A 288358-nucleotide genomic window follows, 5' to 3' on the forward strand; every position below is an offset into this window, starting at 1 on the left:
GGTTTTAGATCGCTTTTTACCTTTTGAGACATATGAATTTGAAATTTAAGGATTATTGTAAACAAAATTAGAATGAAAATGATACACATCAAAGGGTAATTAGTTGACTATTCAGTACGTGGAAACATTTTGATATTAAGGTTGTCTTTAGGCTTTAAAGGTATATTCAATTTTAAAAACATTTGGGAAACATAGAATATAGGAAGATTTAATAATTTCAGGAGCTAAGGTTTTACTAAAGTAACTTTTACATGAGGGGAATGGAAATTTAATAAAATAAAGAAGAATTTATTCAGAGAAGTAAGAGTTAGTGAAAATAGGGCAGGTGGTCTGTTGCTGTGTGTATCTTCATTTACCTCTGGTTCCGTCCCGAGCCTCATTACTGAGATGAGGCTGCCAGAACTGGCAGATTGTGCCATCTCTTATGTAATGGTGACCAACAACCTGTAGTTCTGAGCCTATTAAGATGAGGCTGTTTTAATACATGTGTTTTAATCTCTGTTAGAATTCTGATCTCCAGATGTTATACGCATTAAGCTATCCTTTCCTCTTTTATAAGTAAATTCACCGGAATATTTTCTATACTTGAGAGCACTTGGATGCTATCTCTGAGCTTTACCTTTTAGTATTGTTTGCTATACAATTTGATGTCAACTAAATTCAGTCCCCCTCTATCATTCCATAAGCAACTTTTTCCTATGTAATAAAGGCATAGATTATTTTTACATTTGGAAGAGACCTTAGCGATCATACCATCCTTTAGATCTTCAAATCCACGTGCCTTCTAGAACAAACAATAACTATGTGACGTTATTCGGGCTAGGGATGTGATGGTGTCTGCGCAGACTGCCACAATAAACCTCACTTAAAGGCATTAACTTCAAAAGTTTGTTCACACATGTGCTGTCCTAATAAAACGTGTCCTGTCTGTGGGCCACATTTGGCCTGTAGGCATCTGAATTTCAATCTCTGTAGTCTTCTCGTTTTAAAAATAACCTAATCTTCCTAGTACACTTCCTGTGAACAGGGATTAGAGATCAGGTTTTCTGACTTCCAGTTAATTCGTTTAATATCTGTTGAGAGCCCACTTCCATCAGATATTTTCATATATTTACTTCATTTATTATGTACATGCCACCTACTTACAAAAGCATATTTCAGGCTAAAGACAATTAAGTGCACACACTGACCTATCCATAAGGAGGATAAAATAAAGATGGGATGCTAACTTGTTGACATTAGTTGGTTCACAGATACCCTTGGCAATAGTTCAAAGTAAGAATATAGATGTAAACTGAAAGAACATATGGACAGGGAAGGCTTAGCTGCCACAGTGGCAGAAGAAATAGAATTTTACCAGGCAGAGGTGAGTATGTACATTGGAACGTTCTCAGGAAACGAAATAGCTGGTATATAGGTTCTGTGATTTGGTAGAGAGAAGGTAAACGTGGCTAGAACAGACAGGGCAAGATGAAGCTGAGCAATCAAGAGTGTGGGGGCCATTTTTTAAGGATTTTTGTCCTATATCCAAAGAATGCAGAGATGCTGAGGAGAGATTTTAACCTGGGAGTATGAGTGGGGAAGGAGGGTCCTATGATCAGATCTGCCTTTTGCAAAGACCACTTAGACTATGTAGGGAAGCAGACTAGAGTGAATGCTGAAAGACCAGGTAAGAAGCCAGGGAAGCAATTTATGCAAGATAGAAGCTTGGAATGGAACTTGAGATACGGACAAACATCAAATATATTTAAGAGATAAAATTGGCAGTATTAGGAATGGATGTGGCTGGGAGTTGGGACAGTGACAGAGATTAAAGATGATTTCAATCCTTGGATTTTGCATTTGTTTGGATGGCTGTGCAATTTAGGGAGGTGGGGAGCACTGAGAAAGGATCAGATTGGGGGTAGGGGAATGGAGAGTTTTCATGCCTCATGCAGTCAGGGGCACAGTCTTATTCACAGATGTCTTTGAGCCTGGTACACAGTGGGTACTCAATAAATGTGACAGTGCCTGGTACACAGTGGGTACTCAACAAATGTTGGTTATCTAAATGAATTATACATTCAGGTTTAGACAGATTTGAGTTTGAATGTCATTGAGACATTCAAGTGGTGATGTGAAGTAGAAGTCTGGACTTGGAGCTAAGCTGGAGCCGAGAGGAGAGAGACTTGAGATCCACTAACTTGTAGGTGGCACAAGGTGCCAGGACCAGCTGGGGGTAGGACAGCATAAAAATAGGAACAGAATACGAAAGAGCTGTGGGCAGAGACCAAAGGATATTCCCAGCCTTTACACATTAGGAAAGGTGGTCAGTAAAGGATGAAGAAACACTTTCAGTTATGTGGGAGAAAAACTGTGGGCTCCCGGAAGTTAAGGGAAGAGGGAATAGAGCAATAAAGAGGAGTCTAGTAAGATGAGGACGAAAAGTGCTGCTGGATTCAGCAACAAAGGAGCCATTAGTGACTTCTGCGGAGTGCTGCTCTTGGGGTACATATGAGGTGGAAGCTGGTTTGGAATTGATTGAAGAGTGAAGGGGTGGTGAAGGAAGAAACATATTTGATCACTAATAGAATATGGTTAGAGACCAACTAAAACCCCAGGAAATCCAGGAACCTGCAATGTACTTTCATACAAATACTTGGGGTGCAGAGAAATTTCATTCACCAAACATTTACTGAGCACTTTCTGGTGCCAGGTCTCGTGCTCAAGGAATGCATCGCAGAGATAGCTTTTCCTTTTGTGTATAGCCACTGTGATTGGAGATGTCTGCAGCTCTGTTCTTCAGCTGCTCGTTGTTAGAGCTGGTGGATAGGTGCAGCGTTGCTGCCAGACAGCCTGGTTGCCTAGCAACAGGAGCAGATGCTATTGTCCCTCAGTTTGTGAGCGCAATATATTCTAGCCCAAGGTGCTTGATGAACACAGTCATTACATGAACCCTTCACGTCACCTTTGGAAGTTGTGGTTCTGAGGCTGGGAAGTCAGACTGTCTTTGGAAGCTGCATTTGCAAGAGAAAGAGGCATATAGGATATGATCATCTGGCTACATAGATAAATATTGAAAAACAGGATTTGGGTTTCTGGCTATGGCTTAAGCTAAAAGAATAATAGGCTCCTGGGAAAGGATAAAGTATATCTCATGAAACAAAAATAATGTGTCTGGCAGGCGTGCGATTCTCCCTGAATCTGAGGAAGTGGGAGACAAATGCCTGGATAATCTGAAAAACAAAACATAGATTTCATGGAGGATACCAGGTGTGAAATAGAAAGAACCACAGTGGGAAAGGACACACAGAGTGAATTTCAAATTTTAATACATGACAATAATTCATTTCCTAGCTAGTACTGAGACTTGGAAGTTCAAGGTGAGTCCCTTTGTGGTCAAATGACTATCCTGAAAGGGATTGGGACAAATTCCCCACTGTCAGAGTGTGGATGAACAAATAGGCATTATTAGGAACACTTAAAGAAAAAAGGAGTAAGAAAAATTGGAGGTTTTTGCTATTTCTCATCATCCCCATAGAGAGGTGGGCAGGGACCAGGGCTGCTGCCGAGCACTTTGTTTGGGTCTGTGTTCCAGTGAAAGGCGGCTCCCCACCCTCATGGTGTTCCCTTTTAACAGAGAAAGTAGGAATAAAAACAGTGGGACGGGGGGTAATCAATCTTTGTGGGTCCAGGTAATCTTATCGGTGGGGGAATGATCAGTCTATGTGTGGCGAGGCAGTCAGAAACCATAGTTGTCTGGAAAGTCAACCCAGCCTCTGGGGCCTATGGAGTGTTGCAGTGTCCATGGGGGGAGGTAGCCCCCCATTTTATGGGAAGCTCAGCTTTGCTGCTACCCTCTTCTTTTGCAAAATGGGGGACCCATCTCCAGCTAGCTTCCAGGCACCCCAGGCTTGTGGACAATTCCGTTTGTTGCCCCACATGGTAAGATAGAATACGTGGTTGGAATACAGCATAGAAAGTGTACATTTTGTTCAAAAAGAACAGGTAGTGTAACAGATACTTTAGTGTATATCCCTCATATTCAATCAGTTTATGAATGCTATAGATTAAATTTGTAGGTATTTTGCAAGACAGCTGTTAAACAGTGATCGTTAAAAATTAAATTATGGGCCGGGTGCAGTGGCTCATGCCTGTAATCTTAGCATTTTGGGAGATCAAGGTGGAACTGTCGCTTGAGTCTAGGAGATCATAGTGAGACACCCTCCTTCTCTACAGAAAATAGAAAAATTATCTAGATATGATAGCATGCACCTGTTGTCCCTGGCTATTCAGGAAGCTGAGGCAGGAGGATTGCTTGAGCCTGGGGGTTTGTGGTTGCAGTGAACTGTGATGATGCCACTGCACTCTAGTCTGGGTAACTGAGACCCTGTCTCAAAAATAAAAATTAAGCTATTCAAAATTAAAATTAAATAAATCATAATAGAAGCAAAGGCAGTACATGCCCCAGACTAATCATCTCACTGCATTTCACTGCTGTTTGCCCAGTGTCTGTAAGGTGGAGGTGCTCCAACAGGATAATGGCATCTCGTCCACTTCATTGTTCGTGAGTTAGCAGTTGGAAACTTGATTCTGCCATGCAGGAGTTTGTAATATTTATAAATACATTCCCACATCCCTTGAACTTTGACATTTTGTTCATTGTGCTCCAGCCCAGAAGCTCCAGCCTGCTTCTCTCTGGGACTGCCTGCATCTCTGTACCAGAGGCTTTCTCTGGAAGGTCACTTTACGCCTGCCCACGTGCATTGCTGGCAGGAATCAGCTTCCTGCAGGAGCAGCCCTCAGCTTATCCTTCAAGTGGGATGACTTTGAGCAAGTGTTCTACACCATTTCCTAGTACCCATGATGGCAGTGCATTTCATATTGTACTTTTATTAACAGATATCTGCCCTCCCTTCCCTGGACCACTTCTTTTCCTCTGTCCTGGTGTTCACTCTGCTTGCCTCAAGGTCTACCTCTGAGTGAGGCATGCTGTGGATGTATATTGGAGAACTTTGGGGCAGGATTCGGGGTAGCTCGTGAGAAGTGACAGTGACCCGTGCAGCCAGGCTCAGACATGGATGCTGATTTTCTAATAGCTATCACAAAATTAGCAGAAAAGCAAGGCTGGTAGTCATGAGGAACTTCAACTGTATTTACCTAATTTAAATCCAAGTTCTACTAAAAGCAAAGCATATCTGCTTTAAAACATTTGCTAATAACCTAGTGGGGACTCTGCTGAGTGGTGTGGGGACGCGACAGTGAATAAGCCATTGCCAATGGTAGTGATAGCATATTGAGGGTTATCCGATGTGCACACAAACACAAGGGTAGAATGTGGTCATTTTCACAGAGCTGAGCGCGAGTGCAGCTTGTCGGGGAGGAAGAGGCTTGGAGGAAGGAGGACAGTCCTGGAATAGCTAACATTTAGCTGAGATGGTGAATTGGAAGGATTTCAGCAGGGAGAGATGGAGAGGAAAAGAGTTGTGGGCAGTAATGCTGGTGAGAAGACAGGCCTGAAACCGAGAAAATGTCTTGGACAGGGAGAGGTATTTAGGGGCATGGACTCAGAGGAAAGTCTGGAAAAGCACATTAGAGGCAGGGTGTAGAGGCTTGGGTGGAATCTGGGGCATTCCCAGTACCTGTCTAATATAATAAGCGCCTAGGATGCAGAGGACTGTAGAAGGGGTCTGATTTCCTGGCCATGCTAGAGCTCCACAAGAGAATTCTTGAGACTCAAGAGGGAAAGTGGTCTGTAAATAGTCAATACTAATTATGTTATAACTTGTTATAAGAGCGTTCTGATAAGCTTAGATTTCAGAAGCATTTAAAAAGACACTCAACCAAGAGGCATAACTTGGAGAATGTCTTTGGGAAGTCCAAGCCTGCAGTAAACTAAAGCATGGGGGAAAGCAGTGTGCGACAGACGTGCTTGGTGTTACGGGCTGTGGGCTGCCCCTTCCCCAAATGCCTGTGTTCAGGCCCTAACCCCAAGTGCCTCCTAATGTGACTGTATTTGAAGATAAGATCTCTAGGGAGGTTAAAATTCGGTCATTAGGGGGCTCCAATGACGTATGACTGGTGTCATTGTAACTAGAAGAAATTTGGATACAGACACGAGTGAGCATAGAGGAAGGGCTATGTGGAGACAGAGGGAGAAGGCGGCCAGCACAAGCCAAGGAGGGGGGCTTCAGAAGAAACCAGACCTGTGGATACCTTGGGCTCCAACTTCTAGCCTCCAGAACTCTAAAAAAAAATAAATAAATTTCTGTTGTTTAAACCACCCCGTCTGTGGTACGTTGTCAACAGCAACCCTAGCAAAGTAATGACTTGGCATGAGGAGAGCAATGAAAGGATGGGGTCTTTGCCTTGGGGCAGATAACATAGTTGATCCTCATTATTTGCAGGTTTTTATTTGTGACCCCCATGACCCCCAAATCCATGCTGAACTCCATTTCATGGTCACTTGAAATTGTGCACAGAGCAAGTGCTGGACAGTGTGAACTGGCCGGTGCTCGTTTACCAGGCGAGGCCAAGGGCTCTGCCTTCCTGCTGTAGCTCTCATACTGTAAACAGTCTGGAGGGCATAGTTTTAATTATTGTCCTTTACTTGGTGATTTCACTTTTAAAACAGCCCGCAGGTATAGCACTGAAGTGCTGAAGGCTGAGATATGCCTTACAGAGAAAACATGGGTGTTAGATAAGCTTCCTTCAGGCATGGGTTTCAGTGCTGTTGGCCATGAGTTCAGTGTTAATGAATCAACAATATGTATTGAATAAAGTCGTCTTTAAACAGAAAAATGCATAAAACAAGGCTATGAATTGATTGGTTGGTGAAAAAGTTGTGACTAGGGATTCACAGGACTCTAACTCCGTATGTCCTCTAGGAGCTGTGTTTCAATATTTGCTAATTCAGTGTTAGTAGTGATTTTATAGAACGTAACTACTGCAAATAATGGGAATCTGTTGTATCATGTTGCAGAGTGGCTGTTGGAAAGTCGACCTATGCAAATCCTGATTCCACCTTCTCCACCAATAAGGTTATTTCAGATTGAAAAATGTAGAACACAAATACCTTTAGACGAGAGTTGAAGCTCAAGGTAGGTAGAGAAGTAGTGGAATTACTACCTAGACATTGGAAGTGAGATTCCAGCAACAACCATTTAACTCGATGTTGATTCATGAGTAAATTCAAGAAATTCTGATGGCCTGATAGCAAGCAGGAAAGAAAGGGGTACTCCCTTACATTCGGCAAGGATTCCCTACAAGACATGCTAATGAAACTATAATATCTATGTAACATTGGCTAAATGTTCTTTAAATGTTCACCTGCCAAATTCAGGACGTATTCACTTCTGTTGTGAGTTCGCAGTCAGCACTCTGACATTGCTCTTTAGAGCTCACCCCAAATCTCCTGCAACCTTGGCTGCTTCTCCTCATTCTGTTTCGTCCTCATCAGTCAGAGAAAATTTGCTGGCACATGTGAGGTCTCCTAAGAACAGGTGTCCCATTACATACTTATCTTGCTAAACATCATTTGCACTAGGAGGAAACTGCGGTATATTAAAAGGCAAAGTGGCTTTTTACTGTAGTTGAATTCTTAATGTGGTCTCAATTCAGTTCATTTGTAATTTTTAGTCCCATGGACAGCCTTCGTTGGAGATTCTGTTTCCCAGGAGCTATGAATCTGAAAGTTTTGCTGTCACTGGGACTTGTCTGCCCCAGGACCACCGACAAAATGTACTGAGCTGACATTGTTAAACATGCTGATTCCTGGGCTTTATCCTAATAATACAGAATCAGAAGCCCTGGGGGAGCTGGGAATCTGGACTTTTTTTTTTACAGACATAGTTTCACTTTATCATTGTCCGTAGAGTGCTGCAGTGTCACAGCTCACAGCAACCTCCAACTCCTGGGCTCAGGTGATTCTCTTGCCTCAGCCTCCCAAGTAGCTGGGACTACAGGCGCCCACTAGAACGCCCGGCAATTTTTTTGTTGCAGTTTGGCCGGGGCCAGGTTTGAACCCACCACCCTTGGTATATGGGGCCGGCGCCCTACCCACTAAGCTACAGATGCCGTTCTGGGAATCTGAATTTTATAAAGCTTCTTAGGTGATTGGAAGTTTTAGTTATAAAAGTGAAATAGTCTTTGAGAGAATTTAGTTTTTCTGCCAGATACTGATTATTTGACACAGAATATGAATCCACCTGTATCCAATAGATATTTTAATATTTTCAATTCTGTTTAGAGCTATATCTTGACCAGAGTGCAGTAGGTCACGTCTGTAATCTTAGCACTCAGGGAGGCTGAAGCAGGTAGATCACCTAAGCTCAGAAGTTGGATACCAGCTGGAGCAAAGTGAGACCAGTGTGTACTAAAAATGGAAAAACTAGCTAAGTGTTGTGGTGGGTGCCTGTAGTCCCAGCTACTGGCAAGGTTGAGGCAAGAGGATCTCTTGAGGCCAAGAGTTTGAGGTTGCTGTGAGCACTCTGCCCAGGGTGACAGGGTGAGACTGTGTCTCAAAAACAACCAACCAACCAAACAAATAATATCTTTAGCATTTCTGTGTAGCAGTAATTGCAAGCAAGAAATACGTTGATAAAAATGTATCTGTATGTTATCTATATGTTAGTTTGCCTTTCATCAAATTTTAGTTTTCCAGGCCAAGTCTTTAACTTGAGAATTTAGATCAGTTCTCTAAAAACAGTTTGAGAAATCAAAACCCAAACATATACTAAAGTTAGATTAAGATTTTCTTGGAAATCATGGACCAGAAAATGAGGATTACCACAATTGCAAAAATTACTTAGTACCTTTTCAAAATTCTTTCATCTATACACTCTTTAGATAACTAATCATTGGACTTTTTCCTATACTCCTAGGCCTCAAAACATTTTCTGATGATTATTCACATCTGGAGTTTTTCTTTATCCTTATCTTTGGAAAAATGGTCTCATGGCTATATGGCTTTATTGAAAATGCAAATTTATACTTAACTGCAAGAGGTGTTTTAATTTTAGTGATGATTCTAAGGCTCGTACTAAGTGCCATGTTGCAATATAAAGGGTACAACATTTTCCATTTTTAACTATAGGAGAAGTATTATCTAGAGTTATAATTTAATATTATGCAAATTAGTTGTTCATTTATTTCTTGTGTAATTTACCAAATAACTATTCGATACCATCTGTCAATGTAATGTCATTTAAATTACATTCCTAGTGATAATTTTAATCTAAAAATTAAAGAAAACCTTTCACTTATAGCATATTTAAAGAGCAACTGGCTGTGCTGATACTTAAAAATTTGTCAGATCATTTACTTAACATTATCTTGCGAATTTCATTGTTAGCAATGGAAATTTAGGGTTTTATGAATTGAATTTTGAAACATGAAGTAGAGATTCTTCTGAAAGGGACAGGAATATTTATTCAAATGTTACTTTTGTAACTATACAGAGGGTTCATCATTATATCCTCAGTATCAAGAGTAGCATTTTATATATATTTGTTTTAATTGAATAAGTTAAGCAGTACACAGAGTCTGATCTTATAAAGTAAATGAAAATTTTAAAATTTGCCTTACATAGAGTTTTATAGTTAATTTATATGCATTCCATATGTGTAACATACTCAGCATATACTTAAATAAATTCTTTTGATGTTAGGACAGTAGCTTATAATTAGTTTAAGTATATTGAAATGAATACTTGGAAGTCCCAAAAGAGAATACTGTGGAAAACAGTATTAAAAACAGTATAAAAAATAATACTGGTATTATTCAGCCTCATATACATGAAAAACAAGGTTAGAGATAAATAAAAAATACCAGTAACTCTTGGCTATAATTCTCTATTTATAAAGAAAAAAAAATTTGATTCTAAAAACTAAACAATTGTATCACTATTTGTAGGAATTTTTTAAAATTAAGAATTAAATTAAAGCTGAAAATGGTTGACAAAAATGGAATCATTCCTGTTTTAAGTGCAATCAGAACTAGAAATAGGGTAGAGTGTTGTAAAATTATATTTTTCTTCTTGGTAGCCGAGATCACTAGTTAGGGAATTTGTATTTAGGATAGATTGGCCAATCTTCAGGGGATTTCAGAAATATATTTCAGGACCTCATTTAGGTGCTTTATTCTAACATAGGACTTCAAGTCCAGAGAGTCTAGAGAAAGGATTTTATCCTAAGGTTAATGTTTCAGAATGGAGAAAGAGAGAGGAAAGAGGAGGAGGAGAGAGAGAAAGAAAAACAAATACACCCGGGTCATAAAAAAGAGAAAACAACAATGTGGAGGGATGAAGAAACAGGAAGATTTATACTCACCAAATACTGTCATTTAAACTTTCTTCCAAGGGGCTTAATTTTAAAATAATATATTCACAAGCACATTTTATCTCCTGTTTTATCTCCTAAGAAGTACTATATCTATCTATCTATCTCTATATCTATATCTATATATATATATATATATATATATTAAATCAACTGTGTACATTAGTGCAATCAAGGGTACAATGTGCCAGTTTCATATAAAATCTGAAATATTTTCATCAAACTGTTTAATATAGCCTTCGTGGCATATTCTTCTTAGCAAAGTATCTCAAGAATGGAAGAAAAAGTATCCAATGTACTCAGCCCTACTATGAAGCTAATTTATACCTTTCATATGAAGGCTATAACCCAACTATAGCACAAGAATATGGGGAAAGGGCCAAGGGAGGGGAGGGGAGGGGAAGGTTGGGGTGGAGGGAGGGTAATTGATGGGGTCATACCTATGGTGCATCCTAGAATGGGTATAGGTAAAACTTACTAAATGTAGAATACAAATGTCTACATACAAAATCCTAAGAAGCACTTTACAGAGGGAAAATCTTAGTGAATCTCCTTTTATTACTGGTGGTGCCAGAAGATAAGACTTAGAGACTACATATGGTTCTTCTGAATTTTGAGTTTATGATAAATATAATAGGATTTACTAATAGGGTACCACGAAGATGCTGGATCCCTCTTCTGGCTAACAAATAGTGTTTTTCAGACTCTAGGAAGTGTTTTAGTTTATCCTTAAATGTTGCGTAGGATGGGTCTTCTGCACCTGCCCTAATTCCGGAGTCCTGTTTGGTTTGCCCTCCCCTTTTAGGTGTAGATGAAGGTGGTGGGCGTTTTCCAGGGCATTGGCCCTGCTTTTCCACGTGGGCTGCCTCATCCAGGGCTCTTTGAACTTGCTGTTTCGATCTTCAGCTCAGTCCTCTATCACACTGCATTTAGTCCTCCCTGGGGACCATTTCTCCTCCTTCCTTTGTCCCCCATGGAACTGTACAGATCTGTATAAAATTAAAGAGAAACATAATACTGATGATCATAAATGGCTTTGATAATAATTGGTGCAGCAGACATCAGGTTAAGTGCATTGTGCAGGGCAGCCTGCTGGGCATGCTCCCAGGAGGTTGCACCCCTATATCTGGAGCTTGGGAGCACACTGTACCACTGCCTTCTGAGAGAAGGTGGAGCCCCTGTCACTTTCTCAGCACCGCAGGAGACAGAGGCTGTTCTATGTACTTGGCAGTCGGTTGAGGATGGGGAACACAGTTCCATTTCTTAGAGCCACCTTTTACATGCCAGTTAAGGTACATTATTTGGCCCTCTCCCCATTTTATTTCAGCTTTCTCATGGCTACAAAGGATGTAATAATAGTCCTTGTCTAAAATGGAGATTAAATAATACCTATAAAAGACTTAGAATGGTACCTGGACTATACTGCTCAAATATTCTTTAGCTGTGTTACTATTAAGGAGAGGTCTGTTAAACTGTGAAGAGCTCTTAGGGATGATGTGGATCAGCCAAAGAATGTGGGTGGGTATGGTACATTCAGCAGTGCTTCTCTGGAAATGGGCAGGTGGACAGCCACGTCCTTCCTCATCATGCCCCTTATCTGTTTTTGGGATAAATAGGTAAAGCAGAAGCAGACGGCTGATCAGAGTCCCATTTTTTCCTGATCTAATTATTTGAGATCTCTGTTCACTACTGTGGATTCATATCCTCTATCAGTGAATCATGACCCACAGTGATTGCTTTTATGTATTTACTGGGCTGATTTCTTTCTATTGCTGTTGTTGGTTTGGTAATGTTATTGTTGAAATGCCTGACTTAGTATTTGAAAATCACATAAAACTATGTCAAAATGGAACAAATAGATGCAATGAGAAGTAGTTCAGGGGTCATGTTCTTCTGGAGGTTTGGAATGGAGATGGTAATGCTTTTTTTGATGATTATTTGGTACTCAGAGCTATTGGTACTTTAAAGGCGAGTCAGTAGTTGAACACACAGTGTTGATGAAATTTTGCAGAAAATAAACTCCGTTTCTTTCATTTTCAAATAAATACATGTGTTCCTTAGGCTATTTAATCTGTATTCAAAAAGCAAACGAGTTCTTGTTCCTAGGCAAGATGCTGTGATGATTTTAAAAATATTGACAATATTAGATTCTGCTGGTGTTTTTTCGTCTTCAAAATATATAAAACCAAGAAATGGAAACTGTGCAATTGATGCATAATCACTGATACTTAAGTCCTAATTTCAAAATTTGTGTAATTTGTGTGACGGTTGTCATCTTAAGAAATATGGAAACATTTCAAATATTGTTTGCTATGTTTATTTTCTGCACATATTAAAAGCCTTTTGTATAAAATAGTCCTGGAATATCCTGGAAGTGATCAAAATTTAATAGACCATAGAGCATTTGTAGACCAGAAGCTTTAGGATGAAATGCAAACAGCATTAAATGTCTAAATTTATTTTCTTCCAGACTTTCATCTTACAGTGATTTTCTGCAAGAACAGCATTAGAGCCTTGTTCGGAACATTTAATAGAAGCTGTAACAGATAATCACTGACTCTGTAATTAGTCATCTCTACGGAGGTGCTCTTTGAGCCACTGATAAGAATTGGATTGTGTTGCTACATCATGTTTTCATTCTGCTGTCACAACCCAGCCATCCATATTTATAGTCTCCTGGCGCTAAGCTCATTGCCAGTTTAACACACATGTGAAGAGATACGCATAAACTCCGCCTTCTGATCCCTGATGTTTATTTTAAGGAACTGGCTGAGTAACTTTACAGTGAAGATAATAGTATTAGGTACCTTAGTGACAAAGCTTAATAGAAGATTAATTTGGTTTGTACATAAAGTATGTATATATTTATGCACAAAATACAGACACACAAAAGAAACATAGTTAAATGTAAAATTCAACCAAAACTTTTATAGACATTTCTGATTTTTGGGTACTATAACAAAATACCACATTATTTTTTATTTTCTTTTCAGGGGAAACTGTTACGTATCATATGAATAACAAACTCTCGCCCTTTTTTCTGTTGATGGGAAGTTAGATTTTACAATGCAAATGACATTGACTGCAATCCATTTCTCCGTTATATTCTTTTTTTATCCTTATATGTTATTTTATGTTGGAACAAATATTTCTGTGTGGTTGAACTGCACACGTGTTGGTTGAGCTCCTTCTTTGACCCAAGCTCTGGGGAAAGCAGAGTGTGATCAAGTGCCCTGCAGTTTCCCAGAGCTCTGTGTCTCTGAAGTGGGTGAGGAGGCTTTCACCAAGGGATCTGTCTTCATGAGAGAGGTGGCATTCAAGCCTGTGCCTAGAGAATGGGTGGGGTTTTAACAAAAGGTAACAGGGGGGGTCATCCCGGGTGAGAAAGCCAGGGAGGCGGGGAAGTGTAAAACATGTTGTGATTTCACTGGATCCAAGGGTGTTTTCAGCTGAAATGGAGAAATTCAACCACAGAGATGGGTGATGGCCACAGCTTGAAGGTCTTTGAAACCTGTTGAAGAGTTAGGGTTTTAATCTGTGAAAGTTAGAGATGTTTACTGAACAAGGGAATGGTGATCTGGTAGGACACATTGCCTTTCTGATTATAGGTAATAATATACATGCCTTATTTGCCCCCCTAAAAATGTACCGGCAATTTGGAAATACTATTTGCAATCTATAATACTTATGTTTTTCCCATATAATTAAAGTTATTAGTTCTGTTTACTATATTTTGATGCAAAACTATGAAATATAAAAATTGACTCCAAGGGGGAAAAAGTACCCTGGAAAAGAATTTTACAAATTTTACTATGAAAATGTATAAATCCATGAAGAGAAACAGATCGGGGGGAGAATGGATTGTATAAGTAAGTGTTCAGCTATTTAAAATTGTTTGATGATTTTACATAAATAAAACTTTGGTATTGGAAATGAATAGCTCATGGTTCCTATCCCACAGGGGTGATGCATTTTCATTTGTATAAAATAGCTGGAATTGACAGACTGTCAGAGTTTATAAACATTGTTGTCAAGAGGGGACTAGTTATAAATGTCTCTTTTTAACTTCTAGTTAGTAAAACCCAAATTCCAGTGCTTACATGGTTCTCTGGCTCTTACAGAAGGTGTCTGTCAATCAACCAGTCATGTGCCTTGCTCAGTTCTCGAAGTCTGAATGTGTTATGTACCTTCTAGTATGTTTTATTGTTTGGGCTAGTTTGCTTTAGTGCATTTATGATAAATTTCTTCCCCCAAACTTTTTAATATAAAATTTTTGTAAAATGAAAGTTAAAATACAAGTACCACAAACATCTGTATACCTACACCTAGATTTGGCAATTATTCCTATAATAATTCTTCAATAAACTCCTTTAAAAGTGAATTGAATGATGCCCCATGATCATATCAATGTACACAGCTATGATTTAATAAAAAAAAAAAGAAAAAGTGAATTGACACTTGGTAAATACTATTTGTTCCCCATCTTAACATTAAGTAGAGCACTTGGCTGATGATCGTGGAAAAAACATGAAGGGTTTGCTTAATTAACTGAGCTTAGTTAGATATCAGTTAGACACATGCAGCCCAACAACTGTTTATCTTAAAGGTAGTTCAAATGTAAACATTTTGTGAAAATTTTTCCTATCTTAATGTACTCAAATTTGTATCTTTTAACTCTAACTTCAACTTATGCAAAGATACTTCATAAATATTTTTATAGGAAACATTTTAAAATGGCAGGAGCTATAGAAAAATTTAAACTATGTAGTTGGTACTATATAACATTTTTAATCAGAGTATCAGAAAATTACAAGAATATCTGTAGTGGGAATTAGGACTGTGTATTTTACGTTCTACAAATGAGTATATTTAGATCTACACACATACATATAATCTTACGATTCATGGATAGTTCATTTAAAATAGTAGATAACAGTTTTCTGACTTTAGCTAATGAGCCTCATCAGTAGGCTAACTATTGTAGGCACCATGAACGTTTTAAGTTTACCTTCTAGTTCATGCACATATTAACACAATAGGCCCTCCATAGTTGATCACTTCCTTACATTGACCAACTCTTTAAGTTGACCTAATTTTCATAGATTGGACGTGCAGCACATGTACGTATCAGTACAGTAGACCTGGTTCCTTATGCTGACCACCTCTGTATGTTGACCAGTTTGTCACAGTCCCTTGGGTGGTCATCTTACAGAGGTTCTCTTGTAATTTAATATTCACAAACATGACTCTCAACTTTTTTCTCATGAGGCATATTGGTTTTAAGCTTTTCCTTTAATTTATCATAAATTACTCTTCTGCTTTCAAGATTATGCCAGTTGCCCAGATGGCAGCAGGTTGTAGACAGGAGTGATGAGTAGACTAGAAAAACTAAAGTAGTGCTTGAAGGGTGAGTCCAGTGAAACTGGAGGAAAGGAAGTCAAGGCAGGGCGCACAGGAAGGACAAGAGCTTGTGCACTGTGGGAGTCAAGTGCACTTTGATGAAAGGGAACTGGGAAGACACTAGAGGGCAAGATGTGGGGAGAGGCCCTACAGGAAGCCAGCCTGCAGGGGTGAAGACGCGGGGCTATGCAGGTCACAACAGCTGGGGTGTCACAACAGCTGGGGCATGGGGACACAGCAGCCAGAGAGTGCCGCCTGACAATGTCCATGCTTGTTTCTTACTCTGACAGATTAGCCAGGGGCTGTAAGTAGAGATAAAAGAAGGGTGTTCCTGATGCAGTTTCAGAGTCAGAGTGCCTTGGTGTAGAGTCTCAGTGAGCTCCTGTAGACTGCTACTCACGGCCAGGGCTCTGGTCAGTAAGAACAGCGGGGACATCCTGAAATGTCCTGTGTGCTAACAGGGAAGTGCGAACTGTGTCTGGTGTTCTTTAAACACAGAAATTGGACCCGTTTTCTTGAATAAAAGAGCCTGGTGATCAGAAAGCTATGTCTTAAGTTGCATGCAAATCTGGGCAGGGCTTCCTCTTTCTAAAATAAAGAGACTAGTTGCCAGTTCACGTATCTATTGTGCTTCTGTTTCAAGGAGGAAAAGAATGCTTATTCCATACAGTCAAAAGAGTAGCATGTTTCCAAAGGGAAACATTGTTTTTCCTAAAAAATAGTTTAAATTTCCAACTCTAGCATGCAGAGAGATGGGTTATAATCACTTTGTTTCATATAAGGAAACTCGCTTTGCATGGCTCTTGTAAACACACAGCATGTGAGAACTTAGGGGTACTTAAGCTTTTTTCCTAAGTGCCTTTAGCTGGTCCCTTGGTCAGTTTCTCTCTGCATTGATCTGTCTTGTGCTCTAGAAAACATTTTACATATTTAAATAGCCAACTTTTCTCTGCCTTCCTTTTATTCGGTGTGGCTTTTCCATGCAGGATTCATCTGACACATAAAGTCTAGGATTCATAATATTCTCTGGAAATAAGTTGAAGATAAGACAGCCTCGTACTACTTTTGAATGAATGAGTTTTTAACAGCTCACTAAATGTTTATTGATCACTTAAATGTGCCAGGAATCTTTCAAGACATTGAACAGAATACTCAAGATACCTGCCTTGATGGAGATTACATTCTATAGAATGAGACTGACAATAAACAAAAATATTGTATGTAGATATATCAGTACAATGTGTTAGAAGGTGATAATTCTAAAAGGAGGGGAAATAGAGTCAAGCAAGGGGGACTGGGAATGTGGGGACAGTGGGAGCCAGTGTGCAGGGTCTGTCTGCAAATTTAAATAGCGTAGTCAAGGCAGGCATCATGAAGAGGGTGACGTGTGAGCTGAAACATGAAGGAGGTGAGGACCCCTTCAGTATCTGGAAGAAGAGAGTCCAAGGCAGAGGAAATGGCTGGGGCAAAGGCCTGATGTATCTGCGCAATAGCAAACAGACCAGCGTGCTACAGTGGAGTGGGCCAGGAGGAGAGCAGGAGGCGGCGAGAATAGAGAGGGAGCAGAGGCAGGTCATGCAGGACCACAAGGCCACTGTGGAGACTCTGAGCATTTGAGGAGCCACTGGAAAATTGTAAAGAGAGAAGTGACATGATTGTTTCAAAAGCTTCCCTCTGACTCACACTGAAAATATATTAGAGAGCTGAGGATAGGACTGGGCAGACCAGATTGATGTCTAAAGAAATAAATAATCCGCGGGTGTGAGGCTAGTCCCTCCACCAGGCAAGGGGTCACATTCTGGATAGCCTCTAAAGGCAGAGCCACCAGGATTCTCTGAGCCCCTGGAAGCAGCCTGTATGAGAAAGGCAATCCCCCAGTTGTCTCAGAGGTTTTTTGCCTGAGCAACTGGAAGTCTGCAGGAGAAGGTTTGGGAGTAGGGGTGATATGGGCATTCCATGTTGGCCATGTTGAGGTTGAGATGTCTCTGGGACAGCTTGACATACGTCTGCATCTTGCGAAGAGGTCTGGACTGGAGATGGAAATTTGGGAGTAGTCAGCTTATGGATAATAGGTATTTAAAATGGAGAAATAAGTATTTTTCTTAGAAATTCTATTTTTATTCTAAGATTCAATGTTTAGAAATTATTTCCCACATATTTAAAAACACTTAGCAATGAGCTTACAGAGTAATAGGTATTTGTATCAGTGCTAGGAATAGAAGCAAGCAATAGAAAAACATGCCAAGTCTGACATAGCAACTTAATATATTTTAATATGTTGGGAATAAAATACAGAAGTCTTTACTTCTGGGCTGTTCTCATTAGACCTTGCTGCTTTAGCATCCAAGAATCTATATTAAGGAGAGAACTGATCTGAAACAGGTTTTTTGGTGTGTGATGGAGTAAAAATAAGAATTTGTTTCATCCTCTGAGGCAGGAGAAGTCTGGCCTGCCCACTGAGAGGGTGAGAAGGGGTCTGGTGAGGGGTTAACAGCTTGGCTGGATGTCTGACAAGTGATCTTGGTCATCTCAATACCCAAATGAGTCACAGGCCTTCCAGGCAGCTTCCTGGAGGCCTATCTCTAAGGGATTAAAACATCACTGGATACGCACAGGCTACCAGTGAGTTCAAATAACAATGCTACACTAGACTGGCAGGGCTTTTGTTTTGCTGGGTGGGTTGTACCCATTTGGGACAAGAGCTGAGTCTCTGAGGGGCTGCCAAGGAAAGAGTGAGAGCTGCCTGTTGTTCTCGTTCTCGGCCCATCTCCAAGAGTGGTTGGCTTCTGTTTTAAATAAACCCTGAGCAGGTACTTAAAGAATATCCTTTGGCAGGGAAAACAAATTAATAACAAGCTGGAGATACTTGTTCTGGATGCACTGAGATCACAGCTTAGACTTGGTGAGGACCATGGTCAGAGGGGAAGTGGCGGTGGGGAGGGTGGAGGCAGATGTAGGACTCAGATGTGGGCAGTTCAGTAACCCTACGTGCCTAGGCCCTGGGAGGTAGATGCCCAGAAATTTGTGGGGACTCCTGGTCTCAGGAATTGAAGGAGCTCTGGGTCTGAGAGAGGACAGGAAAGGGGGAGAGGGGGAAAGGAAGAAAAGAAGGAGGAGGAAAAGGAGGAGAGAGAGATACTAGTTCTTACAACAGACTTCACAGTATTATTATTCCCTTCTGTGAATGAAGAATCTGAGACTCCCTCAAGGTCACCTACTGATCAGAGGTGGATAGATAGGTGGGATTCAAATTCAGGTTTGCCTCCCTTCCAGACCTGTGAAACTCTAATCTCCTTCCCCCCCCCCCGAATTTGGGAAATAGGAGCCAGAGCAAAAGCAGAAAGGAATAGGGCAACACCCCCAAGCCTGTGCACCAGTACAGCATCGCTGTCTCTGAAAGCGGCTTGGGGTGGTGTGAGCTGAGGGGACTCCATGGGGCCATGATGAGGCTCTGCAGATTGGGTGTGATCTGCTGTGAAGGATGATCTGAGACACAATATTAAAGTCTCATGGTCACTATGGTGAACCTAATAGGAATTAAATTAATTTTAAACCCTACTTGGAGCACTGAAGCAATTCAAGCACGTTCTGTCTTGGTTAACTTGAACTCATGTTTCAAAGGGAGGAAGCATTCCCAGAACCAGTTGTGGGAATCTGAGATCAACAAAACAGGGTGGGCAACAGACAATTAGATAATTACCCCGTAGATATGGAAATCAAGACTGAGAGAGATGAGGTGGTTTACTCAAGAACACCCAGCCAGCAGGTAGCAGATGATGGCCCAGCGTCCAGGGCTCATCCTTCTTACCCTGAGGCTTGTCTGTCATATTCTAGAGGACATCTCCCAAGAGCCTTTGGCTCTCCTTCTAATAACCACGATACAAACTCCTGATGCTTTCCTTTCCTTTTTCTTTAAATATTCTTCCTCCATGTGAATAATCTAGGGAGGGAGCGATTGAACAAGGATTTGGCAGTGATCTCTTTGCCACTTTGGGATCTGGGCTGAGCAGAGGGAAAAATAGGGGAGAACCGACATAAACAACATCAGAACATTTTAAGATGATAAATGGTGCTGGCCAAGGTTCTTAAATGGCCGTAAATTCCTCATTTGTGTGCTGGAAGAAATAATTGCACCCCTGCTGTGCTTTTTTCAGTTAAATGAGATAATACATGTAAATTCCTTAGGTAGGTGCCCAGGGGAGTGGTTTACATGTGGATTACATGTCAGTACTCAAAAGTATTAGTTATTATTTCTTGTTAAAGAATGGTAAGGTAATTTGTTCTAAAATCCAGTCCCATTTGGGGGTTAACATAGTATCATGGTATCAGACACCTTATATATGTATCTTGTTTTATGGTTTATAACATGAATGTTCCAGACCATTCAGCTTCGTTCAATGGATTTCCTGGAGTTTAATTTAAAAAGTGTCTTCAAAGTTTATGTGAGTCTGTCCATCCTCCTTTTTTTTTTTTTTTTATTGTTGGGGATTCATTGAGGGTACAATAAGCCAGGTTACACTGATTGCATTTGTTAGGTAAAGTCCCTCTGGCAATCATGTCTTGCCCCCAGAAGGTGTGGCACACACCAAGGCCCCATCCCTCTCCCTCCTTCCCTCTCTCTGCTTTTCCTTCCCCACCCCATGACCTTAATTGTCATTAAGTGTCCTCATATCAAAATTGAGTACATAGGATTCATGCTTCTCCATTCCTGTGATGCTTTACTAAGAATAATGTCTTCCACTTCCATCCAGGTTAATACGAAGGATGTAAAGTCTCCCTTTTTTTTAATAGCTGCATGGTATTCTATGGTATTCCATTAACAGCTTGTTAATCCATTCCTGGGTTGTTGGGCATTTAGGCCGTCCCCACATTTTGGCGATTGTAAATTGAGCTGCAATAAACAGTCTAGTACAAGTGTCTTTATGATAAAAGAATTTTTTTCCTTCTGGGTAGATGCCCAGTAATGGGATTGCAGGATCAAATGGGAGGTCTAGCTTGAGTGCTTTGAGGTTTCTCCATACTTCCTTCCAGAAAGGTTGTACTAGTTTGCAGTCCCACCAGCAATGTAAAAGTGTTCCCTTCTCTCCACATCCACGCCAGCATCTGCAGTTTTGAGATTTCTGTGATGTGGGCCATTCTCACTGGGGTTAGATGGTATCTCAGGGTTGTTTTGATTTGCATTTCTCTAATATATAGAGATGATGAACATTTTTTCATGTGTTTGTTAGCCATTCATCTGTCTTCTTTGGAGAAGGTTCTATTCATGTCTCTTGCCCATCGATATATGGGATTGTTGGCTTTTTTCATGTGGATTAATTTGAGTTCTCTATAGATCCTGGTTATCAAGCTTTTGTCTGATTGAAAATATGCAAATATCCTTTCCCATGGTGTAGGTTGTCTCTTTGCTTTGGTTGTTGTTTCCTTGGCTGTACAGAAGCTTTTCAGTTTAATGAAGTCCCATTTGTTTATTTTTGTTGTTGTTGCAATTGCCATGGCCGTCTTCTTCATTAAGTCTTTCACAAGGCCAATGTTACCTCCCCCTGCCTGCTTCCTGCAAATGGCATCATATTGGCCTTATAAAACCTATGCAGGAGAAAATTTATCATGTCAAGCAGGAAATTATGATCAATTTTTAAGATGGTGAGCAAGAAAAATGTTAAAAACCCAAACCTGAGTCGCATACAGATACACTTAATTTGACCCTTTTCTTCCCAGGAACATCCCAATTTTTTGATTATGGAACCATTTGGACCCCTCCTGTAGACTTTGTTCTAAGACTTAAAGCATGCAGTGGCCTTGGGCGGCGCCTGTGGCTCAGTGAGTAGGCGCCGGCCCCATATGCCGAGGGTGGCGGATTCAGGCCCAGCCCTGGCCAAACTGCAACAAAAAAATAGCCGGGCGTTGTGGCGGGCGCCCGTAGTCCCAGCTGCTCGGAAGGCTGAGGCAAGAGAATCACCTAAGCCCAGGAGTTAGAGGTTGCTGTGAGCCGTGTGACACCATGGCACTCTACCTGAGGGCAGTACAGTGAGACTCTGTCTCTACAAAAAAAAAAAAAAAAAAAGCATGCAGTGGCCTTCACAAGAAGAAAAGGGCTGCCCTCATGCAAATTAGTCTGTTTTTGTTGGAAACCTTCAGGGAATTTACCTGTGAAATGGAGACTCACAATAAGAAATACAGCACATCTTACTGTTCCGCTTTCAGCCAGTGTAATATTGTTTCCCACAGCATGGAATGCTTAAAAAAAAGTGTTTCATCCCAGCGCCAAAACTCCAGCCATGGCTTTGACTGCCTTCAGGGGTGGTAATGGAAGTGGGGAACCATCTTTTCAATACTGTATTATTTTCAGATGATTTTCCACCTACCTGGAAATGTGTAAATGAATGCAGAAAGGTTGAACTGAGATACTAAATTTAGGACAGGCAATTATAGACGCTGGAGTTCTGAGCTTCCTTTTGCTCCTCTGTAATTTCTGGCGTAAAAATACTAAGTGTGGATAGTGTAAAAATAATTTGTTAATAATGAGCAAAGATCGTTTTGACAATGTCTGACATTTCAGAAATCTACTGCATTGTTCTGACTGTATTAATTGACACTTCTTTCTTTTCTTTTCCTTATCTATCAGTGACAATTTCAACAAGCACCTTCTTTGACGGCTTGCTGGTGACAGGGCTGTACATGTCCACAAGTGTCCAGGCTTCACAGAGCATTGCAGGTTCCAGTGCCTTTGGATTTGGTAAGCTGCCCTGACAAAAGAAACCAGTAATAGTGGCTATTTTATGCAGTTGTAGGTCTTATTTTTTGAAATTATCTCTTTTAAAAGTAATGAAAATTGACTACTTCAGAGAAAATAATCTGAAGTGACTTGTGTATATTTGCTTGAAGCGGGGCGAATTGAAGTAAGTCCTGCAAATGTGCAGCCAGCTTTGATCATGATGAGCTTTCTCTATCTTTCTACACCTGCCGCCACTGTTATTCTGGTCCTGTGGGGTTCACGTAAATTTCTGGGTTCCTTCACCAAGGCTGCTGGAATTAGCTCTGATGCCCATGCGATCTTTCAGTAATCTGTTCTCATAAATAGTGAATAAAAAGTGTACATGTCAAGTTTGACAAGTAATCATTGTATAAAACAGAAGATAGCAGTGGTTGTTGAAATGATTGAAGTCTATGAGTATTCATAAAAGAATGCTATTTAATGTTTAAGATATTTATTTGGAGTCTTTATCTTTAAATCAGAGACCTGTCAGGTTACTTATTGGAGAGGCAGAAGACCACATGGTAGCCATTAATCCCAGAGGATTCTCAATTTGGAAATCTCTGGTTTACTCATAACGCTATCAACATGCCAAGCTGGAATTAAGTCAACCTTTCACAGCATCAAAAAATGCAAATATAACATATCAGTTTATGTAAGACATGAAATTATTGATCTTTCTCTCAAATTGGAAAACTATACATGACTTCATAGACGTTAAAAGGATAGAATTGTATTATCAAAGGCAGGTGTATGTTCAGTCTTTTTTCCTGTTGTATTTATAAATGGTTTTATAAATTTATAAATGGAAATAAGTGGTTTTTACCTGTTTTTTTTTGTATATGAAAGAGCCCCCTGCTCTGTGTCGAGTCCCAGCAGTAGCTCTGCCCAGGTGACTCATTGGCTATGTTGATGCTGCCTTCTCTCTCTGCTTGCCCCAGATGAGGTCCACAGCCCTAGGGCTTAAAGGAGCCTCAAAGTCATTTAATTCCTAAGTCTTAGACTATGAGAATTAAATCCCATAGTTCTAGACTATGAGAATTTACCTATATTTAAAAAGTCATAGATGAGATTTTATAATGTTTTGGTAACGACTTCTAGGTCTAAACCTCAGGGAAAAAATTTTCTCTTATGTCTAAAAATACCACATCTTCAGACCCACTCTTCTTACGCGCTGTAGAGATGAAGAGTCAGGTTACGATCATGTATAAATGCGTAAGTATATTGCATACTATCTGTTTTGTTATAAGTAGGGCTGTCAGATTTAGCAAATAAAATAAATTACAGTGGGTTAAATTTAAATTTTAGATAAACCACTCAATTTTGTAGTATAAGCATGTAATATTTGGAATAAGAACTCTTGGGCTCCACCATAGCCCGGTTAAATCAAACCTCTGGAGCCGGGCCTGGGAATTGGTAACTTTTAAAGCTCTCCAGTTGGTTCCCAGTCCAGTAACATCAGCAACTCTGGGAAGTTGTAATTGCAGAGTTCGGGGCCTCACTTCCGACATGGTTATCAGTAGAGGGTGGGACCCACTGGCCATTTATTTAATACTCCAGGTGATGTTGATACATGCTGAAGTGTGAATAATTCTAGTAGAAAGACAAATATCGATGAAATGATCAGGCAAGTGGGGCTGACAAATACACTGAATGCTGGGAAAGTGTCTCACAAGGAAACTAGACCTAGTCTTAGGTAAGGTGGGGTGTACTTTGGAAAGGTTTTCCTGAGGAAATGGTATCAGAGTGGAGATCTGAAGGAGCAGGAATTATTTGGCTAAAGGCCTGTGAAAGGCAGGGCATGGCATGCCCAAAGGAAAGAAGGGCAGTGCAAAGGCTTAGAGTGGGAACAGGCTGGCCGTATCCTAGATAAAGGAAGGGACACTGGTGTGGCTGGGCCTGGAATCCAGAGGGAAAATGATAACTATGGTTGGATAAGAGACCAGGAACAGACTATTTGGGATGTTGTAAGATTTGGGTCTTCATTCCAAGAGCGAGGAAAGCCATTGAGAAATGTAGGCTAAGGAGTGACTTGAATAGCCTTTGATTTTGAAGAAATCACTCTGGGGTCAGTACTGAGAACAAATTGTAATGGATGCCGAAAACAGTTCTGAAGTGTAATTAATCTGTACTATGTTGGTGGAGATGATTTGAGAGAACTTGGCTGAATTAAGTAACTATCATTTGTTAATTTGGGGGCTTTAAGGAAAGTCATTAAAGATCATTCACAAGTATGTTACAAGTACATTTGAAGGAACATATAAAATATATGTATCATATTGTCTTCAATTTTAGCTGGAAAGACAAACACAACACTAATAACAAAATTGTTAAGCATGATTTAAGAAACCCAGGCATCAAGACATTTTTTACAGTGACTTTGAAAGATACGAAAAATCAATTTTTAGTTGAATTATTATTATCTATTTTGGGGAGCTGAAATTGCACTTAGGCTTCCCATCACTGTCAATCCTGTATCCTTGGTTTAATGGTCCAAAGAGGCTTCCGAATATAAACAGAGTCCATTGATGATAGTTTGACTTCCACAGCCAAGTGCTCAGGTCTTGAACTAGATATTTTCCTTTTTTATAGAACATAATTTTTATATGGATGGATAGGTCGATTCCAATAATATCCTAATAATTGTATGCTTGTTTATGTGATACTGATAAATAACTTTAAAATGAAATTTAATAGTATGCCTGAATATTACATAGCAGAGTTAATCTTCATAAATAATGTTTAGAATGGAAAGCAGGAGGTTAAATGTCTTTTTAGATAAAATGGTCACTTTTGAAGTAAACTGTATTGTTCTATGGTATTTGATTTAAATTAAACATATTCTTTAGAATATAAGATCAAAATAAAAAAGATTTAATTTGTTTAGGCTACAGGTAGGAAAGTAGGGGAAACTTATAGAAGGTAAAATTCAAAAGAATTGCTGCTTTTTGGTAGTTTAGAATTTATATGAGAATCAGGCTGAAGTAATATGGCATTCTTTGACCTAGAACAAAAGAGTTATTGAACACTGACTCCATTGTTAATCTCTGACCTTTTTAATGGAATGTTAAGCAAACCTAGTTTGGCATTTTTCCAAATCCTAGCATGATTGTGATATATTTAGCTGTGACAGTAAGGCAAAATAAAGTATATGATTGAGTCGAAATAGGTACTTTGGAAAGTTTTTTTTCTAGAGTTGTTTGAATTGTACTAATTATACTATGGTTACAGCCACTCTCTTTTGAATATAAAACGTGTATATGACCATCCAAAATAAGTCCATAATTATTCTTAAGATACTGTGGTAGGAATGTAATTGCACTAACGTAAGTACAGCTTTTTATGCAAAACCAGAATTCTATAAAATGCATGCCTCACCGACCAAAAATAGACAAATGCCTAATACCCAGAAATACATTAAAACAATAGCTATGCAAAAAAATGACTGTAAGCCAGCAATGTCTGATTTGAAATGCCTCATTTTGCTTGTCAATATAAGAAAACATGCTGCCCTAGGAAAGTGTGATGTTTAATTATGGATATCTCTTTGTGTGTCCCAGAAAAAAAATGCTTCTCTCTTGTCTTTGGCTTTGAATTCCAGCTCAATCATGTAAATCTTCAAGGCTCCTTGTGGTTGCTCAATGAAGAGCGATTTGAATATCCTTTCATGCAAAATTGTTCCTGTTCCAGGGCTGAAATGCATTTTACTCAATATTTAGTATTCTGGCTCTAAATGCTAGAGATTTTACTCAATTTTTAATATTCTGGTTCGAAGACCTGAAAATCAGGTTTGCAAGTCTGATAAATACCAGCCACAATTGTTAGACCTTGCATAAATTAAGGTCTTTGCAATTCCTAGATAATCTTGCTTAACTAACCCATGAGGCATTTTAGCAATTTTTCAAAACTTAAAGTTTTATAATTTCCTACTTGTTTCATATTTTTGTTTTGTAATAATTAGGCATTCTAGATCCAATAATTTAAGTAATAAAACTTTTAAAATGGCAATTTTTGATGAAATTCAAGAGTTTGGGATGGTGATCTGATGAACAGGTCTAGGATTATTTTTTTCTTTTTAATTTTCTCTCTTAAACATTCATGTTATATTTTTAATAGAGATTAAGCAATTAACATAAAATTAATATTTTCAATGTTATCTTTAAAACACAGTATTAGAATTTTTAACTTGATATTATTTTTTTAAATGTGATTTGACACTCTAGATTGGGTATATTTATACAACAAATTACTTAAATACTTTCAGAAGGACTTCAAATTTTAGTAAATCTTATATTGTCACTAGTTAGTAAAAATGTGTACTTTGCCAGTAGATTTAGATGGTATGTTAATGTTTCATCACCAGAATGCAAGCTTTTACTACTTTGTTTTATTTTCACTAAAGATAAACCTACAGGGTTGGCTGGGCATAGTGGCTCATGCCTATAATCCTAGCACCTTGGGAGGCCAAGGTTGTAGGATCACTTGAGGCCAGGAGTTTAAGGACTGCCTGAGTGAGAGTGAGGCCCTGTTTCCACTAAAAATAGAAAAAAATAATGGGCCTGGTGGTGTACACCTATAGTAACAGCCACTTGGCAGGCTGAGGCAGTAGGATGCTTTGCGCCTGGGAATTAGAGGTTGTAGTGAGCTGTAATCATGCCACTGCCCTCTATCCTTGGCAATAGAGTGGGACTCCATTTCCAAAAATAAAAGGAAAGAAAAGAAAAATACAGGGTCTCTTTAAGCTAACTGTTTTGGTTATCGTGTTAAGACTAAGTTGAACCTTTTATGACTTTGCTAATTATCATTAAGACTCCTCCCCCCCCAAGCATTAGCTACAGTTCAGTCCTAAGGGTCTTGTTTCTGTGTCCGATGCACAGTCTGAATACATGAGCATAAGAAATTAATGTCTGTAAAGGGGGGTAGCCCCTACTGACTTTATTAAATAGGATATGTTCTGGTATTTACCAGTCCGGATTAAGCTTACTATATTCAGCATGATCTGGATAAATTTGTCTTGTCTGTCTCTTTACAAGGAAATAAAAAATAAATGCAATTGAAATATACTTGAGGAATTCAAAGGCATGACCTTTTACTAGGTATAATAAATGATCTAAAATTAACAGGAAGACTCAATTAAACAAATTACTCTGGTCAATGGTATAAGGAGCACAGCTGACAAGAGGTGAAATTGCCATTATTTATTTATTTTTTTTTATTGTTGGGGATTCATTGAGGGTACAATAAGCCAGGTTACACTAATTGCAATTGTTAGGTAAAGTCCCTCTTGAAATCATGTCTTGTCCCCATAAAGTGTGACACACACCAAGGCCCCACCCCCCTCCCTCCGTCCCTCTTTCTGCTTCCCCCCCCCATAACCTTAATTGTCATTAATTGTCCTCATATCAAAATTGAGTACATAGGATTCATCCTTCTCCATTCTTGTGATGCTTTACTAAGAATAATGTCTTCCACTTCCATCCAGGTTAATACAAAGGATGTAAAGTCTCCATTTTTTTAATGGCTGAATAGTATTCCATGGTATACATATACCACAGCTTGTTAATCCATTCCTGGGTTGGTGGGCATTTAAGCTGTTTCCACATTTTGGTGATTGTAAATTGAGCTGCAATAAACAGTCTAGTACAAGTGTCCTTATGATAAAAGGATTTGAAATTGCCATTAATTTTTCCTGTTTACAGAGTATTAACTTAAATTTGGTCTTTATTTATTCTACTTAGGTATGCCAGCATTACCTTCATTAAGAAGTAGTTTTATTTAGTTTATATTTGACATACGATAAAGAATTCAGGGATATTTCCTAACTTCTAAATAGCCAACTTGAAAAGAATCACTTGCTACAATAGAATAGTGGTCATAGTCCATATACTGTTGAGTTCATCAATCAACAAATTGCTTATGCGTATGTTTAAGGCCATGAGATTTGAGCCAAGACAGAGAAATTGGTTGGTAGAGAAAGGTAACTCATTGTGAATGGTTCATCACATGACCTCTGGAGCTGGGCAGTTTATTTTTTGTGCCTGGCCCTGCTTCTTGCTAACCTAAGCAATAGACTTACCTTCCCCAAGCCCTAGTTTCTGTATTTGTAAAATGAGAATAACAGTAGTGCTCAGTACAGAGAGTTATTGGATGGAGTAAATAAAATTACCATTCAAATACAAAGTATATTACATGTTCCAAACAGGTATTATTTAAAGACTCAGAAAGAAGCAAGAATTATTTCTTTGAGAAGGGCGATGGAATGGGAGGATTGTTCAAGAAGGTTTAAAAGGAGAGAGTTTGCCTCTGATTCTGGGGGGATGCACTCTGTTTCTTACCCATAGAATTTTGAGCGGGAATGGACCTCCAGGAGAGTCTGGCTCAGCCTCTGTCCAAATGTCTGGGTAAGGAAGCAAAATTTGGGAAGGCAAGTGATGACTCTTATGTGAGCTGGTTAAGTGTGAGGACTAAAACCAGGTGTTCTAGTGTCACATCCAGTTCCCAGATTTTTAAAAAATATAATAGTATAAAATTGACCGCTTAAAGGATATATTTCAATGATTTCCTGTATATGCACAAGACCAGCAATTCCAGAGTGTTTTCATCACCTCTAAAAGAAACCCAGGACCCATGAGCAGTTATTCTCCATTCTTTCTTCCCCTCAGTCCCTACGCTTATCTACCCTCTGTATAAATTTGCTTATACTAGACAGTTCGTGTAAATGGAATCATAGAACGTGTAGCCTTTTGTACCTGACTTCTTTTCCTTATCATAACTTTTTCAAGGTTTACCATGATATAGCTACATCATTCCTTTTTACATCCAAATAAAAATTCCACTGTATGGATAGACATTACTTTATTTAGTAGGTGGATATTTGGCAGTTACCAGATTTTTATTATAAAAGGACGTAGGACTGTGCAAATTGAAAAAAAAAAAAAAGAAGGAAAAGAAAAAACAGTTTAAGGAAGATGCTGAGCAGTAGGATCACCAAATTCCTTAAATATTTATCATCAGTGGCTCAGAATCTCTAAAGACTAAAATTGTTTAATCTGTTCTATGGCTGAGATATGAGAATTTTCAAACTTCGGAATCAAGACAAATTCCTCCTCGGCCTTCCTTTTCTGCCAGTCAAGAGAGGCATGGTGGCATGTTTTTAGCCTAACCCTTGTCGAGTTACGTAAGTCGAGACTCACCAATCCCAGTCCCCAGCTCTTCATGAGGTAGACCCATGGAGCATGAAAACATTCAGGAGTGATGGGCAGCCGCCCTCAGCAATGGCTCAGAGGAGTTTTGAGCAGGGAAAGGAGAAGGTGAGAGTCAGAGTGCTGAAGTACTGGAGCTTTCTAGGCTCCTATTTTTCTTTTTTTTTCTTTTTTGAGACTGAGTGTGGCGTCATCATAGCTGACAGCAACTTCAAACGCTTGGGCTCAAGGGATCCTCTTGCCTCAGACTCCTGAGTAGCTGGGACTACAAGTGCCCACGCAAAGCCCAGCTAGTTTTTCTATTTTTAGTAGAAACAGTCTCGCTCTTTTTCGGGCTGGTCTTGAACTCCTGAGCTCAAACAATCCACCCGCTCAGCCTCCCAAAGTGCTAGGATTACAGGCGTGAGCCACTGCACCTGGCCTCCTTTCTCCTATTTTAGGATTATTTTGGGGTTCTAAGAAATGATAAACATAGCTAATATACCAATTATTTGGTATATGCAAGGTGTGTTGCAAGTATTAACTCTTTCATGCTAAAAAAAGAAATCCTACTATCATTCTTCTTATTTTGTAGATACAGAGCTGAGGCACAGAGAGGATAAGAAACTTGCCTGAAGTCACACTTGCTTAGGGAGTTACAAAGCCGTAATTCAGACCAGGCTCTCTGGCTTCTCATTGAGCTTCCCTGGCAGCCCAAACCAGTTTGGATTGGTTTCTGTTACAGCCAAAAGAAATGAAGGAAAGGCCTTCTCTGCTCTAGCCCCATCTCTTCCCAGCCTCCTACCACCCCTTTCCAGATACGCACTCCCAGCACACACACACATACGCACCCATGAACCATTCAAAATAACCCATGCCTGGTTCCAAAGTCCCAGCTGCTTTAAAACTTCTGCTGCCCTGGTTTATGGCCCTTGGAATTCCTTCTGGCTCTGTCTCCTGGGAGAACATGAAAAATTATGTGAGAAAGGTCCTGAAAAATCCTCAAATCTTTGAGGATTCACAGGCTATTTTACTACTAAATACATGTGTATGTGCCAGTGTGTGGATATGTATTGGCTGTGGGGAATATTACATCTCTAGACATCCTGGCAACTGCTCTGTCCCTTTTTCTACTGTAGCTGACGGGTACCAATGCTCTCAGATAGGACAGTGATTGATTAAGAAGATAGAAAGAACTTTAAGAGATTGCCCAGTGCAGCCTCAGCTCTCAGAGCATGTTAATGTCATGGTGGTACACCGTAGTTCTTATTTCCTCTCTTATATCTTCCCAGAAATGATAACTCTGCAGTTTCCTAGGAACATATTCTAACATTAAGTCAAGTCAGATAATGAAAGATTTCCTCTATAAAAGTTTAATCCTTTGCTTTAACTTCAGCATCTTTCTCATCTAATTTTTCATGTAGCTGAAAATGGTGTTTGTCAGAAAGTAATTGTCTCTTGTTTTCTTTCCTTTACAGAAACAAAATTCCCAAAACGTACACTTCACAGATGTGTAACAGTCATCCATTTCCTAGCTCTTAATAATTTACTTGTCAGTTTTTTCTGGACACTCTACAGATTGCAGGTGGAGGAATTTAGTCCTGATAAGACATGTACCCAGAAACCACTGTGGATGGTTTAAAAATGTATCCTGAAGAGCAGTTCTTCTCTTCTTACTTCTGTTCAAATGAATATGCTCAGAATCATATAGAAAACTGATATATATATATATTATAAATCATACAGAAAACTGGTATGTATATATAAAATTATGTAGGAAATTGAAATAGAGGGCTAAGAAGTGCACATTTTAGAGCAGGTTCTGGTGGAAGTTATAAGCTATGACTTCGGAAAATATTCTATCATTTGCCAGCTGGTGTTAAAAAATGTGTGAAGGGCTTCTTCTATCTTGGCAGAGCTTATTCCTTCTATTGAAGAAGACATTTGCCCTGGTTATTGAGCAAACAAACAGGAATGGAGTGGAGGTCGTTACTTGAGGTACTTTTTCATGGGCCAAAATTGTTAAGAATAATTCTGGAAAGTGACTTTCTGTAAATGAACTCTTAGCCCTCACTTGATGAGAACAGAATCAGGAATTCTTTCCTCTCTCTCTTTCTTCAATAATAATGTTTAAAAACATCTAGGAATTGTGGGTCTTTGCTGGAAAAAGGCGCTGTTCTCCAGGAGAGTGACACTTCTCTGAATAAGCCAGACTGTTCACATTAACAGGAGAGGGGACAGAAGCACATGCTCCAGGGAATGGACTTCAAAGGTTGACTCTGACCTAGCAGCTGTTTTACTTAGAGTGTGGTTTAATCTCGATGTTTTCCAGTCCTTTTTTTTTTTTGTTTCCAGATAATGGTAAATGAGTTTATGTTCCACGTACACAGTAACTTATTTATAAATACTGTTGGATGAAGTTGGCTTCTCTTTCTTGGCAGTTACATCTAAGAAAAGCTTAACAATGATTTTGTAATGTTATTACTTCTTCGATATAATTCTGATTTTATTTTGAGATAAAAAATAGTGAAAGTAAATTCTTCTCCCAGAAAATAGTTGTGCATGCAACATTATAATTTGAAAATAGATGGAGGAGTCCAACAAAGGCCCCTCACCAAGTGCTGGTTTTGTTTCACCTCCCGTCTTCTGTTTTGTAGTTTGTTTTCAACCCTCTGATGCAGAGTTTTGCATTTAGCCTAATAGATGTGTAGGCTGCTCTCTGAGGCAAGCACACAACTAAATTACTGTTTTCAGGACTCTGAATTGTCTGGATGGAAAGATACTTGTTAGTGTGGGAGATGCCATTTTGGAAAACAGAACAGCGAAAATTGTTAATATGTTGGTAAAAGTTCAGATTGAACTCCCCTCCTGCTTTTCTTCCTGCACGTTTTCATACAGCAGAACCATGTTGTTGTTATTATCTGGTTAATTATGTTATTTCTGGTTCTCTTTCAGAAAAGTTCCTCTCCACTTGAACTCCTGTAAATAGCAAGTTAAACATACAATAAATGTAGCTATCAGAGATATTATTCTGGGAATATGTTTTATTTATCATTTGTTTCCTTTTTAAAATAATTATTTGTATTATGAGACGATTCCTTTTTAACCTGACTTTTAACCTGTATGATCTGATAGCATTTCTTACAACAATAGCAAAAATGGAGAGAAATCTGTTGCTAATAAGAGAACTCAATTGAGGTTTGTGCTTTCTGTGTCTAGAGCATGGAACAAATGGCCAGCTCTGGAATCATTATGAGGCTGGTGAAGTTGATCCCTAGCTTTTCTCTTTCATTCTCATCCTTGTCCCCTTTTCAGCCAGGAACTCAGATAGCCACATTTTAGACTGAATTTTAAAATGTTGTGTTAATAGCAGCTTTTTCCCACATTTCATTTCGTGCAAACATTACTGCCTCATGATATATTAATAAGTCTAACATGGAGAAGGGGCATTGCCATATAAAAAGCTGGGAATATTCTGGTTAAAGTTAAACAGTACTTCTTAGAGTTTTTAATGTTTTCTTTTCAGACATAATTCACATAACATAAAATTTACCTCTTATGTGCAATTCAGTGGATCTGAGCACAATCACTATGTTAGGCAACCATCACCACTAATTTTGAAAACATCTTCGTTAGCCCCAGAAAGAAACCCTATTGTCTATTAGCATCTTAAATTCCCCTGCCAATCACTCAACTGCTTTCTGTCTCTGAGTTTGCCTCTTCTGGACATTTCATATAAAGAAAATCATACAAAACGTGGCCTCTTGTGGCTGGCTTCTTACATGTTTTCAAGGTTCATCCATATTGAAGCATGTATTAATATTTCATCCTTATTTATGGCTTAATAATATTTCATTGGATGGATATTCCATATTTTATCTATTCAATGTATTGACAGACATTTGGGTTGTTTCCACTTTGGACTATTGTAAATAATACTCTTATGAATCGCCTTACAGGTCTTTTGTGCGAATGTATGTTTGAAATTTCTCAGGTATGTGCCCAGAAGTAGAACTGCTAAGTCATAGGATAATTCTTTTTAACTTTTTGAGGAGCCACGCAACTGTTTGTCATAGAAACTGTGCTACTGGAAATTGTTACTGGAAATGTATGGGAGTTCCAATTTCTCCACCTCCTTGCCAACACCTGTTTTTTTCTGTTTAATTTATTTATTTTACGATAGCCATCCTCGTACATGTGAAGTGGTATCTCACTGTGGTTTGATTTTCATTTCCCTAATGACTGATGACACTGAATATCTTTTCTTGTGTTTGTGTGTCTTCTCTGAAGAAATATCTACTTCAGGCCTTTTCCAATTTTTTAATTGTCTTATGAGTCTTTTTATTGTTGAGCTGTGAGTTAAATATACCTTTGCACATTATGAATTTTTAACAACAGCATATAGTGAGCATTCTTTCAAAAATATATGTTAACATAAGAGTTCTTTTTATTTTCCCCAAAGAAAATTTGTTTTGTATCTTAAAGAACTAGTTTTGTGCGGGACAACTTGGAAAATCTCATAGTGTCTAATAGTTTTCTTCTTTTTTAAAAAATTTTCTGGCAATGAAAAAGTATTGCTTGTGTATTAAAAAATTAATAAAATAAACAAACATTTTGCTGTAGGTGTAAAGGGATTATTAAGCCTTTGTACAATGAAACCAGTAACCTGTGTCTTAATAGAAAAGTATAAAAAACTCAGACCATTTACAAAAAAAAGAAAGACAAATGTTCAATATATGTGAACAAAATATTCAACTTACTAATAAACATACATAACAGTAAGAGGTACATTTTTTTTAATTTGGCAAAGATGTTTAAAATTCTGCATATTTAATAACTAGTATTAGTGATAGAAAATAGAATAGGTATTTATTATTGATGTGTATGTATATTGGTTACCTAAAAACCAAACTGATGGTATCTAAAAAGAACCATTAAAATGTTTATATATTTTGACTCTGTTCTTTTACCTTTGGACATCTATTATAAATTTAAAAAAACAAACACAGACAATTCGATGTACACGATTGTTCACTAGGCACTATTTATGATAGGATTTTGAAAATTTTCTAAATACGGAAATATATTAAGTTAGCATTCAGGAATTAAAATTATGTTTTGCATAATATTTAATGGTTAGAGTATAATTGAAGTATGTATACAAATACACACACACGGAGTTTACAAATTGACCCTGCTTCTCCAAATACTTACACATTCGTATCCGTACTAAATTATGTAAAAAAAACTACAGGAACTCTGTTATTTGACTTGATCAGTACTAGGAGTGAGGGAGTTAAAACAAATCGGTTAGACATGCTTGATATTGATTTTTCTATGAATAATTAAGCAACAGTTTCATTAGTTTGTTAAAAGGTGAATCCCGTGGGGAGGGAAGGAAGTGGCTAGGGATAGGTAACAGAGTACTTGTGTGGGTTTGTCCGGTCTGGGCTCTTGGTGCACTGTTGTCCTGGGTCTTTGGCTCCTTGCTTGGAAGCATCACAAGCAGAGCTGGTGGAGGGAATGAGCTCAGACAGGAAGCAGTTCCACACAAACAGCTTTTATTGTCGAAAAGAAGGAAGTTATACAAAGTGGAGAGAGAATGGGTCAATCTCTAAGAGCAGAGAAAGAAATTAAGGACTCTCAGGTGGTTTCCTTTTATTGGGCTAGTTCTGGACAGGGGTTAAGGGAAGTGTGGATGTTACCAGGAGATTGAGATACGTGACTGACAGGTGTTCTGTGGTTTCCTGCAGCCCCTGCCCCTGATTGGTCCCCGTCCCCTAGGAACAGCCCTCCAGATTTAGTTCCTGCCTAACCCGTTTGGGTATCAAATAGGATGGTTGGTAATAAAGTTACCCTTTTCAAAGTTTATCTAAGAACTGTTCTTTAAATGTGGGCCCAGTGATTGGCACGCCACTAGGGTTTGGTTTTGTTACATAAACCACTTTCCTACTTTTCGTTTCTTTAAAATGGAGCAGAAACATAAACAGACTTGTGAAGAAGTCTGAGTACAGAATTCTAGATACTTATGATTTTTTGTTTTGCAATCTTTAACTGGTACCCTTTTCATCATAATCTAAAGCAATGTTTCTTTAGCTTCTTTTTGTCACGTCTGCCTGAAACATTCAAGTTAGTTTATATATGAACAAAAACTCCTTTTCTTATGCATACAGGCAGTCCCCAAGTTACAAACATCCACTTTAAGTACACCTTGCACTTATGAGAATGGAGGCTATTAGAGTGAGTCCCCAAGTTATAAACATCTAATTGGTGTATAACTCGCACTTATGAACAGAGACTATTAGAAGTACTATGTAAGAGCAAATTTACCTGTTGTAAACTTATATACAAATTCAGCTTAAGGGCAGACCTACAGAACCTCTCTCATAAGCTGGGAACTGCCTGTATTCATTTGTCATCAATTTATATACCATTTGATGAGATTACATTACGATAATATCAGGTTCAAATGGGATAAACAGGTTGAGGGGCACATACCACATGCATACCCATATAAGCGAACACCAGGTTGGCACACTGGTAGAAGGACAGATATTGAACACAAAAGCAGTGGTACCTGCTCTCCTATCGCAAGGCCGATGTGACAAAATGAACTGATGCTTTGTCAACAGTTACATTTATGTGGCTTTACATTATATGTAGCGATTCACCTAGTGAACTAATGTTATTTTTAAAAGTAATTTAGTAGGGATTTGATTAAAGTCATATCAATCTACTTTTTAACATATAATTATAATTTTTAAACAAATATCAAAATTGAAAGAATCATACAACACCCATTGTGTTGGTAACGTTTATATATACAATGATCTACACACATTTTAAGGGTATATGAGATGAGATTTCACAAATGTACACAGCTGTGTAAACCCCTATAAAAAACATAGGATGTTACCGTCACCTCCTGTTTCCCTCACGCCTCTTCTGTGTCAACTCTCACCCTGCTTCCCAGAGGCAGTGCTGTTTTGATTGTCCATAGATTAGTTTGCCAGTTCTAGACCTTCAGATGAGTGAGGTTCTCTCACTCAACATGACGTTTTAGAGATTTATCCATGTTGTATGTATCAGTAGTTTTTACAATTTTTTATTACTGTGTGGTATTCCTGTGTTTGTTTTTACATTTTCCTTGTACTGGATACCTGGGTTGTTTCTGATTTTTGGCTATTGTGCACACAGCTGCTATGAACATTCTGCAATGAATGAATACCTTTTTATGAATACCTGTTTCATTTTCGTTGGGTAAAAACCTAGTGGTGGTTTGGGTTTTTCTTTTATGAGACGCTATGAGATGTTTTTTTCAAAACAGTTATCCCATTTTACACTCTCACCAACAGAGCGTGAAAGTCACAATTTCTCTGCATCTTCAACACAGTCTGTTTCTAATTTTGGCCATTTTTGTGAGTGTGTGGCGGCATCTCGCTGTTGTTTTAATTTGCATTTCCCAGCTGCCTATTGGTGTTGAACACTTTTTCATGTGCTTATCAGCCACTTTTGTCAAAGTCTGCCAAATCTTACACCCGTCTTAAAAGAGTTGTGTTTTTATTGAGTTGTATAGGAGGACGTGGCTATAGTCTTCTACCAGATTTATGTTTTGTGAATGTATTTCCCGCTCATGGCTTGTCTCTTTTTTTCCCCTCAATGTTACTATGTGATGACTATGAGAAATTCTAATTTATCAACTTTTTCTTTTGTGGTAATCGCTTCCTGTGTCCTGTCTAGCATACCATCACATGACTCAAGGCAAATCCTTTTTTTAATGAGAGCCTAATTATTGAAAAGTAGCTGTTTTTCATTATCATAAAATCATGAAAACCTTCGGGTGATTGGAAAGCAGACACATAATTTAATATACGATGTTTTGTAAAGTTCCTTTTTAAACATTGCTTCCCTGTTTTTAAAAATCAGGATGCTGGGTGGTGCCTGTGGCTCAGTGAGTGGGGTGCTGGCCCCAGATACGGAGGGTGGCGAGTTCAAACCCAGCCCCAGCCAAACTGCAACAACAACAACAACAAAAAAAAAAATCAGGATGCTTTTCGTCAGGTAGCATCATTTTCACACTTAATAAGTTTTTCATTCCACATGTGTAAGTGTCTGACTTTATGAAAGCGCCACTTTATGAAAGGCCAAAATTACTTCAGACCCTGGATGACACTGTGATAAGCCGAAAGGGCTTTGGGGCACTCCCTTCTCATCAGAGCCACATGCCAGAAACCAAACAGATGGTAAACTAGGCAGAAATGACCCTCGGCATTCTCATTAGAGCAGTTAGGGAAATTTTAATGGGCCCCTGTTTGCCTTGTGCTATATCTAATACCCTTTGAACTACCACTTTTTTTTCTCTTGTTACAAGTCAACAACCACTATGTATATTTTAATAAGGATTATCAAACACAATTTGTCCAGAAGCTGTACAGCTCTCTAATGCTAATTAGTCAAGTTTAAATAATCACTGAATTCTGGGATAATTGGAAAGAAACACTGTTTTTCTTGCCAGTGCATAATTACTAATTAACAGGAAGATAAAGTATCAGTGTAGCAGTCATATCTTGAAGAATCTATTAACAGTTAATTAACCGATGAGTTGTTGCCAAGTTGATGTTAGTCAAGAAAGTTTACAGATGAAGTTCTTCTGTCAAATAAATAAATAAGCAAACAAACACACTACATGAAGATTACATTGTGGAACCAGAGCAGAGCATGGGTGGGGTGAGCCTGTGTGATTTTTGGCATTGCAGGGCTTACGACAGTGGGTCAGGCCATTACATTAAAGACACAGTTTCTGTCACTGTAGGTACTGAACACATCAGCTGCTTTTTGCTCCTGTGCTGCTTACACACCAAATTTGAGGCTTCATTAATTTGCTTTCCTCTTGATCCCAATAATTGCATGGGCTTTCTCAGCCTGACATTTTTCTTCTGAAATCGGGCCACAACCTCCTCTGTGTTTTTCTGCTTATTAGAGTTAAGGCTGGAGCACCTGAAATGGGGAGCTGGAGATTCACAAAGAAGCAAAAAAGTCTTGACTGGGCAGGCAGGAATTCTTTGAAAGTATATGAAAACACATATGTCAAGCCATCTTTTAAAAGCTAACATTTTTATTACCACTTAGCATGCTTTTAAATCTATTTTTAATTTAAAAATTTAAACTAATGAGGGAATGGGTATGTCATGTATTTAGTACACGAGAAAATCTAAGTGTTTTAAAATTGCTTTTGTTTGGATAGTCTTTTAGTCATGGGCAAAAAGTAAAACTTCAGTTACTTGTTTATGAATGTATATGTTATTAAAACTTTTTTTTTCAAAATCTTACAGCAGTGAAGGTTATATTGTAGGTCAAAAAAATCTCATAGAATTTAGAAATTTTGTAAATAAGAAAGTTACAAATTATTCAAGAAATAAGAAGGTGGTAGACAAACTATGGTTTCATAGATTATTACAATGAAGAATATTTTTAATAATTTCTCTTGAAATAAGATAAAATCCTAGCAGTCTGTGGAGGCCAAGGCAGGTGGATTGTTTGAGCTAAGGAGTTTGAGACCAGCCTGAGCAGGAGCGAGACCCTGTCTCTACTAAAAAAAAAAAAAAGTAGAAAACCTAGGTGGATGTCATAGAGGGGTACCTGTAGTCCCAGTTACTCTGGAGTCTGAGTCAGGAGAATGTCTTAAGCCTAGAAGTTTGAGGTTGCTGTGAGCTAAGATGCCACAGCACTACACCTAGGACAACAGAGTACAACTCTGTCTCCAAAAAAAAAAGAAAGAAAGAAAGAAGATAAAATGCATAATGACAAATTTTTAGAAGGAAAATTTTGATTGTTGTTCATACAATCAAGGGTGTCCAACCTGCGTCCTGGGAACCACATTCAGGTTATTTGAGAACTGTTTTGCTTATTTGTGGTTTTGGTTATTGCAAAAAGTATGCATAGACCTTTTCTTTTATTCATCAGCTTTCTTTAGTGTTTGTGTATTTAATGTGTGGCCCAAGAAATCTCTTGTTCTTCCAGTGTGCAGCAGAAAAGGAAAAAGGTTGGACACCTTACATTTAACACACTGAAAGTTTGGTAAGAGTTATTGAAGTGGAAATTTAAGTAAGTTATAATTTATTCTCTTGTATTCAGACCTCATCCATACCTGAGAGTAGTTTCTCTTCCAAGAAAAGAAAGGAGAAACAGTGCTGCATGATTGTTTAATTCATTTTGGTCGTTTACTCTTCTGATGATGAGGAAATCAGCCAATTTACTGATTCACCCTATGCATCCCTCTGTCTTACTAATCTGCAACCTTGGGGAGCTATGTAATATTCTGTAGTTAATGCTTAAACCATGTTGTGACAAAGTTTTCTGTGTCCTTAGTTGCAAAATAAAAACTGTATTCTCTGCTGTGGACGGTTGTATTACTCCTCCTACGGAGCTGGACAGATCCTCTAAACAGAAACTAAACAAAGATACAAGTGACTTAAATGTGACCCATGAACAACTGTGCTTGATAGACATATACAGAACTCTCTATCCCAGAGCCAAAGAATATACGTTCTTCTCGTCGGCCCATGGAACATCCTCCAAAATAGACCATATCCTAGGACACAAATCAAACCTCAACAAAATCAAAGGAATTGAAATTTTACCTTGATTTTCTCAGACCACAAGGCTATAAAGGTGGAACTCAACTCCAACAAAAATTGTCATCCCCACACAAAGACATGGAAATTAAACAACATTATGCTGAATGACAGTTGGGTCAAGGAAGAATAAAAAAAAAAGAAATCATTAACAACAACGATTGAACATAACAACAATGAAGGCTCAAGCTACCAAAACTTGTGGGACCAGCAAAAGCAGTCCTACGAGGGAAATTTATCCCATTAGATGTCTACAGCTGAAAAACAGAAAGAGAGCATGTCAATAACCTAATGAATCATCTTAAAGAAATGGAAAAGGAAGAGCAGTCCAATCCCAGACCTAGCAGAAGGAAAGAAATAACCAAAATTAAATCAGAATTTAATTTAATGAAACAACAAGTTGGTTCTTTGGAAAGATAAATAAAATCCGTAAAAAGAATTTGAAAAGCACTCACTGCCATAAGAGGTCCCTGACACCGTGTGGTTGCTTAAGTGTGCGCGCGTTTATGTCCACCTTCCTTATACGTTAGAATGGTCTTTGGCATGTAAGAGTTAACATTCAGTTTCAGTGACTAGTAAGCCTCCTCAAAGAACAAAGTCATGTAACAGCCTGCAAAGTGGCTAACATGCAAATTGGAACAACACACATTTCAAGGCTTCACGAGTGGCCTCTCAGTATTCATGCTGCAAGGCAGTTTTGTGTTTCTCTAGTTGTTTTCATGCAACGAGGAAGTGACAAGAATTTTATTTCCTTGCAGAAATTACCATACAAAGGGAGTCGAGTGTTAGAACTGGACATGGACATAAAAAGACACAGAGGAGTCTTAGTCTGGATACTCAGATTCCTGAGCATCCAAGCTTGTGGCACCACTTGAGGGCTCTGCATCCTAGAGGAATTTCTGGGGGTCCTGCCTCTCTCTAGCTGAGTGCCAGCGTGTCTGTATTCCACCCTCATACAGAGTAACCTGTGAATCAGCTTTTGGAAGCAAGAAAGAGAAACCTTCATTTTTGTCTCTTTTCCTTGTGCAAAATGTTTTCTCCTTTGCCCTTATATTTGGGCTACACAGAGAATTCTTTCTGGCCCTTTTAAGACTCTTTCTACATGTTCAACCATAGAAGTCCATCCCAGGTCCACTCTCTTCTATTTCAAAATTTGTATGTTGGGCTCAGAACTAAAGACTCCTTTGGCTAAGCCATCAGTTTCCTGTTACATATCTAAATATGTCATAGGGATTGATGTTAGGTATATTCTGAAATGTTATTCCGGCAGGCATACAGGTAGTTCCTAAAGAGATCTCCATCTGAGAATAATACCCAGGTGTCCCAAAAGTCACCCCTAAAATCACCAGACATAGGCAAAAATGGGAAACTGTAGCTAAGTGTACCTTTACTGATGATGCAAAATATTCTTTACAAGATTTTACAAAATATTCTCTACATGTTGACTTTCTTTGTAAAGGAAAATTCTTACTTCCTTGTAAAATTTTGTAATGAATATTTTGTAAATAAAGGTACATTTAGCTTTAATTTCCCTTTTTTCTTATGTATTGCAACATCAGGGACAACTTTTGGGACACCCTGAAATATGAGTCTGTGCTAGAAAAGGCAGTATTATTCTGGGAAGACCTAGTAATTTTAGCTTTAAACTAGACACTACCTAGTTTATATGCTAGCGCATGAAAAAAAATAAGCAAAATGAATTATAGTCTTGAAGGACTACAGAAATTTGGCAAATTGAAATCACTTAAAAAACTGAATACGTAGCTGGGTTATGGGGGGTGGGTGGGTAGAGGGAGGGGGATCGGTGGGATCACACCTGTGGTGCATATTACAGGGGTATTTGCGAAACTTGGTAAATGTAGAATGTAAATGTTTTGGCACAGTAACTGAGATAACGCCGGAAAGGCTATGTTAACCACTGTGATAAAAATGTGTCAAATGGTTTATGAAGCGAGTGTATGATGCCCCATGATCATATCAATGTATACAGTTATGATTTAATAATAAAAAAACAGCAAAAAAATAAATAAATAAATAAAAGAAACTGAATACGTTAATTTCTAAGGGGCATTTTTATAAAAACAAAAAATGTTATCTAACTTAAATTTTTTTTATTTTTGAGACAGAGTCTCATTATGTCACCCTCAGTAGAGTGCCGTGCGTCACAGCTCACAGCAACCTCAAACTCTTGGGCTGAAGCGATTCTCTTGCCTCAGCTTCCCAAGTAGCTGGGACTATAGGCACCCCTCACAATGCCTGGCTATATTTTTGTAGTAGTTGTCATCATTGTTTACAGGCCCAGGCCGGGTTTAAACTCACCAGCCCTGGTACATGTGGCTGGCACCCAAACCACTGAGCTATGGATGCTGAGCCTCTAACTTAAATTTTTACAGAATGGCGTGGTCCCAGAAATTTAAAAAATTAAAATCTTAAATTACCTTGTAAATAATCAAAACATGTACTAATATAAGAGTTGTTTTAAGATTTTTTTATTTTTGATTAATATGGGTCCATAACAGTTGTAAATCTTCGTAGGGTAGGAAAAGTGTCTCTCCCTGAGATGGACATGTTGGCATTTCCTCCCCGGGCTTTGGCAGGAAACAAATCCCTAGGCAAAAGAAAGGGTGCTGGTCAGTGTCGGTGGGGAGGGCAGGTTTCTGTTGTTGTTTTTGAGACAGAGTCTCACTGTGTCCTCCAGGCTACAGTGCAGTGGCATCATCATAGCTCATAGCAACCTCAAACTCCTGAGCTCAAGCAATCCTCCTGTCTCAGCCTCCTGAGTAGCTCAAACTACAGTGCCCACCCCAAAGCTCAGCTAACTTTTTTAATTTTTAGTAGAGGCGGGATCTTTCACTTGCTCGGGATGTTCTCAAACTTCTGAATTCAAGGGCTTCTCCTGCCTTGGCCCATAGAATGCCGGGATTATAGGTGAGAGCCACTGTGATTTGCCAGGCCTGGCGAATGTTTACAGCGTGTTGCAGAGAAAACTTATGACAGCACGTTGAGATGTGGCCATAGAAGTGGCAGCTTGAGGTGAAAGACTATAGTTGTAAGTCTTCATCAGATTATAACATAGAAAAAAAGTTTTTAAACTATATTTAAAAATTAAAAGTATACTATAAAAGCATATTATGAAGTCTATGTTAAAATAAGAAATACTGTAAAAGTATATTTTAAAATAAAAACTATGCTATCAATTATGCTATCAATTTATGTATTATAAATTATATTTTAAATGATTGAATTAGATGTTATGCTCTCTGTAATTGCTCTCTCAAATGTTTGAAATATATTATGAATCCTAAGCTACAACATATTACAGATGTGTTAGCCCTATAGAATTCTTTAGCTAAAGACTCAGACCTGAGCAGAACTGGTTGTGGTCTTCAAAAATGTTACCCAAATTCCCTAATACTTACGTGGTGTGGTGGGAACTGGATGAAACGATAGAGGAAAACCTACCAATGTATAACATATTCTCAGTAAATGTTTTTCATCTGCCTTGCACCCTTTGAGTCTGTTCGGAAGCAAGTCGGTACTATCATATATATGTGCAAAATTTCAAAGGTTTCAAACAATAGGACTTGTTTTCTCACTTGTATATCTAGGGTCACCTCATGTTCTGCAGGGCTTAATTCTCTACGTGTATATAGTGAGCTTGACGACGTGTATCTAAAGGGCATTTGTGTTCCCCATAGTAGGGTGTTGTGGCATGAATCCCAAAGATATCTCCTATCATTTAGTGGACACAGCATGCCACAGTCGCAATGAAAAGAAATAACAGTCTCCCTGCACTAGAAAGAAAATTATTTTTAAAAAGTTCTGAGTGCCTACCCTCAATGAATCCCCAACAATTAAAACAAGGGCCTGAGCACCTAGACAGATTTAAAGCAGGAGTAGCTGCAGTGTCAATGGTGGAGACATAAAGGATGTAGGAGAGGAAAACCAGAGGCAGACTGTAAAAACCACGGAGGCTCCATGGGAAGGGCCCGAATGAAGGAAGTCAAGGAAACATCAAAGAGAGGAGGACGTGACCAAAAGGTCACTGGGCCAGGAGGAGAATTGAACTGGGGGTAACTATGTGGCCGGAACCCAGAGACATCCTCACTCGCAGTGCCAGCTAAGTCAGTTTTGGAAAGGTCATGCTTTTACCTGGCACAAATTCTGTGTTGTATCTACCTGCTTGGATGAGGCCGGGAAAATGTTTCTAGAGTCTAGTCTTTTAAACAAGGATTTTAGGGTTGGTGCTGCTTATTCTCTTCTATGAGGAAGTATTTGGGTCTTTGTAGCTAACTACAGAAAACTGAACTCATTCGGCGGTCCTTCCTGGTCTTTAGAGTGTCATCCCGCATTGTTGCCTCAGTGTCTCTGCTCCTCTCCCCCCCTCCATAATGTGTCTCTGTCAAGTGGAGGGAATGAGACAATCCTGGAAAGGATGTAGCATCTTTTGAAGGAACCTGTGACACCGTCTAAGCTGGTTCTATCAAGAGTGATTGAAATATGAAGGGTGCCCTTCAGTGGCCTATGCCAGGCCTACTAAACCCTCAGGACTCTAAAAAGTATAAAATTTCATAAAGCTTTTCGCACTTTCTATGAGTTGTGTACTTTAGCTCATAAGTTGCATATTAAGTGGTTGGTAATATTCTCAAAGAGAAATAAGTGTTCTGGCCTTCAGTCCTCTGCTATTAACACTCTCGGTGGTAGCATTGGCCATCATCTTGCTACCAGCATTCCCAAAGAGTGCAAGAGCTGCCTGCAAAGCTCATCACCTCCAAAAAGTGTGACATCAGAAAAGCAAGAGTGTTTTACTTAAATGACAGGAAGTATAGATTGTTTTCACATTCTAAACCAGCCTGGGATCTCAGTGCTTGGAATAGTTAAAAGATAATGTAAACTGTGTCTCTGCTCTGGATGCTATCAGCTTTGATAAGCATAAGTTTGTTTAATTGGCTGTTTGGGCCTCTGTGTATTCTCTCTTGTCAGAAGCAGAACTGGATGACAAAAGGTCAGAACAAGGAGCTGTAACTCATTAGTCCTCAGCATGCTGAGGTCTTAGGTTGGGGGCAGTGGCCAGCAGGCCGAGTGAGGATGTTGGAATGCTCCTGGGATCCAGGACCAGAGAGCCAGACTGATAAGGAAGGGTCAGTCGGAGTGATGCAGAGATGTGCTACTAGTGGTCAGAGCCTGGGAGCAGGGCTGGGGGAGGGCAGAGTCATGCAGTTAGTGCTTTACACAGAGCCTCCTGGAGTGGGGCTGGCATTCGGCTCATGCTGGCTCACCAGGTCTTGTGCTTTGGTGCAGAACTGTGTCTGCCAGGATCACCAAGCTGGGGTACCATGTGGCTTCGCCTATGGGAGATAACTTTCTGCTTTCTACAAAGGCCAACAGTAGGCTAGTAGTCACTCTGCCAGGGGGTCTTCTTTACCACACTTTGAGGCTGTATCTGTAGCAAGATGCTAAATAGATGGTCTTTAAAAAACTTGTTAAATGATTAGGCGGGATTAGGAAATGTCAGATGTTGTTTTAAGTATGATAACATCAGGGAAACATAAGCACTAATGCAGTTTCTGATTCCATTTTTGGGATTTTCTATGGCTTTTGGTGGCCAATCTCAAGCCCCATCTGAGAGAAGAGGCTAATGAAGACACCTGGTGAGGTGGAGAGAGCAAAGCAATTTCTGTGATTCCCCTCCGGGTCTCTCCATACCTTCACCCCATAAATATTTATTTGAGTCCAGGTTCTCGGGTTATATAATCTTTTCTTAAAAGAGCAAGTATAGAAGAGCTCAGATCCAGCTGTCATTTTGGGAGCCAGGAGACTTTATATAGGGGGAAGAAAGTTTGAGATTTGGGACCACAACAGAAGAAGAGCTCAGAACTCTTCTTGAGTCCTGGGGTATCTGAAGCAGTAGAAAACCTCTGTGGGGCAGGATAAGGCAATGAAAATGCCAGCAATTTGAGGGGAGTAAATGTTTTTTCACTAACTTTTGGCAGAAAAGAAGCACAGTGTATCCATGTTAGAGTTTTCCTCTGAACCATCTGGACTAGTTCCTATTACTTTGCCATTTTATGGCTATGTGTAATGAGAGATGAGCACATTCTCCCCAGAACTCCTCTGAAAATGTCAAATGCAAAGGCAAGGAAATGGAAGAACTTTCCCAATTCTGGTGCTTCTTCATTAAATCCAGCCATTGTTCTTGCTTCCCACCAGTGACACCCATGAACATACCAAAACAATTTAATTAGAGCAAAAGCAGAGTCCCTCCTCTCCATGGGACAATTCTCGAGTGCCCTTCTTGTCTAGACTATGTTGTTCTCATGTCTAACCACAGAAACCTCTTACTCATGTAACATCTAGCTCTCGGTTCTCCGTCCCTTCCTCCCATCCCATCTGTCACAGCCAGAGTAGACAACAAAGCATGGTCATGCTACACCCTTAATTTTTCTTTTTTTTTGCATTTTCTTTTGCCATTTTATTATTATTATTTTTATTAGTATTAGATCATAGCTGTGTACATTAATGCAATCATGGGGCACCATGCACTGGTTTTATAAACAGTTCGACACATTTTCATCACACTGGTTAACATAGCATTCCTGGCATTTTCTTAGTTATTGTGTTAAGACAATCATATTCTGCATTCACCATTCATTTTTCTTTTGGCTTTTCAGCATTTTGGATGTCCCTTACATAATTTCCCTTTCAGTTGCCAGTATTTGAGTTAGCACCTTATTTCCTCTCTTTTGCAACTCATCTTTTGGTTTGGTCTTGTTTACTGTACCAGGAACAGACATCTTCACTCTGTATACCATTTAGGCAACTTTCCTCTGGTCACCTTGACTCACTTAAGACCCACTGCAGGGTATTCAACTAATTCTAACTTCTGTGTAACTTAATTGGCCAACACCAAGATTGGTGTAATTTATGAGGCTGTCTGGAGTGCCAAATACTGAATTTGGAAGAGGAGGTGGTTTCCACATTCCCCCAAACTCCCTTTCAGCAACTGCCTTTTGTCAAGGTGGGCATGCTTTGTCTTTGGAAATTAAATTGGCAAAATTGACCCAAGGATGGGAACAAGCAGAGATTTTGGAGTAAGTATTCTGTAATTTAATAAAGACCCCTCAGTAGTAATCTGGATATAAAAACATTTGTGTGAAGTGGAAAATCACCTTGCACTGGTTCTCACCTTGGCCTTGTTATTGTTTTGTCTTTATTTGTATGTTGTCCTACGACATGTGTTCATTTGTTCCTATTCTTAATTTTCCTCTTGTCCACTGTAAATCACCACTAGATTGCTAGTAAATGAATTCAAGGGTGGAAGCTTTCTAAAAACACATACTTTGTGGCACCTGCTGTGAAGGCAGAATCATTTTTGATATGGAATTATTATTGGTGATAAAATACATTCTTACAATGACTGAAAAATAGGACATTTTGGTAGGGATAGATAAGGTTAGGTGACCTTAATTGTTAACTCAATTGTTAGTTTACAAACAGCTATTCTTATCTCGTAGCTGTTTCCTAGATAAGATTATAACATTATGGGATTTACTTAATTAGAATGAATTTTTTTTTCTGTTCTGAATATCAAGATGACTTTCATGTTCTCACAAAGCAAATAACTCACTGTTGCTTAAAATCAAGATGTGCATTAATGTGTACATGAAAGATAATCCTTTGATTGAAAAAAGGGTAATTGGGGTTAGCTTCAGCTGGTACAGAATCATGAAATAGCTTTGATAGATTTAGCATATGGATAAATCCTTTCTCCAAACTTCCCATGATAAAGACTATCTTTCAGTTGGATCCTTTAAAGAATTTGACGCATAAAGAAAAAAATCTTATCAGACATAAAATGTTTGTCCATTTCCTCTTGATATAAATAATGAATTCCCTATCCTATTAACAAAGGTTGAACTGATGTATACAAAAGAGATGGGGTTCCAGCTTGGGTTTTGTCCCCTTTTCTTTTGCCTATTTATTTCATGTTGGCTTTCAGGCTAACAAAAACAAATTCAGTTTGCTTCCTCACTAGAGTCATCATCTGTCATCTATTCTTATGGCACTGCTCATTAATAAGATTTGTCAAATAATAGGTTCTAATGTTTAGTCACTTCATGGATATCATTTTTAAAACTGATTTCCTTTCACTGTTACAAATATTTATTTTGGGAAAGAGTAATGACAATTGAAATAATTACCATTTTCTTTAACCTATTTGCCCTGAAATTAAATGTTTCATCTACAAAAAGGCTTCAGATTAGACATATCAGGACTTGGAAATGTAACTATAAGACTCTCAATACAGCATTTTAATCATAAGACATTTGACTAATACAGAAATGGGGTAATGTGAGTCCAAACTAGCATGAGGGAAGAAGGAGTTTAAAGGAAAGGATGAATCACCAAAAAAAATTTACCAAGGCAGGGCAGTGCCTGTGGCTCAAAGGAGTAGGGCACTGGCCCCATATACTGGAGGTGGCGGGTTCAAACCCAGCCCTGGCCCAAAAAAAAAAAAAAAATATTACCAAGGCAAATTGGTCTGAACTAATAATAAGGTGGGATATATTTGTAGGGAGAAGAAGGCAGAAATCAAAGCTGACTGAGATTTCAAGAATGAACAATGATCGTAACATAGCCAAAAAGATCAAATAGGACTTTGGTATAAAGGTTTGTAAAAAGTTTAGGTTTGGCAGAAGAGAGAGGGACATACTTCAATGGAAATATGTAGTAGGAAATAGAAGTGAGACTGTAGTGATAAGAGCAGATCAGAGCTAGAACTTTAGATCGGTAAGTCCCTCCAGGGACATGAATTTACTTAGCATTCATTCTTCTCCTTATCTCTCCCTTTTCCCCATTTTATTGGCTTCCACGTTCAAGGAAACATTTAATTAAATTAAAGGGAAAAGACTAACTTTAGACCACTTTGATTGATGGACTGGCTCATTAGTTCACTGGTTGGTTGGGTGGTTAGTTGACTAATCATTCATGGGGGTTTCATAAACCAGAGAATGTGTTGTTTTCAATACAGTATTCAACACAACATGAGTCTGCCTTTGAAGAACTTAAAATCTAGTGAGTTTGGGGTGTTTTGTCTATCTATTGCTGCCTAACAAACATCCCAAAACTTGGCTGCTTAAAACAATAACAATTCTTTATTTCCTCATGATTCTGTAATTTTGCCAGGGCTCTATAGGGAAGCCTGTCTCTATTCATGAAACCTCAGCTGAGGGTAGAATATTAAAGATGACTTTTTCAGCCCCTGTTGAGACGGCTTGAGAAGAAGGTGATGCTTGAGCTGAGTTCTGAAGGCTAAATACAGAGAAAACGTGGAGGGAGGAGAGAGATCTAAGAAAAAGACGTGTCTTCTGGAAGGCTGAGAAGCAGGATACAAGGGGTGCATGCAGGGATTTGGAAGTAGGTCGATGGCATAAAAGGACTGGGGGAGAGGGGCAGAAATAGAAATGTGATTAATCGGAGAGACCGAGTCTAAGGAGCAAGCAGGGGCCAGATCACAAAGGGTCAGGTTTGTTGAGCCAACAGGTGCCGAAAGCTCTTTTTCTGCCTCCATTGATGATGCCAACAGTTCAGGAGGTGAGGAAGAGGAGTTTTCAGGAATTCAGAAGGAGCAGGCTCAAGAAGGTAGGAAGAAAATCAGGAGAGAGGGTAATCACGTGAATTACAGGAGAAGAGAGTTTTAACAAGGACAACCTGACCAACAGGGGCAAATGCTCTCTCTAGTGAGGTAAAGGAAGACGAGGAATGAGTACATCCACTAGATTTGGCAGAGAAGTGGTAGTTGGTGGCCACCGTCAGACCAGTTTTAGTAGAAGTAGAAACCAGACTGTAATGGATTGAGCACTTAATAGTAATTAAGGAAATGGAAGGGAGGAAAAACAAACAGGAGTTAAATGAAGTTGGAGAGAATTAGTTTGTTTAAGATGGGAGAGGCCTTGGCATACTTTTACATTTATGTTAGAAGTAAATGATAAATAATAAGAAGTACCTTATGGAGTGCTTATTGGGTTCCTGGATGAAGACATGGAAGCTCAGAGAAGTTGAGCAACTTGTTCCAGGTCAGGTCTAGGAAGGTCAGGAACAGGAATTTGAACCTAGATCCTACTTAACACAGCTGTGCTCCTGACCACTGTACCTGGTGACGATGACGATGATGATGATAAGGGAGGGGCTCTTACACTGGATTCCAGCTAATGAAAGGAACGTTAGGTATACACAACCTATAATTATTGGTGCCTTAGTTTTCTCACGTTTAAAGGAACAGCTTCATAATGGCAGTTATTCATGAGCTATATCACAAATGAGCCAAAAATAAAGGAATAGCTAAAATATCTTTAAAAAGAGATGTTTTCTGTGTATAAAATTCTATTCTGTGTTTTAAACCTTTGTCAAGTTCTAAGGAAAAGTTACTAATAAATTACACCTAGAACGTGTAAGCTTTTCTACTTAAATGTGCCATGCCACCATTCTGCTTGTGAAGGTGGATGTTAAAATTACCTGTTTCTTAAGTCAGCCCATCTGTTTTAATCTGGAAGTTACACAGACAAAGAGCAAGTGGGCTCTGCCGTGGCTACCATGAGGAAGAATGATTATATTTTTGCAGTTTTTTCATTTTAGAAAAGGGGAAATGTCTTATTTAAACACACTACAGTATTAAACCCAGCTTGTGAGAAATGCTTACAAGCAGATTTTGTGATATTTTTATGATGGTTACACTGATATGGAGGTGAGAAAAAAGCCTCAAGGGAAAGGAAATTAATGATGGCTGGGAAGAAGCCAGCTGTATGATTATGTGTGTATAAGATCAGTTTTCAGAAAAACGTTTTTATTTTTCCTACCAGTGTCTTCAGTTGTCAAATATTAAAAAATAGAAATATGTCCAAAATAAAATTGGCCTGTGGGAAAGACAGCAGTCAAGGTTATCAAAACATCAGAAAACACTGAGTTATCTCGCCTTCTCCCAGCACCTGTGAGAAACCGCTGGCGGATGAAAAGGCCTATGTTGCCAGCTGGGCCATCTGTTCGGGCTGCTGCTGGCCTGGTCAGTGTTTGGAATGGAGACACCTGTCAGAGACATCCACGTGTTGCGGGAAGCTTAGTGGTTGGTGTTTTGGCAGGTCATTCTATTCTCTTTGAATCATAATGAAATGAATGTTTTGACATCTAGGAGGACTGCATATTCCCTCCAGTGGAATATGGAAGTGTGGTTTGGTTCTCTTATTGTGGTGGGTAATCCTCTAGTAATTAATGCAAACATCGTAACTTAGAAAACTGAGAGATGTTCTCTCTGCCCTTGCTAACTCCAGTAATCTCTGCCTGATTTAGAAAACATATAAGAGAGAAGGATGAATAGCTAATTAAGGTAGCTAATATTTGTAGCAGGCATTATGTTAAACTCTTTGTGTACATTAGTTCAATTATTCTATTTAAAACACTGTCAAAGAGTTGCCATTCATATGGAAATTAAAACCTGGAGAGTTTGAGTTACCCTAAATCATACAGATAGTAAACTGAGATTAGAATCTGGATTGCTCTAACTGTAGAACTGAGCCTTTTACCTATAAAGTTACACTTTCATACTTCTGAAGAGGATATGGTTAATAATATCTTACAAGTCATGTCTTTTGTCCTTAGTGAACATTAGGGCCTTAGCCTGAGGTTCACTGTGTTAGTAAAAGCCTGAGTTATGACTTAACTCCTGAGTTTGTGTTTGAAAATTGACCAAGAGTAAAGTCAACCTCTGATCATCTGCCTGCCCGTCAGGAAAGGCGTAACTCATAGAAAATCAATCTGGGTCTGGTCTGCAGTCAGAAGCATAGATTCTTCTGGAGAGAGATATTTGGACAGATATTTTTAAAGAGGACCTTTGTGATCTACCTTTCTTGAAGACAGGAAAATAAATTTGATGGTGTTTCTCTACTGACTGTTAGTGTTTTAATATTGCACCCCATCACAATGACTGTGTAACTTTGATATACAAAGTGTAACTTTGAGCTGTTAGAGCTCAAAAATTTCAAGCAAGACCTTGAGTCTCACATTTCCAGTTGTGCCCCAGCGCCTGCCGCTGGAGAGGCATTCACAGGCCTCTAGCCAGCACCTCAGGTGGGGTCTCTAGTACATTCACCCACTCTTTACAGTGGGCAGTGACTCCTCTGTCACTTACTGGATGAGTCATCTCCCAGGAACAGTTCTGAAAAATATGTACCCGAAAGTTGGGAAAGGGAGTAAACACCAACAATTGATAAATATCCAACAATTTGATAAATATTTACCAAAGTAGACACCAAAGATACGTTATTGAATAAGTCCCAGTCCTAGAGTTTTGGTGAACTGCAGTTGGCTGTGTAAAGGGTGCCGGGGAGCAGGCGAGAGGGGCAAAGTTTCTTCTTAGCTAAGTTTCATCTTCACACCCACAGATGCTTAATTGCAGGTGTGAAATGGAGGGCTCAGGAAAGAAAGAGGTGCTCTAGAAAGAGGGACCAGCACATGGCAAGGCCTGGAGGACAGAGAGATACTGCAGTTTTTTTTTTTCTTTTTTTTTTTGCAGTTTTTGGCCAGGGCTGGGTTTGAACCCACCACCTCTGGTATATGGGGCCAGCGCCCTACCCCTTTGAGCCACAGGCACCGCCCGAGATATTGCAGTTTTAATAACTGGAAGAAGTTTACTGTGATGGAGAGGAGATGGAAGGTGGGGGGCCTGAGAACAAAGCTCGTGTCAGACTTTGATGGTCTCCTGGACCATACGAGATAGTGGGGCCTTGAGGGTGTGTCAGCAGGGAATTCATGTGACAGATTTGTACTTTAGGAAGATGATTTGGGGAGTAGGGTATAGAGAATTGGATGGAGAGTACATGGAAGGTGGGGGGCCTGAGAACAAAGCTCGTGTCAGACTTTGATGGTCTCCTGGACCATACGAGGTAGTGGGGCCTTGAGGGTGTGTCAGCAGGGAATTCATGTGACAGATTTGTACTTTAGGAAGATGATTTGGGGAGTAGGGTATAGAGAATTGGGTGGAGAAAGTCAGGAATGGAGGAGGGAGACCCTTGGCAGTAATCTGGGGGGAAATGATAAGGGCTGAGCAGAAGGGTGACAGAGGAAAGGGAGAGCAGTGCATGTGCTTAGGAAGCTTTATTTTTTATTTATTTATTTATTTATTTTATTAAATCATAGCTGTGTGCATTAATGCGATCATGGGGCACCATACACTGGTTTTATGGACTGTTCGACACATTTTCACCACACTGGTTAACATAGCCTTCCTGGCCCTTTCTTAGTTATTGTGTTAAGACATTTACATTCTACATTTACTAAGTTTCACATATACCCTTGTAAGATGCACCGCAGGTGGAAGCTTTAGAGACTCAAAACCTGTGAGTTTGGAAATGAAATTGAGGAAAGCGATGGGTTGAGATAATGTTCGGGTTTCTGATCTGAGTATAAGGTGATCGTCTTCACTCTGACAAGGAACATACTAAGAACAATAATTGAGTCCAACATGTTGGAATATTCAAATGGCAGTATCCAATATGTGACAATAAAGAGCTCAATGCAAATGAATGCTTTCACAGATGACAAACAGGAGTGGAGGATTTCACTGTGCAGCAGAAAGTGTTATGCGTTAAACCCTGAGGTGTACCAGTATTTGTAGGAGGGACAGAAGAAGAATTTGCAAATGACACTGAGAAGAGACAGGTAGGAGTCAGGAGACCCTGGGATTGGTGGACGGGAGGATTCAGGGGCCAAGGAGTGGAGCATTTCCAGAAGGGTGAGGAAGTCAGCAGGTCAAAGGTGTGGAGAAATCAGGTGAAGTAAAAACTGGGAAGTGTCCATAGGATTCAGCAACATAGAGGTTGTTGGTGACCTTGAATTTGATTTTCTGTAGAAAGTAGTAAGTGAAAGTAAATAGCCTTTTTTGGATTTTTATTTTAAAGCCTAAAGTAGTGGTTTTTCACCTAGGGTTTATTTTTGTATTATTATATTATTATTATTATTATTAGACAGATTATTGCTCTATCACTGAGACTAGAGTGCAGAGATCATAGCTGACTATAACCTCAATCTCCAAGCAGTCTTCCTGCCGCAGGCTCCTAAGTAGCTGGGACTACAGGTGCTACTCTACCTAGCAAATTAAAAAAAAAATTGTAGAGACAGGGTCTAACTATGTTGCCCAGGCTGGTTTTAAACTCCTACTCTCAAATAATTCTCCAACCTCAACCTCCCAAAATGCTGGGCTTACAGGCCACCGTACCCAGCTTGGTCCTGTCTTTTTCAATAGCAGAAGTTTTGTCATGTGATTTGATAATTTTTTTGTTTTGAATCAATTTATTTTTCAGTTAGCATTAAGCATCATGTGATGTATTTCTGAAAAGAGCTCTCATTATTGAACTTTTATGGTGGAGATTAGTAAGTCTCATATTCATAAGTGAAAATGAAATCAGCCATTCACCAGGCTTTATCCTGTTAATGTTCAGTGCAATTATAAAGTATTACTGACGCCAGTAGAAGGTTCAAGAGCAATAAAAGCTTAATGATAGTAATAACTTACATTTGATAGTATATGTGTTGTACTTATCTATATATTTAAGCATGAATAAAAGCAAGCTTATAGACCATTAAGTCCTTTTAGAGGGACAGGAAATAACTATGATTAAGTGAAAAAAGTAATTTACATTCTTTTTTTGCTTTCGACAATATATAGTAATCCCAAAATTAATGCTGCATATCTTTATCTTTTTTTTAAACTTTATTCAAATTAATATGAGGGTACAATTTTTAGGTTACGTTGTTCTCACTTCCAGGGTGCATTCCATTTGTAGAGGAGCTCCTCACCCAGGGAACGTGTTATACACCCTCACAAGGTGCACATTAGGGCGATCCCACCTCAGGCCCTCCCTCCCTCTGCCATCCGCGCCCCCCTGTCCACATCTCTGTTTTGTGTGAGTTTGCCCTTGTGTACAACCTTTCACAGGTATATGTATTCAGAAGATGAAACAAACATTTATTTGGAGGGATACAAAAGATATATTCTGACATCTTAATTGAATGCCTTAATGAAATGCCTTTCTTTCCATCTTTCGGCACAAGTTAATCCAAAAAAAAGTATCCGTAATGGCCAATTGTCAGAGCAAGTGAAAGACAGAAACTAGACTCTGTAGTCCTTTAGGAGCACATAATCAAACAGAGAAATAGCTATCCTGCACCAAGAACATGATGGTTACTCTGGGAATTCGGGTTGTTTTGTTGTCTTTAGATTGCTTCCTCAAGAACGCTTGCAGGAAAGTGGCTTTTATGTGGCAGTGCAGGGACTCTCGAGGGTTGTCTCTCACACATACTTAAAATATGAATTATGCCCGGAGTCTCTCGAATTTCCTCAGAATAATGTTATATAAAGGAAATTTCATTCTCTTGAATTTCTTCATAATCATCTTACTCCAAGGAAATTTCATTTAGCAGGTCCCAAGGTGATTTCCATTCATCAATTATAAAAAAGAAATCCAGGGTTTTGAGTTTTTCACTGGGTTACAATCTTTTGATGTTTCCAGACTATGCCTAGAAAAACATTCTTAAGTCTCCTGTACATTTTCCTTTACTGTGATCATTTATGAAGTAAGCCGTAGGTTTATGTCCACTTTGTAGTTTTAAAGAGGCATTTTAAGTTTGCTTAGACTGTGATTAATCTCTAGCATTTTGGGGGGTATAGTAACAATCTGTAGTTAATGTTTGAACAGTCTTTCAAGATGTGGTTGCTAAGAATTGGAATTGGAAATTTTCTATGCAAAATTATGCTTATTCCTTGTGCTCAGAATGTAAATGATAAATGATTATATGAATAATTAGCATTGTATCTTATTGGTTCAATTTCTCATATTAGTAAAGTGGATATAATTTCTAATATGGACACTAGTATTTGAAGCCTCTGGTAGCTCTCCAGAAGTATGGAAATGTTGAAATACATCCATCAGCGAGTGAATCAAACTATCAATCAGGGATTGCCATCTCTTGTAAAGGTGAAATGATAACTATGTCAGTGAAACGGGTTGCTGACGTGTTGTTTTGCTCTTCTCTTTCTCTCAATCCTAGTCTACTCTTACTTCATATTTGATGCATAAAATAAAACGTTTCCCACAGGAGTCTTTGTGACCCTTTGCAGTCCTTGTCTTGATGGGCCAGGACACTCCCTGCTGTCCCTCTTCTTCCTACCATGGTCTGTGGTGGAGCAATAAACAAAGCCCGACACTGAGACAAAGTGCTCTGAAGCCATTGACCTAAAAATAGGTGTCTGTTCTATGGTAATATGACAGATAGAGCTTTTTGCTTCGGAAATAAGTTCTTGGTGGCTGAAGATTGTGTGGGGCATGCGTTCTGTGTATCACTAAAAATAGTTCATGTGATAAATAGTAAAATGTAGATTGGGTTGTTGTTATTTATTTGTAATTGTAATTTTCCACTTATGAAAACAATTTGAGACTACTTACAATGGGAAAATAGGTAAAAAGGAAGTTCCCATAGTAAAGAATGAGAAGAAAACACTTAGGTAGAAAGAGAGCTAGAGATGCAAATTAAGTCGAGTTAATTACTCTACCCTGTTTACAGTGTTTTATTTTAAGGTGTACTCTCAAAGACGCGCTAGGTCTTATTTTCAGGGGATGTCTTATCTTTCCTGTAAGTAGGTCTTATTTTTGGGGGATGTCTTATTTTCAAGGAAACAGGGTAGTTGAATACTAGATTTAACTCTGAGGCATTTCCCCTTTAGCCATGATGAAGTACTAGTACTTGGATAGATAACTCACCTTAATCAATTTTAAAACTGGACGAAATATATGTAGATACTGTTTTGTTTTGTTTTTTTTTCCCTTTTGCAGTTTTTTGGCTGGGGCTAGGTTTGAACCCGCCACCTCCGGCATAGTGCCCTACTCCATTGAGCCACAGGCACCACGTAGGTGGTTACTGTTTTTACATACAGGCAGTGCAATATGGAAAGTGAGCTATATGATTGCCTCAGTTTTCTGCCTGAGAGTAGTTTCTTAACTGCGGAGCAATGAGTTGGTTTCCAAGAAGAGCACAGTGGTCCTACTGAGACCAGGAGGCAAAGACCTGAGTTTGGGCCAGGTGAATTGGCCATCTGTAGGATGGGGAGCCAGGGGAACTGCTCAGAGGTAGGGCTGCAGAGGTCTTCATGGAGTTGCTCGTGAGTATTGGATTAAGAGCCAACTTGTACACATGCAGGAAGAGACCACGTGATGCTTTTCTGACTGTGGTTCCTATAAGGTTGAGAACAGAATAGAGATGCTGGAGGGTGAGCAGGGCTAGAGGACATTGAAGGTCTGGCCTTACCAGAATGAAGAGATGTCTAGGCACCAATCTGGGATACCAGAAAGACCAGAAACGCCATGCCTTAGCAGTAAGGACATGACCATGAGTAAGACCTCCTCTAAAACCATCAATCCTTGATAGAGATCCTCAAGGAGGATGGAGTTTGGATGCTGAATCCAAACTCAGCAATTTAGAGGGACTTGGGAAATTCCCTGAGCATTCTACAGATCTGCCCTAGCAAAACTTTTATAATTCAAGTCTTACCCAGGTACCTAAGTTTAAGATGGTCTTCCAGGTAGTTGAATTGCCTACCCCAAAATAATCACATGCACTCGCTAATAAATCAGAACTAACTGACAGGGCACACAGGAGCACAGAGGGAGGCAAAAGTCATTGGAAACCAAGGGGGAGGGGTATGGAAGGAGAGGCGTACAATGCCTATTGGGTACAATGAACAGTATTTGTGTGATGGACTTGTTTATAGCCTGACTCAAGCTATGTAACAAAAAAATTTGTATCCCCTTAACATTTTGAAAAACAAAACAAAACAAAAATCTCTTCAGAGAAAAAGAACAGAAACCAGACTCTCTGCATGGTATCATCAGCAATGTCTATATGGAAATAGCAAAACAGGACCTATTGTCAAGCAAAGAAAAAAAGAATTCAATAGAAACCAATCCTGAGATGGCCCAGATGTTGGATTTAACAAAGACGGCAAAGCAGCTATTATGTGCCTGTGGCTCAGTCGGTGAGGCGCCAACCCCATATACGGAGGGTGGCGGGTTCAAACCCGGCCCCAGCCAAACTGCAACCAAAAAATAGCCGGGCGTTGTGGTGGGCGCCTGTAGTCCCAGCTACTTGGAAGGCTGAGCCAGGAGAATCGCTTAAGCCCAGGAGTTGGAGGTTGCTGTGAGCTGTGTGAGGCCACGGCAGTCTACCGAGGGCCATAAAGTGAGACTCTGTCTCTACAAAAAAAAAAAAAAACTTAAAAAAATGGTACAAAGAACTAAAGTAAAATATATTCAAAGCACTAAACGAAAACATAGCCGCAGTGAGTTTAATATGTAGAGAATGTTGAGCGAAATAGAAAGAATAATAGAAGAACCAATATGAAACTTTAGAACTGAAAAGTATAATATCTGTAATGAGTAATTCATTGGATGATCTTAAGTGCATATTAGAGATGGCAGAAGAAAGAGTCAATGAACTTGAAGACAAATCAATAGGAATTATCCAATCTGCAGACCAAATAGAACAAAGTTTGAAGAAAAACCTCAGGGACCTGTATGAAAAAATAGGATTTCCAGAAGAAGAAGAGAGTGAACAACATTTGAAAAAGTAATGGCCCTACATTTCCCAAATTTGATGGAAAACATTGATTTACAGATTCAAGAAGTTTAGTAAATGTCAAACAGTGTAAATATACATTTGTAAATAGGCATCCTGTCATAAGCTAGAAATCAAAGATAAAAAGAAACTAAAGCAGCCAGGAGGAAAAAAAGACACCTTCTATGTAAGTGAAAGTCACTGCTTACCTCTTATCAGAACAGTGAAAGTTGAATTACATTAGTGATGCTTTGGATGGTAATATTAAATTGCTGAAGGAAAAAAAATCTGTAAGCCCAGAATTCTATATCCAGCATAAATATCCTCAAAATAAAAATTAAAAATTTATTTTCAAATAAACAAAAGCTGAAATAATTCCTTGTTAGACCTGTACTGTGGGAGATTCTTAAAGGCATTATTTCCATACTCTGTATTCTCTTCATATCATATAAATTGTTCTCCTTTTACTAAAAGACATTATTTTTTTTAAAGGGAAATAATTGGAGGAGGAAATCTGAATCTATATGTAGTAAATGAGTTGTAAAGAAGAGCACTGAAAATTGTATAAAAGTGGGTGACAAGTGCCCGTCGATCCATAAATGGATTAATAAATTGTGGTATATGTACACCATGGAATATTATGCAGCCTTAAAGAAAGATGGAGACTTTACCTCTTTCATGTTTACATGGATGGAGCTGGAACATATTCTTCTTAGTAAAGTATATCAAGAATGGAAGAAAAAGTATCCAGTGTACTCCGCCCTACTATGAAACTAATTTATGGCTTTCACATGAAAGCTATAACCCAGTTACAACCTAAGATTGGGGGGAGGGGGAAAGGTAAGGGAGGGAGGGGGGAAGGTGGGCAGAGGGAGGGAGATTGGTGGAATTACACCTGCGGTGCATCTTAAAAGGGTATATGTAAAACTTAGTAAATGTGGAATGTAAATGTCTTGGCACAATAACTAAGAAAATGCCAGGAAGGCTATGTTAAATAAAAGTGAGTGAATGTCATGTATGATGGGCTTTTTCTCCTTGTAATTTCTTTAAGAAGAAAACACAATTCTATTAAAATGTGAGGTTTAAAATGCCCGTTTATTGTACCAGTTCACACCTGACCCTTTACACATGCTTCCTCACCCTTCCAGGTTCTTACAATTTTATACTTCACATTCTATACTTTACAAAATTTATGAGGTTACTATTTACCCTCAAGCCTTTGCACATAAAGGACAAAGACTTAATTAAAAAACAAAAAAAAAGGTGATAAACTTAAACCCAGCCATATCAACAATTATGTTAACTGTAAGTAGATTAAACACTACAACTAAAAAGAAGATTTCATCAGACTGTATATAAAAACCAAAGATCCACAAAATCTTGTCATAGGAAATGCAGTTTAAATAGAAAAAGACAAACAGGTGGAAAGCAAAAGGATGAAAAAAGATATACCATGCAAACAATAAGTATAAAAATGGGTGTGACTATATTAATATGAGACAAAATATTAAAACTGATTAAATATTCTTTATGAACAACAAAAAGTGGAATTCAATAAGTTATAATGATACTAAATATTAATTAACATATATGTGTGACATTTAACAGTTTCAAAATTCATGAAGCAAACCTGAAAGAACTAGGGAGAAATAGACAAAGCCCAAACCATAGTGGAAGATTTAACACTGACTTCCATAGCATACCAAGCAAAAAGAGTATCGTAATTTTTGTTATTTAGTTCTGTCTGATTAGTGAAGGGTGATCTGGATGTGTAGACTTTCTCTAGGACTAAATTCTGGGATGGATTTATGGCAAAAGACAATGTCTTACCAGATCAAGATTCTGAAATAGTGTAGAAACTATGTTGAAATGGAATTTCTTATCTTTATTTTCTATAATAAAATTAATAATGTATAGTAAATTCATTTCTATATGGTGGTAGGTTTTGAAAGCATTATTTTACTGCTCTTTTAGTTTATTTATCTCAACACAGAATTAGAGTCTGGGAAGCCTAAAAATATTTGACATGGCCCTTAGAAGCTTTCTTTCGACATCCAGTTTTTCAAACATGCATTTAACTCAGTGAGTTTGAGGCTGAATTTCCAAATTGGTTCCTGGTTCCTGACACCCTATTTTACTGATTGAAAAGAAATCCATGTGTTTTAAGTTACAGATATGCAGGTGCCTTTTCATTATAAAAATCCAGTCACTGTATATTCATGTCCACGTGGAGTACCATCCACTTAGGAGGGGGCCTTAAGCGGTGCCTTTGGGTAGGGCCAATTTTTTCTCAAAATAGAGCTTTAAATTTTGTGAAGCACTTGGATAGAACAGGAGGGCACTTGGCGCCAGGAGGAAAAAAGACTTTGGAAAGGGAGGTGGGGAGAACAGAGTGGATGGATTTGGCTGACTTCACAGCGTTGCCTGGGGTCTACTCTGGTTTGGAATATGAATTAGGTGGTTCGTGATTGGTAAACATTGTTTTATCACATACAGAAAATTGGTAGTTTTTTTCCCTCTCTCGTTATTCTATAAAATGAAATAAAGAGTATATGCACTTGTATGATTACTAAACATTATAGCCTCCTGCAGTCAAGGAGAGATTAAATTTCAGGATGGCACAGAAGGAAATAAGCCAAATCAGGAACAGCACCAAAGATTTTTAAAATAGCATATTTGAAGGTAAGAATTCTGACCCAAATATTAATTTAGTTACTTCAGGTGAATAAATACTAATTTTTCTTCTATGAGATATTTCCATATATTCCCAGTTAAATTTTTGTCCCTTTCTTTCTTTCTTTTCTTTTTTTTAAATTTTTGTCCTTTTCCAATCTAAGTTTAATAGTTACATAGACAGCTTAGTGGCTTTGATCTACCATATTTTAAATAGTTGTAATATATATTTCTAAACAAAAATTATCACACAGAATCTTCTTTGGTGTAATATTTTTATGCCCCAAAGACACATAATAAGCCTGTATGTATTTTTTTTTTATTTTTTAGTAAAGCAATATAATGAACTAATCTTTATCTTAGGGGTTGACATTTTGGGGGACTATTATCAAACTGGGAAATATAAATTGTCTACTTTAACAAGTTTTTTTAAAAATGAAAGTACTGCTTCATGGTCTGAATGTGCTGTGTGCAGCATAAGAGTACATAAATAATTTTTATTTTGTAAGAAGATCCACACAGAAATGTTTAAATTGCTTCAGGTAAATGTTAACTGTCATTTATTCAGCTGTTGTAGAACTTGTGTACCATCAATTCAGTTATGCTTGTGGGTTAGAAGCAATCTGTTCACTCTTGCCTGTTCTTTCTTTCGCTTAAGGTTGCCTAATTTTAAACTGTACAACTATAATTTACATATCTTCCTGTTTGGTTTGATACACGAACTATATTGATCTTTTAGGGCAGTAAACAGGGATGGCTAAGGATTCTTTCTGTAATTAATGAACAAAGCACCATCTAGTTCTGTGACTCTAAAGTGTTTGCATTCCATGGTATACATATACCACACTTTATTAATCCATTAATGGGTTGATGGGCACTTGGGCTTCTTCCATGACTTGGCTATTATGAATTGAGCTGCAATGAATAATCTGGTGCAAATATATTTTTTGTAAAGTGATTTTTGGTCTTTTGAATATACTCCTAGCAGAGGAATTGCAGGATCCAAAGGCAGGTCAATTTTTTGATCCCTGAGTGTTCTCCAGACTTCTTTTCAAAAGGAACGTATTAGCTTGCACTCCCACCAGCAGTGCAGAAGTGTTCCCTTTTCTGCACATCCACGTCAACATCTGTAGTTTTGGTATTTTGTTATGTTGGCTAATCTTACTGGAGTTAGATGGTATCTCAAAGTGGTTTTGATTTGCATTTCTCTGATGATTAAAGAAGACGAGCATTTTTTCATGTGTCTGTAGACCATGTGCCTGTCTTCACCACACCTATGACAAGGGTACAAGTCAGATCTGTCAAGTGTAGAACATAAATGTCTTAACACAATAATCAAGTAAATGAGGTGAAAGCTATGTTGATTGGTTTGATCTTAACCATGTCAGATTGTATAAAAAAAAATCAACACATTGTACCCCACATACGCATAAATGTATTCATGATCTATGTGTATTTGACTTAATAAAGTGTTTGTTTGTCAGGGGGTAGGGAAGGCTGTACAGATGTCACAGAGGGCTGACACAATGATCCCATGGATGGTGTAAGGAAAATGTTAGAACTTCAATTTGTTGTTAGTTTTGGCATTATTCTATCCGTTCATGACTTCTAATTTGGGGTGTATTTTATAATGTGCATGATCTAATAGAATAGTAATGAGAGCATTGTTTTATAAAATGAAGACACACATACTGAGGTACACATTATAGAAATATTTTGTTTAATAGAGATGCCTGATGGTTTTCTTTTTTTTGAGACAGAGTCTTATGCTGTCACCTTGGATAGAGTGCCATGGCGTCATAGATCACAGCAACCTCTAACTCTGGCTCAAGTGATCCTCTTCCCTCAGTTTTTCTATTTTTTAGTAGAAGGGGGTCTCGCTTTTGCTTAGGCTGGTCTCAAACTTGTGAGCTCAAGCGATCCATCCACCTCGGCCACGCAGAGTGCCAGGATTATGCACTCAGCCTAGGATGCCTGATTGTTGATCTTAATTATAATAGCTACCATTTTGGCTTTAAGTTATGAAAATTTGAGAAAAATAACTTCTGAGGGCAGTTGGGGGATCTCACCTAATGTGCACAACGTAAGGGTGTTCAGCACACCCCCTGGGTGAAGGGCTCAACTACAACTTGAACTTTACCTTGGAAGTGAGAACAATGTAACCTAAAAATATGTACCCTGATATTAATTTGAAATAAAAAAGAGAAATTCAAATGTATATATAGTTATCTATAGTTCTGTATATTCAGAATATGTGTGTGTTATATGCTTTGCAAATATTTTCCCTATTTGTGGCTTGTCTATTTATTTAATGAATAGTATCTTTTATGAGAAAAATGTTTTGATAATCATAACATTTTATTAATATTCAAAAAAAGGAAGAACTCCTGAGTACATGATTTTATTTTGGTTACTGAAATGATTTACTGGAGGCTCAATAATTTCAGGAGTAAAAATCACATATGACTAGTTTTTTAAAAATATAATGAGTTGAATAATTAATAACTTAGGGTGGAAAAGCTGTACCCGTCCCTACAGAGAAGCCAGCTCACACTTTCTGTCAAACATGCCCTACAGCAAGTCCTAAAATTCCACTTTAACTTGATCTGACAAAGTACCCACAAAGCAAAGCAAATGTATTTTGATTTGTTTTTCTTAACTTTAATCTGAGTTTTGTTATTGTTTTAAAGCTGTAGTGTTCTTTTGTATACGATGAAATAATAGTCATCACTTGCTTCTAGTAATAGGCTAAGGAGTTAATCAAACTACCAGGATCAATTCCAAGACCGAAACTGATATTTTTAAATAACAATTCTTACATTTGTTATGAATTTTCAGTTTACAAATTATTTTAACTGACATTCTCTTGTTTGATCCATACAACATACTGTGAATACAAGATTAATAATAATAGCTCATTTTGCAGGTAGACCTGAAGGTAAGCAATTGGGTAAGTTGACCAAGGCCCAGTGGCTTTCAGACATTACTGTAGGTGCTAAATCAGAGCGTCTTGACTCGGAGTTTAGGGTTTTTCACTCTTTGCCTTTCAAAACAAACATTTTTCAGTACTATTTTGAATAGATACAGTGAGAGAGTAGGTATCCATGCCTTGTTCCTGATCTTAGAAGAAAAGCTTTCAAACATGGTATATCACATTCATTGATTTGTGTTTGCTGAACCATCCTTGAATCCTGGGAAGAAAGCCCACTTGGTCATACTTTATTGATCCTTGTAATGCTGTTGAATTCCATTTGCTAATATTTTGTTTGAGAATTGTTGCATCAGCGTTCATTAGGAATATTGATCTGTAGTTTTCTATTAGTGTAGTGCCTTTGTCTGGCTTTGGTATCAGACTTATACTGGCGTCATAAAATAAGTTTGGAATTGTTCCTTCTTCAATTTTTGGGAGAGATTAAGGATAGGTATTAGTCCTTCTTTTAATGTTTGGTAGAATTCACCAGTGATGACATCTGGTCCTGGGCTTTTCTTTGTTGTGAAGTTTTTGATTGCTGGTTTAATTTCCTTATTAATTATTAGTCTGTTCAAGTTTTCCATTTCTTCATGGTTCATTCTTACTAGCTTGTAGGTTTTTAGGAATTTATTTCTTGTGTTGTATCCAATTTGTTGATGCATAATTGGTCATATAGCCCTCATCCTTTTTCTTTCTGTGGCATCAGTTGTAATGTCTTTTTTTCATTTTTATTTTTTTGAGTCTTTTCTGATTTTAGTTAAGCTAAGGGTTTTTCAACTTATTTTTTTAAGCAAAAAGATACTTAAAAACTAAGAGTTTGAAAATAAAATCAAAACTCCTAGTTTTATTGATTTTTGAAAATAAAATCAAAACTCCTAGTTTTATTGATTTTTTTTCTGCTCTAATCTTTGTTATTCTTACCTTCTGCTAACTATAGACTTAGTTTACTCTTTTTATAGTCCTTAAAATATGAAGTTTATTTAAGAAAATTCTGTCCTATGCAGTAACCTGAATGACATGATGCCAAGTGAAATAAGCCTGTGACAGAAAGACAAATACTGCGTGATTCCATTTACATGTGGTCTCTACGAAGTTAGACTAACGAAAGCAGAGAGCAGAATGGTGTTGCCAAGGACTGGGGACAGAGGGAAAGGGGAGTTGCTATTCAATGGGTATAAAATTTCAGTTATGCAAGATGAGTGAAGTTCTAGAGTTAAGTTCTAAGTTGTACATACTTGCACAGCCTATAATTAACAAGACTGTGTTGTGCCCTAAAAACTTCAAGGGTGTAGACCTCATGTTAAATGCTTTTACCACAACAAAAGAATAAATACTTTTGTTAGTTTTTTCATGATACATACATACAGGCCTGAGATGATACTAGCTTTGAGATCCTGGGCTAGTCACTTAGAATTGTATCATGTATGTGTTTAAATTATGAGACTACCTCTATGGTTGAGAGAGACAGAAAGAAGAATAAAAAATCAGTGATCCTAGTGATTCCACCCACTTTCCCATCCAAAGAGTGCACACCTCTGGGTGAAGGTCAAAATTGAGATGTGGATTTACTCCTCCTTCACTTCGTCTGAGTTCTTGTGTGGCATCATTGGGGTGAACATCCCCCCCAGCTGAGTGCAGCTTTATAGTTTAAAGATCCATATGTTTTGTACAACATGTCACCTGCCTGCAAGCCAGTTACCTTCATTTGGTGCTCATTCCACAAAACAGTGCTTTCTTCCAATGCTGAGAAACTCAAATGAATTTTAAAAGAAAAGTACTAATTACAAATAGTTTTACACTGTGTGAAATATAAGATGTGATTCCAGCATATGGTCTTGGAGTGAAACTTTCTTATCTGTAGAAGGTGCTAGTAATGTCCACTTCACCAACGTCAGAGGAGATTCAGGTGAAAAAATGTACAGGGAAGCACCTTGAAAAAATTACTGTGCAAATATAGGATGTCAGTGTTGAATGGTCTGTTCAGTCTAATCCCACTGGCACAGTTGATGCCACCTCTGTATTCCACAGTGCAGCTGGAGTCCTCTGGGTCTTCCTCAAGATCCCTAAAGTTAGTGTCCCATAAAGATGAGATGAAGGAGGCCATTTAATGAACTGCTCTCATTCTAAGGATGCCGGATCTTAAAATAGCCTGAGCTTTGGGGACCTGAGTTTCAGTCTCTCCTGTCTCCCACTGATGACTTTTATGACTTTGGACAAATCACTTCACCTTTCCGGGACCCAGTTTTCTCACCAATAACAAGAAGAGATTAAGCCAGGGGCCCCTTCCACAGCTCTAACATTCCGTGTTTTTTTCTTTAGGTGTATGTGTCAAAATTGTCTTTCGGGTAGATAATGATAATTGTTCCTTGATGCTTTGTGCCATCTCTCTCAGACTCATACTTTTCAGTCTCTTTTGCTGGCCTTTATCATTTGAATAGCAGGTGACTGTGTTCCTAATTCTTTTCTTTGTTCCGTCTTAGTGTTTGACCTGTCTCGCTCTTCAGATGCCCAGCCTGTTACAGATTCTGACCTCCAGTAACTGCTGATATGAATTTGAATAAATGTTCATTCTATATGTGACTCTCCCTAAGTAAATCACTATATTTCTTTATTGGGAGAAAAGCCATGCCCATTCTCTACTTTCCTGCCTATTTTGGAACAAATAGAGAGTTTTCGCCATCCCTTAAACCATCTGCTCCTGTACCTAACTGCTGGAATAGAGCATCCTGGCTGCTGCTGTGTTGCCAGGCTTAGATTGCTGGTCCTCCTTGCTTTTCTGTTTCAGTACTCCTGCCCGCTTCTGCCTTGCAGACTGATCCTTTCCCCCGTGGACTCTTTTTAAGGAATCATCACAAATGGTTGACTTTTTTTATAAATTACATTGAAATTTTTTTGTCCCCCTTTTTTTTATAAATTAAATTGAAATTTTTTTGTCCCCCTTTTTTTATAAATTAAATTGAAATTTTTTTTGTCCCCACTCTTGTCACTTTAGTTCACCTGTGTTTGACCGTAGATGAAGAGTCTCTGGAGTGAAGTTTAAATTCTTTATTTCAGTAGTAAGGTATTGAGCACCCAACATGTGTCATGCCCAGGAGATGAAAATGTGCCATAAGTTAGAGACTTTCTTTTTGAGACATACTTTCACTTCGTCACCTTCTAGAGTGTCATGGTGTCAGAGCCTACAGCAACTTCAAACTCTTGGGCTCAAGCAATGATTCTCTTACCTCAGTCTTCTGAGTAGCTGGGACCACAGGCGCCTGTCTCAACACCCGGCTATTTTTAGAGATGAGGTCTCATTCTAGCTCAGGCTGGTCTCGAAATCCTGAGCTCAGGCCTCCCAGAAGTTAGAGAATTTTTAAAGGTGGAAAGATTAAAGAGGAATGGGGAAAAGTAAGAGAAATAGGCATTAGAGTGAAGGGAACAGAGAGGTGGGGTAGTGAGCAGATAGACAGAGAGAGAGATTGAGAGGATGGATGGATGGATGAATGGGTGGATTGTCTAATGAGGCATAAATGGTAGAGACCAGTACCACAATAGAATGGCCAATACCAAAATTAAAAATGTATTCCCAGCTGTCACTGCCTTTTATACACCTGAAGACTCTGAACATGTATCCACTGCAATCACACACAAATACTCAGATAATGCTGCAATATTTCAAATTCACCAGTTTTCACATCTATGTACTGAAAGGTCAGCCTTTCTGTACTACCCAAATAATCTCAACTTTTTCATTCTTCAGTCAGAAAACTTATGCTTGTTTTACTCCAGTAAAATTGCTTTTTGAATTTCCTACATGTTGACTTCATCCAAGAGATTACACTATGGCTGGGGTGGGCTGTCATTGATGGGCGGCCACTGAATTAATTCCTGAGTCCTCCTCTGGTAAAGTCTAGACTTCATCTTTGCATACCTCTATATTTTTATTTTTGATCTTTTCCTCTTCTCTGCTTTTTCTTAGCTTACAAACATGCTCAGAAGTCTAAAACCAAAAAATAAACCCAGTGCTTTATCTTACCGCACCTACAAACTATCATCCTATCTCCCACCTTTGCTTTACTGCCAGATTTCATGTGAAAACATTGCACTTAACAAATTTCACTTCCTTACTAATTCACTACTTAAAACACAATTACAAAGCTTCCTCCTCCCCTCAGACTATTGACTTTATTTTCATAAAAGTCAGTGGTGACATTCTCTTAGCCAATCTAATGATCTATTTTTAATTTTTCCTTTTTACTGGTCTCTTAGAAGTTTTTGACACCATTGACCACTTTCTGTATGTGGAACATAAACCAGTTTTTCCTGGTGGTGAGTAGGAGTTTCCGTGATTCTACATGGTCAGTATTAACTACAGCAACTGTATGTTACCTGAGATAGAGTCAGGCAGGGTGCTGCTCACTAAACCAACAAACAAACGACAACAAAGAAAGCCTGTGGCTGAGACAGCTGAAGCATAACCTATGTCCAAACGTTGTTATTTTTTGGCTTTGGCTCTGACACCCTCCAGGGTTTTTGAAGTCTGACTCCTTCCCTCCCATCCCTGGACGGGAAACAAGGCAGTGGTTTGTAATTTGTTGCATTCTTTTTTTAATGTGAACCCCAATAGTCTGTCTGCATACCAGGGACTTGAGACAATTGTGTTTTTAATTTGGATAATGTTTGTAGTTTCCTGAGATGAAAGAATTCCTAGACAATTGAAGGCATATTTGAAACCACCTTCTAGAAATCTATTCTCACCTTCAATCATAAATGTACACATCAGAGAAAAATATGCTATTGTTTAAGAAGGCCTTCCTCATTTTAAGCAGGAGGAGAAGAGAATATCTTCCCTTACATTACTTTAGCACTTATAAGTTAAGTTAGCCTTTCTGTCTTGTGCTTTGGTATTTGTACATCGCCTCAATTAGTATATAAGATCTTTGTTATTAGGAACTTCGCATTTCACATATGTATTCATGATATTACCTTTTACAGTGCTAAATACATAATTATCCTTGGGGGATACAAAACTTTCATATAAAAGTTATGCTATTGATTACTTGGAGGAAGTTGACATCGTGTTTGTTTTGGAATTATGATTGCTACATTTCCCAGGAAATATCAAGCTATCTTAAGTGAATCCCCAAATATGGTCTTCTGTATGAATTAAACATCTCTATAAGGAATTTTAATTGTTAATGTGAAACGTTGAGTGCTACATCCTGGAATTATCCAAATAGATCTTAAGTCTGCTTAAGAAATGCGCACAAGGACAGCTTGACTCAAGAAACAGATACTGAGGATTGGTAATTTCTACATTTTCATGTCTGAAAAGAACTTGTTTAGAAATCCTAAGGAAGATGGTCATGAGTGAATTTTTAGGGGTCATGCAATATTCTAAATTTGGGTTGTGGTGATGGTTGCCTGACTCTGTAAAATTATTAAGAACTGTGTGCTTAAAATGGACAAATTTTATGACATGTAAATTATGTTTCAATAAAGCTATTTAAAAAGAGAAAAAAAAGAAATATGAGTGCGTGATGGAAAGAAACTTTGAATTGGTTTGGATACCTTCCATGTATTGCCCTTCAGCCTTTTTTTACTATTTGCTTTACCTGGTATCTCAGAGCTGTTCAATTTAATTTAGTAATTGTTCTTTAGTATTTGTAGGAAACCAAGCAATATTAATGTGTAGAAATAGTTATTATTTTATAGCATAGTGCTTCTTGGTGTGCACAACATTTACCCATCCGCCCTCTATTGATTGCCTTTGAGTTGTTTCCAGTTTGGTTTTCTTTCTGTAAATAAATTCTACTGTAAAGCAGCAGTTGTCAACTTTTAACACCAAAACATATTCCTAACCTCCATTCCCTCAAATGGATCTTTATTCAGCATTACTATATGGAATTTATTTGTTTATCCAAGTGTCAGTATTGTATGTTTGTGTGTTTTGATGTTGTTATGAAAAATGTAATCATGTGAATTGTGAGATGATAGCAACAAGCCCTTCTGTGTCCATCACCTCATTTCAGTGGTCAGCAGCTCAGAGCCAATTTTGTTTTTGCTGCATCCCCACCCATTTTCCTTTCTCTACTGGATTGTTCTGAAGCAAATCTCAGGCTTGAATTTTGTCACCTTGCTCAAATCACTTAATCTTGCTAAATGTTAGTTGCCTTCCCTATAACATGAGAATAATCACACCTGTTTCTAGTAATGTCCTGGTGAATGTTTAAGAATCAGCTCTCCAGGGGAAAAATAAGTCCTGGTTTGTATGTGTACCATCTTCCAATTTCTGTGGTGTAAATACTCTCAGCATGGCCGGTTGTAAGCTACCAATGTAGTGCATCAAAGTCGGAGTCGGGAGGGGATGGGTACAGTCAGCCTTCTCTAGCCAGAATAAGCCAGTTCTGCCATTTCTACTGCTGCTATTCCACAGGTCTGGAGGGAGGAATTTTTTTTTTTTTAATTTTGTGTTATATAGTAAACATCAATAAATGGTGTGTCTTACTGTTTTTGTTATTATTTTTATCCTAGTGAAACTCTTTCCTCATTTGAGAAAGTTCTTCAACAAGTTCTTCCTCATTATCTGTTTTCCTGCATCTCAACAGTCAGTGTTTCAGTAGCATCAAAGGACCCATAAAGCAACGCGATCCCGTTTACTGCCTTACTCCATATCATAATTGGCTTGCTACACATTGTAATTAAAATAAAAACTTAATACCTTGATCCCTTAGGGAATAGAGGAAAGAAGTGTTATGTGTTTGCCTCAGAATTCATGATATGATGAATATTAAGTGTTTTGAGAGTTGAGTATAAAGTTATTTTGGAGTTTTTTTTTTTTTTTAGTTCTGTCATCATTAATTACCAACTGCTATTGATAGAAACAGCTGGGGAATATTATATTTTTCCATTTATAGTTATGATATAATGAATAACGTATGCCTGATTGAGTTTGTCATGGCTAGACCCGCATGGTTAAAGCCAATAAAACAAGTAATTGTCCTAATGCCTTTAGAGGATAGGGCTTAATACATAGAATTGACATTTGGTTCACGAGGATTGAGGAATGTTAATTGTTGTCATTGTGCATATTTAAAAAGAATCGAAGTGGTGTATCTTCTCTGTGTAGTCTTTCTCATTAATGGCAAATCAGAGAAATACCCAAACCCCTGTCACTATGTTTTGTGCTCCATTTATTCACATTTTTCAAAACTTGCTGAAGATTTGCTACAAAAACAGGCATCTATCTTTAGGTTTTGTATAAAATTATTTCACCATGGGGAATGAAATGATATTGGACGCACCTGTGGCATATAGTTAAAAATCCAATTAATATGTTACTTACGTTTTATTTAATATGTGTGAGATTAAATAGGAAATCTTTAAGGATACCAATGCACCCAGCATTATTATGGTGAAACTGAAGTGGTAATTATTTGTGTCATATTGATGCCTGGGTTATGCACACAATTGAAAAGTGCACAACGCATGTGCTGTTTTCCCATTAAAGCTAACTGGTAATTGCTGTTATCTTCTCTACTTTTTTCCCCCACTCACCTGACTAGTTTACTCTTACCCCTTCAGTTTTAAAGCTAAAAGGAACAAGTAGCCGGGGGCTGTGGCTCATTCCTGTAATCCCAGCACTCTGGAAGCCTGAGGCGGGTGGATCCCTTGAGCTCAGGAGTTCAAGACCAGCCTGAGTAAAGTGAGACTCTGTCTCTCCTGAAAATAGAAAATCTAGGCAGGTTTTCTTGTGGTGGGTGTCTGTAATTCAAGCTACTCGGGAGGCCGAGGCAAAAGGCTCACTTGAGCCCAAGAGTTTGAGGTTTCTGTGAACTCTGATGATGCCACGGCACTCTACCCAGGGGGACAGAGTGAGGCTCTGTCTCAAAAATAAGAAAATAAATGGAACGAATATTACCTTCTCAAAAATAAGAAAATAAATGGAACAAATATTACCTTCTCCAATGATTGCCCCCAGTCATGAAGAATTGAAAATATAGAACTGAGTTCTTTTCACCTGGAGCCTTCTACTTTTTCTGTCTTCTGGCAGCCTGTGGGCCAGTCATCATTATGTGTAATAAACTATATGGGGATTATTTTTCTACAGGTCTAGCTGGATATAATAGGATCAGTTAATTAGTATCAATAAATAAAATTTGTAGCATGTTGTCAGTGTTTGTAATAAGGAATACAAAGTATGGAGCACCATCAGTACCTTGTGGGTGTGTCTTTATATTCAAGTGTGAGTAATCAAGGCAGTAAAATAAGGAAGTATAGCAATGGTGGAGTAATGACTAGTAAACAGGGCTGTACAGGTCGGAGAGGCTCATGTGAATAAGCGAAGTTTAAGCACGTATTTTTTCAGTGATGTTTATGATTTGTAACTATATACTTACACCTGAAAAAAAAAACTTCCCCCTTCTTCCATGAAAATTATCTTTTTTCTGAGTATTTCTAACTCTTGTGCCCTATTACAAGCTATCAAAGTATTTGGCTTTATTAATCAGATTTTATAATGTTGTATTTATCAGGAATACAACTGTGAGGTCAAAGGTGGACAGACAGTAAGTATATTGTCTTACAACTGCTAGCATTTACTGAGCACTTACTACGTGCCAGGTACTATTCTGAGGGTTTTGCTTATATTGGTTAACTCCCCCAACAATAGTAACATATAGGCTCTGTATCTGTAGCTCAATGGCTAGGGTGCCAGCCACATACACCGGAGCTGGCGGGTTCAAACCTAGCCTGGGCCTCCCAAACAACGACACCTACAACAAAAAAATAGCGGATGTTGTGGCAGGTGCCTGTAGTACCAGCTACTTGGGAGGCTAAGGCAAGAGAATCACTTGGGAGATGGAGGTTGCTATGAGCTGTGATGCCACTGCACTCTACCCAGGGCAACATAGTGAGATTCTGTCTCAAAGAAAAAATAGTAACATATAATACCATTATAATCCCATTTCATGGGTGAGATAGTAGAAACCTAGAGAGTGTAGCGTGTAACTTGGTCAAGGCCACACTATTCAGTGTCAGAGGTAGGATTTGAGTCCTGGCTACCAAGCGCCATCCCTGTTGTGCGTAACTATGACACTGCACTGCATCCCATGGAGGATACTGAAAACAAGCTGGATGTAATCGATGTATTTTTAAATGCTGGATGTAATCTATATGTTTTTAAATTTTAAACTTCAGGTGACATGGAAGGGTATTTGAAGATTTTTCTAAAAAGAAGGCTAAAGAGGGCAGTTGTATAAAACATTATTATATTGTAAATGGGGTAAAAATATGAGGGATGGCATAGCTAGAGGTAAATGTAAAAGATTAACCAGAAACCTTTGTGATTCTTTAAGGATGTGGCTTTTTTTCCTTCCCTGGTGACTTGTTTTCCTGGAGTAGAACAACTGATTAGCATATTTTATTTCTGTTGTTCATGCCAAGCCTGTTTACCACAACTGGATTTGCCTGATAGGTGGTGTTTAGTGCAGTGCTTGGCAGTCCTCGAAGGAGTGCTTAGACGTCAGCTGTAAATCATCTGCTCAGCTGCTCTGACTGGGAGCGCCGTACCTCCCACGGTGCACTGAGCGCAAGCATCCCCGCACTTGCCATTTGTGGGCAGAATCTCGCTCAGCCTCCGGGGCAACACTGCAAATTAGAAGGTGAATTTGCTGCTCTCTGGGCGGGCCCTGACGTGTGCAAATCCTGTTTCTTGTAATTGGAATTGTGTTCACAAACCCCTGTATGCCCAGGTGAGGTCGTGTTATACCCCCTGTGTGTCATACGGGGAGGAAAAAGACAACCTGACTAAAAGAGGCCAATTTAACTTTCTCCCCAAACTGGACAGTATAGGGGAGCTTTTTGCAACCACAGCCTTTCATGGAAGGTACTTACAATCACAATCTTTTAGTGGAGCTCTCCTTATTTCTTAAAAAAATTCATAAAAATCTACATTCAATGATAGCTTAAATAATAGTCTCTCTTAGCTGTGCAGTCAGTCTTTAGAAAAAGATCTTGATGTCACTTTCTATGACATCTTTATAAGGAAATATATTATAATGTAAGACTAAATTCTGCTTGGCTTGTAAGAATTCAGTATCAGCAGACAATAACATCTTCTGAGGAATGGGAAGTGTAGCTAATCGAGCTAGAAAATAACTACTAGGATAGTTTTTCCTAATAACTTGATAGATACCATAACTTCCTCCTATTTGGAAATCTTTAAGTGACAGAGTTAATGATCATCATACCATAAATGTTTATGTGTTCTTTTAGAATTTACATTAGCTAGTGATTTTCAATATTAAAGTATGGGAAACAATGGGTTGCCTCTCTTTAAAGGAACATATTAATTTTAAAAGGTCATGCTGACTCACGCATACAATTTCTAGTTGCAAAAGCAGAATTTCCTCTAGACATTTTTTGTCAACATAATTTCTTTTCGGTGTCAATTTCCCCCTTCCTCCTGCTGTCCATCCTTCTATCTACTCCTAACCCATTTTATGTGGCTTGTATTTTAGAATTCAAACAATACTTAGGAAATGAAATGTTCTCATTTGATAGCATCTAATAAAGACCAGCCCCTCCACCTACCTCTGCCTGGCAGAACGGCATCCACACTGTCAGTATTGAAGCATTTTTTTCGAGTAAGAAGGCTGCAGCTGCTTGTATTCCTCTTTATTCCCTTGAGGCATGTTGCGGTTGAATTGTGTCCCTCCCCCAAAAAAGTTTAGTGAACTCCTACCCCCCAGTTCCTCAGAATAAGACCTTATTTGAAAACAGGGTCATTGCAGATTAAGTTAGAGTGAGTGAAGGGGAGGCCATGTGAGCAGGTGGGCTTCTCCCTCAGCCTGTCTGCTATCATGTCTTCATGCTGGCTGCAGAGACACAGGGAGAGTGCCCTGTGAGGATGAGTGGTGCAATGGGGGACCTCCTAGAAGCCAGGAGAGCAGCCTGGAGCAGTTCCCCCCTTAGGGCCTTCAGAAGGAGCTAGCCCTTTTCACCCCTCGTTTCTGGACTTCCAGTCACCGGACCTGTGAGGATATGCATATTATACATCAATAAAAATACTTTGTTTAAGAAGCAATCAGGGAAAATAAAAAAGAACTATCTACAAAGAGATGATAGCTAGATCAGCAAACCACTTTTGGTCAGAAATAAAGCCTAGAATGTAATTCAGTAGTGACTTAGGAAGTGCCAGGGAGAATAAGCATCAGCATAGAGAGCTTTACCTAAGAAAACTATTATGACAGAATGAGTGACTAAGGGCATTTCAGACCCAGACTAAACCAACCTCTAAGGTGTGTGCTTTAGCAAGGAATATGATGGATGAATCAATAATAGTAGCAAACTGCTTGGTGAATCTACATAAGCATTGACTTTCAAACGTAGTGATTTTTTTCTTATATTTTGGGTTGACACATAATAATGGTGCAGATTTGTGGGATACAAAGTGATATTTTGATACATGTACACAATGTGCAATGATCAAATCAGAGTAATTAGCATATCAGTTGCCTCAAAGATGTATCAGTTCTTTGTGTTGTGAACATTCAGAATCTTCTAACTTTTTGAAAATATACACTAAATTACCATTAAACACATTCTTCCTATAGTGCGACGGAACAGCTCCTCCCCTATCTAGCTGTAACTGTGTATCCAGTAGCCAAGCTTTTTGTACTGGGTTTCCGTATTAGTAAAATATTTTTTTTTACCGTGAATGTATAATTCTAGATTTGTATGTTTACTTAACTTTCATGAATTGCATAACATACTTCTGTCTTAATGTACTTTCTATATTGTGGGACATATAAATTTAATGTTAAAATATAAATATTCTGCTATTTTATTCCCAACTATAAACAGAAGTATACAAATAAATTATTTTTGAAAATGTCTGGGTGACAGGATTTTTAGTTAGAAACTATAGGCAAAAATAATTCCAAATTTAAAAGTAAATTCATTTCTCCTTTGATAAAGAAGCTTTAAAGGGTTTGTATAGTCAGCCATGATTTATTATAAATGAATGAAAGGTATAGGGGAGAAACATAATTAAATTTACCTTTTAGGAATCACCTGCCTTTTATTTCAAAAATCTTTTTTTTTTTTTTTTTTTTTTGGTAATCTTTGGAGTGATTATATATTCTTTTGAATATAATCCCAGTAGCATTGTTTTTAGTCAGAACAATATGCTCTGCCTAACTTCATATAACAAATAAGATCTTGGCTGGGCAGGTGGCTCACTCCTGTAATCCTAGCACTGTGGGAGGCCAAGACTGGAGGATTGCTTGAGGCTAGGGGGTTGAGATCAGCTTGTGCAAGAGTGAGACCTTGGTTCTACAAAAAAATAGAAAAATTAGCCAGGCCTGGTGGCATGTGCCTGTAGTCCCAGCTACTAAGGGGCCTGAGGCAGGAGGATCACTTGAGCCCAGGAGTTTGAGTTTGCAGTGAGCTGTGTTGATGCCAACTTTACAGTAGCCTGAGCAACAGAAAAAGGCACAGTCTTTAATAAAAAAGACCTGTACTTTGTCTTTTCTCTAATCTATTTTGAATATGAAGGGGTGTTCAGAATTCCTGAGACTACATTTGTAACCATTTAGCCTCGACGGTTATGAAACACTTAGTTTTCTGATCGAAATTATTCACATTATTGCCTCAGTAGAGGGTGAATTTTAATAAAAACTAAGCGGAAGTAGTAATACACATTTGTCTTTTTAAAAACATACTGTTTATCTTATCTAGGTACCATTTGGAGTTAGAGGAACTGAAAACAGGATGAAATATACTTCAACATCAGAATTCATTAAGTAATAATACTTCCCAGTGTACCTAATCTGCTAACATGATGTAAATAAAGTGCTTGTGATAATTGTAATATGATACATGTTTAAGCTGTAACTTTTTGGTATTACATGTGATGTAATATTCTTTAACATTAATTCTATAAGAAAACAAAGATAAGTTCCTGAATGAAGTACTAGAAAACATGCATTGATTTTGTCAGTAATTAAGGACATGGATAGAAATTTAGGGTTCCTGGTCTGTCACCTTTTCTCTTCTCACTTCCAACACTCTTTGACTGGGAGGATCAAAAGAAACAAGATAAGAAAAAAAAACATTGTTTTAAGAACTGTACATGCGATGGAAAGCCGGCGGCCTTCTAGGCGGACAGAAATGAACTCAAAACTCAAAGAAGACATTCCGGTGCAGGAGGAATTTGTTTTGTGTGGTGGAGTTGAAACGCAGGTTCTAAAATGTACGAGAACTTAAACAGCAAGAGGAAGTGAAAAGAAAATTAGGGCAAGGAAACAGATAAAAGAAATCACCCATGAGGAAGAATCAGCAGAAAACTCCAGGCAACATGAAGAACCAGTATAGAACAACCCCGCCAAGGGACCATGAGGTAGCTAATGCAGAGGATTCCACCTATACAGAAATGTTAGGAATGACAGAAAGGGAATTTAGAATACAAATTTTGAAAACAATGAAGGAAACTGCTAATAAAGTGGAAAATAACCAAAAAGAAATCCAAAAACAGAATCAAATAAGAGATGAACGATATGAAGAATATAAAAAGGATATAGCACAGCTGAAGGAAATGAAACAGTCAATCAGGGCACTTAAAGATGCAATGGAAAGTATCAGCAACAGGTTAGACCATGCAGAAGAAAGAATTTCAGAGGTAGAAGACAAAGTTTTTGAGATAACTCAGATAGTAAAACAGGCAGAAAAGAAGAGAGAGAAAGCAGAACGTTCACTGTCAGAATTATGGGACTTTATGAAGCGTTCCAACATACGAGTTATAGGAATTCCAGAAGGGGAAGAAGAATGCCCCAGAGGAATGGAAGCCATACTAGAGAATATTATAAAAGAAAATTTCCCAAACATCACCAAAGATTCTGACACACTGCTTTCAGAGGGATATCGGACCCCAGGTCGCCTCAACTCTAACCAAGCTTCTCCAAGACACATTGTGATGAACCTGTCCAAAGTCAAGACAAAAGAAAAGATTCTGCAAGCTAACAGGAGTAAGCGCCAGTTGACCTACAGGGGCAAATCCATCAGAGTGACCGCAGACTTCTCTAATGAAACTTTCCAAGCAAGAAGACAATGGTCATCTACCTTTAATCTACTTAAACAGAACAATTTCCAGCCCAGAATTCTGTACCCTGCTAAGCTAAGCTTCAAAATTGACGGAGAAATCAAATCATTTACGGATATACAAACATTGAGGAAATTGGCCACAACAAGACCAGCTCTACAGGAAATACTTCAAACTGTTCTGCACACGGACCACCACAATGGATCAGCAGCAAAGTAAGAACTCAGAAATTAAAGGACAGAACCAAACCTCCCCACTGATGCAAAAGATAAAACTAAGCAATGGACTCTCACAAAATAAGAAGAATAGAATACTACCACACTTATCAATTATCTCAATAAATGTTAATGGCTTGAATTCCCCACTGAAGAGACAGATTGGCTGACTGGATTAAAAAACACAAGCCATCCATTTGTTGTCTGCAAGAAACACACCTGGCTTCAAAAGACAAATTAAAGCTCCGAGTCAAGGGTTGGAAGACAAATTTTCAGGCAAATGGAATTCAGAAGAAAAGAGGAGTTGCAATCTTATTTTCAGATACATGTGGATTTAAAGCAACTAAAGTCAAAAAGGACAAAGATGGTCACTTTATATTGGTCAAGGGAAAAATACAATAAGGAGACATTTCAATTCTAAATATCTATGCACCCAATTTAAATGCTCCGAGATTCTTGAAACAGAACTTACTCAGTCTGAGCAATATGATATCTGATAATACCATAATAACAGGGGACCTTAACACTCCTCTTACAGAGCTGGACAGATCCTCTAAACAGAAATTAAATAAGGATATAAGAGACTTAAATGAGACCCTAGAACAACCGTGCTTGATAGACGCATATAGAACACTCCATCCCAAAGATAAAGAATATACATTCTTCTCATCACCCCATGGAACATTCTCCAAAATTGATCATATCCTGGGACACAAAACAATTATCAACATAATCAAAATAATTGAAATTTTACCTTGTATCTTCTCAGACCATAAGGCACTAAAGGTGGAACTCAACTCTAACAAAAATGCTCGACCCCACACAAAGGCATGGAAACTAAACAATCTTCTGTTGAATAACAGATGGGTGAAGGAAGAAATAAAACAGGAAATCATTAACTTTCTTGAGCATAACAACAATGAAGACACAAGCTACCAAAACCTGTGGGATACTGGAAAAGCAGTTTTGAGAGGAAAATTCATTGTTTTAGATGCCTACATTCGAAAAACAGAAAGAGAGCACATCAACAATCTCACAAGAGATCTTATGGAATTGGAAAAAGAAGAACAATCTAAACCTAAACTCAGTAGAAGAAAAGAAATATCCAAAATCAAATCAGAGATCAATGAAATTGAAAACAAAAGAATCATTCAGAAAATTAATGAAACAAGGAGTTGGTTTTTTGAAAAAATAAATAAAATAGATAAACCATTGGCCAGACTAACGAGGAATAGAAAAGTAAAATCTCTAGTAACCTCAATCAGAAATGATAAAGGGGAAATAACAACTCATCCCACAGAGATACAAGAGATCATCTCTGAATACTACCAGAAACTCTATGCCCAGAAATTTGACAATGTGAAAGAAATGGATCAATATTTGGAATCACACCCTCTCCCTAGACTCAGCCAGGAAGAAACAGAGCTCCTGAACAAACCAATTTCAAGCACTGAGATCAAAGAAACAATAAAAAATCTTCAACCAAAAAATGCCCTGGTCCAGATGGCTTCACACCAGAATTCTATCAAACCTTCAAGGAAGAGCTTATTCCTGTACTGCAGAAATTATTCCAAAAAACTGAGGAAGAAGGAATCTTCCCCAACACATTATATGAAGCAAACATCACCCTGATACCAAAACCAGGAAAAGACCCAAACAAAAAGGAGAATTTCAGACCAATCTCACTCATGAACATAGACACAAAAATTCTCAACAAAATCCTAGCCAATAGATTACAGCTTATCATCAAAAAAGTCATTCATCATGATCAAGTAGGTTTCATCCCAGGGATGCAAGGCTGGTTTCACATACGCAAGTCTTTAAACGTTATCCATCATATTAACAGAGGCAAAAATGAAGATCACATGATCCTCTCAATAGATGCAGAAAAAGCATTTGATAAAATCCAGCATCCTTTTCTAATTAGAACACTGAAGAGTATAGGCATAGGTGGCACATTTCTAAAACTGATTGAAGCTATCTATGACAAACCCACAGCCAATATTTTACTGAATGGAGTAAAACTGAAAGATTTCCTCTTAGAACTGGAACCAGACAAGGTTGTCCTCTGTCACCTTTACTATTCAACGTACTGCTGGAAGTTGTAGCCAATACAATTAGACAAGACAAGGAAATAAAGGGAATCCAAATAAAGGGAATCCAAAATTGATTCAAGATGGATAAATGAGCAGAGGAGGTCAAACTCTCCCTCTTTGCTGACGACATGATCTTATACTTAGAGAACCCCAAAGACTCAACCACAAGACTCCTAGAAGTCATCAAAAAATACAGTAATGTTTCAGGATATCAAATCAATGTCCACAAGTCAGTAGCCTTTGTGTACACCATTAACAGTCAAGATGAGAAGCTAATTAAGGACACAACTCCCTTCACCATAGTTTCAAAGAAAATGAAATACCTAGGAATATACCTAACGAAGGAGGTGAAGGTCCTCTATAAAGAAAACTATGAAATTCTCAGAAAGGAAATAGCAGAGGATATTAACAAATGGAAGAACATACCATGCTCATGGATGGGAAGAATCAACATTGTTAAAATGTCTATACTTCCCAAAGCAATCTACCTATTCAATGCCATTCCTATCAAAATACCAACATCGTACTTTCAAGATTTGGAAAAAATGATTCTGCGTTTTGTATGGAACCAGAAAAAAACCAGTATAGCTAAGGCAGTTCTCTGTAACAAAAATAAAGCTGGGGGCATCAGCATACCACATTTTAGTCTGTACTACAAAGCCATAGTGCTCAAGACAGCATGGTACTGGCACAAAAACAGAGACATAGACACTTGGAATCAAATTGAAAACCAAGAAATGAAACTAACATCTTACAACCACCTAATCTTCGATAAACCAAACAAGAACATACCTTGGGGGAAAGAATCCCTATTCAATAAATGGCGTTGGGAGAACTGGATGTCTACATGTAAAAGACTGAAACTGGACCCACACCTTTCCCCACTCACAAAAATTGATTCAAGATGGATAAAGGACTTAAACTTAAGGCATGAAACAATAAAAATCCTCCAAGAAAGCATAGGAAAAACACTGGAAGATATTGGCCTGGGGAAAAACTTCATGAAGAAGACTGCCATGGCAATTGCAACAACAACAAAAATAAACAAATGGGACTTCATTAAACTGAAAAGCTTCTGTACTGCTGAGGAGACAATAAGCAAAGCAAAGAGACAACCTACACAATGGGAAAGGATATTTGCATATTTTCAATCAGACAAAAGCTTGATAACTAGGATCTATAGAGAACTCAATCCACAGGAAAAAAGCCAACAATCCCTTATATCAATGGGCAAGAGACATGAATAGAACTTTCTCTAATGACGACAGACGAATGGCTAACAAACACATGAATAAATGTTCATCTTCTCTATATATTAGAGAAATGCAAATCAAAACAACCCTGAGATATCATCTAACCCCAGTGAGAATGGCCCACATCACAAAATCTCAAAACTGCAGATGCTGGCGTGGATGTGGAGAGAAGGGAACACTTTTACACTGCTGGTGGGACTGCAAACTAGTACAACCTTTCTGGAAGGAAGTATGGAGAAAACTCAAAGCATTCAAGCTAAACCTCCCATTTGATCCTGCAATCCCATTACTGGGCATCTACCCAGAAGGAAAGAAATCCTTTTATCATAAGGACACTTGTACTAGACTGTTTATTGCAACTCAATTTACAATCGCCAAAATGTGGAAACAGCCTAAATGCCCACCAACCCAGGAATGGATTAACAAGCTGTGGTACATGTATGCCATGGAATACTATTCAGCCATTAAAAAAAATGGAGACTTTACATCCTTCGTATTAACCTGGATGGACATGGAAAACATTGTTCTTAGTAAAGCATCACAAGAATGGAGAAGCATGAATCCTATGTACTCAATTTTGATATGAGGACAATTAATGACAATTATGGTTATTGGGGGGGGAAATAGAAAGAGGGAAGGAGGGAGGTGGGTGGGGCCTTGGTGTGTGTCACACTTTATGGGGGCAAGACATGATTGCAAGAGGGACTTTACCTAACAATTGCAATCAGTGTAACCTGGCTTATTGTACCCTCAATGAATCCCCAACAATAAAAAAAAAAAAAGGAAATTTAGGGTTCCTAAAGAGAAGTTTCAGTGATGTAGTAATAGCCAACATTTAAGTACTATATAAATGTATACATTTACATAAGTATGTGTATATATATGGCTTATCATACTTACTATGTGATAGGCCTTTTTCTAAACACTGTGTCCAGTAGCTGTATGACCCAAGGAAGTGGCTGTTCCTGTCATATGTGGGGAAACTGTGGCATGGAGCACATAATTTACCAAGGACATAGCTGCTATATGGCAGAACTGGTGTATGCACTCAGGCTGTTTAGCTCTAGAGTCTTTGTTCCCGACTGCTAATGAACAGCTTATGCTCATCACCATTTTTTTTTTTAACTGTTGTAAAATAAAGTTTGTTCCTTTTGAGAGTAATAAATACCATGGAAAAGAGAAAAGCCAACTTAGAGATCTATTCATTTGTTTGGCAAACAAATATTGAGTGATACTCTTCAGAATCAATGAGACCAAATCAGTTCTCCTAAGAAACTTATAATGTAGTAAAGGACATAGAAGTAAATGAACTGTGGTAAGTGCTGTAGTAAAAGGGTGTATTAATCAGGTAAGTCCAGCTTTGGTGTGGTAAAAAGTTAAATACTAAATATCAGCTTGACTCACTGGTCTTCCTGGAGTCAGGTCACTCTTCAGAGTAGTTGTCCTGTATACGGGAACTCAGCAGTTACGGGCTATTTCTACATCGTGGCTGTGCCAGCTCAGCATGTGGCCTCTCCTTCCATCAAGGGAGACGAATAAAGGAATGTGGAGCCCTCATGTGCTCTATTCTGTGCCTCAGAAGGAAAGGGTGTACTTTATTTCTGCTCTTTCCTGTTTGACTCATGGCCCACTTGAACTGCAAAGTGACCAGAAAATGTGTGGGAGCATATGCCCATTTCGTGAGCAATAAGCACCTTGATCAAAAGATAGATACTGTCAATTGGAGCAGAAAGGGGATGGGGCAAGAGTTACTTAGGATTATACAGGAAGTTGACTGAAGAGTGGCAGAAAAAGTCTGGACAGAGGTTGGTGAATGTAACTGAGGAATGTGAAACACAAGGTTCTGGGCGTCCCACAGGAAGGAGTTTGAGCTGAAGCAAGAGCTCTTCAGTACCACGGAGAGCTTCTGTCATTTAACTTGCTTGACAGCATATGCTGTAAACTGTAACACCTTTTAAAAATTATGCCATAAACATTTATTATGTGCCTATGATAGATTATGTGAATAGAAAAATTCATAATAAATAACTAACAGTCTAAATGGGAGGACCACTCCCTGAAATGCAGTGGGTAAGTTTAATGATAGAACTATTCACTGGGTACTATGAAAAGATGGAGATATTTCTAACATTCATCTTGGGTACAGGAAGAAGTTAAGTAGGAAAGTTCCATGGAAGGGATGATTGATGATCTCACATGTATATTAAGTGATAAAAAGGATTTAGCCAAGGCAGCGGGGCAATACTTTTTTTCTGTAAATGGCCAGGTAGTAAATATTTCAGGCTTTTCAGGTTATATATGGAAGGTCTGTGTCACATACTCTTTGAGTCTTACAACTTTTCAGAATATAAAAGTATCCTTTGCTCAAGGGTTGTAAAATATGAGTCATCGTCCAGATTTTACCTATAGGTCATATTTTGCTGACCCCTGGTCTAGGCCGAAAACAAGAACAAAAACAGATACATGTACATGCAACCATGTACAGTGTGGGTGTGATGAACTATAATGTAAAGTTCGAAGAAGAGTCATGACAAATGAGCCCAGAGAGAGGGAGTTACAAGACAGTATGTCACGTTGAAGAACTCGGACCTAGTTCTGTAAGTATGGGTTACCACTGAAAGATTTAAATCAATGCTATCACCACATTTATATTTTAGAAAGATAGCTATTGGGAATTTTCCTGAAGAGGCGAAACTGAACTCACAGGGACCAATTAGGGACTGTTAGTGTGGAGATGATGGAGATAGTGAAAGCCCAGAGTAAGGCCGTGGTGGGAAACGTAGGCAGGAGGAGGCCTGTGGAGAAAATCTTAGGTAACATCAGGGATGTTACCTGGTTGACTGCAGTGGGAAAGTGGTCAGTAAGGGCTCCTAGACAAGATAGCATTGCTTCATCTGAGATTATAAATATTGTTCTAACCCGTTCACATTCATTCTTTAGCAGGAGCTCTGATCGTTAAAAGGATCTCCGCAGGTGATTTAGTGATAACCTTTCTAGGGATAATTCTTTTAGGTCAGCCAATATGCAGGTGCAGTTTAGATAATCAGATCCTGTTTTTACATGTATGGGCTTTTTGGAGTTAGACAAGAGAAGAGTTACCATACCTCTTTATCATTGCTTTTGGTCTGGGAGTTTTGTTTGAGTGGAGTAGAAGCAGACGAGGACTGAGATACATTCTTTAATTCTGCAAATAAAATCACAACATATAATGAACACGATCGTAGTTACCTTACATGCAATTAAACATTTAATCTTCATGACATGAATTATTTTACTTAATAATTTACAGAATTCTATTTAGTAGATCTTATTATCCATATATATTACACAATAATAATCCTAAGACTTGGAGAGATTAAGTAATTTGTTAAGGATCACACCAGTAAAAAGTGACAGGGCTGGATCCCAAGTGACTTGGGCAACTTACTTAACCTCATGAAGCATCTGTAACATTTGAATAAAAATAATACTTCTCAGGGGTTTTAATCAACAAATGAGTTTATCTTTGTGAAACACTCAAAACTTTGCTTGTGTCAATAAAATTCAGCAAACATTGGCTGTTATTTTGTCCAGGATGTATCTCTGTTTATCTCTTACACTGAGACAGGCAGCCACACACAGTGTCTCATGCCTGTAATCCAAGTACTTTGGTAAGCCAAGGCAGGAGGATTACTTGAGGCCAGGAGTTCAAGATTAACCTGCGTAACACAGGGAGACCCAGTCTCTGCCAAAAAAATATTTCTTTTTTTAAAAACTAGCTGGATGTGGTGACCTGCACCTGTACTCCTAGTTACTCGGAAGGCTGAGACAAGAGGATTACTTGAGCCTGGGAGTTTGAACTATGATCATACCACTGTATGCCAGCCAGGGTGACAGAGTGAGACCCTTCCTCTAAAACACAAACATGTTAGAGTAAGCAGTGGTCTGAACCAGGATAGTTGATCATAATTTTGGTATTGCAGTAAACTTCTCAGGGGGTCTACTGGGCATTTCTTTAACAGTGAGGAGTCAGGAGAAGAGATAAGTTTGAGAATGTTGGATGTTACTGTTAGGGCCTAAAGTTATTCCAACAAGTCTCTAGTTGTTTTGTTTTAATGGAATCCTTGCTGAGACTTTTTAGTCCCCTACATGGGTAAAGTCCCCCCTCCGTTTGAGTTTGCCCTGCAAATGTGTAAAATCTGACTCCTAAACTGAAAGTTAAGATGTGAATTCAACACACACCAGAGAAGGTCACAGGAGCAGTTGCCAGGTGGTGAGGCAGAATGCAGTTCTGGACAGGTAGCCAGCATGGTGCAATGAGTTTGAGGAAAGGCCGGGGAAAGCAAGTGTTAAGAGAAGGCAGCAGAGATGAGCTTTAGATCAGCAGCTCAGAAAGCTTCAGTTAGACAGGCAAGAAAAACTTTACCTCCATCCTTTGGAAAGGATGCTGCTCTGTCAAACACAAGGGCCACGCAGACCCAACTGTAACTGGATGACTTTGCCCTTTGCCATTTAGAGAAACAGCCCTTTGCCATTTGACTCAAGGATGTCTCACATCTGTATCTGACTCAGAGGTGTGTCTACCAAAAGGACAAAGAGTATCCAATAACTAATGAAAATTGAGGCATTTGGAGAAAAAGACAGAGGACCCAGGCTGTGCCTTAAAGGAAGGGCTGGCTCTCTTTCTGCTCATGCTCAGATGGTTTGCACTCCAGCCCTGGATTTGGACAGGATTTCTATTGGATCAGGACAGGTGTCTGTCCCACAATGGAGATACTGAGATTTAAGGATGTAGGGGGAGGCAACAGACAGTGTAAGGTAGACAGATGAGCCTGGTCCAAATGCCGTTTACTAGCTGTGATGCCCGTGGCAAGTCACTTAAATTTCCTGAGTCTTGGTTCCTTTATCTCTAAATGAGGATGGTAATAATAGCTAACATTGATAGCACTATGTGTTGATCTTCACAGCTACACTATTAGCATCATCCTCAAATTTTCCAGGAAACAACAACAGAGTGATTGAGTAAACTGCCCAAGATTCCACAGCTCCTTGGTAGGAGAGGAAGGGTCTGAAGAGGCAGGCTTCCTCCAGGGTCTGTACTCCCCACCTTCCCACTCTACCGCCTCTCTGATGCCAGTACAGAGAAGGCATTCAGTGAGTGGTGGCACCAGGAGAGGAATGGAGGAGACAGCAGCAAGGACTGTCATCGTCATCAGTCAGGGAGACTGAGAACAGGCTCTATTTATAGAACTAGTGAGAGGTGCGGATGTAGTGTAGGTCCTCATACATTTCTAACTTATGTCCATAGACATGTAATTCCAGAATGATTTTTTAAAGGTTGGTACTTTTTGGCTTCTTAGACTTAAGTCTGAAACCTAATGCCTTCAAACCAATGCTTTAAAGACTAAACACACACAGTGTTTATGTGTGAGTGTGTGCACACGTCCTATTCAATATTGTGTGGCACTACTTGAGAGCTGTTCTTTTCATACCCATTTTCATCAGGCTGGTACTTCACAGATAAGCTGCAATAAGAGTGTTTTCAGGAAATTCTATGATTACTTTTCAGCAGAAGAAATCATGTTTGGCTTTGTTGAAATGTTTGAGTACAGTGACCCGGCAAAGAAGGCCAATAATAGACAAGTCAAATTCTGCAAGTAGACAGTTATTCATGTTTGAGTTAACAGATTATAGAATGGCAAAGTGAACAGACGAAAGAAAAACAAAAAGGAACTCTTATAAATCATTTTCTCTTTTTCATTTATAATATAACACTAACTTTAGATATATCTCTTTTATACTAAGGAACAAATGATGAAAATGAAAGGAAATAAGAATTCAATATGTGTGCCATTGTGATTTTATCCTTCTTAGGTAGGCATAAAGTAATAGTTTTACTTAATTTCCTGACAATACCTTCTACCAAGCTTTCTGAAAGTGTTTGAAATAATAAAATAATATTTAAGATGTCATCAGTTTATATATGGGCTAACATTTTTACATATGGAGGTGATATTTTTCTCATAACAAAAATCTCTGATTTTAACGTACTTGCCCTTTGGCGATATCCCATCTATAGATGTATTTGTTCTTGAAACACATGAAAAATAAATGAGGACATGTTTCTGCCCACTTTAACACTAACTATGGCAAATTACAAAGTAAACATGTTCGAACGACCATGTTTTTAATCTCCAAAATATAAAATAAACCCAAGACGAATGATAATTTTCTCACTGGGTTGGTTATTTTTGGTTATAAAAATCTTCAGTGTGCTTCTTGGAAGTGAATAGCATACCTTTGTACGAGAGTATGAAGATTTTGTTTTAGAGATAGGGGATGATAGGACTTCTAGTTACAGTTCTGAAGACCCAAAGTACGCACATTAAAAGCATAGAAAGGCATTCCTGGGGGAAAATGGGGTTCACACAAGGTTTAGTCACAAAATTAAAATAACTGAAGACTTGTCAAGGAAAATGACATCCCGGAAGGCACAGAAATGTGTGTCACTGTCTTAAAAGGGAGTGTGGAGGCAACTTTAGAATAATTAAAGACACTGGAAGTTGAATCTTGCTGAAGCAGAATGTGGATAAAGGAAGCACGGCTATTTACACCTGTCCTTCAACACAACTTTGATAAAGAGGACATATATTGGCTATTTGTAACCTAGATATCCAACGGTGTGTATGACAATGGACTTTTAAACTCTCATACTTTGTCAAAGGAATAGTGGCTTTAAATAGTTATATTGATGGTTAATATAGAAATTACAACAAGGTTATGAATATTTTATTTTTCAAAATATTTATTTATTTTTTTTTTTTTTGAGACAGTCTTACTTTATTGCCCTTGGCATCACAGCTCACAGCAACCTCTAGCTCTTGGGCTTCGGCGATTCTCTTGCCTCAGCCTCCTGAGTAGCTGGGACTACAGGCGCCCGCCACAACACCTGGCTATTTTTTGTTGCAGTTTGGCCGGAGCCGGGTTGGAACCCGCCACCCTCAGTAGATGCGGCCAACGCCGTCCTCACTGAGCCACAGGCACCGCCCATTTTCAAAATATTTTTAAAACAAAATAAATTTATGTTTGTATACAGTATTCAAAAGGAAAATGTTTTTATGACATAGATGCTTTTGAGTCTTGCTAAAATCAAAGTAGTTACCAGTGTTGAAGAACTTCAGAGTTTGAAAGATAAACTCTACTTCCTTTGCTTTAAAGCTGTATCAGGAGAGCTACATTTGATGTTTTTACTCAGTGCTCTTGGAAATTTATATCCTTTTTGGGAAGAAAGTTCCATAGACAATTTGTTACATGACAGTTTACACATAACCACAACGAAAATAAAATATCATGACTACATTATCCACATATATATTTTATATGTACATTATCTCCTTAAGAAACACAGTGTCATTAAATCTGTTTAATTATATTGTTTTTGCTTTTCGTGTAATATTAAAACTCACTATGTATCTTCTTACCCAGCATGCATCAGAGAAAGCAACAACATCAATTTAAATTCATTATCAAAGTCAAATTTTAGTTATCCCAAGGCCAGGTTTCCAAATCACATGTCTGAATTAGTGTCTGTGTCTTCCAACACGAAAGGCATTGATAAGATCACCGTGGCGATGCCGGCAGTTGAGTCCCAGAGAACACTAGGAGCTGAGGCTTGCTTCCCTTTTCTCCGGTTTTCATTTAATATGTGCAGCCCTGGTCCTCACGGCCGTGTTCGTGGAAGGTCCTCCCTTCTTTCTTGTCTGCATTTACATTGTACTCAGAGAGCAACAGAGCTGAGGGGTTCTCACCACCTTATAGATGTCAGGGTGAAGCTGGAGGGGAGCATCGTGACGGAGGTCACAGGAAAGTGGCCGAGCTGAGGGGACCATCTCTGGATTATACTCTGCTGCTTTATGTAAATAAAAACAAATGTGGGAAATCTTAGCTTTTCCTTCCAGGTTCAGTTCCAGGTTCAGACGTTGGTAGAGCCATTTCTGACTGTGTAGCAATACAGCCCACTCTGCCCACTTGCTGTATAACCACAAGCAAGTGTTTTTGTGACCATTTTCTCAGTGTCCTAATCAGTAAAGTGGAGAGCATACCCACCCCTACCCCATGGGGTTGTTAAGAGCCTTAAGTGAGTTAATATTAGTGAAGCACTTAAAATAATGCCAGGTCATAGTAAGTGTTCAGTAAGCATTGGTTGACATTTTTATTTTTAATCTTTTTACTTTAAAATATATATATAGACTTACAGAAGTTACAAAACTTGTATTGAGAGCTCCTGTATTCTTCTCACAATGTACATAACTTTAACCCTTTACCAAAACCAAGAAATTGGCATTGGCACAATGCAGTTAATTAGTTGTCATTATTAATAACTGACCATATTGGCGGTGCCTGTGGCTCAAGGAGTAGGGCACCGGTCCCATGTGCCGAAGGTGGCAGGTTCAAACCTAGCCCGAGCCAAAAACCACACACACACACAAAAAATAAATAACTGACCATATTAATCACTTTTTCACTCCTGTTTTGTATTTTTCATCAATACCACTCACTTAGCACTTATTATTTTCTAACTGCTTCATTTAGAATGTTAAGTTTATTTTCGTTTTCTCTTTTCAGCTCAAATTATTTCAGGGCAGATGTCCTATATTTTTTTAATGTACTTCCGTAGGGCCTAACACAATGTTTGATGCAAAATAGAGTTAGTAGGTTTTTTTTTTTTTCCTGCCGATTGATATTTAAATAAATAGATTTCTAAGAGCTGCAATTCTGACTGACTTTTAAATGTTCTCCAAGAAAAGCCAGTGACAATGTGGTGGCAGTATAATATGCCAGTGCTTATAAAAGTGTTAAAAAAGCAAAGAGCCCTGTATACTCCTAGTGTCTGAAAGTACATGAAAAGGTCCAGAGGAGGCAGGTTTAGGTTGGTTTTAGGAGCAGTGGGTAAGAGAATAGGATATTTTGTGTTACTACCAAAGCCGTTGCATAAAACGATTGTTGAATAGCTTGAAATTGTATGTAGATGCTTCAGTGATGTGAGGACCATTACTCTAAGCTCTGAATTCTAGAGAACATATACTAGTGCATCTTCTCAATGCAAGTTCTTGGCTCTACATTAGAATTTCTTGGAGAGATTTTAAAAATCCCAATACCCAAGCTTTAGACTAGTTGACTCAGAATCTCTGGGTACCAGACACTGACTATACCTCCTCTGGAGCTTCTCTGTAGCCGCGTTGGAGACGGCGATGCTGGCCTGGCGGATTGCAGGAAAGTTGTTCTGTGGCATGTTCACCCAGACTAGGGCACGAGGTGCTTACTATATAAAATTCTGTCTAGTAACACGCGGCCCAGACACTGACTCACTTTCTAAGAGAAGTTTTGAGGAATGGACAGTTATTTGCCTGTGAATCCTGTTACCAAAGCTGTGTAATAGTGAAGCATTGTTTTGTTTGATTCATTTCCCTTCCCACAAGACTCTGGCTGGAACTTTGTTTTCCCTTTTGGCCAGGCAGACTTCTGCAGACTTGTCATTTTCTGTGCGCTGGATCCCTGCTTTATGCCTGACCGGAGGAAAGTGGCAGTTCCTGAGTCGTGGCTACTGAGTCTCCTTGGCCTCTCTGTGATTTCCCTGCGAGTCTCGTATCCTCCCTAACTTTGTGGTTTCTATGGCTTGATGAATTTTCTCATGAATGAGAAAAAGATCACCATTTGGATATGTCAAAATGTAGACCCATTTTTCAATTGCTTAAACGAGTTATGGTTTTTGCTGAACAACTTCCTATTGTAGAAGAGTCTGTTTCACACAGGGGCATCCAGCTGTGAGGCCCAAGGCTCGCCGTGAATGCTGATCTAAGAGTTGTCTTGGGGCACACATTAAATGCACAAACACTAAAGTAAGCTGATGAGCAAAAGAAAAGGTCTATAATTTTTGTGGTATCTGATACCATAGAAAAGCATTCATAGCCAGCTGCAGGCCGTGGTTCTACAACCCTAATTGCAACGTAGGTGTTATTTCTTGAGTATCTGTGATGTGTCAGACATTGTGACAGGTGCTCAGGATATGGAGATTAAAGACAGACTCCCTCATAGACTACTTGGTGAGATGACCAAGGGCTGTGATGGAAGGATGTATGAACTGCTATAATGATTTGTAGGGAGGGCACCTATCCAGACATGGGGAAGTGGTGGTGAGGGGAGAGGGGGGTCCCCAAGGGCCAGGCCATGTCTGATGTGTCTTTGTATCATTAGGCCCAGAAAAAGTAAGTGAATTCTCTTAATGTTTGGTGTTAAACACAGGCTACATTGAGCCTTCCTTGCCTTGACAGCAGGTGTGAATTACCCTTGCAGAGAGGAAGGATGGGTGGGAGGACAGCAGAAGTCCAGGGCCCGCGAGTCTAAAGGAGAGCACATGTGTAGAGGTGTGGGTGAAGGTGGCTCAACCACCTGTGCTGGACAGTGACCGCAGAGCTGGTTCACAGCGGTAGTGAGGGAGTGCGGGAAGAGTGCGGAGGGATCCAATTGTGCCAGACTTCATAACTGAGGCTAAGGAGCTTTCATTCCTCTGGAATATGATGGGTCCCATTCAAGGAGATTTAGCAGGGAATTGACATGATCATATATGCCTTCCAGAGAAATCATTTTGGAAGAACAGGGGTGTGATCAAGCACAGAAACTTATAAGGAGTGATCCTAACATCCCACAGGAAGCAGTGGTGGGCACTTAGAACTTTAGAAATAAAAAGAAACTCAAATACTTACCTTGTACCACACAACAAAATAAAATTTAGAAGCATTAAAGATGTCAATGTAAAAACAAAATAGTAGAGAGAAAGTAGAGGAGAATTTTTTTTAATCTTGGATATTGAAAAGACTTTTTTTTTTTTTTTGACAGTGTCTCTGTCACCCAGGGTGGAGTACAGTGGCTTGATCATAGCTCATCTGCAGCCTCAAACTCCTGCCTCACTCTCTCTAGTAGCCAGGACTAAGGGCACCTGCCACTATACCCAGCTAATGTTTTTAAAAAAAAATTTGGAGAGACATGGTCTTGCTATTTTACCCAGGGTAGTCACAAACTCACAAAGACCTTTTTAAGCATGAGATCAAAGGACTAAATATAACAACACAAGTAAGTATTTGTGCATACTGTGTGAAGTGGTAGAGAAATGTGTATTGATAGGGCTGATTTGTCTTTTAAGAGTAAGATATAGAGAAAGATAAGGAGACAAAATATTCCAAATGGGCTAAGAGCTACGTTGGAGGGAAGGAAATGGTTCAGCTGGAATCTATAGGATGAACTGCCTTGGTTTGCTTGGAAGTAGACAGGAGAGGCTTGGCAAGGCAGAAAATGAGCTAAATCTTGATGTCGGATCTATCAGGTGGTTGAAGCATTTTAGATCGAGGGCACAGATGTGCAAAGGTGGAAAAGGGTTTATTTGGTATTTTTGGTGTGTAAAGTGCAAGCTGGATAGGGAAGATATGAGCACAAGAAGTGCTGAAGGTGAGGTTGGAGATGAAGATGAGAGGAAAACACACGGGGTCTTAATCATCCAGGCTGTCCAGTCGAGCTTTCTGTGACAGGGGAAATGCCCATGAGCCATATGTGGCTATCAGGCATGTGCGATGTGGCTGATGCAACTGAAGAGCTAAACTTTTAATTTATATCTCATAGTATATAAATGTGAAGAACCACATTGGCTAGTGGCTACCATATTGGACAGTGAAACTACAGACAGTATGGGGTCATTGAGAATTTCTTTGTAGGGGAACAGTATAAATAGAAATCATATTTTAGAAAGATCACTCTGGTAGGCAGGAAGAAAATCAGGATTTACTGAGAGCCGCTGCTTTGGTGCTGGGTGGTGTCCTAAATATTGCATCATTTGATTCTCACAACTTCAGGATGGAGGGGGCAAGAAAACTGCATCTCAGGAAGAAGTCATTCGTCCAAGGTTACAAAGCCAGCAAATGAGAGAATTTTTAAATTTAATTCCCATTCCTGGCAATGTTTTTATTAATTTTAATTTTTAGAGAATTTTGAGCTTCCCAGTGAAATCGAATGAAAAGTACAGAGAGTTCCCACACACTCGTGTTCTCACTCATGAGGAATGTCCCCTATTCTTAACATCCTGCCACACAGAGGTACATTTGTTACAACTGATAAACCCATAATGACGTATCATTATCACCAGAGATCAGAGTTTATATTACGGTTCATTCTTAATCTGTACATTCTTTCAGTTCAAAAAGTTCGTATGACATGCAGTGTTACACAGACAGTTCCACTGCTCTAAAATCCTCCGCGCTCTGCCTGTTTATCCTCTGCAGCCCCCGGACATGGCAAGTGTCATCTCCATGCTGTCCTCACGGGTTTGCCTTTTGCAGAATGTCACGTAGTTGGAATCCTGTCAGAGGCAGGCTTTCAGATTGGGTTCTTTCATTAAATAATGTGCATATTTAAGTTTCCTTGGTATCTTTTCATGGCTTGATAGTTCATTTCTTTTTAGTGCTGAATAATATTCCAGTGTCTAGATGTACCACAGTTGACCATTCATCTGCTGAAGGACGTCTTGGTTACTTACAGGTTTTTGCAATTATGAATAAAGCTGTTCTGAGTATCTGTGTACAGGTTTTTGTGTGGACACAGTTTTCAATTCCTTTGGGTAAATACCAAGGAGTGCAGTTGCTGGGTTATGTGGTTAGTATATGTTTACTTTTGTAAAAACTGCTAGTCTTCTAAAGAGGATGTACCATTTTGAATTCCCACCAGCAATGAATAAAAGTTTCTACTTCTGCTCATCCTTACTAGTATTTGGTGTTGACAGTGCTTTGGATTTTGGTCATTAACCGATTGAAGAGATAATCTTCTTCTTGTCTTAATTTGCAGTTTCCTAAGGACATAGGTGCTAAGCATCTTTTCATATGTTTATTTGCCATCTGCTGATCTTTTTTTTTGTCAGGAGTCTTGTTCAGGTGTTTTGCCCATTTTTTAACTGAGTTGTTGAGTTACTTTTTCATATTTTGTATGTGAGGTAAACCTAAGAGGGTCACCTTGTTAGAAAAGAAAAAAAAAAGCATCTCTTGATAGCCCACCTGGGAACTGACCTGGTCGCAGCTGAGCCATGGTGTTCTCACATTGAACATAAGCAACTTGACTACATGGCAATGTTAGCCATTTGATGACTGACCACTTTTACAAGGCCACTTTATGACTGTGATGATATGTGGCACAAACAGGACCATTCTGTAATCATGCCTAAACACAGACAAACACAAGGTCCTGGTGTAAACCAGAAAAACAACTAGCGTCCCCCTCTCCGGGCCAACATGATTACTGTTGCTTTTTTTCCAATTGAAGATTTAGCCTCACTTCATTCCTGATGCCTTCTGGATAAAAATTAAGATGCTCAGGGGTAAAATTGCCTCCACTTTGTGATAAGGCCTCAATCCAAACGCAAAACCACCTTTTTCTGAAATCTCCCAAACAAGACTAGGGGATTTCCCAGAATGCAGAGCTTTCTACTCTAAAAATCGGGAAGTTCCTGGGCAAACCTGACTGCCCTGCTCTCCTGTTTTAACCAGCCCCTCCCAGTGCCTTCTTACTGCGATGCCTCCCAGCTCCCTGTAGTGTTTGGTCTCCCTTGTCGAGACTGCTCCAGGAAGCCTAACCTTATTTAACTGCTGCTTGGTCCTGGTGGTCTTTGGTGATGGGCAAAGATCCATCAATAAAATCAAAGCAACACAAACACTATGGCAGTGATCTTAGTAGGTCACTCCTCAGTAATTTTTGAAATAATGAATTTACCTCCAGCGATAAAAAGTGAAAAAAAATTGCATAACTGATGAGGAAGCCAGGTAACATAAAGAATCTTGCCATAAAAGAAAAATGTCCAGAAAATATTGTGATTCCCTGATAGAAAGGCCTTTGCTTTGCTGTCTTTGTAACAGTTTCCTTTCCCATCTGTCTCTCAGGGATCATGTCGGACTACCAGTTTGGTAACCAGTTCATGTGCAGCGTGGTGGCCTCGCACGTCAGTCACCTGCCCACAACCAACCTCAGCTTTGTCTGGATTGCTCCCCCTGCAGGCACAGGCTGTGTGAATTTCATGTAAGTACCTAGGTGTATGTGACCACACACGGAAGGGACTTCCAACCTCTCACGGCATTACACATAGGGTGACTGCTTAACTACTAGCGTCAAAAGACATCAAAACGTTTTTTTTCATGCAACTTGTTTTTGCATATTTATTTGTACCTCCAATGTTCTGAACTGGATTTTAGCTGACAAAAACAAGATAAGATAAACGTAAGTGGTTGGGTGGGAGTGGTGGAGAATAAAGAGAAGTTGTTCAAAGGGTACCAAGTTTTAATGAGGACAAATAAGTTTGGAGATCTATCACATAGCATTGGTAACTATAGTTAATGACACTGTATTATATATTTCAAAATGCCAAAAGAGAAGGTTTTAAATGTTCTCATCACAAAAAAAAAAGTATGAGTATGTGAAGTGAAGGATATGTTAATTTGGTTGACTTAATCATTCTGCAGTGTAAACACAGGTCAAAAAATCCCATTGTACTCTATGAATTTATCAATAATTATTACTTGTCAATTTTAAAAGATACAAATAATTGAGGAAATCGGGGCAATTAGAAAATGAATGTTCAGAAAATAAGAGGAAAAAAGGTACAGAGAATGCTACAAGTTTCAGCTACGTGGTGAAAGAAGACCACAAGTTTAGCTTTGACCTTGCTGGCCACAAATGCCCGTTAGGAAATGTGATCAATCAGTCAGGAGGTTCACGGTGGCCAGAAGTTAGATGCTCTGTAGCAACTAACGACCGTCTCCTGTGCTTCATTAGGAGGAATGTGGGAGATGTAGTAAGCTGTGCCCTCAAGAGCAGCCCTAGATAAACTCTGCACCCTGGCTGCAAGGCTGTGAGTTGTGACATCTCTCAATACAGACTATATCCCACCCCTGCCCCAGAGTCAACACTCTTTGTCCTTCTTACTCAGCTTTTCTTCCTTTTTCTTCCAACACATGGTATTCTTCATTTATTTAATTATGTGCATTGCTAATCATTTGTTTCTTCCCACTAAAATGCAAGTTCCTTGAAAGAGAATTTGTTCTGTTTTGTTCTCTGATTTGCCTCATCTGTCCCTGGCACACAGTAAGCTCTTACTGTTTGTTCGATGGATGGGTAGGCCAGTGGTAGGAAATCTAAGACAGTTGAGAAGCAACTATTCTATGGGAAGCCAAGTAAAAAAAGCTGGAAGGCATTTGGAGTGGTTTTCTCTCCCAATCTCCTGCTCAGACAACAAAATCCTATAAATCTTGTGTACTCCAAAATTTACCATGCCTTTTCTTCCCCTTTGATAACACACAGTTCAGTGCCAAGGGTTTTACAGCCACTGCATTACTGATTATCTGCTCTCTCTGCCTGTCCTCTGGGTTACCCAGGCTGCCAGCATCACATTCATCCCACATAGCTGGTTGACATTCAATCCCATCATTTTTCTCCCTCAGAAAGTTTTTTATGTCTGAACCTTTTCATTCCCATACTTCTTGCTAAGATGACTGCAGTAGCTTTCCAAATGACCTGCTTGCTTCCAAACTATTTTTCATCTGGTCCATCCTACATTTTTGTTGTCCAGTTAATCTTCTGAAGGTGCAACCCTGATTTCTCATAATTTAGCTAAGCCTAAAACTCCCTTTTGAAGACCAGACCTTTCGCATGGATTAGAAGGCTCTTACCAGTACCACCATCTGTCATCTTCTCTCTGATGCCCCAGAGCGTACACCTCCTGATAAAGCACAAACTGTCAGTTCCTCCCACAGTTCCCTACACATTCTGTGACTTTCTATCTTTCTCCAAGCATTTCCCTCGGGCTAGAATGCTGTGTGTGTGTGTCAATTCTAATTGTTAAAATCTTACCTATTATTTCATACCTGGAGGCTGAGGCAAGAGAATCGCTTGAGCCCAAGAGTTTGAGGTTGCTGTGAGCTATGACACCACAGTACTGTCCCCAGGAAGACAAAGTGAGACTCTGTCTCAATCAATAAATAAATAAATAAACCAACTTGCCATGATATCAACAACAAAAGTGATGTGTATTGTCACATTTTGCTTGTTACTTTATTATGGTGGTGATTATATTTTCCAAGTACTTAAGTCAATCTCTTGCCTTTTCAGTTAGGTTACATTTTATGTGGACAGATTCTTATTAGTTTTTGAATCTCCCATAGTTGGTACAGTGTCTCATACACAGATACAAATATTAGGGAAAATGTCCCCTCAATTGTATGATGTTCGGTGTTGTCATTGCCTTAGTTTAACATGCTTTCTTTTACTCATTTTGGTACTTGAAAAGATAATTTAAATTATTGCCACATGTAACTTCTTAACTTAAAATAATAATGGATTATTTGAAAGATAAACAAAGTAAATCTATGTCAACAATATAGAACTCTGAACTCTCCTCCCAAAAGGATGTAAGTTTTTATTTAAATCTGTTAAAAAATGATATTTGATGGCTTCTGATCTGTTTTGGGGATATGAAACTTTTTTTCCAAGCAATGACATAGGTATTTTAAGTTTTAACGTTAGTGTTTTCTTAGCAGTTGGTCAGAAAAATATAGTTTGGACAGAAGTAATTTTTACTGACTACAAAGAAGTTTATGCCCCCTCAGTTGTATTTCCCAATAAAATTTTGATGACAAAGTTTGTATTTTTTATCATTCTTGACAAATAGGTTTAAGTCTGTGATTATAATCCAGGTCAATGTTGAGTGTTAAGCTGCTTCCTACCTGGGCAAGGTGCTTTTATTGATCTCTTTCCTAATTGGTTTGTGAGAGAATACAGGAAAAGTGAGGATTGATCATGGACACTGAAGCAATATATACTTGAAATGTTCTTAACTAAAGTCATGCGATTTCTCACCTTTATTCCTGTTCAGTATTTACTGTGTTAAGAGTTAGATGCAGGAGTTAGTATTTATAATTAGTAAGTTCTCAGCAATACTTGAAGGGGATTGCTAATATTTAACCTTAGTTTTAAGTAATAAAGAAAAACAAAATAATATAAAAACCTGTGGCATTTGAAAGTAAATAGACCACAATTGCCTTTTCTTATTAACCTCAGAAATTAAATTGTTTACTTTTTAAGGAGGGGGGAGGATTATTTCTTAGATATTAAACTTCAGCTGTACTTATATGCTTTTCCGATACATTCTAGATAACTTTCCTATCAGTTAACTCTTATTGTTATTGTTTAAACATACTTGTTTTCTTTTTCTAATGGGATTTTAAATCCCCCAAGGTCAGGGACTGTGTGTGTCACATTTTTATATACCTAACAGTTCCTAACATTGAACTAAAAATATTATAAACAATAAAAGGTCCTCAGTAAATATTTTTAATAGCTAATTATGATATTATACTTTATTGATTCTAATATACAGATTTTCTTTTTTATATTATGGAATCGAACTAGAAGTAGGGTTGTGTTTTACATTTGATGGCATCCTACACTTATAATTGGCAACAATTGCTTTTTTTCTTAGTATCTTACAATTGATGGTGTGTTGTATTTGAAAAAGTCCGGCAACTAACCTTTATCATTTTTCCATGTATGTGGTCTTTCTACAGCTGGCAACACGATTGACACTGCACCCAATTCTGTAATCTCTTATTAGTAATTAATGTATGATGTAAACTCTGATTTGAAAACCCAGTTACCTATTTAAAATCCTTTTTTAAAAAAATTCTATGCCAAGAGTTATGGAACATTTGAACTGAAATTCAAGATAATTATATGTATGCTGAGTGTGCCTTTCCAATGAAGAGTAAGTGGCAGACTGTCTGAGTAAACCATGTTTTATTGGTAAACCACTTAGCCACATAGTCATTTGGGCTATCTGTTTATTGACTTTCTTGTTAAAAATAATCAAGTGAGAGGACGCCCAGAGGATAACATGCTGGCTGTACTGGTGCAGAGATGGAAAATGGGCTGGAGTTATCTTATCAATATTTTTTATGATACCTGTTGTTAACATTTAGGTTTTAAGTGACAGTTTTACTTGGAGATTTGCTTAGTATCTAGATCTTATGGAAATATACACTATAGTTTGTGTTTATTTTTATATTTGTTTGCAGTCTTTAGTGACCAGAAAACCTCAAATTAATAAAAGAGGCACTAAATTATCCAAACTTCTTGCATATAAATCCTCTCCCCTCAACAAATCCCAAAGAGGGAAGAAAAAGAGAGAGGGAGGCAGGAAAAGGGGGAAAAAGTGGAAGAGGAAGGAGGGGGCAAAGGTGGGGACAGAGGGAAGGAAGGAAGGATGGAAGGAAGGCTTCCTTTAAGCCTTCTAACTCCGAAAGTTAGTGAGAAGCCACTAGGGAAAGGGAGTTGTAAAATAACAACTATGATATTAATGATGTTTTTGAAAATTTACATTGCACCAACAGCTGTTGTAAGTGGTTTACCTCTTTTAATCCATTTAATTCTCGTAGTGATCTATAAAAATGGTGCTGTTATTATCTCAGTTGGCAGATGAGGGAATTCAAGGACAAAGATGTTAAGTAACGTAAAGGTACTTACTAGTGGATGACACAATCTGGCTTTAAAGCAGGGGATTTTCGCTACTTCATTATAGTGCCCTTAAAATGATGACTTGTCTGTTTTGTTGTGGTAAAATACATACAATATTAATACAATGGAAATTAAATAGAGTTTTCAGTGTTAGAGAATCAGAATCTAACTTTTTTAGGCGGCCGACTTGTGTTTTCTATCTACATTTTGAAATCTGTCTTTATATGGGATATAATACTATAATGTATTTGAATACTGAAAGGCACCACTGTAAAATTCTGACACATGGAGAACACATAGGATTAATGTTTTGTATATGAGTTTGATCTTGATATGTATGATATAGGTCCATCTTTTGGATTTTTGATTCTACGCTATTCCTTGTCACAAGGGTAGTTCATATGGAGAACATGTGAATTAGAGGCAAAATTCATCACTTAGATTTAGGATTACCTGAACAGAGATGCTGTCCTAATTTTAGGATAAAAATGGAACATTGAAGAGAGTCAGATTTGTACCTAAATTGGTGATAAAATTTAACCTTATCTGAGTTTCCTCACAGCTAAAAACAGAATGAGCCGAATGGTTTTCTGGTTAAGATATAGAGCATTGACAACGAAGGAACTCGGGTTAGCGAAGAGGAAAACAGGAGGACGATATTCGAACATTTGATATTTTAAAATATCTCCTACCTAGAGGGATGGTTTTCTTAAAGTACACTAAACAAGAAGACAAAAACAATCGCTTAAAAATTGAAGACACAGCAGTTTGTGAACACCTTATGGATTCAGAATAACATAGATGGAGAGTTCTAAAGTGCTGTTTTGAGTGTAGCTCAGATGCCTTTAATTTTTGATGAGAGTCATTCCAGTCTGTCTGGGGTATTCTTCAGAAAATATAGTACAGTTGCCCACTTATTTATATCAGAAGAGATATAAATTACAGATAGATTTGCCTCATTACCTAAACATTTGAAGTAAGACTGGGACTCGCCTATGGCTATGTGTATTGGGAGTGCATTCATACCTGGAGATGAGGATACTAACAATGATACATACAAATGTTATTTTACTTTTTGGATTATACATAGCTTACTACAAAAATAAATTCTCATGTAAACCTGAAAGGAGTGTATCCATCCATACTGTAAAATAAAATCAGATACGCTATTCCCCAAAGCTGGAATTTCATCCATCCCTTAAATAATAAGTCTGTTATTTTTTTCTGATGGTCTAGTTTCTTTTTTTTAACAAACATTTCCCAACTTGAGACAAATTATTTCCGAGCTGCTCAAAAACATACCTCTGAATGACAAGATAAAAAACATTATCTATCCATAAAGGTAAATAGCTAGGAGCCTAACTGATAGTTCTCACTTCCCCTTACGTCTCTGCTTTTCATCAAAGTTAAATAACCAATTAGCCTTGGACAAGGAGCAGTCTAAGGACTAATGTGTGTTCTTTTGTATCAACACTTTGGCAAATGAGGTCAGGATGCTGGGGATTTATTTTTAATTTTAGGAAGTATGGTTGAGATAAAATATATCCATAAGTTTCCCAGAAGACTTGAAGAAATTCTTTTTGTAATATTAACTAACAATGTATTTATTTTAATTTAATAGATATTTTTTTGGAAAAGAAACGATTTTTTTTCATTTTCCCTTTCTTTTTGGTCCCTTCCTGGGTCTCCTCTTTCTAGGAAGTCACAGTGTGAACAATCTCTTGGAGTCTCCACTAGGAACCTTCTTTGCACCAAAATCATAAGGCATCAAGGAGGCTGAACTGTTTTACAATGGGAAAATTTTCTACTCTAGTAATAAAATATTTTTAACCAAGTTCCCAAGATGGACTTACTTCTCTGGAATTCTATCCCATAGCAAATAGCTGTGTTAGTAAATTCGTTCTTTTTTAAAAAATCTTGTTTCCCATTTCCTTTGTAGACCAAAATGTTAGTTTTCTTAATGTTGGCTGTAGAAGGAAAAAAAAAAAAACTCTAGGAAAACCACCTCTTCCTTTCTTCTTTTCCTCTCATGTAATCTTGTGAGAACTCGAGGAGGGCACTCACGTAAGTTTAGAATCCACAAAATGCTCCTTAGTGCAAGGCCTTATGGTCTAGATGGAATTATTACTGTCCTTGGTACTTCTAATTTGGAACCACATGGAACATTTGTGAAAGTTAAAGGACCAAAGTCAGTAAATTTAAAAATTTTATGTGTGACAATTATTAGAAATTCTCTAAATCCAATAGAAACTTTCTAAATGAAGTACAGGCAGAGATTTGGATTATTTTTCTATGACTAGAGTTGATTGAACCAGTAGAAGCCCTAAGTGTGAAATTTTCCAAACTTCCTACACAGTCAAAAATAGCAATGACAAAGATGTCTGAGAAATAGGTGAATAAGTTTTTCTCATGGCAGAAACAGCTCCATGGTTTGCCAATATAGTTACTTGGGTAATATGTACTAACAACAGCATATTATTAAGCTCCAATTTTAGTAAATTTTTGAATGTTAAGGCATTGTTACAAACATGAAATAAGATTTACTGTTTCTTTCAGATAAAATTTGTGGAAGAACTTATTTTGTCCTCTATGACTTATTTGTATGTACACGTGTGTATGTGCCTACACACATTCATGTATATGTGTGTGTGCGTGTGTGTATATACACATATATGTATGTATACACATTTGCATACCTATTGTCTTAGTCCATTTTGTGCTGCTGTAAAAGAATACCTGAGACTATAGAGACCTGAGAAATTTAAGAGAAATTTAAAAGAATAACTGAGATTAACTGAGACAATAGAAATTTATTTGTCTAATTCTGGAGACTAGGGAGTTCAAGTCTGAGGGTGCCTCTGGTGAAGACTTTCTTGCTGTGTTATAACATGCACATATAACACACACATACTTTAAAATTTATTTAGAGCTGTTCTTTCTAAACTTTAATTTCTAAGCCATGTGAGGCTATTTAAGTTTAAATTAATTAAAATAAAATGAAATAAATCAGTTCCTCACTGTGACTTCACAGTATTAGTTTGTGCAGAACACCAAGTTAAGAAATTAACATCTAATAAAAGTTGTAAAAGGAGAGAAGAGAAAGAATAAGAAGAGGCAAATGTGAAGAGGTGATGGTGGAGAATTTACTAGAACTAAAGAAGAAGATGTAAATAAAATAAATTAGCACTATTATCATGCCCCATGATCGCATTAATGGTAAACCATCAGAATATCAACAACAGAGAAAATGTCAAAGGCAAACAAAGAAAAAAGATTTCCTATAATTTAGTCCTGCAGTGGTCTTCTCATCAGCAACAAGAGATGCCAAAAGACAGTGGAACAAGATCTTCAAAGTTGATGAAGGAAAACAATTGCTGTCCTAGAAGTATTAGTCAAGTGTGAAAACAAAATAAAAATATTTTTTTAAAAATAAAGTTTGGTATTTTTACCACACACAAATCATGTCATAGCAAGCTTTTAAAGGGTGTACTTCAGTAAAAAGAAAAACTGAGGACTTCTTCCATGACTTAGCAATTATGAATTGAGCTGCAATAAACATTCTGGTACAAATATCTTTGTTATGATGTGCTTTTTGGTCTTCTGGGTATAAACACACATGATCATAATCCTCCTCATCTGATGTCATGGGCTATCTTCTTAGATTCACTTTCAGTATCCATATCATAGGTCTCCACGTTTGATGACTGCATCATGGCTTTGTTTTCTGGAGGTGTTGAAAGGAAAACAAAACTTACCCTTAAAATTCATAATAGGTATTGTTTTGATAACACATTCTGGCACAAGAAAAAGAAAGAATAAGTGAAAAATACAGGCATACATTGTAGTAACTATGGTAGTGGACAGGGAAGTCCTTAAAGAAACAGAATCTTCAGAAAGAAGTAATCTGTCTCTCTCTACTTGCAGAGACAGACACAATCCATTATACAGTAAAAACTTCTTCCTTGTATTTGCTTCCTCTCTGTGGTTATTCCATCATACGAGCCCTACTTGTGATTTTCTGCTTTTCTTTTTTTTTGAATTTTTGGCGGAGGTTGGGTTGGAACCCGCCATCTCTGGTAAATGAGGTGGCACCCTACTCCTTTGAGAGACAGGTGCCACTTTTTTTTTTTTTTTTATGAACCACCCTAAGATCCAGAATAATAGTGTGTCATAAGCTGGAACTGACACTTTGCTATTTCTGGTCATTCTTTAGCGAAAAGAACATCAAGATTTGAGATTAGACAGCCACCCTGACAGGTACATCATAGAGAAAAGTCAATTTAGCATTATACTGCAGTGTAAAGCGAGATGAGAGAGAGAGACAGAGTAACAAGAGAACCCACCTGAAGAAAAAAGAAGGATGAAAAGTCAACAGCTCACAATGAAGCTAATGCAAAAGACAACAACTATAAATAAATAGTTGAAGTTACACAAATGGCATTCAGACTATGGATGGGAAATGAAATGAATGGAATTGAAGAGAAAATTGAAAACATGCTTAAAGAAGTACAAAAATAATAGGAAAAGAAAGAAAAACAAAAAGAAAACTAAAAAAATTAGCAAAATTGAAGACATGTCACAGAGGATCCAGACAAAATTAGGAAGGTTATGACAGGGCAGGAAGTACAGGAAGAGACATTAAGGAATATGGAAAACACAGTGGGGAGCATTTCAAAAATAGAACAAACAGTAGAGAAGAAAAAACCTCAGAGCTTAAAGATAAGGCTCTTTAGCTAACACAGTTATTTAACAATGCTCTAAAGAAAAAAACAAATGCAAGCAATCTCTTAGAGAGATATAACTATGCAAAGCATCCAGACATATGAATATTAGGTGTCCCTGAAGGTAAAGAAGAGTCCTAAGAGCACGGAGGGTCTATCTAAAGATATTACAGCTGGAAATTACCCAGCCATTACCACAGAAATAGCCATACACTTAGTAGATGACTATTGAACTCCAGTATGAATAATTCGAATAGGACATCTCCTAGACTAACTGAAGTTTACCTGGCAAAAGTCAGCATGAAATAAAAAGTTTCAAAAGATGACAGACATAAGCATCATCTTACCTACAGGGGTAAATTATCAGATTAACAGCTAAATTTTTAGTGGAAAACTTCAAGGCAGAAAAGACCAGGCTCCTCTCTTGAATCTGCTCAAACACCACAACCACCAGGCTAAGACTTTCTATCCTACAAGACTAAGTTTCATATTCAGTGGAGAAATCAAATCTATTCCTGCCATGCTACCTTTAAGGACATGTTACCCCTGCCTGCCCTGCAGAAAAGACTAAGTCCTGTCTTAAGTACAGGAAAATACAAGAAACCCACGACAATGTCAAACTCCCTAGAAATCCTAGCAACTACAATTCCCTGAGTGACATTTCAGAGTCTCATACATTATGACAAACAGAAATGCGCCCTACTTATCTATTCTCTAATTAAGTCTGAATGGCTTGCACTCCCCACCAAAGAAACACAGGCTGGATGACAGGATTAAAAAAAAAAAAAGAAAGAAAGAAAGAAAAAGAAAAGAGAAGGAAGAGAAAACATGAATATGCACTCTTCAAGAAACTGAACTAACAAGGACACAACAGGATGCAGCGTCAGGATTGGAAAGCAAACATTTCTCCACATGGAAAATAAAAGAATGTGAGAATACCACTTCTCATCACAGATACTATTGACTTGAAGTAACAAACATGAATAAATGAAGGGTCATCACATACTGAGGAATGGAACAGTTTATCAAGAAGACATGTCAGTGCTAAATAATAATACACTCTACTGAGGCACTGCCTGATTTAAAAGGCCAAATCTGCTGGATCTAAAGAAAATGACAAAAAGCAAGACCACAATTGCTCGAGATTTCAACACCCCACTGACAAAACTGGAGAGATCCAAGAAGAAATTAAACAGAGAAACATTGAACTGAAACCCATCCCTAGAACAAATGGGTTTAATAGACAATTACATAACAGTTCACCTGAATACCACTGAAGACACATCCTTAGCAACTCATGCATGATTCTCCAAGATTGATCATATCCTAGGTTGTAAACTGGCTTCATTGAATTACACAAATGGTAAAGTGGAACTTACAGACCTTAGTGAAATTAATGAAGAATGGAGGTGGAACAAAATCATTCATTTCCTCGCATAGTCATGAATGCTAACCAATAGCTGGCCCAAGAAAAAGATAAAGATTAAAACACATGTATTTCACAAAAACAGGGATAATGAGGCCACAAGCCACAAAACATTTGGGATACAGCAAAAGTGGTCAGGAAAGGGAAATTCATTGCCATAAACAGCTACATCCAGAAATCAGAAAGAACACAAATCAATAACACAATGGCTTCTATCCCAAGTAAATGCAAAAGGAAGAGCATTCTATTACTAAACAGCAGAAGAAGGAACCAAAAGGAGATCATAGAACTAAATGAAATCAAGGCAAAAAAAAAAAATCAAAAATTAACAAAGCTAAAAGACGTTACTCTGGAAAGAAACAAAATTCATTACCCTTGTCCCTGATTAATCTTAAATAAAGAAGTATGATGTCTAATAAAGTCAACCAGAAATTAAAAAGGGGAAATAACAGATATCATGAATATATAACACTTGTTGACTAAATCCTACAAAAATCTCTATGCCCAGAAATGTGAGAATTCTGGAGGAAATGGACAAATTTCTGGAAGCACAGTAGTTCTCTAGACCCAATCAGAAAGAAATAGATCTCCTAAATAGACCAATGGATCAATTACTGAAATGTAAACAAAAGTAAAGAAAGGTGGCAACAACAAAGGCTTTAACCATATAGCTTCAGATCAGAAATCTATTAAACCTTCAAAGAAGTGGTACCAATATTGCACAATCTATTCCACAAAATTGAGAGAGAAGGAACCCCCCCCATGTCCTTTTATGAAGTTAATATCACACTGTTACCAAATCCAGGAAAGGCCAGAGAAATAACTCATAACTCCCAACATTTTTACTGGCTATAGATGCAAAAGTACTCTATAAAACTCAACACACAAAATCCTGCTGTACAACAAAAAATAAATAAATAAAATAAAAAAGTTGATGACAAGAGGATTTCTTCCCAGAGGTGTGTAACTTACCACTTTTATAGTACATCAAAAAGAAGTAATAACAAAGACTATAGGATCCAGTCCATGGATACAGAAAAAGCATCAGCCAAATGTCAGCACCTTCTTAAATAACAAATTCAATGAAATTATCATAGATGTGACATTCCTTAAATTGATAGAGGTGTTGTATGACAAATCCACACCCAACAAGATTTTGAGTTGAGAAAAACTGAAAATATTTCCCCTTAAATCAAAATCTGATGAGTATGTCCTTTATCACCTCTACAATTCTACATGGTTCTGGAAGTCCAACACAGAATAATCAGATAAAAAAAATCAAATATAAGATGCACCGCAGGTGTAATCCCACCAATCATCCGCCCTCTGCCCACCCTCCATCTCCCTTCCCTCCCTCTCCCCCTTTCCCATATTCTTAGGTTATAACTGGGTTATAGCTTTCATATGAAAGCCATAAATTAGTTTTATAGTAGAGCTGAGTACATTGGATACTTTTTCTTCCATTCTTGAGATACTTTACTAAGATGAATATGTTCCAGCTACATCCATGTAAACATGAAGGAGGTAAAGTCTCCATCTTTCTTTAAGGCTCCATAATATTCCATGGTGTACATATACCACAACTTAGTAAATGTAGAATATAAATCTCTTAACACAATAACTTAAGAAAATGCCAGGAAGGCTATGTTAACCAGTGTGATGAAAATGTGTTAAATGGTCTGTATAACCAGTGTATGGTGCCCCATGATTGCATTAATGTGCAAGCTATGATTTAATAAATAAAAAAAGGAAAAAAAAATCTGAATATTCAGTATTGTGATTTTAGGATTTGTTTATTGATGTGATAAATCAAATTCCTGTTCCTAAAAAAAAGCAAATGTATCTATAATTGGGTATGGACGTGGAGGAATTCTCACTCTTTGCCAAAAGCTGATGATATGATCTTGTACCTAGAAAATTACAAAGATCCAGCCAAGTGTCTAATGGGATTTCAAGATAGATACAATATCCCAGGATATAAAAACAATGTACTCCAATGGGTGCCATCATATATGCTAACAATACTCAAACTGAGAATAAAATCAAGGACACAATTTGCTTCGCAATAGCATCAAAAATAAATAAAGGACCTTAAAATATATTTCACAAAGGATAGGAAGAATCTCTCCAGATAGAACTATTAAACACTGAGAAAAAAATTGCAGATGATGTGAACAGAGGAAAGAACTGATGCTGTTCAAATGCAGATACTACCTGAAGTAATCTAAAGATTCAATGAAATTCCTATTATAATACGAACATCGTATTTTCTAGATCTTGAAAAAAATAGTTTTATGTTTCTTTTGGAATTAGGAAAACAAACAAACAAGCAAACAAAAAAAAAATGAAATGGCCAATGCAATTCTCCCAAAGAAGAACAAATCTGGAGACTCCACTTTACCAGACATTAGATTTTACAACAAGTCTATAATAATGAAACAGCAAGATACTGTTGTAACATTAAAGTCATAGATCTATGGAATAGAACAGAGAGTCAAGACATGAAACCAGCCTTATGTTTCCATATTGATGAAACACACAAAACCATAGATTGTGGAAGTGAATGCCTATTAAATAAATGGTGCTGGGAATGCTGGTTAGTCACATGTAAAAAAGCTGAAACAGAAGCTGCGCCTCTTACCGTTCACAATAGATAAAAGATTTAAACAGAAGACACACAACTATAAAGACACCAGATTAAAGTGTGGGAAAAGCTATTAATCTTTTCAGTTTAGAAAATGCTTTGTAAAGAATACAATTCTGGAAATCACAGCAAAAACAAAATTAAACAAATGAGATTGGATCAAATGAAAAAGTTTCTGCAGACCTAAATGATATAACATAGCAAAAAGACAACCTATAGGATGGGAAAAGACATGTGCACGGTACACATTCAACAAAGAAACAATAACCAGAACTTATAAGAACCCAAGCAAATCAATAAGAAAAGATTGAACAACTTCTTTAGAAACTGTGCAAGGGACATGAACACAACCTTTATGGGAATAGTCTACTGGACTATAAGCACCTGAAAAATGCTCATTGTTCCTAATCATCAAGGAAATGAAAATGAATACAATATGGAGATATCACTATGCCCACTAAGAATGGATGATGTCATAAATTTCTAAGACATCAAATGGTGCACAGATGTTGAGAGAAAGGAACACTCAGGGACTGCTGGTGAGAGTGAAAACTACTTACAACATCTTGGGAAAGTAGTATGGAGATTCCTCCAAGCACAAAAAGTAGTCCTACCATTAGATTCTGTCATTCCACTAATTGGTATTTACACAAAAGAAACAAAAAGACATTTTATCATAAAGATATTTACAATTCAATATTTATAGCAGCACAATCTGCAATTACAAAGATGTGGAAACAACGGAAATGACCTCCAACTCATGAATGTATTAATAGATTATGGTCTGTGTAAGCCACAGAATACAACTCTGCTTCAAAAATTATGGGGTTTAGGGCGGCACCAGTAGCTCAAAGGAGTAGGGCTCCAGCCAAATATGCCGGAGGTGGCGGGTTCAAGCCCAGTCCCTCCCAAAAACAGCAAAAAAAAAAAAAAAAAATTATATATATATATATGGGGTTTGTGTGCAGTGTCTGTGGCTCAAAGGGGTAGGGCGCTGGCCCCATGTGCCAGAGGTGGTGGATTCAAACCCAGCCCTGGCCAATAACTGTGGAAAAAAAAAATGGGGTTTTGTATCTTTTATAAAAAGCTAGATAAAATTGGAGTCCATTCTCATAAGTATCACAACAATGCAAAAACTAAAATCACATTTAATAAGCACTAAATTTGGACTAGTAAATAAGCACCTAAATGCACACATTAGAGGAAAAAGTCATTGATACTCAAGTCAGTGAGACGGGGATACGACATATGTAAATTTCCATGCAACAGGTACACTGCATGGGTATATTGCATACTTCCTAGGTATACACACTTACAATTCAGATTTTAACCCTGTAAAAATCAACTACATAACCTAATCATATCTATCCCCATATTAATCTAATCATATCTATCCCCATATATATTTTTTTTTTTTGTAGAGACAGAGTCTCACCTTATGGCCCTCGGTAGAGTGCCGTGGCCTCACACAGCTCACAGCAACCTCCAACTCCTGGGCTTAAGCGATTCTCTTGCCTCAGCCTCCCGAGTAGCTGGGACTACAGGTGCCCGCCACAACGCCCGGCTATTTTTTGGTTGCAGTTTGACCGGGGCCGGGTTTGAACCCGCCACCCTCGGTATATGGGGCCGGCGCCTTACCGACTGAGCCACAGGCGCCGCCGGTATCTATCCCCATATTAACAAAGGAACCTAGTAAGGAAAAAAGTCACTTTCAGGTGTGTCTTGGTATCACTGTTTCAGTGAACAGAGAAGCCAAGAACACAAAACAATTATAGCTTGGACCCAGTACATCCTCCATGTTGTGTTAAGCAAGACAGAGCCAAATCCTGGTTCTAAAACATTTGATAACAGCACCATCACAACTCCATGGATTCCTTAACTTACCTTCTCTTCTGATTCGCATGGTGCCTGTTCAGAGCCAGGGCCTCTTTCAGATCTAAATTCAATGGCCAGGGATTGGCAGTGATTCAGCACACTGGTAATTCTGCTTTGCCTTCAAGAGATCTGCCTCCTTTCTTAGCCAGAAAGGTCTTTATCTTTATACGACTTCATGGAATGGAAGTAAAAGGATGCCATCTGGAACCATGAAGATGCATTCCTCAAGATGTTCTTGAATACCTATAAGAACAATAAGATGAATGTTTTTCCAATGAAGGCATTTGGAGATGTAGTAGTGCAGCCAAGATGAAGTGCCAGGGTGGGCTGGGCAGAACAGAGGATGGATGAGGATAAAGAAAATAAAGATTGAGACACAGAAGTTTTTGGTTGTTTTCCTACTGAGAAGAGATCCATAGCTCCATCTTCAGAGAAGAGTTCCATAGCTCCATCTTGAGCAGTAACAAATACTCAAGAGAGCACAGGGTCTGCAGTCAGAAAAACAGCCCTAGAGTTTCCTTTCTGCCATACACTCCTAAAGTGTACTTGCACAAGTTACTTTAACTCTTCAAGTCTTAGTCTTCACATAGTCAAATGGAAATATTAATAACTGCTGTCTTCTCAAGATCAAAAATACTTGTGCGAATAAAAATGCTTCTAACCTCCAAAACATGTGAAAAAGTGTGAGCCACTTAACTCTACTACTGCACAGGAATGAAGCCCAGTTAATGTCATGCCATCCTCCATTATACCATCCTCAAATTCTTACGATTGAGGCTATATACTAAGGAATTCAACATGGGACATATGACATTATTCATAATGTGAGTAGTTGTATCCAGCAAGGGCTTTAGTGTTGACCTCAGGTAAGTGAAGACCACTTACACATAGAGGAGTAGAATGTCAGTGAAGTGGGAAGGGTGAGTGAAGAAAACACAGCATTAGCCCATAGCAGAGAATATTTGCAAGATGGAGCAAGTGGATGATGGGTCTTTAAAGGAGAATGAGAAGAAAACAGCCTGGTGACATGAGGTTCACATTGATGAACTCCGCCATCTTTAAGGCTGGGGTGTCTTCACAAGCCAGTTTCCAGATACTGGGATTTCACACAAGGTATTCCACTTCAATGAGGCCACAGATGGGCAATGGGAAGGTGACAGTGGTGAGAAAGATGCCCTGAATGAAACTAAATATGATCTCCCTTGTCTAATATGGTGCTCATTCTGTGGTTCTTGATAATGATGTAGTGTAGAGAGTATCATGTGGTAACAAAGCAGTTGTAGCCCATCTATGGGTATAGAAAACACTCAATACAATCCAGGAAATGGTGGAAAAAGAGCTTTGACACTCAGCCTGGATAAAAAACAGTGTGTCACCTTCCAATCCTACAGAAAGGAAAAACATGTCAAAATGAAATGAGCAGCACAAGAAGAAGCATGTGGTGTAGGGTGAAGCTGAGTGAGGAGATAATAGCTGGTAGGATGAGAAGCATCCTCCCAAAGGACAAATGCAGACCAAAAGCAAAACAAAGAACCTCATCTCCAGGCTGTGTGTAGGGTGCCCTGAAAAATAAATTGAGTCACCACCAAGAGAGTCCTCATAGCTTTGAGACTGTACAAACTTGAAACTCAAGAGATTCAAGACACAAGAGTCTTAACCCCAAAGTCACATTACCATGCTTTTTCCTGAAGACTCAATGGGCTGTGTTTGAAAAAGTGATAACCTACTTTTTCAAGAGCAGAAGTCAGATCCTTATCAAAACACTAGTAGTAAAAAGTTTCTATTTCAGAATCTACCAATTACTTAACTGAAGAAAGAAATGTTTTCTAAAGTCTTCTGTAGAAAGACCAATGTTTAAAGACATTCAAAGTCTTCTGAAGTTAGACCACTTTTATTTTGGATATATTCTCTTTGAGCATATTTGTGTTTTAAACACAAACTAACACATTTAATAAGTAGGCAAGACAGATGCTACTAATCCTGAGAAGTAGGATATCAAGAGCGACCATTTTCTTTTCCATTGCATCTTTTATTCGTGACGTCTTTGAAGTTACCCAAAGTTCTTGAATCAGGATTTTCTGTCCTGTGGCTGCATGAATGGACTGCTTCATGCTTCCAGAATGAAGTTGGGAAGGCTTGTGATTGAGAAATGGTGTAGAGATGGCCACTCACTTACACTGAACATTTCACATTGTTTTATTCATCAACAGACATAGTCGTACTCTTAATTTTTTGATTAACTATGCTTTTTTTAAGTTCATATTAATATGGGAGCACAGTTAAGTTACATGGTTCGCATAAGTAAGGTTAAAGTCTGAGTTGCAAATGTGTCCTTCAAACAGGGGTGGAATGCACATGGTGAGTGGGAATTTACCAGACTTCTTCCTTGAATCCCATTGAGTTTTTCTCTCATAGGAGCATGTATTAATCTAATGGTGCCACTTTAGGACTAAGTACATGTGATGTTTGTTGTTGATTCTTGTGACACTTCACTGAGGAGACTGGCTTCCAATTACATCCATGTGTTGCAAAAGATACAAAATATCCACCTTTTGTTAGTAGAATAGCATTCCATGATACATATAAATATTCTAGAATTTATGAATCCATGTGTTGAAGGTCACTTGGGTTATTTCCACATCTTCATGATTGTGCATTGTGCTGCTATAAACATTCAAAGGCTGGTATCTTAATAAAATGTGCCTTTATTATCTTGGGAAAATTTCTAGTAATGGGATTCATATAAAATAGTAGGCCCATACTTAGCTCTTTTAGGCCTCTTCATACTACTTTCTATATGGGCCATAGTAGTTGCAGTTCCATCACGAGTGCATGAGTATTGCTTTCTTTCTGCACCCATGCCAGCATCTGCTGCTTTGAGACCTTATGATTGGGGTATTCTCACTGGGGACAGGTGCAATCTGAAATATTAATGGTTTGGATTTATATTTCTCTGATAATTAATGACAAAGAGCATATATTCACAATTAGTTTTTCCATTAATCTTTTTTAGTGAGACAAGTTTCTATTCTTATCTCTTGCTCAGTTAATAAAATTATTTAATGTTATTGATTTTCTTGACTTGCCTATATATTCTGGTTATTAGTCCTTTGGTGATGTCTAGTATCTTTTTCTGGAATGGCCATTAGAGTTAATCTCATATTACTGTTGATGTCCTGAATATCATCAAAATGTTTTCCTTTCAATGTTTTCATTACCTTCACAGAAAGGAATAAGTCATAATGGACAGATGAGACAAGTAGGGAGGATGATGAAGATCAGGAGGAAGAGGGGGAGAAAGATGAAGAAGAGGAAGAGGAGGAGGAGCAGGAGGAGCAGGAGGAGGAGGTGGAGGCCAAACCAAGAGTGAAAATGATGTTGCTCACTATTAACTCCCTCACAGACAGTGCTATGTGATCTGGTGCCTTGTCATCATGGAAGAGCTATGACTTTTTGGCTACAAATTCAGACCTTTTCTGTTGATTTTTTTTTTATCTAGCCTTTTTAATACTTCCCAAACTCAACTTGGTAAACCATTTGTTTATTTTTTTAACAAATTCATACTGAATAATTACTCTGAGATCAAAAACTTTAGCAATATCATTTTCACTCTTGGTTTGGACTCCTCCTTCTCTTTCTCCTCTTCCTCCTCCTCTTCCTCGTATTCCTCTTCCTCCTCTTCCTCTTCATCCTACTCTTCCTCCTCCTCTTCTTCCTCCTCCTCATCTTTTTCCTCCACCTCCTCTTCCTCTTCTTCTCTTTCTCCTCCTCCTCTTCCTTCTCCTCCTCTTCCTCCTCCTCTTGCTCCTTCTCTTCTTTCTCTTCTTCCTCCTCCTAATCTACCTCCTCCAATTCCACTCCTGCTCTTCTTTCTTCCACTCTTTTCTGCTCATTTCAGCTCCTCCTCCTCCTTATGTTAATCCTCCTTGTTCTCCTCTGCATCCTCCTCTTCTTGTGGAGAATTGCCTGACTTCCATTGTGCACTTTGATGCTTATTTTCAGGCTTGTATTGGTATTTCATTTTATTTTTCAGCAGTGATAAAACAACCCCAATCCTGGATTGTTTGCAAACATATTTTTCAGAACAATTATAATATGTATTTTTGTCTAATTTTACTTTTGCTGCTTTAAAGTCATTGGTATCTGCCATGAGAACTACAACTTCCAGGTTCTTAGGATTTTCAATAGTATAAAATAATATTGTTTTCCAAACTTTTACCCAGTGAATGAGCAGGAAGTGGAGGAAGAAGAGAAAAAGGAGGAAGATGTGGAAGAGCAAGAGGCAGAGGAAGAGGAAAAGGAAGAGGAGGAATAGGAAGAGGGAGAGGAGGAGGAAGAGGAGGAACACGAGGAGGAAGAGGAGGAGCAGGAAGAGGAGGAAGAAGAGGAGGAGAAGGAGGAGTCCAAACCAAGAGTGAAAATGATACTGCTAATGTTTTTAATCTCAGATTGATTATTCAGTATGAATTACTTAAAAGTTAATAAATCGTTCACCAAGTTGATTATTGGGGAGGATTAAAAAGTTTAGATAAAAGAATGCAATGAAAAAGGTCTGAATTTTTAGCCAAAAAGTCATGGCTCTTCCATCATGAAAAAGCACCAGTTCACACAGCACTGTCTGTGAGGAAGTTAAGAGCAAGCAACATCATTTTCACTCTTGGTTTGGACTCCTCCTTCTCCTTCTCCTCTTCCTCCTCCTCTTCTTCCTCCTCCTATTCTTCTTCCTCCTCCTCCTCTTCCTGCTCCTCCTTCTCTACATCTTCCTCTTCCTTCTTCTCCTCCTCCTCTTCCTCCTCCGTATCTTTTTCCTCCTCCTTCTCCTCCTTTTCCTCCTCCTCCTCTTTCTCCTCCTTCACCTTCTCTTCCTCCTCTTCTTCCTTCTCTTCTTTCTTTTTTTCCTCCTCCTAATCTACCTCCTCCAATTCCACTCCTGCTCTTCTTTCTTCCACTCTTTCCTGCTCATTTCAGCTCCTCCTCCTCCTTATTGTCATCCTCCTTGTTCTCCTCTGCATCCTCCTCTTCTTGTGGAGAATTGCCTGACTTCCGTTGTGCACTTTGATGCTTAGTTTCAGGCTTGTATTGGTATTTCATTTTTTTTTTAAGCAGTGATAAAACAACCCCAAACCTGGATTGTTTGCAAACATGGTTTTCAGAACAATTATAATATGTCTAATTTTACTTTTGCTGCTTTAAAGTCACTGGTATCTGCAATGAGAACTACAACTTCCAGGTTCTTAGGATTTACAATAGTATAAAATAATATTGTTTTCTAAACTTTTACCCAGTGAATGAGCAGGAAGTGGAGGAAGAAGAGAAAGGGGAGGAATATGAGGAAGAATAAGAGGCAGAGGAAGAGGAAAACAAAGAGGAGGAATAGGAAGAGGGAGAGGAGGAGGAAGAGGAGGAACACGAGGAGGAAGAGGAGTAGGAAGAGGAGGAAGAAGAGGAGGAGGAGAAGGAGGAAGAGGAAGAGGAGGAAAAGGAGGATGAAGAAGACGAGGAGGAGGAAAAAGATGAGGGAAAGGAAGAGGTGGAGGAGAAGAAGGAAGAGGAGGGTGAAGAGGAGGAGGAGGAAGAGGAGGAGGAGGAAGAAGAAGATGAGGAAGAAGAGGAGGAGGAAGAGGAGAAGGAGAAGGAGGAGTCCAAACCAAGAGTGAAAATGATGTTGCTTGCTCTTAACTCCCTCACAGACAGTGCTGCGTGAACTGGTGTTTTTTCATGATGGAACAGCCATGACTTTTTGGCTAGAAATTCAGATCATTTTCATTGCATTCTTTTATCTAAACTTTTTAATCCTCCCCAATAATCAACTTGGTGAACGATTTATTAACATTTTAGTAATTCATACTGAATAATCAATCTGAGATTAAAAACATTAGCAGTATTATTTTCACTCTTGGTTTGGACTCCTCTTTCTCCTCCTCTGCTTCCTCCTCTTCCTAGTCCTCCTCTTCCTCATCCTCCTCTTCCTCCTCCTCATTGTGTTGAATGGCCTGACTTTGATTGTGCACTTTCATGCTTAGTTTCAAACTTTTCCAACTTTTTATCCTCTGTCTTTATTTCTTCATGGAAGTTAGATGTATTTTCTCAAGATAGAGCTATTCAGCTTCACTTTTTTTTGCATGTCAGGAGAAGATTTGATTCCTCCATCAAATACGAACTGTAGTTTGCAGGTTAAAGAATGCTACACTGTCAGAAATTTGTTGAAGTGCATTCAAGATAGGAACTCTTCATCTGTCCTACAAAGTTTCTGCTGGGAAATCAGCTCCCAAGTAGCTAGGGCTACAGGTGAGCCACAGCTGTTAATGTGATAGAATTAGCCTTGTAGATCAGGTGGAGCTTATACAGGACAGCTTACAGCATTTTCTATTTTTTTTTTTTAACATATGCTGCAGCTGTGGACAACTGCCAGACAGAATCTTGGCAGGATTCTGTGGTGGAATATCTCTGCACATTATTACATCCATCGGCTTGTCTTTAGGAGGCTGGTCCACCTAAACTAAAAGTCATACAGGAGGCTCTGAAGCTCATTTAGAATTCAAGGGCATCAAGGCCAGAGTCCAGAAACATTATAAGCGAGTCAATGCTTCAATTTAATTGGACGATTTTCTTTGATTCATCACACTGTGGGCCAGCAGCACAGTCGCTTTTTTCTTCAAGCTCTCACATGAGGAAGTATTGCTCTCTGGAAAGCTAGATGTATCTGTCAAAAAATCAAACAGGATTAACACTCGTACTTAGCACGAATAAACCCATATTTCCTTAGAAATGAACTATAATGCTTAGTTTTATTGTCATTTCAGGTAATGTATTTCAATTCCTACTGCCAATAAAGAAACTATTACAATATTACCGCAGGTGTTAAAATGGGAAATGCCTGTTGAGGTGTACTAGATTTATCTTAGGTCCTGATGGTCTTTCTCTATGCTAAATTTTCCCAAACAATGAAAATGTCATTAGACTAAGTGGTAATAACAAAATAAAAGTAAAAACATAATTCCATATACCTAGTTCTGCATAAGAATATACCTTCTAACATGGGTTGCTGGATGTTAAATATAGCTTACTCTTGGGAAATCCATTGACTAAGTCTATCAGTTTCTTTTGCTCAAGTTTCTATAATATCCATTACCTCATTTCATATTTACAGTAATCATAAAGAAAATTTCAGCCACATTTTTTAGATTAAGATATTGATGCTCAGTGGCATAGAACAATTGGCCAAAGATAACATAACATAGCTAGTGATATAGGAATTCGTAACCTGGAGGTTTCTTTTGTCTTTGATTTTAACATCTGCCTATCTGCTAATAATGCAAGTTGTTGTCAAATGATCTCATAGCACAGTAAAATTCTAGAAGTGTCTCAAGAATCAGGGAGCGGAAAAAAGAAAAATAAGAACATCAGTCCAGCCTCTACTACTTCTGAGATTTCTATTCCAGTTTCAACAATATATACTACATATATTAGACTTCCTTAGCTGGGCATTGTGGTGGGTATCTGTAGTCCAAGCTACTTGGAAGGCTGAGACAAGAGAATCACCTAAGCCCAGGAGTGGGAGATTGCTGTGAGCTGTGATGTCACAGAACTCTACTGTACCATGCTGCCTCTGATAACTTATAAAAGCTAGGAACTTATCACACACCTTATTTAACCCTACCATCCTGTTAAATACCCTGACCTGTTAGCAAGCCTTCTAAGAAATGATGGGAAACCCAGGGCTCTGTTGAGCCACATACCAGGCTTGCTTTCCTTCAGCTTGCATGGCTTTGAAGAAAACAACTGTGCCAGCATCTTCAGAGACATGAGTCAATTTTTCACAAAAAGCAACCCAATTATTGACAGTACCTGAGGGTTTATCCTGAGTATTTTATATTCCGGATGACTCTCCAAACAGGGCAGTGACGTGTCCTCCAAAGATGTTGCGGCAGTTTTTAATCACAAATTCCACAAGCTGATTAACGTATAAAAAGAAGCATTTATTTTCATATAACATGTTGATAAATTGCATTTTATATAGTAAACTGAAATTTAAGAAAGTGTATTCTATTTAACTTCTATAAGACATTGTCTTTCAGAATAAATACCTTCCATTTCCTTTACTAATGGTGATTTAGTTCCCCAGCAAGTATAATACAAAAACTTCATTACCTTTTCTGCAGAGGTCATTTCTTCTCTGCTTGCAGAAGGATGCCATATAATACTTGGAGCCATACACACCCCTAAGTGTAAAGCATCCATTTCATTTGCCGCGGAGAGTTCAGCGATATTACTTAACACCAGGAACACGTACCGTATGAGAACAACGTTTGCTCTTGGTAGCTGGTCTAATAGCCTAAATACAGAAAAATGCACTCGGTAAGCAAGGCAATTTATTTCAATCTTGTAAAGGCAGGCAACACTAACTTTGCATGAGGTACAAGGCAAATAGGAACCCAGCTCAGATACCCAAGTTTCAGTTAATGTGGAACCCAATGAAGTGAGAACTGCAGGGAGACAATGAGAAAAGAAACGCTGGAGATTTTTTTGGGGGGGCATATTTATACACTGTCTTCACAACACAATGAAAACTTAGTAGAATTCAGATAAGTATCATTTAAAAATGAATACCCTTCATGAAATACTTTCCTGAAACTAGCTCAATATGTTGAAGCTTAGGTAAATCTTGCAACATTTAGATTACTCTCAACCACAACCCACCAAAACCTTTCTGATGAAATTAAACAGTAATTAATTTTAAATTACTCCTTTATTTTTAACTGGCAACACAGAAATGCTGTCTCTAGGTGACGAACCAAATCCCAGCTGTAAAGACCACCCGGTCCATTCTGAGAGTTCATTGTCTGCTCCACCATTTTCTGTGGTTGATTTTGTTCCAAATATTGCCTCATTCCCTTTTTTTTTTTTTTGAGAAAGAGCCTCACTATGTCACCCTGGGTAGAGTGTTGCAGTATCAGTTGTCAGTTGTCACAGCAACCTCAAACTCTTGGGCTCAAGCTACTCTCTTTGTCCAGCCCTTTAAGCAGCTGGGAATACAGCCACCTGCCACAATGCCCAGCCATTTTTTCTTTTTTTTGGGCAGGTGTTTCGCCATTGTTTAGCTGGCCCAAGCCGTGTTCAAACCTGGATCTTTCAGTGCATGTGTCTGGCGCCATAACCACTGTGCAACAGGATGCCGAGCCAAATCTTACCTCCTTTCTATCACTTTTTAAATATGTGTCAAGTTTTCATTACTTTCTTTTCTACTATTCTCATTTGGTAATTGCTAAGAGATTCTTTTTTTCTTTTCTTTTTCTCTCTCTTTTTATCTCTTAACAATTTTTTTTTATTAAATCATAACTGGGTGCATTAATGCATTTATGGGGTACAATGTGCTGATTTTGTGTACAATTTAGAATGCTTACATTAAACTGGTTAACATAACCTTCACCTCACTTTCTTAATGATAGTGTTAAGACATTTATACTCTACTCTTAATTGATTGACATGTACCCTTGCAATATACACCCTAGGTGAAGTTCCACCAATTACCCACCCTCCACACGTCCTCTTCCCTTCCTTCTCCTCACTCTCCTCTTCCCTCTTTCATTCTGGGCTACAGTTGTGTTTACCTGATTATTTACCAAAATATTGTATTACTCCTACTCAGTAAACATGGACAAGCTGATATTCACGATTGTTGCTTTTTTAATAAAAGAATCTGCAACCTGAGGAAAACAAGCATGTCCGACTCCCGTTGTACAAATCACAGAAAATACTTTCTTCAGCATAATAGTCTGAAAAGAAGTATAATACCTCTGAGGAGGAATTATGCAGGACTTTCAAATGGACCAAAAGATTACTGGGTGTATTGTATATAAAATAAGGCATCTAGTTAACGCTTTGGGGATACTATGGGATCCTTAAGCCTTTTCACAACCAGCACTGTTTACATCTCTGTCAGTTGAAGATAACTGTTAGCAGTGTACATAAAACATGGCCAAAGAATTGAAAACTCTGTCTGGTACAGAGTCAACAGATTTCTCTGAACCCTTGCTCTGGTAGAAAGCGGGATATTTGCATCATTTTGTAAATTTATTTCAGTATTTCTGGCTCAATTTGGTTCAAATACGTAAGGTTTCATAATGTGCAATCTATAAAGATGGCTACACTATCTTACTGATTTCCTTATTATTAATTTAACCAGAAGCATTGATATGCATTTATTTCATATTTTCATGAGAGACATAATATTTTATTTTATCTCACTTTCTTTTATTTGTGTATGTATGTATTTATTTATTTATTTTGAGACAGAGTCTCACTATGTCTCCCTTAGTAGAGTGCTGTGGCATCACAGCTCACAGCAACTGCACAGCCTTGATCTTAAGCAATTCTCTTGCCTTAGGCTCCCAAAAAAGCTCCTCAGGCACTCAACACAATGCTGGGCTATTTTTGTCGTTGTTGTTGTTATTGTTGTTTGGGACAGGCCAGGTTTGAACTTGCCAGTCCGGGTGTATGTGGCCATCATTCTGGCCTCTGAGCTACAGGGTCTGAGCCAACATAGCCTTTTAAAAAATATTTATCTTTTAATGGTACACAGGATAAATACATATATGAATGATATGTGTATTATAAATATAGATAAATGATATTGTGAACAATGACCAAACAAATATGTAGATTTTGATGCTATCTAAATGGCTTACACCAAACCCTAATGGAAGTGGAGTTATGATTATGCCACATGGCTTAGTTCCTGGTATCTTCAATATCTGTACTATGTTCCAACAATCCCCAAAAGTATGCATATAATTCATATTTAAAAGATGTTCAAGGAAAAATATCTATACTAAACAATAACATGCACGTAAATGATAATGAGTGTCCTGAATTTTCACAGAACACACACTCTTTAGTCAGAGTAAATAAACATTTCTTTTCTATTCTCTTATCATGTTGGATATATCCAAGAAAGGACTATCGAATTGGTCCCAAAATTTCCCTTGGCACGAGAAGAAACAATTTACTTTTTGTGATCATACTGACACTATACATCTCCCTTTTTTACTGACATGACTCAAGAAGCTGAGCTGAGTGATTCTCTGCTTTGTTCCCACAGTGTTCTCTAAATATCTCTTTTATAGGACAGATTATACTGCACTGACAGTAATTTCTTGGTTTATCTATCTTTCCCAAACTGAATTTCTTGAGAAGAGGAAATAAGTCATTTTCTCTCTATGACTTCAGTTCAAGAATTAATAGAGATGTTTAATTACTTTGATATTTACCAAAATTAAGATCATAAATTGTAGCCTGTGTTATGCTGCATTAATTCACTTCCAAAAACCACAGTTGACTCCCCTTTCTGACTCTTCCATGCAAGTTTCAATTTGCAAGTCTTATTGGGGTTTCTGGCAGGGTTCCATTTGATTGTGTCTGTAGAGATTTTACATTTCTTCATTTTTGTGTCTCTCAAAAATTTCAGAGTGACCCACATAACAGCTAGTGAATTAATGAATAATAGCTCTTTTTATTCATTAAAAGTCAGGTACACAGAAGGGGCACAATGTTCAAGCATTTCATGCTTATTGGATTAGTGAGAAAACAATGACAGTGACAAGCTAATAGAAGCCAACTTCTAACCTGCTTCCTATGAATATAACTTTGAGTTTTAGTAGACAAATTATAAAATGTAAGGTATAAAATTTATTTTTGAGACATAAATGTTAAAATAATTACCTTTTAATTTTTTCAATTTTCTGTCTGTCGCTGCTTTTCTCCATTACGGACAGCCACTCGTGGTAGAGACTTTTTGCAAAAATGCTTTCCGGAATGTTTTTTAGAAAAATCCTTACACAGAGGAAAAACAATGTGTTAAGGCATTATTCTCATATCAAGTATATGCCAGAGAAGCCAGAAAGAATATAACTTGTTTCAAAGTTTAGTGAAGTCCTCCCTTCCACGAACTACACAGAATTCTGTGCCAATTCACCACTGACTTTTCAACAAAGAAATGAATGCTTTGATTTTTTTTTCCCAAATAAACCCGTAGGAATAACTAAAGTAGAATAACTGTGGGAAAGCTAAAGGACTCTCTATTTGGGTGGAACCTCCTCTGTGTACACATTTTAGCAGACTTGTACGACATCCTATGTTCTGGTGTTAAGGTGGTCTTCATGCCATCAGTATATGATATGGGAATGTTAAAAGAGCAAGTTTGACTTCACTTTACTGTTTACTCTTTTTCTGTTATGTTCCATTACCTTCAAAACCGGTTCCTCTTCTGTGTCCCTCCATTGTATAACTATGAATGCACTCCTCTAAAATTGTTAGTGATGTAAGTTACTAACTACACTGGTGATTATCCCTTTTTCTGATCATGTTGTTTCTGACCCTCACCTGCGAGTCCCCCTCCCTACATTACCTTAGGAGATTGTAGATTGTATTTTTTTGTGAAAATAAATTACTAAGTGCTCTTGTGATCATAGCCTAATAAACTGACTAACACACCTCACTCTCTGTTGCTTTCGCTTCTGGAATTATGCATGCTTGACCCCCTAGAAAAGTTTTGCCTTCTAAAATTCAGAGCCTCGCTCAATTCAGGGTTGCACTCAGAAACTTCATTTTAAGACACTGGGGCAGTTGCCAGCCAGCTCTTCAATAAAAGTTCTCCTCTTTAATTTGACTTGTCTGGTGGTGTGGTCTTTGAGGGGACTCCTGGACATAACATTATAGAGATTCCAGGGAGGTTCTCCAGACACTGACACTGCCGCTACTCAGGCGGCCTCCAGGGTGAGCTTTCGTTAGAAGCCCCCTGGAAACTTTCCAGGGACCCTATAGTACCCAGTGCCCTCAGGAGAAAAGCTGACAATCACTCATAAATTCTGCCAAAGTCCACCTCCGGAGGGAAGAAATTTAAACACCTATATCTGCCTAGTGTCTGCAAACATGAGTGTAACAACTTGTTGTGTACATTTCTTGTTGTGCTTATTTGTTCTTGTAGACCACTGTGATAATATATAACGGTTTGTTGTATTTGTTTGTTGTGAGTTGTGTAGGGCCTTTAGGAACCTCTGAGGGAAAGCCAAAGGGGATGGAGCTGTGGACAGGAACCCCAGGTTGCTGGGCTATTGGCCTGTCAGAGACTGTCAGAAGCATGTGTCAGTAGAGCATCCCACCCCTGAAAATGCTGGAAGAAAAACCAATGGTGAGTTTTAGCACAGCCAGAGACATCAAGACATTTCTGCTGCTGAGACATCGTTGCTGTGGCCTCAGTCCACGGGGAAATTGGGGTTCAGAGGGTAGGTGAAAAGGGACTTTGATTTCTATCCTCAAGAATGATGCCTGAGGTTGGTCCTGTAAAGCTGTGAGACAGTAACCTCATACTCCTGGGCTTTGGGCCTGTCAGAAGCAGGAACCCTGGGTTACTGAGCTATTGGCCCATTGGGGGCTCCCACACAACAGTGGGATGCTGATGGGGACCCCTAACCACAGTTACACAAAATTACATATTTTAGTTCATTCCTGTTCCATTTATGTCTTATTCATTTAGTTAATATATTTTAGTTTGTACTTTTGCTTTTTTACAACATAGTGTTTTCATCACCAAAACCAGACTCAGCCCTAAGCTGTCTTTTCAAACATTTGAAGGATATTTTTCCACAGACAGATTTCTCCAAGGAACACCTTAGGACCCTTTGTGAACTTGAGTGATGAGCTTTTAATGTGGGATGCCCCCCTATTCATTCACAGGTGCTTTTGAGCCTTTTCTCTAACAAGTTTAGAAAACAGCCTCAGAGAATCTAGTCAAGATGACTGGTGGAGATGGATGAGACCACCTTGGGAGGGAGAGTTCAGATGCACCTGGTGGTTTCTGCTAATCCTCCAGGTCCCCTTGATGAGTCTTCAGGGAGTCAAACACAGGGAGGAACTGGCATGCAGGAACAGGCACCTATACAGGCAGACGTCTAAGACAAGGTAAGATCCATCTGGGGTTCCCACAATTTGGGTGGAAGTGGGGGGTCTGATCAACCTCTGAGTCTGTTGAGTGGTGTACGAGTGTGTGTATTGGTTCTGAGCGTATAGAAATGAGAGAGTAAGTGTGGACTAATAGACATAGTTCATGTCAGGCCCTTGTCTGTCTTGTTGTTTTATGTCATTTGTTCAGGGTTCATGGGAAAATTGGTCTCAGCCTGAAACAAACAGTCTTGGAGACATTTGTGAGTGGATTGCAGATCTTTTCATTCAAGGGATCCTTCAAGACTTTGCTCCTTCTGAGATCTCCTTCTTTACCTACTTGCTCTTATGTGTCCTACAACGCTCACCACTTGGTGTACCTTTGACCTGGCAATCACTGGTCTCTTCATCCGTATTATTGCTATTTGGCTTGGTAGTGCTGCCCCTCCAGAGTAGTCCTCCAAATGGTGTGTGGCTCTGACTACTTGTTTTATCTCTTTGTGGCGACCTTGTTCATACTTCTGTCCCCACCCAGTGTATTTTTCCCAGCTAGTTCTAATTCTTCTGCATCTCCCTAGCTCGTTGATGCCTCATCCTCACCAGACTTTGGGTCCCTCTTTTTTCCATCATCTGGGGAAGACTCTTCCATCATAGCAGTAGCTCTTGACATGAGGCCCTCTCTTTTTCCTAGTCTAGGGAGGTCTCTATTGCAGGAAGTGATGACACTCTTGAACTACATAAAGACCCTGGAGACTTGTCTGTTCCATTCTCCCACTATTCAGAGTTATTACTCAGAGTGTCTTTCCTTCCAGGATTCTCACTCAGCATTTGCCCCATTGTGGTACTCTTGGTTCCCATCAGTCAAGAGAAAGGAATTGTGTAGTTTTCATAATATTATTATCCCCTGTTGCCTCCAAAATTTCCATCCTGTTGACTTGTTAGTACATGTATTTTGTCATCCTATCACATTTCCTGTAAGCCTTCATTCTTATGCAGGCAACAGGGTTGTTGCCGGAATGGCAATGATGACTGATTAGAAATTCAGACATATTAAAAGGAGTTCTGATTCCTTTCACTGCCTATAAAGACAAGCCCACTCCTTTTAATTGACACCTGCTATTAAAGGTGCCATTAAAGGACAAGAGAAGGCCACTCAACGTCAAGTGAGAATCTAAGGTATTTCAAAAAACATCAATGTCCTCATGTCACTCTATTATTATAATTTTATTCTTGTCAGAGAAGTAATAAGAAAAAAAATAGATCGATTCCAAGGCATTGCCTGTTCTATCGTATCTTCCACTAGACATGTGCCTGGATGATTGTCATTCAGGCTTATTGTCACAAAACCTAACCATTTGGGGGTTAGGCTATTGAGTTTTCTAATTCCAAACTAATTTGAACTATTGCACCCATTTTAAAAGTCAGATAGAGAAGAGGAAAATTTGTGATTTCGAAATAGAGCAATTCTTTTAAAAACCTCCATAGAGAACATACTCATGATTGCTCTTGAAGAACAACATTAAATCTTACAACTATCCTTGAATGAAAATAACTTGGAACCATCTTAACTAACTCTGCCACAGTTGGAATAACAACTTAGGAGAGGTTCTGAATTGCAGTCATGAACCCCCAGCACATGACTAAACATCTCTTGTCTTTCAAAGCAGAACCTAGGCCTCAGAAGAATTTCACAATTCATTTGAGCTGAGATTTCACAGGACTAAAGAGAAATGTCTCCTGAAAAGTCAGATGTATCCAAGTTAGCAAATCTCAAGCAATTTTTGTCCAATCACACTGGGAAGACTTATACTTCTATTTCAGTAAAACCAGAAGACTATGTTAATTAGTCGCATGTAAGCACTCCAATTTCTACAGATAATCAAGACATTGAATCCCATCATGACAAAATTGTATTTATGATTTGTGTACAAATGACTTAATGAAAAAAAAACATGAGTGAAAAATTAAAAGAATACTTAAGTACCATTTCAAAACAGACTTAAAAATAAGAAAACAGAAGTTTACAAACTTGTGGTGAAAAATATGTCCCTTTTCACAACCACTTAGAGAAAATGGGTGTAAAACGCAGTTGTACAATAAAACTTCAATTACCCAAAATCCATTTAACCAGATTCTTCAATCATTATGATTCTTTTTTTTTGCCCTTTTAAAAAAAATAATATTCTTGTCATTCGAATCACAATTTAGCACTTAAAATACCATTGTTCTTTGCAATAGACTCAGCAATTTCGTACATTTTAAGAAGTGTATTTTTATGAAAAACAGTATGCTGAGAAGATAGTTTGAGACAGCCTGATTTTCTTAAAAAAAGAGATGGAAGAAAACCTAATTTCATGAAGAACATTTATTATGCCAATGTACATGCACAATATACATATCCTTGGCATATATAATTCGCTTAAAGGACCATGTATGTCTGTATTATATTCCAGGATGGAAGAATTAGTACAAACCCTTTGCAAAACTGAATACATGACAATAAATCAAGTTCTCCATTTTTTTGAGTGATATTTATTTGAAAATGTCTAAATCAGGATTTGTTGAAGAAGAGACATGGCCCATGTATGAAGAAATGTGATTGATCATAAAGTCATGAAGTAAGATTGTCTAACAAGAGGGCCACTCTGCTGAACTAGAGGTAGGCAAGATTCATTGTCATCATGTTTCCCTGAGATTCAGGCTGAGGGCTGGTCTCTACCACTGGCTCTGGTTGAATCCAATCCTTTGGGAGATGAAGGCCTAAGAAAGTCTTGAAGAAGCTATTGCCAGGGACAGAAGCTGTGCTAAAAGCTGATTTTATGTCTAGGTTTTCAAAAAATAAATACATGATCGACTTTTAATCTTCTAAAACAAACAAACTTTCAATGCCAAATCCGATATCCAGGTAAACTGGGTTTCATTTATGATGGTTAAAATAAATACTTTAATGACATTCACATGTTGAAGAAATTTGCCATAACCAAAGCAACTCTTCAGGATATTCCCAGAACTATCATCCATAATGATAAGCCAAATCCTGTACCACAAAAGTAAACTCATTCAGAAACTTTTGATTAAACTCCAACTTCCACAGTGATGAAAGGATTAAAAATGTCTACTGGACTTTTGAAAAACTCAATACCCAAAATTTTACCAGACTTATCAATATTCTCCATTAATGTGAATGGCTTAAACTGTCCTCTAAAGAGGCAAAGGTTGGCTGACTGGATACAAAAACTCAGGCCAGATATTTGCTGCATACAAGAATCACATCTTAACTTCAAAGATAAATATAGACTCAGGGTGAAATGATGGTCGTCCATATTTCAGGCAAATGGTAATCAGAAAAAAGCAGGTGTTGCAATTCTATTAGCAGATACAATAGGCTTTAACCCAACAAATGCAAGAAAGGATAAGAATGGTCACTTCATATTTGTTAAGGGTAATACTCAATATGATGAGATTTCAATTATTAATATTTAAGCACCCAACCAGAATGCGCCTCAACTTATAAGTGAAACGCTAACAGACATGAGCAACTTGATTTCCTCCAGCTCCATAATGTCGGAGATTTCAACACTCTTTTGACATTGTTGGATAGATCCTCCAATAAGAAGCTGAGCAAAGAAATTTTAAAATTAAACCTAACCAACATTTGGATTTAGCAGACATCTACAGAATATTTCATCACAACAAAACTGAATAAACATACTTCTCATCAGCCCACGGGACATACTCCAAAATCGATCACATCTTAGGTCACAAGTCTAACCTCAGTAAATTTAAAGGAATAGAAATTATTCTTTGCATCTTCTCAGACCACCATGGAATAACAGTTGAACTCAGTAACAGCAGGAATCTGCATATTCATACAAAAACATGGAAGTTAAATAACCTTATGCTGAACGATAGCTGAGTCATAGATGAGATTAAGAAGGATAACCTGAAATTTTTAAAACAAACGACAATGAAGACACAAATTATCAGAACCTCTGGAATGCTGCAAAGGCAGTCCTAAGAGGGAAATTTATAGCACTGCGAGCTTTCCCCAAGAGGATGAAAAGAGAGGAAGTTAACAACTTAATGAGACATCTCAAGTAACTGGAAAAGGAAGAACATTCCAACCCAAGACCCAGTAGAAGAAAAGAAATAACCAAAATTAGAGCAGAATTAAATGAAATTGAAAAAAAAAGAATTATACAACAGATCAATAAATCAAAAAGCTGTTTTTTTGAAAATGTCAATAAACAGATAAACCTTTGACTAACCTAATCAGGAAGAAAAGAGTAAAATCTCTAATTTCATTAATCAGAAATGACTAAGAGGAAATAACCATAGACTCCTCAGAAATTCAAAAAATCCTTAATGAATATTACAAGAAACTTTATTCTCAGAAATATGAAAATCTGAAGCAAATTGAAAAATACTTGGAAGCACCTCACCTTGCACAATTTAGCCAGAATGAAGTGGAAATGTTGAACAGCCCTATATCAAGTTCTGAAATAGTATCAACCATACAACATCTCCCTAAAATGAAAAGCCCGGGACCAGATGGCTTCACATCAAAATTCTACCAAACCTTTAAAGAGGAAGTAGTATCTATATTACTCATCCTGTTCCAAAATATAGAAAAAGAATGAAGACTACCCGACACGTTCTATGAAGCAAACATCACCCTGATCCCCAAGCCAGAAGAAGACCCAACAAGAAAAGAAAATTATAGACCAATATCACTAATAAATATAGATGCAAAAATATTCAATAAGATCCTAACTAACAGAATCCAGCAACACATCTAACAAATTATACATCATGATCAATTTGCTTTTCTCCCAGGGTCTCAAGGATGGTTCAATATACGTAAAACTATAAGTATAATTCAGCACATTAAACAAATTAAAAAACAAAGAACATATAATTCTCTCAATTGATGCAGAAAACCTTTAGATAATATCCAGCATTCCTTCATGATCAGAACACTTAAGAAAATTAGAAAGGGGAAAAGGAGGGGAGGCAGGGTGGAGGGAGGGGGAAGGAGGGGCATTAATGGGATTACACCTGCGGTGCATCTTACAGGGGTATATGTAAATCCTAGTAAATGTGGAATGTAAAGATCCATTTTCTTAGCAAAATAACTAAGAAAATGCTACAAAAGCTATGTTAACTAATGTGATGAAAATGTGTCAAACGATCTATGAACCAAGTGTATGGTGCCCCAGGATCACACTAATGTACACAGCTATAGTTTAATAAAAATAAATAAATAAATAAATAAATAAATACATAAATAAATGAAAATTAATATAGCAGGGACATTTCTTAAACTGATAGAGGCCATCTACAGCATGCACACAGCCAATATCGTATTGAATGGAGTTAAATTGAAATCATTTCCACTCAGATCAGGAAACAGACAAGGCTACCCATTGTTTCCATTGCTCTTTAACATTGTAATGGAAGTTTAACCATTGCAATTAAGGAAGAAAAGGCAATCAAGGGTATCCATATAGGGTCAGAAGAGATCAAACGTTCTCTCTTTGCAGATGATATGATTGTCTATATGGAAAACACCAGGATTCTACTACAAAACTCTTAGACATAATCAAGGAATACAGGAGTGTCTCAGATTACAAAATTAACATTCATAAATCAGTAGCCTTTATATATACCAACAATAGTCAAGATGCAAAAACAGTTAAGTACTCTATTCCATTCACAGTAGTGCCAAAGAAGATGAAATATTTGGGAGTTTATCTAACAAAGGACGTGAAAGATCTCTATAAAGAGAACTATGAAACTCTAAGAAAATAAATAGCCGAAAATGTTAACAAATGGAAAAACATACCAGGCTCCTGGCTGGGAAGAATCAACATTGTTAAAATGTCCATACTACCCAAAGCAATATACAATTTTAATGCAATCCCTATTAAAGCTACATTATCATAGTTTAAAGACCTTGAAAAAAATAATACTTAATTTTATATGGAATCAGAAAAAAACCTCGAATAGCCAAGACGTTAATCAGAAATAAAAACAAAGCATGAGGACTCATGCTACCGAACCTCAGACTATACTATAAATCGATAGTGATCAAAACAGCATGGAACTGGCACAAAAACAGAGAGGTAAATGTATGGAACAGAATAGAGAACCAAGAGATGAACCCAGCTACTTAGCATTATTTGATCTTTGAAAATCCAATTAAAAAAATTTAGTGGGGAAAAGATTCCCTGTTTAACAAATGGTGCTGGGTGAACTAGCTGGCAACCTGTAGAAGACTGAAAGTGGACCCACACCTTTCACCATTAACTAAGACAGACTCTCACTGGATTAAATATTAAAACTTAAGACATGAAACTATAAAAATACTAGAAGAGAGAGTGCAGGGAAAACGTTTGAAGAAATCTGTCTGGGTGAGTATTTTATGAGGAGGACACCCCAGGCATTTGAAGAAGATACAGAAATACACTACTGGGACCTGATCAAACTAAAAAGCTTCTGCACAGCCAAGAACACAGTAAGTAAAGCAAGCAGACAGCCCTCAGAATAGGAGAAGATATTTGCTTGTTATGTTTTCTACAAAGGTTTAATAACCAGAATCCACAGAGAACTCAAACGTATAAGCAAGAAAAGAACAAGTGATCCCATCACAGGCCTGGCAAGGGACTTGAAGAGAAACTTCTCTGAAGAAGACAGGCACACAGCCTACAGACATAAGAAAAAATGCTTATCATCCTTAATCATCAGAAAAATGCAAATCAAAACTACTTTGAGATATCATCTAACTCCAGTAAGATTATCCCATATCACAAAATCCCAAGACCAGAGATGTGGGCATGGATGTGGAGAAAGGGAACACTTCTGCATTCCTGGTGGGAGTGCAAATTAATACATTCCTTGTGGAAAGATATTTGGAGAACACTTAGAAATCTAAAAATAGATCTGCCATTCAATCCTATAATTCCTCTACCAGGCATATACCCAGAAGACCAAAAATCACATCATAACAAAGATATCTATACCAGAATGTTTATTGCAGCCCAATTCATAATTGCTAAGTCATGGAAAAAGCCCAAGTGCCCATCGATCCACGAATGGATTAATAAATTGTGGTATATGTACACCATGGAATATTATGCAGCCTTAAAGAAAGATGGAGACTTTACCTTTTTCATGTTTACATGGATGGAGCTGGAACATATTCTTCTTAATAAAGTATCTCAAGAATATAAGAAAAAGTATCCAATGTACTTAGCCCTACTATGAAACTAATTTATGGCTTTCATATGAAAGCTATAACCCAGTTATAGACTAAGAATATAGGGAAGGGGAAGAGAGAGGGATGGGAAGGGGAGGATTTGTGGAGGGAGGGTGATTGGTGGGATTACACCTATTACAAGGGTACATCTGAAACTTAGTAAATGAAGAATATAAATGTTTTAACACAATAACTAAGAAAATGCCAGGAAGACTATGTAACCAGTGTCATGAAAACATGTCAAATGGTCTATAAAACCAGTATATGGTGTCCCATGATCACATTAATGTACACAGCTATGATTTAACAATAAAAAATAAAAATAAATTAAAAATGAACCAAAAAATAAATATATGGCACTTCTGAGATTGTGGGGCAGAATGATTAAGTCCCAACTCTAATTATGAGGTTATAAAGTTTTCACTAATCATGATTGAAGCAAAAGAACTGTATAGAATACGAAATGTCATAAAATTAAAAGAAAACTCAAATGTTCAAAACATTCTGACTCAGCATTCAAGGGAAAAAGAAACAGGGGATGTCGCGGACCGCCAGTCGATGGGCCTCAGTTTGAGGGTGCTCAGGGTGAACGGCACAGGTTGATTGAAAGGTCGACGCAGGATGGAATGACAAACTGCCACACACCACGAGTGATGAAGAAAGCAGCTGTAGTTTACTGAATTTTAAGATTGGTTTTTATACATTTTTGACAAAGCATTACAAATTACAAAAGGTATTTTTACAACTTGCTGAGCTTTACAAGTTAATATCTAACCTTGTAGATGTGAGTATTTGACCATCTCACTTAAACAATATCCTGTCCGCAAGGGGTTCTGCCCGCGAGGGGGAACAAAGGTTGCTGGTTATCAGTTGTGTCTTTCACTTCCCCTTATCTAAGTAAATGCTTTAAAGGTTAGAGTTTAAAACGTGAAAATTCTTTTTTTATAACTACTAGTATTAGTAATAATTCACAAATTATTTACTTCTAATGTGATTAAAAGATTTCATATATGTGTAAATTATGTAAGTGATTATAGTACTAGGAAATATATGAAATGTAAAGGTATGTGGAAAGTTTTAAGTCGTGGGTGGCTGTGGGTGGTGTAAGTACATATCTAGATGGAGCATCTTGTTTGCTGTTCTTGCATTGTCTCAATGCATTGTCTCAATTCACTGACATTTATGGTGGGAGCGTGCTCCTGCATCGTTCCCCTGGAGACATTGAGTCTCCATCGGCTATGTGTGATTATGGATCAGTAAGTCATTATGTTTATTCTTGGTTTCTTAAAACAATCAGGTAACAATCAGGCATACAACTCAACAAACAGGTTTCAGGGTAAAGGTTTCTTAGGCTTCTATGCCGCACCTCGTGAGTCATTACGTTCATCAAAAAGTATGCTAGGCAACTTCTGCGCTGCTGTCGCATACCAGGGGGGCTGGGGGTATCGCTCCGGGGAGCACAGACCACCTAACCACGTGTTTTACAACGCGGACAGCGCCACCTCACCACGGCTAGATGTCGGGGGTGTGGCAAGGGGAGAAAGTATGAAGAAGATATTTGCATGATAACTATGTACATGAAAGAAATTGTCAGTGACCTCAGCAATTTTTGGGTTGTGTTGGTAGAAGAATATTTCTGTATTAAGGTACAATTCTGTATCTGTTTTCAAAAGTTTCACCCAAGGGCGGCGCCTGTGGCTCAGTGAGCAGGGCGCCGGCCCCATATGCCGAGGGTGGCGGGTTCAAACCCAGCCCCGGCCAAACTGCAACAAAAAAATAGCCGGGCGTTGTGGCGGGCGCCTGTAGTCCCAGCTGCTGGGGAGGCTGAGAATCGGGTAAGCCCAAGAGTTAGAGGTTGCTGTGAGCCGTGTGATGCCATGGCACTCTACCCCAGGGCGGTAGAGTGAGACTCTGTCTCTACAAAAAAAAAAAAAAAAAGTTTCACCCAAGATTAATTTTGAAATCTTTACCTTCACCTGGAAGAGAGTGCGATAGTGGAGACATCATCATAAGCAAGGTGTTGGTTTTTGCAACATCTGTGAGTGGGTTTGGATTATTTTAGATTTGAATAAGATTGTGTTTTGTACATGGGGTAGGAGTAGCAGAAGTAAAGATGGGTTATTGTGAGATGATAATTTAATAAGCATATTTGATATGTCGTATCATTGGTGGTGGCTTTTAAGGTCTAAGATTCCTTTATGATAAATTTTTTTTCATACATATTTGATTTTCAGTTTGCTATAGGTCTTTACAGACAAGAATAATTTTCATAAGGTAACAAAGAAAAGAAATATGCTGCTTCAGAGCTACACGGGGGGTGACACACAGAGGATTTTTCCTACCTTTAGCACACATGCTAAGTCATAGGGATTTTCACGCCCAAGATCAATTTCAACTCCTGCATCCAGTTTTTCAATAATGTCTTTGCAGGAGTCACTGTCACCAGGGACCCAGAAGATGCCAGCCGTCAGGGGTCCCTTGGCATTGAGGAAAAAAAGAACATCCTATGGGGAAGCAAAGAAAAAAAAGGCACTTCATCTCCATGAACAAGGGGACAGGTACATGCCCTCTTTGGCCCCAGAGTCTGGGATGTGCTAAGATAAAGGCACTGTAGGACTAGATCCAGACAGATGGCTACAAGGATTAAACTCAATTTCTTTTGAGAGCAGAATGGTAGTTACCAGGGTAAGAGTGGTAGTGAGGTTAGGGGGATTTTTGGTCCAAAGGTACAACATTTTAGTTAGATGGGAACATTAAATTCAGGGGAGCTACTGTCTAGCAAGGAGACCTCAGTTAACAAGAATGTGTTGTATTCTTAAAAATTGCTGACAGTATTTTAAAGGTGTTCTAGTTTTCTTTCCATCTTCTACTTGTACTGGAGGAAGAGAACGGCTTTGGAGAAAAGCAATCCATGAAAAGCTTTCAGTTTTACTCCATTCAGTAAAATATTAGCTGTGGGTTTGTCATAGATAGCTTCAGTCAGTTTCAGAAATGTTCCACCTATGCCTATAATCTTCAGTGTTCTAGTTAGAAAAGGATGCTGGATTTTATCAAACACTTTTTCTGCATCTTTTGAGAGGATCATATGGTCTTTATTTTTGCCTCTGTTAATATGGTGGATAACATTTATGGACTTGCATATGTTAAACCAGCCTTGCATCCCTGGGATGAAACCTACTTGATCATGATGTATGACTTTTTTGATAATAAGCTGTAATCTATTGGCTAGGTTTTTGTTGAGAATTTTTGCATCTATATTTATGAGTGAAAGTGGTCTGAAATTTTCCTTTTTAGTTGGGTCTTTTCCTGGTTTTGGTATCAGGGTAATGTTTGCTTCATAGAACGTGTTTGGGGAAGATTCCTTCCTCCTCAATTTTTTGGAATAATTTCTGCAGTACAGGAATAAGCTCTTCCTTGAAGGTTTGATAGAATTCTGGTGTGACGCCATCTGGACCAGGGCATTTTTTGGTTGGAAGCTTTTTTATTGTTTCTTTGATCTCAGTGCTTGAAATTGGTCTGTTCAGGAGCTCTATTTCTTCCTGGCTAAGTCTAGGGAGAGGGCGTGATTCCGAATATTGATTCACTTCTTTCACATTGTCAAATTTCTGGGCATAGAGTTTCTGGTAGTATTCAGAGATGATCTCTTGTATGTCTGTGGGATCATTTATTTCCCCTTTATCATTTCTGATTGAGGTTACTAGAGATTTTACTTTTCTATTTCTAGTTAGTCTGGCCAAAGTTTTATCTATGTTATTTATTTTTTCAAAAAACCAATTCCTTGTTTTATTAATTTTCTGAACGATGCTTTTGTTTTCAATTTCATTGATCTCTGATTTGATTTTGGATATTTCTTTTCTTCTACCCGTCCTATTTTTTTTAAAAGAGCTAAAACTAAAATCTCTTAGGAGGAAACATTGGGAGAAATCATCATGACATGGGTTTGGGAATGATTTTGTTTATAAGACACAAAAAACACATGCAACAAAAGAAAGAAAATGAAAGAACCTTATCAAAATTAAGAATTATTGTGCGGACGGAGGCAGAGCAAGATGGCAGCCGAGTAACAGCTTCCTTGCATCTGTGCACTGTGAGTCTGGGGAGATAGGACTCCTGGCATCTCTGGCTGGTGGGAACTGCCTATCATCACTCCTATGAGGATACAGGGAGTCAGCAAGAGACTTCTGGACCCCAAGAGGAGGACTAAAACAGTGGAAAACCGGCAAGTGGTAGCGTGTGTTCAATCCCTCTAAAACCACCCACAACTGTAAGTTCAGTAGCAGCGAGACTGCAAACCAGAAAGGCCTTACCTGTGAACTGTTTTGGTGTCTTTGGACTTGGCACTCAGCTGAACTGCCTTGGGGAGAGCCTGAGCAGGAGTGCGGAGAACTTTGGCCGTTGTCTGGGGCCCCAGTCTGAGCCGCTGAGCCAGACGGAGCTAATAGCGTTTGGCGGTGGGTCACACGGAACCATTGTCAGTGATCTGCCCCGGCAAGCTCCGCCCTCAGGGTCGCAGACCTAGAAAGGGTGGGAGCTGATAACCCAGCAACCAAGTAGCCTAAGGGTGGGGCCTGAGCGGCCTTGCAGCCCTAACCCTCAGGGGCAGAGTGAGACCGGTTTTGGCACACTGGGTAAGTGGATAGCCACTTCAGCAGTGATTCCAGCGAGAAAGCAGGGAAAGCTTCTGCTCAGCAAGTTTACAAGTTCAAAGTGCCTTTTAAGTGGGCTGAAGAGAGATTCAGGGTGTCTACCTGCTAGGGTTTGAGAAACTAGCAGCCTCCAGTCGTATCAGAACTGTGATTAACATCTCAGACCCCAGAAGACCACGTGTTGCCCAGACAATATTCAATAACATATACAAACTGCTTTGTTTTTGGTTGTGTATTTTTTTCTTTTTTTTTGTTTGGTTGTTTTTTTTGTTTGTTTATTTTGACGTTGATGTTCTTTTGTTTTTTAATTTCAATCTTTTCCATACAGATCCCTTTTTCTTTCTCAATTTTTCTAGTTTAATTATAATTTCCCATTGCTGCCTTTCTTAATAACTAGAACTTCATTTTTGCTAGTGTTTCTACCGCTATCATTTGGTTTTCCACCCAATTTTATCCCCGTAAAGTTTTCTGTTTGCTTGTTTTGGTTTTATTTATAGCATTTTTGTCTTTCCTCTCTACTTGATGGAGGTGGGGTACTGTTTCTGATCAGGTTAGCAAAGAGCTGCTGACCCCAAGGGAACCACCCAACTGGGCACCATCAGAAGGTGGGTTTTTTTAAGGTTGTGTCAAAGTACCCTACTGTACACTTATATTGCCCTGTCTCCCTCTTTCTGTGCCTCTCTTCTTTTTGTCAATATTCCTTATACCCACCCCCTCTCCTTTCTCTATCTTTCTTTTTTTTCTTATCACTCGGTCCTCCTTTCTTTCATCCCTTTTTTGCTCTTCAACCTTCTCACCCTTCTGGTCCTGTAACCCTTAGTCGACAGGCACGAGAACTTAAAGAGCAAGAGGAAGTGAAAGGAAAATTAGGGCAAGGAAACAAATAAAAGAAATCACTCATGAGGAAGAATCAGCAGAAAACTCCAGGCAACATGAAGAACCACTCAAGAACAACCCTGCCAAGGGACCATGAGGTAGCTACTGCAGAGGATTCCACCTACACAGAAATGTTAGGAATGACAGAAAGGGAATTTAGAATACAAATTTTGAAAACAATGAAAGAAATGATGGAAACAATGAAGGAAATTGCTAATAAAGTGGAAAATAACCAAAAGGAAATCCAAAAACAGAATCAAATAAGAGACGAACGATATGAAGAATATAAAAAGGATAGCGCAGAGCTGAAGGAACTGAAACAGTCAATTAGGGAACTTAAAGATGCACTGGAAAGTATCAGCAACAGGTTAGACCATGCAGAAGAAAGAATTTCAGAGGTAGAAGACAAAGTTTTTGAGATAACTCAGATAGTAAAAGAGGCAGAAAAGAAGAGAAAGCAGAACGTTCACTGTCAGAATTATGGGACTTTATGAAGCGTTCCAACATACGAGTTATAGGAATTCCAGAAGGGGAAGAAGAATGCCCCAGAGGAATGGAAGCCATACTAGAGAATATTATAAAAGAAAATTTCCCAAATATCACCAAAGATTCTGACACACTGCTTTCAGAGGGCTATCGGACCCCAGGTCGCCTCAACTCTAACCGAGCTTCTCCAAGACACATTGTGATGAACCTGTCCAAAGTCAAGACAAAAGAAAAGATTCTGCAAGCTGCCAGGAGTAAGCGCCAGTTGACCTACAGGGGCAAATCCATCAGAGTGACCGCAGACTTCTTTAATGAAACATTCTAAGCAAGAAGACAGTGGTCATCTACCTTTAATCTACTTAAACAGAACAATTTCCAGCCCAGAATACTGTACCCTGCAAAGCTAAGCTTCAAAATTGATGGAGAAATCAAATCATTTACAGATATACAAACATTGAGAAAATTCGCCACAACAAGACCATCTCTACAGGAAATACTTCAACCTGTTCTGCACACTGACCACCACAATGGATCAGCAGCAAAGTAAGAACTCAGAAATCAAAGGACAGAACCTAACCTCCACACTGATGCAAAAGATAAAACTAAACAATGGACTCTCACCAAATAAGATGAATAGAATACTACCACACTTATCAATTATCTCAATAAATGTTAATGGCTTGAATTCCCCACTGAAGAGACATAGATTGACTGACTGGATTAAAAAACACAAGCCATCCATTTTCTGCCTGCAAGAAACACACCTGGCTTCAAAAGACAAATTAAAGCTCCGAGTCAAGGGTTGGAGGACAGTTTTTCAGGCAAATGGAATTCAGAAGAAAAGAGGAGTTGCAATCTTATTTTCAGATACATGTGGATTTAAAGCAACTAAAGTCAAAAAAGACAAAGATGGTCACTTTATATTGGTCAAGGGAAAACTACAACAAGAAGACATTTCCATTCTAAATATTTATGCACCCAATTTAAATGCTCCCAGATTCTTGAAGCAGACCTTACTCAGTCTGAGCAATATGATATCTGATAATACCATCATAACAGGGGACTTTAACACACCTCTTACAGAGGTGGACAGATCCTCTAAACAGAAATTAAACAAAGATATAAGAGATTTACATGAGACCCTAGAACAAATATGCTTGATAGACGCATATAGAACACTCCACGCCAAAGATAAAGAATATATATTCTTCTCATCACCCCATGGAACATTCTCCAAAATTGATCACATCCTGGGACACAAAACAAATATCAACAGAATCAAAAGAATTGAAATTTTACCTTGTGTCTTCTCAGACCATAATGCACTAAAGGTGGAACTCAACTCTAACAAAAATGTTCAACCCCAACCAAAGGCATGGAAATTAAACAATCTTCTGTTGAATAACAGATGGGTGAAGGAAGAAATAAAAGAGGAAATAGTTAACTTCCTTGAGCATAACAACAATGAAGACACAAGCTACCATAACCTGTGGGATACTGCAAAAGCAGTTGGAGAGGAAAATTCATTGCTTTAGATGCCTACATTCGAAAAACAGAAAGAGAGCACATGAACAGACTCAGAAGCCATCTATGGAGTTGGAAAATGGAGAACAATCTAAGCCTAAACTCAGTAGAAGAAAAGAAATATCCAAAATCAAATCAGAGATCAATGAAATTGAAAGCAAAAGAATCATTCAGAAAATTAATGAAACAAGGAGTTGGTTTTTTGAAAAAAATAAATAAAATAGATAAACCATTGGCCAGACTAACGAGGAATAGAAAAGTAAAATCTCTAGTAACCTCAATCAGAAATGATAAAGGGGAAATAACAACTGATCCCACAGAGATACAAGAGATCATCTCTGAATACTACCAGAAACTCTACCCCAGAAATTTGACAATATGAAGGAAATGGATCAATATTTGGAATCACACCCTCTCCCTAAACTCAACCAGGAAGAAATAGAGCTCCTGAACAGACCAATTTCAAGCACTGAGATCAAAGAAACAATAAAAAAGCTTCCAACCAAAAAATGCCTTGGTCCAGATGGCTTCACTCCAGAATTCTATCAAACCTTCAAGGAAGAGCTTATTCCTGTACTGCAGAAATTATTCCAAAGAACTGAGGAAGAAGGAATCTTCCCCAACACATTCTATGAAGCAAACATCACCCTGATACCAAAACCAGGAAAAGACCCAAACAAAAAGGAGAATTTCAGACCAATCTCACTCATGAATATAGATGGAAAAATTCTCAACAAAATCCTAGCCAATAGATTACAGCTTACCATCAAAAAAGTCATTCATCATGATCAAGTAGGCTTCATCCCAGGGATGCAAGGCTGGTTTAACATACGCAAGTCCATAAACGTTATCCACCATATTAACAGAGGCAAAAATAAAGATCACATGATCCTCTCAATAGATGCAGAAAAAGCATTTGATAAAATCCACCATCCTTTTCTAATTAGAGCACTGAAGAGTATAGGCATAGGTGGCACATTTCTAAAATTGATTGAAGCTATCTATGACAAACCCACAGCCAATATTTTACTGAATGGAGTAAAACTGAAAGCTTTTCCTCTTAGAACTGGAACCAGACAAGGTTGTCCTCTGTCACCTTTACTATTGAACATAGTGCTGGAAGTTCTAGCCAGTACAATTAGGCAAGACAAGGAAATAAAGGGAATCCAAATGGGAGCAGAGGAGGTCAAACTCTCCCTTTTTGCTGATGACATGATCTTACACTTAGAGAACCCCAAAGACTCAACCACAAGACTCCTAGAAGTCATCAAAAAATACAGTAATGTCTCAGGATATAAAATCAATGTCCACAAGTCAGTAGCCTTTGTATACACCAATAACAGTCAAGAAGAGAAGCTAATTAAGGACACAACTCCCTTCACCATATTTTCAAAGAAAATGAAATACCTAGGAATATACCTAACGAAGGAGGTGAAGGACCTCTATAAAGAAAACTATGAAATTCTCAGAAAGGAAATAGCAGAGGATATTAACAAATGGAAGAACATACCACGCTCATGGATGGGAAGAATCAACATTGTTAAAATGTCTATACTTCCCAAAGCAATCTACCTATTCAATGCCATTCCTATCAAATTACCTACATCGTACTTTCAAGATTTGGAGAAAATGATTCTGCGTTTTGTATGGAATCGTAAAAAAACCCGTATAGCTAAGGCAGTTCTTAGTAACAAAAATAAAGCTGGGGGCATCAGCATACCAGATTTTAGTCTGTACTACAAAGCCATAGTGGTTGGAAGATTTTTTACTGTTTTTTATTGTTTCTTTGATCTCAGTGCTTGAAATTGGTCTGTTCAGGAGCTCTATTTCTTCCTGGCTGAGTCTATGGAGAGGGTGTGATTCCAAATATTGATCCATTTCTTTCACATTGTCAAATTTCTGTGCATTGAGTTTCTGGTAGTATTCAGGGATGATCTCTTGTATCTCTGTGGGATCAGTTGTTATTTCCCCTTTATCATTTCTGATTGAGGTTACTAGAGATTTTACTTTTCTATTCCTCGTTAGTCTGGCCAATGGTTTATCTATTTTATTTATTTTTTCAAAAAACCAACTCCTTGTTTCATTAATTTTCTGAATGATTCTTCAGTTTTCAATTTCAATGATCTCTGATTTGATTTTGGAGATTTCTTTTCTTCTACTGAGTTTAGGCTCAGATTGTTCTTCTTTTTCCAATTCCATAAGATCTTTTGTGAGATTGTTGATGTGCTCTCTTTCTGTTTTTCGAATGTAGGCATCTAAAGCAATGAATTTTCCTCTCAAAACTGCTTTTGCAGTATCCCACAGGTTTTGGTAGCTTGTGTCTTCGTTGTTGTTATGCTCAAGGAAGTTAATGATTTCCTGTTTTATTTCTTCCTTCACCCATCTGTTATTCAACAGAAGATTGTTTAGTTTCCATGCCTTTGGGTGGGGTCGAGCATTTTTGTTAGAGTTGAGTTCCACCTTTAGTGCCTTATGGTCTGAGAAGATACAAGGTAAAATTTCAATTCTTTAGATTCTGTTGATAATTGTTTTGTGTCGCAGGGTATGATCAATTTTGGAGAATGTTCCATGGGGTGATGAGAATAATGTATATTCTTTATCTTTGGGATGGAGTGTTCTGTATGTGTCTATCAAGCACAGTTGTTCTAGGGTCTCATTTAAGTCTCTTATATCCTTGTTTAATTTCTGTTTAGAGGATCTGTCCACCTCTGTAAGAGGAGTGTTAAGGTCCCCTGTTATTATGGTATTATCAGATATCATATGGCTCAGACTGAGTAAGGTCTGTTTCAAGAAACTGGGAGCATTTAAATTGGGTGCATAGATATTTAGAATTGAAATGTCTTCTTGTTGTATTTTTCCCTTGACCAATATAAAGTGACCATCTTTGTCTTTTTTGACTTTAGTTGCTTTAAATCCACATGTATCTGAAAATAAGATTGCAACTCCTCTTTTCTTCTGAATTCCATTTGCCTGAAAAACTGTCTTCCAACCCTTGACTCGGAGCTTTAATTTGTCTTTTGAAGCCAGGTGTGTTTCTTGCAGGCAGAAAATGGATGGCTTGTGTTTTTTAATCCAGTCAGCCAATCTATGTCTCTTCAGTGGGGAATTCAAGCCATTAACATTTATTGAGATAATTGATAAGTGTGGTAGTATTCTATTCATCTTATTTAGTGAGAGTCCATTGTTTAGTTTTATCTTTTGCATCAGTGTGGAGGTTAGGTTCTGTCCTTTGATTTCTGAGTTCTTACTTTCTGCTGATCCATTGTGGTGGTCAGTGTGCAGAACAGGTTGAAGTATTTCCTGAAGAGCTAGTTTTGTTGTGGCGAATTTCCTCAATGTTTGTATATCCGTAAATGTTTTGATTTCTCCGTCAATTTTTAAGCTTAACTTTGCAGGGTAGAGAATTCTGGGCTGGAAATTGTTCTGTTTAAGTAGATTAAAGGTAGTTGACCATTGTCTTCTTGCTTGGAAAGTTTCATTAGAGAAGTCTGAGGTCACTCTGATGGATTTGCCCCTGTAGGTCAACTGGCGCTTACTCCTGGCAGCTTGCGGAATCTTTTCTTTTGTCTTGACTTTGGACAGGTTCATCACAATGTGTCTTGGCGAAGCTCGGTTAGAGTTGAGGCAACCTGGGGTCCGATAGCCCTCTGAAAGCAGTGTGTCAGAATCATTGGTGATATTTGGGAAATTTTCTTTCATAATATTCTCTAGTATGGCTTCCATTCCTCTGGGGCATTCTTCTTCCCCTTCTGGAATTCCTATAACTCGTATGTTGGAACACTTCATAAAATCCCATAATTCTGACAGTGAACATTTTGCTTTCTCTCTCTTCTTTTCTGCCTCGTTTACTATCTGAGTTATCTCAAAAACTTTGTCTTCTACCTCTGAAATTCTTTCTTCTGCATGGTCTAACCTGTTGCTGATACTTTCCAGTGCATCTTTAAGTTCCCTGATTGACTGTTTCATTTCCTTCAGCTCTGCTATATCCTTTTTATATTCTTCATATCACTCATCTCTGATTTGGCTCTGTTTTTGGATTTCCTTTTGGTTATTTTCCACTTTATTAGCAGTTTCCTTCATTGTTTCCATCATTTCCTTCCTTGTTTTCAACATATGTAATCTAAATTCCCTTTCTGTCATTCCTAACATTTCTGTATAAAAAATAAATAGATAAATAAATAGGCTAGGGTGGGTTGGGGTGGTGGTGCATAGCCTAGTGGATAAGGCACCAACCACATCCACCGAGGAGGCTGGCGGATTCCAGCCCTGCCTGACAAGCTAAACAACAATGACAACTGCAACAAAGCAAAAATACCCCGGCGTTGTGGCTGGCTCATGCAGTCCTAGGTACTTGGGACGCTGAGGCCAGAGAATCCTTAATGCCCAGGAGTTGGAGGTTCTTGTAAGCGGTGACAGCACACCACAGCAATCTACGGAGGGTGACTCAGTGAGAATCTGCCTCACCAAAAAAAAGAAAAAAAACCAAATGAATGAAAAAATAAATAAATAAATATTCAAATCCATCAAATAAAGAAGTAAATAGTCACGTAGCACAGTTCCTGGAAAAGAAACCCTACCTCTCCCACGACACACGCTTCCAGTCCAGAGAAAAACTCCAGTCCTCCGTTAAGTTTTTTTTTTTTTTTTTGTAGAGACAGAGTGTCACCTTATAACCCTCGGGTCCAGTGCCATGGCATCACAAAGCTCACAGCAACCTCCAACTCCTGGGCTTAAGCGATTCTCTTGCCACAGCCTCCCGAGTAGCTGGGACTACAGAAGCCCGTCACAACGCCCAGCAATATTTTGGTTGCAGTTCAGCCGGATCGGGTTTGAATCCGCCACCCTCCTTATATGGTTCAGGCGCCTTACAGCCTGAGCCCCAGGCGTCGCCCCTCAGTTAAGTTTTCGACCTTTCTTTCTGATCTGTTCCGTTTTACAGGAGAGCTAGGTAGCTAAACACTGAGGCGCTAACCTGACCTGACCCGAGCCGAGGTTGAAGGGAAGAATGCCTAGGATCTGTCCCCACCCTTTTCCGCATCGCCTCCCCACTGGGCTTTGAGAGGACGGATCTGTCCTTCGCGGAACAGCTGCATACAGACACAAAGAAGTTACGGGGCCGGGGGCGGTTGATCTCCACTCTAATGCTAGCATTCTGGGAGGCCGAGGCCGGTGGAGACAGGAGACGACCCCCCCTCCCCACCATAGTCCCAGCTGTTCGGGAATCTGAAGCAGAAGCATCGCTGGAGCTCAAGAATTCCAGTGTGCTGTGACTTGTGAATGGCCAGACTCCGCTCTTCGTATTGAAGGTGGACTGAGAGTGTATGGGCAAAAAAAGTCTATGAATAAATAAATATATAATCCCACAGACATATATTGCCCTAGCTGTTTGTATAGACGTGAATGAAGAAGAGTTGTTTAATTTTTTTTTTTGATAGAAATGACACACCCCCTAGGCTCACACGCTGCACACTTCGCTCCTGAGCTCTAGTAGTTACACAGGAGGCAAGCAGTGCATATTGTCAGAAGAACCGTTTCAGAATAAAGGAAGAGAGAGAATGAAGGGGGGTAGAGAGAGAGAGCGGGGAGAAAGCGAGGGGGAGAGGGAGAGAGAGAGAGAGCAGACGAACACGGGTAGGGCGCCGGTCCCATATGCCGGAGGTGGCGGGTTCAAACCCAGCCCTGGCCAAAAAAAAAAAAAGAAAGCAGGAACACGGGATTTGGAGGGGCTGGGCGAGGCTCCGAGCCTCAGGGGGACGAGAACTTGTACACGGCCGCCACCTGCTGGACTGAGTACGCCAAAGAACGCAGAAGAGAAATCTGGTGGACCAACAGGCGCTAAGGTGACAAGATCCGCGGTATAAGGACGGCCACGGACATCTGGTCATCGGCGGGGCACTGGGGAGACCAAAGTTAACTAACACCCACATGTGCTCCACGTGGGTGTCATGCATAACTGCCTGCCTGGCAAGAGAACACGGGGTGCTCATTCTTCCTTAGCTCAGGTGTTTCATATGAAGGTGTGGTTGCCTGGGGGGGGATGTTACCAGGGAAGGAGAGTAAGAAAGGGGAGAGGGGGCGGCGCCTGTGGCTCAGTGAGTAGGGCGCCGGCCCCATATGCCCAGGGTGGCGGGTTCAGGCTCAGCTCCGGACAAATTGCAAAAAAAAAAATAGCCGGGCCTTTTGGCGGGTGCCTGTATTCCCAGCTGCTCTGGAGGCTGAGGCAGGAGAATCGCTTAAGCCCAAGAGCTGGAGGTTGCTGTGAGCCGTGTGACGCCGCGGCAATCTACCCGAGGGCAGTACAGTGAGACTCTGTCTCTACAAAAAAAAAAAAAAAAAAAAAAAAAAACAAAGGAGAGAGAGAGGGAAGGAGGGAGGGTTGCGTGTCGCAGCATCTCCTTTAGTAGTTCATAAGCGTCATGAAGATGTGTTCGAGCACACGTGTGAGATGTGGAAAGAGAGAAACAGAGAAACAAGGGAAGAAAGAAGACAAAAGAAACCCCGAAAGTGGTGCCTTTGGCCCCGCAGTCACAACAAGTCAGCAACCTGCAGAAACGCAGGACTGGCACGCTCCGCTGCCAATTGGAGGCCCACAAGAGGTCAGGGTCTGCGGCCTCAGCGGGGGTGGGTGGGTGGGTGGGGTTGCTCAGTTCAGAAACGCGTGTGCGTGTGAGTGGGCGCAGTCCGTGGCTGAAGGAGCAGGGCGCCGGCCCCATATTATACCGTGGGTGTTGGTTCAAGCCCGGACTCCGCCAGAACTGGAAAACAAAGAAACGAACAAATTTTCGGGAGCTCAACTCAGTGAGCTGAAGCGATCCGCCCACCTAGACCTCCCAAAGTGCTACGATTACGGGCCTGAGCCACCTCACGGTCGCCCAGCCTCATTGGATTTACTTAAATATCATTCTCCCACACCTGGTTTCACTGTATCTGGAGAGTTGTATGTGTGGCGGGGGGAAGCTTTTGTTAAGAATGGAAGAGAACGGGGGCGGGTCCTGTGGCTCAGTGAGCAGGGCGCCGGCCCCATATACCAAGGGTGGTGGGTTCAAACCCAACCCCGGCCGAACTGCAACAAAAAAATAGCCGGGCATTGTGGCAGGTGCCTGTAGTCCCAGCTACTCGGCAGGCTGAGGCTGGAGAATCGCCTAAGTCCAGGAGTTGGAGGTTGCCGTGAGCTGTGTGACGCCGCGGCACTCTACAGAGGGCAATAGAGTGAAACTCTGTCTCTACAGAAAAGAAAAAGAATAGAAGTTGACGGGTGGCGCCTGTGGGTGAAATGAGTAGTGTGCCGGCCCCATATATAGAGGTGGTGGCTGGCGAGAAAAACTTCCCCCTCCTCAACATCATTTAGTTGAAAGAGTTCGCCTGCGGGCACCCCCGCCCAACCCTCCCGCATATGCGGGAGGTGGCGGGGTCAAACCAAGCCCAGGCCAAAAACTGGAAAGGAAATGAACAGGAAGGAAGGAAGGAAGGAAGGAAGGAAGGAAGGAGGGAAGGAGGCAAGGAGGGAAGGAGGGAAGGAAGGAAGGAAGGAAGGAAGATCCAAGAGTAAAAGTTGTTCATTGCCTGTGGCTCAGAGGGTTAGGGCACCGGCCCCATGTACTGGAGGTGGCGGGTTGAAAGCGGGCCTCAGTCAAACACCGCAAAAGAAGGAAAATAATAAAAAAATAAATAGGTAAAAAAATAGGGTGGGGTGGGGGGGTGGTGCATAGCCCAGTGGTTAAGGCACCAACCACATCCACCCAGGAGGGTGGCGGATTCCAGCCCTGCCTGACAAGCTAAACAACAATGACAACTGCAACAAAGCAAAAATACCCCCGCGTTGTGGCTGGCTCATGCAGTCCCAGGTACTTGGGACGCTGAGGCCAGAGAATCCTTAATGCCCAGGAGTTGGAGGTTCTTGTGAGCTGTGACAGCACACCAAAGCAATCTACAGAGGGTGACTCAGTGAGAGTCTGCCTCACCAAGAAAAAGAAAAAAAATCAAATGAACGAAAAAATAAATAAATACATATTCAAATCCATCAAATAAAGAAGTAAATGGTCACGTAGCACAGTTCCTGGAACAGAAACCCTACCTCTTCCCAGACACCCGCTTTCCAGTCCAGAGAAAAACACCAGTCGTCAGTTAAGTTTCGTTTGTTTGTTTGTTTGTTTTTTTGTAGAGACAGAGTGTCACTTTATAACCCTCGGGTCCAGTGCCATGGCATCACAAAGCTCACAGCAACCTCCAACTCCTGGGCTTAAGCGATACTCTTGCCTCAGCCTCCCGAGTAGCAGGGACTACAGACGCCCACCACAAGGCCCAGCAATTTTTTGGTTGCAGTTCAGCCGGGGCCGGGTTTGAATCCGCCGCCCTCGTTATATGGGGCAGGCGCCTTACAGACTGAGCCACAGGCGCCGCCCCTCAGTTAAGTTTTCGACCTTTCTTTCTGATCTGTTCCGTTTTACAGGAGAGCTAGGTAGCCAAACACTGAGGTGCTGACCTGACCTGACCCGAGAGCCGAGGTTGAAGGGAAGAACGCCTAGGATCCGCCCTTCCCCGCACCGCCTCCCCACTGGGCTTTGAGAGGACGGATCTGTCCTTCGCGGAACAGCTGCATACAGACACAAAGAAGTTACGGGGCCGGGGGCGGTTGATCTCCACTCTAATGCTAGCATTCTGGGAGGCCGAGGCCGGTGGAGACAGGAGACGACCCCCCCTCCCCACCATAGTCCCAGCTGTTCGGGAATCTGAAGCAGAAGCATCCCTGGAGCTCAAGAATTCCAGTGTGCTGTGACTTGTGAATGGCGAGAGCCCGCTCTTCCTATGGAAGGTGGACTGAGAGTGTATGGGCAAAAAAAATCTATGAATAAATAATTATATAATCCCACAGACATATATTGTCCTAGCTGGTTGTGTAGACGTGAATGAAGAAGAGTTGTTTTTTTGTTTTTTTTTTTTTTGATAGAAATGACACACCCCCTAGGCTCACACGCTGCCCCGCTCGCTCCTCAGCTCTAGTAGTTACACAGGAGGCAAGCAGTGCATAGTGTCAGAAGAACCGTTTCAGGATAAAGGGAGAGAGAGAATGACGGGGGTAGAGAGAGAGAGCTGGGAGAAAGGGAGGGGGAGAGAGAGAGAGAGAGAGGGAGATAGAGAGAGCAGACGAACACGAAAGCAGGAACACCGGGTTTGGAGGGGCTAGGCGAGGCTCCGAGCCTCAGGGGGACCAGAACTTATACAAGGCCGCCACCTGTTGGACTGAGTACGCCAAAGCACGCAGAAGAGACATCTGGTGGACAGACAGGCGCTAAGGTGACAAGATCCCCGGTCTAAGGTCGGCCACGGACGTCTGGTCATCGGCGGGGCACTGGGGAGACCGAAGTTACCTAACACCCACGTGGAGCACATGTCATGCATGCCTGCCTGCCTGGCAAGAGAACACGGGGTGCTCATTCCTCGCTAGCTCAGGTGTTTCATATGCAGGTGTGGGTGCCTGGGGGGGATGTTACCAGGGAAGGAGAGAAAGAAAGGGGAGAGGGAGGGAAGGAGGGAGGGATGCGTGTCGCAGCATCTCCTTTAGTAGTTCATAAGCGTCATGATGATGTGTTCGAGCACACGTGTGAGATGTGGAAAGAGAGAAAGAGAGAAACAAGGAAAGAAAGAAGAAAAAAGAAACCCCGAAAGTGGTGCCTTTGGCCCCGCAGTCACAACAAGTCAGCAACCTGCAGAAACGCAGGACCGGCACGCTCCGCTGCCAATTGGAGGCCCACAAGAGGTCAGGGTCTGGGGCCTCAGCGGGGGTAGGTGGGTGGGTGGGGTTGCTCAGTTCAGAAACGCGTGTGCGTTTGAGTGGGCGCAGTCCGTGGCTCAAGGAGTAGGGGCCGGCCTCATACTATACCGTGGGTGTTGGTTCAAGCCCGGACTCCGCCAGAACTGGAAAACAAAGAAACAAACAAATTTTCGGGAGGTCAATTCAGTGAGCTGAAGCGATCCGCCCACCTAGACCTCCCAAGTTCTGATTACAGTCCTGTACCACCTCACATCGCCCAGCCTAATTCGATTTAGTTAAATATCATTCTCCCACACCTGGTTTCACTGTATCTGGAGAGTTCTATGTGTGGCGGGGCGAAGCTATTGTTAAGAATGGAATAGGAACCGGGCGGGTCCTGTGGTTCAGTGAGCAGGGCGCCGGCCCCATATACCGAGGGTGTTGGTTTCAAACCCAGCCCCGGCCCAACTGCAACAAAAAAATAGCCGGGCATGGTGGCGCGCGCCTGTAGTCCCAGCTGTACTACCTTATGTAGTGATTCTTCTGATGGATCTTGGGAAAACAAATTGTAACTCTTCTGGAAAGTATTCACTAGTCTAGATGCCATTAAAATCATTGATGATTCTCCTGTAGTCCCAGCTACTCAGGAGGCTGAAGCAAGAGAATCACTTAAGCCCAAGCGTTGGAGGTTGCTGTGAGCTGGGTGAGGCCACGGTACTCTACCGAGGGCCACAGAATGAAACTCTCCCTCTACAAAAAAAAAATAATAATAATAATAAAAAAAAAATTGATGATTCATGAGAAGGTATCAAAACAGCAATATTAACAGGAGTTTTGAACAAGTTGATTTCAACCCTCATGGATGACTTGAGAGGTTTAATTTTTAATGTAGTAAGAAACTGGTAATAGCAAGAAAATCAGAATTGGAATTGGAGCCTAACTATATGCTGAATTGCTGCAATCTCATGATAAAACATGAACAGATGAGTAGGAGGCTTCTTAATAATGAGCAAGGAAAGTGCATCCTTGAGATAGAACTGCTAGTGAAGGTGCAGTGAACATTGTTAAAAGGATTATGTAAACTTAGTTGATAAAGCAGTGTCCGGATTTGAGAGAATTTTGAAAGAAATTCCACTGTGGGTAAAATACTATCAAACAGATAAATGTTTTGTAAAGGGAAAAGTCAACAGATGCAGCAAAATGTATTGTTGTCTATGAAATTTCCACAGCCACCTCCACCATCAGCAGCTAGCACCCCTGTCAGTCAGTCAGCCATCAACATTGAAGCAGGATCCTCAATCAGCAAAAAGATTATGACCTGCTGAAGGCTCAGATGATTATTAGCACTTTTTGACAATAAAGGATTTTTAATTAAGGTATGTATGTTGTTTTCTTGAACATAACACTATTGCACACTTAATAGACTACAGTATAATATAAACATAACTTTCATTTGCACTGGGAAACCCACACATTTGTGTGACTTGCTTTCTTGTAATTTGCATTACTGCAATCACCTGAGATCTGAGCCCATAATGTGTTTGAGGTATACCTGTATTTTTAACTCATCTCCTAGCAAAACAAATTTCCCAATTTTTCCTGACCATGCATCTTTTGGAAGGATTATCCCAACCCAACATCAAATCCCAACCCTGGGGGTTTTCTTCTGCTGACTGACTGAATACTGACTACTACCTTATTCTCCCAGTCTTCATTTTTCACTACTCAGGTGATCACAAAAACAAAATCAATTCTTATCCCCCAACCCCTGCTGCGGTCTCCAATACTGGGCTTGGTTTCTGCAGTAAAGAAGATCTTGCTCCAAAAATCAGCCCTGTTACTTCTCGGCTATGAGAGGTTGGATGTGCTATTTGAGAAATTCATAAGTGCCCATTTCTTTGTCTGTAAAATGGGGATAACTGATATCTGAGAGTGGTTGTGAAGGTGAAATAACTAAAAGAATGCCAAGTCTCTGAAACGTAAGTGTGTCCTCCCTACTGAATCAGTTCTTTCTCCTTTGTTTCAGAAGGCCGCTCCCATCCTCCTCTTGAATAAGGCAGCCCAAATCTACCTTGTCACGTTGAAAAAACAGAAGTGCCCCAAAGCTCTGTACTGTTGTGGCTTACAGAAACTTCTCTGGGAGGTTTCCAAAGCATGCTCTGCAGAATAGTTGCTCTACAAGTCACTGTAGAAAAAAAGTCTCAGAAGAAATAAATGTGAGAATACTGTGCATTGGAGCTTTAACTTGGAGAGTCATGGCACATATTTCTTGCTAAAGTTTCTGGAAAAAAAGTCCTGCATTAAAGAAATACATTTAATCAAGTATTTTACACACTTATTTGATGGTGAGTCCCTTACTTATGTAAGACATTTATTATCTTAAAGGACATGTTGTGGTCTGTTCACTTGGTCCCAGTCATCTCAGCTCCCTCCCTTTTAGCAATAATTCATGATTCAGAAGTTTGAACTGGAGGAAGTATACTTTAGATTAATAGAGAACAACCTGCTCCTACTTATTATAAGCTATGCATGAAATAACACAGACTTCGGACCTATTAACAGGTTGTCAAAATAAGACATGGTAAATGCAGAAGGCACTAAAGCAGTGATTTTTCAACTGCAAAAATATTTGAAGATCATTACATTATTTTCCAAAGAAGTTCAAAACACAGTCCTTTTTGATCGACATAATTTAAGTGTGCCATGAGATTAAAAAGTTTGAAAAACATTGCTTTAGAGACGCATAGATTTTCTCATTCTATAGAGCTTAGCCTCCTCTAAACCTCTGAGAGAGGCTGTGCAAATGGCACAGGTCAGTCAGAAAGGGCGATACTGTGGGAACCCCCATTTGTGTAGAAACCAGTCTCATTCCCAACACCAGGCTGCCTCCAAAGGTGTCAGGTGAGGCTGCAGGTTCCCAGGGGTCGGCAGAGCTCAGGTGCTCCGCATCAGTTCTGAAGTCCTGCCTGATTACCCAATCAAGGATGAGACACCGGGGGCTGGGAATTCTGTCCTCCAGTGCCCTCGTATTATCCTCAAGCAGCGTGGATTCTCAGTTCTGAACCCTAAGTGAAACAAGGAACTGGGGCTAGCAGCTTCTTCCATCTAAAGTCCCAGGCCCTGCTACTGCCCCATTCCTCCTAAGGAGCCATCTTTCTCTGCACCCAAGCTTCGCTTTCTAGAAGTGCTGGTATTAACCAGGCTGCAGCTGGCATTAGCTAGAATCCACACTGCGGGCTGCTGCTTTGCGGAAAGAGCAGAGCGAAGGACCAGGCCGCCCCCCAGTGGGAAACTGGCAAAGAGCAGCGACGCTTCTAATCAGTGGCCACCTTGCAGGAGGGAGGATTTCAAGGAAGCGAAAAGGCTCCCGCATTTTCTGCTCTGAGGACCCTCTTGAGAACATCTGGGGAGGAAATTGGGGGTGCGGATTCTTTACCAATGCGGGGCGTGGTGGGAGGCGCGTGGACAAAAAATGGGCGAACCCATTGTCAATCTCCCGACCCTATAAATATCCCCGGGTTAAATTCAGATTCCAGGTCCTCTCCTGGGAGATTTTCTTTAGCAAAATTTTAGTGGTTTCTAACCAGCGTGATTCTGATCATCCAGCAAAATCTGAACATTCTGGGGTGGGATGCGACTTTCTGTTTGCAGTTCCCAGACCCTGGCAGGGGCGGAGAACTTGCGGATCCCTGGCACTGGACAGTCGCTCTCCCGGCCCGCGTTTGCTCAGCCCGCAGCCGCGTCTCTGGCGCCTCCTGGCGGGTCCGACCCTAGCCATCCACAGCCCGGCAATTTCCATGGCGACCCGGCTGCGAGGTGTTAGCATCCCACCTGCTTGTGAAGAGCCACCTATCTGCCCAGGCACTCATGGCGCCACCTGCAAAGGGGCAGTCTCCTCCAGAACGTCAGGCTAAGAAGTAACTCTCATTATTCTTATTGTTAACATTGCTTATTAGTTTAAGTACGTCTTGTGTTCATCATTAAAACTAAGTTTTAAGAAGTGTTTTATGTTTGGAAGGGGAGAGGAATTTATGTGACATGTCTTTTCAGTACTTTTCCTTAATATTTTACTTTCAGATTCAAATGCTCAGGACAGACTGCCTGAGCTCCCTGGCTGAAGGAGTCTGGAAAGCCTACCTGAGCAACAATTTGCCTTTGCACATTCCTCCTACGGGGTAGAGGGACACCAGGTATGTGGCTGATATAAGGTTTCCAGACCATGGACATTTTGGTCCTTTCTTTACTGCGCTGATCTGTCTCCTGTCAAAAGCCTGCTGCCTCAGCTGAACCACATGTAGGAGGTAGGTTTCCAGGTGGCCCATTGAGAAAGCAAAGGCTGTGTTCTCTAAAGCTCTGGGGGTGAGCTGCTGCTCAGAAGCCTAGTAACTATTCTAACCGACTTCCCCCGTGAGAGATACACGGACTGGAGGTGCTGATTTTCTGCTTATCAATGTGGCCTGTGCATCACTTACAAGGTGTTTTAGGTAGTTTGGTCAGCATGTTTCAGCTAGTCAGGTTTTACCCTACAGGTCTTTATTTCTGGAATGGCCTGAAGGACTTTCAGAACCCTGGATGACCTCCAATTCAGGATGAGTTCTAGAGGCTAAATGGAAATCTAGACATCTCAGAAAGCCTGTGGTGGGGGAGGGGGGGTTCAAACAGAGGAGATGAGGGGGAATGCCAGGGAAGGATATTGCTCTACATGTCACAGTAACCCAAAAAAAAACTATGTCATATCCATGTCATAGACCAGAAAAGGGAGGCACAGAGAATTACATAAACTTGCCCCTTGTGGATACCAGAGTCAAGCTCACCCACCTGATATGGCTTCTAAGGTCACACTTAGTGCTTTGAATTTAACTTGACTTTCTTTTGCCCTAACAGAGCTCTTAATTCATCCTCCACCCACTCCCTGTCCCATGAATTTAACCAAATTTATGTATTCATTCATTGATGAGCTATTTCATTTCTGCCCTCTTTCCTTTGACTCTGGTTCCACAGGAACAGAGACAATCACATTTGATTTATGAAGTTCTGTTTCTGGCACATGGTAGAAGTTTGATGAGTGAATAAAGAATTAAGAGAGTGAGCGCTACTGAGTTTTTGCATTTTTGTATAAATTATAAGGAGAAGGAAATGTAAGTGACATTTACAATTACCTTTTCTGGGTCAGGTGGCTGAGTATATTTTATCCCCATTTATTCTGTACTAGGAGATAGGAAAGTAATTTAAGTCTCATTCCCCCCACTTTTTTTAATGAATGAAGAAACAGAGGTTGAGTTAGCTGCCTAAAGACACACTGATAGTAGACCTGGGATTTAAATCCAGGATTGTTTGCCTGACTGCAGAATCCATATATTTTCTATCTATCTATCTATCTGTTGTAGATCTTGCTGGGTTGCACATGCTGATCTCAAACTCCTGCACTTGAGTGATCCTCCTGCATCAGCCTCCAAAATGCAGGGACTACTGCCATATGCCACAAGGCTCAGCAGAATCCATATCCTTGTTATATGCTAGACCATCTGCTGAGTTGAAGTTCAACAGAATGTTGAAGTAGTGGCCAAGGGGAAGGTAGAATCTTTTTTTCCTAAGTGAAAAGTTTACAGTGAAAATTTGATAGTAGTTGAGTTACTCTGCAGCCCACCAACAAGACTGTTCAGGTGGATGAGATTAGACAGGAAGCACATGTATAATAATGAAGTACTGAGGCTGGAGAGAGTTCTTCCTTCTTTCTTTGGGGTCTTCCCTTAGGACGCTTTGAAGCTCTGGCCTTAAAGTAGGGACTGGGAACATGAGGAGAGTTTTAGCCACCAGCTACTTCCATTATAGGCTTGCTTGAGATGGAATTGCAGATTGTTTTGTTCTGCTATTTTAGATGCAAAAGGCATATTATACAAGCACCAGAAACAAAACAGTGGTGTCTGTTGGATTTGGGCAGGGAGAGTCTTGGTGCGGAACGTGTAGTGTTTTGTTAGAATCCGTGGTTTGTTTCCCAGTTTATCTTTGTAGAAGAATCTCTGCTGTGTTCTAATTGTTTACCAGTGCGCATATGGTTTGGCTTTCATAAAAAAACAACCTCTGTGTCCAGTTTGCAAGTGACACACTCTTCTGGTTCCCAGCCCTTCACTTAATGTGGTTGTGCTTCCATTTTTTCCCTCAGTTCAGTCACCGCACTAGTCCCCAGCTCTCTCTCAGTGTTGCCGGGTTTTATACTAACCACCTCCCTTGCCTCTGCCATGATTTCTGCTCTGCCTGGGATGACAGATAGCTAAGCAATCCCACAGGCTGCTCTGGAGAAAGCTCGTGTCTTTTATGCATGCCTGTAGGTGGCATGTACAGACTGCAGTCTGAAAAGGGGCTGGATAGTAAAGCTTAATTCTTAGAAGTTATCAGTTAATTGCAAGGAACAGCTATTGATGCAACAAAGTGCCTCAATGTGAGGTCCAAAACCAAATCTTGTCATTCAAGAAAGAAAGACTTATTAAGCAAATATCTGTTTGTCTGCATACAGGCACTGCCAGTTCTGCATCATGCTCTAAAGTATTGCAAACTGTAATTTTCACAACATTTTTTTTTTGTATTTAGCTTCAGATATTTTCTTTTTCATGGGCAAACTAGTTTATTTGTGTATAAATTAATGGCTCGCCAGTTTTGGATATAGAAACACAACTCAAATGTGTATTGGTTATGACAAGGCAGAAGTAACAAAATAATGAAAATCAAGAGGCTGCATATCCAAGAGGTAAGAGAAGGACTTCTAGAAACAGTAGACTTAGGCTGAGATTCTGGCTTTCCCACCTATATGATGTATGACCTTGAGCAAGTTACTTGACCTATTTGTACTTCTTTTTCAAAGTGTTAAGGGCTATGTGCTAGCAGTGATTGTATACTAGTACAATTATCTGACAAATGGGCTTTCGTACTTTTATTGTTTATAGTCAGGAAGCTGTGGAAAGAACACTGGGCTTTCAAAAGCCACAGGTTCCCTCATAACTTGGTGGCCCTGTACTTCCTGTGATCCTACTATCTCTGGACCTGCATGTCTGTCTCTAATGAGTGACAGGTACAGTTGGCCTAGACAAAAGCCAAGTCATCTTTATCCCACTGGAGCACTAACAACACCCTTATCTGCATGATGGTGAAAAATTAGGCCAGTTTAAGACAATGTGCAGTGTAATGAAAAGTGGGTAGAAAGACCATAAGTGCCCTTCAGACTAATTCCCACAGTTCTTATTTCTCACTTCTTGATGAGTGAGTCCAATCTGCTGAGGCTGTTTGGGCCAGCGGAGAATGAAATGTTCTTGGCTTCAAATGGGAAAAGAGAGAAATCAGCTACTTTGAAAAAACATTTTGGCAACTCCTTAAAAAGTGAAACACCAGAGTTACCATATGACCTGGAATTTCACCCCCGGATTTACACACAACAGAGTTTAAAACATATGTCAACAACAACAACAAAAAAAAAAACATGAGCCTGAATGTTCATGACAGCCCAAAACTGAACAACTCAAAGGTCCAACAGATGAATAAATAAAAACGTCTACCCATTCAGAGGAACACCATTCGGATATAAAAAGGAATGGAGTACTGAGAAAGACAGCAACATGGATTAAATTGGAAGACATCGTGCTTAGTGATAGAGCCAGATACAAAAGAATCATATATGATTACATTTAAACTGAAATGTCTAGAAGCAGTCGATAAATACAGACAGAAAGTAGAAGGTGGTTGCCAGGGGAAGGCGTGGGAGTATAGAGGGGCTGTTAATAGGTCTGGGCTTTCCTTCTGGGTGACAAAGACATGCTGGAGTTGTGGTGATGATTATACAATGTTGTGAATATACTACAAAAACCACTGAACACTATGCCTGTCTGAATGATATCTCAATAAACAAAAGAAATCTCTGAAGTGAGAAGACACTCTAGGACAGTGGTATCCAACCTTTTTGGCACCAGTGACCAGTTTTATGAAAGACAGTTTTCCCTCCTGGGTGCAGGGACTCATGCCTGTAATCCTAGCACTCTGGGAGGCTGAGGCCGGTGGACTGCCCTGAGATCACGGGTTCCAGACTAGCCTGAACAAGAACAAGACCCCGTCTCTAAAAATAGTTGGGTGTTGTGGCAGGTGCCTGTAGTTCGAGGCAGGGGCAGGAGGCTGAGGCAGGAGGATTACTTGAGCCCAGGATTCTGAGGTTGCTGTGAGTTATGATGCCATAGCACTTTACAGAGGGCAAGAAAGTGAGATTCTGTCTAAAAAAAAGACAGTTTGCCCATGGGAAATTCCCAGCGGGAGGGAGGTATCTGACAGGAGGCAGAGCTCAGGCAATGATGAAAGGATAGGGAGTGGCTGTCAATACAGATGAAGCTTTGCTCTTTTGCTCACTGCTTGTCTCCTACCATGTGGCCCAGTTCCTAAGAGGCTAGGGACCAGTACCAGTTCACAGCCCAGAAGTTGTGTACTGCAGCTCTAGGAATTTATAGCTAAGCAATAGCATTAAGATTTATGTTTAGAGATTCCCATGTTTACTTTGAACCTTGGGTAGACCTGTTTCATTTTGAGCATGTTATAATATTTATAAATGGGTACTTTTTACAAAATGTAAAATCATGAATCTTATACAAATATAAAATGAACACATATCAAGGGCTTTATTTAATTCATCAATTAACAAAGGAACTAGAAAGATGTTACAAGTTTAAAGGAGAATTGAAAAAATTAGAACTATATGGGCAATAAGTATTATGAAATGAATTTTCAAATAAATGTAAAAATGGTCTGCCCTCAGGGTAATAGTCAATTACATTTCACAAGACACAATTCCTTTGCATTTCTATGGACAAGCATCATTTACATCGTTATCAGTTTTTTTCCAATTTACAACATTGCAAAGTGGCTCAAAGTCAATAAAAAGCAGAGAAAACCACAGAAAGGTGTGCTAAAGAGGACATTTAGCAACCAAACTATTTGCCCATCTCAAAATTCAAAAATTTTCCTGGCTTATCTGGGACATCGTAAGTACTTTGATGGTTGAATAATAGAAGATGAATGCTATTGTTTTTATCATGATTATCCTGAATATTACTTTGGGAGCTTGACAGAGGCTGCATAGAACATCTCCTTCTGCCACATGTTACATGCCTGAAATAATGAGTCTATTCCATCACTCAGTACTATGGTAGTAAAAATAGCACTAAAGCTGGACCAGGTGAATACGTTTCTTTTTCTCTGTTCAAACTACCTTTTGAAACTTGCAGCCTATAGGTTATTTGAAATGTGATATATTTTGCCATCGAGATCCAAAAAGCACCTCTTTTTTCATAGTGGACAGTGCAAGATTCATCAACTTCTTTCTTACCACAGAAGTAATATTAAAACATAATGTAAAATGCAAGAGACTTGGCAACTTAATTAATGTGTCAAGCTAATGTCTAGATATCTGTTTTAATTTTGTATTACCTTTGACTCCATCAGACATGTACTTTATTATACTCAGGGATTATCTTTGACTATGTCAGATGTGCACTTTAGTGGATCATTTAGAGTGTTTTCTACTTTGTGCTCACTAGGAATTAGCATAATCTCATCAATGAAAGGGACTTTTATAATGCTCCGTGGAATATCTGGATAATCACAATACCTTTGGAATATCAGGGAAAATACTTGACATATTCTTAAGGCAAATATAAAAAGAAATGTTGCCATCCTTACTTATAAGTTTTTTGCCAATACAGATAAAAGAAAATAAAAGGTTGACAACAGTGTACTAGTTTCCAGATTCTGCTTTATTTTCTCTATCACCTGGCTAAAATGCTATCACTAAATGAAGAACTGAAGGAGTCTCAATAAATCTAAAGAATATCTTCACACACCTAATTTTTGCATGACCAAATATTCTAGGTTAAAAAGGTATTGATTCATATTGACCAATTCTGCAATCTTTAAGAATTTCATGATTGTGCTAAACTCTGCAGTCCCTTCTATAAACACAGAATTGCTTTTAGTATCTCTGTTCAGAGGGGCATTTTTTTGGGCTTTCATTTCTCTCTCCCTGCCATTTCTGGAGTCTTGGATATGATGCAGGAATTCTGTCAATTATATATAACTATATATATGTGTGTGTGTGTGTGTAATCTCAATTATGTATCCTGTGTTTATAAAATAGAACATTAGATAATCACATAGTCCCAGAAATAAAGAAAAAGACATACATCATTTGTGACTCTATTTAAAACCTTATTTTAATAAATTCTTATTTGCGAAACTTGGTAAATGTAGAATGTAAATGTTTTGGCACAGTAACTGAGATAACGCCGGAAAGGCTATGTTAACCACTGTGATAAAAATGTGTCAAATGGTTTATGAAGCGAGTCTATGATGCCCCATGATCATTTCAATGTATACAGTTATGATTTAATAAAAAAAAAAATAAAATCTTCTTTATTGGACCACGGTGATTTTTCAGGATATCATGAATTAGCATCAGTATCTCAAAATTCCTAGAACTTTCAGTTTTCTCCTATCTCAGTGGAAAACCACTTTGATCACTTCTTTCATCTTCTAGAAAAATCCTGAGATATTCATGGTATATCACTTGGGCTGTGATGTAGAGTCTTTCCTCAAAAGAACCATAAACAGTCTGTGCACTGTGGGGTCTGAAACTGAGAATAGATTGCACACAGTATTCTGCCCATAAAAGCTAAAAGTCATCTTGCCTAAATGTGACAAGTTATATCTTAGGTTGCAGTCAGTTTATTTCATTTCCATGATCAATCTTTCATTACTTATGCACATCTTGATTAATAAAACAGCAACAAATGTTTTATTTAAAATTAAACATTTTATTTTAAGACAATTATAGATTCATTTATTAGTCAGGGTTCTACAGATATGGAGAATAAGGAGACATACACACATGCAGGAGAAGAGTCCAAGAACCAAGAATGCCAGTGTCGAAGGGGAGGAGAAGATGGATATCCCAGTTCAAGAAAGGAGCAAGTTTTCCCTTCTTCTGGCTTTTTGTTCTATTCAAGCCTTCAATAGATCGGATGGGGCCATAAGGTAAGGACCACTTTTAATCAGTTAACTGATTACTCATTTATTACAGAAAAACCCTCACAGATACACAAAGAATATGTTTTACCTGCTACGTGAGGATCATATAACCTACAAAAATTGAAAAATAAAATTAACTATAACAATTCACATGTATGTGTGGGAAACAATGCAGAGATTCCATTTACTCATATTCACTCAACCTTGACATCTGGCAAAATCCTAGTGAAATATCAGAATTAGGGCATCAGCACTGATACAGTAAATCACTAAGGATATGGACATGGTAAGAAAATACATAGCAGAGCTGAAGGAGTTGATAAAGGCATACAAGAAGCTTTGAAACACAATGGAGACTCTCTTAGACTGAATATGGAGAAGAAAGAATTTCAGAAATTGAAGACAAGAATTTTGAACTCTCATAAGCAGTCAAAGTGATACAAACAAACAGAACAAAAAACAAAATATTCCTTTAGTTATGGTATGATTCCAAAAAATGAAATATCTAATTTATAGGGATTCCTGAAGGAGAAGAGGATGATCCTAAAGGCACTGATGCTCTATGTCATGATACTATGGTGGAGATTTTCCAAAACATTTTTAGAGACACAGAAATTCAGATACTAGATAGTTTCAGAACCCCAGTATTACTCAGTCCTAACAAAGCAACTCCTAGAAACATTGTAATTAACATTTCTGAGATTAATATGAAACAGAAAATCCTGCAAGCAGCCAGGTGTAAGAAAAATCTTACAAAAAAGGGAAAAAATCAGTATGACTGCAGACTCTTTATCTAAAACTTTTCAAACCAGAAGAGGATGGCCATTGAACTTCAAGTTTCTTAAAAAAAATTTTTTTTCAGCCCAGAATCCAATATCCTGCTAAACCGAGCTTAATTTGTGATGGAGAAATCAAATATTTTACTTACATACAAATATTGAGGAAATTTGCCATAACTGGACCAGCTCTACAAAAAGTACTCAGACCCATTCTTCATAATGACCAACAGGACAGTCCATCACCCAAGTGAGAACACACAGAAATTAATGTAAAAAGCTCAGTGTCCACAATGATGAAAGAGATAAAAATAAGCTCTGGACCTCCTAAAAATGAGATGACCAAAATCCCCCCATATCTATCAATTGTTTCAATAAATGTGAATGGGTTGAATTTTTCTCTAAAGAGGCAAAGGCTGGCTGACTAGATAAAAAAGCTCTGACCCTATATCTATTGTATCCAAAAAACACACCTACCCTCAAAGGATAAAACAAGACTTAGGGTTAAAGGGTGGAAAACAATAATCCAGGAAAATAGAAATCAAAAAACTGGGGTTGTAATCTTATTTTCAGATACAACTGGATTGAAATCAACAAAAATAAGGAAAGACAAGAGTGGGCACTACATACTTATCAAGGGAAGCATATAACATAAAGAGATTTTAGTAATTAATGTTTATGCACTATACCTGAACACTCCTTAGTTTATAAAGAAAATCCTAAATGATCTGAACAATATGATATCTTCCTTCACTATAATAGTTGGAGATTTTAATACTCTTTTGACAGTACTGGACAGAGCCTCTTAGCAAAAACTAAACAAAGAAATAATGGACTTAAACATGACTATAGAACAAATTAGCTTAACAGACATAACATTTCGTCATTTCATGAATTCATACCCAGCCCATGGATCATCCTCCAAAATTGATAATATCTTATGACACAAGTCTACTGTCAACGAATTTTAAGAAATTATTCCTTGTATCTTCTCATAACATCAATGGAAGTTGAAGTCAACAGCAACAGAACTCTCATACTCAAATAAAGTCATGGAAACTAAAAAAAAACATGCTGAATGACTGCTGGGTCCAGGAAGAGATTAAGAAGAAAATTATTTGATTTATTGAAAACAATGATAATGAAGCCACAAAATATCAAAACCTCTGTGTAACTTCAAAGGTAATCCAAAGAGGCAGATTATAGCATTAGATGCCTTCATCAATAAAACAGAGTGCGAGCAATTTGACAGGTTAATGGACTACTTCAAGCAAATGGTTAGGAAGAAAAATCCAACCCCAAACACAAACCCAGCAAAAGAAAAGAAATAACCAAAATTCTAGCAGAAGTAAATGAAATTGAAAACAAAAGAATCATTCGGAAGATCAGGGAAACAACAAGTTGATTCTCTAAAATGATTAGGAAAATTGATAAACCCTTGGCCAAACTAACCAGAAACAAAAAAGTAAGATCTCAAATAACTTCCATCAGAAATGAAAAAGGGTAAAAACAGCAGATACTACAAAAATACAAAGGTCCTCAATGGAAACTATAAAAAATTCTACATGCAGAAGTATGAAAGTGTAGAGAAAATGAAACTCTACCTGGAATCATACCACCTTTCTAAACTCAACCAGAAAGAATTAGAAATTTTCAATAGACCTATGTCAAGCACCAAAATAGCATTAACTATACAAAATCTTCCAAAAAATAAAAGCCCTGGACCAGATGGTTTCACACCAGAATTCAACCAAACCTCTATAGAGGAAATTTGTATAATCTATTCCAAAGCAAGAAGGAAGAAATCCTTACCAGCACATTCTATGAAGCAAATATCACACTAATACTAAAACCAAGAAGAATCCAACAAAAAAAGATAACTATAGCACAATATTATTCATGCAAAAATATTCTATAGGATCTTGCCAAGCAGAACAAGAATATATTTAAAAAGTTATACATTACAATCAAGTAGGTTTTATCCCAGAAATATAAGGTTGTTTCAACATATTTAAACCATAAATGTAACTCACCATATAAATAAAATCAAAAGCAAAGACTATATGATTCTCTCAATTCATGCAAAAAGGCTTTTGGCAATATTCACCATCCTTTCTTGAGAAGAACACTTAAGAAAAAGGCATAGATGGGACAATTCTTAAACTGATGGAAGCCATCTACAACAACCTCATAGCCAATATCACATAGGATGGAGTAAAAGTGAAAGCATTTCCACTCAGATGTGGAACTAGACAAGGATGTTCACTGTCACCAATGCTATTCAACATAGTGCTGGAAGTCCTAGCCAGGGTAATCAGGAAAGAGAAGGAGATCAAGGGTATTCAAGAGAACATGTCTTCACTATTATGGAATTGAAAATTAATACAATCTCTATGGAAAGAAGAATGGAGAATTCTCAAAAAACTAACAGTTGACCTTCCATGTGATCTTACAAATCCATTACTAGATATCTACCCAGAAGAACAAAAATCATCTTACCACAACAACATTTGAATGGATATGTTTATTCCAGCTCAATTCATAATTGCCAAGTCATGGAAGTAAACAAGATGTCCATCAACCTGTAACTGGATTAACAAACTCTGACATAAGTATAACATGAAGTATTATTCAGCCATAAGGAAAAATGGAGATTTCACACCTTTTATTTTTACCTGAATTGAATTGAAACGCATTCTTCTTAGCAAAGGAGCTCAAGGGGGGGGGGGAAGTATCCAATGTACTCAATACTAATATGAAACCAATATATAAACAATTACACTTCCAGACAAATGATAAAACACAAATATAGTCTACTGAGAGGCAGGGGAAGAGTGGAGTGAGAGGGTGATTGGTGGAATCTCACCTAATCTGTACAATGTGAGAGTGTTTATCATGGCCCCTGGATGAAGGGCTCAACTACATCTTGAACTTTACCTTGGAAGTGAAAAAACTTCAACATAAAAAATATGTACCCTTATATTATTTTGAAATTAAAAATTAGAATATTAGGGAAAAAATAACTTCAAGTAAAATGTTGAAAAGCAGCAGCAAAATGGCCATCCTTGCCTGTTTAATCTTAATGAGAAGAGTTCAGTCTTTAACCCTAAACTACAATGTTAGCTAGGGGATTTTTTTTTTTTTTTTTTTTTTTTTGTAGAGACAGAGTCTCACTGTACCGCCCTCGGATAGAGTGCCGTGGCATCACACGGCTCACAGCAACCTCTAACTCTTGGGCTTACGTGATTCTCTTGCCTCAGCCTCCCGAGCAGCTGGGACTACAGGCGCCCGCCACAACGCCCGGCTATTTTTTTGTTGCAGTTTGGTCGGGGCTGGGTTTGAACCCACCACCCTCGGCACATGGAGCCAGCACCCTACTCACTGAGCCACAGGCGCCGCCCAGCTAGGGGATTTTTTGAATCCTTTTAGCATGTCAAAAAAGTTTTGGGTTTTATTAATCGTAGATTTCTGAGTGTGATTTATGACAAAAAGGTGATACATTTTTTTCAAATACTTTTTTAATGCATTAATTGTAATTAATACTGACTCTCTTATCTATGAATATATTTTATTACATTAATTATGTTTGTACATTGAATGATCTTTGCACTCCCAGAATAAATCTCACTTAACCAAGATGAATGATGTTAATGTGCTGCTGGATTTACTTTGGTAGCATTTTGGTGATGATTTTGAAATCTACATTGCAGTACTGGTGTATAGTTTTCTTTTCTTGGGACATTTTTGTTATTGGGGCAATGCTTGCCTCAGAGACTGTTAGAAAGTGTTTCTTACTCCTCTATATATTTTAGAAGAATTTGAGAAGTTTTGATATAATCCCTTTAAGCGATTGTTAGAATTCAGCTGTGAAGCCATCTGGTTCTGGACTTTTCTTAATTGGGCAGTTTTTAATTACTGGTTCAATTTACTTATATGTCTGCTCAAATTTTCTATTTCTTCTTAATTTAGTTTTAGATAATGTTTCCATAAATTTTCAACTTCATATGACTTAGTTAAATTTGTTGGCATCCAACTTTTCATAATATTCTCAGCTTTGTAATAATGGCTTTACTTTAACTTCTGGTGTTAGTAATTTGATTCTTTCCCTTTCTTTCTTTTTCAGTTTAGCTAAATGTTTGCCAATTTTGTTGATTATTTCAAAGAATCAACTTTAAGTTTAATAAATTCTCTTTTTTTAGTTCTATAATTCTTTTGTTGGAACTTCAACCCTTAATATACTCTTCCTTATGCTATTTTTGTTGTATATTGCTTTTACACCTATTTTTCTATTTCCTTAAGGTAGAAAGTTAGGTTGTTCACTTCATCTTAATTCTTTGTTAATACAATCATTTGAGTTTTAAATTTCATTCTGACAAATTTTTCTGAGAAAGTCTATATGTTTTGTTATGTTTTACTTCTATTTTTATTCTTATTTGAGTCAAAGTATTTCATAATTTCACTTGAAATTTTTCCTTTAACTCCTTGGTTGTGTGAAAGATTGTTGTTTTATTATCACATTGCAAATCTTTTGTTGTTTTTATTGTTGTTCTATATGACTTAAAAGACAAATATATAAAACAATAATTGAAACCTATGTTAATGGACACAAAATGTATAAAAATATAATTTATGACAATAACAACATCCAAGGAGTTAAAACTATAAAAGGGATGGGCGGCGTCTGTGGGTCAGTGAGTAGGGCGCCGGCCCCATATGCCGAGGGTGGCGGGTTCAAACCCAGCCCCGGCTGAACTGCAACAAAAAAATAGCCGGGCGTTGTGGCAGGCTCCTGTAGTCCCAGCTGCTCAGGAGGCTGAGGCAAGAAAATCGCATCAGCCCAAGAGTTAGAGGTTGCTGTGAGCTGTGTGACCACGGCACTCTACCCGAGGGAGGTACAGTGAGACTCTGTCTCTACAAAAAAACAAACAAACAAAAAAAAAACTATGAAAGGGAATATCTGTTTACTGCTGAAATTAGTTCAGAGCTGATTCAAATTTGATTGTCATAAAGTTAAAATGTTAGCTACCATAGAATTAAAAAGAAATGTGCAATAATATTTGATATCTTTTATATTTACCTATATGTGTACCATTATACTTGTTTTTATTTCTTCATATGGCTTCAAGTGATCATTGAATGTCCTTTCATTTCAATCTGAAAGACTTTTTTAGTATGTATATGGGACAAGTCTACTAGTGTACTAGTGATGAATATCCTTAATTGTTGTTTATTCAGGAAAGTCTTAATCTCTTCCTTGTTTCTGAATTACAATTTTGCCAGATATAAGAATCTTAGTTGTTCTTTTTTTTTTTTTTTTTTGGTCTAGCACTTTAAACATTTCATCCCACTGACTTCTGACCTTCATGGTTTCTTTTAAAGAATTAGCTACTTTGTTTTTGAAGATCCATTGTATTTAATTAGTATTCTCTCCTGCTGATTCTCTATCTTTGGATTTTGACAATTGTGATTATAATATTTCTTGATCTGGGTATCTTTTTTTTTTTTTTTTTTGTAGAGACAGAGTCTCACTTTATGGCCCTCGGTAGAGTGCCGTGGCCTCACACAGCTCACAGCAACCTCCAACTCCTGGGCTTAAGCGATTCTCTTGCCTCAGCTTCCCGAGTAGCTGGGACTACAGGCGCCTGCCACAACGCCCGGCTATTTTTTGGTTACAGTTCGGCCGGGTCCGTGTTTGAACCCACCACCCTCGGTATATGGGGCCGGCGCCTTACCGACTGAGCCACAGGCGCCGCCCAGGGTATCTTTGACTTTATACTGCTTGGAGTGTGTTGAGTTTCTTGCACGTCTTTCCAAATATTGGAAAATTTTAGTCATTCCTTTTCAAATATTTTTTTTCTGCCCCTATATGTCTCTTCTCTTCCTCTGAGACTATCATTCTACATATATTGTTACACCTAATGGTGGACCGAAGGCTGCTGAGCCTCTGTGTATTGTTCTTCATTCTTGACACTTTTTGTTGTCAGACTAGACGATGGCAATTAACGTGCCACCAAGTTTGTACATTCTTTTTGGTAATTCAAATCTTCTGTTGATCCACTCTATGGGAATTTTTATTTCAGCCATTGAACTTCCTAGCTTCAGAATTTCTAACTTGGTTCATTTTTATAATTTCTGTCTTTTGGTTGGTTTTTTTTTTTTTTTCTATTTGATGAGACATTGCTTTTCTAGTTTCATTTTTCCCTTTGTCTATGGCTTTGTTAACTCTCTGAGTATATTTTTTTATTATTGTGTCTGTTCAGGCTGTTATAACAAAATAGTCTATATTGGGTGGCTTATAAACAGCAGAAATGTATTTTTCACAGTTCTGGAAGTTGTGATATCCAAATTAAGATGTTGCGAGATTCAGTGTCTGATGAGGATTCATTTTCTGATTTATAAAATAGTACCTTATGTAACCCCACATGGTGGAGGAGAGAAGGTGGCCCTCTCAGGCCTCATTTAGGAGGGCACTAACCCCATTCCTTGGGCTCCATTTTCATAACCTAATCATCATCTAATACCCCTAATATTACCGTTGCAAATTTGCTGATTAGATTTCAGCATGTGAGTTTGGGGAGTACAGAAACATTCAGACTATATTAAGTGTGTGTGTGTGTGTGTGTGTGTTTCTTTTTCTTCATATTCAATGCCTATCTTTCTTCCCTGGTAGCTTCTATTAATTTCTTTTATTCTCTATGAATGCATCAAACTTTCTTGCTTCTGTATAGGCTTTGGACCTTTTGAGTATGGTAATGTAAACATTCTGGATAACAGATTCTCCATTCCCTCAGTAGTTTGTGTTGGTGTTTATTATATGTTGTATTTTGGTTAGCGTCCTTCTAAACTGTCATGCAAAGTCTATATTTTGTCATATATGACCACTGAAATCTATTCTTTGGACCAACAGTCACTTAATGTTTTGAAACATTTTCCTCACCTAGATCCAAGACAAGAAAAGAAAAATACAATACTCCCCCCAATCTTTGAATATTGGCACTGTTTCAGAGCAATTCTCTGCTGCTTATTCAGAGCACTATACCTTTGTCTTAGCCTTTACTTGTGGCTTGCAGGAGGAAAGCCAACCAAAAGTACAGCTGGACTACTGCTCTGGCCTTTCTGAGTATGCTTTCAGCCCATAGCATTAATGTGATTTTTGGAATTCCCTGATAAAAATGGCAGCTTTTACAATTCCTTTTATTCCTGATGGATCTCCTTTACTAAATTTTTCTTCTTGGGATTTTTTTTTTTTTTAATTCAGGTGAATATGAGGATACATACAATTAGGTTACATTGTGTGAAATATAGGGGCATATGACTCACTTCCTGGGGAAGGAGACTTTCCCTTATTTTCTCAGGAGTTTTGTCTTAACTATCATTTGCCCTAATGTTATCTCTTACTCCTTTAACCCCAGCTGCTACAGCAGTACTCCAGAAGCCCCCATGAAAGACACCCAGCTTTGTGGTGAATATTTCAAATTAGATGAAACAAAAGTAAGCCCTTGAACCATTCCTTAAGAGAGCCTCCAGATAGGTGGAAATGCACAACCATAATTCTTTAAGAATATGATCGGATATGCTGACTCTGGCACTCACAACTTGTACCAGGCATGCAGGCTGCTGTATTCAGAGCTGTTGCCCATCTGATGAGGCAAGCATTTAAAAAATAAATAAATAAAAATAAAATAAATAAAAAAAAAACGAAAAAAAATAAAATAAATAAAAATAAAAATGCCACAGAGCTCTAATTACTGTGCATCAGCTCCTTCCTTACTTTATCATTCTGCTGGTGGTTGTCATTTTCTGACTGGATTCCAGTGTCAGCAAAAGTTTATTCTGAGAGTTTTTGCTCACTTATTAGTTGTTTTGGTGGAGAGACAGCAAAAAAGTTTCTTGTAGTGCCATTTTTAGTGATATCAATCTAATTCTCACTTTTATATTCATATTTCTGCACAGTATTGTGAATATTCTGAGCCTCAGAAAAATTATTATTTCTTTTGTTTTTGCCATAATACCATAACAACCCCATTTTCACTTTTTGAATTATAATTCACTTGTTCACTGTATACTATCCACTCTGGGAAGTAAAATAGAAGATCATTACAATGGAAATCATAGTTTTGCCTTAGCTGGCAAGAAATAATGGTAATAGGCATCATATATGCAGAGTCTATAATTCAAAATAAGATAAAGCAAAATTAAAATGATCTTGGTGACTTCATCAGCAAAACATAATTCAAAAATTGCATTATAGTGTGCAATTAGCCTATGTAGATTCAGGCATACCTTGTACTTGGTTCTTGAACATTTTGTGAACTGACATAAAATTTCCCTGAGGTAAGTTTATATTAGAAAATGTATTGAGAATTAATAAAAAATTTTCAGTGGAGTGTTACATTTCCGTATGCAGAAATTATATGTTCTAAAAACCTATTTAACTTGCAATGTTGGTACCTCTGATAGAGTAAGAAAATAAAAGATAATTGACACATGAGGCTTGTTTAACATTTATTTATTTGCCCTTCTAATCATCTTTATTATTAATTATTTTGTAACATTAGGCCTTACATGGATACTAAACATTCATGAATTCAGAGACTATAAAAACAATTAATTTATTTCAATACTTTTATAAGATGTTAAACTGTATAGTAACTTCCATAATTAGAAATCAAAACAAACAAAAAAAATCAAAATAAAAATTTATTTTATATTCTTATTTTCTTTTTGTAGGAAAGTAATTAACATTACCAGTGTTACCAAGGATGAACATTTTTAGTAGTTTAAATCTCTGCAAATAGTGTAATACTGAAGTTATAATGTCTTATTGGCCTGTTACCTTCAATTAAAAATAAATGCTTTAATATTTTTGAGACTAGAATAGTTATTTACAGCAAATTTTACAGATAATTTTATTGCTAAAATATGATAAATTTATTCCACTAACTCACATGCTTGGTAATGTTAACCTCATGAGGTATTTTCTTTCTGAATAAGGAAAATAAAAATAATTAAACAGTGTATATTGATCTGGTTCCCTTTCTCTTGATGTTAAATAAAAAGATCATCACCTCATGATATTGATTATCAAGATGTAATGACATACTAATTCAACACACTACATTTTACTCTTATGTTTCTCTGAAGTGTTATATTCATTTCCTTTCATATTCGTTAACATAACATATATTTCAGTGTATCTAAAGGATGACTAGAATTGATTTCCTCCCTTCCTTCTCTTCTCCCTTTTTTTAATCTTTATTTTTCCTGTGTTTCCTTCTCTCTGTCTCTTTTTCTCTCTTTCTCACTTCTTTTTTAATTTGATGTTGCAGCTTGTAGACATGGAATTTTGAGAACTTCTTTCCTAAAAATAAATTCTATCTTATAAAATTGATAGCCATTAATGATATTTCAGTACACACTTGGGTAAAAAAAAAAAAAAAACACTACAATCATTTTAACATGCTCATTAAGGTCTATAGCTAATTAAAAATTGTTAAATTATACTGTGTTGAAATTTATTTTTTCAATAATATACATGTATTTATGATCAAGTTTCATTCAGACCTTTTGTCATATAATCAGGTTATTTAAAAAATAACCTAATCCTAAGTATCACAAGAATGGAAAAACAAATACCGCATGTACTCAGTACTAAACTGGAATTAGTTAATCAATACCTATGTGCTTATATGGAAGCAAAGTTCAACACAATTGAAATAGATAAGATGGGGGGGAGGAGATGGATAAATTCCAACCCAACAGAACATTGTACATTTGAGGGGCACATGTATAACATTGACTTAAAATATACAAAAGCAAACTATGTAGACAAATCATCTGTACTCCCATAAAAAATATGAAACTAAAAACAAACAAAAAACCTCAACCATGCAAAGTGAGAAGAATTAATAATAGTAGAAGAATAAGGAGAAAACCGACATTATTCAATAACAAAGGTAGAATTTCAATTTAAATAGAAAACCAAAAATATCCTGAGGACCATATAAGAACAGCAAGTCCTGGTTTATAAATTAAAGTGAGTTGATCATCTGTCACTGAGCAGAGCTGAGGCCATTCTGATCACATCACCCTTACCAAGCTTACTAGGGACATCCAATAAAGGAATTCTATTTCTTATGAACTCTCCTAAGACTTTGGATGTTTGCAAGTGCAATGTTTTTTTTGTTTTGTTTTTTTTTTGTTTTTTTTTAATATTGCCAGTTTCCTTCCCTTAATTCTTCCACTTTATTTCAGGATACTATGCATACTCTTCTCTTTCAGCCTATCTTCAGAGATAGCTTATATATACTATTGTTCAGTTCGTTTCAAACTGATCTTACATGGTGCTCTGAAGCATGTCATACACCATAGAATTGATCTCACATTGAAGTAAAGACTTTAAGACATTTCTGCCATCACCCAAATTAACCTTTGGTTGAGGTATTTCGTCCCCTTCAACCTTTACTCGGAGTTATGTAAAGTTACCTTCTTATTGGTAAGTAAAATATTTTTGATTTTTTTTAAACAGTGCCACAATTTCTGTCATTGGTTTATTTATAAATATTTTAAGTGTATTTATATTTATTAAGACACACTTGACAATAATTGCATATATTTATGGTGTGCAATGTGATGCCCTCATGTATATATTGTGTGAAATGGTTAAATCAAGCTAATTAACATATCCATAACCCGACAAGTGTATAGTTTTTTGTGGTGAAAACAAATATGATCTACTCTTGGCAATTTTTTTTGTTTGTTTCTTTTGTTTTTGCAGTTTTTTGGCTGGGGCCAGGTTTGAACCTGCCACCTCTGGTATATGGGGCTGGCACCCTACTCCTTGAGCCACAGGCATTACCCTACTCTTGACAATTTTTAAGTATGTGAAACATTATTATTAACTTTTTCACCTTGCTGTATGACACACCTCTGGAACTGTTTCATTCTTGCTAACTGAAATTTTGTATCCTTTTTTTTTTATTTATTATTTATTTATTTTTTTTTGTAGAGACAGAGTCTCACTTTATGGCCCTCGGTAGAGTGCCATGGCGTCACCCGGCTCACAGCAACCTCCAACTCCTGGGCTTAAGCAATTCTCTTGCCTCAGCCTCCCGAGTAGCTGGGACTACAGGCGCCCGCCACAACGCCCAGCTATTCTCTTGATTGCAGTTCAGCAGGGGCCGGGTTTGAACCCGCCACCCTCGGTATATGGGACCGGCGCCCTACCAACTGAGCCACAGGCGCCGCCCCTGTATCCTTTTTTAAAATTTGAAATTCATATGAGGGTACAATTTTTCAGGGTATGTTGTTCTCAATCCCAAGGTAAAGTTCACATTGTGGAAGAGCTCTTCATCCAGGGTCCTGCTGAACATCTTCACACTGTGCACGTTAGGTCAGATCCTGCCACTGTCCTCCCTGCTTCCCCCAATCCTCCCTCTGCTTCCTCGTCCCTCAATCTTGCTAGACCATTTTTGTGTTTTGTGTGGGCATGTAATTGTTTATATATTGGCTTCATATTAGTATCGAGTACATTTTTTTCTTTTCCAGTCTTGAGATAACATTACTAAAAAGAATGTTTTTCAACTTCATCCAGGTAAACATAAAAAATGTAACATCTCCATCTTTTCTCATAGCTAAATAGTATTCCTTGGTATACACTTGCTATAGTTTGTTAAACCAGTCATGGGTTGATGGGCATTTGGGTTGCTTCCATGACTTGGCAAATATGAATTGAATTGCAATAACCATTCTGGTGAAAATGCTCTTTTTTTTTTTTATTGTAGAGACAGAGTCTCACTTTATGGCCCTTGGTAGAGTGCCATGGCATCGCACAGCTCACAGCAACCTCCAAATCCTGGGCGTAAGCAATTCTCTTGCCTCAGCCTCCCAAGTAGCTGGGAATACAGGCACCCGCCACAACGCCCAGCTATTTTTTGGTTGCAGTTCAGCCGGGGCCGGGTTTGAACCCACCACCCTTGGTATATGGGGCCGGCGCCTTACAGACCGAGCCACCGGCGCCGCCCGGTGAAAATGATGAAAATGTTCTTGTGGTAAAATGATTTTTTTCTTCTGGTTAGATACTTGGTAATGGGATGATGGGATTAAATGGAAGATCAACTTTCACTTCTTTGAGGATTCTTCATCCTTTTCCTATAAATGTTGTATTAATTTGTAATTCAACCATCAGTGTAGAAGTGTTCTCTTCTCTCTACACCCACACCAGCATCTGCAGATTTGGATGCTCTGATGTGGGCTAATCTTACTGCACTTAGATGATATATCAAAGTGGCTTTGATTTGCATTTCTCTGATGATTAAAGATGAGCATTTTTTCTTGTGTTTGTTGGCCATTCATCTGTCATCTTCAGATAAGTTTCTGTTCAAGTATCTTGCCCACTTATAAATGTGGTTGTTTGCTTTTCTTTTATTGATTAATTTGAGTTCTCTATAGATTCTAGTTATTAGACCTTTGTCTGATTCAAAACATGCAAAAATCTTCTCCCATTTCAAAGGCTGTCTGTTTGATTTGGTTATGGTTCCCTTACCCCTACAGGATCTTTTCAGCTTGATCAAAGTGCAGTTATTTATTTTTGGTATTGTTGCAATTGTCCAGGGATTCTTCCTCATAAAATCTTTTCCCAATATCTTCCAGCTTTTCCCCAACAAGGAAATTTTGTATCCTTTGACCAATATTTTTCTATATACCCTCAACTCTAGATCCTGGTAAATGCCATTCTATTCTTTGTTTCTATGACTTAGCCTTTTTTAGATTCCACATGTAAGTAAGTTCCTGTAGTAACTGTCTTTCTATGCCTGAATTATTTCACATAGCATAATGTCCTCCAGGTGCATCTATGCTTTTGCTAAAGACAGAATGTTTCCCTTTTTAAGGATGAATAAATATCTTCTTTTTAGTAATATGTAAAATGATGTCTCATGAAAACAATCCTAGAAATACTGGAACATATAATTTTCTGTTAAGTAAACACTTTAGATCATGAGAGAATAAGAAAAGCTTTTGGAGATAAACAAAGTGAGGTTAAAAAAAAAAATGATGGGTTGATATCAGTGTCATTCCTGTCATGGAGACTTCTGCTACTATCAAGAAACAAGAGTCTGGGTAGCACCTAAAACAGCAGTCGGATTGCCATGGAGGAAATTAAAAACGTACACTGCCTAAGATGGAGGATCTTGAATGTTGAATTATCAGTGAAATAATGAGATTAAAACAAAAATCACCAGAAAAATCAGACTAAGAGACCTGTCTGTCTTGTTTGAGGTCTAGGTAGAAAATAAATATGCAATTGAGGAGTACTCCTATAACTTTTGGGGAGTTAAGTTTGTATTACTTTCAGAATCTAGTCAATTACACCGTGGGAGTATAACAAAAAGTTTTCCTAGATTGATAACACCCTAGGAAATCTAGTAGAAATAAATTAACCACCTCTGCAAGCTCTCAAAAACGAGTCCCACAGAAGAAAACTGTGCCTGTCACAAAGACTTTCAAAATCCAATATTATAAGTTTTATAGTTTCTGTTTCTCAGTAAAATAAAATAAATAAACTACTAGATGATATATCTTGTGAAATAAACTTGAAAAGCTGAATATAATACAAAAAGGGGATGTGGAATGAAGAGCTGCAGAGCAATCTAGTGGGGAGAATAGGCTTGCCTGGGGGGCAGAGCAGAAGCCGTGACAGTAAGTTCCTATTTCTGCTGGATGGTTTGCACAGCTAAGAAGCAGCACACGTGGAAAAGCCCAGATTCTGGCCTGGGAACCAGTAATCAAAAGGCAAAATAGTTTATACATAGCAAGGATGGTTGTGATGGACTTAACTACAATGTTGGAAAGACACACCAGCCACACTGAGGAACTGAGTGGGGATTCGGCCAGTGGCTGGTTTGCCCACGGCAAGCCAAAATCAACCACTGGAAGGAGGAGTGAATAAATTTTCGGATGTGTCAACTCTTGGATTTCAAGCCATATTGACATAAGGACAGCAGAGTTGAGCTGACCCCACGGAGCTCTGCTCAGATTAAATATTTGTGTCCGGAAGTAAATGTTTTATACCACTGACTTAGGGTGTTATTTTTTTTAATACAAGAGGAAAATGAAATATGTGACAAAATAGACTTTGGAGAAAATAGTCTCTGGATCTATATAATTCAAAGTACATAATTTCACCAGATAATTCAAAAGTAATATAATTTCAAATGAGTCATATAACATACATTTGAAACATGAAAATCATGATAGAATGAAAATATAATATGTCCAGATTAAAAATAGTAAGAGATGTTTAACACATAATCTCTGTTAGTTGATTGATCTAATAGATGTTTTTAAAAATGTTGGGAATAGAAAAGACTTGATCAACACATTTAGTAAAATTCGTAAAATTATGCAAATTTTAACTTTAAGTTCAAAGATTATATAACGTATATATACATATATAATGATATAGATACATATCTTTATCCTTAATGTACAAAATATTGACAAAGAAGATCATGTGCAAGACTGTAAAGTTACTCTTCCGTAGTTTTAATAAATTACATAATTTAATGAATTATTAATTACTTACAAAATAGATTTTAGCAACTTCCATTCTTCTAATAATTTATAAACAAAAGAATCACAATGTAAATGCCCATGAGTATAGCTAAGTATAACGGTGAAGATTGGAATACTTAGAACGAAGCAATAATGATAATGTCACATTATTTATTTGTGGGTAACAGGTCAATAGGTACTTAGAGGAAAACTTTAATGTCACATGCCAATTTATGATAAGACATTTCTGACATAAAAAGTTTAAAACCACCATATAACCAATTCTAATTATATAGAGGAAGGAAAATTAATAAAAAATGGCAAAAATGAAAAAAATAAAGAAATATTATAAACCAATCGTTAACATTCAATGTTATATCTTTAAAGAACACTAAAAAAAAAAAAAAAAATTCAGTTTCCAAATAGACTGAATAAAGCATAGAGGAAAAAAATTCATTAATACTATATTTAAAATGAACAAGTGAATGTAACTGAAGTATAGAAACTTAAGAAGAAAAATAATGGAGATCTTTTCTCCATTAATTTGAAGTCTTTCAGAAAGTTAATGTTTTTAGGAAAATAAAGGCCAAGAAACAAAAATATATTCTAAATCCTTAAAGCATTTGAGTCAATGGATTTTAATTTAATCTACTCATCATTATACACCCAAAACAAAATCCAGATAATTTTAAATATATTCTATCAAAGAAATAGGAAACTTGAAGTTACTTAATCTAATGACAAACAAAATAGTTTGTGTGTACATCGGTGAAAATATAACAAAAAAATAAAATTATACACAAAAATATAAAAATATTTTTATCGATTTTAACATTGCAGCAGTTGTTATTTTCCTTTAACTGGCCTTATGTTCAAAAATTCTACAACTGAACATTTTTTAACTCTTAAATAATTCTTCAAACTACAAATAGCCTCCCTTGACCATTTGTAAACCGAATACATTTAAGGTGCACAATGTCACAATCTTAATCTTTTAAATTCTAGTCATGTTATAATATCCTGGATTTCAGTTTCATTTTTTATTATTTATACAGTATAGTTTTATATACTGTATAAATAAACTACAGTATATAGTTTTATATACTGTATAAATAATATTTATAAGCATATTTTAAAAGTTGAGACTTTTCTGCAATGTTCACTTATGTTCAATTTAGAGACAAACCAGTATTCTTTTCACACAGTAAAATAATTCAATCTAACATCTTTTTTTTTTTTTTTTTTTTTTTTGGCCGGGGCTGGGTTTGAACATGTCATCTCCGGCATATGGGACCGGCGCCCTACTCCTTGAGCCACAGGCACCACCCTCAATCTAACATCTTTAGGAAATGGAAAAATTATTACCAGCGGGAAGAGGTGCAAACAACTTTCAATGTGGTTCTTATCATGTGTATTGTTGCCATGATCCTTTTCCCAAGTGGGGAAAAAAAGAGACTTATATATTCTTAATGAATATTTGTTTTTGGAAATTCATGAAATCATTATAGCCACTCAGTATTAAAACACTATTTTAATTTTTTAATATTTTATTTCAGGACCACAGGAGGTTTTTTTTTGAAATAATAATAGGAAATATATTACCCTTCTTATATTTTTATGAATAGGAAAGAAACTACACCTTTGTGATGCTCACCTCTATTGGCAGTGTATGAAATAAGATATTCTCATAAATCAAATTGAATGACTGGCAGGGGACAAAATTGACCAGGAAAACTGCCATTGAGTCTCTGGGAAGAAAAGTTTACTAACACATTTCTCTATGCCATTTGATGACAAATATGATGATGGCCATTTTCAACACTGCTGGGATACAGTAGTCTTTTTTATTAGACTATGTCACAGTACATTGTAATTAATTTCTCTTTTGTCTTGTCCTTTGCGTGTGAAGTAACTGCCTTAGGAAACATTGGCTCTTTATGACTATGACTAGTACAGATCCATTTTCTCCTCATGCATAGAAGAGAACATGGACAGATGTCTGTACTATTCCTCTTCTGAATACTGTTGTCTAATCTGGCTCACAAAAATCATAAAACCTCTTAAAATCAAATTGAAAGAATTCCTCTTTGATTCAGGGGAATAAATCATTATTTTCTAAATAAACAAAACAGCTCAGGGAATAAGCATATCAAGCATTAAGACCTGCTAAACATGTCACTGTGGAGATAATTGGAAACATTCACACCAAGGACACATCTTTAGGCAATTTGGATGACTGTGAGTGCAAGTTTGCAAGTGGCCCAGTGGAATCCACTGTATAATAATTCTATGCATTAAACACAAGGGTTGTTTCATTCTTAAACCCCTGGAAATAATGATTTTGATTCCTCATGACTTGTTTTAGCGTAACTTTCTGTGGGAAAAAAATGTGAATACATTGAATGTATATTTTTCATATTTGCATTGTGTGTGTGTTTGTATTTAATATAACATTTATACTTTGAAAACACAAATATATATATATATTATATATATATATAAAATATATAACAGGATATGTTTTCCAGGAATGAGATTTTCCTTAGAAAATGCCAGAAAGCTTTTCAAGTCAATTGAGATAAACTACATAACATACTTAAGACATTTTCAACTATCTGAGTTAATTAAATAATTTTCAGTTTCCTAGCTCATTTTCAATATTTGGTTTACTTTTGTGTCATTTTCAAAGACTCATTCCCTCACTTACATCCTGCAACATGTCCTTTACTATTTTGGATATGATTGACCCAAATCATAAAGATTATCTTTTTAAAAAATTTGTAATTAATAGCACTTTCCAGTATATATCTCCTTTAGAGATTCAGAGTATATATCTCCTTTAGAAATTAGTACAAATATACCTAAAATATTTACAAGTACTCATCACGTAAAAAATCCAGTTTTAATTTCTGCAAGTTTCCTAAATCTGAGTATAGAAGTCTTTGGCATAGTACAATTGACTACATGTGTATGCAGCTATTCTATCATATAGCATTCTGCTCATCCACCTGAAAATTTGTCTTGAAATAAAAAATCTGTAAGTTTTCATATGCAAAAATTATTTCATGAAGAAATTATTTCATGAATTATTATTACTTTCAGATTATGGGTAATACATTCAAAAGAAGGCCTGGGAGACACAGTATAGTGTTTATTAGCAAATATCATTCAATATAAGAATAGTTACTCTAGACTTCTGATTTTCTTCAAGTTTATACTTGGAGGTTTCTCTGCTCCCACTGAGCAATGATGAATACTATATAATCGTGTGATTTAGAAAATGAAAATCAAAAATTCAAGTATGAAATTAAGTTGCCCATGTAGAGAATGCAGAGCACCTGGCACTTGCAGACACTGCTGGCGGCATCATGAAGGGTGCAGGTGCTGGGAACAATTACACTTTTTAAGTGTTTGAATTTTAAATTTACTTAGAAACATTCACTTATACATGTAACTCGGATTACTCCTTGAATCCGAATCAAAATTTGTTTGGGGAGTCGGGGGAATAACTGATTACATTTGTTACCTAAGACCAGAATTATGGAAAAATTCCAGAGGCAAAATAGCAAAGTTGGAATAAGAAGACAAAGAACCATAGCTGCATAAACAAAGTTCCCAAAATTGGGATGGTGCAGCCACTTTAAGCCTCGATCTGCATCCCAGCAGGGGGACTGACAGAAGCAATCCCAGAATCCTGAGAGAAGAAGAGTGATACTGAAGAAGAGGCAGAAATAAGGCTGGAAAATGGAGGTTCCTTTTCTTATTTTTATCTATTTCTCTCCAGGCATACTACACTCAACGTAGATCTGACTATTGCTGTGTCTATAATATATACAACACATACTGTGGCCGGAGACTGTTACAGATACTTCATGAATATTCATTCATTCACTCCTTTAACAAATTCTGTGAGGTAGTCACAGAATAAACATGAAACAGAGCGAGATTGAATTTCTTGTCTCTTAGACCTACCTACTTACTTAACATTGTTTTTTTCTAATCTATGTAAAATCAAAAACTGTTGTAAATAAGAAAATTGTGTAAATTACAATAAGTAGTTGCTTTTTGGTGCCCAGCATGCAACATAAGGGATATAAGGTATTTACTTGTATGCAATGTCCAGCAGTTTGTGGAATTGATGGGCAGGAAAATATTCTGAATAATCATTTGCATGTGTTGGCTGATAAGAAGAACTTTGTTTGGATTAAAATTTTTTAAAAAGTTTTTTTAAAATGTACTTAGGTGCTTAAGTTTTTACCTGTTTGCCTGTGTGTGTGTTTGCAGGATTCTGAGAAGAAATATAATGGAGACAAGACAGTGAAGAAGATGGTATTTCTGTCAGTTTTGATCTGAGATATTTTATGAGCCTCATCACAGAAGCTTGAGTTATCATTGAAGCTTGGGTTGATCTTGTGAATTTAAGGTGAGTCCATTCGGAACTAAAAGCACAAGGATTGTTGATTTGGATGCTGATGGCAAGATCTGAGAAGAGAACCATTCCTTTTCCTTGCCTTTCTCTGGAACACTGGGCCCAGTGGGCCTCTAGGAAAGCCGTGACTCTTAGTCAGTAGACGTGGGTAATTAGGTTCATCAGAGACCTAATTAAGACTGGGCTGTGGAAGCCAAACAGTTCACTTAGAGGGGAGAGAAATCTTCAATGAAAGATTAAGACTCACTGACATGACATTCCACAGTCACATACCGAAATAATTGGGGTAAAATTCAGTAACAAAGTGCAGGATATGGCAAGATCATTTTAGGAACCAAATTTCTTTATTCAGTTAATGTTGTCTCTTACTCAGGATAAAGAAACAAGAGTCTCCATAGAGATTATAGCTGATTACATTCTGATTATAGCTCTAAGAATTTACAGTTGAAATAAGTCATACTAATGTTCATAGGATAAACTTCAAAGACTTGTTTAATAAGTAGAGCAGACAGAAAATCACCATTATAAAATGCAATAAACAAAAGGATATAAAATCACAAGAAGAGTAATTCATAATGCTATGGAGAAGGCAGGAGGAGTTTTCAGGAGAGCAACACTAAGGTGGAACTTGAGAATGTGGAGAAGATAATTAGACCGAGACAATGGAGAGGGGCGTTCCTGGTGCAGGGAACTGCAGATGAAAGACAGCAGGAGTTGGAGGGGCAGTTACACATTCGGGAGATACTAATTCGGCTGGTGCACAAGTGCGGGGGGTAAGTGCAACGAGAGATGGAGAATTTGCTCAGAGATTGTCAAGGATCCTGAATACTAAGCTACATTCTTGTGAATTTTACCTTCCAAAACAAATTTATTCAGGTTGGTTTCTCTTAGCATTGCCGTGTTTCTTCCTCTTAAATCTGTTCACTTTCCAGTCTCCTCTTGAAAACCTTTCATATTACTTGAATATTGATCTCCTCAAATTTGTTCCATTATATTAATTCTGTCACACATAATTTATCTTTTATGGTTCTCATAACAAAGGTGCTTGCTTTTATCATCTCTGTAACATGTAATGTCATCATTCTAAACTGCTATTTAGATTGAGAGAAAATAACCATTGCATTCTACATAATAGGTACTTGATAAATATCTGTAAAGTGAAGCAGTGCCTACGAATTCCAATGTCACAGTCATCCAAGCAATTTTGCGGAGAAGCACAAATTAAAATGCCTGTCTCATGATACTCACGTTCAGTGCCTTTAAACGCAGCCTGTTTCTTTCTTTTGTCTTTTTCTCTAGTGCTTTTCCTTCTGTTTGCTTCCCTGGTTAGCTATTGACAGCTGCTGCTTACAGGTGTACTTACTGTGGAGCCAATGAAGCTTCAGTTCACAAGGGACGTTGGTCCCTTTCAAGGCACAGAGAGGCGTTCCAGGAATGTGCCTTTTGTAAGTTCTGTAAGACTTAGGTAATTGCCATCCACTAAGGACTGTTTCTTCACATTCTGACTTTCATTCTGTCACACTTTCTCTGATTCTATAAGGCATTACAAAAGCGACTGCTGATGTGGGTCAGCAGTTTGAATTAGTTTGTTTAGTTTGAATTTTGTAGCACATATTTAAATGACTCACGGTATCTTCTATTTTAGTTAGGTTATTGCTAAATATTCATGAAAGGGAATGCTCCCACAGACACTCTGAGCAACCACTGCTCTAACTCCTTGGATGGTGTGAAGAGAAGGCTCAGGTTAGGAGATGGTACGGAATGATGAGCAGGTCCCACAAGGCCCAGCACCAGAAGCAGGCGTGGAGTTGGTGCTATCAATTATGCAAAGGTATATAAGGTGAATCACTTTGCAAGAAAACTTGAAAGGCAGAAAAATCTTCATACATGTGTAAACCTCCATCTAATAAGTGATTCTGTAATTGAACATCAATGCATAAACTTACATATTACCAGAACATTTCTTGAGGTGTTTGTTTTTCCTTCATTAAAATCATGAAGTATACCTTATTAAAATACCAACCCCTCACCAGCATTTCCAAGGTGGTAATTCACCCTTCCATTAATCACAAAACCTGTAATAATCAAATAAAGGCCATGTGATTATAATGTATTCCACTTTGAGCCTCAGCTATACTAGGGAAGATGGAGATCTATGGAGTGTGCCCTAATGTAGAAAACTTTGAAAAATACGTGTTATTTCATCTATCTTTGTGAAAATTGAAGCTCTGTGTTCACTAACCTAAAATCATTCTTTTCTATACTTTTTAAGTACAACACAGGCAAAACCCTGATAAAGTTACTATACTCAACTAGAACTGTCAGTGAATATTCGTCAGCACCCAGCTTCCCGCACGTCCTGTATTGACACTCTTCTCTCCCTACCGTAACATACTTCCTCCCTTGAGAGGTACTACATATTTTTTAGTTATTATTTAAAATAAATTATTTCTTCATTCATTCAAATATAGTGTGTTATAAATATGTGAAAAGCCTTGTACAAAGTTCTAAACAGAAACGGAAATAATCTACAAAGATAAAAGGTGATCTTTGCAAATAAACTGTAACATAAAATAACAATTAAATAGGAGATATCATAAATGTAAAAACAAACTCATTTGAAAACATAAAAAAATTGAAAATATGAATTTATTTTTGACCAAATTGTGGGGAAACGTATTAGTTTCTGCAGTATTTCCTGAAAAACCTGCCCACAGTTGTTTTATACAAGTAGGTACAGCACACTCTAAAAGATAAAAAGTATAGTGTAGTAAATAGGTGAGCCAGTAATTTAATTGTTTATTATCACTATCAAGTATTGTGTCCTGTACATGACTTCATTTGCTGTATTTCTATCCCACTGGTAGTATAGTAAATTTGTTTACATCAGCATCAGCACAAACATATGAATAATATATTGTGCTAGGATAATTTCAAGACAGCTACAATGTCACTTCAGTGACAGAGATTTTTCAGCTCCATTTCTAATCTTCTGAGATTACCATCATGCATGTGGTCTGTGGTTGACTGCACCATTGTTATGCAGCACAGAACTATTGTGTATGTGCATATAGACACACAGGCATACATATGCAATATACGCACATGTGTATGCCATGTAATTACAGACAGCACTAATTGATGTTAGTCTACCGGAAGTACACTTTCCTACTCCCTATGTACATCTTTATTAACCTTAGTAAAAGAATTATGTAGTTTTCTTATATTTTATTTTTATCTTCAAGCTGGATTGAAATTTGATTTTCCTGTTCTAGTTTGTGCAGAGTAATGTTTGTAGGCCATCTGAAATGAAGCCTTCGTATTCTGTCCCCTCAGAAGTTCAAACAATATTTTCCTTTTGCAGGATGCTCGTTTTAATATGTGTAAAACTGGGAACTCTTTGATGAGACTGTAAATTATATATCACTGAATTGCTATATAAAGGACAAACTGTCACTTTGTCTTCCTTGATTTTATATGCTGTCTCACTCCACCTGTTTTCCCTCCCTACTGACCATCCAGTTTCATACTCATGATACCTGCAGTTCATTATATATTACTTTGAAAATTATCATAGCTTTTATTCTAGATTTCATGATTGTTCAGAAAAATAAAATGGTATACAAAAGACAGATATGACTCATTTGCATATATGGTACCCTTGCGTGCAGGTTAATATCTTGAATTAATACACTACTAAAATAAAGCCAAATTATTGCCTAACATTATTGCCTCTTAAGACATCGATCCTTAATGAAAATATTTTTTATTGCTATAGTTGAATCTAATGGTATTATTATTTTGTGATAAAACAGAGAATACATTCAGTTTTGAGTTTGATGAAGAAATTAATGACTCAACAATTCCAATTTCTCCACACAGTTACATGATGGACAGAAAAAGCGAATTAAACTTAATATTTGATTATAGGCCAATAGTGCACATTTCCTCCCTGGAAGCTGCTTGATTATCTTGGTTAGAATCTTGGTTTTATTTGTGTGTCTACTCCTCACATTTCATCTCTAAGCAAATAAACTAACACGCACACTGTCTTTTTTTTTTTAAACAAACACATAGATGAGACTAAGATGATCTAGAACAGACTATTATTAATATATGTCATCACAGAAGCCTATGCAGTTTCAGAATCTATCTTTCAAATATCTATTGGTGGAGCTTTTTGACATGAAGCTGAGCAGTCAGAGAAACTAAGCAAGACTGTGCCACCTATAATAATTAATTTCATCATGATGTTGTTTAGGTTATATTGTGTTCTGAAACATTTAGAAGATGACCATAGGATTAAAGAATCTTAGGCTTGAGCTTTTAAAGCCTCAGCTGGGCATGGTCTCTGAAAGGAGGCAGAGAGTTAAGAGAAACCTATCAGAAAGAACCCCTGTTTGTATTCCGCCTTCTCTTAAGAGCATGAAGATGGCTTTCCACCAGCAATCAGGAGTCTATAAGACAATACCACACAAGCCCCATAAGATGTTTAAGGAAGAGAGCGAATGTGACGTAAAGTTAGTCTCGTGCTACAGAGACGTGCCGTGTACTGAAGTTCAGTTTCTGTGTCACTGCTTTCCTTTGAACACAAGCATCAGAGTAACTGAGCTGGGGATGAAGCTCATGGATGGTGAAGAAAGGGGGACAGCGAGTGCCTGGAGAAATTTCTCTTAGAGGAATTGAACAATAGAAGGAATGTAGAAAGTGTGGAAAGGGAGAGCTGTGCCATGTGCCGGCGCGTATTTATAGGAAGAAGTAACTCCTTTGGAAAATAAGAGCTTACATTTGTGAGCTGTTAGGCAATATCGAGTGAAGAGAAGAAGGAAAGACAAATGCAAGCACTAAAGGGCATATTAGAGTGGCCAAATTACAGAGGAGGCAAAGGCAATCAAGAAACTGGATACTGTTAAGAAAGAATGAACATTTAATAAGGATGGGGCCAGAACTAGAAGGACAAGGCCATGACAACCCACACGCTACCTGGGCCCAAGTGAATGTCTTTGAGCAAAGTATTAAATTTCTACTTCTTTTATATCTCTCAGGAATATCCTTAAAAACAGAAACTGTAACAATTTTTACACTACGTATGTTAGAAAAACAAAGACAGAATATGTTGAAAACCTAGGTCTGAAAGATTGAGGGACATGAAGAAGTAGTGTGGCCAGATAACATGCAGGCACAGTAGGAAGAAGGGAAGGTCCCCTGGGCTCTCCCCCGGCAAGAGTCATCTCCCATTGCAAAATGTCTTGTCTCCTGAGGGAAGAATAGCAACATAATTTACAATATGAGGGTTAGTATTCCTATGTGGAGAAGATGGAATATGAGCAAGTTACCTAGAGATGTTTAATCTCACTGAAATTAAAGGGGTTGTCACCTTTTGCTGAGATCTGACTCAGCTGTAACAAATAAGGTTTCATCTCGGGCTCCAGGCAGTAGATTGTAAACCTACTCATAAATGTAAACAATAAAAAAGCATTTGTAATAAGTATTCAGGTTTTCTGAATTGACATTTCTAGAGGTTTATTAATACACTTTGAATTTCACATGTCAAATATCAAAAATAGTTATTTCTTCCTAGTATATTAGGCAGAACAATACCTGACATAGCATGTACTGTATTTCTTCATTATCAAGCTAATGCAGACTATAGTAGCAGGTTATTTGTATACTCCATTCTGCTCTTTACATTTATCAAGAATAGAAAGTGTAAAATTTTTCTTAAAATTTTAATCATTTTAATCCAAACTCCCCTCATTTCCACTCCATGTATGCTTATTTAGTAGAGTCTTGGTGAAGATGGAAAACATAGTTGGACACTTTCCATGTAACCAAGAAGCAGACATTCTCTCTTCTTGGTTCCCTTTGTCCCCCCCACCTGGATGTTCCATGAATGTTGCATCACACTGCTTTGTATTCCTGAGCACGCCAGGCCCTATTACTCTTCCTCTTCCTAGTCAGTGCTTTCTCTTTCTTCCCACAAGTACAACATTTGTTCAACATTGATCGAGATTAAAGGTCATCCCTGAAAAAACATTTCCACTTTATCCTGAGAGTCTTCCCCTTGTTCTTGCTCATACAACAGAGTGACATGTTGTGTTGGAAATGTTTGTTTAGGGTCCAATCTGTCCAATTAATTATGGTCCATTTTATGGCAAGAGCATCTTCCTGTACCCAGAATCTAGCACAGATCTTTGCACATTTGTGAGCACTTGAGAAACGAATGAATTTATTAAAATCAAATCAATTCTCCCCCCAAACAATGACTTTTTAGCTACAGCTATACTGTAACTTTTTTCCTACTCACATAAGCATTATGAGACTTTTAAGGAAGAATTTTCTGATCCTTTAGTTTAAGTAGACAAAGCATAAATAATGAGGGAAAACCTGTACAAATTGAAAAGCTCCACATCTTTGCTAGTTTAGTTAATCATGTAAACATTTTTTACAAGCATTTTTCTGGCTTTAGATACCTAGTTGTGAACAAAATAAATCCTGACCTTAAGCATTTACTGAGGAGGGAAGAAAGGCCAGAGAGATGTAAATAGTAATTAAGAAATGGAAGCATAATAAAAGGTACAATCAGCGAATTACAATAAAGAGTCATGGTATGAGACCTATTTTGATTTAGTTTCTGAGTAAGTTCTCCTTGATAAGTTGATTTAAGTATCTCATGACTCTTCACCAGTCTCTTATTTTATATTTTGTAAATATTTATGCACACATGCGCATACATGCAGTTTTAAAACTATTACATATTGAGACAATTTTTAAACTATTACATGTTTATCAAATAACCTCCTTAGAAATTATTCCCCCGCTGGCTTTTAAGCATATCTACTTACTTTCTTTAGTGAGAGAGCATTTCTTTTATTTCTTTTGATTCTTCCCCTGGCATATGGAAAGTGATACTTAGTAGCTTAAATAATTTTATGTGGTTGTTTAAAATAATGAATGAAAATATTATGAAAAAAATCTGAAGCTAAGGATGTGACCAATTTGGAAACATGCTCTGGCTGCTTTTATCTGTGAATTGAGCAAACTGCACACCCTGCACATGCCCCTTCTCCTCTGCTTTCTTAACGCTTTGGAGGGCTGGTGTTTTGCTCTATCTGAGGTCAAACTGTTGCTAAAAAGTTGGTGACCAGAGTTCTAGTGGTAGAAAGGTTCATTCAAAAGCAATATTACAGAGTAGGCCAAACTTAGATCAGACTGGAAAAGAGGATGGTGGGAGAAGTGAAGTGAGTACTTAAATGGAAAGGAAGGAGTATAGTGCTTGAAGCATGAGATAAAAATCTTTCAATCAAGAGAACCAAGAAACAGAAGAGATTCTCAATTCCAGATCTTCCATTTCTATTCTTAGCTATGAATGGCCTGCATTTGACAAGCCTGGATAGTTAAGAATTGTAAGTGTGTGTGTGTTAGGAGGGCAGGAAAAGTCATTTAAATAAGTGCATAAAAGGGAAATTAATTGGCTACCCCCCAGAAGAGCTGTCTATAACCAGTTGGAAGTTGCCCATTAGCCAGGGCCGTGGTGGACACAGCTGCTCTTATCCTGTGATTCACAGTCACCGCTGACATTTTGGAATAGGGAATAACTACAGTCCCTGCTGAGATGTCACTGTTCAGTCTGCAGAACTCCTAAATTTCATTCTCCCTGCTCAGAGAAGAAATCTAAAGCAAAATACACCTGGAGTGACTTTTGTCCTGCAGACTGGTTGTTTGCGCTGCCTCTGCTTGAGAACACGCAAAGAGCTTCTCAGTTCTTCTTAGTTCAAGATCTCTGCTACCAAAATCCCATGTTTTTATAATCTGGTAGTGTCTTGGTAGGCAAATTAAACTCTGAATTAGCATCTTCCATGCTGTACATTTTGAGAGTGAAATTACATTACCTATACTTCTTTATGACAAAGACACATTTGTGAAAGTAAAAATAATCTATTTATCTATGACAAATTTTATCTATAACATGTTATTAATTAAGAAATGAATTAAGAAAAGATTTAAGAATGTCTTATAAATTCCACTTGATAGAATTAATTATCCTATCTAGCCAAGTTTATAAATAAAGATTTTTCTATATCCTGAGAAAGGTGCCCACCCAAATAAATCAGTAAAACCAACTGTTAGTCAGAGCCTGGCATTTAGCTCAAAATGGAAACAAGATAGGCTTGTCTTGGTTTATTCCTCCCAAAATGCATCATCTTGCAATTATTTTTCCACCTGTGTTAGTTAAGCTTTGGGAACCTTACTTTGATAGTAATATTTCTCTCCTTTATAGGAACTGCCAATATTTATAACTTTATTCATTCTACAAATGGTACAGGAAGAATATTAAATGCTACTTTGATAGCTTCACAACAAATCCTGTATGAAATTTGGAGATAACGTCAACAGATTCTTTAGAGAAGGAAGATCCATCAAGTATTCCTCACAATGACAGAATGAAAAAAAAAAGAAATGAAATCAGATAATGCCGCGGACCGCCGGTCGATGGGCCTCAGTCCGAGGGTGCTCAGGGCGAACGGTACAGGTTGGTTGAGAGGTCGACGCAGGATAAATGACAGACTGCCACACAGCAAGATGATGAAGGAAGCAGCTGTACTTTACTGAATTTTGAGTTGGTATTTATACATTTTTGACAAAGCATTACAAATTACAAAAGGTATTTTTACAACTTGCTGAGCCTTACAAGTTATTATCTAACCTTGTAGATGTGAGTATTCAACCATCCCACTTGCACAATGTCCTGCCCGCAAGGGGTTCTGCCCGCAAGGGGTTCTGCCCGCAAGGGGGAATAAAGGTTATTGGTTATCAGTCGTGTCTTTCACTTCCCCTTATCTGAATGTTTTCAAGTTTTAAACTGTAAGGCTTCTTCATTAGTTTTGTCTTATTACTATTAGAATTAGTAGTAATTTACAAATTACTCATTTTTATTATGATTACTATACTTATATGTGTGATAATCATGTAAGTGATTATAGTGTTAGGAAATATATGAAATGTAAGAGTATGTGGAAAGTTTTAAGTCGTGGGTGGCTGTGGGTGGTGTAAGTACATATCTAGATGGAACATCTTGTTTGCTGTTCGTGCATTGTCTCAATGCACTGTCTCAATTCACTGGTATTTATGATAGGAACGTGCTCTTGAATCGCTCCCCCTGGAGACATTGAGTCTCTACAGGCATTCTTGTTATGTTTAATTATGGATCAGTAAGTCATTATGTTTATTCTTAGTTTCTCAAGACAATCAGGCATTCAACTGAACAGACAGGTTTTAGAGCAAAGGTTTCTTATGCGCTGCTGTCGCATACTAGGGGTGCTGGGGGCTTCGCTCCGGGGAGCACAGACCACCTACCCATGCGTCTTACAACGCGGACAGCGCCACCTCGCTGCGGCTTGATGCCGAGGGTGCGGCAAGATAACATGCTCATTCTTCATTTGTTTCCCTTCCTACTACCTGTCCTTGTACCAATGCTGAGCTCATCTTTGTATTCACTTTATAAAACTGTTGGCATATATATAAATGAATTATTGGTTGAACCATTTTAAGATAATTTGTCGTACAGGAAAAGAGTGCACTCTCTCAAAAAGGATCTCTAATTGATTAAATATATAAAGAAAGTTTGGATATGTGCCATATCTTGTGTTTTTTGCCTAATCCATGAGGTATTTTCTATACGTTACAAAGCCCCTAACTATTCTTTTGGGGGGTGTAAATATATAAACAAAAATATTCAACTACACCATGCAAGTTATTTTCATTTATCCCCAAGCACCAATTTTTGTTAGATTCACATCTCATTGATTCTTTGACAGATATTTGTTGAGCATCTACAATGTGCCATGTGTAAAATCAGCTCAGCAAGGTGCAACAGAAGGGTGATTTCTTCTTCTCATGGAGCTTGTACATATCATGAATCTCTTACTCCACCCTCACAAAATTTCTTTAAAGTGCATGCTGTCATCATTCTTAGCTTATCTCATCTAGATCTTCCAAAAGATATGCTAAGTCATTTAAGTATAAAATAAGGGAGTTGGGATTTTCAGCTAGGGTCTGTATTTGGTTGATTGGTTGCTATTATAGACTGACTTGTGTCTCTCACCAAATTTTTATGTCGAAGTCTTAATGCCCAGCCCCTCAGAAATTGGTGGTCTTAAGGAGATAGGGTCTTTAAAGAGATAAATAAAATAAGGTCGTTAGGGAAGACTTTATTCAACATGACTGGTCTCCTTATAAGAAAAGAAAATTTAGAAACATACAGAGATAGAGGGAACATCATGTGAAGATGCAGGAAGAAGACAGCCAAGGAGAGACACCGCAGAAGAAATCAGCACTGCCAATAACTTGATCTCCAAATTTCCAGCATCCAGAATTATAACAGAATACATTGGTGTTGTTTAAACTACCCAGTCTGTTGAACACACTAAGAACACAGTGGACAGAAAAACCATCTGTTCATATGCTAAACTTTGAAACTTGTGGATGTGAACTTATTAAGAAAAAGATTTTTGTAGCTGTAATAAAATAAGAATATCATTACTACATCATCCTGGATTATTCACATGGGCCCTAAATCTATTATGTCCTTAAAAGAGGACACACAGAGAGAAGGAGAAATCCTTTGGGAGGCAGAGACGGAGACTGGGGTTATGCAGCTCTCAGACTCGGTGCCACCAAAAGGCTGGAAAAAGAAAGCAAGGATTCTCCCCGTAAGCCTTCAGGGGAAGTTTGGCCTTGATGATCCCTCGATTGGGATCCTGAACTGTGAAAGAATAATTTTCTCTTGTTATAAGCAACCCAGTTTGGGCTAATTTACTACAGCAGCATTAACAGAAGCCTGAAGTCTTCATCTGAAGAATGTTTCTTACAGATTCTAAAGCCTGAGCTCTGCCTCACTGAGCTGCCTTTCAATCCATTGTACCAGACTCATTGAAATTCCTGGAGAAAAAAGCAGAATTGTCAAAAGTGATTGTTAGTTTCATAAATGCCCTCAAGTTGGCTGAATAATGATTCCTCTTTGAAAAATAATTTCTGAGCATTTTATTTCCTAATCTGCTGTGTTATTTTAATGAAATCTTGGTATTATAATTTCTCATACTGCCCCAAACCTCTAATTTATTCTGAACAAGAGATATGCCTGTTTTAACTTAAATTACATAAGAAGTGAATTCTAAAATACTGTTTCCAGCTATGCAAACATTCCCTTCTTCAGTATTTACAATTCCCTCCACTGCTTTGCCATACCAACTCACATACTCTTTATGTCCTAGCACTGATATGATTATAAAAGAAAATATGTTAAATAGATCCTAAATCTAAAGAAGGCCCCCTAGAGAAGCAAAAGACATGGGATGAGAGAGGTGTGAGGAGGTACCCCCATAAAATTCTTTGATCATTTTTCATACTACTCTGGAGAGAGATAGGTGAGAAAGCAGTCCTGCTGATTATCTGGTTAATTCCTTCCATCATGAACATGAGAGCCCTTCTGTTCAGATATGTTTGTATGGCTCTGTGTGGAAGGGTAGCTGCTGGTACCCATTCCTTTTCTGAGAAGGAAAGCAAGACCTTAGGTATTAGAGGTTAGCAAGCAGATAGCAGGGCTCTGGTTGGACTAGTTGCTGACAGTTTGGTGGGAAAGCTCCATGTGATTCCAAGTGCAGGCAGCTTCATGGTCTTGTTTGCTGGAGTGATCCTTAACAACTCTGTCTCTGAAGGACTACGGTAGTCAAGATCTTGTCTTATGGAAATTAATAACTGTTAGGAGAAATAAGAAAAATTTATAGACAAGAAAAAATTGGCTGTAGTGCCTGCTTTACCACTAATTAACTTGGCAACCAAGGCTTATTTATTTCATTTTTTGAACTTTAACCAACTTAATAAAACCACTTTGAAAGTTGTATATAAAGTCAAGAAGAATTTCTATACGTATGCAATAAATCATATCATTATATTTTATCTTATAATCTAAAGACTTCATGAGAGAATAAACCACTGCCACCGTCCTAATCTCCTGGAGAAATCAACAGGTGGCAGGGGCTGGTCTAGCATTTTGTCACTTCAGGTTTTTAAAGAAATTAATACAAAGGTGGTGACAAAAGATCTCCCAATTCCCACCATCTTTCTCCTAATAGCATCTGACACTTCTTGAGGAGAGGCACACATAATCAGGAGCAAACTGGCAGGACACAGTTTTGATTAATTGGCTACGGATTGCCAAAACAATTAATAGAAATGTCAGTAAGTGTACACAAAATCCAGGTATTTTTTCTTACCTACACGAGAAATGTTTTTACTTCAAAACTTGATAAATGATAACTTGGGAGGTTGATGGCCTTGAGGCAGGAAGTAGGTCCTACTGAGAGCTTCGGAGTGTAAGTCAGCATGGACAGAGGACAGAGCTAACAGACAGGAGTCAGGTCACCTTCCTCTGTGCTCACAAGCTTCAACCGGTATGCCAACCAGGACGGCAGAACTGTCAGCCAGCATCAGCTGCATGTGCAGGCCAGTAAAATTTCCTCCTATGCTTATCAACCCCTCACCCCAGAGTTTTTGATATCGTGAGACTCTGAGTCCTCCATGACTTAGTAGATTAATATGGCTCTCTGAGTATTATCTGTGGGTTCATTTCACATGCTAAGACATGGTCTAGAAAGACCAACTTGAGGGAAATAAATACATATAAAATTGAGATGATTGAAAACTAAAGTCCACTTTAATCTTTTACATTTGCTGCTGATGAAATGAGATTCTGAGATTCAGAGAAATCAAATGGCAGCGCTGTGACAAGAATGCAATGATTACTGGGTTCAGTGTATGCAGTCTCACTGAACAGTTGGCTCACTGCCACTCTTACACCACTGAAGTAACTGACTAGTTCTCAGAATAGAATTCCTTCACACCAAAAGGCATTATTTATTTATTTTTTTTAATTAAATCATAACTGTATACATTGATATGATCATGGGGTATCATACACTCGCTTCATAAACCATTTGACACATTTTTATCACAGTGGTTAACATAGCCTTTCCTGCGTTATCTCAGTTACTGTGCCAAAACATTTACATTCCACATTTACCAAGTTTCGCAAATACCCCTGTAGTATGCACCACAGGTGTGATCCCACCTATCCCCCTCCTCTACCCACCCCCCCCTTTCCCACTTCCCCCTATTGTTAAGTTGTAGCTGGGTTATAGCTTTCATGTGAGAGTCCCAAATTAGTTTCAAGGTAGGGCTGTGCACATTGGGTACTTTTTCACCCACACCTTTCACCATTAACTAAGATAGACTCTCATCGGATTAAAGATTTAAACTAAAGACATGAAACTATAAAAATACTAGAGGAGAATGCAGGGAAAACCCTTGAAGAAATTGGTCTGGGTGAGTATTTCATGAGGAGAACCCCCCGGGCAATTGAAGCAACTTCAAAAATACACTACTGGGACTTGATCAAACTAAAAAGCTTCTGCACAGCTAAGAACACAGTAAGCAGAGCAAGCAGACAGCCCTTAGAATGGGAGAAGATATTTGCAGGGTATAACTCTGACAAAGGTTTAATAACCAGAATCCACAGAGAACTCAAATGCATCAGCAAGAAAAAAACAAGGGATCCCATCGCAGGCTGGGCAATGGATTTGAAGAGAGACTTCTCTGAAGAAGACAGGCGCACGGCCTTCAGACATATCAAAAAATGCTCATCATCTTTAATCATCAGAGAAATGCAAATCAAAACTACTTTGAGATACCATCTAACTCCAATGACACTAGCCTATATCACAAAATCTCAAGACCAGAGATGTTGGCGTGGATGCGGAGAAAAGGGAACACTTCTGCACTGCTGGTGGGAATGCAAATTAATACATTCCTTTTGGAAAGATATATGGAGAACACTCAGAGATCTAAAAATAGATCTGCCATTCAATCCTGTCATTCCTCTGCTCGGTCTCCCAGAAGACCAAAAATCACAACATAACAAAGATATTTGTACCAGAATATTTATTGCAGCCCAATTCATAATAGCTAAGTCATGGAAAAAGCCCAAGTGCCCATCGATCCACGAATGGATTAATAAATTGTGGTATATGTATACCATGGAATACTATGCAGCCTTAAAGAAAGATGGAGACTTTACCTCTTTCATGTTTACATGGATGGAGCTGGAACATATTCTTCTTAGTAAAGTATCCCAAAAGGCATTATTAATGACCATGTCCAGAACCTTGGAAACTTTTCTACAAATTGACATATTTCAAATTCGAAAATGTAAGACAACAATCTTTGATAGTCCCAACAGGTAAACAACTAAGACAGCATGAAATAATTTATGCTTAAATATAAGCTTTTTTGATGTTTTCCATTATTACCTCTTCATATTTGAAACCTTGGAACATGTTTTCAGTGGAAATGTAAAAACTGTGTTTACTTTTGAAAATACATTAGCAAAAAAGAGAAGATTGAAGTCAAGACTACGAAAGTCATAAATGAAAATGTGCTTTTACTTTATTTTTATATTTTCAGTGTTCTAGGGTTTCTTGGTACCTTGTAGTTTTATTTCTGTTGTTTTTAGTCACAAAGTGTTTTGGCCTCATTTAAATGATTTTCTGACTGACAGACGTATCCAGGGTTTGGAGAACACGGCACAGCACTGAGCATTGTGGGATTCAATGAGCAGGTGTTAAAACTATTGTAAAGAATATTTTTCTTTATCAACCTCTATTCTTCTGACTTCAAAATTTTTAAACAGATGTTTTAGACAGATTGTTTTCTGCTTTTCATGTTTCCATGGGGTTGTCCCTCACCTGCTTAATCACATCTTTGCCCAATAAAGGAAAACAAAATGAATATAAAACACACATTCTGACTTCCCTTGTGAGAAGGTTCCTTTTAGATTTCTCTACCTTTGTTCACTTTTTCCCCCTTGAGACGGAGTCTCATTCTGTTGCCCTAGGCTACAGTGCACTGGCAAAAGCAACCGAAATTCCTGGTTTAAGGGATCCCCCTGCCTCAGCCTCCAAAGTAGCTAGGACTACAGGCAACTGCCCCAACACCCACTTAATTTTAATTCTGTTTTTAGTAAACGGGTCTCACTGCTGCTTAGGCTGATCTGGAACTCCTGAGGGCACCTGATCCCCACTGCTCTGGATTCCAGAGTTCTAGGATTACAGGTGTGAGCCACAGCACCTGACCTGTCCACATTTCCTCTATAGGTAGAGAACGTGAAATTAATAAACATGAAATTAAATTCTCTGCATGCTAGGACTCCTGAGTATGTGGATCACCTCCATGCTCCCAAAGTTTGGCATTTCCTCCATGTTTGCAATTTCCTGAATGATCGAGCTCTTTAATCAATGCCTTTCCTTTGTCTAGTCTGATGACCACATCATATTTCGGATTGAAACCAGAATGAAAAGGAAAAAATAGGGAATATCAATATAGAGATATTGAAAGCCCAATGTAAGAAGTTAATAGTGTTCGTATGAAAAGAGCAAAGAAATGGAGTACTCAGGACAAAGGAAGCTACACATCATGTGTCTGTGGGTTTTTAGTTTGATTTCACATAAAAATCACTTTTCTATGAATATCTGGCACACTGGCAAGGCAGGTTTTGCAGAACATGTTCTCTCTCTCACTCTTTCTCTCTGTGTGTGTGTATACACACGCACATGCACACACACATATATATGGGGTGTAAATATATATACACATGTGTATACAGTTTATAAGGTAATTCATACATATATAAATTTTATACATAAATAAAGACAGGCTGGAATGCTAAATGCAACCTTTTATGGATTCTTACGTTCCTAAAGTTGTATTTAATGTATGTTTTTTAATGAAATATGTAAGTATATAAAATTTACATATTTTATTTTTATATCCTCAATGTTCCAGGGTTCTTTATAATATTATGAATTATATGGATGAATTTATACATACATAAGTAAACACGTTCTATATGAGCTTATGTACATATGTACCTTGATTACTTATGTATAAATATAAGTATATAAAAATATGTATATATACATGAGTGTGTATATGCCCACACATGCGCAAACACACACACCCCCTCTGATGTAAGCACAGGAGCAGTTACTCTAAGGCCAGAAGTAGCCAAGTGTAATGAACTTGCAGTCAGTGGGGCTGCCTTAGACAAGGAAGTGGAGTAGTGAGACACAACACAGCATAGTACTGTTATCAACTTCCATCCCTGGAAGAAAACAATTTCTCTGTGGGAGAGATGTCTGTGACATACTCTGTTCAGGGAGCCAAAAAATTCAAGTAAATATGTTTCTTTAAGACTTATTTACTGCAAAGCCTTCCCACCACCAGGTTGGAAAGAAACAGTAATTTCAGAGAGGACTTGGACTATCTAAGTCAAAATAGCAGTGCCGGATGGATTCATTAAAGAAATGCTCGCTGGGAATTCTTTAGAGTGTTAGAGAATATAAATAGCAATTGAGGGTGAAGGTTATTGAAATTTAAATTATATCATAGAGTAGTACAATATCAACCTCATCCTCCTCCCGAAATCTTTTCTCCTCTGAACAGTCTGAAATGCGTAATATTACCTTTCCCGCAATCCCGTGTCTCTGAAATGTAAGTAGGCATTCTGCAATAAAGTACAGCGAGGTGAGAAGGGAAAGGTGAGGCAGAATCTGTCCAGTAATGAACACGACAGCAGTGCTCTCATTTTTCTGAACGAGCTCAGTATTTGCTATTATTCCAGGCACAGCAGTGATATTTCCATCTTTGGTGGTCTGCTTTCTGTGAGCTCACTCTTGAATCTGCATCTCCATCTTTATTATGAAACCGTCATCCAATTAATAACTTTTTGCTTAAACTATCTACACAGGAATTAATTATTGGAAACTGATCCCTGATTAATGTATACAGGAAATTTGACTTCTTCACAATCTACAAGTCAAGGGAGAGGGAAAATCAGCTTATGTATAGAGCACAGCTATCACAGTGAAGAGAGCATTCAAATAAATAACAAGAAATCAAATGAGGTATGGACACATTCACATAGGGAGTTTGCATATACAGACCAAATTCTTCAGTTTTCTGAATGGAATATTGTCCACAGCTATCTGGAGCATACAAGTATTTCTCCCAGCCTCACTTGGGCAAAGGCGTTGAAATCCCCAGCACTCATTCTGGGCTGGCACAGTGTGGTCTCTCCCTGATATGCAACTCCTCAGTCTCCTTGACTTCAATGACCCCTCCCCTCTCTCCATCAGATAGTTATGTCACAACCAGCTCTCATAACCTACCAAACACGTCAATTGAAATCCTAAAATTTCTCCCCCATTTTTGTTTTTCACAATAGACTTTTAGGTGAATTGAGCCTTTGACAACATTCTGGTTTAATTTTAGTTTTTTGTTTTTATTTTTATTTTTTTAACCATTCCTCCTAAAATGTATAGGCTACTCTTCTTCCCTTTCCTCAACTTTCTCTTACTTTTTGGTGTGTATCAGATAATCAGCTGTTTTGACGCTACATATGTTCCTGTAGGGAGGACATAATCTCTTTGTTCAGGAAAAACTGGCCAATGAAACATGGAAGGAGTATTCATTGCATCTTGACAATAATTTTATTAATCGACAATGAAGAACAATTAACTTTGAAACTCATCTGAGAAAATATTTTACGTATGTCATGGCCGAATATTACTATGGTCACCTTCAAAGTATTCCCTTTGTCGATTTTGTGACCACAGCGATAGTCTGCAATGAGTTATGTAGCACTTTTTCTAGATGTGTTTGTCAACTTAATTTTCAGACCATGTATGATGACAGCTCTGATGGCCATTCCAGAGAAAGAGTTCCAAAATTGCTTTGAAGGGTGGACTAGGTGCTGGCATTGGTTCATTCAAATCACTCCAAGATGACCATAGTGATAATCAGCAATAATCAGCAATGATGTATATAGCACCTTTTCTAGGATGAGTTGCAAACTTAATTTTCCTGCCTTATCTGTGTGTATCTGACACTAAATACACTCCAATGATCCATTTTATTTTTTGCTAGTCAAGAAAAGTCTATCAGTATTCACTCCTAAGAGAACATCTGTCTTTCTAGCTCCTTAAGAAGATAAAAAATATTTTATGTGACCTTCTCTTTCTAAGTGAAAGTCAATACCACATATTAACTCCTACCTAAAACTAGTTTTACATCAGAGTGCACATTTTATTCTTACTAATCTTCCAGGATCATCTTTCACTAATTACCACTTACCAATATTCTTATGTGTATTTTCAATTATTTGAATTATATTGGGTTTTCCTCCTTTAATATATTTGAACAAGTATAAACTCTAAAAAAGAAAAAAGTGAGAAAATGAAAGAAAACTTGCTACTCTCAGCTTTCTAATAATATGGTCCTGGGGCGGCGCCTGTGGCTCAGTGAGTAGGGCGCCGGCCCCATATGCCGAGGGTGGTGGGTTCAAACCCAGCCCCGGCCAAACTGCAACAACAACAACAACAACAAAAAACGAATATAGTCCTGAAGGATTACTCTGTAAGTAGCCAATAGAGTGGATAAAAGAGCCTTGTCAGTGAGACTGCAAAGGTATTCAGGACTCCAGCAAGGGGGAGTTGGAATAGGAGCAAGAGTAGGACTGTGTGGAGAAGTGTGCATGGAAAAAAAAGAAAAATACAAGAGTAATTAAAAAAAAAAAGTACAGGACAGAGGCAGCCAGACGGTAGAATTACAGTGTCCAGAGGGACTTCATTTGATGCTATGTGGTTTAATATTTTGGAGGGAAAGAAAGTTAAAAAATTATTCAGAAATTCTGGTATTGTACTTGGGAGATAATTTCAGGACGCTTGAACACTTACATGAAGCCACAGTAATTATCTACATATATCTTTCCTATTATTCTTTCAGACTGGATATATGTTTTGGTAGACGTGAGTTTCAAATACATTATATTTAATATCAACACAAGGAGTTCTTACACAATAAAGGTTACAGAGACTGGGTTGACAACATTTTAGAAACTACACTAATTCTAACAATAGTAAGAGACATTACTATTCCGACTAAATAAATAACACATTTCTATAAAAATAAGTAACAAACATTTAGAAATTACAAGTGTCATAATTTAGATGAGGATAAGAATATGGATGACAGATGCCTCTTTTCTAAACCACTTGGTTATTAGATAGTATACTTGTACATTAATTATCATAAAATTATTTAGGCAAAGCTGCTATATGCAGATATCTATTTTGTATCCCAATTTATCAATTATATTGTTTATTAGTAAATCTGTAAAACTCCAGAGTAGTAACAAGTCTGATCCTTAATAAAGTTTAATGTTCTAAAAAAAAAAAAGTGGCATAATATATGTCATGAAACTGGAGCTACAGTAAGTAAGCCATTTTAATTGAAAGGACAATTTGCATAGTCAAATAGTAATTATTCAACATGAAAATTAGTCAGGTCAGTAAGGTCAGCTGAAAGTGCTGACCTTAATATATATTGAAAAACCAAAGTAGCAGCTGACTAATTTAATAGCCCAAATACATGTGGCATATGTAAATTAACATTTTGTATCAATAACGTGTGACAGATTAGGTATTTGGGTGACTCTATTTCTTAGAAAGTATCCCATTTTAAATATTACATAGGATTTCCTTGAGAACTTCACTGTTATTAAAAAATAAATCCTGGTAGCAGGCATTGTTACAAAATCACTTTGATGAGATGAGATCTTGTGGAAATAGAAGAGATGGGAAGTAAAGGTGCAAAATTTCCTCTTGTTTATGTCTTGCTACATCAAGTAATGAAAATTACGTTCCCTTGAAAGAAAGGATTAATATAGCATCCGAAAACTGATATTATCACGAGACATTGCAAAGCCTTAAAACTGTTTTATTTACCTATTTTTCTTTGTATAAAGTGATATCAATGAGATTAAAATGATTACACACACCAGGATTGGGTAAGGTAGAAGATAGGTTAATGGAGGTTAGACAGCAAAACTCAGATTTAATTTTATGTAAGTAAACAAAGGTTTTCTTCTTCTAAAGCCCTTTTACTTTAGAATAATGAACACAGCCGCAGAGATGGGTTATGAATGAAAATGTAATCAGCCTGCATTTGAGCTCAGGATATAATTATCTTACTTGTATAAACATGTTATGATGGTCCAATGTAAACCAGGCTCTGACTGGACAGGTAGTTTATCCAAAAGGAAATTTGGGATGATAATGTCATAACAATTATAACAATTTTTATGAGAACTGACATCTTGTAAAGAAAAATTTTCTAGAATATTATTTGAACTTATGATTGAATTCAAACATGGTATTTTGTTAAATTATTGATAATGAAAATGTATGTTCAATCTAAATGGGCTGCCTATAGCCATCTGGAATGGTACACTAGTAGAGTGCGGCAGCATCAATAAAACAGTAATCTTCCCGGCGGCGCCTGTGGCTCAGTGAGTAGGGCGCCAGCCCCATATGCCGAGGGTGGAGGGTTCAAACCCAGCCCCAGCCAAACTGCAACCAAAAAATAGCCGGGCGTTGTGGCGGGCGCCTGTAGTCCCAGCTGCTCGGGAGGCTGAGGCAAGAGAATCGCGTAAGCCCAAGAGTTAGAGGTTGCTGTGAGCCGTGTGACACCACGGCACTCTACCCCAGGGCGGTACAGTGAGACTGTCTCTACAAAAAAAAAAAAAAGTAATCTTCCTCCTTATACCTGTCATGAGTAGTACTTGTTTCAAGTCAGAGATAGAAAGTATCTATTTTATGCAAAATTTTAAGCATACTTGAAAGAAATAAATTTCTAGAAATGGTAATGTTAAAATGATTATTAATTGCTAATTAAGAACGTCTTCACCCTTTCATAAGTTATTGAGCAACCACTTTAAATCAATCCATGAGCTAATAGAAAGATACATAAGGTTAGGTAAAAGATTTAAGATTCAATCTCAAGGAATATATATTGTATAGTTTAGACAACTAAATCACAAATGAAAAATGCTTCCCTGAGTTAAAAACATCTGTAACACTAACGTGACTATTTTCACATCAAATCCTTTATTTTGATCATCTTCATTGTCAAGTAACATTTCTGCCCAGGACATATAATAAAATTTTAACATAAATTATTAAAATTTATAATTGAAACAATATACATATTCATGTGGCACTCTGTGATACTTCAGTGTATGTATATATTTGTATAATGATTAGATCAGGATAATTACCATATCCATAACTTTAAACATTTACCCTTTGTTGCTTGTAACATTCAAAATCATCTCTCCTTGCGATCTGGAAATATATACTACTTTGTTATTAGTTATAATAACCCTACTATGTAATAGAAGTCAAGAATTTATATTTTTTCCTGTTTAACTGTAACTTTGTACACATTTACCAACCTCTCCTGGAACCTCCTTCGTCTTATTCTGCCCAGCCTCTGGTAATCACTGTTTTACTATCTACTTCCATGAATCGACTTCTTTGATTCCATATGTGGGCAAGATTATGTGGTGTCTGTCTTTCCAGGCACAGCTTATTTAATTATTATATTCTCCTTAGCATTTCATTCAGTTTTATGGCCAAATGTATTGTGTATGTGTTTGTATAAAAGCATTTTCTTTATCCATTTATCTGTAAATGGGAATTTAGACTGATTCTTCACGTTGGCTATTGTGAGTAGTGCTTCAATAAACATGGAAGTGCAGACCTCTCTTCAATGTACTGATCATTGCCTTACTTGAGTTACTAGTCATATGATACTTTTTAATTTTTTGAGAAAATATCCTGCTATTTTCTATAATGGTTGTACTAATTTAAAATCCATCAACAATATGTAAGAGTTTCCCTTCCTTTTTCTACATCCCAATCAGCAATTGTTACTTTTTGTGGTTTTGAAAATGGCCAGACGAGGTTGAATTGATATTTCATTGGGGTTTTGATTTGTATTTACCTGATGATTAGTCTAGTTGAGCATGTTTTAATAACTATTTGCTCTTTGTACGTCTCCTTTCAAAATCTATCTACCTTGTGTCTATTGCCCATTTTCTAAAAAGTTTTTTGTTCTTTTTGACTATTGTTCTTTTTGACCATTCTGCATATTAATCCTTTATTTGATGCTTATTTTGCTAATACTTTCTCTCATTTTTCAGGTGGTATTTTTATTATACCAATTGTTTTCTGTGATGTACAGAAAGGTTTTGATTTTGATGTAATCTCATTTGTCTATTTTTGCCATTATTGCATTATTACTTTTGTCTTCTTCTTTTTATTTTTTTACTTCTCATTAAAAAATTCTTGCCTAACCCAGTGACCTGATGTGTTTCCCCTATGTTATCTTCAGTTGTTTTGCAGTTTCAGGTCTTATATTTACGTCTTTATTTCATTAAGAATCATTTTTAGTATGTGGTGAAGAGACACCATATTTTTAGTATGTGGTGAAGAGGCATGGGTCCACGTGTTTTTAAATTTTTTTCCTATAATATCTAGTTTTCCCTGCCCCATTTATTGAAGAGAATGTTCTTTCCCCAACACGCTTTTTTGCGTATCGAAAATCAGATGGGTATAAATGCATGGATTTATTTCTAAATTCTCTATTCTGTTTAATTTATGCATGTTATTTATTTTTATGCCAGTACCAAAGTATTAGGGTGATTATACATTTATACTATACTTTGAAGTCATAGAGTGTGATATCTCCAGCTTCTTTGTTTTCCTCAAGATAGATTTGGCTATCTGGGATTTTTTATCTTTACATATTTTTTTTTCTATTTCTGTGAAGAATGCTATTGGTATTTTGATAGGGATTGCATTAGATCTTACGTTGTTCAGAATACTAACATAGATATCCTAGAAATATTAATTATTCTAATCCACGAACACAACTTTCCATATATTTGTGTTCTCTTCAATTTCTTTGATCAATGCTTTCTAGTTGCATTGCAGAGATCTTTCACACCCCAGATATTTATTCCTAGGTGTTCATTAACTATTATAAATGGAATTTCTTTCTTGACTTCTTTGTTTTAAATAGTTTGCAATTGTTATATACAAAGGTACTGATTTTTCTATGTTGACTTTTGTTTCCTACAGTTTTATTATATTTATTTATTAGTTCTCAGTTTATTTTTTTATGGAGTCTTCAGACTTTTCTGTATATATGATCATGTTGTCTACAATCCAGAACAATTTGTATTCTTATTTCCATATGCATGTCCTTCTTTTCTTTTGTCTGATTGCTATAGCTAGAATGTCTAGAACTCTGTCAAATAAAAGTGGTTAAAGTCCACATACTTGTCCTATTCCAGATCTTAGAGGAGGTTAAAGCAAGAAGATGATTTTAACCCTCTAAGCAAACATAAAGCCAAGGAAAAGGAAAAGACAGGGTAAAGAGAAACTGAACAATGAATAAAAATATGTGCCTTCAGGCCGGGCGTGGTGGCTCACACCTGTAGTCCCAGCGCTGTGGGAGGCCGAGGCGGGTGGACTGCCTGAGCTCAGAGGTTCGAGACCTGTATGAACAGCAGTGAGCCAGAGTAAGACCCCGTCTCTACTAACATCAAGAACATCGCCAGAGGAAGACAAAAGAGTACTTCAAACGAAGAATGAACAAGGAAGTTGAAATAAAAAATATATATATATATATATATGTGCCTTCATAGAAGAAGCATATATTTTTCACACATCAGTAGGTTGAGCATAGTTCACAATAACTATTTGCACATTTTAAAATAGGTAGAAAATAATTAAAATTTCTCTAGTTGATAGAAAAGGCAAATATTGACGGTGATGAATATCTCAAGTACACTGATTTGATTTGTAAAAATTATGTGAATTCTTAAATTATAAATTCTGATGCCAAACTAGTACTATGTACTATTACATAACAATAAAAAAATTGGAAAACCAAAAGAGATGCACTAAAAATAATAGGAATTAAAGCATAGTACCAAAGAAAATTACGTAATCGCAAGGAAGATAATAAAGAGGAAATAAATGAAGAAAGAAGTTACATAACAAATAGAAAACAAGCAACAGAATGGCAGCAGCAAGTCCTTGCCAATCAATCATAATATTGAATGGAAATGGACTAAATTCTCCAATTAAAAAATACATGCATAAACATTTATGTATGGCATACATAATAGATAATTATGTATTGTTGCTGCATAAATATAAAAAAAGACACATATGCTGCCTACAAGAAAGTCAGTTCATGTATAAAGACATGCATAGAATGAGTGTAAAGGAATGGGAAAAAATATTTTACAGAAATGGGCACTGAAAAAAGAACAGAAGTAGCTAGACTTACAAAGATAAAGCAGGCTTTTACTCAAAAGTGATTTTTAAAATTACAAATAAAATCAGTTTATAATAATAAGTGGTCAATAATCAACTATAAATACAGAGGCTGCACCAAAAATGTGTACACATTTTAAGGAAAGAAAAACCTGTCACATTTGACTTCTGCAAATATAAGAGGTGCTTTGTATGACTTGTATTAATCTTTTGTTATCAGTATATATTATTAGAATTTTAATACAGTTTCTTCCTTTCTTAAAATATGTATGCATGTATGCATTTTTTAGCACCTTCTGTATATATATGAACCCAACATTGGAGCAGTAATATGTAAAGAAAATATAACAGACTTATGGGGAAAGATCAGTTGCCAGACAATAATAGTAGTAGACTTCAACACCACAATTTCTTTTTTTTTTTTTTTTTTTTTATTGTTGGGGATTCATTGAGGGTACAATAAGCCAGTTACACTGATTGCAATTGTTAGGTAAAGTCCGTCTTGCAATCATGTCTTGCCCCCATAAAGTGTGACACACACTAAGGCCCCACCCTCCTCCCTCCATCCCTCTTTCTGCTTCCCCCCCATAACCTTAATTGTCATTAATTGTCCTCATATCAAGATTGAGTACATAGGATTCATGCTTCTCCATTTTTGTGATGCTTTACTAAGAATAATGTCTTCCACTTCCATCCAGGTTAATACGAAGGATGTAAAGTCTCCATTTTTTTTAATGGCTGAATAGTATTCCATGGTATACATATACCACAGCTTGTTAATCCATTCCTGGGTTGGTGGGCATTTAGGCTGTTTCCACATTTTGGCGATTGTAAATTGAGCTGCAATAAACAGTCTAGTACAAGTGTCCTTATGATAAAAGGATTTTTTTCCTTCTCGGTAGATGCCTGCCCAGTAATGGGATTGCAGGATTGAATGGGAGATCTAGGTTGAGTGCTTTGAGGTTTTTCCATACTTCCTTCCAGAAAGGTTGTACTATTTGCAGTCCCACCAGCAGTGTAAAAGTGTTCCCTTCTCTCCACATCGACGCCAGCATCTGCAGTTTTGAGATTTTGTGATGTGGGCCATTCTCACTGGGGTTAGATGATATCTCAGGGATGTTTTGATTTGCATTTCTCTAATATATAGAGATGATGAACATTTTTTCATGTGTTTGTTAGCCATTCGTCTGTCATCTTTAGAGAAAGTTCTATTCATGTCTCTTGCCCATTGATATAAGGGATTGTTGGCTTTTTTCATGTGGATTAATTTGAGTTCTCTATAGATCCTGGTTATCAAGCTTTTGTCTGATTGAAAATATGCAAATATCCTTTCCCATTGTGTAGGTTGTCTCTTTGCTTTGGTTATTGTGTCCTTAGCTGTACAGAAGCTTTTCAGTTTAATGAAGTCCCATTTGTTTATTTTTGTTGTTGTTGCAATTGCCATGGCAGCCTTCTTCATGAAGTCTTCCCCCAGGCCAATATCTTCCAGTGTTTTTCCTATGCTTTCTTTGAGTATTTTTATTGTTTCATGCCTTAAATTTAAGTCCTTTATCCATCTTGAATCAATTTTTGTGAGTGGGGAAAGGTGTGGGTCCAGTTTCAGTCTTTACATGTAGACATCCAGTTCTCCCAACACCATTTATTGAATAGGGAGTCTTTCCACCAAGGTAAGTTCTTGTTTGGTTTATCAAAGATTAGGTGGTTGTAAGATGTTAGTTTCATTTCTTGGTGTTCAATTCGATTCCAAATGTCTATGTCTCTGTTTTTGTGCCAGTATCATGCTGTCTTGACCACTATGGCTTTGTAGTACAGACTAAAATCTGGTATGCTGATGCCCTCAGCTTTATTTTTGTTACAAATAACTGCCTTAGCTATACGGGGTATTTTCCGGTTCCATACAAAACGCAGAATCATTTTTTCCAAATCTTGAAAGTACGATGTAGGTACTTTGATAGGAATGGCATTGAATAGGTAGATTGCTTTGGGAAGTATAGACATTTTAACAATGTTGATTCTTCCCATCCATGAGCGTGGTATGTTCTTCCATTTGTTAATATCCTCTGCTATTTCCTTTCTGAGGAGTTCATAGTTTTCTTTATAGAGGTCCTTCACCTCCTTCGTTAGGTATATTCCTAGGTATTTCATTTTCTTTGAAACTATGGTAAAGGGAATTGTGTCCTTAATTAGCTTCTCATCTTGACTCTTATTTGTATACAAAGGCTACTGACTTGTGAACATTGATTTTATATCCTGAAACATTACTGTATTTTTTGATGACTTCTAGGAGTCTTGTGGTTGAGTCTTTGGGGTTCTCTAAGTATAAGATCATGTCATCAGCAAAGAGGGAGAGTTTGACCTCCTCTGCTCCCATTTGGATTCCCTTTATTTCCTTGTCTTGCCTAATTGTATTGGCTAGAACTTCCAGCACTATGTTGAATAGTAAAGGTGACAGAGGACAACCTTGTCTGGTTCCAGTTCTAAGAGGAAAAGCTTTCAGTTTTACTCCATTCAGTAAAATATTGGCTGTGGGTTTGTCATAGATAGCTTCAATGAGTTTTAGAAATGTGCCACCTATGCGTATACTCTTCAGTGTTCTAATTAGAAAAGGATGCTGGATTTTATCAAATGCTTTTTCTGCATCTATTGAGAGGATCATATGATCTTTATTTTTGCCTCTGTTAATATGGTGGATAACGTTTATGGACTTGCGTATGTTAAACCAGCCTTGCATCCCTGGGATGAAGCCTACTTGATCATGATGAATGACTTTTTTGATGATAAGCTGTAATCTATTGGCTAGGATTTTGTTGAGAATTTTTCCATCTATATTCATGAGTGAGATTGGTCTGAAATTCTCCTTTTTGTTTGGGTCTCATTTCCTGGTTTTGGTATCAGGGTGATGTTTGCTTCATAGAATGTGTTGGGGAAGATTCCTTCTTCCTCAGTTTTTTGGAATAATTTCTGCAGTACAGGAATAAGCTGTTCCTTGAAGGTTTGATAGAATTCTGGAGTGAAACCATCTGGACCAGGGCATTTTTTAGTTGGAAGCTTTTTTATTGTTTCTTTGATCTCAGTGCTTGAAATTGGTCTGTTCAGGAGGTCTATTTCTTCCTGGCTAAGTCTAGGGAGAGGGTGTGATTCCAAATATTGATCCATTTCCTTCACATTGTCAAATTTCTGGGCATAGAGTTTCTGGTAGTAGTCAGAGATGATCTCTTGAATCTCTGTGGGATCAGTTGTTATTTCCCCTTTATCGTTTCTGATTGAGGTTACTAGAGATTTTACTTTTCTATTTCTAGTTAGTCTGGCCAATGGTTTATCTATTTTATTTATTTTTTCAAAAAACCAACTCCTTGTTTCATTAATTTTCTGAATGATTCTTTTGTTTTCAATTTCATTGATCTCTGATTTGATTTTGGAGATTTCTTTTCTTCTACTGAGTTTAGGCTTAGATTGTTCTTCTTTTTCCAATTCCATAAGATCTCTTGTGAGATTGTTGATGTGCTCTCTTTCTGTTTTTCGAATGTAGGCATCTAAAGCGATGACTTTTCCTCTCAATACTGCTTTTGCCGTATCCCACAGGTTTTGGTAGCTTGTGTCTTCATTGTTGTTATGCTCAAGGAAGTTAATGATTTCCTGTTTTATTTCTTCCTTCACCCATCTGTTATTCAACAGAAGATTGTTTAATTTCCATGCCTTTGGGTGGGGTTGAGCATTTTTGTTAGAGTTGAGTTCCACCTTTAGTGCCTTTTGGTCTGAAAAGATACAAGGTAAAATTTCAATTCTTTTGATTCTGTTGATATTTGTTTTGTGTCTCAGGATATGATCAATTTTGGAGAATGTTCCATGGGGTGATGAGAAGAATGTATATTCTTTATCTTTGGGGTGGAGTATTCTATATGCGTCTATCAAGCATAGTTGTTCTAGGGTCTCATTTAAATCTCTTACATCTTTGTTTAATTTCTGTTTAGAGGATCTGTCCACCTCTGTAAGAGGTGTGTTAAAGTCCCCTGTTATGATGGTATTATCAGATATCATATTGCTCAGACTGAGTAAGGTCTGCTTCAAGAATCTGGGAGCATTTAAATTGGGTGCATAAATATTTAGAATGGAAATGTCTTCTTGTTGTAGTTTTCCCTTGACCAATATAAAGTGACCATCTTTGTCTCTTTTGACTTTAGTTGCTTTAAATCCACATGTATCTGAAAATAATATTGCAGCTCCTCTTTTCTTCTGAATTCCATTTGCCTGAAAAATTGTCTTCCATCCCTTGACTCGGAGCTTTAATTTGTCTTTTGAAGCCACGTGTGTTTCTTGCAGACAGCAAATGGATGGCTTGTGTTTTTTAATCCAGTCAGCCAATCTATGTCTCTTCAGTGGGGAATTCAAGCCATTAACATTTATGGAGATAATTGATAAGTGTGGTAGTATTCTATTCATCTTATTTGGTGAGAGTCCATTGCTTAGTTTTATCTTTTGCATCAGTGTGGAGGTTAGGTTCTGTCCTTCAATTTCTGAGTTCTTACTTTGCTGCTGATCCATTGTGGTGGTCAGTGTGCAGAACAGGTTGAAGTATTTCCTGTAGAGCTGGTCTTGTTGTGGCGAATTTCCTTAATGTTTGTATATCCGTAAATGATTTGATTTCTCCGTCAATTTTTAAGCTTAGCTTAGCAGGGTACAGAATTCTGGGCTGAAAATTGTTCTGTTTAAGTAGATTAAAGGTAGATGACCATTGTCTTCTTGCTTGGAAAGTTTCATTAGAGAAGTCTGCGGTCACTCTGATGGATTTGCCCCTGTAGGTCAACTGGCGCTTACTCCTGGCAGCTTGCAGAATCTTTTCTTTTGTCTTGACTTTGGACAGGTTCATCACAATGTGTCTTGGAGAATCTCGGTTAGAGTTGAGGCGACCCGGGGTCCGATATCCCTCTGAAAGCAGTGTGTCAGAATCTTTGGTGATGTTTGGGAAATTTTCTTTTATAATATTCTCTAGTATGGCTTCCATTCCTCTGGGGCATTCTTCTTCCCCTTCTGGAATTCCTATAACTCGTATGTTGGAACGCTTCATAAAGTCCCATAATTCTGACAGTGAACGTTCTGCTTTCTCTCTCTTCTTTTCTGCCTCTTTTACTGTCTGAGTTATCTCAAGAACTTTGTCTTCTACCTCTGAAATTCTTTCTTCTGCATGGTCTAACCTGTTCCTGATACTTTCCATTGCATCTTTATGTTCCCTAATTGACTGTTTTAGTTCCTTCAGGTCTGCTATATCCTTTTTATATTCTTCATATCGTTCATCTCTTATTTGATTTTGTTTTTGGATTTCCTTTTGGTTATTTTCCACTTTATTAGCAATTTCCTTCATTGTTTCCATCATTTCTTTCATTGTTTTCAACATGTGTATTCTAAATTCCCTTTCTGTCATTCCTAACATTTCTATACTGGTGGAATCATCTGCAGTAGCTACCTCATGGTCCCTTGGTGGGGTTGTTCTAGACTGGTTCTTCATGTTGCCTGGAGTTTTCTGCTGATTCTTCCTCATGAGTCATTTCTTTTATCTGTTTCCTTGCCCTAATTTTCCTTTCACTTCCTCTTGCTCTTTAAGTTCTTGTGCCTGTGGACTAAGCTTTACAGGACCAGAAGGGTGAGAAGGTTGGAGAGCAAAAAAAGGGGATGAAAGAAAGGAGGACCGAGTGATAAGAAAAAAAGAAAGATAGAGAAAGGAGAGGGGGTGGGTGTAAGGAATATTGACAAAAAGAAGAGAGGCACAAAAAGAGGGAGACAGGGCAATATAGGTGTACAGTAGGGTACTTTGACACAACCTTAAAAAACCCCACCTTCTGGGGGTGCCCAGTTGCGTGGTTCCCTTGAGGTCAGCAGCTCTTTGCTAACCCGATCAGACACGGTACCCCACCTCCACCAAGTAGAGAGGAAAGACAAAAATGCTATGAATCAAACCAAAACAAGCAAACAGAAAACTTTACGGGGATAAAATTGGGTGAAAAACCAAATGATATCGGTAGAAACACTAGCAAAAATGAAGTTGAAGTTATTAAAAAAGGCAGCAATGGGAAATTATAATTAAACTAGGAAAATTGAGAAAGAAAAAGGGATCTGTGTGGAAAAGATTGAAATTAAAAAAACAAAAGAACATCAGCAACGTCAAAATAAACAAACAAAAAAAACAACCAAACAAAAAAAAATACACAACCAAAAATAAAGCAGTTGTATATGTTATTGAATATTGTCTGGGCAACATGTGGTCTTCTGGGGTATGAGATGTTAGTCACAGTTCTGATACGACTGGAGGCTGCTGATTTCTCAAACCCCAGCAGGTAGACACCCTAAATCTCTCTTCAGCCTACTTAAAAGGCACTTTGAACTTGTAAACTTGCTGAGCAGAAGCTTTCCCAGCTTTCTCGCTGGAATCGCTGTTGAAGTGGCTATCCACTTACCCAGTGTGCCAAAACGGGTCTCACTCTGCCCCTGAGGGTTAGGGCTGCAAGGCGGCTCAGACCCCACCCTTAGGCTACTTGGTTGCTGGGTTACCAGCTCCCACCCTTTTCTAGCTCTGCAACCCTGAGGGCGGAGCTTGCCGGGGCAGATCACTGACAATGGATCCGGGTGACCTACCGCCAAACACTATTAGCTCCGTCTGGCTCAGCGGCTCAGACTGGGGCCCTAGACAACGGCCAAAGTTCTCCGCACTTCCACTCAGGCCCTCCCCAAGGCAGTTCAACTCAGTGCCAAGTCCAAGGACATCAAAACAGTTCACAGGTAAGGCCTTTCTTGTTTGCAGCCTCGTTGCTACTGAACTTAAAGTTGTGGGCGGGTTTAGACGGATTGAACACACGCGACCACTTGCCGGTTTTCCACTGTTTTAGTCCTCCTCTTGGGGTCCAGAAGTCTCTCGCTGACTCCCTGTATCCTCCTAGGAGTGATGATAGGCAGTTCCCACCAGCCAGAGATGCCTGGAATCCTATCTCCCCAGACTCACGGTGCCCAGATGCAAGGAAGCTGTTACTCGGCTGCCATCTTGCTCCGCCTCTCTCCTCAATACCACAATTTCAACAGTACTGACATCATCCATGTAGAAAATCAGCCAGGAAACATAGGAGTTAAAGCCATTCTAAACCAAATGGATCTGACATATACTTACAAAACAATCCATCTAACAACTGAAACATACACATTCTTCTCAACAACCCATGAAATGTTCAGCCTAAACTATATGTTAGGCTACAACATATCTTAATAAATATTAAAAACTTAAATTATACCAAGTATTTTTTTTCTGACCAAAAGGAAATGAAACTGAAACCAACAGAAGGAGCTTTGGAAATGGAAAAAGTACATGGAAAGTAAACCAGATCTCATGACCAACCAAATGATCTAATGAAGAAATTCGAAATATAAAATTTCTTGATGTAATTGAAAATGAAAACACAACATACAAAATCTAGGGGATACATCCAAAGTTATTTAGAGACCCATTTCTATCTATAAATGTCTACATAAAAAAAGTAAAGGTGTCTCAAATAAACAATCTAGTCTCAAGGAACAATCTAGCTCGAGAAACTAGAAAAACAAGAAGAGTTTAAATCTTCATTTAGTAGAAAACAAGAAATAATAAATATTAGAGTAGAAATAAAATAGTGATTAAAGAACAATAAAAAAGATAAATGAAAGAGCATGGTTTTTTAAGCACCATTTTATTAAAACATCAAAACAACTTGTAAAAATAGTATTTAAATAATATTTTTGACAAAGGAGCTAAATGTCTGGGAAATGTCTGCATTATGAATCGGTAAGTGATACATTACAAAACAGAGATTTGACTCAGTTTTTGTTCAAGTGTTCCTTCTTCTATAGAATACTACACACTTGTTAAAATATTAATGAAGTCTTATTGAGTTTCTATACTATCATCAAAATAAAAAATAATCTCACTTAAATATCAATTACTTATTTGCCCAAGATTAGGTATAGTTTAATGACTGAGGATCAAATCAATGATTTTGGATTAAGAAGGACATAGAGTAAGGCATTGTTTATTTATTTCTTTGTAATGTGATAAAGTCTCACTTAAACAGCCCTTTTATGAGAGTATATTTAAGGACTTTTTTTCATATTATGGAAATACTGACATAAAAATATCTTAGTTTGGGTGGATAGATGACTGAAATTCAAGTTCATATAGTTATACTATGGTCAAAAATAGATAGTTATTTTTATATTATTTAATATTTATCTCTAAATATGAGTTCTAATGACAAAAATTGAGATGGAATAATTCTGTTGTTACAGAATACAATATATTGTTGACGAACTCAAACAGTACCTTATATGTATTTGTACCCTTTGAATGGAAGCTATTTGTTTTACAGCATGTCAGAATGTTACAGATTCTTTTTCTCCTCTTCTTTATCAAGTCTATTTGATTTTTGTTAATTTTTAGGTTAATAAGAGGGTACATTAATATTATTTAATTTACTTTAAGTATAATCTTACTTAAAAGTGCTTGTTTTCTGTTCATAAAATTAGCTAAATCTAGTAGTTCACAAAATTATAAAGTTATGCAAGGATTATGAGGAAATAAATACATTTATTAGGGAACAATACAAATGTTTCAACTCTTTTTCTTATGATATTTCAAGAAGGGATTTTTATTTTATTAATATATAAGTATTTAACAGTAATGCAAAGAGACTGGACTTGTTAAAAAGCTTAAAGTCAGATTCCAAATCCTATGCTTTCATTTGTGTAAATGTAAAAAGTGCTCAAGTATTCAAAAGTGCTTTGAATCAAATTATGATAAGATTAGGAAAAATTAAAATTCATATCCTTGGTAAATACAGCAATTCAAGTCTAACCTTGTAATTAGAATGCTGAATTATTAGAAGGAGATGAGATGAGTTTTTCTTGGGTGAATGAATATTCACTATATATCACAAGACACATTTCAATTTCATCAACATTCTAAACGTGCTCTTATCATTGTGCTCTCCTGATTTATAGTATTTTCCTCAATCACACTTCCTGTATTTTAACAAACTCTGTCTATCAGTGATGAATTAAGTTCATTTTTTTCTAGTTAATTTTAGTCCACACAACACCCCCTTGCTTCAACGACTGGGAAAAGAGTTGGTATCCGAATGTTTTAAATATATAAATATGTTCAGATGCTATTGAAATCACTATACGGTTACTTCCTTTCAAAATAGTTCAGAAGATTTACAACAAACTGTTCAGAATATTTAAACAGTAGAAGAGAATAATTTAACATAAAATTTAATTGAACAATACTATGATATAGTGAAAATATTTGGCAGATCTACACACTTGTGTATACATGCGATTAACACTTACTTAAAATCAAATAGATCTTATAATTTCCTAATTTCAAGTGGCAATATTGATTCATTTTAGTTTATGGATACTAAGCACCTTATGCAATTTAGACATCAATATTAGGAGAAAAGGAGAATATCTAGAAGGATCCAAAAAGAGGGCAATGTTTAAAACTTCCTTTTAAATTAGCAAGGTGACATCATTCTATTTTTTTATAATTTTACTGTAATCTCTATAAATATATATCCAGGCTAACTATAATTTCTGCTGTGTTTCTATGTTAGTGGTTTTTTGATGAATAAGTTGTAACATGAAATTGTCAGAATGCATAATTAATAATAAGGCATATCATACAGACTAGGTCAGGTAGCCTATATTGCAATCAACACTCACAGTTATATATGGACCTTGGTCAGGTCACTTAATGATTCTGTGCCACCATTATCTCACATGCTATAGAACAAGGATAATACTGGTAATTCTACTTCAGAAAGCTCTTGTGGGGATTCAGTAGGTCATCATGAAGAACTCAAAGCAGCACCTTATATATTTGTACCCTTCAAATGGAAGCTACTTGTTGTTTTACAGCATTTTGTGATTTTCAAATCATCCTTTTAAAGTTGTATATATTCCTGGAGGAGGAAATTTTTTTCCATTACTCTTTTATTGGGGAAGAATAAATGTTGGAAAAGCTTCCACTACACAAAGAAATAAATAATTTTAATCTCGGAAAAGATATTACTGGCACCTTCAGCAGGGGAGACTCAGAGCATGAGTTAAGTTCCACAGTGTTATATAGCAATGAAATTAATTCTAATACAATATTTTAAAATGTAAAATAAATATTAATGTTAAATATATCTAAAAGTAAAGAAATAAAAATGTTTATATCAGCTGGAGTCAATAATTTTGTACTACCGAAATATAGAAATATGTTGGTTGTAACAAAAAATTACACATAACTTTTTTTTTGACTAAACAAATATTTCATGGAATGGGTTTTATCACAAAGTCTGACTGATTTTTTTATATGTGAATTGAATTAGACATCACTTGCCCAACAAATGGATGTTCTAAGGGAAATTGGCAAACTTCCACAGACATAATTGGAAAAAATGCAAATAAGCATGCCTTTCTAGGGCGAAATTTGGAACAATGTATGCTTTTGAGAATCTATCAAGAGAAAATAAGAAATATCAAAAGTGTACTTAGGCAAAGCACTAATACAGAACAAGGAGCCAGCAATTCAATGCGGAAGGCCTCACTTTGGTCCCAGTACACATCAATTTCTAAGATTTAGTGGTTAAGTTACATAGCATCAATATCCTAATATGATTCAAATTTCAGCTTCCACAGTATATTATTTGAGCAGTTTCATGAAGTACAAACATTGCAGCCATCTTTTCAGTCCAAAATTCATTATGTAAAACCAGGTGTACATCATAATGAGCAAATATGTCACTTTTCTCAAAGTCTGCACATCTGTAATTCAGTTTATGCACAAAGAGTAATGCACATAGTTGTGTTATTTCCTTGCTCTCAGTAATAAACACAGGTGATGTTGAGTAAATAGTTGAGAAGAAAATGGTTAATAAAAGGGAAAGTGCACAAAGCAAAAAATAATAACCCTAGTAGTCAAATTTAAATCAAATATAAATGGAGTTATAGAAGAAATATATGACCATTTGTTCCTAGAATGTTAACATTGCTGCTGTCCAAGGGGTTATACATATGAAGGTAGAAAATATTATGAAGGCATCATTGCCATAATTACCAAAGAATTTATGGTAAAAAGAGATGATGATGTCTCAGAAGTGACTACAGGAAAAAAAAAAAAAAACCTTCACATTAAAACCACTCTTGGAAATATTACACAACCCTGAAACACAAAAATAAAATGATTCAAACTTAGGAAGAGTATGAAGGCATAGGCAAGGTGCTCATTCCGTACCTTACGAAATAGGAAGGCTAACATTGTTGAAATGATTCTTGAGCAGGTTTTTACAAAGAAATACAACAATTAGTTCTCAATTTGCTAATGATTTAAATAACAGTGTATAGAATGAATATTAGATTATCGTGTTTAAATTTCTCTCTGCATATAAAAGTAAAAATAAGAAAATTTAATGTTGTGATGAAAATGTTTGCAGGTAATAAAATAATCGTAATTTTTCTTTCTCATTATCAAGATCACTTTGCATGCTTTCAGCCTGCATGGCAATTTTACATTCCTGTAATATCTTGTAAAATGAGGTTCTTGTATTTAACACTGAGTATTTACAGCTTAGGGATTAATAAAAGTTTCATTTCTGGCAATGAACATACACTACTTTTATTAAATGTATGCACATTAATAAAATAATGGAAAGTACCTATATTAATATACATATGTAGATTGAGTTGTTTACTTTCCAGTTCAATTTTTCTGCCACCCACATACTCCCATCTCATTTATTTGGGGTGGGAAAGAGGTTGATGAATTATTTATAAATATTGTACAGTTTGAAAGAGAAAAACATAAATATGAACTTACTTGAGGATTTTATTATGAATTTTAGGTTACATAGAGTAATTAAAGTTTTTCTTTACTTTTTTTATAAACAAAGAAAATCATTCTGTCAGACACGATCTGAATTTACATTAAATAGAGTCTTTCCTGTTTCTCATTGATATCAATGATAAAAGTGTTAAGTCAATCTATACTTTTTAAATCATTAATACAAAGCAAACAAATGAGGCAAAATCTGATGGCAAAAACAATAAGCTAATGCATATCCAAAGAAAAGTTTCAATCATATCAGTGATTTATGAGAAAGTCAGATCCAAATACATCCCAATGATCATGCACCAAGTGTTGTTTCAAATCAGACATAAAATAGCCTTAAATTTATGTGATAATTTTCAATAATGTAGTTTCCTGTGACTCATTAAGGTTATGACAAATAACACGAAGAAATGTACATTTTTTTCTATTTCACTAAATGAATACTCCCCCATAGAATAAAAATAATAATAATTTAAAAAAACGCAGGTCAGCAAACTTTAGTACTACCACTGAAGAATTTTCCATATTATTTGCTGTTAGTTTACAGAAATAGAATTTATACTGATAAGATTTCAGGAAGACCACCATCTTGCTACATTTAGTTATCAATTCTAATTCTTATTTGTAGATTCCTTAGGAATTTCCTAGTTAATAATTATGTTTTCTGCAAAGTGGGTAGGTTTACTTTTTCCCGTTTCAATCTGTATTCCTTTTTTTGTATGTTTTATTTCAGCAGTGACTTGAAATGAAGCAGACCTTTGTATTGTTTTGAACTTCACATATTTTATGAATTTACTTCTTTAATAGATGAGGGTTTTAATTTTAACACAATTTTACAGAAAATGTATGCATATTTTTCTCTACTCAGTCCCAAGGAGAGAGAGATAGGTTTATTTCTTATCTTCTTCCATGCAACTAGATTAATTTACCCTTACATTGAATGTGTATTCTCAGGATTTCTAGGGTTTTGCAGTATTGTCTTATTAGTTTCTAGGGCGTGAGCATCTCGAGCTTTTATCCCCTTTCCAATATAATCATTTAACAGAAGCCTAATACAACCGAAGTTCAGTGAAGAGCCTCAGGCTGATAATCAGCTTTGGAATCTGTGTTTGCCTTCTAGGATTGCCATTTTCATTTCATTTGAGGGCAAGGTATGTTTATTGCTTTTATGCTAATTCTTTGATGTATTTAAAAAAGTTTAAAATCCCCTCTACACTGTACTATATACAGTTATAATGGTGAACCAGAGTTTTAATATGTACCCATAATAATTGACAATTTAAGTAACATCCAAACAAAACGAAAAACCAAAGAAACACGAGTGGCTAAAAAAAAAAACAAAACTTACTTTTTAAAAAATTGGGGAAGCATAATTGAACAGGTAAATATATTAAGAACAATATCTTGGACATAAAAAATTAAATATTGTTTTCTCACAATTTAGAATTTAGACATAGCATGGTATTACAGATAATTCATGCTAGAGAGAACTCCCATGCATGAACATAAAAGGATAATAGACAATACATTAATTGAATAAACCCATCTTATCAGAGAAGATATTTGCTAGAATATTTTCTTCTATGAAGCTAAATGAAAACATGGTATTTGAATAATGTGAATTTTAATAGTGGATAAAAATGAGAAGAAATACACATCATCAAGGAAGCTGAGTCAAGAGCTTCAGTGAATTGAGTGATGAGGGAACCCCCATATTCCCTGAGTGCTTAGTATGTGCAGAACACAGCTTTATGAGCTCCTAAAAAATTTTATGTAATCTGAAAGCTAATCCTGAATATAAGAGTTGATATAAATATTGTTAGATGAGGTCTAACCTATCTACAGTTAGGAATAATTAAATGTCCAAACTAAAATAGCTTATAGAGAGTGAAGCTGTATTTTGAAATGAAGGGTTTTTTTTTTAATTAATAATCACAGTGTTTTATCATTTTAACACAAAATGAAGTGTGATAAATTCAGTGTGTTTTTTTTTTTTTTAAGCCAGGTGGGATCAATAACACATCTATTATGTTACTAATTTTTTACTATTTTATTAATTTAATAAAAATAAAGTGTTCATTGTTATATCAAAGCAGTCTCATGTTTTCATGTACTAACTGGGCAATTGTCAACTAGGTTAAATGGTTAAAACTAAGGTAGTTGTCACAAATAATTAAAATTGTATAAAACCATATAACTACATTAAAAAGTGCACGTGATTCATAAACATGCTTTTTTTTAATATAGACAAATGGCAAAAAATATGCGAAAAAATACTCAACATCTCCAATAATCAAGGAAATGCAAATAAACTCCTAATCAACTACCACCTTGTCCCTGACAGGACGACCATTAGTAATAAGGCAAAAAATGGTGGATGCTGGTGTGATAGCAGAGAGAAGGGAGTTCTTATACATTGTAAGTGGGACTATAAATTTGTACAGCCTCTATGAAAAACAGTATAGCAATTTCTCAAAGAAATAAATGTAGACTTACCATTTGACCCAGCAATCCCACTCCTGTGTATCTACACACGTACACACACACACACACACACAAAGTTATTTTATCAGTAAGAACCCTCCACTTGCGTATTTATTGCAGTGCAAGTCATACTATCTAAGATGTGGAATGAACCTAAGTGTGCATCATTTCATGAGTGGATTAACAAATATGGTATATATATTATGGGGATAGATAGATAGACGGATGGATGGATAGACAGATAATAGATACATAGGCTACTACAGAAATTTTGAGAGAAACTGTTATGATCCATCATTTCACTTCCAAGAAACACAGTTGGCAGTGCCCTTTCAAACCGTGCAAGTTTCAACCTCCTCGACTTATTTGTGCTGCTGACAGGGCTTCATTTGTTTTTGTGTGGATTTTACATTTCTTGATTTTTGTATATCTCAAAGCCTTGTAACGACCCATGTGTGTGTGTATATATCCACCACGCAAGCTGCTCATCCAGAAGAAGAAATAATTAATGTCCTTTGCAGCACTTTGTATGGAAACGGAAACCATTTTTCTAAGTGAAGTGTCCCAGGAAGGGAAAGACAAACATCAGGTGTGCTCTCCAATAATTTGGAAATGATCGCCGGACACACACAGGCATGGAGAGAAGTAAAAGTCCTTGGAACTCAAAAAGGGGGTAGGAGAGGGAAGGAGGGGTAAAATCTTATGTATCAGGTACAATCAAAACTATTTGAGTGATAGGAACAGTAATAGTCCCAACTTCAGATTCCATTAACAAATGCTATCCATGTATAGAAGCATTCATACCCCTTAATTATTTGAAGGGAAAAAAATAATAATTACCTATTGTTTTAGTGCATATTATTCTGGTGATAGTTACTTAAAGCCCCGACTTCAGCATTATATAATTCATCCATGTAAGAAAAACACTTTTACTCTCTAAATCAATTGAAATTAAATTAATTAATCAATTACTTTTTAAAACTAATTATAATAACATTGACCATTGTTCATATACTTTACATCATATACTAATAATTCTCACAAAATCCATATGTATTGAAGTAATCATTTTAAATTAGATGAATTTGTGGCACACAAAGATTAAAGTAAAAATTACTGGGGTAATTTAATTACTGGGGTCCAAGATATAAAGAGACTTTTTTTTCATTCAGTTTATATATGCATCTACTTCTATGTCTATATCCATATTTATGTCTATGTATTTTTAGGAGAAGGGTCTTTGCCTGTAGTCCTAATTATTCTTCTATGGCTAATATCCAGAATCTATAAAGAACTCAAACAAGAAAAATAACCCTCAATAAAAAGTGGATAAAAGACATAAACAACTTTTCAAAATAAGATAGACAAATGGCCAAAAATCACATGAAAAAATGCTCAAAGTCACTAATCATCAAGAAAGTGCAAAGTAAAATCACAATGAGATATCACTTTTCTCAATGACCTTTAAAGTCCAAAACAAGATTCTTACCTGGCTGCAGAGAGAAAGGACTGCTTATACACTGTTGGTGGGACTGCAAAATAGTACAAACCATACGGAGACTCCTCAAAGAACTACAAGTAAACCTACCATTTGATCCATCAATCCCACTACTGGATATCTACTCCAGGCACAGACTGACAAATATTGAATGATCTCTCTTATGCTTGGTATCTAAAAAAAAGTGGAATTCAGGGAAGCAGAGAACAGAGTGGTGTTTGCCTGGACTGAGGAATGAGGGATTAAGGAAATGTGGCTCAAAAAGTACTGTTTCAAATAAATAGAATTAATAAATTTGAGAGATGTATTGTACAGCATGGTGACTATAGTTAATAACCCTATATACTTGAGAATTGCTAAGAGAATACACTTTAAATGCTCTCAGCAGAAAAAAAAATAAGCATGTTTGTTGATGGATGATGTTTGCTAAACATATGTACAGCAATCATAATGTTTTAGTCTCTTTGTGGGTTGCTATTAATGAATACCTGAAGCTGGGCATCTGGAAAGAAAAGAGGTTTGTTTCGATTTTTGAAGAGACGGGGGAGCGGAGGGCTCGTCTCATCCAGGGGCCCTGAACCAAGGAGCGCGGAGTTTGAAAAGCCAGCAGCTCGGGGTTCGGTGGCACCCGCCCCATCGGCCGAAGTTGGGGGGGGTGGGGCGCCAAGCGCGCGGGGTGGGGGAGGTCCTGGTCTTTGGCTTCTCTACTCCGTCCTGTTTTAACAGCGAACATGTCGCGGCCTGTCAGGTCAGTGCGGAGTCCGAGGCCTGGAGCGGGTTGGAGGGGGTTGGGGGGTGAGTGGTGGGGGACAGAAGCCTAGAGTAGGCCCTCCTGAGTGCCACGCGCGGCCTCCTCCCTTTCGGGGCCCGGCGCGCCCTTGAGCGTGGGGGGCCTTGCTGGCGCGCGGGGGTGGCGGCTGCGCGCCGGTGCGCGCTTCCCTCCCCGCCCCGAGCTGCTGCAGGCTCCGGTCAGTTCTGCTGCCTCCCCCACCCGCCTCACTTGGAGCGGGCGGGGTGTCCCTGAACACCCTGGTCGCCGGAGGGGGAGGGGTGTGAAGTCAGCTCCCCCAAGCAGGCCCCACCTCCTCGGGGCCGGCCTTCGGAGCCCACAGGAGAGACGCCGACTGCTGCTCCCTACCTTCCGCGGGGAGGGGCGGCAGCATTCGTACTGTCCCTTCCCCCGCGACTTGCGTGGCGGTGGGAGAACTCAGCCGTCTTTCTCGGGCCGATCGCGGTGTTACATGCGAGGGGGGAGGGGCGGTTTTGCCACCCGGCCCCGCCTCTATCCTCCCGGGTCGCTGCAGGCCCCGGCTCCGGATCGGGCCGGGCGTGGGCGGGACCCGTTCTTTTCCCCTTGGGCTAAAGTGAGAGTTCGGGCTGGATCGTGGAAAATTAAGGACTGCTGCCTCTCCCTTACCTCGGAGTTTTGAGAGAATTAACCCCAAAGTTCGCTTTTTCTCTCCTGACTAGAAAATGTCCTTCTTCGGGGAAATGCCAGTACTCAGGGAGGCGCGGGTTAACAGCATGGCCCAAATCCCGTGTAGTCCTCCTTCCACTCTTACCGTGTACAGGTTTCGGGATATTTTTGTAACCCTCTCCTTCCCCGAGTGACTTTAATAATAAAGAGACTAGGTTCTGTTGTTAAAAAAAAAAAAAAAAAAGAAAGAAAGAAAGAAAAGAAGTTTGTTTCATTCCTTGTTCTCCAAGCTATTTAAGAGGCATGGAGCCACCACCTGCTTTGGGTAAGGGCTTCAGATTTCGTCCACTCATGGCAGAAAATGATGGGGAGCTGGAGTATGCAGATATCACACGGAAAGACAGGAGGCAAGAGAGTGATGGTGCCAGACTCTGTTCATAAGCAGATGTCATGGGAGCCACTATGGTGAGAACTCACTACTGGAGAGAATGGCACCTGGCCATTCATGAGAAATCTGTCCCTATGACCCAAATACCACCCTTGCAGCCCCACCTTCTACACTGAGAATCAAATTTCGACATGAGATTTGGAGTGTCAAATATCCAAACCATAGCAATTGTACAATATAAAGGATAAAATTATTTGTAAATTATGTCTCCACTCAATAGTAGGCTAAGTTAGGAAGTATATCTTCAAAAGTCAGATGGGAAAGGAGGTAATTGGGAAGAAAGTTTAAGTCTTGCTGAAAATCTATACTTTCTCATGCAATGATTATTAGGTGTTGAGAGATTTTTATTACATGAAAGAGTAATTGTATGCGTGTATATGTTATGAAAAGAATTTTCATTGTGGAGAACAAAGTATAGAAGAAAATATTTAAAGTCAGGGAATTTGATGACAAATACATCCTAGTAGTTTAAACCAGAGCCTTAAGAGACTGAATTTGGTGGTACTGTGAAGATTGAGAAAGACCAAAAAATTGGAAATATTTCAGAGATAAGATAGAGAAGATGTGAAAATTTATTAAATAAAGGAAAGAAGAGTTACAATCTGGAATATAAATTTTACAAATAAAGATGTCTCCACTTAAATACAATAATCAATACAGTGCATCTCAAAGTAACTGCAGTTATTTCCCAAGTATTAGGAAAATAAGTCAAAATAACTACAAAAGGACAGGTTGCAATAGCGTATGAATAAAATGAAAGAGTGCCCTGATTCCTATTGGCTTCGATTAGGTCCTTGTTCTTGGTGTAGTTGATAAAGTTACAGAAAAAAATACATTGACCCAGGAATTTTATTAATGACATAGTACTGAGCACAGCATAGCATTATCCATTCTATAGATTAAATGAATGGAACAGGGCCTATAAATCTATGTCACCTTAAAATCCTGGGCCTGCTCTGATGTACAACTATGTCATCATGTACAATTCAATAGATGTCATTTGAGAGGATTTTGTTCATCTGGGATATGGAATTAGCTGGGAGAAAAATTTTTGTTGAAACTTTTTCAGTTGCTTTGGTCAGTCTCTTTGACAGTTTATTGAAAAATGTAGGTGTTATTGTCTAAATGTTGCTGTGAATATATGTTGTTGACATGATTAGCATTTATAATCATCTTGCTTTAAATAAAATAGATTACCCTTCACAGTGTGGGTGAGCTTCATCCAATCAGTTGAAGGCCTTAAAGAGCAAAAATTAAAGTTTACTAGAGCAGAAGGAATTCTGCTCCTGTCTCAGACAGGCTGCTGTCTGCCTGCCATTATTGGACTTGCCTATAGCTTCCACAATCCTATGAGCCAGTACTTTAAAATTAAGCAATCTCTCTCTCTCTCTCCCGCCCACCCCCCACACACATACACGCACAGTTTGTTGTGGCTCTGTGGAGAATGCTGATATAATCATATGAAGATACTTTCTATATAAAATCTGTATGCAAAATAATATTATGTAACTTTCCTTGATAGGACAAATAATACTAATAAATAAATACAAAAAGATTTAAAAATATAAATATGGATTATTAAACTTTTTGTATCTGACATAAAATGATCATACCCTTTTTAATGTATTTTCTCATTTACATGGTTTAATATAATAAATTGATATAAGCAATAAGCTCATTTCTTTTCTTCATTCTTTTCTGTAAAGTTACAGGGACACCCAACGGAAATAACAGTAGCTCTATGGCTTTTAAATATAATTCATCATTTAAGCACTATGTTCTTTTCATCTTTAAAATGAGAGAGTGTATACTGGATGAGTCCTACTTTCTGTTAATTTTTCACTTATTCATATTGAGCTCTGCCACTGAAGTTGAATATATATGAATTCTTACTTCATGTATACCTGAAAAAATGTATTTAATTCCCCAGAGAAATAACTTTCATAGAGTAAGCAATTAAATTTTACTTTGAAGTCAAGGTAGAAATATTTTAAAAATAATATATGAATATCAATTCATAAATCTCCAGTAACATGTTTCCCTTTATTCCATTTTCATTACTTGAATGAAATGAGTTTCATTTCTTGAATGGAAACCATGGGAAGTTATTTAAGAAATCTTCATTCATACTTATTCTGTATCAAGAAAGATAAATTCAATAAAAGTAGCCAGAATTAATTTTTAATTTTGTTTCTAATTGAGAATCAAATATCAATGCTATGTTCTTTAAATGTAACATTTTTTCTTTTTTGTTTTATTTTAAGCAACATTATTAAACCTTTCATCTCTAAGTGCTATATATGTTTAGAATAAAAGATCCTAAAATATTAATAAGATAAAAATGAAAATGATAATCCATTTACGTTATCAAAGATTCACATAGTTTTATTACAAGTTACTAATTGGAGAAAACAGTACTGCCTGTTAAAAGAAGCATTATATTTTGAATCTGCTTTTAATGGCCATTATACCAATGGTCTAACATATTTTCATTATAAACCCAATAAGTGACATGCGTATGATTGATTTTAACCATCTCCTTTGAAGCTGATTAAACCGGTAAAAAGCTATCACCAGATGCATGCAAAATCTTTTCTTCCCCTTCAGGAACATTAGTTGAAGACCAAAAAAGAAAAAAAAAAAACGAAAAAAAAATATTCACTATTATGAGTTAGTGATTTTCTAGAGATTTAAAAATAAAAATAGAAAATGTTCTTAAAAGCATGACTTTCCTGATGTTTGTTAAGTTCGGTGACCTCGTTATAAAATGCCATTGAGAATAAACTGTGCCCGGTTTCAGAAAGGTTCTCTCTGTACAGACTTTGTCCTGTAGACAGGTCACAAACAGAAGACTGTGCTTCTCTGTCTTGAGAAGTTATAGAATCATTGAAACTATGCAATTATATTGTCAGTCAAAAAATAAATAAATAAACATTCAAAACTCTAACTGTAAAAGGCATAATAAAGACTGTTGTTTTGATAGAAGTGTTATTTAAGAAAAAGGAGAAAAACTTGAAAAATATTCTAAAGTCTTGTACTTTGAAATAAAAGTCTCTTTTAAGGAAGGTATATATTTATTTTCATAGATTCTATTTTTTAAAAAGTAACTATGTGCTGCACTAGATCTTCAAATATACTGAATATTGAAGTCTCCTTTTATAAATTATCATAAATTATATAGCATTTATGATTATTATTTTATTTAATATAAATTATTCTGAAGTCAATAGTACAAAACATGAAAAATATCAGCTATTAAGGAATGGCAGTGAAATATTTATAATGTCAAGTCCAAGTGAATACTCAGGGAGATTGAATTCACTAAAAATTATCTTCTGCATACTTATTAGGGATTGTCATATTTTTAAGTAACCTGTTTGAGTTATTTTCCACCAATAGATGAAGTAGAATTTTAGTCTATTATTTTCTATGTAAAGTATCATTAATATTTTCATCAAATAAATAATTATATGATGACAGTGATGGATCTAACAAGTGAAGTTTCAAACCAAGAGGCTCAAGAAACATTAAGAAGGACAGCCACACTGAACGGGTGCATAGTACACATTGAGAACCACACCTTTGTTGAGACTTTTGTAAGAGACAAAAGACGGGGCAACTCAAATGAGACTCTATTTCTTTAAATTATAGTTTTACCATTTATTGGATATTTGACATTGGGAAATTACAAAATTTTTGAAATAGTAATATTTTCACCAGCAGTGAATTTGCTAAATACACTATTATAATTAGAGGGTAATGAAATAATTCTGTTATGAAATTTTAGTTCCATTCTGGAAACTTAATACATATTCAGTAAACGCTAGCTGTAATTAAAACTCGTGAAATTTTTAAACGTCCATTCTTTGCATTTGTAGTGCTAACATTTGTCCCATTTTATAGATGTGAACAAGGAGAGGATAAGTAATTTGTAGGAAATCATGACGTAGGAGAGCTTTTAGGAATCTGATCAGGAATGGGAGAAATGTTTTAAAAGAGAACAATAGAATGTCAAACATCTTATAAGCCAGAAACATATAACTACAAAATATAAAACAATCTGACTTACAATCATTTTTGGGTGATACTTAAGCCAAGAAACAAATGGCAATAACCTTAACACAGTTTTGTAAGGTCAACATAAAAGGGACACAACATTTAACTACATGAAAATAAATAATTGGATTTTGTTCTACAATATGAACTAGATTATGTTTAAAAACTTGAAAAAACACAATAAAAATATGAATGAGAAAATTAAATAATCACTTCTTTCATCAAAGATTAAAACTACTAATATCTTCTTATACATACCAATCCTGTGTTTGCTTTATTTTGCCTTTTTTTGCTAAATAATGTATTACAAACATTGCTGGACAATGATTTTCTTATTTCTCGGACCACATTCTAAGAAGCTTAGTATTATTATAAATATTTTAAAACTCACAACAATAACAATCATATAGCAAAGGAATTATACTTAATGTTAATGATTCTATGGGTTAAATGGAATTATACTTAATGTCAATGATTCCATGGGTTAAATGGTAGCTCATTGTTATTTAATCTAATTTTGTGCTTCTTAGATTATTAGCAAGACTGGACATTTTTCTTATTTATTAGCCATTGATGTCCCTTATCTTGTGGATAGCCTGTCCAGATGTTTTAGTTCCAATGAAATTCAAATAATTACCTGTTACACTCTCAATTTCCAAGGAAATAAATATAGCTATATGTTTGAACAAACTTAATTTAAAATGGGTTGCATTTTCTTATTATAAAAATAACTGATTTTCTCTGTAGAAATTAAAAGATATAAAACAGAGTAAAAGACAGTAAAAAAAAGAGACATATCATCTATCATTGTATGGTTTTGATAAAGTAAAAGATGTATAATGGTTAAAATGTTGTTATAAACACCTTTTTTGTGTTTTACATATACACATATAAATGCACATTTCTGTTTCTCTGAGAAAAAAGTACACCAACAGATTAAAGAAATACAAATAATCTCTTATACATTCCACACACAAATTCTTCAAAGCAAACTTTTAAAATTAGGTTATAGTACTTAATCTATTAAACTCTTCCAAATGTTGAATTAACCTCCTGTATGGTCATACCACGTTTTGTTTATCACATACATGTTAATGGAAAATTGGTCCTGACTTTTGAAATCTATAATTTCAATTTTGAAATGTATCTTAAGAAAAATAATAGATATGGAGATACAGTTTTGTAAGTACAGGCATCGAAAAGACTTTTAACAGGTTTCTATTGTCTACTGTGTGCCAAGGGCTGTTAGCCACTAAATTGCAACAGTTAATGACACTGACAAAATTTCTAACTCTACCAAGACTACCCTCTAGTGGGAATGACCATCAATAACAACAAAAAAATGTAAACATACACACATATATGCATATATACTTATGTTGATTACTGCTTTGCACATGACATCTATATTACATATGCAAATATATAAATATGTTCTCTAAGTTACAATGAATCAATAACGTGGATGAATCTCAAGATTATTATGCCAAGTGAAGAAAGCCTTGAAAGGAAAGCCTGAAATGAAAATGTTCAGTATGGTACCATTCTTGTAAAATTATGCACAATATAATTTAATTTATAGAGATACAGAATAAATTTTAAGTTGCCTTCAGCTGGAAGCAAAAGAATAGACGAATTTCTAAGTTATACAAGGAAACTCTACAATTGTTGTTTCCCAGTACAGTAATGGACACCTTCTGGGTAATTTTCATTATTTTAATTTTTGTTTCTAATGGCTATTGATGAGACAGAAAATATTGTCTGTTTTTTGCGCATTATCCATAAGTTATCTTTTACCACTTGTTTTTTCATTTTTTCCAGTAGAGTGTTTTCTTTTCCTTATTGATTTGTAAAGACATCCTCGGATTAAAAAATATATATACTACACATACACATATATATCTGTAAAGTATATTATAAATATTTTCTAAATTATTTTTTACTGTTTAATTATTTTAAGTCTTATTAATATAAAGATATTTTACATTTATAAGTAATTCAATTTAATTTATTCATACTTTCAGTAAATTATTTATGAAATACTTGTTAATACTGAATGAATACATCATTACATTTATTTTAGAATATGAATTTCAAATGTGATTACTTAGACACTTAGAAAAGAACAGTGATTCTAATTATAGGATATGTTCTATTTTTGTTCTTTTTTTTATACACAAAATTTCTATAGTGTTATATTTGAGGGGTGTTAGAAAAAAACATGAAGTTTATCATACATTTCAAATTTCAAGCACTGAAATTAATCACAGTAGTTGTCAATCATTTTATAATTTTTAAACAAGCATTTTTATTATTGCACCTTTTGTTAAAGTAACAGTTGTAATCATCCTATTGTCTTGCCTAAGAATTTTCACATTTATCTTTAAAATTGCACTAAGACTTTTATAAACCATGAAAATATATAATGGAATCCTAGCAGTCAGTAGCTTCAGAGACCATTTTGAATTATTTTGGAAATGTCAGAGTGTACCCAGAATTGTGAGTAGTTGCATTGCCTTTGGAATGCTCACTTGCCTATGAATGAGAAAATTTGTAAGTAATTGAACGATCATCTCTCCCTAAATTACCACCATGTTCCACCAGCTGAGTTACCAGGCACAATCAATTTGTAGCTGAGATATTGTTCTTGGATTTCCAGCAAATACAGATGGCAATGTTTGAACAAATTCACCAAATTATAAAGAGAACATCTTATAATTTCATTCACCACTTGTCAATCAATGGCAAGTATATACTCATTCAAATTTCAAATTTTATCATTATTTTATGATGTTAAAAGAAAACAAATGAATTGCAGTTTAGGATGTTAAGTCAAAGATAGGAAGAATGAGGTCAAGTTTGGCTAGATGTCAAATTAGACACCATTGCAAATGAGAGCTAGATGCAAAAATACCATGGGCACAATAATCAATAATGGCCCAGTCTAAAATAATTAATGTGAATCAGTTGTGCCTTCTTGATTAACTCTCATTATTTTTCTTTTTATAGCTTAAAAAATGTGTTCGCTTTTCCATATCTATAAATTATTGTAGCATGTGGTACTAAACTGTTACAGGTATAAATAACCTTCAATTTGAAAAAAACATACTTTTTATTCAAACATGAAGCTATATTTTCTTGTGTAACAGGTTAATTCTACAACTTACTCCCCATGGTACATTCCACCTATTTAGCTTTTTTTCTGAAGACATTATCATGTACTTCCCAACACACACACACATGCACACACACAAAAACATAGAAAATGTTAGTGGAGAATGTTGTTTCCATCTATTAAAAATGATGAGTTAACTTATGGACAGAGTCAGATCTATAATCGATAAGAAGCTATTTTTATATGGACACTTTGGTGAAGGATTGACAGATGGAGCATCGAAAATCAGATGAGGTAAAATTGTTATTCCTCATAAAATATTGGTATCAATAGCTTACATAAAAGTACACAAATATAGATTCTAATTTTATTTATTTACTTATTTTTTGGTTTTTGGCTGGGGCTGGGTTTGAACCTGCCACCTCCGGTATATGGGACTGGCGCCCTACTCCTTGAGCCACAGGCACCGCTGATTCTAATTTTATTAAATGACAGACATGTTTTAAAAAGTTGTATATTCATTTATTCATTCAGAACATGTATTTTTAGAATCTGGTTGCTCTTAACGTGTTAGCTCATATGTCTGCACTTTACAGTATATGACAGCTGCTAGCCACATGAGGAAGCATTTAAAATACACCCCAAACACAGTTATATTTAATTTCAAGTAATTATTTAAATGATTATAATATTTTATTGGAAAGCTTATAAGTATGTTTGTGATACCATGAGTATATAAGTCTAATTTTTGAATTAAATTTTGCGAAGTCTAAATGAAGGTCAATTGTTCCTTTATGAGAATTTAACATCTTTATTGAGATGTGCTGTTAAGTGTAAAATGCACACTGTATCTCAAAGATTAAGTTCAAAAAATAATGAAAACATTTCAATAATAATTTTATAATGATTACGTACTATGTATTAAATCATAATTTAGATTTAAAGTTTAGCATGCTTAAAATTAGTTTTCTTGTTTTCCTTTTGCATTTTAATATAGATATGAAAAATTGTAAAAGTAAGGTATTAAGAGTTAATGTTGGTAAAGTACTAACAATTCCAATCGTATAGTTAAATCATTAATATTCATGAATTTCATAAGTATCCATTATTCTGACCTAACCTGGGGTCTGGATTTATTTTTTATAAAGCCTTTAAATAAGAGTAAGAATCTTCTATCAAAATGTATATCCAGAACTAACATAGTGGTGTTTGGAAACTCAGTTAAGGGAGTGGTGCTAAGTGTATTTCATGCATTGTTTTACTCAATTCTTACAACTCCATGAGCTGTATGTCATTACTGTACTTTAATACTCAGAGAAAGCAATTATCGTGTCCAAGAGGCACAGGTGTAGGCATTCAACAAATATCTTTTAAGTATCTCCCTTGTGCTTGGGCTGTCAAAAGCACATAAAAATTGCCAATGAACAAATATCACGAAGGTCTCTATCCTTCTGAAGTTTTATTTTACAGATAAGAATTAAGAATCTAAAGCTAGTTGTGACTTATAATTTTCTGCCTTCCCTGAATAATGCTACTCATGATAGTTTTGTGTTTGGGGATTAGTTATTTAATCTCCATGACCTTTATCAACTTAACCTCTAAATAAGGATTAAGAACAAACGTAATATTGAAACCAATATATTAATGCAGAATTTGGATTTGGAGTAAAATAACACATGTAAACATTGCTTTATTAGCCTATCACTCACATGTTTACATTTTTAAGTATTCATGTTATTTGAGAACAATTGCCAAAGCATAGTTTATTATATACTGACATTCAACTAGTCTGATATTATTTTACTACAAAGCATATTATATGGTGTTGTTAAGTTAGTTCAATAAGTTTCTTTGAATGGATTCTCTTTCATTTTGTAACTTTGACATTAAGTATTGTTTTAATTTTGTCCCAAATGTATTTGTTCAAGGCGCAGAGCTCTTGAGGCCTTTCACTTAAGACATAAAATTTTCCTAAATAAAATTTCATGGTATTGCAGGATGTCAGAATTAGACCACCATGAACATTATATAAATAATGCTACAAAGTAATATTCATTTAATTTAAAACTTTTAAAGTAAAAATTCAACAAATTTATTCAAATTATATTTTAATTTTTTACATTATTTTACAATTTGAAAATTGTAAACATTACCAAAGTTTGATGTATTTAAACACTTATTCCAGTGTATAAGGATAGTCGCATCAAAACAGATGGACTTGTAAGAACACTTCCATAATATAAACCGTCAAGTTTTCATTTTGTGAAGTGTGAGGATACAGAACAAACCATAAATTTTTCCTATGAAAAATAATATGAAAAGTAGCATAAATTTTAATGGCTTAATGTATGAAAATTTTATCAGAAATGTCTAAGATTTTTTATTTTCATTAGGCACGTCAAAAGTATTTTAATTGATTTGCTCTCACATATAATGAATGCAAAAAAGTCCTTTGGATTTCTACTAAATCAGACATCAAACAAAAGTATGTTGATATCTTCAAAAGCCTGAGGCAGACTAATTAATTTTTAAAATCTGCTTCATTTTTAAAAATATACATTTGTCCTACTCAAATACATGCATATTCAAAGTTATAAAATTGAATTTTCTGCCTTTAGCCCTATTTTAAGAAGTAATAATACTCATGAATAGCAAGAACAAATATTCTTAGGGAATTTTAAATTAATAATACTTAGAGTAACTGTTTAATAAAATGATTGTATTCTTCCAAAGGACTTCATGTTTTTTTGTTTGTTTGTTTGCGGTTTTTGGCTGAGGCTGGATTTGAACCCATCACCTCCTGCATATGGGGCCTGCACCCTACTCCTTTGAGCTACAGGCACTGCCCCAAGACTTCATGTTTTTAACCAAACAGCTCATAATGGGCTTAACATTAAGTATAAAATGACTTCTCAGGAAGTTCACAACTAAAAACTAATAACGGCATTTAAATTTGGAAAATCAACTCGACATTTAAAAAACAAATTTTTGAAGAACTTGCCAACATAATTTGAATATGTGATGAATGTTTTCTTAATTAAAAAAATTAGTTATGGCCTACTTATTTATTTAAACATTATGTAATGATGAGAATTCAGCTATTCTAATGAAGTAGAAAATAAACTTGGGTAAATGGATTCATAAAACCTTCCATAAATGATATTATAAAAGAAACAATTCAAAAGCTAAAGACATTTGTTTTTCTATTGATTGAGTTCCCTCTTTGATTTAGCCTAATGCTATTTGACCAAAAGAAACAAATGAGTGTTTGGTTGTGGGGAATTGAAGTTAGGGGCTACTGAGAAATCTTATCACTTCAGAAATGACATGTGATAACCTTATTAAATATGAAGAAATAAGTCAAAAAGAATGTCTTTAAGGGCTTTGATATTTTATTGAAACTGATGGTTTTTCTTAAGAAAAAAATGGGTTATAGCAGTGAGTCACTGAAAATTGTTGCACATTATTTTTTATTTTAACTTCCATAAAGGCTTATTTTTCATAAAATTTTGTCCTGATATTGAAAAATTTTGTTAACATATTCATAATTTTTTTAATACAATAATATTATGTGTCTATAAGCTTCTTTTTATATATTGCTGTGAGGTGTACTCTGGGTATTCATGCAGTTCATTGTATGTACTAAGCCTTAGTACACAAGCTAATATGATAAATAAAATATTGAAAAGGCTAAGGAAAAAAAGAATAAAAGGAAAACTTTCTTGTGTTCTAGAGCGAGTCATTTGCTTTCATTCAAAACATATCAGAAACTACTACCTATAAAATTCACATGATTGTATTACAAATGAAAGCTGATTTTCTTAGAAGAAAATTGATTGTCTTAGTAGCTCCTAAAATCAGTGTCTAACTCTGATAAACGCATACTGAATGGTGAAAATAGGCATTTGAGGGTAGCATGCTCACATAATTTCTACAACAAGTGGATTAATTTTTATGAGTTTAAATATTATTCCTTTAAAGTTTTCCCTTATGACAAAGACAAAACATAAGTGGAGATACTCATTTGTTGACCAGAATGATGTTAAATTGTAGCCAAAATTCTCTGAGATATGATATTAAATTGCCTTTCTTTGTGTAAAGATAAATATTCAATGAATCACAGAATTAGAGATGTTTCACAAAGAGTTCTGAATTATTCCCAGTCCATATAGAAAAATCATTAAAACAAACCATAGCATGACCCTGTGTGCATCTCTGATAGATGCTATAATTAATAATAAAAATGTAATAATATTCGTATTATATGGATTATATGAATGGATTCCAGGAAAAATGAAATAAAAAGCAAAACATTGTATTCGTGAATATTTGGGTAGGCATGAGACAAAAAAAACTGAGAACAGAAGAAAAAATAATAAGAATTAAATGCAACATAAATTCCAAGCGATAATGAGATGTTTATTAGGATTCAAAAGTTTACTTACAAATGGACCACATTGGTATGCAAGAAAATTAAAGGGGGTCACCGGTAATATGATCACTTCTAAATGAGGAAGAAGCCTAGGGGTTAAATGAGTTGCAGAGCTGACTATCCATGAGTCTGAGTCGGGGAGCAGCACGGACAGAAGTAACCAGTCTTTCCTCATCAAGCACTAGCATGTTAACAGGAAGAGACCTTAACATCCTTCCTGTTAGCATGCCAGTACTTGAGTCTAGAGGGTACTCTAGATGCTGTAAAGATCTCTTAAAGCTTTGAGCTTCCTTTGCCTGGTGAGAATACTGAGGAAGTGTTTTGACCCATAGAGCCTGTGAAACTTTTGCTTCATAAAATAGAATATACCATATGTTACAGTGTTGTTATTTAGCAATAGAGCCCTAGGCATGACCATACAACATACTGCATTCAGGCTGTGTCTGAAGGAAGCAAGCAAATAAGTAAATAAATCAGTTATCAGGTTTCTGCTTTTATTTTATTTAACCAAAATTTTTTAAAGCTTTCTTTTTCTTTTCTTTTTTTTTCTATTTTAGTGGAGGATGAGTTGGCCAAACATAGTGCCTCATGTCTGTTATCCTAGAGCTCTGGGAGTCAGAGGCAGTGGATTGCTTGAGCTCAGGAGTGCAAGACCAGCCTGAGCAAGAGCAAGATCCCTAAAAATAGCCACGCATTGTTGTGGGCACCTGTAGTCCCAGCTACTCAGGCAGTTGAGGCAAGAGGATCACTTGAGCCCAAGAGTTGGAGGTTGCCGTGAGCTATGATGTCATGCACTGTACACTCTACCCAGGGCAACAGAGTGAGACTTCATCCCCAAAACATAACAAAACAAAACAAAATAAAATAAGTAATAAGACTTTACTTATCTATTCATAGTCAACCTAAAACTTATGTTAGTTTTAAAAGGGGAACAAATAAAAATACCTAGGAGGTGAAGTCTTATTTATCATTCCAGATCCATTTAAAATCTTTGTAATTTAAGAAAAAAATGGATTACAGTATATATGAAAATTGAAAAAAGGTCTTAAATTTTTTAGTTAATATTATTAGGAAATAAACTCATCAACTTTCAGCTAAATGAAATTTTTTAATTTCAATTCTTTGTGTTGATAAAAGGAAAACAATGTATTTAAAACCGACAAGGAAAGAAAAAGGCACTCTGATTTAGAGTTACTACATTATGAGTATAATTCAGAAATTGATCAGAAATCATGTACTTAAAAATGGATAAAATAGGTCTGATAAAGCTTATAGACAATGCCTTTTTTTAAGGAGCTGAATAACTGAATTTGAGTATGTTCCCCCCAAATTCTTCAAAGCAAACTCTTAAGATTAGGTTTTATTACTTAATCTATTTAAACTCTTGCAAATGTTATGTAAACCTCCTGTATGGGGGTAAGGGTCACAGTGTATGGCACAGCTCTTGAGGGAGAGACACAATTATAAGTGGAACTTTATAATCAGTGTAATCTTTTTTGTACCCTTGATGAATCACAAACAATAAAACACAAATATGAAAAAAAAATGATTGAGTACTAAATTCTAATAAACAATAAAATAAAAGTTGACTTGTAATTGAAAGTTGACCATAAAAAGAATTTATCTTTACAGTTTCCAGAACCATCTTTGAAATGTAAACATTAATATCATTAATACATAATGGTCTTTAGTAACCGTTTCTTTGTTCTGGAAGAATTTATAGAAAAACATTTAATGTATTCTATCCAAAACCTTGAACTGTCGAGAAGTATGGTCTCCAATATGTCATACTTGGTCTGAAATCTTTGAGCCTATTTTTCTTTGTTATTTGCTTCTTTTTATATATATTTGTGTGCTTCTTCTTTAGGAGTATTTTATTTTACCTTATTCCTAATATTTTTCCATCCTACATATTGCTAGCAAAAGATAAACAATAGCATTTATAGTAATGATAATTAGAAAGTCCAGGATCAAAATATTGGTTAAAAAATATAATTCTATCAAAAGATATAACCGTTTCCTCTGCACCAAGAAACAAAGTAATTTCTGTGTTGAAAATAGAAATATTAAATATTTTGAGTATTTGAGTATTAAATGTTTTGAATATTGACTATTTGAATATTTTGAGCCTTTTCAATTTTACCTACTTTTGTTGACATCTTGTTAATACCTATTAAATAGAAACTACTTTAAGTATAGAACATATTTCTTAATACCCTTTACATTACTATTGCTGATGACAATATAATTTATTGCCTCTGGGAATCAACAGTATTTGAAAATGCCAAATGTAAAATGGGTTTTGACTGCCCCTCTCTGGTTATTGTCTCTTCTGTCATTTCTAAATCAAGATCTATCTGTTAGTTTGCATTTAATATGCATTAGAATTCAGGTTGGCATTTGGGACCTTCCTGGAAGCACTGACTGTTCTCTCTCTTCATTCTATCTTATGTCTTTACAGCTAAGATGTTTACTGATTTGGAGGCACCCTAGGTTCAATAAAAATGTTATGAATTTCTCTTTCACTGTCATTGAATCAAATTACTTCCTGTACCTTAGATGTTTGAGATATATTTTTGAGAATAAAAATTCTCACTTTCCTATACAGTGAACAGCACTGTAATTTTAAAGGGAGCAATTTCTTTTCTTACAGTTTCATAGTTCACTTTATAGATATCTTTCACGTCCTTTGTTAGGTAAATTCCCAAATATTTCATCTTCTTTGGCACTACTGTGAATGGGATAGAGTCCTTAACTGCTTTTTCAACTTGACTGTTGTTGGTGTCAAATGGTCTATGAAGTGAGTGTATGATGCCCCATGATCATATCAATGTATACAGTTATGATTTAATAAAAAAATAAATAAATAAAAAATAAAGGGAGCAAGAACAAAGATAAAATGCTCAGATAAATATTAAATAGGCAATTAATTTTAATATTAATTATTTAATATAAATAAAAAGCTTTTTTAAAACTTTATCAGAATGCCTTCTCTACAGTGGTGATGATATAGTGTCAAAAACAGTAATCCTAACCAGAAAAAGTTAATTCTGTCATGGATGTAGACATAAAAAATTATCACAGAGTAAAGTAAATTTTACTTTAGAGATCGAGTGTGTAATTGGTAATGGGAAATTCAAAGAAGAAATTCCTAATTTGATCTGAACAGGTTAGAGAAAACTTCCCAGAAAGGGTGACACCTGGGCCTCTGAACTAGGAGTATGAGTTTGACTGGAATACAATATATTGGAGGTTAGAAATGCCAAGTAGAATTTCATTGTCATTTCCAAGATTAGGTGGTATAAAAATGCATAGTTTGTTTATAAGTATAAGCGACTCCACTCAATTTGATTATCACCTCTTTTGTGTAGCCTTTCCTGCTCAGCTCAGCCACAATACATGTTTCCTCTGAGGACCCATTGTCAAATGTTTCATGTCCTCCAGTTAGATTTCTGCCTCATGATTGTCTAGGAAATGTGTCTTTTGAAGATATAGATTAAGGTAACTGAGTTAGAACTTGTAAATTTATAAAGCAGTCATTTATTTTGATTTGCAAAAAACAATGGAAAAAAAAGAATCTTTTAAGGCTGGTGACTGTATAAAAGGAAGCGATCACTCATATTCTTAATGCAAAGTAAGACTATAATACCATGTGATATTCTTAATGTACACAATGAATAAACTACAATTTTTATTATTGTGAAAAGTCACATAAAACGTTTTACATATTTTTTTCTAAATCTTCTCATATGTTGTAATTTTCTTTTTTTAATATTAATTTATTTATTTTTATTAAACCATAGCTGTGTACATTAGTATGATTGTGGGGCACCATACACTTCATTCATAGATCGTTTGACACATTTTCATCACATTAGTTAACATAGCTTTTGTAGCATTTTCTTAGTTATTTTGCTAAGACCTTTACATTTCACATTTACTAGGATTCACATATACCCTTGTAAGATGCACCACAGGTGTAATCCTATTGATCCCCCTCCTTCCCCCTCCCTCCCCCCTCCCTCCCCCCTCCCTCCCCCGTCCCTCCCCTCCCTTTCCCCTTTCTCCCTATTCTTAGGTTGTAACTGGGTTGTAGCTTTCATGTGAAGGTCCTACATTAGTTTCAAAATAAGGGCGAGTACATTGTGTACTTTTTCTTCCATTCTTGAGACACTTTACTAAGAAGAATATGTTCCAGCTCCATCCATATAAACATGAAAGAGGTAAAGTCTCCATCTTTCTTTAAGGCTGCATAATATTCCATGGTGTACATATACCACAATTTATTAATCCATTCGTGGATCGATGGGCACTTGGGCTTTTTCGATGACTTAGCAATTATGAATAGGGCTGCAATAAATATTCTGATACAAATATCTTTGTTATGGTGTGATCTTTGGTCTTCTGGGTACATGCCCAATAGGGGGATTACAGGATTGAATGGCAGATCTATTTTTAGATCTCTAAATGTTCTCCATATCTCTTTCCAAAAGGAATGTATTAATTTGCATTCCCACCAGCAGTGCAAAAGTGTTCCCTTTTCTCCACATCCACGCCAACATCTCTGGTCTTGAGATTTTGTGATATAGGCTAGTCTCACCGGAGTTAGATGATATCTCAAAGTAGTTTTGATTTGCATTTCTCTGATGATTAAAGATGATGAGCATTTTTTCATATGTCTGAAGGCCATGCGCCTGTCTTCTTCAGAGAAGTTTCTCTTCAAGTCCCTTGCCCAGCCTGCGATGGGATCCCTTGTTCTTTTCTTGCTAATGCGTTTGAGTTCTCTGTGGATTCTGGTTATGAAACCTTTGTCGGAGACATAACCTGCAAATATCTTCTCCCATTCTGAGGGCTGTTTGCTTGCTTTACTTACTGTGTTCTTGGCTGTGCAGAAGCTTTTTAGTTTGATCAAGTCCCAATAGTGTATTTTTGAAGCAGCTTCAATTGCCCGGGGGGTCCTTCTCATAAAAAACTCACCCAACCCAATTTCTTCAAGGATTTTCCCTACACTCTCTTCTAGTATTTTTATAGTTTCATGTCTTAGGTTTAAATCTTTAATCCAGTGAGAGTCTATCTTGGTTAATGATGAGAGCTGTGGGTCCAGTTTCAGTCTTCTACAGGTTGCCAGCCAGTTCACCCAGCACCATTTGTTAAATAGGGAATCTTTTCCCCACTGAATGTTTTTAATTGGCTTGTCAAAGATTAAATAATGGTAAGTAGCTGGATTCATCTCTTGGTTCTCTATTCTGTTCCAGACATCTACTTCTCGGATTTTGTGCCAATACCATGCTGTTTTGATTACTATTGATTTGTAGTATAGTCTGAGGTCTGGTAGTGTAATTCCTCCTGCTTTGTTTTTATTTCTGAGTAATGTCTTGGCTATTCAAGGTTTTTTCTGATTCCATATAAAACGAATTATTGTTTTTTCAAGATCTTTAAAGTATGACAGTGGAGCTTTAATAGGGATTGCATTGAAATTATATATTGCTTAGCCGGGCATTGTGGCAGGCGCCTGTCGTCCCAGATACTCGGGAGGCTGAGGCAAGATAATCACTTAAGCCCAGGAGTTGGAGGTTGCTGTGAGCTGTGTGAGGCCATGGCACTATACTGAGGGCCATAAAGTGAGACCCTGTCTCTACAAAAAAAAAAAAGAAAAAGAAATTATATATTGCTTTAGGTAGTATAGACATTTTAACAATATTGATTCTTCCCAGCCATGAGCATGGTATGTTTTTCCATTTCTTAACATTTTCAGCTATTTCTTTCCTTAGAGTTTCATAGTTCTCTTTATAGAGATCTGTCACGTTCTTTGTTAGATAAATTCCCAAATATTTCATCTTCTTTGGCACTACTGTGAATGGGATAGAGTCCTTAACTGTTTTTTCAACTTGACTGTTGTTGGTATATATAAAGGCTACCGATTTATGAGTGTTGATTTTGTAACCTGAGACGCTGCTGTATTCCTTGATCACTTCTAAAAGTTTTGAAGTAGAGTCCCTAGTGTTTTCCAGGTATACTATCATATCATCCGCAAAGAGCGAAAGTTTGATCTCTTCTGACCCTTTATGGATACCCTTGATCGCCTTTTCTTCCCTAATTGCGGTGGCTAAAACTTCCATTACAATGTTAAAAAGCAATGGAGACAATGGGCAGCCTTGTCTGGTTCCTGATCTGAGTGGAAATGATTCCAATTTAACTCCGTTCAATATGATATTGGCTGTGGGTTTGCTGTAGATGGCCTCTATCGGTTTAAGAAATGTCCCTTCTATACCAATTTTTTTAAGTGTTCTGATCATGAAGGGATGCTGGATATTATCAAAAGCGTTTTCTGCATTGATTGAGAGAATCATATGGTCTTTGTTTTTTAATTTGTCTATGTGCTGGATTACATTTATATATTTACGTATGTTGAACCAGCCTTGAGATTCTGGGATAAAACCGACATTCCGGGGAGGAGACAACATGGCTGATTGAAGCCAGCTTTCCACAGAGGCTCCTGTCCAGAAGGAGACTTAAAGGACAAAAATTCAGCAAGTAACCTGGTGGATTTGAGCTGCACTAAGAGAGAAGGTTGTAGAACGCACGTCAACCCCGCTGAGGTGAGCTGCGACCACAAGGATACAAACAAAAGGTCCAAAATCCATCACCAAGTGGACGGGAGTCCCCTCCCCCATGAGAACGGCTCAGAATGCCCCATAAACAACCGGGCAGAGTTCAAAAGTCCTCCCACTACACTCTATGGGAGAGACCCTCTAAAAACTGGACCTATCTCCCCTACTAGGGTGCCATGGCATCCTCCTGCCAGGCATAAAACTGTATAAACTGTATATAGTCTCTACCTGGAATTCTGAGCTCCCAGCGCTTCCCTTCGCTCACACTGGGGTCTGGAGGCCAGTCCCAGTCGGTAGGCGGAGAGGGGACTGCACTGGAGTGGCAGTTCCCTGAAGCACAGTGCAACAGCCGTCTTTTGGTGACAGTACGGCCAAGCATAAAACTGTATAAAGCTCTGTGTGTTCTCTGCCCACAACTCCAGGCTCCCAGCGCTCCCCTGCACTCCCCTCTGCTCTCGCTCCAAGGTCTGGAGGCCTGTCCCCCAGGGGTCCAGACTCTTGGGTGATTGCTTGAGGGGTGTAGACAGTGCTGGGCTGCAGCCTGTCTGTGCAGACTCTGGGGTACAGGAGCAGAGAGAGGACCGTTGGAGGGGAGCTATACCAGAGCAGCCGTTGCCTGAGCCATAAATCAGCAGCCCTCTTTTGCTAGCAATACGGCTCACTACCGAATATTCTGAAGCCACACCACCTGTCTCCCTGGGCAACCAGAGACTCTGAGTTTGCCTGAGGCAACTCCAACTTGCAAACCAGGGAAACTCCCAGGGCGGGGCTGACCCAGAGGTCCGCTTTACTAAACCTAAGACGCACCTGGCCCTCAGGGGATCGTCAGCCTATAGACAGTACAAGAGCAAAGACAAGCTGATTTGGAGCTCAATTCAGCTTCTCTTCTGCAAGGGAACCGCAGACTTGTTCTGTTCTGTTTTGTCAGTAACATTAATCAGGGGCGAGACTGGACCTGAGTGAAAACCCCTCAACCTTCATCAAGTGCCCGAGGTTTTGTTGTTTTTTTTTTTAATTAACAAAAGGATAAGGGAGAAATAGCTTAAAGATATTTACCTTCAAAATGGGTGTCTTTTCATTATTGGATTATTTTGCATTGATAATGCCATTTATTTTACTCTAATTGCTGGTGAAAGATAATCTTCATTCAGGATCCAGTGCGTTCATCATATACTACTAGATTATTTTGAAATAACTAGAGCTCCAGAGCATGTTTAAAACATTGTGAATAGGGCGGCACCTGTGGCTCAGTGAGTGGGGCGCCGGCCCCATATGCCGAGGGTGGCGGGTTCAAACCCAGCCCCGGCCAAACTGCAACAAAAAAATAGCCGGGCGTTGTGGCGGGCGCCTGTAGTCCCAGCTGCTCGGGAGGCTGAGGCAAGAGATTCACGTAAGCCCAAGAGTGAGAGGTTGCTGTGAGCCGTGTGACGCCACGGCACTCTACCCGAGGGCGGTACAGTGAGACTCTGTCTCTACAAAAAAAAAAAAAAAAAAAAAAAAATTGTGAATATAGTTTTATTGCTTTAGTTTATCTAGCCTGCTTAGTACATTCTTTTCATTATAGAAATGTTTTGTACAATAATTTTTTTTAATTTTTAATTAAAATCATAACTGTATACATTTATGGGGAACAATGTGTGATGATTTGATATGCAATGTAGAAGGCTTAAATCAGACTGATTAACCAAGGAGAAGGGAGGGGAGGGCAGGGAGTAGGATGGGCGGAGGGAGAGTGATTGGTGGGATTACACCTGCGGTGCATCTTACAAGGGTACATGTGAAACTTACTTAAATGTAGAATATAAATGTCTGAACACAATAACTAATGCCAGGAAGGCTATGTTAACCAGTGTGATGAAAATATGTCAAATAGTATATAAAACCAGTATATGGTGCCCCATGATTGCATTAATGTACACAGCTATGGTTTAATTAAAAAAAAGAAAGAAAAAAAGAAAGAAAACCCCTTTGACCCCCCCCCAAAAAAATCACCATTACTTCACTCACTTATTTTTTGTGTTAAGAAGTTTTAAATTTTGTACAGTAAATTTTTATTAGAAATTATACTTCTGAAATTTTGTAGTTATAAAATTTTATATGCATGTTAAATTCTAATGAAGTCGATTTTTCTATGATTATAAGGGATGATCCATTATTACAGAATTTTGAAAGATTAAAAAGAAACCCGTATTTGTAAGCTTGCCAGCAAAATCTAAAATTATAGTTTTTTAGTCATTTATCAAATTTTACATATGCTGGTATACATTTTGATGTGCAAAAAAAGATCATGTAAGTGTGTTATATTTATTTAATTATACTCCTGTTGTAGATTATTTTACTTTTTTCACTATGATTACTCAGCAACAAGCATATTTCGTCTTATAAACTCACTCCCCATACCCACCATATTTTTAACTATTTACTTGGAAATGATTCTTTGAGGTAAATTTTGATGGGTGTTGCTATATGGGAAGATATAATTGCAACATTCAAGAAGAGGCTGTCAGTTATTATTACCTATTAATCATGATCCTATGTATTGATACAGCTGTGAGGACATTTGATTTATTATATTTTTTCTATTTATCCATTTATCTTGCCTATCTCATTGTTCTTATCAAGCACAATATCTGAAATGTAGCAGATTCTCAATTACTTTAATAGTGTCACAGAAGTCAACCAATCTTTACAGTTTTTGTCTGATAAGTGAAAAATGGCTATTTGTGATTATAGAACAAATTGGCTATTGTTAAATATCCCTTAAACTTAATAATTGTTCATTTGAATAAAATTCATGAGTCAATTAATTTTTAAAAGTACTTTAAAGTCTATGTATCTGGGGTCATAGTAAGTAGGTAGAGACGAAACTGTTCCTACCATAGGCAATTTCCATTACATTTCTTCAAATAAATTGTCACATTCCATTTTTATTAAAATAAATAGCTTTATATGTAGTGTTGCTTATGAGTTGAATTCTATTCCCTTAAAAGAAATATTGAAGTTCCAATTTTTGGTACTTCATGATGTGAACTTATTTGGAAATAGAGTCATTACACATAGATAACTCCTTCAGAGTGGGTTAGACTAAAGTGATGTGCTTACAAGAGGTGAGATCAAGGTAAGCATGCAGGTTCTGGGCACCATGTCACAACAAGGGCAGAGACTGAAATGCTGCAGTTAACAGTCAGGCGATGCCTACCGTACCTTGCAAAACCCAGAAGCTAGAAAGGGAAAACATTGGAGATTTCAAAGGGAGCATGGTGCTAATGACGCCTCTATTGTAGACGTCTAGCCTCCAAAACTGTGAAACAATAAATTTCTGTTGTTTTAAGACACCAGTCTGCAATAATTTGTTATGGTACCCCTAGGAAAATAAATTAACAAAGACTACAAAATCTTGCAGATTGTAAGTACTGGCAAGATGTTATAGGGAATATTGATGTGTAGCAGATGAATAATGTGAGAAGCTAAAAACGTGCTTTATTCTCCTTCCCGACTCTCTCTCCACATCCCTTTAAGGATTAATGAACAATAATTCAAATTCTTACCTGTCATGTTACAAAGCACCTAGCACAGATATGAAAGTAATGTGAGCCAAAGGACTCACCAGCAACAGTAAGATTCTTTACTTTGATTTTATATTTTTGAAATGATTTTTTTTTAATTCAAGTTATCATCGGATAACAATTTAAACATCTTGCATTTACATTTAGATGGCCTGGTTGATGTTAGGCACGATGATTGGCCTTGGAAGCATTTACTCCCGCGGGAGCGTGTATAACAACAAGCTGACACAGATCATTTAGCCTGGTGACGGTATTTGTAAAAGCAGCATCTTATGTGTGATGCTTTTTGCCATGCATACGTCTGATGCAGTTGAGGAGCGCGTGAACATGACTCATGAGCTGGCCAAGTCGCTTGTGTTTACAGAGTAGTGAAGCGTGACAATCCACGTGCTATCTTAGCCTTTTTCTGTTATCTTTAATGACAGCATCACGCAGCTTGTCTAGGTTCAACCGTTCCCCTGAAGAAGGGCTGAGTGGTCATGATGCCTTTCCAAGTTTCCACCAACCAATTCTTTGGTAACTTGAGTTTACTTTTATTAATCTAAAGGTTTCTCCATTTGTTTAATTCTCCCAAACTGTGTCCAACTTTCTGAATTCAGCAAAATTGATGGAATGCTGTCCTGTACATAGTACAACACACTTTGTAAGATATCCTTAAAAGCTTCTTCACCACTTAAGGAAAATCAATACTGCTTGATGTGGTTTTGTGGTTTTCAGTCTTTTAAACAATAAATTTAACTTGATCCATTGCTATCAGTAGTTTAGAGTTGTGGTTCAGCCATCTAACTTGGTCCATCACCTGTCATAAATTCACCCACATCGACAAGGTGAATGTGTTTTAAATTTATATAGTTCTTTTACAAATAAATAATAGATATCCAAAACAATGTTCCATTTTATGTAGCCATGATATTACAAGGTGGAAAGCTAGTGTATTTATTAATAAAGCCTGCATTATAAGAGTTTTCCGAAGACACATGAAGGGGTTTGGGATCACCAGATAAGGAGGTCTTGGTGCCAGAAATGCAGAGGCTTGCCACAAAGTCTATGTCCAGAGACTGAGGAACTCTGGGGGGAGCCTTCCCAAGCTAGCTAAACTTGGGTTGTATTTATTACCATAAGTAGGAAAAAATAGTTATAAGGTACTTATCAGACATCAGCATTAAAAAGGGGGAACATGGAAAATGTAGAAAAGAATGTCTCCAATTTGTTTTTGCAAAATCTCAGACCTTAAGCAAGACCATGCCTCTATCCTCAAGAGAACTTGGAATCTAGAGCGTCTTTACCATAACCGATAGGCCTGCTATTGCCACACCTCGCATGTACATTCTCCCTTGGAGGCCAGTGTTCTGATCTGCATGCACACAACTCACATGCCATTCTCATGCTTCTCCAGGTCTCTCAAGCAGGAAGCGAGTCTCATGCTAAAAGTCAGGGCTCAGTTTCCCCTACAGAAACATAACCAATAGGATGTGTATATATGGAGATAAAGATTTACTTGTAAAGAATTTGTTCACCCTGTAGCCCAAGTTCCAATCCCGATTGAAGAGCAGTCAGGTGCAGAACCCGTGAGAGCCTATGCTGCAGAGGCAGCCCAGATGCAGTCTGTGGAGGCTTCTCCTTTACTCTGGGATGCTCATTCTCTTTCTTCTACTCCGACTTTCAACTGACTGGATGAAGCCCGCCCACATGATGGAGGACACTCTTCTTTATTCAAAGTCCACTGATTTAGATATTAGTCCTTTACAAAAGCAACCTCACCTAAACACCCCTAATAAAGTGTTGCCAAATATCTGAGGACTCTGTGGTTCAGCCAACTTTACACAGAAAGTTAACCATGGCTGAGACCATCTATGGGGAATCAAAATTAACACACATAGTTAATTGTGGCTTGGGCCTGGTCACTAGTGAAATGTTTACAATGTAGACTCTCATGAAAGGGAAATCACCTTGCGTCTCTGATGCTCCAGACATTTGTAGACATACACTCTGTGACTCAGGCTAGGAAAGTCAACTGGCAAGAAACCAACAGGCTGTCTGATTATGCAAAAAATAAAACATTTATTCAAAGTGATAAAAAATTAAAGACCATTGCTATAATTCACAAATAACCCCTTAATATTTTGTATGAGAAAGAATAAGGCTTCTGAGTAGAATGAGCTGGATATACTCCTTCGTTGAGTGAAAGGTTTATTTTTAGGAAACTATGGCACAAAAATACAGTCTCATCTAATGTTCTCAACGCTGTAAAAGATTGAAGTAAAGAACTGATATCTCAGTAGCATTGCTGGGGATAAAGACATTGAAATCCACTAAAATAATTTCTCACACAGGGATTTCTGAAAGGTGGACTGGCGGAGCCCAGAGACGACACCTGCAGTGGAGATGTTTGGGTGAGGTTTATTGAAAAGGACTTCCACTGGCTGCCTGGGCAGGGCAAAGATGGCATCTGTCCCTGGGGGCAGTCAGAGACCTCTTTTATATGGGGCACAAGGGGTGGGAAAATTCCACAGCTTGCTCTGATGGCTTTGGTGGGTTAGGGTCCTTTAGTGCGAACTTTGAGGTGAGGCTAGGTAGGTCTTTATGTTCTATGTCTTAGGAGAAGAGGAGGAGGAAGAGAGGGAGGGGTTTGTGTGGGCCACATTAGGCCAGCAACATATTCTTTAAAAGGAAAAATTCTGTCTAGACTTCTCATGATTAAGAAACTATAAGTTTACTGAAAACATCACTGCTTTGGGCTCTTTTTAGCTGAGACTTACATGAAGGCAATAACAATATTCTTTCCAAGTTGATCACTAAGTCTCCGTGAGAGCCCAGGGTCCAGTTCTCAGTGCGGAATGGATAGATAGGCAGAGGTAGGCAGAATGGCAGTGGAACTTGCCTGGAGAACATTTGTTCATCAACTACAGGATGCAGCAGGATTGAACTCATTAATGATTGCATCTTACCTTTGGGTATGTTACTCAAACACTCAAATCTAAAGCATGGACACATATAATAAAGTACTAAAATTTTAATTATGTATTAATATAATGGAATACTTTATAACTACTAACATGCAACAAAATATATGTACATATTTATATATGACATGAAACCATCTCCAAGACATATTGGTTACCTGAGTAAAAATGGAGAAGTGAATATCAATCTGATCCCACCTATATTCAAAAAGTCAAAGACTACTAAAGTCTGGGGAAATTCAAGTTATACATTAAAGCTAGTTTATGTACTTTGACTCTCAGTTTTTAGCTAACTATATTATATTTGGAGCTTGGAAGAAAAGTAGTATATGGACAAACCTAAAAATTATAAAGACAGAAATGATAATAATTTAAAATGTATGCTTTGGCTTGAGGAATTACAATTATAAAATCCTAAAGAAGACATGATTCAAAATCATTTTGATACAAATTTTATGAGATATAATCTTGCAGAAACAAATATATAAACAATTAGTGCTACATGATTTAGGTTTTGAAAGGCAGATTTCAAAATATTTAGCACATCAAGATACCATTAATTAATTAATTAATCTGCTGGACAGTTTTATTTTATCAAAATAAGAAGTAAATACACTTTACTTAAACAGTTCATGAACACTTGATAGATTTATGAATAAACAGATATAAAAGTTTAATTTCTGAAACTTTTGTAGGTATTTCTAAATTTAAAACATCTACTTTTAATAGGTTGAACTTTCATTTAGAAATTTAATATGAATTATGTTAAAATTTTTAGACATAGAGAACATTAAATAGCACTTACTATTTACTCAAGTTTACACAGTCATTTCTATCAATTCCCAGATATGCACAATATGCCCTTAATCTTCATTATTGAACTCATGGAATAGAACATAGAATCTGTATTTTTAAGCTTTTGTGTTTCTTATGATGTGTATAACTGAGTATCTTGCCTAGCTGCTTTAACTGCCAATCAACTAATCTTTAAAAATAAGAAAAATATCTTTCGTGTGTATCTCTGGATTTTGTACTTTAAATAATGAAAGTGAAAGGGTTTGAGATAATTGTGAAGAGTTACAGCAATAAAAACCTTTCTTCTTAGTAAGAACTGAAAATTAAAAAAGTTTGTGGACTCTAATATGCATTATATACTATAATGCGTTATATGCATTATGAACTACACATATACACACACAGAGAAAGAGAGAGAGAGACAGAGAAACATTTCTTAACTGCCGTTCTGTGCCAAGCTTTAGATCTATCAACTCATTTAATCCTCCCAAGAATCTCATTTTGTAAATATAATTATTCTTTCAGATTATAGATTAGAAAACTAACCTGAAACAGGATGCAGAATAAACAAATGCCTAGTCTATTACTTTGAAGAAACAGTGACACCAAGATTCAATTACACTTATTTCACAAAAGTCAGTGAAGGAGGACTTCTCAGTAGCACCCTTTTAAATATATAACTTGGAAATACTCTAAAGACATTTTGGGAGTTTATTTCTTTAACCAATTCTTAAATTATATGAGAACTACTGTTGTTTAAGAAGATGTAATTTTTAAATATGTTTACTGAAAACCCACTAGGAAGACACGATGGAAGATATGAGATAAATGGTTTATAATTTCCACTTACAAAAGTTCCTGCTTTACAACTTCTAATCATTACTTTCACTAAAGGCAGTTGTTACCATCTCAAAATCCTTAGAGTAAGCTTTATACTTGCTTATATTATTATTTTGTTATTGTTTTGGAGGTTTTATTAGAAAAGTACTTATCTAATCTTTTTAAGCAATATTCTTAATTTAATTTTACCATGTATTTGTTATATAGTATCTTACTTATCAGAAAGTCCCAGGTAAAAATAATTATGATTCTCTTTTAATTATTTAAAACACTTTCTCTAAAACATAATACATGGGAGCATTAATAAATATGTTATTTTGAAAAAGTAATACTACTCGAGTCATAAACATAAATATAAGAAAAATTAACACAAATATGAGGATATCTTTTTGTCTTCACTCTTTTAAGTTAGGTACAAGAATGAATATCAACTTGTATTTCTTCATGTGCCCCAGTTTTGATGCATTAAAAAAAGAAACTGAAGAAAAAATGGAAAGGACATAAGCAATGGTTGTTTCATTTATAAGGTTGATTGAGATCCCTCAGGATATTGATCAATATTAGGCAATCTGTATTTTAATCCAGGACTACAAAGCATCATCAAATATCCAGAATATTTTGTCCCTATGTATATTTGTTTTCTTTATACAAATATGGTTTTCTGTTTAATAAATTATTTTCAGATTTGTGTATTCACTTAATCTGATCATCTATATAGCTATTGTAGAAATTTCAAGGTGTCACTTTGCTTGTTGTTATGAGAAATAACATAACAGTGTTACTGAGCAAGGGAAGGAGGACACAGCACATAACACTGTGCTCAGTGTCTGCCTCGCTGTACTGGTGCGTTACTGTAGTTACTGTGTTACAGCACTTTATTCTCTGTACTCTCCAATTTTTCTTAACTTACCATTTTCTTAATTCCCTTTTTGACACACCTCTCTTTCTACCTTCATATTAATGTATATCCTATGAGTCTATTTGGTTTGACTACTGCTTCACATAGTCTATATAATATTTATTTTATTGCTTAAATATAAATCAAAGTTATCTTCTCCTTATAAGTATACTATTTTAAATCTTAATCTTTATCCATAAATGCCACTGTTTGGTTTATGCTAATCAGAGAAGGACAGATCAATGTATTCAAATAAATCTTACAACATGGTGACATACTTTGAGAAAAACTCTTCATTAACAAGACCACAATAATTAAACAATATGTTTTCAACTTAGATATTTAATATTACCATATTGAAGAAATTTTATTCATTTTATTGTTAGGCCTTATACAGTAATACAGAATCGCATTGATGAATGTATTCTCACATTTTGGTAAACATGTATATTTTTACTGATCCATAAATTTAAGAATGAAAATAAAGCAGAAGAATACAGATCGAAAATAACTACAAAACAGTAGGAAAGTTTGTTAGTAATCAGCTCACTTATCCTCTATACAAATGTCCATAACTACTGTGATGGCAATAGTCAAGAATGACTTGTCTGTGGAAGAATGACAGTGTTTTCCATTCATCCCCTAAACTTGGAAAGCAAATTAAGTCAAATATTCACAGGTGCCAACTTCAAAGCAAATTTTCCATGGTAACTGTACCTCAAAAGCCCATGCTTGCAGATTTTTGCCAATTAGCAACTCCAAAGGGTGCTATTAGTTCCCTCAAAAACATAAGGGACGTGGTTTTCATCTGTGGTTGCTATTCCTTTTTTTTTCTTTTTTTATTTATTTATTTTTTTATTAAATCATAACTGTATACATTGATATGATCATGGGGCATCACACACTCGCTTCATAAACCATTTGACACATTTTTTCCTTTTTTTATAGCATGCTGTGACAAAAGATGGAATACACAGCAGAATAGCATTTAGTTCTTGTTCATAATCGAATAAGTTCATATAAAGAACAACACATATTATGTAGGAGTATTTTTCTGTAAAGAATAATTGCCCCTGTTAAATCATTAGCCCCAACGCAGAAGATTCTGCTCTACCAACATCCAAAACCTAAATCACAGTTAGCTTCTAGTTTATGCACTTACAGCGTCTATCATCTAGGCTGTGAGCTAAGAATAACTGACACATTCATAAAGGAATTCTTTACTACAATGACCATGGCAACTTGGGATAGTATAAAAATTATTCTTCACAATTAAACATTGAATGTATATTTAGATTGCAATTACATGAATATTCAATTTACATTTTTAAATTTCTTTTACTTTCTGAGAAATCTCTGAGACACTCTCTCCTACCAATGTTGTCCTATATTGTTTAGAAAGCCAGCTGGAATTATAAAAGTATTATTATCTTAATGTCTTAGCTGAAGATTTTATGAAGCTACATCAAACAATAAAAATCAATTTGTTCTTCTATGATTAGAAAAAAAATAGTCCAATCCAGTCAAATTAGAAAAAAGTGACACTGATACAGGGATAGCAATTGTTCATTTCTGAATATACTTTGAGTGGTTTGGACAAGTTTAGCTCAACAGCGACTAAGTATAGAGAATATTATTGTTATTAGAATGATGGCTCATATGATGCAGTTCTAAAACTGAGGAGTAAATAATTCTCATGCAATACTACCTACTGTAGTGATTTCTCCAAAATCACTCCAGGAGAAAAAAAATCCCCAAATAAGACTGTTTAAAATCTCTTTCAAAAAGTGGACCACTAATCCTTAATAAAAAGTATTTCTCTGCTTCAAAAAATAACAATTCTGCTAAACTGCTTCAAAAAATAACATTAACACTAATTATGAGGGAGCTCTCAACATGAGATTGCAACCCAATAAAATGTCACACATAAAAAACTTGGGTAAGCCTGTGAGTTTTCAAGTTCCACTTTAATTAATAAAAAAGAAGAATTTTAATCACATACAAGATCAATGAAATTCAGGAGTGGCTTTAAAAAAAATGTTGCCACTTTTAAAATTTAGAATTAATTCTGTTACCAGGATAGCATTTATATTGCTCCAGTCAGGGTTATCCATGTGCCCATCACCAAAATAGTGTTCACTGTACCCAAACAGCTAGGTTTTTACCACTCCTCTCCTTAATTTCCGATCATGTTTACATCTCTTTGTGTCCATAATGTCCATCAATTAGTTCTCAACTATGACAGAGTTCATGTGATGTTTATTATCTTAGCATTTTGTACTATAATGGATGCATATAAATATGGAGTACTGATCATTTCTATTTTCTAAGTATTATATACTTCCAAGTATGTAATCATATAAATTGCTCTTAAAATTTTTCTTAGATTACTGCTCCATTACATGTGTAACAGAGGTCTGTCAAGAAAAAATAAAAGATACCAAAAGATAAGAGAAAAATCTGTAAAAAATAAAATTTCTTATTTTTTTTATTAAATCATAACTGTATACATTGATATGATCATGGGGCATCATACACTCACTTCATAGACCATTTGACACATTTTTATCACAGTGGTTAACATAGCCTTTCCGGCATTATCTGTTACTGTGCCAAAACCTTTACATTCTACATTTACCAAGTTTCGCAAATACCCCTGTAAGATGCACCACAGGTGTGATCCCACCGATCCCCCTCCCTGTACTCACCCCCCCTTTCCCACTTCCCCCTATTGTTAAGTTGTAACTGGGTTATAGCTTTCATGTGAGAGCCCCAAATTAGTTTCATAGTAGGGCTGAGTACATTGGGTACTTTTTCTTCCAATCTTGAGATACTTTACTAAGAAGAATATGTTGTTGGCGTGGATGCGGAGAAAAGGAAACACTTCTGCACTGCTGGTGGGAATGCAAATTAATACATTCCTTTTGGAAAGATATATGGAGAACACTCAGAGATCTTAAAATAGATCTGCCATTCAATCCTGTAATTCCTCTGCTGGGCATATACCCAGAAGACCAAAAATCACAACATAACAAAGATATTTGTACCAGAATGTTTATTGCAGCCCAATTCATAATAGCTAAGTCATGGAAAAAGCCCAAGTGCCCATCGATCCACGAATGGATTAATAAATTGTGGTACATGTATACCATGGAATACTATGCAGCCTTAAAGAAAGATGGAGACTTTACCTCTTTCATGTTTACATGGATGGAGCTGGAACATATTCTTCTTAGTAAAAAATAAAATTTCTAAGAAATATTACATGTCAAAAGTAAAACTGAATAATGGTTGTTGAAGCCGTAAAATACAAAATATGCTATTTTGTTTTTTTAAAAATAGTTTATTTAATTAATTTTGATCATTTAAAATTTTTCTTTGCTTTATCTAACAATTTTCAAGGGAAAGAACATAGTTTTTATTATATTGACAAGTAAAAAGTGTATATGTTTGAGGCAAAAAAATGATACTGAAATATATACACACACACACACACATACACATATTGCGGAATGGTTAAATCAATATATCTAACACACATACTACCACATACACCTATTTTTTGACAGCATTTAAAATCTAGTCTATTAGCCATTATACATTATATTGTTCTTAACTGTAGCTCCCGTTATGTACACTAGATCTCTTCAACTTGTTCCTCTGATATAACTAAAATTTTATGTCCTTTGACCAACGTCTCATCAATCTTGAAAGAGCATGGTTTTAAGAAGAGTGCCTCCCTACAAAGATGATAAAATTTTGTATGGATTACAAAATGTATAGCAACGTACCCCTAGGAGATCCATGTCTACTTGACTTTAAAAAGAAAAAGAAATATATTTTTATAGCCGGGCGTTGTGGCGGGCGCCTGTAGTCCCAGCTACTCGGGAGGCTGAGGCGTGAGAATCGCTTAAGCCCAGGAGTTGGAGGTTGCTGTGAGCTGTGTGAGGCCACGGCACTCTACCGAGGGCCATAAAGTGAGACACTGTCTCTACAAAAAAAAAAAAAAGAAAAGAAGAAATATATTTTCAGTGATGGGCCTTATTCGTGCCAAATATTTGGATTGTTTGGTACATTGATCTCCACCAATCATAAAAATATTCAGATCAAATCTCATATCTTATTAGATTTACTTCTGTTATGTTATTTCTAGTGGCATTTCCTGCTAAAAAGAGATTTTTTTACAAAAAGGAAACAGTAAATTTTGGAAGAAATACGTTTTGTCCGGTTAAAATAAAGGGAATAAAAATTTAAAAACCTCATTTGAAAACTTATTGGAAATATTAGCTAACCAAAAACATTATTTTATTTTCAAAAAGTCCTGGTTTTTTAATGAAAGTTTCCTTTACTCTTATGTCATTTAACTTAGCCTTTCAAATACGGTAAATTTATTTGTCTTCGTCTTCCTCAGTCTCCAGTCACCATACAATGAATATTTAGAACTCACTTATTTATTTAATTTCCCCCATATGTCCTTCCTACTTTAAAATGTTTAAAAATATTTTATTTTGCAAATATAATCTTAAGAACCTCTGGCTGAAAAATAATGTAGAAAACCTCCAAGGGGAAAACCCCACCGACACTTCTGCGGCTGTTTTATTTTCCCTTTTCTGGTTATGACTAAATGTTTTCCTTGATACTGTGTAGTAGTAATAATTTTTTTTTCCTTGTTATTAATGACAATGGTGATAAAATTGAATTTGATGATAATTGGCCATTTTATTTACTTTACAGACAATTGTGTATACCCGGAGTCTGCTAAAGACTACGCCAGATGCTTGAGACACGGCTCGGGACTTGACAGATGTGATCATGCTCCTTGTGGAATTATCAAGGCAAAGAACAAGATTTAAACACGTAATTGCAAGTATTAAAAAGGAAGTGCAGAACATCGTAAGAGCATTTAGAGATAGAAGTTAAACAAACCTGCTGGGTCAGGGAAGGTCTCTCTTAGGCAAAGATGTTTCAGTTAAACCTAGAAGGAAAAAGAGAATTTAGCATAAAGTACAAGGAAAGGGAATATTGGCAGAAAGAAAAGCAATTGACCTTTAGGTGGCCGAGAAGAGATCTTGTTGCCAGTCGATTCCTCAAAACAAGGATAGATGTACGGTTATTTCCGGGGCACTGAGTAATGAAGGAATTAATGGGGTAAGAGTAGAAGTAGATTGCCAATCACATGGGAACTTACAAGTCAGGAAAAGTTTTCAGAATTAATCCTAAGCCTAATGGTAATAAAAGAAATAATAGGAAAAATCACTTCAGTGTCCATTTTACTACCGTGTCCAGAATGACCAGGTAAGTGTGAGTGGAAGGCACCAATTCAAACAGACAATCCATTTAGGTGAATATTAGCATCAATTAGGTGGTGGTGTCTCAGTAAGGGACCACCATACATTTGACTAAATACGTGACATTATGGAAGGAGATAAAGTGATAAATGTGAGAGAGGTTTATGTGATGGTTAATTTTAAGTGTCAAATTGACTGGGAGATATTTCTGAGTTTTTTTGGAGGTGTTTCCATAAAAAACAAACAAATAAACAAACAAAAAACCTAGCCTTTGCGTCAGTAGACTGAAGACCTATCATTTCCATTATGAGAAGGTATCATCCACTCCATGAGCCAGGATAGAGCAAAAAGGCAGAAGAAACAATCTGTTCTCTCCAATCTTACGATGAAATATATACCTTCTCATGCCTTTTGACATTGAAGCTCCTGTTTCTTGGACCTCCAGACTGTGGGACATAAACCAGTGGGGCCCCTCTACTAGTCCCTGAGCCTTCAAACTCAGATGGAATAAAGCCAGCTGATTCCCTGGTTCTCCAGCTCGCAAAGAGCTGATGGTGGGACTTCTCAGCCCCCATGATCTTGGCAACCAATTCTCATAATAAATATACATATACAAACATACATGTATATGTCTGTATAAATAAATATATACATGTGTACATACGTATATGCATTTATTAATCTGATTGATTTGGTTTCTCTGGAGAATTTTAAAACAGTCTGTGAATTAGATACAATAGAATTGAATATTAATTAAATTAGGAGGTAAAAATGAGAGGACAAGCCAATTGTATGATCCTAGTTACCTATCAATTAAAAGTAGGTGGTTCTGCTATTTACTATGATAAACATTTGCAGAGATCAGGGAATGAAGGAAAAAAAGAAATTTTTGTTTGCACCCACTGAATTTAAGTTTCTTATGAGTCATCCCAATGGAAATATAAATCACAATCAAAACATAAATTTGGAATTTTTGTGTGACTTATGAGCTGGGTGTGAGTTGAGCTGGAAGTACATTTTGCTAATAAAGCGAAAGGAAGATATTATTTTGTGAAGAAAGTTTCTTTTTTGTTGTTATTGTTGCAGTTTGGCCTGGGCCCGGTTTGAACCTGCTACACTTGGTATATGGGGCCGGCGCCCTACTCACTGAGAGTGAAGAAAGTTTCTACAGAAGATGCATAAAATCGTGTTAATAAGCCAACAAAACTGTTCTTACTGAAACTAGTCCCTCTGATTAAGTAACAGAGAATATGTTGTAGATCATTTCTCAGTCAAGTTAGCAAAAGCCATAATGAAATACGATGAGGCATAAATAATGAAAATGGAATAAAGATATTGCCAATAACTGTAAGGGAACTTGGAATATGCATGTATTTTGGCCTTTGTTTGCTTTGTTGTAACAAGTGGAAACCTATAATGCCTGGTACAACATTCATAAACCTTGGACACGGTATGTCAATGAAAGAAGCTGCACGCACCAAGAAACTCATATGCATGATTCCATTCACATGAAATGTCCAGAGGAGGGAACTCTAGAGTGACCAAGATAGCTTGGTTATTATGCGCGGCTGGGGCAAAGGTACTGAATGGGAGTGATGCAACTGGGTAAAGACATTTTCTGGGATGAGGAAAATATTGTAAATTTAGCTTGTGGTGATGGTGGTGCAATTCTGAATGTACTAAACAATTGATTTAGGCCCTTTAAATGAGTAATTTTTATGGCATATGCATAGTATCACAATATAAATGTCTTAAAATGTGAATAAATTAGAAAAGGAGGAACAGAAAAGGGAAGATGAGGCAGGAGTTTAGGACAGACCAGTAGAGTAGGCTCTGATCTATTTTGCACATTGAGCAAGTTTATTTACTTTCCTCTGATACTCTTTTGAAAAATTTAAGACAATAGTATATATTTCGTAGTGCCCCCCGCAAGAATTGAGAGCACTTTCTACTGCTTTTAATGTACAGTAACTGATAAACATTTTTATTGGAATCACAGATCAACCTCTCAAAACATTGACTCTCAAGTCTTCTTTCTTATTTCCTCATGTGAACCCCAGGAATAATATCTGACTAATTGAACTGTTAGCAGATTAATTAAATTCAATCTCAAATTCATTTTGAAGTGGGCAAAATATGAGTCCACTACCACACCCATTCAGGGAATCATACTCAAATTTATTAAAAGTTTAGGAGATGCAGGTATCTGTGTTAAATACTTCACAAGGGATCATCACCCAGGTTTATAGGCAGAATACTGTTAGCTACCATGAAAGATGCATGCTTCTGGAGAAACAAAGATTAAACAAAAAAAAACACTAACTTTTTATTTTTTTATTTTTTATTTTTATTTATTTATTTATTTTTTATTAAATCATAACTGTATACATTTTTAGTCACATGAATAATCATATGTGGGCGGATGTAAGGAGTCAAAAACACTAGAGGAAAACATTTTCTTTTACCCAGAAAAATCATTCATAAATTACAACTAACTTACCACTAAAAATGATTTAGGAATATGTGTTGAAAGTAGCCCAGGATTTAAAGACAAAATTCTGAATTCATGTTCTCCTTTTATCTCTTGGTGAAGTTATTCTTTGAGCTTTAGTTAGCTCATTTCTAAACTGAATCTGATAATAAGAATATTGACCATATTAAATGATGGTTATGAAACTTTAATGAAATTATGTATATGACTACTCTGCATCTGACAAGTCACTGTCTATGATAGTTGTATTATAGTAGTTCTTTTGTACTAACATGGTAGTGACAGATATAGTTTACATAAGTCTTGAAATAGAAATGTAAAATAAACTCCAAACCTATACAACTCTAAAGATAATGAAATAAAAGCTAATATTAGATTTAGTTATTAGTTTAGTTTAGTTTAGTCCCTGGTAACCACATTAAAAAACAACAACAACAACATTTCATTCTCAATAATAGCACTCAATACAGGAAAGTATTTTCAGACACTAGACTCGGTGTTTTTTGTGGGTTTTTAAACTGGAGGTAATAATAATGCAACATAAAAAACTATGTCTTCAACTATAGTTTTTCAAAAGATGCCAAAGTCTAATGAATTAATAAAAATACATGTCTAAACATGAAAATGCAGCTTCATGAAACCATTTCTCTGGGACTAAACTACTGAGATTTAAGAATGTACTCTTCTGGTGATGAAACTTAACTTTGTTTTACTGAGCTCCTCTGGTGCATGAGAATTGGGGTCAGGAGCTGCATGCATTATCTCTAATCTTCAGGATAGCTTGCAAGTAGATTTATTATTCCCTTTACTAAAGTTAGTAGATGCAATGAAAAAATCACATCCTTTTCATTGAACCAGACAATCTCTAACTTGATACACAGATTAGCTTTACATGAGTGACCATGATGATCCTTAGCCTGTTTTTAAATATCTTTGATTTTAATCAGCCTTAGGAGAAAAGTTACGGAAAAGAAAATGTGATGTTCAGCATCCTGGTGAGAATCCAAGGCTTAGATACTCTCCTCTAATTGAAAAGAAATTCTACAGCTTCTTTTTATCTTCAGTCTTACTTAACTTTTTCATAGCCTGAGAAGACCCTATACTTGGTCTGATGTTCTGCTATTGTTGTCTTAACATTCTCAATTTTTGAACAAAAGGTCTCTCATTTCCATTTTTCTCTTGGATTTGCTGATGCTAAACTCTAAAATATTAAAAACTACTGTACAGTTCTACATATGGAGCAAATCAAGGTATCAACTGAGAGTTAGCAGTATTGAAAGTTTCCTTTTTAACTCAGTTGATATTAGAGAAAATGAAGAGTTCGAAACAGAAAGTACCCATAGAGAGAAAGTTAAACCACAGACCTAAACATCAAACCATGCATAGTGTCCTGTCAGGCTATAAGCCTAGGCAGGAAGACCCACTGTCTTTCGTAGACCGTGTTTCCTAAAAGCAGACTGTGAGACTGGGAATCAGATTCAAATGATTTAATAGGAGAGTTGGTCCTTGGGGAAAGGTGTTTGAGGGAAACAATGTGGTCTCATTTGAATTCTACATTCTAACTGATCTCATGCGGAAAGACTTGCATCACAAATAACGTATTTTCAGAGTTGCTCACATTTTGGAGAAAGAAAGCCAGACTTCTAGCCACATGTACCTGATTATGAGTATTATTCAGAAAAGGGAGTAACACTCACATCAGCTGAGGATAGGGTGGACAAGTTGGTAAATGGGATCTGGGGCAACATCTTTCACTCGAGTCCCTCCCTCTAATTCCACGGTACTCACAAGTCTGCTCTATCAGCGTGTCTCCAGCAGACTAAAGCACGGTGCAGCAAGAAATGTCATACCATCTTCTAGTGGGACTAGTCTAGGTCAGAGTTTTTCAGCCTTTTTTGTCTCACATCACACTTAAACCTGTTGTTTTAACCTGTAGTTAAATAACCACAGCAAACTTACACACACAAGCAAAGAATAAAAAAAAAAAAAAAAGAAAGAATATACTTATTGTGCTTTGAACTTCTTTTGAAAGTAATTTAATTAATGATCTTCAATCATTTTTTGGCACACCTAAGATCCTCCAGGTGCTCACCCCAATTCATTTTATTGTAGAGTAGTTTTAAAAATTTTGTCTCCCAATTCTTCCTCTTCTTTCCTAGCAATTCTCTCTGGAATTCAAATGATTTAAACTCTTCAGTAAATTAACAAGTTTGCATTTGACTTTTTGTTTGATTATAAAACACCTGAATCTAAAGATAGATTGGTGTTATCTATCATGCTTTATCAAAGTGAGACTCATCGCAGTCTGCTGGTATTTCTGAAATCACATATTGCTTCTGAGAATCCATCTCCTCTCTGCACATTAGCTTTATTATAGGATTACAGCCCTTGTTTTAAGGTAAATTGCCTCTAATTCAAGCGTGGGCTTTTAAGCAGCCATTGTGGCAGTTGTGTGCTGTAAAAGGATTCATTGAAATTTCAGAAGGACATATAAATATGGAGTAGATATGAGTATCAATCCATCAGAGTGTGAAGAATGTAGCTCTTGTTACCTTCCAAAGATGAAATGTCGTTTCTATTTGCAGCTCCAGTTCCGTTGAATGGCCATAATAATTTTAGTCAGTTCAAGATAACTTCTGTCAAAGAAGCCTTCTCTTCCTCAACCAACTCTCCTGACAAGGAGGGGAGAAGACAAGTGACTTTTGCTTAATTTGTGTCTACATGATCAACTAATGAGAAATCCTTGCTTATAGAAAATCTCAACAACCAGTTTCAAGTAAATCATGTTCCAGACACCTCTTCTCAAAGACAAAACTTCATGCAGACAACAACTACATTATACGTCTCCAGCTCCACTTTTCTCCAAACTCCATTTTAGCACATATGCCCACACCACATTGTTTTGACCTGCACTTGTCTGATTACAAACAAGATATGCATCTTCCAACTTCCCTTCCAATTTCTGACTGTAAACATTTAGCCCCTCCTCTCTTCCTTCTCCACTAACCTGTCTTGGCCATTTCCCAAAGCCCTGAGCTTGCACAACCCAAGAGACAGAAATCCATGCACACTTAATTTTCCAGGGGGCAATAATCGAGAAATTATTATTAAAGAAGTAATATCTGTAATTAAGCAAGTGTCGGTGTATAAATGACACAGTCTCTCACCTTTCAGAAGGGCAATTCTGAGGTGCATTCTACACGATTTCTCAGGGCTTTTCTAGCTCTCAGTGCCAAAGTCATAACCAAATCAGTAATGCAGCCTTTATTATTTTTTCTACTTACCCTCTCTCACTCTTTCCACTAACTCGCCCCTGCTTCTTAGAATCTCTTCCCAAAGAAGATGCTTATAGTCAAGTCTTTGTCTCAGGCTTTACTTTAGGGTAACCCAGATAAAGACAGTTTCTACCAGGAATGGCTCTAGAAAACAGACCCCTCAGAAGGGGATACTCTTACCGGAAAACTCATTTGATGTTACGAGGACCCTGCTGCTGAGGGCAAGGCAGGGAAGAAGTGAAATAATATGTGGGATGCCAACATGTGGTTAAACTGTCTTGAGCCCTCCAGCCAGGGTGAGGTTAAAGTAGCCTTTACTCTTCTAAAGAAGGCTATGCTTTGCTAGAGTTCATGCTGAAGTGCCAACAGTGTCAAATGCATTGCAAAATAAGATGGCATCTCCTATTATTGGCTCCAAAGATAACTTAGATCAGTGGCACAGTTCAAGCAGAAAATTGTGGTCTCTGATTTTATTTAAAAAAAAAAGAACTAATAATAATAATGCAGTAGAACCTCCATAGTTGACCACCTCCTTAAATTGACCTAATTTCATAGATTGGACGTGCACCACATGCACGTATCAGTACACAAGTCCTAGTTCCTTATGTTGACGGGTTTCTTACAGTCCCTCGGGTGGTCAACTTACAGAGGTTCTACTGTATTTTCTTTACTAAAAGGATGCCAGAATGTGGCCCACATTCTGTACATTTTTCCAGTAGGGAAAACATAATCATCAAAGGACCTTAAAGATGTAGAATAAATAGAGAACAGTACAGCAGAGAATGTTATTTGCTTAGAAGCATTATTTCACAGGTTAGTATTACACATTCTAAAAATCCTATCAATGCCACTTATCAGTGGGCCCAAAGATGATGCTCTTTATCGTCATGGGATGAGTTCTTGAAGATTGGACAAGAGGATGGCTGCAGCTTGGTAGACAGCTTCTGTGCATGCTGCCTGTATATCACCTCCAGTACTCCCGTCTCTAGCATTTTTCTATTTCAGGTGTTTTTTTGTTTGTTTGTTTTATTTTTTGCCATGTGAACTGACTCACACCAGGCAACGTTAAGCATCTAATGTGTCTAAATGTGAGTGAATTTCTGCAACTAGGGCCAATATTTGACTAATATGAGAAGATTCATAGGTGCCTAAATGTTCCCTTTTCCTACATTTCTATTTCCTGAAGCACATTATGCAGGGTTTTCAGAGAGCTCTACCCTCACATAGAACATCTAATTCACCAACAAAACTTTCCTAGCTTTACCTCATTTCCTTTTCAGTTTTTCTTTGGGCTATGATTATTCAAAGAAGCAATCTTTGCTCAGGTCCTTGAATTTGGTTCTGCATTGGTAGAAATTAAATAGCTCAGAAATATTATATACCTCAATGTAAGTGATCTTTACAAAAGCAATGTCAGCAATAGTGCATTCTATCACATGTATCTTTTCAAACCTTCAGTATGAACTGATTTGTCCCCAAGTAGTCAGAAGCAAATATGTGGTCAAAAGTAGAATGGTTTTGAAGGATCTACTGGAGTAACAAAATTGTCTGCAGTTGTTTAGGGTAATGGCCGTGCAACTCATAAAATACTAATAATCATTGAATTGTGGATGAATGGTAAGGAACGGAAATTAGATTCCAGTACAATAGTTAATGACCAAACAAAAGCCCTTAAAAGGAGAGCAAAAGAGGAAAGCTTGCCAGATGTACCATCAGAATAAGAAGTCTCCCTGATTTTCCCCTCCAGGGTCCTTGTTATATTAGAGCAGTTTTCTAAACTGAGATCAGAGGACCTCACTGGGTTTTCACCATATTCTTGTCCCAAGGCCAGTGTAATTAAAGTTCGGGAGATTTTCTTCATCATCTCTGCTGTTCAACCTAGGGAAAAAATAAAAGAAAAATATCTCTATTTTGGAGATAGGAGGCAGACACAATATAATGTAGAAGCTCAACTATAGAACCCCAGCACACCTTTGGTGCATCTTACAAGGATATATGTGAAACTTAGTAAATGTAGAATGTAAATGTCTTAGCACAATAACTAAAAAAACACCAGGAAGGCTATATCAACCAGTGTGATGAAAATGTGTCAAACGGTTTATGAAGCTAATGTATGATGCCCCATGATCATATCAATGTACACAGCTATGATTTAATAATAAAAAAAAGAACCCCAGCAACCTTCATTCCCTGAGTTATGAGAACAATCCAGATCCCAGACCAACAGCAAATGCAAGGTTCCAGGTTCAGAGAGGGGACTCAGGGCAGAACCACTCAGAGTCAGGTGTGGTTTGTGAACTAGAATAACCCTTGTGAGAGTTATTAGACATTTCTATCTCATTGTGATTAAAAACACCAAATAGGCTGGTTTCCAGAGAGAAAAGTTATCCTAAATCTAAGGCAAATATCATAGGGGCATTTATGTACACTGTAATTTTATTGTATATAGTTATTAAATTTAAGCTTCTTTAATTTTGTGAAGGCAAAAAACAGAAACCTAATAAACACATGTATATGTGAAAATAACAAAAATTAAAAATAAATAAAGTTTAATACATTTGTTTCATAATTGTATAATATTTGGAAACAAAATGAAATTAGCTAGTTCAATAAAAAAAAAAAAAACACACCTCTTCTCTTTAGGATAAATAACTCAAAAGTTATTTCATTACGTAACCTAAGTCTGAAAAACACTGCACGACTACGTACATCTTGGTATTCACGTGCCCGGGTAATTAACACTGTAGCAAATCTCCATGACTCAGTGACTTTTGCAGTGAAAGTTTAAGTTTTAATTGTGCAGACAAAAAGCTAATGTACTATTCATGCCCAGTGACTTTGACCAAGTGATTACCTAGAGATAACTATTCCTTTTATGCCATCTTTGAATACTGAATACATGGCTTTAGGATTCCCTTGGGATCATAATGCTATCCCAAGAAGGGGGAGGGAAATTAAGGAGGATCATATAGGATGTTTAAATAATAAGACCTGGAAGTGACAAACATCTTTATAATGCAAATTTCATTGATCTAAATTTAATCAGAGAGCTGTACCTAACTGCAGAATAGGCAAAAAAACAGCTGAGCTGTGTACTCAGCAGGAAAATGAAACAGATTTGGTGATCACATATACTTTTCTCTACCACAGTCCAGCTATTCTGGGTTCACTGCCCTACCCAGAGAAATCCGCAAGGTGAAAATCCTAGAAATGCATGTTCAGAAGAGCATGGCATATTTTTCCACCCAGCTGAAGGTTATTGGAGATGACGCAGGGTCTCCTGCTATCGAAATTCCTAGAACTGCCTTAAATCTGCAATGGCCTCTGGTAATTGCTCTGGAAGGTCCTGTTAGAATTTTCTCAGGTGTCCATTTGAATGTGTGTCTTTATGTAAAAAGCACACAATTTGAAGTCATTTAAACAAGACCCCATTCTTTATTAACAAAATTTCTAATTTGAACATTCTGCATCAGTCCTCATCTCTCCTCTGGACTATTCAACTGGAATTATCATAAACATGCTAAACACAATACATATAAACTAAAAGCACATATTTTTTTATCACCTAAATTAACTCTCTTTTAGGTTTTACTGTTTTTTTTTTGTTGTTGTTTTGTTTTTGTTTTTTTTCATGAAGACAGAGTCTCACTCTGTTGCCCTGTAGAGTGCTATGGTATCATAGTTCACACCAACCTCAAACTCCAAGACTAAAGAGATCGTCTTGCTTCAGCATCCTTACAGCAGGGACTATAGGCACCTGCCACGACAGTGGGGTTGATTTTTCTTTTCTTTTCTTTCTTTCTTTCTTTTTTTTTTTTAAGTAGAGATGGGATCTTGCTCTGGCTCAAGCTTGTCATGAACTCCTGAGCTTAAGCAATATACCTGCTGCGGCTTGTCAAACTGGTAGGTGACACTTTGCCCAGTTTTAAATAATTTTCAATAGCAAAATCTTCTAAACTACGTGTACCAGATACCAAACTCAACTGATTCACCCTCTTTTGAGATGACTGCCCACATCATACATCTGCTTGTCTGCCTTTGTTTCTAATCCCTAATCATTTGCTTCCATTTCACAATTATATCTTCAGTGCTTACTTGATGAAAATTGTCCTTCCCATTGAATCTTTTCCCTACCCCGTATAGATTCATTCTATACACTGCTGAAAATGTGTAAACTGTTATGTAAGTGTGCGGCTAAAAATACCAATACTCATTTTCTAGGAATTAATAACCTTTCACGATAAAGTCGGATATCACTTCTATTGTCTTTTGTTCTCTTAAGTTAATTCTATATTTCTCTTAAATCAATATAGACTTTTGTTTATTGACATCCTCATGTTATGTTTTCATTTGCTTGGAATTAGTGCGTCACCTCTAAAATTCAGGTGTTGCCAATGTGATTGCATCAAAAGATGTATTTAAGATTTGATTAGTCTCTCCCTCATGAAGGGAATTAAACCTTTAGAAAAGAGGCTTCTGGCAGTGTTCTTCTATCTTGCCCTTTTGCATGTGAGGAGGACATGGGGCTTCTTCCTTTTGGAGAAGGGTGAAAAAGTGAGACTCCACCTAGAAAGCAGAGAAGCTCTTTTCATACAACCAAAGTGGCCAGCATATTGATCTTGGACTTCCCAGCCTCCAGAATTATAAGAAAATAAATTCTGACATTTATAAATCCCTCAACTCAGGTATTTTATTATAGCAGCACAGAATATGGTGTCCACTTCATGTCACAATTTTACATGGCTTTATTTTTTGATTTTTATTTTTTATTGTTGGGGATTCATTGAGGGTATAAAGAACCAGGTTACATTGATCGCATTTGTTAGGTAAAATCCCTCTTATAATTGTGTCCCATACCCAAAAGGTGTGTCACACACTGTCACTGGCCACCCATTGCCTCCTTCCTTCTCTCTGCTCTCCCCTTTTCCCACCCCCACTGTGAACTAGGTTATCAACTGTCCTCATATGAGAATTGAGTACGTAGGATATTTGCTTCTCCATTCTTGTGATGCTTCACTAAGAATAATATCTTCCACTTCCATCCAGGTTATTGCAAATGATGTAAAGTCTCCATCTTCTTTAATGGCTGAATAGTATTCCATGGTGCACATATACCACAGCTTGTTAATCCATTCCTGGGTTGGTGGGCATTTAGGCTGTTTCCACAAGTGTCCTTATGGTAAAAGGATTTTTTTTTCCCCCTTCTGGATAGATGCCCAGTAATGGGATTGCATGATCAAATGGGAGGACTAGCTTGAGTTCCTTGAAGTTTCTCCACACTTCCTTGTAAAAAGGTTGTATTAGTTTGCAGTCCCACCAGCAGTGTAAAAGTGTTCCCCTCTCCACGTCCACGCCAGCATCTGCAATTTCGAGATTTTGTGATGTGAACCATTCTCACAGGGGTTAGATGATATCTCAGGGTGGTTTTGATTTGCATTTCTCTAATAATTAGGGATGCTGAGCATTTTATCATGTGTTTGTTAGCCATTCATCTGTCTTCTTTAGAGAAGGTTCTAGTCATGTGTCTTGCCCATTGATATATGGGATTATTGGCTTTTTTCATGTGGATTAATTTGAGTTCTCTATAGATCCTAGTTATCAAGCTTTGGTCTGATTCAAAATATGCAAATATCCTTTCCCATTGTGTAGGTTGTCTATTTGCTTTGGTTGTTGTCTCCTTAGCTGTACAGAAGTTTTTCAGTTTAATTAAGTCCCATTTGTTTATTTTTGTTGTTGTTGCAATTGCCATGGAAGTCTTCTTCATGAAGTCTTTATGAAGACTTGATGAAGTCAAGATATCAAAAACACTGATATCTTCCAGTGTTTTTCTTATGCTTTCTTTTACATTGTTTCATGCCTTATATTTAGGTCTTTTATCCATCTTGCATCAATTTTTGAGAGTGGAGAAAGGTGCAGTTTCAGTTTCAGTCTTTTTTTCTTTTTATTGTTGGGGATTCATTGAGGGTACAATAAGCCAGGTTACACTGATTGCAATTGTTAGGTAAAGTCCCTCTTGCAATCATGTCTTACCCCCATAGAGTGTGACACACACCAAGGCCCCACCCTCCTCCCTCCGTCCCTCACATGTGGATATTCAGCTCTCCCAGCACCATTGATTGAATAGGGAATCTTTCCCCCAATGTATGTTCCTGTTTGGTTTATCAAAGATTAGGTGGCTGTAAGATGTTAGTTTCATTTCCTGGTTTTCTATTCAATTCCAAATGTCTATGTCTCTATTTTGGTGCCAGTACCATGCTGTTTTGACCACTATAGCTTTGTAGTACAGCCTAAATTCTGGTATGCTGATGCTTCCCAGCTTTGTTTTTCTTAGTAAGAACTGCCTTAGCTATAAGGCTTTTTTTTCTGGTTCCATACAAAACGAAGAATTATTTTTTCTAAGTCTTGAAATTATGATGTTGGCATTTTAATAGGGATGGCATTGAATCGGTAGATTGCTTTGGGCAGTATAGACATTTTAACAACGTTGATTCTTCCCAGCCATGAGCATGGTATGTTCTTCCATTTGTTAATATCCTCTGCTATTTCTTTTCTTAGGGTTTCATAATTTTCTTTATATTGCTTTTTTTTTCTTTCTTTCTTTTTTTTTTTTTTGGTCTCACAATTCTTTTTTTTTTTTTATTATTGAAACATAGCTGTGTACATTAATGCGATCATGGGGCACCATACACTGGTTTTATAGACCGTTTGACACATTTTCATGGTGTCATAGTGGTTAGTGGTTAACATAGCCTTCTTGGCATTTTCTTAGTTATTGTGTTAAGACATTTACATTCTACATTTACTAAGTTTCACTCATTCCCTTGTAAGATGCACCACAGGTGTAATCCCACCAATCACCCTCCCTCTGCTTTTTAATTATGTTTCTTTATTCAGCTTCAGCCATGTTTTAAAATCTTTCTCTTCTGAAATGTGATTTATTTTTGATTTTCCAAAAATATTGGTGTGTGTTATTGCTTTGGAGGTATTTTTGTCCATAGTTAACTTTCCTTCCATTTAGGACTAATAACATTCTATTTTAATGGTGACTTAAAACCGAAAGACATTTTTAAAAAACTGCTGCATATTACTTAATGTGTATAAAGTGAATAAGTGGCCTCACTGGGCTGATAGATGATTTCACAAAGAAAAAATTAATATAGTTTCAATTAATATTTGATGGAAGATGCAATTCTCTGTTAAGTATACCTTGATTAACATCACTTTATATACTTGCTGCATCTTGACATGACATTTATTCCGCTTTCCTTTAAATATATCAATCAGATCCTTTCTGCTCTAACTTTTTATTTATAACACAAATTAAACTAAAATACCTCAACTATGGCTTGCATTTAAAAGAAGTAATCCAGGATATCAAATGTAAACAAGAAATAAGAAGGAAATAATGCATAGTAGATATTCAGGGTCATCAATATATATATCACTTAAACGTTTTTAAGAATTCTTTTCAAAAATTTCACAAATATCACATTTCCTAATTATGTTCTCTTTCTTCAGAATATAAGTATTCACTTGATATTATCACTTTTTCCATTAAATTATATTTATTTTGCTTGATTATGTTTTGTGATAGTAGTTTCTCACTTTGTTTCATTAAGAATATGAATTACTTTGGAGGCATTATAAACTAAGTAGAGTTTGACAGGTGAATCTGAAAAGGTGGTTATCAAATCTGATTTTCTTTTTGGGAAAAATGCATTATAAATTTGAAATAATTTATTTGTAAACATTGAGAATAAAATACTTTTTGTGAGCAGAAATCATTAATATTTTCTCTGCCTTATTAAAATGATAATTTTATAATATTTAGATATATACTGTACATATTAATCTTTCTGTGATCTTTACTTATACATCAAGAATAACACAAGAATGTATGTGAATTTATTTCATCATTGTTAAGTGTTTTAGTCTCTGTGAAAATAGCTACTGTATTATTATGAGATATGTTAATAGAAAGTAAGTTTATTTATTCATAATTCTCCTGTAGAAATTTAAGACAGCAACACTTTCAACAAATACAAAACAAGTTGTCATAAATTAATAAATAATTACTTTGTATTCATAGATGCTTATAATATTGTTTAATTAAATCTTCAATGAAATAGTATACGTATTCCTTCTTCAACATAGATAGAAAAGTGCTTAAAAATGAAAATACAAATGGTTTGTCTAACTATACAATAGTAATATGAAACAATCTTAAAATTTTAAGGTTAAGTTATTTTTGTAGCCAGACACCGTGGCTCACGGCTGTAATCTCAGCACCTTTGGAGGCCGAGGCAGGTAGTTTGCTTGAGACCAGCCTGAGCAAGAGCAAGACCCTGTCTCTACTAAAAATAGAAAAACTAGCAGGGCCTGTTGCAGCGCCCTCAGCTACTTGGAGGCAAGAAGATCACTCAAGCCCAAGAGTTCAAGGTTGCTGTGAGGTATGATGCCACAGATCCCCACCCAGGGTGATTGAGACTCTATCTCAAAATAAATAAATAAATAAATACATAAATAAATAAATAAATAAATAAAGTCATTTCCCAATTTATGGTTTTGATAATGTAGTATAAATATGTGAAATTTTACTATTGGAGGAAATGGGATAAGTGGGATGGTATTTACCCAGTACCTCCTTATACTATTTTTGCCACTTTCTGTAAGTCTAATGTTATTTCAAAATATTTTTTAGTGTTATTTATAAGACTATTGTGTTTTCTCTCCAATTCTATTGTAAATCAATTGTTGTGAAATGAGTCTTTATATTTAAACTTACAAACAAAAATTCACGATTTGGAGAGTATTCTAAAATGAGGGGCCCATATTTCAGTAAAAGAGAAAGAAATGATCAGTTGATAGGTACGCTTTTTAGCATGGACTTATTTCCCTGTATTGTCTCCCTCATTTTCCAAAGCTGTTTATGCAGATATCCTTTTTTGACCGACCTGATGATTTGTTAAGAGTGTTATGCTAGGTGTGAGGGCAGGAATGCCGTTTTCGTTCACCCTATTTTTCCTAGCCATGCTGCAAATCATTCTTCTCCCTCCCATGCAGCAGAGGTTGCATGCTGTGTAAGTGATGGGGAAAGGCCCTGCTGGGTGAATCACACCACACGTGCTATCTCGAGATGCCTTGGTACTCTGCTAAGAGAACTCACCTGCAGGTAGGAAGTGATGTATTTGCTGCTTTATCTCAAATCCTACTAACACTCTATGAATCCTTTTTTCACATTTTGGGGAACAGACATACTGTTAACATTTTATTCACCCATTCAACAGTCACATGGGTGAATAAAACTGAATATAAAATTGATTTGTAGAATGTAAGGCACCCTGTTGATCATGGCAGCATTAATCATGTGTGACTTCCACAGGCCTCCTGGCAAGGGACTTAATTTCTTACTGCCATTGTTTCTAACTGATGCTCAGAGTCAAATCACCACATATAATAAAAAATGTTAAAATAAGTGTTTGAAAATATGAAAAGTAAAAACAATAGAAACGCAAACTCACTTTAAATTGGTGAGGTTTTAATCTGAAACAAAAGACATATCCTGTTTATTTCATAGTTTTTGTTTCTATTTGATGCCCATTACATAAGAAATACTTGTATTTCCATACAAAAGCATTTACTTGTTAGTTATCCTAATAATCTCATAAATATATCCCATTTAAAGTGAATGCCATCTTCTGAAGTCTGTTGCTCATTACAATATTGTATTAATAAAAAATGTTTAATACTTTGCCTGAAGATCTTGACTCTGCGTATACTCTTGTCAGGAATTCTAATGAATGATAATTTTATTGAATTCCCAGCAGCCATGAAGATACACTTACACAGAGATGATGCTAATTTACAGTAAGTGTGTTAGCACGTTGGGATCCTTATCCCTAAAATATGTAGAACTGACCAGGAAGAAGATTCTGACGTAAAATGTTAGCTATTAAACTCTCTATATTTGAAATTTTGAAATTATGAAATTTTCTCCCTCTCTTTCCATCTCTTTACCTGTTCTCTCACCTTTATTTCTTTTCTTTCTTAGATATCATGAATAACTGAGATTTATGCTTTAAATTTAACAATATTAAAGCTTTTTTTTTTTTTTTTAATATAGCAAATTCACCTGCCCTATGGGCCTTAGGGAATATGGTCTCAAAAACTATGCAAATCTTCTAGAAAGAGAAGAATCAATTAAAAAACTTATAGATACTCTCTACAGACTTGTAACTGGTTGTATTAGTACTTACTGATATACCCAGGAAACGGAAAATTGTCAAAATTTTCTTCTTTAAGATAGTAAATGAATAAAGTCTGACTATCTTCATAACAAGCTTATGAAAATCATTATTTGCAGAAAATCCAGTGTGTACTCAACATCATGATCATAGAATTATGTGTGTGTGTCTGTGTATATGCGTGTGAATTTCTATTTTACAGGCATTGCCTTGGGGACCAAGACCCAGTTGTTATTTATGAGTATTGACTCAATGTTTTCTCTTAATCCAGTATCTAATGAAATATTAGTATAATGTCTCTGCATGGTAATTGTGTTTCAACAGTTTAAAGCCTAATTATCATATTGGAGTTGTTCATTGAATAAACACCTACTTTTAATTGCTAATTTTAACTAAAATTATTCATAGATATCAGTGTAAATATCATTAATGCAAGATACATATTAGATTATACTATATCCTATCTTTTACGTACTTCAGTTTTGATCATAAGAGCTAATAAGTTAGTATTTACCATTTTTAGGCACTATCTGAGCATCATCTATATGCTGTCTGTCTTAGAAACCTCCTGAAGTTGATACTAGTATGCTTTCATAGAGATGGAGATTTATAACTAAGTGATCTGCCCAAGATTATTTAGATAGTAAATTACAGATTGAGCTTTCCTGTAGACAGGGTCTCCAGGATCCATGTGTTTAATAACAAAATATACTTCTAAAAAACTAAACGATAATATTAATACCCTTTACCCAACATTTACTGAAAAATAACTATACAGAAGAATAATTGCTCAGAATCATGTGCAAAATTTTCTCATGTCATTCTCACTACAAATTGATGAAGTAAGTTCAGTTATTAAATTAATTGCACAATTAGACAAGTTGAGGATAAGGAGATTTTGCAATTATGTGAACTCTCTCCTTAAGTACAGTTTTTCTCTACTGTTATGATACTTAACCACTGTGTTATAATACTTTCACATAATCATAAATTAAGTCATTAATTCAGTCAGTTCATGTTAAACATTAAAGATAAACATTGAAAATAAAATAATGAATAAAGAACACTCCCTGATTCAAATGCTTATCTGTCTTCTCAGTCATTGTCTTTTTTACAATTAGTTCTATATAGAAATGATACACTATGGATGAACAAAGAAAGGAGTAATTTCTTTTACTAATGAGATCAGGAATTTCTTCTGCAAGAGAAGAGAGCTGAACTGGATTTCTAGATGTGAATATGGCTGAGAGGATGATTAGGTGTTAATTGCCAGTGCAAGCAATGAGCGATGTAAGCATGGACCAGAGGATGACAGTATACAAAGTATTTAGGTAATGAAAATGCGGTTTCTTGAGGTTATAGACTACAGTTGGAAATATGTTCATGGAAATAAGGCTGGAAAGGCAGACAGGAACCAATGTACACAACCTTTCAGCTATAATAGGCAATGGTTAGCGCTGTGTGATCACCAATAAGGAGGCAGTAATATATATATATATATATATTTCCTGAATAGGGTAACACAATACCAACTGTCAGTCTTAGAGACAAACTGTGCACATTATTAGATCAGTGTACAGGAAGAATAGTATAAGCTAGGATGAAGTAGGATTGTAGAATTGTCTTTAAAAACTTTGCCTAGAGTGAAGAGAGGAGTTCATGAGAGTTTTTCTTTTCTTTTTTTTTTTTTTTGAGAGTCTTTCTTAACAGAACATGTTTATTTGTATATTACTAAAGTTTGAGAATTATTGCCAAGACATTTGATTCTAAATCAATATGCATTCAATGGTTAACCACCGGCCTCTGTGTCAATCCTATCCCTGCTTCTTAAATCAGGAATACTCAATCATCTTAGTTGTATGTCTTTGCTTTTATTAAGAAATTGAGATGTATTATTTGCAAAGTCTGATTATATTTTCATACTTGTGCTTTCTTTATTTACTGAAACTCCAATACACACATATGTAAAAATGTGTTTGTATTATTAATATATGAAATAGTTTCAGACGTTTATACTGTCATCAGCTTCTGAGCCAATAATCTAGTTCTACGGTCCAAATATACAGTAGTGATTTTTAAACATCCTACAGTGTTGTATTTTTGCTAATACAGCTCTTACAATAAAGAACACTGCTTAATGTTAGGCTTGTGTCATTTTTCTTCTGATATCTCATTTAATTATTAATTTCAGTAACTTGCATTGCAAACATTTGCACATACTATGATAATGAGTTGCCCAGTACACTTAAGAAGTCCAGTGAGGTTAGGAATGGCTTCATTGACCTCTCTGTGCTTTAGTTTGATTGGCTTTTATAATATTCTAGAGAATCTATAAATGATCTGTGAAAAAAATAATTGTTTGCAGACCTGTTATTTATTTTGTTAATAAAGTACTAGTTTGGAAAAAAAATGGCTTATATTTATTTATCTCTCCCTAAAATATCATCTTAAGGTTAATATTTGTTGCAAGGATTGGTTTGTCTGAGCCTAAGTATAAGGGGTCAGACATCTGATGCCCTTCACCTAAGACAGATGTTTTAAGATCCAAAATTTGCATGTATTTATATGGAAGAGCAGGGATAAAATTCATATCAGTTTTGTCTGTAATGAAATACTATAAATTGGATGACTTATTGTATTTTGTCAAGATTCATGAGAGACACACAGCCAATAGGAAATGTGTACAGATATATGCATGAGAGTAGATTTATACTGGGAATTGGCTCATATGATCAGAGAAGCCAAGAGGCCAGGACATCCAAACATACGCCATCTGCAAGCTGGAGAACGTGGGGGTAGAATTCAGTCTGAGTCCAAAGCCAAGAATTAAGAGTTCTGATGTGCAAAGGTAGGAGAAGATGGATATTCCAACTCAAAAAGGGATGGAGAGAGGAAGGCAGGATGAAAGAGAGAGTGAGAGAATATGCATTTGTCTTTTTTATACTTATCTGCCCTTTTCCCTTTTTTCTTTTTCTTTCTATTAAGGGCCTCAGTGGATTAGATAATGCCTACCACATAGATGATAAGCAATACAAAAGCGGTCCACTCTTTCAAATGCTGGTATCTTTCAGGCACATCCTTATAGACACCACAGCCATAAATGTTTCAATAGGCATCTCGGCAGCCCTTAGTTGAGTCGCGCTGAGAGAAAATTAACCATCGCTCTTACACACAGAGAAATTTATTTTTCACCACTCTGGAGGATGACATCCTACATCAGGGCACCAGCCGCGTCTCTTTCTGGATTGTAGACTACCAACTTCTTGTATTATATGGCAGAGAACAAACAGAGAGAGGTTACTTAACTCTAATATAATACTTTGGGAATAGATAAATAAACAGAAGACCATTTTCAAGACAGATTTCAGCACTAGTACTTCATTAACAAAATAAACAACAGGTCTGAAAATATTTAATTTTTTACGAATCACTTATGGTTTTATAAGGCCTCTAAATTCATTAAGTTAGAGTTTCATCTTTATGATCCAACTGTATTCCAAATGCTTCATCTCCTAGTACCATTACCTTAGGATTTCAAACATAGGAGTTTTATGGGGACACAAACTTTCTGGACATAATAAATAAATGTTTTTTTTTTAATTTTCAAGAATTAAAAATTGAAAGTATGCATATTCAGTAAAGACAAAATGCATTTATAGAGTTTTAAAATTAAGATCAATTGTCCAGATAGCTATTTATTTGCTGCATTTTTGTAGTCAAAAACAGTGAACACAAATGTAGAGAAAAGTTCAACCAGAACAAACTGTCGCAGTAGTATAGGTTTAGAAAAGCAGTGCAGACCTCCCCGGTCACAGCTCAGTACTTACTCATTCTTACCACATTGACTCCATCATTCCAAGAATCTAGACACTTTAATGAAGGGGATGGATTCAAGTTTGTGGAACGTTGGAAGGAGTAAAAGGGAAAGGGTATCAAAAATAAAATGTGGTTTTAATACAAGGTCAATAATCTACCAATACTTATTTATGTTCAGAAACCCAAAGGCAACACCTTCTGATTTTCTGCAGAAGATTGGCAATACCACTGACATGATATGGCAGTAGAGTCTAAAACAATTGAAAAGATACCACCACTATATGTGGAACAAAAGAGAACTATCCCTTCTGCCAGAGCTCCTGTCCCTGGCACACATCTCTCACTGACAGCCTGAGAAGTAACTAGGGGCAGCTCACTACTTTTAGTGCAGAAACAGAATTGGCTCGTCATTCTCCTGTCTTCCGGTCTTCTCACTATTAGCAGAAACATTTAGGAAGTCTGGGAAAATTTTGTTTCATAGCAACAATATGGATGAGTACACAAAAGGGTGGGTCTTTGAGAGGATAGATGTGTATCTGCCCCAGGGTGCACTGTCCTTTCACATATGTGTCTGCACACACCACCACCACCAACAGCTTCATGCTTCTGCCCAATATAATGTGACTATATTACATACAGTGATTTTCGCCATGTGTGAAAAGAGGTGTTGCTGTCCACTGGGCTTCTTGGTCGATGACACAGAGGCAGCACCACAGACAAAATGAATGATTTTAAAAGGGAAGGCTGGTGCTCGCTCAGGCACATCAGCAATCACCTGTCTTTATTCACATTCTTATATATCCAAACTCATCAGATAAAAATAATCCAAGGATAAAGAAGACAAAATGTAACAAAACTGTCATAAAGATTCCTTATCAGCGTTAATGCCGCAAAGTACTTACACACCTTTCCAAACTAAGAATGTTCTGTTTGGAGATAAACAACAATGGAGATAAACCACAAAGGTGCTGGGTTGTCTGTTCTGTTTGCCCATTTCCCTAGATGACTAACTAAAAGTTATTGTGTAAATAGGTAGGGAAGTAAGTGCAAGGGCCCATTGCCACAGCTAGATGTCCCTAGCTGTGACTTGTCAGGGCCCTCTGGCACATTCTTTCCTTTAAGAGATAACTGCCTGCATTTCTCAGCAAAGCTGCTTCTGTGAGCTGGGGGAGAATATCCCCCAAAACTCACATTTAGCCCAAGTACTGGAAATGTTCCTTCTCAGGGCCTCATACTTCAAGGAGCACAAATGAGACTGATTCACCTTACAAGGGTGCAGGGGACTGTGCCCCTTCAAAGAGGATGAACACAAAATTCTCCAGTCATGTTATTCATCACTGCTGATTGTTTTATACTTGTTGAAATTTTACCTGGAAAATCTGTACCCTAGGGATGATATCCTAAAGTTGACACAAACAATACCCCCAATAAAAATAAGGAGCACAAAATAGTTATACACAAATGTATAATTCACAACCAAGAAAAATATGCATATATGCTTAAATCCTTGTTGCTGTGACTGATCAGGAGATCTGAATTGACATTTGCAAACTCTTCTAACCATGCTCCTTTTAGCCTCAGGCAACATTTGGCTGGTTGAGTGTCTTAACCTGATGGGTAAAGAGTTTGAATGAATAATGTCACTTGCATTATTTTATTGTCAGTTACTTTACTTTTTTACTACTGAAATAAAAGTTTTAAGAGAAACTTCCAGATAATTCTATGAATTATAAAAGGGCCTTTCTGTCCTATCAGGTAGCAACAACCTAATTTTCTCTTGATAATCAGCATCAATCGTTCCAATAATTATTTCCTTTATCTAATGTTTCATTAAGAGGAAGACACCTAAATGGTCAGATAACAGTCTTAACTGGCAGCCCAGGGCAATAATTACTCAAAACTCAAACGTCTTGTATAATAGAAAAATCAGTCCCACAAAATACTGTTATCACCTGGGCCTATATATTATAATTTAATTGAAAGAACACTAAATAAAAAAAAAATAAAAATTACAGTAAGATGATCCTTAACTGTAACAAATTCTCAGAAGGTGATTCCAGCATTTCATCTGGCTTGTCCCTTTTGGTTGATGGGAACTCATGATAAAGACAAAAAAAATTGCAATATGTACCTTTTTGATGCACTTGTCTGGCTAAATAAATTCTGTAATAAGAATAAATGCAGTTTGTTTTGCCATGATCATTAATAAGAAACTTGATTAATCCACTGAGGATGAGGAGAAAATAATTATTACATGAAAGGAAAGTAAATTCATACCCTACATTATTATTTGTTAAACTGAGAATGCATTGATGCTTCTTCCTTGATAAAAGTGTCCCATTGTAGTCAGCCTACCACTTGTTTGACCAGGAAATGATGTCATATTAATGGCTCAATAATAGCCAAAATTCAGGTATTCTGTATTTTGTCAAATGCCCTTTCTGCATCAAGTGAGAGAATCATATGGTCTTTGTGATTAATTACATTTATAGGATTATATGTGTTGAACCAAACTTGAATCCCTGGGATAAAACCCAATGGATCATGATATATCGTTTTTTTAAGTGCACCTGTATTCTGTTTGCTGAGATCTTATTGAATAATTTTGCATCATACTCATCAATGACATTAGCCTATAGTTTTCCTTTTTGTTGGGTCTATTCCTGATTGAGACAGCCCCCAGTGGGGTGGAGAGTTTGGGTTTCTGGGAACATGGCAGAAAGAAAATGCAGAAGGTCAGAATAAAATAACTATACAACCAAGAGTCCTGGGGGCCAGAAGCTGTCAGAGTGTGGCAGTGCCGTGGCTACTCCAGGTTCTTACAGGTATTTGTTGAGATTCAAACAAAGGAATTTAAAGAAACAGTTGCAAGGAAAATGTTACAATAAATGTTACACTGTTTAGCAGGATACACAAGATGTGCAGACTGTTTTTCTAGGTTGATGTATCATAGTATGGGGAACATGTGCTTTGACACCTGCTGTTATTGGTCTGACTAGTATCTGCTTAGCTGTTTCTGCCTAGCTAAGTGATTAATTTTGTTGTGCCTATGGTTGTAACTGTTGCTGCTAACACATGTGTCCTAATTCTCACTGTGATTGTGACCGAAACTTTGTTACAGTCACCTGCCTAGCTAATGTCACAGGTCAGCAACTTTTGCTACTGCCCTGGACATTCTGCTCCCTATGCATATCTTGAGGTGTCTTTGTTACAAATTTCCAACACATATACTTTATGGCTTGTGATATTTTAGATTATGTCAGTCACAGACACGTAGTAAGCAAATAAGTTGAAGAATAATGAGAATTGCAGTGACTACACGTTTCTCCACAATCATTGATTAACATTATTTCATAAAAGACAGCTGGAATTTGTTCTCCCATACCTGGTTTTGGAAAGAGGGTGATATTTGCTTCATAGAATCTTTTAAGGGAGGATTCCTCCTTTGTTTTGAAATTGACTATGCAATAGAGGTACTATCTACTCTTTGAAGCTTTGGTAGAATTCTGGTGTGATATCATCTGGTCAAGAGTCTTTTCTTTTTTGGAAGATTTTGTATTGTTAACACAGTTTCAGTGCTTGATTTAGGTCTGTTCAAAATTTCTAATTCTTTCTGGTTGAGTTTAGGAAGGTGGTGTCCCAGCGAGCCCTGCCAGAGCTAAGGGGAGGACATGTGGTCTTCGCCCTGGGGTGTTTTTTCGGCAGCCAGCAGAGGAACTAGCCGGTTGGAAGGTTGGGAGTGGCCCTAGGAGGCTCCATTGACCCAAGGGGCCAGACAACTGCTGGGGGACACCTGCAGGTTGCCGGATCAGGGAGTGCAGTCCTGTCTCTGCCCCTGGCCTCTGTCTCCCTTCCCTTGCACTTGTGGCTGAACAGGAACCCCCCATTTCTCAGGTTTGTCCAGCTTTATGTAAATTTCCTAGGCCTGGACAATTCTGTGAATGGACTGTATCCATTCATTAAAAGATTCATTCACCTTGCCTAGAACAAGGGACTATATTCATTCATTGATACACTCATTCCTCTTGCCCTAGCAGAACAGACTGTATCCATTCATTTGTTACCATGTCCTGGCCAGATGTAACTACAGAGGACCCATGTGACTACATATACCCCTAAACAAAGAAGCCAGGCACAGAGAGATTTTCTGACTTAAACCTTTCCTTCTTCCAGGAGCTCTGTTTCATTTTATTTTTTGTTTTTCTGTATTATTTTCTGTAAAATAAATCCTGTCTTACCACTGATCTATGGTCCTTGCATTCATTCTTTGAATTCTGGAGACCAAGGACCAACTGAAGGAGAAATTCTGGTATCAGTATGTTTCCAGGTATTAGTTCATTTCCTCTATATTTTCAAATTTCCGGATATAGAGTTTTTTAGAGTAATCATTAAAGTCCTATTGTATTTCTGTGGTATTTGTTATTATTTTCTCCTCCTTTTCATTTCTGATTGAAGTCAATAGAGATCCTACTTTTCTTTTTCTGGTTCATCTGGCCCAGGTAAACCCTCAAACTATATGTTCCTTTACAGAGATCCATCTCTGTTCCTCTTCATGATACTTTTTAAAAAAATCAATCCCCCAGTCCTCTTTCTCATATTCCTTGACCATTTGACAAATTATTATGTATTTACCATTAATTCTTGGATATTGGTAGCCTGGGGCATCTCCACATGATATATAAGATAAAAATTATTCACTGCTCAGAAGTTCTGGACACTGGGATGATTTTTATTCTCCACTATTTTTTTTCAGGGTCACTAGACTAGGAAAATAATTCCATAGCATTTCCAAGTTTGGCTAGTGCCACCATCATCTGCAGAATTATCCATAAATTAGGCCTAAGCATTTTCTTACCCAGCCAATTGGTTAAAAACACTTCCCCAAAGTCTGCCAATTTAAGTGAAATGATAGGTAGTATTGCACCAGATTTGCTATGCCACTTACTCGTGAATGCATAAGAGACTAGTGACTGATCTTAGTTATCTCTGTCCTATTCAAGGATGAGGTGCTGCTTCACATAATATATAGCTCGGCAGATAATTACGGATAGCTCAAGTTAGAAAATCAATTGTTTCAATGGTAAGTCTGCTTCAGATTCCTGTAGCCAATCAAGATCTCTTTCTCAACAGAAACTATTTGGGACAGGACAGTATATAACTTTAACACAGCTCTTTGCTCCAATTATCCCATGGCCAGGGATGACTAAGAGCATCTTTTTTTCTCCCAGAGATTTTGAGGAGCATCACTGATGCTCTGAGGTGCATAACTGATACCTCATAGACAAGTTTGTTATGCTGTCAATAATACAGGGCAGTGAACCCCAGGTTGGTCAGCGCCAGCCACCAGTAGGACCTGCCGCACCTTCTGTATCTCTGTGCTGGCTTGGTGGTGTTGGTGCAGCGGACCAGGGGAAGCAGAGCTGGAGAACCAAGTGTGGCAGAGAGGGTGAGCTCAGTGGAAGCCCACAGGTCCCTGGTTAGTTGAGGGAGACCATGGCACAGCTGGCGCTGCTGCTGGTATCAACCCCAGAACCACCATAGAACCTAGAAAATTCTACTCTGGCTGCACTACTCACCTGTGAACATTTCACTGGCCTAAGGATTATACAAGGTTCCCATGTTGAGGGATGAACAGGGACCCCTAATTTCTTAGCCCTGGGCAATTTTTTGAACGGACTGTATCCATTCTTTAATGTGTTCATTTACCTTGCCTCTAACAGAAGGGACTGTATCCTTTCATTAAAGCACTCATTCATCTTGCCCCAGAAGAAGGATCTGTATCCATTAATTTATAACCAAGGCTTGGCCAAACGAACTACAAAGTACCTGTGAGACTACACATACACCCCAAGACAAAGAACACAGGCACAGAGGAGATATTTTCAGACTCGAGTTTTTCCCTCTGCCAGGAGCTCTGGTGTTTTTTCTTCTGTATTCTTTTCTATAAAATAAATCCTGTCTTACCACTGAACTGTAGTCCATGTATTCAGTCCTAGAATCCCTGAGACCAAGGACCTAATGAAGAAGAAATTCTGTTAACACCCAGATCTGCTATAGAGCTTTTTTCTTGCTCTAACTGTCTTACACGTAATTAAGACGAACTCGTTGCAGGTAGACTTGTAGGGGAAAGAATGTAGGTCTTCCTATAAGATATAGCTCAATGTTCTTTTTAAATTGTGCCCATTCATTCAAACTTGCTATAATAAAATAATATAGTTATGTTGATTTAATCACAGTTTTCTAGGCATTCAATTTTCTCCAATAATTTACTGAGTAAAACATGTAAAGAGCTATTCTGGGAGCTCTACAGCTTCAAAGAAGTATAATATAAACTATTCACATTCAATCTATCATAATAAATAAATCAAGTATATATGAATAAATAAAAAGATAGCAGAATAAGCTAAGTGCAATGAAAACAAGTTTACTTTAATATTGTAAGAATTCAGAAAACAGAGGTAACTTTGGGGAGAACTAGAGAAAGCTTTGTAAAGGAACCTAATATTTATTGTTTGTGAACAATTTATCTTTTCTCTTCCTTATAAAATGGTAGAAAACAGTATATTACTCCTCTAGTGACCCTCCTAGTAATTCTTGTGGTGTTTGCACAATATTTGATTCAGCTTAAGTATTGGTAGACATAGCTTAATTGGAGATTTTTGAAAAGAAGTTGTTAATATTCTGGACCTTAAAGGGTAATAGTCATGTAATGTTAGACAGCACAGCTCTTCTTCTGTCTTATTGTTTACACCCGGAAGCTATGGATGAATTTCTAATAGGTAGCAGATAATTTTAACTTGTGATTTTATGATACTTTCCCTTTAACTTGTTCACGTAGAATTACATCTTGGATAACATCCATTTAATAATAACTAATGCAAAACAAAATATTCATTAGATAAACTAATCATAAATTTTTAGACTAGATGTTATCTGTTAGGTTAATTATATCAAGACATTATCTCACCACAATTTTTTTTTTTTTGAGACGGAGTTTCACTTTGCTGCCCTCAGTAAAGTGCCATGCCTTCCTAGCTATTAGCAACCTCAAACTCTTGGGTTCAAGTGTTCCTATTGCTTCAGCCTCCCAAGTAGCTGGGACTGAAGACACCCACCACAATGTCCAGCTATTTTTAGAAACAAGGTCTTGCTCAGGCTCAGGCTGGTCTTAGACCTGTTAGCTCAGGCAATCTACCCGCCTGGGCCTCCTAGAGTGATAGGATTATAGGTGTGAGCCACTGTGCCCGGCCACCACCACAAATTTTTAAAAGAAAAATTTCTAAGGTTTTTTTTTTATTATTATTATTATTGTTGCTCTTTGTTTTATTTTACTATATTAGATTTATAGTGTATCAAGTCCTGTATTTAACATTTAAAAATTATATAACTTATCATTCAAAACTAAACCTTTTAAACTAGTCCTGTGCATTCTGGAAAATATATAAATAAATTTCAAAATTTGGCTGAATTTCCCTTTGCTAGAATCAACTATGTAACACAGTAGATATTAGGAATTTACAAATTAAAATGATAAACTTAGTAATAGAGTTAATATGATATATTTAGATAATGAGTACATTCATAGGTATTATGTTTATGCTAATTTGTCTTGAGCCCTACATTATTACATTTATTGCATTTCCTGTGAGCTACTATACATAATCTATAAGTATACATACACTCAAATAACTTTTAAAGACAGAATATAATTTTAGAACCCATAAATTACCACCAACATATTGGTTCTGGTGGTTTGAGTTGCTAAATGATGGTTTCCTCAGGTTTTACTTACTTGGTTGACTATTCCAAATTTAAAGTTGCTTCTAACAGTAACAGTGGCAAGGAAGATTAATAGGTAGATGCATTTTTTATTTAATTAATGTTAGGTTGGGCAGAAGATTAATGGTGAATACTTAGTTGTCTCGCATTCATTGTACATTTAAAAAATTAATAGCAGTTCCATTTAAGCTTACAGACTGATCCAGATAAAATGTTTTTTTAAAAACTATGTACTTTTCATTTAGTAAAACATTATGTGTAATCCTAGAAATTTATGTTACATATTATTAACATGTAATATTAAGATGTATCTTTTCTTAAAGAGTAACTAAAACAATGATTTTCAACTACTATGCCGCTGCACCCTGGGGTACCATGAGAGGACCTTAGGTGTGACACAAAAAGTTTTCAGGATAATTAATTGAATGTTTTTGAAAGAAATTCAAGTCACAGTAAGTATATTCTTTTTTTTTTCTCTTTTTTATTTTGATCATCATAATTTAAGTGTACTGTGGAAGTTTATCTATATGTTCAAGTGTGCCATGAGTGAAAAAAGATTGAAAAATACTAAACTAAATCATGGTAATTATTATTATTATTATTTATTATTATTAGGTTTTTTTTTTGTAGAGACAGAGTTGCACTTTATTGCCCTCAATAGAGTGCCGTGGTGTCACACTGCTCACAGCAACCTCCAACTCATGGGCTTAGGTGATTCTGTTGCCTGAGCCTCCCACGTAGCTGGGACTACAGGCACCTACCACAACGCCCGGCTATTTTTTTGTTGCAGCTTGGCTGGGGCTGGGTTTGAACCCTCAGTATATGGGGCCGGTGCCCTGCCCACTGAGCCATAGGCGCCGGCCCAGTCATGGTAATTATTTTAGCTCATGTAGTATGGTAAAAATAATCTCAATACATCAATATATGTGAATTGATTTTAGAACTAATTTTTTTTCATTGAATATATACATGAGTCATATCAATTTGTAAAAATGTTACTCAGCATTTGGGTTATGTGCTGTATTGATTCTGCAGGTTCAATGTCTCTATATCAAATTCTTCTATACTTTTATTTATCCATTTATATGTTTATCTGTTAAAATACTTGGGTACCAATGAGTTCATAGAATTTACCTTCTTAATTAAAATAATTTACTAAGTAGTGTGAGAGACATTGATACGTATCATAATGATAGTGAAGACCTAAATATTGATTTAATTGGGAGAGAAGCTAAAATTTCTGATCAAATTTATTCAGCATTCCTTCTTTGAAAGACTACAAGCACAGATTATGTTTTAGAGTATTTCATCAGGCTCTTTATTTAAATCCAAGTGAAAATAGGCAGATTTTGGATGAGCAGTAGGCTAAGAGATGGTCCATGCTGAACCACACTAAAATAGTGCTGAAGACAATTTCCAATGTGAATTACAATCAGAATGAGTCTCTTTATGTCATCACAATTTATTTTTCTTCTTCAAAGTAAACATTTTGTTCCTTATATATAATGACTCCATGACAGCAGGGAAAAATGTATAATAAAATTGATTTATCCTCCCCATATTTTTTCTTTAGAAGTATTTCTTCCTGAAGGAGACACTGCAAAAAGTAAAATCGTAGCATTTTAGGTCGTACAGTTGATTGCTAGGGTGTCATAAGGAGAAAAATAGAGTGAATAATTTCTGAGTAGAATAGGTTTGTTTCAAGTAGCATTCAATATAGACTTTTTTACCCACCTAAATCTTCCACCACAAGAGAGAACAACCCAGTAGCTTGGCTAAAAGAACTTCATAAAGTATGTGTTAAAGACAAGAAAGGATCTCACATTTATTAAGGCATTCATATGGGTCAGGCAGAATGCTAAGTATTTTATATATTTTATTTCAGAAGAACACCATTTAAAAGTTCAATACGTCCCTCAATCCACACCTCCGGTTTTTGCCTTTCTTCATGGTCAAACATCATTAGGTGGTCTTTAATTCTTCATGTCCAATTCACTTTTCAAACAAGTTGAATCTGCTTTCTGCTAACTTTATTGCATTGGTGTAAGTCACTGGCTTTACCCCTCTCTAGTCGTTAATAATGGCATTCATACAGCTAACTACAGCACCAAGTTTATTGTCTAGCCTTAAGTTTTGCAGCCTCATTCTACCATAGCTGCATTTGATTTCTATCCTCAGTGAAACAACTGGCAATTCTTGCCTACCATGATTCTGCGTTTTCTTGGTTTCTCTCCTCCAGTCCTGCTATAACATGTTATTCATAGTCTATTGCTATGTAGCCTAATTCATCGAGTGTTTAAGCAATAGAATGCTAAGGCCATTTTCTTACAGATTTTCCCTAAGAGATGCTAACTTTTTTTATAACTTTAAATATCTTCTAGAAATCTCTTCTGAGAAGCAAATAAGCCTATTCAATACTTTGATTTACTTATATCACAATCTCAAAATTGAGGCAGAATCCATATATTTTACTACAAACATATATTTTAATCCCATTCACCCCTCTGTGTTCCCTGTAACCACTCTTGTCCTCACCAGGATGGTGTCACTACCCAAACATCTTCTGCCTGAGATAATAAAATAGTCTTTTTTTTTTTTTTTTTTTTGTGGTTTTTGGCCAAGGCTGGGTTTGAACCCGCCACCTCTGGCATATGGGACCGGCGCCCTACTCCTTGAGCTATAGGCGCCACCCTAAAATAGTCTTTTTTTTTTAACCATATCATTATAAGTCATACCTCTGTTCTTTTTTTTTAATTTATTTGTTATTAAATCATAGCTGTGTACATTAATGTGATCATGGGGCACATAACACTGGTTTCATAGACCATTTGACATATTTTCATCACACTGGTTAACATAGACTTCCTGGCATTTTCTTAGTTATTGTGTTAAGATATTTATATTCTACATTTAGTAAGTTTCGCATGTACCCTTGTAAGATGTACCGTAGGTGTGGTCCCACCAATTAATAGTCTCTTAACTGGTGACTCCCTTCATTCTTCTATTTCTCATTCAACGAACTAAGACTATTTGATTTTAAATTAATTAATGCCACTTTTCCCAGCCCTAACACCCATTGATCTTAAAATGCCAGTTGCTCTCTTGGCCTAAAAGCCATAATGGTATCTAAATATCCATTCCCCAAACCCACTCATTACTCATGCCTTATCCCAGGCCTTATTGCAGTCTCTCAAGTGAGTCACTGTCACATTTTTCTTTCCCTATTTCTAGGATCATAACATTTCTTCTGCTGAAATACTCTGCTCCTCTGCCTTTCTTGTTCTCGTGGTTCATTAGCTTTCTCACACGTCAGTTTGCAGCTCTCAGAAACACCTGTGGCCTCCAAATAGCTGCCGCACATAAGCCCATGTGAATTAGATTTCCCCACATCATTATCTTTCTTAGCAGCCCATTAATTTCTGCTTTATAACACACTGATGATTGTATATATACGTGTCCATAAAGTTCATGTGCGATTTACTATGTTAAACTATTTTAAATGGAAGGTGAACTTTATTCTATCCTGAATGTATGTAAATATATATTGTATATAATTATTTTTTATATTGATTACTTTGTTGTTATCTGCTGCTGTGTTTTAAAGGTGACTTATACATAGTGGGAACATATATTTGATATTCATCCTAACACCTTCCAGACCTGTGTGGCAGGCATAATCTCATTTGCCTTTGGATTTGTTGCATTTCTATATAATCCTTTTGCCTGGTGCCATTGATTACCAGCCAAACCTGTGACTTGTTTCAAATCAACAGACTAGGCAGAGTGGTGGGATGTCGCTCCTATGATTGGTAACATTGTATAGAACTGTCTTGGCAGACTTGAGAGAGAGATCATCTTGTGTGGCTTGTGTAAGAAAATACCCAAGTTGTTAACAGCTGGTGGAAAGAGGCCCGGCATGGTGGCTCACACCTGTAATCCTAGCACCCTGGGAGGCCAAGTGGATTGCTTGAGCTTGGGAGTTCGAGACCAGCCTGATACAAAGGGAGACCTGGTCTCTAAAACTAGGCAGGTATGGCAGGCACCAGTAGTCCCAGCTACCTGGGACGGTAAGGCAAGAGGATGACTTAAGCCTGAGAGTTTGACGTTTCTGTGAGCTATGACGTCATGGCATTCTATCTAGGGCGATAAAGTTAAACTTAAACAAAAAACAAACAAAAGCTCCCTATGGAAAGCTCTATGATTCAGGATAATGTTGAGTTTGCCTCTAGGATCTTGACCCCAGCCAATAGTCAGTTACAATCCTATGTTTTCATGTTCTCAATCATACAGCTATAAGGAAGTAAATTCAGCTAATTCTATATGTGAGCTCAGAAGTGAATTATTTCCTTGTCAGGACCCCAGATCCAGCAACAGCCGAGCTGGCTCCTTCATGGAGCCTCATAAGACTCTGAGAAGACACCTGCCCTCCAGAGCTGTGAGATAATGGTAGATTTTTTTTTTTTAAAGCTGGTGGGTGTGTAGTAATTTTCTATACAGCTGTAGTAAACTACTATAATCAGAATATACCATGCTTTACCTTTAAACCAACTTAGACTGGGAAGCTATGAATAGGTTTCCATTCTTTGTTATTACTATGTTGTTTCACTCGAGGTGTTTTAATCTTATTGCTTAAAAAAGGAATATTAGAGACACAATCTTAACTGCTTTTTATAAACCATTTGTACTAAACATTTTGGGTAATATCATAACATCATCAATAACTTGAAATAAGATACCATGTGTGATGATATCCTATATTTGGCATTTAACTGCAAAGAAAGTGATAAAATGGGTTTTATAAGTTATGAACTAGAATCTGCAATTCAATGTCATTATTTCTATACATCAAAGTTGTGTCTTGATATAGAGCTGCTTCTCCATAAAAAATCAATTTTGCAATGTTTATGCCAATTCATTACATTTGATTATGAATGAAATGTTACATCTCAAGTGCTACAAAATAATTATCTCTTAATAAATGAATTTATTCTTAATTCAAAATGAAGATTTATTTAAGTGAAGTCAATGAAAAATAAAAGTTAATTTAAGGAATAGCTATTTGGTTAGTTTTCAATTCTCAACCTTCCAAATTTTTGTAGACCTATTAAAAAATAAGTAAAATAAAATACATTAAGGTAATATTTTAGAAAAGCTCTTTGGAGTATTAAGATGAGTAAACTGACCATCTTTATTCAACAGACTAAGCATTTCTTTCTCCAAAGTTAATTGCTCTTTTAGATCAGAACACTCAAAATGGAAAGGAGATTGCCACATGGACACTTAGAACTCAGCTCAGAAAGAGCTAAGATGTTCAAAGTGAAACAGAAAATGAGAATGAGTGGAGAGCTTCTATTGATCTCAAGGAACACATTATATTGGCTGCTTTAGC

At 37.1% G+C, this 288358-nt stretch overlaps 1 protein-coding gene across 1 annotated transcript; it reads right to left on the minus strand.

The window, feature by feature from the left end:
* Positions 1-117425: 117425 nt before the first annotated feature.
* On the minus strand, positions 117426-222294 carry LOC128579010 (rho GTPase-activating protein 20-like). Its single transcript, XM_053581327.1, has 5 exons — positions 222074-222294; positions 123191-123301; positions 119621-119804; positions 119318-119423; positions 117426-118172 (listed from the first exon to the last, which is right to left on the minus strand). Exons 2-4 carry the CDS (start codon positions 123232-123234, stop codon positions 119340-119342), a joined length of 312 nt encoding a protein of 103 aa, XP_053437302.1. The 5' UTR covers positions 123235-123301; positions 222074-222294; the 3' UTR covers positions 117426-118172; positions 119318-119339.
* Between the last annotated feature and the right edge of the window lie 66064 nt (positions 222295-288358).

The sequence above is a fragment of the Nycticebus coucang genome, chromosome Y (assembly GCF_027406575.1).
Source record: "Nycticebus coucang isolate mNycCou1 chromosome Y, mNycCou1.pri, whole genome shotgun sequence".
Classification (NCBI taxonomy): Eukaryota; Metazoa; Chordata; class Mammalia; order Primates; family Lorisidae; genus Nycticebus; species Nycticebus coucang.

What these genes read in the sequence shown, in the direction of transcription:
- LOC128579010 (XM_053581327.1), bottom strand. Translation starts at nt 123,234, where the DNA reads ATGGAGAAAAGCAGCGACAGACAGAAAATTGAAAAAATTAAAAG. An exon ending in AAAATTGAAAAAATTAAAAG is followed by an intron (nt 119,805 to 123,190) that starts GTAATTATTTTA and finishes TTCTGTATTTAG; the next exon opens with GCTATTAGACCAGCTACCAA. An exon ending in AAATGACCTCTGCAGAAAAG is followed by an intron (nt 119,424 to 119,620) that starts GTAATGAAGTTT and finishes TACGTTAATCAG; the next exon opens with CTTGTGGAATTTGTGATTAA.